The 288358-nt window shown below is 36.5% G+C and overlaps 10 protein-coding genes, 1 long non-coding RNA gene and 1 pseudogene across 21 annotated transcripts; 7 read left to right on the top strand and 5 right to left on the bottom strand.

Moving 5' to 3' along the window:
• Positions 1–3384: 3384 nt before the first annotated feature.
• Positions 3385–69326, bottom strand: LOC121420433 (zinc finger protein 721-like). Of its 8 annotated transcripts, none has more exons than XM_041615058.1 (11): positions 68920–69326; positions 64290–64337; positions 57263–57603; positions 52806–52919; positions 43603–43761; positions 34420–34578; positions 25345–25491; positions 19240–19971; positions 16606–17337; positions 14328–15056; positions 3385–5037 (listed from the first exon to the last, which is right to left on the bottom strand). In XM_041615058.1, exons 1-11 carry the CDS (start codon positions 69183–69185, stop codon positions 3905–3907), a joined length of 4560 nt encoding a protein of 1519 aa, XP_041470992.1. In that variant the 5' UTR covers positions 69186–69326; the 3' UTR covers positions 3385–3904. The 8 variants fall into 8 exon arrangements, with proteins under 8 accessions (XP_041470992.1, XP_041470998.1, XP_041470996.1 ...); XM_041615064.1 differs by having other exon boundaries at positions 19795–19971; positions 68920–69320; XM_041615062.1 differs by having other exon boundaries at positions 17161–17337; positions 68920–69320.
• LOC121420434 (zinc finger protein 525-like) lies at positions 27584–29420 on the bottom strand. The gene has a single exon (XM_041615067.1). It carries the CDS (start codon positions 29315–29317, stop codon positions 28181–28183), a length of 1137 nt encoding a protein of 378 aa, XP_041471001.1. The 5' UTR covers positions 29318–29420; the 3' UTR covers positions 27584–28180.
• Positions 69327–71794: 2468 nt separating the features above from the next.
• On the bottom strand, positions 71795–93579 carry LOC121420435 (zinc finger protein 235-like). Of its 3 annotated transcripts, none has more exons than XM_041615070.1 (6): positions 93438–93574; positions 85300–85513; positions 84851–84919; positions 83757–83864; positions 82491–83110; positions 71795–75146 (listed from the first exon to the last, which is right to left on the bottom strand). In XM_041615070.1, the coding sequence occupies exons 2-6, from the start codon at positions 85488–85490 to the stop codon at positions 73930–73932; spliced, it is 2205 nt and encodes a 734-aa protein (XP_041471004.1). In that variant the 5' UTR covers positions 85491–85513; positions 93438–93574; the 3' UTR covers positions 71795–73929. The 3 variants fall into 3 exon arrangements, with proteins under 3 accessions (XP_041471004.1, XP_041471002.1, XP_041471003.1); XM_041615068.1 differs by lacking the exon at positions 71795–75146 and adding an exon at positions 80141–81671 and having other exon boundaries at positions 93438–93579; XM_041615069.1 differs by lacking the exons at positions 71795–75146; positions 93438–93574 and adding exons at positions 80141–81671; positions 93206–93430.
• An 8524-nt stretch (positions 93580–102103) lies between these two features.
• Positions 102104–104897, top strand: LOC121420842 (slit homolog 1 protein-like). Its single transcript, XM_041615465.1, has one exon. It carries the CDS (start codon positions 102200–102202, stop codon positions 104855–104857), a length of 2658 nt encoding a protein of 885 aa, XP_041471399.1. The 5' UTR covers positions 102104–102199; the 3' UTR covers positions 104858–104897.
• A 6445-nt stretch (positions 104898–111342) lies between these two features.
• LOC121420436 (coatomer subunit alpha-like) lies at positions 111343–149361 on the top strand. Its single transcript, XM_041615071.1, has 26 exons — positions 111343–111500; positions 119981–120094; positions 120968–121122; positions 122654–122730; positions 128234–128343; positions 129284–129399; positions 129966–130065; positions 130862–130997; positions 131964–132046; positions 132578–132795; positions 133243–133318; positions 133982–134064; positions 134793–135018; positions 135723–135861; positions 136454–136763; positions 137520–137709; positions 138250–138345; positions 138990–139295; positions 141219–141325; positions 141596–141736; positions 142310–142446; positions 143339–143525; positions 143965–144075; positions 144745–144906; positions 146719–146831; positions 147922–149361. Exons 1-26 carry the CDS (start codon positions 111461–111463, stop codon positions 148061–148063), a joined length of 3675 nt encoding a protein of 1224 aa, XP_041471005.1. The 5' UTR covers positions 111343–111460; the 3' UTR covers positions 148064–149361.
• A 3782-nt stretch (positions 149362–153143) lies between these two features.
• Positions 153144–157952, bottom strand: LOC121420438. 2 transcript variants are annotated; one of them, XM_041615073.1, is made up of 5 exons: positions 157675–157952; positions 155941–156145; positions 154942–155085; positions 154120–154309; positions 153144–153374 (listed from the first exon to the last, which is right to left on the bottom strand). In XM_041615073.1, the coding sequence occupies exons 2-4, from the start codon at positions 156108–156110 to the stop codon at positions 154159–154161; spliced, it is 465 nt and encodes a 154-aa protein (XP_041471007.1). In that variant the 5' UTR covers positions 156111–156145; positions 157675–157952; the 3' UTR covers positions 153144–153374; positions 154120–154158. The 2 variants fall into 2 exon arrangements, with proteins under 2 accessions (XP_041471007.1, XP_041471006.1); XM_041615072.1 differs by having other exon boundaries at positions 153145–153378; positions 154124–154309.
• A 2569-nt stretch (positions 157953–160521) lies between these two features.
• On the top strand, positions 160522–173522 carry LOC121420439 (cytochrome P450 3A4-like). The gene is made up of 13 exons (XM_041615074.1): positions 160522–160714; positions 162775–162868; positions 163757–163809; positions 164332–164428; positions 165257–165376; positions 167875–167963; positions 168493–168641; positions 169125–169267; positions 169900–170088; positions 171067–171287; positions 171439–171576; positions 172093–172255; positions 173344–173522. The coding sequence occupies exons 1-13, from the start codon at positions 160629–160631 to the stop codon at positions 173431–173433; spliced, it is 1632 nt and encodes a 543-aa protein (XP_041471008.1). The 5' UTR covers positions 160522–160628; the 3' UTR covers positions 173434–173522.
• Positions 173523–178373: 4851 nt separating this feature from the next.
• LOC121420440 (cytochrome P450 3A8-like) lies at positions 178374–192979 on the top strand. Its single transcript, XM_041615075.1, has 13 exons — positions 178374–178534; positions 181050–181143; positions 182311–182363; positions 182761–182857; positions 183844–183960; positions 184547–184635; positions 186121–186269; positions 187220–187362; positions 188204–188392; positions 189454–189674; positions 190128–190265; positions 190750–190912; positions 191884–192979. The coding sequence occupies exons 1-13, from the start codon at positions 178449–178451 to the stop codon at positions 191971–191973; spliced, it is 1629 nt and encodes a 542-aa protein (XP_041471009.1). The 5' UTR covers positions 178374–178448; the 3' UTR covers positions 191974–192979.
• A 3082-nt stretch (positions 192980–196061) lies between these two features.
• Positions 196062–208677, top strand: LOC121420843 (annotated as a pseudogene).
• Positions 208678–219460: 10783 nt separating this feature from the next.
• Positions 219461–230992, top strand: LOC121419681 (cytochrome P450 3A24-like). The gene is made up of 13 exons (XM_041614141.1): positions 219461–219546; positions 221528–221621; positions 222390–222448; positions 223933–224029; positions 224441–224557; positions 225105–225193; positions 225810–225958; positions 226853–226995; positions 227818–228006; positions 228683–228903; positions 229439–229576; positions 230192–230354; positions 230846–230992. The coding sequence occupies exons 1-13, from the start codon at positions 219461–219463 to the stop codon at positions 230933–230935; spliced, it is 1635 nt and encodes a 544-aa protein (XP_041470075.1). The 3' UTR covers positions 230936–230992.
• A 4910-nt stretch (positions 230993–235902) lies between these two features.
• On the top strand, positions 235903–248974 carry LOC121419682 (cytochrome P450 3A56-like). Its single transcript, XM_041614142.1, has 13 exons — positions 235903–235988; positions 237461–237554; positions 238070–238122; positions 238635–238731; positions 239197–239313; positions 240116–240204; positions 240670–240815; positions 243422–243564; positions 244264–244431; positions 244951–245171; positions 246164–246301; positions 247469–247631; positions 248885–248974. The coding sequence occupies exons 1-13, from the start codon at positions 235903–235905 to the stop codon at positions 248972–248974; spliced, it is 1605 nt and encodes a 534-aa protein (XP_041470076.1).
• A 3620-nt stretch (positions 248975–252594) lies between these two features.
• Positions 252595–257861, bottom strand: LOC121420441. The gene is made up of 4 exons (XR_005970759.1): positions 257751–257861; positions 255713–255842; positions 254956–255068; positions 252595–253131 (listed from the first exon to the last, which is right to left on the bottom strand). It is a non-coding gene; the product is annotated as an uncharacterized LOC121420441 (long non-coding RNA).
• Between the last annotated feature and the right edge of the window lie 30497 nt (positions 257862–288358).

Raw genomic sequence — 288358 nt, forward strand, 5'->3', positions numbered from 1 at the left:
CTTCAATGACACATGCTGAAGTCCTCATAGGAAGCCTAAATTTGGAGGACAAGTCCACCCCAACATAAATTTTATTTGATTGAAAAGAGAAAAATCCAACAATCATAACTGAAAATTTCATCAATATCGGATGTAAAACTAACGTCTTAAGTTCGCTTTATTTCACAAAACATCTGCATATCCTGGTCCGTTTCAAAGGAGACTGATGACGTCATCCACTCACTATTCTGTTTTTATTACATGAAATATTTTCATTTTCTCCTCGTCAATTGAAACTAATGATTAATAACTCCCTGAACATGCAGAATTAGCATTGTTTGATACTATATGGTTAAGGTTTACTCAAATCGCTAAAAAATGATATATTGTATGATCCAAACAATATAAAAACAGAATCACTGTTTTGTGAAAAATAAGTGAGACTTTAAAATGTCATTACTTACATACTTTACATCCGATTTTGATGAAATTTTCAGAGTTATGCTAGTTCATTTTTTCTCTATTCAAATCAATATTTTTCTGGGGTGGACTTGACCTTTACTCTCTAGTGCCATTTCGGGTTTACTGGGATCTTTTTCCCACGTTAAGGTAGTGAAGACAACTAATGAGTGTATTTATCATTACAGGACAATTTCCAATGAATTGAATGTCGGATTTTTAAGACATTCACCATCTACTTTCAATGATTCACATCGCATTTGGCTACCAACACGTTAACCCAAGAACCATGATTTCAATTAAACCGGATTTCAAAATACTGTCGAGTTTGGATTCAAAGGAACTTGGAAATTTATCACTTTTGGAGATAGTAGCAAGGAAAACTTGGCGATTATACATGTATACATAAGGTGGATATCCAGCATCAGATCCTACAAAGTATTTCATAGGCCCAATAGTCTGGTGACAATAGTGACTCTATTATGCTTGTGCATGGGCCCATACATTTCTTTGTCATGGTTCATGCTGCTGGATAAGCTAGTATACATGTACTACGTGTACCATATTTCATCTTATAGATTTTTATGACATTTACACAAAATGCCAATGTTTTGTTAACAGCAAGTAGAGATAAAACTCCCACTATGGTACGAGTTTTCGCCTGTGTTCACGCAAGGGTGTACTTGAGTTTCAACTGTTCTCTTATCTCCTGCCGTGAAACTTTCTAGGAATATCATTGATACAGTACGTCATACTAATCCTACATACACTTTGTAACTAGATGACTGTACATATATTCTGCCTGAAATGTCAAGTCTTCATTCCTGGTCGTATTCTACAACTTCACTTGCCATCTACAGCCAACCTTCTCTCATCTACTAAAGCATTTCTCACCTCTCCATTCCAACCAGCCTTCTACTCAAGCCTCTCACGCTGCCTACGACTCAAGCTTTTTACTTCTGGTGTACAGTCCTTAACCTCACAGGGACAGGGGGGGTCAACACTTCGGGCGATATTTCCAAACGAAAAGAGATAGTGCCGCAAAACTTAATGTACTATTTTCAGAAATTTCTTTTAACTGGCTTATAGTTTATTTGGTAAAGAATGTGCATTTCGGCACTAAATACAGTCGAGGTCATCAGGAGGCCCCGCCCCAATACATATCAAGTAGTGCAAATAGTCCTTTTAAGGTTAAAAGTTGCACTCAATTCTGAAAGTTATTCTACTTCCTAATTTCCTCGTTTATGCCTCTCTATTTCTTAAGAATTCACTGAATCAAAAATTATATGTAAAGACACCTTTTTAGCGTTAATACACCTTTTTAATTGTTTATACACATTTTTTTCATGACAATTTTCTGTCATTTTCCTCAAATACTTTGTCTCTTATTTAATTCACTAAAATGATGTTGAATCCATGGCCTGGAAGCATACACTTTTTGGCATTAATTACGCATCCATAATTCACTAAATACACTACCAAATAGTTCAAAACTGAATTGTTACAGGGCGCTACATGTAAGTTCACACAATACAGCACTTCAGTGTTACCTTCAAAGGTATTTTGCAAAAATAGTAGAAAAAAATATTCAAAAATATCAAGGAAGGTTTGAGGAAAATCCATACAAGATGAAGTTACTAGAATTTTTATTTTTTTGTTTTTATGTCATAAATGAGGAGCTAACCAATATTTTATTTACCGGTAAAATAAAATGAATAATTTTTAAATCTTTAATGGCTTGTGATGACATATTTTTGCTTTCTTTTTAGATACGTGTGTGAAATGATTTGTTTATTGATATACTGAAGGTACAGTAAAAATCAATTGTCAAAAATGACATTTAATTTTTTTTTACTATACGTAGGAAAGCTGCTCGCATATGACATCACAAATCAAATAGTTAAACTTCAAATAACTTACTAAATAGGTTCATTATTGCAGATTGAAATAATCGCTAGAGGGTATTCATTTGTCTCGCAATCTACTATGGTCAACAAGGAAATTCGTGATCACTCTCGCAAAAAGTGTTCACTGGCTTTCTAGGAAATTCGTGATCACTCTCGCAAAAAGTGTTCACTAGCTTACAAGTTCACAAGCTTTCGAGTGCCGCTGCAACTCTTTATCAAGTGACACGGATTGTCCGATATCGTACGCCAATTTTGGTCTCATTTGCATATTGCCGACCCACGGCGTATTTGCATATACCCCCGGCTTATTTGCATACCTCCTGACCAATCACACAACGGATCAGTGCCCACCTATTGTTCTCGCGTTTGTGCGTACGGTCTTGGAGGTTAGTATAAATAGAGTACGATATCGGACAATCCTTGTCACTTGATAAAGAGTTGCAGCGGCATTCGAAAGCTCGTGAACTTGTAAGCTAGTGAACACTTTTTGCGAGAGTGATCACGAATTTCCTTGTTGACCATAGTAGATTGCGAGACAAATGAATACCCTCTAGCGATTATTTCAAATAACTTTTCTATTCTTTGATGGATTTTTCTCAAAACTTTGTAGTACTTTTCAATTTTATTGTGTGATATTTTTACAATGAACTTGAGTTTGTCAGGTTGAACTTCCCCTTTTTGAACTACATGCAGGTAACACTTCGACTTGTGGAGCCTTAACCTAGTAAAGACAAATCAGTTTCTAACAGTTAAACACTGTTTGATCCTAATACCTCAGTCATATTTGCTCTATGGGGGCCATACATATACGGCGAGTAAAAAACAGCCTTTTAACATTTTTTTGTAATAGCTACGGTACATATAGGTGGTTTGATTGAAAATGAATGTAACGGCTGTTTTTTACTTGGCATACGGCCGCCGTAGAGCAAAAGTGACTGAGGTATAACATCCTCAACATTTTACATGTTGGGTACCGGTATATTGATATGGAGTGCCAGGAAAAGTTCATTTACATCATGACATTGGAAACTGAAATTTTGATCAAAATGCTTTGTTCATTTATTAAATCATAGTTGCTACTTGGGGTAATTTCTGATGACTCTGGAGAAAAATATTTTCTCTTTTACACTTGACATATTTTTTGTTTGTGATTTTCTCTGAATCATGATTTATGATGCTATTGGAAATGCAGCACAAATCTGTCATCTTTGAACATCTGCGAAATGATAATAAGCATTCAGTATGATTTTCCTTGCTATCATACATGTTATCATCTTATATATTACAGAACAAACTGTTCATGTCAAGTCAAGTTTATCAATAAATTCAATTTATGCTTATTCAGGAGGTGGCAGTAAAGTGTAACTACTGAAAGTGTCCATGGTGAAGAAGAATAGTGTAGTAGGCTTCATGGTACACCATGGATCTTTCTTGGGAAATTGTTGGTCCTGAAAAGGACCATCAAAACTCTTTCTTGAGCAATAGTTGGTCCTGAAAAGGAACACCCGAACTTTCATCGCTTTTCGGCAAATCAATCACAAGTTCATAAGTCAAGAAATTTACAAATTTGGGTGTGTATTCAAATGCTTAATAAGAGTACTCTTTTCCGCAAAGCCCTTTTTACATTCAGGACACTGAAAGGGCTTCTTTCCTGTATGGGTCCTCTGGTGTCTATTCAAACAACTTTTCCTCCAAAACCTTTTCTCACAGATGGAGCACGAATACGGCTTGACTCCCGTGTGCTTTGCTTTGTGATCCGCAAGTTGGGTATGGAAGGAAAATCTGTCGCCACAGACTGTACATTCATAGGGCTTCTCACCCGTGTGGATTCTTTTGTGTGTTGTGAGGAAACACAAATGCGAAAATGCTTTGTTACAAAATGAGCACACGTGCGGTTTGTCTCGGGCTGTATGGGTTCTCCAAATATGCACCTGGAGCGAACCACGACGGCAAAATCTCATATCACACTCCATGCAATGAAACGGTTTCTCACTTGGATGAGCTGATGCACTGTGGGTATCTCGCAGAGCTCTCGTTGAAAATCCCTCATCGCAGAATGAACATTGATACTTCTTCTTCTTACGAAGATGAACAGCCATATGTACCTTGAGATTAGAGGTATCGCGAAACTGTTTGTCACAGACTGAACACGAATACGGTTTCTGTCCGGTATGGATTCGGAGGTGTCTCTTCAACTCGCTGCTTTGCCAAAATCGTTTTTTGCAGTAGGTGCACTCGTGAGGCCTCTCCCCCGAGTGGAGTCTCATGTGCCTGTACAAATTGTGCTTACGATTATATCCTTTCTGGCAAACTGAACAGGTAAAAAGCTGTTGATTGATGCAAAGGTTTGTTTGGTTGGTGCTTGTTGACGAGACATTGGAAGACTTCTCATCCAATTCCCTTGCATTGTCTGTTTTCAGATCCAATCTTCCTTCTTTATGGTCATCCGACATGGTAGGACTCTGCCATTGAGAATAATCTCCTTGGTTTGGTAAGAGATGAGCACCATACTCACTTGAGAAACTGCCTCTGGTAGATAGCCCAGCAAGGTTTCCTAGAACAGTTTGGATTGGGAAATCCTCTGGAAGATGTTCCCCACGTGGTCCATCATGTGATGTGTCACCTGATGGATCACCTGACATTTTCAGTGCACTTTCCTTATGATGTGAGCTCTGCCCTCTTGAATCACCACCTGAGTAAAAAGAAGACCAATGTAATTTGCACTAAAGCTAGTCAATTTATTACACATGCAACAGAATTTAGCAGGGGAAGGGGTACACAAGTAAATTCAAACGAAAAATACAGAAATAGGAAGTCAATGTACTCTTCCAAGCAATTAGCTTTACCCAGGATTCTAGATACAAGTCACCTTTCCATACATAGTGGTCTTTAGCACAATATAAGGTGATGAAAACAAAGAAGAGGAAGACAAGACAAAAAGGGGAATGAAGTTAGCCAGCAAAAAAGAAAATAGTTGTTAATATTCAATTCAATATCACAATCTGTGATATCAGGAAATGTTTTGAAAACGAAAAAACAGACTCATGCTATTTATTTTATGAAAGACCTAAACATAGTGATTGAAAGTTACTTAAAAAGAAATTATTTGTTTTGTATGTGACTTTTGTGAACATAATGTCCCTCTTGTGAGGATTGAAGAGAAAAAAATACTCAATTTTGATACAAATTTTATAACAGCTCTTGTCCTAATCAAATCCTTTGGTACATGTATCACTGCAGGGAGTGGGGGGGGGGGGGAGCACAGCCGGCCCGTGCCCCCTTTTATTGATTGATTGATTGGCCGATATGGCCTTTTATTTGCATCCAAGATAAAATCATACATTTAACATGATAAAACAATATTTACAAATATAAGAGGCAAAGGGATAAAAAAGCAAAATACAATTTTAGAGATAACAATTACAACAAATGAAAGCACAACATACAAGTACCGGATGCAGGGGACCAGCAAAGGCCAAAGGCCTATCAAGGCTAGTCCCCGAACATAACATAAAGTATACACCAAATAAAAAAACAAAAAAACAGGCAACTGATAGTCTACTTAATGAATGATTGATTGATAAGATATGATTTGTATTGTCTTTTAAAAAGAGACATTGACTGCGTCCGTCTACGCAAGATTTCTGTTCTGATTTCAAATTATTCCAAATAATAGGTCCTCTGTTATTAATAATGGAACGAGAAAAATCATATTGGTACTTTGGCAAGTATAGATCATTATAGTGTCTTGTTGCATATTTATTGACTGCCCTTTGAAAAATAAATCATTAAAACATTCAGGCAAAACATTTTTAAAATACTGATACATAAATATGGCAACGCAGTAAACATTCAGGTAAAATATTGTTAATATATTGAGATTTTAAAAAATTATGTTTGTATGGGCAAGGTATGATGATTTTGTTATTATTCTAATAAATCCTCACTGAACGCAGGAACAAGAAAATAGGTAACCTCACAAAGAAGCGACAACGGTCAAACAGATTTAGACGACATACCAACAACAATGATGCATCCCCCCATTTGGTTGTTAATCTCTCATCCTCCCCTCTCTCCCAAGCAGAAACCTCTCTTCTCTCTAAAGGGCTCAAGTTTTGCCCAACGCCACCAGAAGTTGAACAGATAGCTCTCAACCAAGACCTCTCTACATTCTTCTGATCCCGAGCCCTTCTACCGGAAGAGCACATGGACTCCGCCCAAGAATAGAGTTCCTTCCCTTGAAACTTACATTCAAGCTGTCTCATCCCAAGTTTGCTCCACAGATACCCTCGACACCAGAGCACATGACAACCTTCCTCGAGAAGAACGCCACGCTCTCTCATCACTCAAAAACAGGTCCGACATCATCATCAAGCCTGCAGACAAAGGATCAGCCGTCGTCGTCATGGACCGCCAGCAGTACATCGATGAAGCCATGAAACATCTCAACAATCGATCTCACTATGCACTCCTTGATTCTGACCCCACTTGTAATTTCTCCCTACAGATCCAATCGACACTGAATGACATGAAAGAACAAAAGCATCTATCTGAGAAGGCCCACAGATTTCTCTCCCCTACTAATGCTAAACCTGCCCGCTTCTATCTCCTCCCCAAGATCCATAAACCTGGCAACCCTGGTCGACCCATCCTCTCAGGAAATGGTTCCCCAACAGAGCACATCTCCCTTTTTGTTGATTATCACATTAAACCCCTTGTCTCACGTGCACCCTCTTACATCCACGACACCCCAGACTTTCTCAGGAAACTCAATGACATCAAGGACCAGATACCCGAGACTGCGATCATCGGCACTTTGGACGTTTCTTCACTGTACACCAATATCCCCCACGATGAAGGTATCCAAGCATCATGTGAAGCCTTGGCCGCCAGTGGCCATTCCAGTCCCCCATATCCGATATCAAATCTCTGATGTCTCATGTACTAACAAAAAACAACTTCACTTTCATGGACCAGCACTATCTACAGATATTCGGCACAGCAATGGGCACCCGGATGGCTCCTTCATTCGCCTGTCTCTTCATGACCAAGCTGGAACAGCAGATGTTAGATTCCGCCCCCTGTCGCCCATGGATTTGGTGGCGTTACATAGACGACATTTTCTTCATCTGGACCAGGGAGGAAGATAGCCTCCACACATTCATTGACCACATCAATTCCTTCCACAGGACCATCAAATTCACTTCTGATTTCTCCCAACAGGAAACCCACTTCCTTGATGTCACAGTCCAGAAAAAGCCTAACGGTATCACCACTACCCTGTACACTAAACCCACAGATACCCACCAGTACCTCCACTCATCCAGCTGCCACCCCCGTCACTGCAAAACCGGCATCGCTTACAGTCAAGCCCTCAGACTTCGCCGTATCTGCTCCGAGGACCCTGATTTTTCCTTCCATACCAGGAATTTGCAGAAACATCTCTGTGCCAGGGGCCAGGGCAGTCCAACTGGCAATCAACAAAGTTCGTTCTCTCCCTAGATCTGAAGTTCTCAAACCTAAAAGTGACAAGAAGACTACCGACAGAATACCGCTTGTGACCACCTTCCATCCCAATCTACCCCCTCTCCGCAAAATCCTGTTTGATAACCACCACATTTTACACACTTCTGATCGTCTCCAACAGGCCGTTACTGATACTCCCATTCTAGCATACCGACGCCCACCAAATCTCAGGGACCTCATTGTTCGTGCTGAATTGCCCTCCCTCACTAACCATTCTTCTCCCATACAGCATGGCACCTTCAAATGCACCAGCAACAGGTGTATTATATGTGAAATACACATTCACGAGGGCGACACTCTCACCAGCAACTCTACCAGCCTTTCTCACCGAACCAAGGGCAACATCACTTGCACTACCACTAATGTTGTATATCTCATCACTTGCAGAGTTTGTAGGGTACAATACGTAGGGGAAACCAAGACCACACTCAAGAAACGATTCTACGGGCACAGATCCACCGTCAACACAGCAAAGCTGGACACTCCAGTTGGCCGCCATTTTAACCTTCCCAACCACTCCATCACTGACATGATGCTACAGGGCATCGAATCTTTAGGTACCCGTCCTGACTCAGTCCGTACTAGCAGAGAGAAGTTCTGGATGAGACGACTTCGCACCATCAAACCTCATGGCCTGAACATCCAAGAGGGGAATGACTCATTAATCCTTCTTATCCACTTCCCATTTGTATATACACATATGTTTTTTTCCCTCAGCTCTTTTAGATTAGTTACATTTAAGTTTCTGCCTCTACTTTCCTCCCATATCTCATACAAGCTCAGCTCCTATTTTTCCTCCCTTATTCAGGCATTTATTTTATATAATTTTTTTTCTCTCCCTTCACCTCTTAGATTTACCACTTATTTATTTTGCTTTTTTTCATGTTTACTATGTTTAGTTTTTTTTCTCAACACGCCCCCTCTCTCATACAGCATCAGCTTCTTTATTGCTTTTACCCTTTTAGGCAATTTGCTTCCCTTCCATATTTTCTACTATATATATAGTCTTCTGTTTTTTCCCCTAACACCCAGCGGATTACAATATCAGTTACACCATTTGTATATATATTATTTTTTTCTTTTTGGATATATTTATATACTTTTATACTTACAGATTTATTTTTACACTTACTTTCTTCTCCTAGTTTGTTTAATGCTCTATCATACATACTTATGTCTTTTGCACATTATCAGTTGTTCCCTTCTCTTTCCCTTTTTTCCCCAGTCTTATGCACAAGTTTATTATGCCTTTCTTTGTTACCTGTTTGACCCACCTCTCACTAATTCTCTTGTTATTCATATCTTCCTCATACCCTCTATCACTGTTTTGTTCCAGATCCTGTTTGATGTTGCCTGCCTCATTATCTTAATCCCTCTTGGCTTGAGGTCTTTCTTTGGCCTTACACTAACTTCCCTTTGTGTCTGCCTACTCCTTTTCTTTCATCCCCTTCATTAACCTGATTGGTCATCTCTTCTCACTAATGCCCCTTTTGTCTCCTTGTTCCAGTGTTGCTGTTGAATGTCTGTGGTCTATATTATGGTTGTTCTACATTATATGTTTGTCATTTTGTCTCCGAAGAAGATTCTGCTAGGATCGAAAGCTTAGGCCCCTTTTGACTCTCTTATTATTCTAATAGCACGTTTCTTCAACAAGTATAACCTCTGTAATAAGTATTTTGGACAATTTCCCCATATGATGTTACAATAACGCAACTGTGGCAAGATCATAGCATTATATAATTTCAGGAGAACTGACATTGGTAAAACATATCTAATTCTACTCAATATTCCTATGACACAGGATATCTTACGAGAAATTTCATCTACATGATCTTTCCAAATTAATTTATTGTCCAATTTCACACCAAGAAATTTTACAGATTCTGTCATTTGTATTTCATTATCATCACTATATATTTTAATTTGACTTAAATCAAGGCATTTATTTTTTGTTTTGAAAATTATTAAATACATTTTATTGAAATTTAGTAACAATTTGTTTGCAAAAACCAAGAATGAATTTTTCGTAACTCAATTGATGCAATTTCATGCTCTTACTAGATTATCATCAGAAACAAAAAGGCTTGTATCATCTGCGAATAAAATAAAAGATAATATATCTCTAGAATTCGGTAAATCATTAACATATCAGAAAGAGAAGAGGGCCGAGATTTGAACCTTGGGGAATGCCTGTAGAAATGGCATTGTCAGAAGTAAAATTCCCAATACTAATAAACTGTTTCCTGTTAGATAAATAATTACTGATTAAGTCATTTGCAATACCCGGAAGCCATAAGAATATAATTTCTTCATTAAAATACGGTGATCCACACAGTCAAAGGCTTTCGAAAGGTCTAAAAAAAGTCAAATCAAATTTTTTTTATTTTCAAAAGCGTTGGCAATCTTTTCTGTAAGATCTAACAGAGCATGATGAGTACTGTGTCTCTTTCTAAACCCATACTGTCTCTCATATACAGTGTGTATCAAAAAAAGTTTACAATTAGAAAAAATCCTGTAAAATTATACATTTGTAATATCCTGAAGATTTTTCCACATTTTAACATTGGTACAGATCCGTTTCAGCAAATTACGATGTAACTGTCGAAAAATATTTCCGCTTGAGTGAGCACCACTTACTTTTGAAAAGTTAGTGAAAAATGATTTGCGCAAAACTTTAAAATAGTTATGCGAATAAAAGTAGACCTTAATCAAGAAGAACACGTGGAATTTAGTTAGTAAAATTGATTTCAAGATATCTTTTACCTTTTTTAATTTGTTTCCTTGCCCAAAACACTTCGAAGGGAGTATTGCGCCCCACCCAACTCCCCCACTTACTGAAGCCATTGTGACGATATTTGCTTTACACTGAGCCGTGATTACATGAAATTGCTTGGGCTTGATTTTCATTTTGTTAATCATTATCTGGCTTGAGAAAAGTGTTGAGAAACAAGTATTAAATGAAAAATGAAATATAAACCAACTTAAATGATAAAATGCTGGAAATGTCTGATACAAACTTTTGTTCGGATTTAGTTATGTCCTCAGATCCAGCTGGCACAAAAAAGGGTAAAGTTGTGCTGACTAAGTGTTGAAATTTCAATTTGGGTGGTAATCAAATCATACAATATTGCCAGTGGCAATATTGTTACAAAATGCTTGCATGTATCCGTTTTATTTCAATTGACTAAAAGTGCAAGGAAAATGTATGAGAAATGTTTCGCAGGGTATATTTTGCCCTTTCCTCTTGACACAGCATGAAAAGGAGCATTTCTGCGCTAACAGATTTATGCGAGCTTTACAAAAATGGACAGTACTCACTCAAGTGTAACATTCTGTCAAAACTTTTACTTTCATTATATAGATGAAACCCAAATCCAAGAATATTTGTGAAAAAATTTCCCATATTTTGTATATTTTTTTAATTCACAGAGCTTTTTCAAAGTGTAAACTTTTTTTGATACATACTGTAGTATATTATTCTTTTCAAGATATGTCATCATTTGATCACAAATTATTTTTTTCAAAAATCTTGCTAAAAACGGTTATAACAGAAATGGGTCTGCACTTTATTCAAATGAGTTTTATCTCCCTTTTTAAAGACAGGTAAAACTTTGGCAAGTTTCAAAGAATCTGGGAAAGCACCATGTTCAATTGAGAGATTAATGATATGCAAAGGCAGAATGCTTTACTACTTTTGGATGGATACCATCATAACCTTGACTTTTATTAGCATCTAGTCCTTTAATAATTTTAATAACATCACAAGTTTTAACTGGACAAAAGAACATAGACGAAGGGTAATTTCCTTTTAACCAGTGACTTATGTCTAGTTTAGCATCTGAACGTCCATCTTCTATGCTGTCTTGACTTTTTTTCCAATACTAACAAAATAATCATTAAAAATATTAACAATATATTGTTTTTCTGAAAAAAAATTGACCATTATGTTCAATTCTCATATCATCAGTTGTAGGCCTTTTTTGTTCATTACTTCGTAATCATATTCCACAAAGATCTTGTTTAGCGCATTCAAATTTTTTTTGATAATATTCTCGTTTTGCTGTTCGAATCATACTACTGTACTGTATTTATATTAGCACATCAATGATGTGGAGCTCATCCGGCATCTCGCAACACAATTTTCATTTCAGCCTAGTTGACACTGAAGTGAATTATATTGGTGACATAAATTGAGAATATAGAATTGAAATTGATGACGAAATGACATAGAAGCATTTTTTGTGATCTATGAATAAATTTCATATGAATTAAGTATTAATTATTATCTAGTCAAAGTTTCTTAACTCTGTGTAGAAACTTGGTGAATGGTAGCTCTCAGATGGAACAAAAATAACCAAAATCAATCAACAAATAAATGTAAGTACGCATTTTTTGTGAGTTTTGAAAATATATGAATAAATAGCAGATTCAATGAGTTTCAAAATTCTACATACATGTAGTTACTAAAGTTACCAATGTTTAAACATACATGTATGTTTAAACATTGGTAACTTTAGTAACAATTTCAATAAAATATGCTTTCTACACTGTCACGAAAAATATCTAAATCAAACCTTCTTTTATATCTTAATCTTTTGGATATGTAAAGACCAACACCTCCTCCTCTCTTGTTTTGTCTGCAATTTCCTATAAATTCAAAATGTGAGATTCCAATAAATTGCAAGTCATTTTCTTTGAGCCATGTTTCTGAGACTCCAAATACAGTAGTACATGTAGGATCTTCTATAACATTAAAATCATTCAAAAATGATTCAAAATTACATCTCAAGCTCCTACAATTATAGTGGTATAGTTTTGAATTTGAAATCGCACCTTTATCTAACACATTTTCTTTGTATTCATGAACAGAAAAATATTCATCATTTGTTTCTAAAAAGGAAGAAATCTCATCAATATCATCATCATTATAATTATCTGGACATAATACACATTCATTACATGGTGAATTGTTTTGATTTATATTACGCTGCCTAATACAAAGACGACGCTTAAATAGAGACATACATGTAATACAAATTTGCACATAAAAATTACACATAATTTTTTAAACAAGTGTTATTTTGAATTAAAAATATCTACTAAAATATAGATGTACAGTGGTACACCTTCAACATGTGTTGAGAAAGTCAAGGAAATTCATATCATCATTGATTACCATTCGTTCCGTATGGAGGAAAATAACTGTTTACGTATTATTATTGTGTTTGTTTTCTCTCTCTCTCTTTACAAGTCAGGAATACGATATTCAGTTTCTTCAAGTCATCTTCGCTTCATATAAGCTTTGTACATCGCTTTCCACCAGTTGCTGGAAGTTCTACAATAGTACGTCCAACTGAACACCATGCATAAATGACATGTTCACGACGAGAGGCCATACGAAGAAGGTCAACATTTCGCTTCTTTATGGAGGAAAATAACTGTTTAATATTTTTTTTTTTTATACATGTCAGGAATACTATATTCAGTTCAGGAACTTGAGTTCAGTTTCTTCAAGTCATCTTCGCTTCGTATAAGCTTTGTACATTGCTTTCCACCAGTTGCTGGAAGTTCTACAATAATACGTCCATCTGAAGACCATGCATTAATGACATGTTCATGACGAGAGGCCATGCGAAGAAGGTCAACATTTCGCTTGATGAGGTCTTCATGGATTGACACTCCGCTCCCTTTCATTTTTCTTCTTGCTTGCAGTACCTCATGTCGCTTCCTATAGGATGTAAACTTCACTATAATGGGTCTATGGGAATCTGGATTTGGGATCTTCCTTCCAATTCGATGGCTGCGATCTATGTCGATGGTGGGTGTGATGGTGATGCCCATCTTCTCCTTAGCAATATTGCAGACGATGGCATCTGTAGATCTGAGAGGAGTTTTGGGAGAGGGCTTGTCAATTTTTTCTTGGACCAATTTTCCTTAATTTGTGGTTAAAAAACTTGTTTTAGAATTTATTTTTGGCTTGTCAAATTTTTTCTTCGGGAGAAAAATAAATCTACAATCACACCAACAGAGCTGACTCCACACAGCTTGATGGGATATCAATAATGTCACTGCTGGACCGGTCTGGAATCAGTTTCACAAGGGTAGTTGTGCCCCAAAATTCATACATGCCATATCATAATACTCATATCAGCAATTTATTACTATCAAACATCTATGGAGCACGAATACGGCTTGACTCCTGTGTGCTTTGCTATGTGATCCGCAAGTTGGGTATTGAAGGTAAATCTGTCGCCACAGACGGGACATTCATAGGGCTTCTCGCCCGTGTGGATTCTTTTGTGTGTTGTGAGGAAACACATGTGCGAAAACGCTTTGTTACAAAAAGAGCTCACATGCGGTTTGTCTCGGGTTGTATGGGTTCTCCAAATATGCACCTGGAGCGAACCACTACGGCAAAATCTCATATCACACTCATGCAATGAAACGGTTTCTCACTTGGATGAGCTGATGCACTGTGGGCGTCTCGCAGAGCTCTCGTTGAAAATCCCTCGTCGCAGAATGCACATTGATACTTCCTCCTCTTACGAAGATGAACTGCCATATGTTTCTTGAGATTAGACGAAAAGCGGAACTGTTTGTCGCAGACTGAACACGAATACGGTTTCTGTCCGGTATGGATTCGAAGGTGTCTCTTCAACTCGCTGCTTTGCCAAAATCGTTTCTTGCAGTAGGTGCACTCGTGAGGCCTCTCCCCTGAGTGGAGTCTCATGTGCCTGTACAAATTGTGCTTACGATTATATCCTTTCTGGCATACTGAACAGGTGAACAGCTGTTCTCCAGCAGAATTGATGCAAGGGTTTGATTGTTTGGTTCTTGTTGATGAAATCTGGGAAGATTTCTGCTTTGAAGAGGCAGTTTCACACTTCTCACCCAGTCCTATTGCATCTGTTTTCAGATTCAATCTTTCTTCTTCATGGTCATCGGACATGGTAGCACTGTCGGTTGCATAATTTCCTTGGTTTGGTAAGAGATGAGAATCATACTCACCCGAGTAACTGCCTCTGGCAGATAGCCCAGCAAGGTTTCCTAGAACAGTTTGGATTGGGAAATCCTCTGGAAGATGTTCCCCACGTGGTCTGTCATGTGATGTGTCACCTGATGGATCACCGGACATTGTCAGTGCGCTTTCCTTATGATGTGAGCGCTGCCCTCTTGAATCACCACCTGAGTAAAAAGAAGACCAATGTAATTTGCACTAAAGCTAGTCAATTTATTACACATGCAACAGAATTTAGCAGGGGAAGGGGTACACAAGTAAATTCAAACGAAAAATACAGAAATAGGAAGTCAATGTACTCTTCCAAGCAATTAGCTTTACCCAGGATTCTAGATACAAGTCACCTTTCCATACATAGTGGTCTTTAGCACAATATAAGGTGATGAAAACAAAGAAGAGGAAGACAAGACAAAAAGGGGAATGAAGTTAGCCAGCAAAAAAGAAAATAGTTGTTAATATTCAATTCAATATCACAATCTGTGATATCAGGAAATGTTTTGAAAACGAAAAAACAGACTCATGCTATTTATTTTATGAAAGACCTAAACATAGTGATTCAAAGTTACTTAAAAAGAAATTATTTGTTTTGTATGTGACTTTTTTGAACAAATCGTTGCACGCACCACGAACCGTCCTCTCTGCGCACTTCGATGCGGAAGTTAAGCGCACTGTATCTATTCCACAAACCGTCCTCTCTGTTACGTTGCCCACTGTGGTGTAAATAATTAACTTCAAGAAAATATAAAGATACGGGATGAAACTTTGGACCTGAACTGTTAAACGAAGACACTGGTAAATAATTTGCTCTCCTTGTAGGTGCACTTATTGCTAGTTAAAAAAAAATTTTCTTTAAATGCGTTTTCTGCAAAAGTAACTTTCGCATTGAAGTGCGCAGAGGACGGACGAAATGATGTCCCTCATGTGAGGATTGAAGAGAAAAAAAAAAATACTCAATTTTGAGACAAATTTTATGACAGCTCATGTCCAAATCAAATCCTTTGGTACATCTATCACTGCAGGGAGGGGGGGAGGCACAATTAAATTTTGTAATACAAAAATGTTGTTAAAACAGCAGTGCCCCCCTCTCCTTTTGAAAGTGAAGACCTTTTTTTTGCTTGTCAAATTTTTCTTGGACGAATTGTCCTTAATTTTTCGTTAAAAACCTTGTTCTAAAATTTATTTTTTGGCTTGTCAAATTTTTCTTCGGGAGAGTGATCCCCCCTTTGAAAAATCCTGGATCTGCCCGTTTTGTATGATGTGCAAAATGAATCTACAATCACACCAACAGAGCTGACTCCACATAGCTTGATTAGATATCAATAATGTCACTGCTGGACCGGTCTGGAATCAGTTTCACAAGGGTAGTTCTGCCCCAAAATTCATACATGCCGTCTCATAATACTCATATCAGCAATTTATTACTATCAAACATCTATGGAGCACGAATACGGCTTGACTCCCGTGTGCTTTGCTTTGTGATCCGCAAGTTGGGTATTGAAGGAAAATCTGTCGCCACAGACGGGACATTCATAGGGCTTCTCGCCCGTGTGGATTCTTTTGTGTGTTGTGAGGAAACACAAGTGCCAAAACGCTTTGTTACAAAAAGAGCTCACATGCGGTTTGTCTCGGGTTGTATGGGTTCTCCAAATATGCACCTGGAGCGAACCACGACGACAAAATCTCATATCACACTCATGCAAATAAACGGTTTCTCACTTGGATGAGCTGATGCAATGTGGGCGTCTCGCAGAGCTCTCGTTGAAAATCCCTCATCGCAGAATGCACATTGATATTTCCTCCTCTTACGAAGATGAACTGCCATATGTTTATTGAGATTAGACGAAAAGCGGAACTGTTTGTCGCAGACTGAACACGAATACGGTTTCTGTCCGGTATGGATTCGAAGGTGTCCCTTCAACTCGCTGCTTTGCCAAAATCGTTTCTTGCAGTAGGTGCACTCGTGAGGCCTGTCCCCTGAGTGGAGTCTCATGTGCCTGTACAAATTGTGCTTACGATTATATCCTTTCTGGCATACTGAACAGGTGAACAGCTGTTCTCCAGCAGAATTGATGCAAGGGTTTGATTGATTGGTTCTTGTTGATGAAATCTGGGAAGATTTCTGCTTTGAATAGGCAGTTTCACACTTCTCACCCAGTCCCATTGCATTATCTGTTTTCAGATTCAATCTTTCTTCCTCATGGTCATCGGACATGGTAGCACTGTCGGTTGCATAATTTCCTTGGTTTGGTAAGAGATGAGAATCATACTCACCTGAGTAACTGCCTCTGGCAGATAGCCCAGCAAGGTTTCCTAGAATAGTTTGGATTGGGAAATCCTCTGGAAGATGTTCCCCACGTGGTCCGTCATGTGATGTGTCAACTGACGGATCACCTGAAATTATCAGTGCGCTTTCCTTATGATGTGAGCGCTGCCCTCTTGAATCACCACCTGAGTAAAAAGACCAATGTAATTTGCACTAAAGCTGGTCAATTTATTACACATGCAACATAATTTAGCAGGGGAAGGGGTACTTTTCCTACACAAGTAAATTCAAACAAAAAATATAAATGATATGAGAATTGAACACAATGGTCAAATTTTTACAGAAAAACAAGATATTGTAAATATTTTTAATGATTATTTTGTTAGTATTTGGAAAAAAATTCAAGACAGGATAGAAGCTGGACGTTCAGATCCTAAACTAGACATAAGTGACTGGTTAAAAGGAAATTACCCTTTGTCTATGTTCTTTTGTCCAGTTAAAGCTTGTGATGTTATTAAAATTATTAAAGGAGTAGATGCTAATAAAAGTCAAGGTATTTATTACACATGCAACATAATTTAGCAGGGGAAGGGGTACTTTTCCTACACAAGTAAATTCAAACAAAAAATATAGATATAGAAAGTCCATGTACTCTTCCAAGCAATTAGCTTTACCCAGGATTCTAGATACAAGTCACCTTTCCATACATAGTGGTCTTTAGCAAAATATAAGGTGATGAAAACAAAGAAGAGGAAGACAAGACAAAAAGGGGAATGAATTAGCCAGCAAAAAAGAAAATAGTTGTTAAATTTCAATTCAATATCACAATCTGTGATATCAGGAAATGTTTTGAAAACGAAAAAACAGACTCATGCTATTTATTTTATGAAAGACCTAAACATAGTGATTCAAAGTTACTTAAAAAGAAATTATTTTTGTATGTGACTTCTTTGAACAAATCGTTGCACGCACCACGAACCGTCCTCTCTGCACACTTCGATGCGGAAGTTAAGCGCACTGTATCTATTCCACAAACCGTCCTCTCTGTTACGTTGCCCACTGTGGTGTAAATAATTAACTTCAAGAAAATATAAAGATACGGGATGAAACTTTGGACCTGAACTGTTAAACGAAGACACTGGTAAATAATTTGCTCTCCTTGTAGGTGCACTTATTGCTAGTTTAAAAAAAAACTTTTCTTTAAATGAGTTTTCTGCAAAAGAAACTTTCGCATCGAAGTGCGCAGAGAGGACGGTTTGTGGTGGGTGCGACGAAATGATGGCCCTCACGTGAGGATTGAAGAGAAAAAAAATAATACTCAATTTTGATACAAATTTTATGACAGCTCATGTCCAAATCAAATCCTTTGGTACATCTATCACTGCAGGGAGGGGGGGGGGGCACAATTAAAATTTGTAATACAAAAATGTTGTTAAAACAGCAGTGCCCCCCTCTCCTTTTGAAAGTGAAGACCTTTTTTTTGCTTGTCAAATTTTTCTTGGACGAATTGTCCTTAATTTTTCGTTAAAAACCTTGTTCTAAAATTTATTTTTTGGCTTGTCAAATTTTTCTTCGGGAGAGTGATCCCCTCCCCTTTGGAAAATCCTGGATCCGCCCGTTTTGTATGATGTGCAAAATGAATCTACAATCACACCAACAGAGCTGACTCCACATAGCTTGATTAGATATCAATAATGTCACTGCTGGACCGGTCTGGAATCAGTTTCACAAGGGTAGTTCTGCCCCAAAATTCATACATGCCGTCTCATAATACTCATATCAGCAATTTATTACTATCAAACATCTATGGAGCACGAATACGGCTTGACTCCCGTGTGCTTTGCTTTGTGATCCGCAAGTTGGGTATTGAAGGAAAATCTGTCGCCACAGACGGGACATTCATAGGGCTTCTCGCCCGTGTGGATTCTTTTGTGTGTTGTGAGGAAACACAAGTGCCAAAACGCTTTGTTACAAAAAGAGCTCACATGCGGTGTCTCGGGGTTGTATGGGTTCTCCAAATATGCACCTTGAGCGAACCACGACGACAAAATCTCATATCACACTCATGCAAATAAACGGTTTCTCACTTGGATGAGCTGATGCAATGTGGGCGTCTCGCAGAGCTCTCGTTGAAAATCCCTCATCGCAGAATGCACATTGATATTTCCTCCTCTTACGAAGATGAACTGCCATATGTTTATTGAGATTAGACGAAAAGCGGAACTGTCTGTCGCAGACTGAACACGAATACGGTTTCTGTCCGGTATGGATTCGAAGGTGTCCCTTCAACTCGCTGCTTTGCCAAAATCGTTTCTTGCAGTAGGTGCACTCGTGAGGCCTGTCCCCTGAGTGGAGTCTCATGTGCCTGTACAAATTGTGCTTACGATTATATCCTTTCTGGCATACTGAACAGGTGAACAGCTGTTCTCCAGCAGAATTGATGCAAGGGTTTGATTGATTGGTTCTTGTTGATGAAATCTGGGAAGATTTCTGCTTTGAATAGGCAGTTTCACACTTCTCACCCAGTCCCATTGCATTATCTGTTTTCAGATTCAATCTTTCTTCCTCATGGTCATCGGACATGGTAGCACTGTCGGTTGCATAATTTCCTTGGTTTGGTAAGAGATGAGAATCATACTCACCTGAGTAACTGCCTCTGGCAGATAGCCCAGCAAGGTTTCCTAGAATAGTTTGGATTGGGAAATCCTCTGGAAGATGTTCCCCACGTGGTCCGTCATGTGATGTGTCAACTGACGGATCACCTGAAATTATCAGTGCGCTTTCCTTATGATGTGAGCGCTGCCCTCTTGAATCACCACCTGAGTAAAAAGACCAATGTAATTTGCACTAAAGCTGGTCAATTTATTACACATGCAACATAATTTAGCAGGGGAAGGGGTACTTTTCCTACACAAGTAAATTCAAACAAAAAATATAGATATAGAAAGTCCATGTACTCTTCCAAGCAATTAGCTTTACCCAGGACTCTAGATATAAGTCACCTTCCCATACATAGTGGTCTTTAGCACAATATAAGGTGATGAAAACAAAGAAGAGGAAGACAAGACAAAAAGGGGAATGAAGTTAGCCAGCAAAAAAGAAAATAGTTGTTAATATTCAATTCAATATCACAATCTGTAATATCAGGAAAAGTTTTGGAAACGAAAAAACAGACTCATGCTATTTATTTTATGAAAGACCTAAACGTAGTGATTCAAAGTTACTTAAAAAGAAATTATTTGTTTTGTATGTGACTTGTGAACAAATCGTCGCACGTACCACGAACCGTCCTCTCTGCGCACTTCGATGCGGAAGTTAAGCGCACTGGTAAATAATTTGCTCTCCTTGTAGGTGCACTTATTGCTAGTTAAAAAAAAACCACTTTTCTTTAAATGCGTGTTCTGCAAAAGTAACTTTCGCATCGAAGTGCGCAGAGAGGACGGTTTGTGGTGCGTGCAACGAAATGATGTCCCTCATGTGAGGATTGAAGAGAAAAAAAAAATACTCAATTTTGATACAAATTTTATGACAGCTCATGTCCAAATCAAATCCTTTGGTACATCTATCACTGCAGGGAGGGGGGGGAGGCACAATTAAAATTTGTAATACAAAAATGTTGTTAAAACAGCAGTGCCCCCCTCCCCTTTTGAAAGTGAAGACCTTTTTTTGCTTGTCAAATTTTTCTTGGATGAATTGTCCTTAATTTTTTGTTAAAAACCTTGTTTTAAAATTTTTCTTTTTTTGGCTTGTCAAATTTTTCTTTGGGAGAGTGATCCCCCCCTTTGAAAAATCCTGGATCCGCCCGTTTTGTATGATGTGCAAAATGAATCTACAATCACACCAACAGAGCTGACTCCACATAGCTTGATTAGATATCAATAATGTCACTGCTGGACCGGTCTGGAATCAGTTTCACAAGGGTAGTTCTGCCCCAAAATTCATACATGCCATCTCATAATACTCATATCAGCAATTTATGACTATCAAACATCTATGGCCCGTATTCTGAAGTTGGGTTTGACTTCGACCACGGTCTCCGTGCTAAAATTATTGGAAGCCAAAAGTGTCAATCTTTATTTATTAAGTTGTGTTTTTTTTACTGTGCTCCTTCTTGATTCATCAATGGTGAAGACAATCATTTAGTCATACTTCCTACACAATTATGAAGATTTGAGAGCCAAATAAGGTGAAACATTACATGTATATCTCTAATGTTAGTGATTTATGTAACAATTGGCTATCCATACTTCAACCACAACTTTAAACCTGAACTTGAGTTAAACCAGACTTCAGAATACGGGCCAATAGGTTTCCCTCGTACATGTACACGTAGGAGAGTAAAGGGTTCACATGCATTTTACTCAAAGAGCTTTCCTTAATTACAAGCATCCTTGGGGGAGGGCTTCTAGGCCCTGTCTTATAAAGATTTCAAATTGACCCAATCAGTCTCAACTGGAAATCCATCCATCCCATTATTTTTTTCTGAAAGAAAAATTTGCACAATCTCCTTTTATAGTATTGAGGATCACACTGAATCTTCAAGAGAACGGTGAATGTATGAATTGATAAACACCATATCTAGAAAATGTTTTGAACAAATTTGCATATTTGTGGTTGATTGGATCAATCGCAACTCTTTGTAAGATAGGGCCTGCTCTGGGGTACATTCTCGATATCAATGAATCAAGGTTTTAACAAATTGTTTTGTCATGCTGACATAATTGTCATCACCAAGGGCACTGCCCAGTCAACAATGTAACTTAATAACTCTGGAGCAAAAGATGAAAGTCAGAAGCAGAAAGATTTCCTGAGCATAATCTTTTTTATTCAAGACGGATAATTCTGTTGCAACTTTCACTCGAAAAATACTCTTTTATCCCTCCATTTTACGGTTCAAGTAATATTTTACGGTTCAAGTAATATTAACCAGCAGCTTTGGATAAAGCATTGACTGGTTTATGATATTCTATTAACATGAAGTCCAGGGGCCTGAAACACAAAGCTTTCATCGTACAAACACTATTCTACGATTGATTCCATTGACTAGAATACACAATCGATCAGGAAAATCAAGCGTTTGATTAGTCAAAAACCTTAGTGTTACGAGACCCAGGTCAGTTGTTTTTAGTTTATTTCATGTAAACTGGCTATGGGTATGTATTGCCAGATAGCTGGGTTTAGGAAGGCTAATTCATATACATGCATTAGGGAGTTTTCAAACTGCATCGTAGAACAAATTTAAAGGTCAAAATCAAACAAGCACAATGCTGAAAATTTCATGAAAATCGGATGTAAAATAAGTTATGACATTTCAAAGTTTTGCTTATTTTCAACAAAATAGTTATATGAACGAGCCAGTTACATCCAAATGAGAGAGTCGATGACGTCACTCACTCACGATTTCTTTTTTTTATTGTTTGAATTATACAATATTTCAATTTTTACGAATGTGATGATTAGGACCTCATTGCCTGAAGCACAAAATGTTAAAATAATGGAATTCCACGTGTTCAGGGAGGAATGAAACTACGTTTCACATGACAATGACGAGAAAATAAAAATATTTCATATAATAAAATACAAAAGAAAGTGAGTGATGTCATCAACTCTCTCATTTGGATGTAACTGGCTCGTTCATATAACTATTTTTTGAAAATAAGCGAAACTTTAAAATGCCATAACTTTCTTATTTTACATCCGATTTTGATGAAATTTTCAGTGTTATGCTTGTTGAATTTTCCTCTTTTTATTCAAATCAAGTTTTTGTTGGGGTGGACTTGTCCTTTAACAACATAGTGATTGCATTGAAAATGCATGTCTAGAGACAATGAACAGCTGGGAGGTCTTTGTCAAAAATTGGTGAACCAGAACAGCAGTTCGGAGCTGACAAAATATGCAAATATTTGAATTTCGTTTGTCAAGATTCCCAGAAATACTGCTTTTGATTAACCAACTTTCAACAAAGAATTCTCTTTGGTTGCGCGTTGTCTGAAGTGCATTAAACAATGCATTTTATATGTTTTTAAAGTGTTCTGCATCACGGTGCAAAAAAACTCCTTTCTCTCATGTGAGGCTAAACCTTTTTGATGGTCCAGTTCTAAAACGAGATAAATGTGACATACTGTACATGTACCTCTTGTGATACGGAGGACCAGGTGGAAATTCATGATACTGATATGGCTAGTTGGCTTATTTGGTATTCACATGGTTGGGTTCATTTAGGCTTCATTATTAGCCATTGACATGGTCGGTTGGTTAGGCTTCATTGCTTGATTAAGGTTTGTTGGGGTCGAGAAAGCACTTAGGTTGTTTGACTTTATTTGATTACTGACTTTGTTGAGGTCGATTCTAAAGTCTGAGTATTCATGGAGTTGGTTGAACTTCCTTATTCGCATGGTGTTATGTCTTGATTATCGACAAAATTGGGCTTGATGACAGGATTGGTCAGTTTAGCTTGATAATTGGTTGACACGGTTGGCTGGGCTTAATCATTTGTTATTAACATGGTTGGGTTTGATTAGGAACTATTGCCAGGGTTAGATGGAATTCATCACAATACTGATATATTTGGTTCAATAGGCTTGATTATCAGGTATTTTTCCATGGTTGGTTGGGCTTGATAATTCATTGATGGTTAGAATAGTTCTGTTCTGTTTATGGTAACTCCCGTAGGAACTCAGCAGGACAACATTTTGCTGGTAAATGCCAAACTGGTAAATAACCAATTACCTAGTGGCAGCTGGTTGAGCTACATTATTATTGACCTGGTTTATTGGGCTTGATTGACAAAGTAAATGAGAATATATATGATAGGTTGGTTGGGCTTGTTTTTAGAAGGGGCATGGTTGCTCGGATACAAATTATGAAACTGAAAAATGACATGTACCCACAACTTAATTTAAAAGGAAGTGATTGGGTGATATAAAGTTGAAAAAGATCTATTATTCATATAGAGTATCTGTTAAAGGCACTAAAAATATAGTAACTGAGATTAAAAAGTTTAAAATTCATTATCAATGACCAATTATCTCAAACACAAAGTTCATACTAGCTCATAATTTAATCTTCTTTGTACGAATAAAGTATTTCAATGTCAGGAAAAAGAATTCAAACACCAACAAATTATTTTCTGTGGGTCCTCATGTGGTCTTTCAAATGAACCTTAAGCTGACAGCATCTCCCACACAGACAGAGCTTTTCTCAAGTATGAATCTTCATGTGTCTATTTAAACAACCTTTTCTCCAAAATCTTTTGTCACAGATAGAGCACAGGTGCGGCTTCACTCCCGTGTGTTTTTTCCTGTGAACCACAAGTTGTGCATTGAAGGAAAATCTATCACCACACACAGAACATTCATAAGGCTTCTCGCCTGTGTGGATTCTTATATGAGCACTCAGTGTGCTAGATTGGGCAAATGCTTTGTTACAAAGGGAGCACTTAAACGGCCTTTCTCCCGTATGGGTTCTTTTATGTTCCTCGAGCACAGAATTGCTACAAAATCTCAAATCGCATTCTGTACACTTATGAGGCTTTACACCGGCATGGGTTTTGATGTGTGCATCAAGTTTAGACCTGTTCACAAATGTTCCACTGCAAAATGGACAAGGGTGATGATTTTTCTTGCTGTGAACTCTCATATGTGCTATGAGATCATTCCTCTCGCAATACCGATTCTCACAACGAGAACATGAATATGTCTTTCCCTGTGGATGGATTCGAAAATGTTTCCTCAGATCCGATCTTTGCAAAAATCTTTTCTTACAGACAGTACATTTGTGAGGCATTTTTTCTGAATGGCTTCTCATATGCCTATCCAAAGCTTGCTTCCCTTTAAATCCTCTACTGCATACTGCACAGATGAAAATGTTTCCTTCAGCATCATTTCCGGTGTTTCCCGATGGACTTGCTCTAGCATCAAAGGTTCTTGCAGCTTCGGATTTCTCATCACGTTCCTTGGTACTGTGTGAGTTCATACCCATCATTTCTTTTTCCGGATCATCTGATATCTTAGAACTGTCAGCAACAATTTGTCCTTTAGCATGTGATCGGTCACATGATGCATCACCTGATGTTTTTTCACCTTTCACACCACAGCCCATTGTAATGTCTCTATCCAATCTTTCACCATCATGACATGACGTGGCAGCACTGTCGGCAGAACTCTGTCCTCGATGAAAAGAGTCATACTCACTCGAGTAATTGCCTCTGGTAGATAGATCAGAATGGTTTCCTAGAACAGCTGGGATTGGGAAATCCTGTGGAGGACGTTCATGTGATCTGTCATGTGATATTTCCTGAGCCTCTCTTTGATATGAGCTCTGCTTTCTTGAATCCCAACCTGAGTACAAAAAAGCAGGGTGACATTCACTAAATCTAAGTGAAGGACAATCATTTTCTTTTTTTTTTTACAAATTAGCAACATTGGTAGGGGCACATTTCTTCAACAAATAAATCAAACTATATTGTAAAAGCCAATTCAAGAATTTTACTAAACTCTTTAATACAGTCAAGTAGCGACTTTATCCAACAGTCAAGATCAAAATCACAATTCCATATACCAGAGATCTAGTCAAGACTGGTACTTCCTCGTCATGAGGCCATTGAAGAAAAGCATATTCCATAGATTTTGGACTTGCAACTTGAACCAAGGCCAGATCAAACTGTGGCATTGAGGCCGGCCTAGACTTCATCCCTGCCAGCTAACGTTGTCCTATTAAACTGCAAATGTGTAGATCGCACAGGAATCACAAGAGGCTTTAAAAACTACAGACAAGGTAGTGATTTATAGGTGAAATCACCTGGGAAAGAATATTTAGGTCTCAAAAGTGTACCACCATAATAAATAATAATAAATTGGTACTTATATAGCGCATAATCAATTGAAATTGCTCTATGCGCTTTGTAAAAATTGCTGTCCAATATTCCAGTTACACTAAAAAAAAAGTTTTCAAATGTCCAAACGATCGAAGGTGAATTGGTGAACTATTCCATAATTTGGGACGGCAAAAATCGAAACTAGCTTCCCCCCTTTTGAAACAACCATAGGAACAACCGTAGGAAATGAATGGTCTCTGGATGGTTATGATATATATCTACCTCCATATATATATCAAGTAGTTCCTTTAACTCGAAGTGCGAAAATTCAGGTCTTAAAAGCGTAACATCATGATAGCAAGAACTCTGGTAGTATAACTCTCTGATGCTGTCCACTCTAGGCCAAACTATAGGGTAAGCAACGCCTTCTACTAAGGAAATCCAGGGAAATGGGATATGCTACACCTTCATTTTGCCAAAGCAAATCTTTCCACTTTTAACAATGTGTCACCCCTTTTGAACTAATACTAAAAGTTGACATAACAAGTATGCTTACACATACATGCACACTATCGATCGTGCACATGAAATAAAGAATGTGATAACTGGGGAATAATAATATCCAGTTTTTAGATAGTGCTTTTCCAATATACAGCTCAAAGCACTTTCCAGCATATCATTACCCCAGTCATCTCTTGGAAGCATTCCTTGCATTCATCACAGCCTCAAAAGATGCTGGCAAATTCAAACATACAATAACTTTTGCATTCTACCTGGTACCCAATTAAAACCTGGGTGGAGAGTGGCAAATGCAGATCCACATCTTGTCGAAGGATGCTAGTGCAGGATGGGATTTGATCACACGACCCTCTGATTAAAAGGCGAGAGTCTGAACTGCTACACCACCACATATACAGTAAACATTTCAACGTACTGCTGATATTTAAAGAAACTACTTTAATATCTATCCCCCTAACTATCCAGAAATCTTGAAGAGACACTAGGGATTTCCCTGGTAGACACCATTGGTTACCCAAGAGTTTGGCCAAGAGGCATCAGAGAGTTATTCTACTACAATTCTTGCTATTTCCGTGTGACGCTTTTGAGACCTGAATTTTTGCACTTCAACATATTGCTGATAGTTAATAAACTCATAATATTAAACTATTTTTTTATATTGAGATTTGGTCTATATGTTTTAACAATGTACATGCATATATTACTGAAACAGACAACAGGATACAGAGTTGGATAAACAATCATTCATCTAATATTGGAATTGCGCTACCAATTTCATTGATCAAGAAAAGCGACTTGCAAAATATTACTTTAAACTTAAAAAAAAAAACATTTTCTTTGAGTTTTCACGTACGGCCAACCACAAATTGTTTGTCACTCTGCAGTCAGCTTCACAAACAGTGAACATTCATATTGCCATTTAAATTGTATGTGCAATGGATTGGTGAGTAGCGTTAGGACCCCCTTCTAGTACTCAATTTGCACTGTTGTTTGAAATTTTATCTTCTTGTTATAATCAGCTTCAACTCAATTTTCTTTTTATCTCTCTTTTGTTCCTCTTCTCCTGATTCACCTTCTTCTTGTCCCTCTCTTCTCCTACTTCTTTTTCCTCTAACCCTTCTTCTACTACTTCTAATTCTCCTTTCTCTCCTTGTTTGTTTTATTCATGCGTGTGTTCTATATTACCCTTTTATCGTGAATATGGTTTAATACATGTAAGTTATTTCTTGCATTTAAACTACAGTATGTAAAAAATACCACTATTACGAAACTGCACACCTTTTAATTTATTGTATATTAACCCTATCTTAACTGGGCTATTTCAGACCAGTATAATAAGGGTTAATGTGCAATTCAGTCTTTGTTGTAACTGCAATGCATGATTTAATAAATACCATACCATACTTGTACTACATGTATATACACATGTACAAGTATACTATACTTGTGTTCAAACAGCTATTTTTACAACATGCCCCAGGAACTTGAGCTTAGAAATAGCATGAACTTAACCCTGACCACAAACAAAATCCAGCTCATCATGATTTCATTTTCATTAAAAAAAAAAAAAATCAGGACTACTGTTAGTCCATTAAATACTGGATTCTGTAATTTTACAATGGACTTTGTACACCGGTTCCAGTGGGCAACAGGTTAAAGTACCAAGAGATTGCAGTATTCAAAGGTCAACAAGATCAATTGGCATGGGTTTTCATTCTCGGTACAAGACCACTCTCTTTTTTCCTCTCGTGAGTCACAATGTGTCTATTCAAACAGTTTTTTCTCCAAAATCCTTTCTCACAAAGGGGGCAGGAATATGGCTTGACCCCTCTGTGTTTGTTCTTGTGGTCCATGAGTTGGTTGTTGAAGGAAAACCTGTCACCACACTGAGAGCATTCATAGGGTTTCTCGCCTGTGTGGATTCTGGTGTGTACTTTGAGCTGAGAAGATGAAGCACATGTTCTTGGACAATAGGGGCATTTTAATGGCTTGATATTTTGTTCTTTATGGGTGCTTCTGTGAGTCTGAAACCAAGAAAATCGCTTAAATCTCAAACTGCAGTCTGGACACTGGTACGGTTTATCATCAATGCGGGTTTTAGGGTGATGAATTTTTCCTGCATGAGTCTTTGCATGTCTATTTAAACAGTTTTTTCTCCAAAACCCCTTTCCACAGATTGAGCACAGGTGCGGCTTTACTCCTGTGTGCTTTGCCTTGTGAACCACAAGTTGTGTATTGAAGGAAAATCTGTCGCCACACACAGAGCACTCATAGGGCTTCTCACCTGTGTGGACTCTCAAATGTGTCCTCATCAGAGAAGGTGCGGTGAATGTTTTGTTGCAAAAGGAGCAGGTAAAAGGCCTTTCACCTGAATGGATTCTCTTATGAGCCTGGAGTGCAGCATTGCTACAAAATCTCAAATTGCAATCCGTACACTGATACGGTTTCTCATAAGCATGGGTTTTAACATGTGCATCAAGTTCAGACCGGCTAACGTATATCTCATTGCAAAATGAGCAAGGGTGATGATTTTTCCTGCTATGGACTGACATATGAGCTCTGAGATCAGCGTTGTCGAAATATCGTTTCTCGCAAAGACAGCATGAATATGGCTTTCCTTCTGGATGGAGTTGGAAATGTTTCCTCAGATCGGATCTCTGCCAAAATCTTTTCTTGCAGATTGTACATTCATGAGGCATCTCTTCTGAATGGCTTCTCATATGCCTATCCAAAGCTTGCCTCCCTTTTAAATCCTCTACTGCATACTGCACAGATGAAAAGTTTTCCTTCAGCATCATTTCCAGTGCTTCCCGATGGACTTGCTCTGGCATCAAGGGTTTTTGAAAAGGCAGCTTCGTGTTTCCCACTGCGTTCCTCTGAATCCGTTATTTCTTCTGTATGATCATTGAAAGTGGTAGCACTGTCAGTCGCACTCTCTCCTAGAGGATAATCCACTTGAATTTGTAAGAGATAAGACTTGTGTTCACTTGAGCAATTGCCTCTGGAAGATAGATCCGAATGGTTTCCTAGAACAGCTGGGATTGCAAAATCCTTATTTGATCTGTCATGTGATGTATCATCTGATATTTTCAGTGTGTTTTCCTTTCTTCGATGTGAGCTCTGCTTTCTCGAATCCAAACCTGAGTGAAAAGAGAGCAGGGTAGTTTGCGCTATAAAAGCCGACAGGACAATCAATGTTACAGGTGTAACCTTGAGAGCAACTAAACTGCAAGAAGATATGTATAGGCATTGCTGGGATTGAAATGAGAATTGCCCTACGTTTCAAAGTTTGCACCGTGATATGTCTGAATTTGTGAAAAATCAATCAGAAGTACAGTGTAGGCCCCTGGACGAAACAGAAAGCGGCGTTTTCTAATTTGAGCCACCTGAGCCCTGTTTGCATCAAAAGTTACAATTATGATAAATTTGCCATCCACTGGTAACTTGTCCAGCATGCTTGATTCCGATTCGCTGGTGGTCAGTGTTACCACTGCAGTTACAATTGAATAGCAAATTGGGCATATTAAATACCTTTATGCAACAGGGCCCTGGTATCTGTGGGAAGGATCTATAGATGATACAAGTCAGGTTCATCATTTTTTCCATACAGTTTTGCTAAAAAAGGTCAGTTAACTCCACCACAAACTGCACTCTTTCATGCCGAGTGTTGAAGGTAGAAAACAACACTATGTTCGGAGAGCCTAGAGAAACAAACTTTACTGAACGTATTATTCCATCACCTGACACAACACCCTCTTTATGTTCATTTTCTGGTTGGGGTTCACTAACTTTTGATCACCACTGAATATACTCAATACAGAATGATTGTGGATATTAACAAGTGAGAGTGTTCAAGTGTCTAGAACTTTAATAGAGGTTTACTGAAAACCCAAACCCAAACTAAATGACGATCTGGTCTTCATTCCACACACGTCATGGAATCCAGCTCCTCAGTTTTAAAAATATCCACTTACTTTGTAGTTTACATACATCTTGGTTAACTCTTACTTCAATATCCAATTCGTACTTCCCAATTATTTCATTCAATGGCCCACTTGCCCTGCATCATTGCATGAGACAGAGTGTGGTATGTGAAAGCAAATAAACCTTTGGCAAATTTTGTATGACTCAATTTTCCCCATGGTTTGTATGTTTCTTTGTAGTTTGTATGGCCATTAACATAATTAAAGGTATTGTTTAACTTTGTGAGCAGCAGATTTAAAAAATTCTCAAACCAAGATGAAACATGTGTACAAGTGCATGTATTAGAACTAATAAACCCTGAAAACAACCATTATTGAGAATGAAAAGCTAAAACTACAAGGCAAACCCTGATTTTGTAACGCCTAAATAGTATACGTAAGTGTATGGGATGATATTAAGATGGTGTTTCCGGTCACTTTACACTTCAATTTTTGAAGCACTAAATAATTATTTTCGAATGCAATTTTTTTCTGGGCTTCATTTTTGTAACATATCACAGACACAGGTGACAAGTGTGACCTTCTAGCTCAGATTTTTTAAAAGTCAAACCAATGTTAAACAATCACTTTAACCCTCGTTATGTGTTAGGTTGTCTGATCCAACAAGCTTTTTATGACTTTTCCTGCATCTTTAACGATGTATTAACGATATTATATTCATACTCCTTTATATCGTTATATTTTAATGTGTCTTTTAAAGTGTAAAAATATATACTACACATTACATGCACATGAAACAATCAATGAATCAATGAAAAACAAGGCTTGATATTTGTCACTTCTTTTCAGAATAGATATTTAATGACTTCAATTTCATCTAAAAATTTTCAGGTATTGTTGATTTTACACTAGGAAATGATATGCCATACATGTACCTCTCATTCTGTAGCAAAATTTTTCTACTTTCCACAAAGCTATTCATCCATTTATACAATACCTACACTACTGATTGTGTACAGGAAATTAAAAATCTGATATAAAAAACACTTGAGTATGCCCTTGATGACTTTTTCTCATTGATTTTTTAACAATACTTGAAATACAACATTTGGTTAAGCTGCCATTGTGGTAATTTTTGCGAGACATGCATCATCTTCGAGGTGGACTCGGTCCAGTCTGGCAATACAAAAATAGTAAGCTGATGTTTACGTGTACATGTTGAGGCGTCTCCAAGGCCTGCCTAATTCCACTTTCAATGTGTAGTGTACATCTTGGGAATAAAAAAGTACAAGGTATTGTGCACCTTACAGGTACATACCGGCCGCTCAGACATTTTCAGTGGAATGCCTCTGGCGGTCTCACCTGCATCACACAATTGAATATAGCAGCAGTGCAGACTTTGAAAACTACTATAGCTCGCACAATATGTTCAGTGATACTTGGTTAATCTTATGTCCACGTTTTATGAGCTAGACCAATACACTTACAGAGAGATATGGTAATTCAACAAATACCCCCAACGAGGCCAAAGTTCATTGACCTTACATGACCTTTGACCTTGATCATGTGACCTGAAACTCACACAAGATGTTCAGTGATGCTTGATTACTCTTATGTCCAAGTGTCATGAATCAGATCCATAAACTTTTCAAGTTATGATGGTAATTCAACAGATACCCCCATTATGGCTAAAGTTCATTGACCTTTGACCTTGGTCATGTGACCTAACATGCACACAGGGGCCCGTTTTCTGAAGTCAGGTTTAACTTAGACCACGGTCTAACTCTGTGCTAAAATTATGGGGAGCCAAAAGTTCAAAAATTCTGTTTACATGTATATTGCATATTTCTTGTGTTTACTATTTAGTTTCCTTTTGCTTTCATAATGAAGAAAAACACTTCAAAATACTTCGGTTATCATTCCCAGACAATTTGGGTGACACATGAGTTAATAAATTGGATGTGCACTCTTAGGGATGTGTGCCCCAATTGGCACTCCATAGTTAAACCACAACTTTAAACCAGGGTTTAATTTAAACCCGAGTTCAGAATACGGGCCAGGATGTTCAGTGATACTTGGTTACTCTTATGTCCACGTTTTATGAGCTAGACCAATACACTTACAGAGAGATATGGTAATTCAACAAATACCCCCAATTTGGCCAAAGTTCATTGACCCTAAATGACCTTTGACCTTGATCATGTGACCTGAAACTTGCACAGGATATTCAGTGATACTTAATTACTATTACATGTATGTCCAAGTTTCATGAATCAGATCAACAAACTTTTAAAGTTATGGTAATTCAACAGATACCCCCATTCGGCCAAAGTTCTTTGACCCTAAATGACCTTTGACCTAGGTCATGTGACCTAGGTCATGCAGGATGTTCAGTGATACTTCATTAACCTTAAGTCCAAGTTTCATGAACTAGGTCCACATATTTTTCTAAGTTATGATGACATTTCAAAAACTTAACCTTAGGTTAAGATTTTGATGTTGATTCCCGACCTTTGACCTTGGTCATGTGACATGAAACTCAGGCAGGATGATTAGTAATCCTTGATTAACCTTATCGTCAAGTTTCATAGGTTAAGATTCGATGTTGACGCCGCCATCAGAAAAGCGGCGCCTACAATCTCACTCTGCTATGCAAGCGAGACAAAAAGCATTTGGATTTCGCTGTATATCATTAGTAAGACATATATCTTTAAGAATATTGTTGAGAAGTTTCATGACATTTGACTTTGGATACAATATTTTATAAAAAAAAACTACATCAAAATCTTAGATTATGTTTCGGATCACAAAAAAAGGAGATTTTCCAAAATAAAATTGAAGTTAAGATTCCTCTGAAAATACATGTATTTTATCCATGGAATTATATTTCAATTTAATTAATAAGTAAAAATCTGAAAAACTAATAATTCAAGGAATCTCTCTGACATTTTGTCCCTCATCAAACCCAGCAGATTTTTACTGTTTTAGACCAGAACAAATTTCCTTTTTTTTTTCTTATTTAAAAGTAATGTATTTTGGGAGAAACAAGGGGATAACTTCATGTACAAAATAATCAATGATTTGCACTGCTTATAAGTGAGGGAAAATTGTTGACAAAAGATTCTGAGATGCTCCTCGGATAATAATTTTCAACATCTGCCCTACTTTTGTCGTAGGAAATCACAAATCCTCAGAAGAGATTTCATGGATTTTCATATGGCTTTTAAGACTACTCTTCCGCCGAAAGCACTTTGAACAAACAGAACACGGGAATGGTTTTTCTCCTGTATGAATCTTCATATGTTGATTTAAAGTGTCTTTTGTCCAAACCCTTTTCTCACAAACCGAGCACTGGTATGGCTTTATGCCTGTGTGTCTGATCTGATGATTCTTGAGCTGACTTTTGGAAGAATAGCCCGTGTCGCAGAGTGTACACTTGAATGGCTTCTCACCACTGTGCATTCTCAGGTGAAGCGTTAGGCTAACTTTATGAGAAAAGGCTTTGTCGCAAAGGCTGCATTCATATGGTTTTTCTCCTGTGTGAATAGACAGATGAGCTTTTAAACAAGACGTATCTCCAAAGCTTTTGTTGCAAATAAAGCATGAATACGGTCTTTCCCCAGTATGGGATCGCTCATGTCTAATGAGATTGGCTTTTGATACAAAAGTTTTGGTGCAGAAAGAACACTTATGAGGCTTTTTCCCTTTGTGGAAGATCATATGCCGCTTCAAATCATCCTTGCGTTTACATCCTTCATTGCAAACGGAACAGAAAAAAGTACTTTCTTCTTTGGGTTCGATGCCAGGATTGCCTTGAACGATTCTCGTTGCAGTGACAGGGGATAACTTCTTGGTGTTTTGTAAAGAATTTGTGTGATATTTCTCATTCCCCACAACAATGTCTAGAACCAATCTTTCACCATCATGATCTGACATGGTAGCACTGTCAGCAGAGCACTGTCCTTGAGGATAATCTACTTGGTTTGGTAAGAGATAGGAGCCATACTCACTTGAGCGATTGCCTCTGGGAGATGAATGGGAAGGGGCTCCTTGTAAAGGGTAGTCACCTGGGAGATGTTTCCCATGTGATCTGTCATGTGATGAATCACCTGATATTATCTGAGTATTCGCCTTTTGTTGACAGGAGCTATGTTTGCCTACATTCCCACCTGAGTATTTAAAAAGAGCAGAATAAAATATCTATTACGTTTTGCACTGTTACACAAAGCAATTTTCATGGATAAAGATGTTCACAGGAGTACCAGAAGTCTTGGCGGAAATACTGTTGATAAAGCAAACAGATAACATCCAAGACCTTTTCTCCCAAGTTGATTCTCCTGTAAAGGTTAATACATGTAGATGATGAACTTGGACATGTTTTTTGTGGCAAATCTGTTTCTCTCCAACATCTAACCGCATCATAAGCAATGATGTTGCAAACCTCATCTATGAACTGTCAAGTGGTATTTGAAACTAGAGTTCCAAATAAATTGTTTATCGCATACAGAGCATTTATATGGTTTTTCTCCAGTGTGTATCCGCGTATGTCTTCGGAGATCTTCGGCACGCACAAATCTCTTCGGGCATAAATGACACACGTGAGGCCTTTCCTTTTGATGGCTTTTCTTATGCCTATGATAGGAATCATAGCGGGTAAATCCTTTCCTGCAAACAGGGCAGGTGTAAGGTTTTTCAATGCCAGTGTCCTGGTGAGGATCATGTTGATTGCTTCTAGGTGAAAATGACTTTCCTGACAATGCTTCTTCATGTGTCTCACCACACACATCCTGGGTCATTACATCCTCGGGCAATTCTCCTTGATCTGACATGGAAGCACTGTTAGCGGAACTCAGTCCATGAGCACGTGATCGGTCACATGATGTATCACCTGACATATCCTCATTTTTCCTGATCTCTTCACAGATGCTCTGCACACTTGAATTCCCACCTGAGTAAAAGAGCAGAATCAATTATCTCTATTATGTGCAGCACTTTGAAACGAAGGAATTTTCATTGATAATGAGGTTCAAAAGATCACAAGAAGTCTTGATGGAAATGCTTTTGATAACGCAAACAGAAATTCAAAGAAATGTTGTCTTGTGTAGATTCTGTCCTGTACAGTAAGATGACGAGTCTATAAATTTTTTTCACGGCAAAACTGATTTTTTTCCTGTGTGGTATCTTCTGTGCATCTGTGTTGTGTTGACACAACAAACTTTCATCTTGATATACAAGCACTTTTTCCATTTTATCACACGTTGACCAGTGACGCAGCTAACCTCATAACATGCCATATGTTGTTTGAGACTTGAGTTCCTACCAAAGCGTCGATTGAAATCGGAGCATACATGTACGTTAAGTTTTTCTCAAGAGTGGGTCCGCATGTAATTGCAAATCTATTCGCCACGTTGGGCATAATTTGGTTTTTTTTGCCTATGAGAGCAATCGCTGTGGGTAAAACCTTTACTGCAAACAGGGCAGAGGTAATGCTTATCAATGCCAGGGTCCTGGGGAGGATTATGTTGATTGCTTCTAGGTGAAAATAACTTCCTTGAAAATGCTTCTTCGAGCATCTCACCATACACACTTTGAGTCGTGACGTCTTCAGCCAATTGATCTGACATGTTCGCACTTGTAGCAGAACTCAGTCCATGAGCACGTCATCGGTCACATGATGTATCACCTGACATTTCCTAATATTTCCCGATACCTTCTCAGGTGCTCTGCACATTTGAATTCCCATCTGAGCATATCATAATTATCATTGATGAGTTTAAAAATGGAAGAGAATGCTTCTAATATCTATCCTATAACCATCCAGAGAAATTAAGCAGAGACCATACTAATGCTTTATTGCTTCCCAGGCAGTCATGTAAAATGGTTGAAAAAGAATTCAGTCTGACTGAAACTTATACCCTATTCATAAAAGCTACATGTATATGTAATGCCCAATTGAATAATAAACTGTATGGAAATGTCTTTGTGGGTTCTCTACTGTGACGCCAGAGAGGTAGTCTTTTGCCAAATTCTTCAGGATAAGACCCGAGATACACATGCATCGGGTTTGATGCTACCTCTTACACCAGCTTTTGAGCCAGCCTCAACCCTGCAGTTTGGGTGGTGTTACACACACGCTAGAAGTAGACTGACACTGCTTTGAGATTCTTTATCGATGTCGCCTATTTAACCCTAAATAGACTGGGCTATTTCGATGCCTAAGAAGACTAGAAGATCTCGGCTGTCAATAGCGTGATCGCAACGAAAATTGGCAAGTGCCTTTAACCCATAGCATTTTCTACAAAACTCCACGGTCCAATTCTGCAAAAAAACTCATTGCTAATTGATTATGCTAATTTAATGCCTCTCACACTAATTTTTAGTTCAAAGACTCTATAGGAATCTGATCAAATGTACTTAGAAAAAATCAACATCACATCTATTTTTTTATTTCATTGTTTTCTAGAATTGTGATGTTCCTTGTTTTTCGACTTTTTGTTTTTATTGCTTTTTTTTCAATGGAAATTGTTGGGCATTTTATTTTGACCATAAACAAGATATCATTTGATTTTAATCAGTAAAAGGAATAAATTGATGATACATGTACATTGATGAATTATGGCTAAAAACACTATTTCCATTAGAGTTTACACAAATTCACATTTTTGAGAAATTTTGTGTCTGCATGCACTTACATACATGTACAAAATGTTTTGTAATCTCAGAACCGCCTACCAAGGGGGGTCGCAATTTTTATCTCCAAAGCTGCAAAAGACTTTAAGAAAGTAAAAAGTCAATGAGCGATGCAGTAAAAAAAATTTAAGTGGTTGATTTATCACAAAAATGTTGGGGGAGGGAGGCCTGATTCAGCCCCCCCCCCATCATTTTTTGCAATAAATCTAGTCTTTTTAATGGATATGTATGTTGGGCATTAAATTCCAAGATATACATGTAGTGCAACTTACATATTAGCCATTCAGAGATTTTCAAGCTATAAAAAATGTTTTAAAAGCATTCAGATTTTGCTGGTTATCATTAGTAAGACAGATATCTTTAACAATAATATTGTTGTAGAGTTTCATGAGACTTAAATATTTTATCAACAAAAACATATCAACTTAAATAAATTATGTTTGGGACCACAAAAAGAGGGGATTTTCGAAAATAAAATTCAAGTTAAATCCCTCTGACAGTATGATGGAGTTATGTTTAGTTTAATGAAGTAAACATTTAAAAATCTAACACCAAAAATCTCTTAAACATTTTATTCCTCATCAAACTCAGCAGATTTTACCTGTTTCAGATTTCAGACCAGAGCAAATTCGTTGATTGTCTTTTTCTTAAATAAAAAAATGAAAGAAAGTAAGATAAATATTTTCAGTGAAAAATGTAAATCCAGTATAGAGTGTGATCGGTTAAGGGATAGCATTGAGGTGAAAATTTTTTTTAAAGGTATTTCTATCAAAATTGCTTTTAAAATAATCTTTGATATCTCAAGTTTCAAAGAACTTAGTTTCATGAAGATTGATGATTCTGAAAGTACTGGGATAGTCCATTTTATTCATGGGGTTGCTGTTACCTCTCATCACGAATGGACATTTTTACTCAAATTGAATTCACTCTAGTTTTATTGCTTTTAAAGTTACTCTAATTTGGTTTGGATGTTCTTGCACTCTGAACATTAATCTATTATCAAACATAAATTAGTAGAAAAAAATATTGGGAACTTATTTGTTTGGTAGGTGTTAACATTTCCATTTTGAAATTTCCGTCCGTGATGAAAAAAAAAGATGAAAAGTTCTTTCATTTTTTATCAGAACAGAAATAAAAAATAAAAAGGTGTAGGGGTATCTCACCTAACACTGTACATCATTTTATTTGAACATAGCTGAAATCCATTTTATCCATATCATAAACTCAATCCAAAATGATCACGGACGGACGAAGTAAATTCACTCAAATTCAATTCACTCTAGTTTTGTTTTCAAAGTTACTCCCATTTGGTTTGGATGTTCTTGCACTCTTAACATTAATCTATCGTCAAATGTAAATCACTAGAAAAAAATATAGGAAGTTAATTTTTCTGGTAGATGTGTCTGTGATGAAATTAAAGTCTGTCCGTGATCAGTTTTTATTGAGGATATGGATAATATGCATGGATTCAGCTTTCTATTCTTTATCAAAATAGAAACAAAAATAAAAGTGCGTAAAAGTATCTCACTAGACACTGTACATCATTTTATTTGAACATAGCTAAAATCCACACATTTTACGCATATCATAAATCAATAAGAAACGATCACGGACAGACATTAATTTCATCATGGACGGACAAGTGAGCAATATACGCAAATACTACTAATAAGCATGATCGGTTCATCACGGACGGACATTTGATAGATTTTGAAAGTTTTGAAGGCTTGTAACAAATTAGGAATAAGATGAACAAGGTTCCTTTGTGTTTTATAGTAAAGGGTAGGACATAGTATGCTGAATGATTAAAAAAGTTTGTTGCCATGGTTACCTACAAACACAGGTATCCACTAAATGTGCCATATCACGGACGGACAAGATAGAAATGTGGTTTTTAGAATTTTTGTACATTTTTATTGTTTCTATCTAAACAGCTTTACATGGACCAATTATTGTTAATGCACCTAACACTCGGGTATGATAGCTTCTATGTTCAGCATATTGAATTCTTAACCAATATCAAACTTCCGAGAGAATTGCAAATATTTTCCATCACGGACGGACATCATGGACGGACATCACGGACGGACACAATTATAATACAATGGAAGTACTCTGTAAAAAGTTCTTAGTACTTTTTTGGTAAACAAATGCAATTGTTTTGATGATTTGTACATATTTGAATAATATTAAACAGTATTAGTTGCACAATCAAGTTGCTACAACTTCAATCAAGTTGCTGCAACTTGATTTAAGATGTAGCAACTTGATTTCTATGCTAGACGCACAGTATAATCTAGACATACGATTGCTCTTAACACATTTCTTGTCAAAATCGAACGTAAAGAATAGGTGATGTACAACTGTATAATAAAAAAAATTAAAAACGTAAAAAGCCATTGATATGCAGGCAGAAAGGAGCAAATTCACATGACAGTCCTTTTACTTTCAGAAGATGTTAGTATTCATAGAGAATTAGCAAGTGAAAAGACTTTAAATGAAAAATTGACATCCTGGTTCTTCCCGCATACATTTTTTACATAGTTTTTGTGGCTCAACTTACCCCAGACGATGGCACAACTTACCCCACAGATGGGGCAAGTTGAGCAATTTGACATCCTTTTTTTCAAAGGTCACAATGACATTCAGGGTGGGGGTAGAAAGTTATATATAGGTGAAAAATATTTCCCAAGAATCAAATTTAAAGGTAAGGTACTTATTTCTACAATATTACTAGTCATATCAATTCTAACGTGCAAAATGCAAAAAGTGTTACAACTTATCCCGCCTTCCCCTATTGTCTTTTTAAAGTGTAGAATACAAGTAGGTTCAAAATCAACAGCTAGTTGATTATTGATCATGTTGATACAAGTATTTTTATGATCATGATGATTTTAGGCATTAATTTTCCAAGAGCAAAGATGTTTTTTTAAGGTCCAAAAACTAAATCTAAAAGATTAACAGGTCACTGATCCTTATGCTTGTTTGTTGGATCAACACTTGTCAGGGGCTCTATTTAAATCCATCTTTTGCATATATCAAAGCGGAGACACCCCATAACATCAACAGCCCTCATGTATTTAGGCCCTGACCGAATCCAAAATTGAAATTGATATTCCAATCCAAAGCTTAACTTCTAAACACTACATTGCAAGCTTTATGCATTTTCACAGTTTACCAGATAAGCGATTTGCTTAAAATTAGCTCCAAAATGGACTTCGAAAAAAGGTATTCATGTAATTTTCACAAACCTATGTTCTGTTAGAAGCATTGTGAATCCATAAGTTTGTACATGGAAAAATTGATTTTTCTGCTTATCAGATTATGCATTGCATTCTACTTCTTCTCCATCACTTTCTGCAAGCTTGAATTGATGAAATCTACAGCTTTGGACTTGTTCTTGCCATACTTTGTTTCCCGCTTTTTTGGCATATACATGTACATGCAGCTTTTCAACTCTATCTGCATTCCAATAATGCTTAACAATTTTCCTGACAACAATATAGCCCCAATAACGGCCAAACAAAGATATCACAAAAAATTGTGAAGAGTTGTAGGCTTATTCCATTTGAGTTCTGAATAATTCTCAGAGCCATTTTTCACTGCAATTAGAAGCTAAAATTAAACTCATAATCTGCTCAGCAAAGTTTCTCATTTGCATATATGAATCTTTCCACAAGTATTTCACTCGTCCGTCCGTGATGAAATTAATGTCCGTCTGTGATCATTTTTCATTGATTTATTAAATGCATAAAATGTATGGATTTTAGCTATGTTCAAATAAAATGATGAACAGTGTCCAGTGAAATACTTCTACACACTTTTATTTCTGTTTCTATTCTGATAAAGAATAAAAAGCTGAGTCCATAGACATTATCCTAATAAAAATGATCACGGACGGACATTAATTTCATCACGGACGGACGGAAATGTTAACATCTACAAGGAAAGTTTACTTCCCATATTTTTTTCCTACTAATTTATGTTTGATGATAGATTAATGTTCAGAGTGCAAGACCATTAAAAAAATTGGAGTAACTTTGAAAACAATAAAACTAGAGTGAAATGAATTTGAGTGAATTAACTTTGTCCGTCCGTGATCAAATTAATGTCCGTCCGTGATCATTTTTGACTGACTTTATTATATGGATAAAATCTATGAATTTTAGCCATGTTCAAATAAAATAATGTACAGTGTTTAGAGAGATACCTCTAAACCTTTTTATTTTTTATTTCTACTCTGATAAAGAATAAAAAAACTTTTCATCTTTTTTTCCATCACGGACGGAAATTTCAAAATGGAAATGTTAACACCTACCAAAAAAAATTAGTTCCCAATATTTTTTTTCTACTATATTATGTCTGATAATAGAGAAATGTTCAGAGTGCAAGAACATCCAAACCAAATTAGAGTAACTTTAAAAACAATAAAACTAGAGTGAATTTAATTTGAGTAAAAATGTCCGTCCGTGATGAGAGGTAGCAGCACCCCCATGAATAAAATGGACTATTCCGGTACTTTCGGAATCATCAATCTTCATGAAACTTAGTTTTTTGAAACCTGAGATATCAAAGATTATTTTAAAAGCAAATTTGATAAAAGTACCTTAAAAAATTTTTTTCACCTCAATGCGAACCCTTAACCGATCATGCTCTAATACTGTGGAATGATCCATGCAAATGGGAAACTTTGCTGAGCAGATTGTGAATTTACTTTGTTTCAATTTGCAGTGAAAAATGTCACTGAGAAATATTCACAACTCAAATGGATGAAAACCTACAACTCTTCACAATTTTTTTCCATTCTTTACATTTGAGTTTGACAAGAGCTGTGTTGAAAACAATAGCATGTCTACATATTACTGTGCATCAAGCATAAAAATCAAGTTTAAGTTGTAGCAACTTGATTGTGCAACTAATACTGTTTAATCATATCAAAAAATGTACAAATCATCAATACAATAGCATTTGTTCCCACAAAAAATTAATAAGAACTTCTTACAAGGTACTTCCAATGTATTTTGTGTCCGTCTGTGATGGAAAATATTTGCAATTCTCTCAGAAGTTTGAAATTGGTTAAGAATTCAATATGCTGAACATAGAAGCTATTGGTCAATGTTAAGCTGTAAGATAGAAACAATAAAAACGTACAAAAATTCTGAAAACCACATTTATATCATGTCCGTCCGTGATATGGGACATATACTGGATATTTAGTTTGTAGGTAACCATGGCAACAAACTTTTTTTATCATTCAGCATACTTTGTCCTACCCATCTCTATAAAACACAAAGGAACCTTGTTCATCTTATTCCTAATTTGTTACAAGCCTTCGAAATTTCCAAAATTTATCAAATGTCCCTCCGTGATGAACCGATCCTGCTCTAATTTATAGATAATTATTCAAAAATGAATAAAATTTGATACTTCATTATAAATAATTGATATTGTCATTATTTATGATCAAGTTTCAAATTTTATTCACCAGACTAATTCATAATCTTATCAACTTAGAAACCTGTAGATTATTGCACCATTTACATGTACTACTGTTTTAAGTAAAATATTTGATTGTTTGAGATGGAATAAGTCTCAGAAAACTGTTGACAAAAGATTACATGAAAAGCTCCCCGATTTAATAGATACGTGCAACGTCTGCCGAACATTGGTGATTTTACAGTGTTTCATCGGAAATCAGAAGTCCACTCAAGAGATTCCATGGATTTTCACATGTTTTGTAAGAGTAGTCTTCCGCCTAAAGCACTTTGAACATACAGAACATTGAAATGGTTTTTCTCCTGTATGAATCTTCATATGTTGAATCAAAGAGCTTCTTAACCCAACCCTTTTCTCACAAACCGAGCACTGGTACGGTTTTTCGCCCGTGTGCTTGATCTGATGAGTCTTGAGCTGACTTTTGGAAGAAAAGCCCATGTCGCAGAGTGAACACTTGAATGGCTTCTCACCACTGTGCATTCTCAGGTGAACTGTTAGGTTCGCTGATTGAGAAAAGGCTTTGTCACAAAAGCTGCATTCATATGGCTTTTCTCCAGTGTGAATAAGCAGATGAGCTTTTAGGTGGGATGTATATCTAAAGCGTTTGTCACAAAAACGACACGAATACGGTCTTTCCCCAGTATGGGCTCGTTCATGTCTAATGAGATCGCCTTTTTGTACAAAAGTTTTTTTGCAGAAAGAGCACTCGTGAGGTCTTTTTCCTTCGTGGAAATTCATATGCCGACTCAAACTCTGCTTGCGGTTGAATTCCTTACCGCAAACGGAACAGAGAAAAGTGTTTTCTCCTTCGGGATTGATGCAAGAATTACTTTGAATGCTTCTTTGTGGCCTTTTTGTGTTTTGTAAAGAATCTGTGTCATAATTCTCATTCTTCACCACAATGTCTCCATCCAACCTCTTCTGATCTGACATGGTGGCACTGTCAGCAGAGCTATGTCCTTGAGGAAAATCTGCTTGGTTTGGTAAGAGATTGGAGCCATACTCACTTGAGCAATTGCCTCTGGGAGATGAATGGGAAAGGGTTCCTTGTAAAGGGTGGTCACCTGGGAGATGCCTCCCATGTGATCTGTCATGTGATGTATCACCTGATATTATCTGAGTGTTCCCTATCTCTTGACAGGAGCTCTGCTTGCTTGAATTCCCACCTGAGTAGAAGAGCAGAATAAAATATCTATCATGTGCTTCACTTTTTATACACAAATGAATTTTCATAGCTAAGAAGATGTTCACAAGGGTACCAGAACAGAAGTCTTGGCGGAAATGCTTTTGATGACGCAAACAGTTATTCCAAGAATGTACTGATTCTCATGTACAGCTAGATGATGAACTTGGAAATGTTTTTGTCGCATAATTGTGTTTTCTTGCATATCTTGTGAGCATTGACATGACAGACTTTCATCTTGTAATACATTCTCTTTTCCACTAAGTACATCTAATCAAACATTCAGACCTTCATTTTTGAGGAGCGCGATCGCGCCGGCGCTCCTACCGCGCTCCTAATAAAAATAAGGAGAGCAAAAAATCGCGCTCCTAAAAAAAAAAATTTTAAAAATAAAAATATTTTCTTTCTAAAATTTCACATCTTTAAATCCATGAAATGGCCTTCTTTTTTCCATATTTCTTGAAATTACTTTGGTTTAGTTGAAAACAATCAGAAAAATGAAGAATATTCATCTCTTTCCTGACTCTGATTTTAATTTAAACTCGGTAAATATTGCAGTCCCGTGTAGTCCCATATGTAGATTTTCATGGCAACACCAAGGAAGTCTACATGTGGGACTACAATATTTACCGAGGTAAGTTCAAATTAGTCGGGAAAGAAGTGAATTTTCTTCATTTTTCTGATAGTTTTCAACTAATTCAAAGTAATTTCAAGGAATTATGGAAAAAAGAAGGCCATTTCATGGATTTAAAGATGTAAAATGTGAAATTTTAGCAATTTTTTCCCCATTTTTTTTTTAGGTGCGTACGACATCTTGACATGACCCAGGCCTAGTTTCACCACAGATTAATTAATAGCTAACACAGCTATTGCATATATACAATGTTAAGAAAAATCCTCAAAAAATAAGAGTGATTTATTGAGCTCCACGAAATTATAAACGTGAAGGACTGCTCATTTATGAACTGCCAAATGGTTTTTTAAACTGAGTTCCAACTATTAGCGTTTATCGCATACTGAGCACATATATAGTTTTTCTCATTTATGAACTGTCAAATGGTTTTTAAACTTGAGTTCCAACTATTAGCGTTTATCTTATACTGAGCACATATATAGTTTTTCTCATTTATGAACTGTCAAATCTTTTTTTTGAACTTGAGTTCCAACTATTAGCGTTTATTGTATACTGAGCACATATATAGTTTTTCTCATTTATGAACTGTCAAATGGGTTTTAAACTTGAGTTCCAACTATTAGCGTTTATCTTATACTGAGCACATATATATTTTTTTCATTTATGAACTGTCAAATCTTTTTTTGAACTTGAGTTCCAACGATTAGCGTTTATTGTATACTGAGCACACATATAGTTTTTCTCATTTATGAACTGCCAAATGGTTTTTGAAACTTGAGTTCCAACTATCAGCGTTTATCGCATACTGATCATATGTATATGGTTTTTCTCCTTGTGTTTCCACATGTGCCTTCGGAGATCTTTGGAACGTTGATATCTCTTCAGTCATAAATGACACACATGAGGCCTTGATGCGTTTTCTTATGCCTCCGAAAGTAATCGCTGCGGGTAAATGCTTTACTGCAAACAGGGCAGGTGTAAGGTTTTTCAATGCCAGGGTCCTGGTGAGGATCATGTTGATTGCTTCTAGGTGAAAATATGCTGTAAAAACATCCTTGAAAATGCTTCTTCATGTGTCTCACGGTACACAGATTGGGTCGTGATCGTGAGGAAATCCATCTGACACAGCAATGGTACAAACACTCTGTCCATGAACATGTGGTCTGTCACATGATGTATCACCTGACATTTCCTAATTTTTCCCTGATGTCTTCACAGATGCTCTGCATACTCAAATTTCCAGAAAGAGCAGAATATCTATTATGTGCAGCACTTTGACACAAAGGAATTTTCATGGATAACAAGGTTCACACGATTGCTGAAAGTCATGATGGAAATGCTTTTGATAATGCAAGCAGATATTCCTAGACATTCTTACCTGTGTGGATTCTGTTCTGTATAGTAATATGACAAGCTTGGACATTTTTTCATGGCAAAAGTGATTTCTCCAGTATGGTATCTTGGGTGCATCTACATAACAAACTTTCATCTTGTTATACAAGCACTTTATCCATTATACATTTTATCACACGTTGACCAGTGTCGCAGCTAACCTCATAACGTGCCATATGTTGTTTGAGACTTGAGTTCCTACCAAAGCGTCTATTGCACACGGAGCATGCAAATGGTTTTTCTCCTGAGTGGGTTCGTAGGTGTCTTCGGAGATCTTCGGCACGCTGAAATCTCTTTGGGCATAAATGGCACTCATGACGTCTTTCATTGCGATGGGTTTTCTTATGCCTTCGAAAGCAATCGCTGCGGGTAAAGCCTTTACTGCAAATGGGGCAGACGTAAGGTTTATCAATGCCAGGGTCCTGCGGGTGATCATGTTGATTGCTTCTAGGTGAAAATATGCTGTAAAACTTCCCTGAAGACGCTTCTTCACATGTCTCATCGTACACATATTGGGTTGTGGTATCTTCAGCCAATTCTCCATGATCTGACAAGTAAGCACTGTTAGCAGAACTCAGTCCATGAGCATGTGATCTGTCACATGATGTATCACCTGACATTTCCTCATTGTTCCTCTGCTCACTCGAATTCCCACCTGAGTAGGAGAGCAGAACGAAATATACAAAAAAGAAGATTCGTTTCAAGCGTAACAGAACTTAGAAGCGCACCAGACAACTGCAGGCTTGAATATCCACTGGCTATACAGATTGGGAAAAGCAATATTTACATACAGCAAGAAAGCAAAGCAACCACCCTTGTTATGGAGGTGCTTTTCTTTATACATTTTCTAAAGTGAAATTAAAGGAGTTTGTGCACCCTTAAACAAACTTTGAGAAAATTTTCAATAATAAATGTAAGTTTAAAAAACAAATTGAGGGGGAGGCAGAAAACTACCACCTCCCTGGCCCTAATCTCGCAAAATGACATATTTGCAGATACACCCTCAAAAAACTTTCTAACAAAATCAGCTTTGTACTTTGAGCAATAAATTTACTTGTAGAAAATTTAATATCAGGTGGTCAACTCTATTCTATCATTTACTGGTAGTGTATCCTTAAAAGATTATTCTCAGTCCTTTTTAGGTGGTCTGTCTATGACAGATCACCTATTGATTTCGTCAGAATTTTCTTTATTTCTTTCTTCCTATCTTTATTCATTGTACCTATTTTTTGTCGCCAACTTTTCTCGAAATTGGCTGAATCAATTTTGCTGATTTTTTTGTCATATATAGAATCTATCATAGAGACGGCAAAATAAGCTTTTCAAGGTCATATGGTCATGATGACGTCATCTACGCGCCATTTTGTAAAATTCTTCATTTGATCATATCTTCATTATCAATTATCAAAAATTAACAATATTTACATGACATTAACTTCATGTCAGGGGTCAAATGCCAATGTCATCAAAGGTCATGTAGAGGTCATGACGCGCGCGTACGCGCGCGTCAAAGGTAAAAAAATCGTCCAAATGACCTATAAATTTTTTTGGGTACGTTTCAGGTCATTTTAAGCATTTCAAAAATTTGCGCGCGCGTTTCCGCGCGTTACACCTTAACGCAACGCAGAAAAACCGTTTCTTTTAATATCATTGCATTGCTAATAAAATTCTGAGCAATTTGATACCTTGATCAACCTTCTACAACCATTAATAACGAAATTAACACCCGTTAAACTTTGCAGCACGTGTGCGCGCGAGCTCTCACTATAGGCCATATATGGGCAAAAACATGCCTATTGCAAATTCACTGTAGCTCTTTAAATAGTCCGTTGACCCCCAATTTTTTTTCATATATCGATAGATTATGAGTTGTAAATTTGATTTCATGTCACCATTGTCCCTAAATTATCTCGTGACGTCATCAAATAGGCGCCGAAACTAAAAATTTCATTTATTCAAAAATGACGTCATCAAATTTATGCAAATTTGGCTGTAACTTCTCGAATATAAATCATTTTTCGCCCAGATTTCGATATGTTGTAGTTTAGAAGGTACTCTTTCTCCTCAGTTACATGAATATTCGTTTTGAGGAACGCATCATTGCGTAAAACAGCGATGAAAAGAGGCATGTCATTTTTCTCATTTTGCGTGTAATCTCTATGGGACATGACTTTTTCCCAAAACTAGATTCGACATTCCTCTATTTCGTGAGCCATATCTCCATTTTTTCTTGTCAGCTTTCCTTGAGCTATTAACATGTTGTAGCTGAGATTCTGGGCTATCGGAAGTGTGCCCTTCATTTTTGGATCAGATGCCAGGATCATGCCCGTATTTCACTTGCAAAATTGGAATTGTAATTCTCAAATTTGCTTACGTGTAAAGTCTATGGGAAATATGCTAGCTCAATCGGTTAGGCGTCAGACTTGCATCTCATTCAATCATGCGGGCGCGGGTTCGAGTCCTGGGGTGAACAAGATGATTTTTTTTTCAGTTTTTTTTTTCTTTTTGCCACTTCTTACATGATCATTTATGATAATTGAAAGGTATAAAAGTTAAAATTTAGCAAGATAAAACAGATTATAATTGTTTTTTTCATATCACATGTGTTTTGCGTGTAATCTCTATGGGATATGACTTTTTCTCAAAACTAGATTCGACATTCCGCTATTTCGTGAGCCATATCTCCATTTTTTCTTGTCAGTTTTCTTTAAGCTTTTAGTATGTTGTAGCTTAGATTCTAAGCTTTCGGGAATGTGCCCTTCATTTTTTGATCAGATGCCAGGATCATGCCCGTATTTCACTTGCAAAATTGGAATTGTAATTCTCAAATTTGCTTACGTGTAAAGTCTATGGGAAATATGCTAGCTCAATCGGTTAGGCGTCAGACTTGCATCTCATTCAATCATGCGGGCAGGGGTTCGAGTCCGCGGGTGAACATGAATTTTTTTTGTACTCTCTTGTGCATGATCAGTTATAACAATTCTAATAATTAATACCTAAAATATTGCAAAATAAAACAGATTATAATTACTTTTTTCTTATATTATATCTATCTAATCATATCCATCCATCCGCTATCTGTTATAAATCTATCTATTTATCCATATATATGTCTATCTATTTACTTACTTTGTATATGTATCTGTCTATCTATCCCTCTCTCTCTGTCTAATATAACATATCTATCTGTTTTGATATGTATATCTATCTATCGTTCTATATATCCATCAATCTATCTGCCTGTCTCTATCTATCTTTATATATGTATGTCTGTCTGGCTATCTATCTATATCAATCTATTTGTCTCTATCTATTTATCTATCTATATGTCTGTCTGTCTGTCTATCTATGTTTTATTAATGTAACCACCTATCATTTATCTCTCAATCGATCACTTGATCCATCCATCGCTCCATCCATCACTCCATCCATCTATATATATATATATAAAATCATCTATCTTGTATGTATCTGTTTGAAGATGTATGTCTGACGATTGTCATCACCACATCAATAATCACATTTAGCAATGGTCAAAACTAATTCTTAGGATGTCCACGATCAAGATTATCAATATATCTAAATGATTTATTTCATACATTAGCCGACACTGAATGACAAATCATGACAGACCACCTAATTCGTCCGCATGACGAATTAAATTCTAGTTTTATTTCATTTCCAATCTGTTTACTTTTTTTCCAAGATCTTATTTCAAGCAGACACAACCTTAAAGGTAAATGCTAGTTTTGGTAACGATATCAAAATGAGTTCGTACAGAATCCAATGAAATGACCACCAAAGTGTCTGTTTGTATAAATAAAACGCATGTGCCAAAGGATTCTGGAAGAAATTGTGTAACTGCTGAGAAATTAGCAAATAAGCACAGGATTTGGGTAGAGCGTCGGGCACGACGCTCTAAGCAATAATTATACATTGTCCCACGTGCACTTATCTGTGTTGGGATCTTCGGTGAGAACATTTTTCAGCATAGATTTCAAGATTCACAAAGTTCAGTTAATGTAACTGTACCAGATCTAGATCCTCGATGATATACTGACAATTAAGCCTTGTTTTACAGACTTTCTCATGAAATCAGTGTTTACTGCAACTACTGGAATTTCTCTTTAATACCAGATTAATCTCAGAAGCAAAGACAAAGAGATTCATATCAAATCATACATGTAGATGGGGTGGGAGGGATTAAGCGTCATATGGACTATGCAGTCTCATCTAAAAAATCTCCTCTTTCTTGACCTCCTCAAGTTTGATAAAAATTCCACATCTTCAGAGACTCCAACTCTCCCGCTTTTGGCGGGAGATCTCCCGCTGAGAGCCCATTTTTGCAAAATCTCCCGTTCTCCCACTTGAGACCTAATATCTCCCGCCCAGGCCCTGTGTATCCCACTTAAGATGTATTATCTCCTGCTTAAAATTATCTTTCTCCGGCCCAAACACCTTTTTAAACTAACTAAAATGTTCATATCTTTATGGTTCCATCCTAAGATGTACACTCCCCCCAACAAAAAAAATATACAACCACCAAGAACAAGAGAGAAAAGGGTGAAATATGATATAATTTTTCAATATGATGATAGTCAAGTCAAAGTCTATCAAAAATTTGGATTTTTTAAATGAAAATGTCATGATTTTTGCTTGCTTGCTCACAACTTTTTATTAATTTTACGCGAAAAGCCATATATCTAGCCCCCTCGAATTTTTTGGCTCATGAGATAGCATGAGAGACAGAGCATCTAGCTTCCTGGGTCCTTTCAGCGAGACCTGGACCACGGCCGTAGGGTACTACTCGCTCTATCCTGATGTGCCTTCGCGCACTCAAGTTGGAGTCTCAAATTTGCTAGGGGATCCAGGCGGGAGAATCTCCAGATCAGAAGGTTCTTGGGGTTGGAGTCTCTGCATCTTGTCTTGTCTATACTGCACCAACCGCCAAAACCTGGCTATCGACATGCAACTGCTTATAAAAACTTGTTGCTTAAACTCATCGAGTCACTGTTCACTCTACATGTACGTGTACTTGTAGTGGCATGGAATTATTTCCCTCATCCCAGATAAAATTCATGAAAATGTAAACAATGTTTTCTCATCAATGTTATCAATGTTATCCAAAATCTAGGAGGTAATTACGTCCACTGATTCTTGCATGTTTGATCGCATCCTGTTGAAGTATCCTTCATGTGCGGTCTAAAGGGATGTCAAGCACTCTGGCCATTCAATTATGTGGACAAGTGTGATACAAGGTGTGGAATGCCACCCTTTTTCATAGAATATAAAACCACGTTACTACGAAGTTTGGGGATTACCAGTACCCCAAAGGTTGATTCTGAAAAAGATCACAAACATCTTTAGACTACCTGGATCCTGGAAACTGTAGGGCCTACAGAATACTCAGGAGTATAGAGATTAACAAATGGAAGTTAGCTAATAAACCACTTCACAAGCAAGGCTACTAATGTCAAGATATAATCTTTGTGTAGGTTTCTGATAAACTTCACAAGCAAGGACTGGGCTGCTGATAGTGTCAAGATATAATCGTCATGTAGGTTTCTGATGAAGTGTAATTACTACTGGCATATGCCAGAGCGGTGTATCTATTGTTCAGGGGGGGGTGGATGATCTATTGTATCCCCCCCACATGAATTGTCTGACGTCACAGATTTACACCAATGGGGACCACTACTTTATTCAAATGGACGATGCCATTGTCAAGAAAGAATAATTATTTTCAAAAATGATATATGAGGAGCCAATTATGTAGTTGCCTATTCAATGACGCATTATATATTACCCTGGCTAAGCTCCAGCTGCTAAAGTCACTTGGCACATTACAGGAATTACATGTAATCCTGGCAGGTCGAGTGCTGAAAAATGTGGATCAATTCTTGCTTTAAAGGATTCTACACCATGGCTTGGATTTGAACCCATGACCCTCTGATTCAAAGTCTAGAGACTTATCCATTGGCCCTCAGTGTTTCATGTATATTTCTTTATCAAATTGGCTCAAAGAAATGATGGATATTTGAATCTAGTTGGTATTTTGAACTCAATATCTTTCCAGCTGACAAAGAACATATGTGTACTTCAAAACTTGCAGCCCCCTCTATCCAAGTACTAGCTAGCCTTCCTGTTAAACAGCAAGATACATACATCATTGCTGAAGGGTAGCCTCTCATTCCATGTGCAACATTTGGCTCAATATAATAATAATAATGATTACTTCTTATTGATAAATACAAAACAAAAATCACACACATGCAGGAGTTGGCAACGACTTTTATTTTCATACAGAAGATATTCAATATGTTCATCAATGTGTAATCCTCAAATTAGCAAGAATCCTCCTGGATATGGTGACCAAATATATAAGGCATAAAGCTTTTGGAGCACATACATTTTCTGTCAACTGTTGTGGTCTAGTGCTAAGTGTTCAGTTGAATAGTGCTGATGCAATGGCATGGAATCAAATCTAGCCCATGTTGACTAATATTTTTTTTCATAGATCCAAGAAAGACAATGGTACATGACCAGCTGCGATTGTCTCCACCTGTAAGTTAGCAGCACACTCTTCTTCGGTTCTATCGTATTGCCTCGTTCTAGCATTCTACTTCTTATCAGCTATGAATTGGTAACAGCATTTATTTTGTCCCATTTAAAATGGAGATGAAAAATAAAAGAATTTTGACAATAGAAATGAACTATTTACTTGGTTTGGCAGATTTAATGTCAGATGAGCATTATAATAGTAATAGTGAATTTTGCCTGTTTTGCTATTCAATTCAGTAAGATACATGTAGGTACACTTTAGCTAAAATCACTTTTGTTGGAATGTCAGACGGGCATAATGAATTGGGCTTGTTATAATATTCAATTTAGTAAGAAATTTAGCTAAAATCGCATTTGTAGAAATGCCTAGCCAGTTTGAAAGAGAAATTATTTTCTGTACTGTGCACATTTAACACAACATATAGATGATGACAACAAACCTTGCTGGCTGCAGGATGGTTGGTTGTGTTCACCATCATCCGGTTCTTCTTTGATAAGACATTTGAACTCCACTTCTTCAATCTCCTTCCTATCATCTCCTGCCAAGCTGTCTCCTGAAGAAATATAAAAAATTATGTATGGCATATACAGCATTACAGTATATTTTCCAGTTAGTGCAAAAACGCTCTTAGCACCACAGTTTTGCACTTTGCATGCACGCAAAAACGCCTTTAGTAGCAAGCATAATTGCACTGCAATGGTGTTTATGCACTGTTGCGGTGCACAAAAATGTTTTGCTTAGGGCGTTCTTTTACCAACACCATAATACATATAAATTGATCGGTTTATACTTCACAGCAAAATAAGATATTATATGGGCTAACCTTGTGTCCCTCTGGCCAAATGTAGGCTCACTCGTGAATGGCATGACTGATCATTTTTTTTTTTAATAATAAACTCTCATTTACCCAAGATAGCTATTTCAACTATCTGCTGGTTTTCAAACAGGCCCTGCATAGCATGTTATTATCATCAACCTTATTCTCACAAGGCATAAGATCCTATTTATTCAAATCTTGGGTATGACTCTACAAGGAATCAAACCCCAAACTTCCTGTCCATGAGGCGGGCACTCTACCACTGAACCACCATGCCACCACAGTAAAAGATCATGCATGACATAACACCCATGTAGTGTTATGAATATGTAGTCATTTACCTTCACTTGTTTACAAACTTCCCAAATGTCATCTTAGAATTCTCAAACCCCAAAACCATTTAACTCCTAAACCCTGACCATATACGACTAACCCTCAGTGGCGTCAGCTAACTTCAAGGAACAAAAGTTCTAAGTACTTGTCACTTGGGTGAGCATCACCACACCCCTTATAACAGAGAAAGTTTGATAGACAGTTACATGTAGACCAATCAGAGCAAATTTAGATCACTCTCACCTTAAATTGTTACAACCCCAAAACTAATTACATTTGACTTCTTGATTACTACATGTAGATAAACACATACTAGACCCACACTCATCCAAATAGACTACTTACTTCAAGACTTAGACATCCATCCAATATTATTCTACATCGGAATCTTATACTTCTGCTTTATCCAAATCTTCATACACTTCGAATTATAACTGTAGCGGATTACTGCAGGGGCCGTGGTAGTGCTGCAGCCGAACCGCCGAACCGAACGGAAGTTCGCCGAACTTGGCACTTCCGAACCGGACCGAACTCAAAGGCCTGGTTCGGAAGTTCGGTAAAAATAAAGTATGTTTGTATGCAATGCGTGAATCGATGACTACATAGATTTAGTTATAAAATTAACAAAATATATATTGGTTAGTGATTGTGCACAAAGAGAATTCCACTCAATATATTTTTAAAATCCACTATGATAGCTCCCATCTCGTCTTTGATTGAACTGTTATCAACTTAAGAATATTTTATTAACATAAATATATTTTTTCTTGATAAAATAAGGGGGCATTTTGAAGCTAAACTCAGTATAAAAGTGTGGTGTATTTACGTATTGCCGTAATCGATCGTGATCGTAATCGGACCAAATCTTTTTGTATTTAATAAAGAAAAAGAACCAGACATAAATTCATTCCTCGTAAATGACAAAGTATGACAGTTTCGGTCTCGTGTTTGATTAAATTTTTATCATTTTCAATTTTTTTTTTATAAACATGAATAGGCCTGGGAGTAAACATCGATTGATCGAATGGTTCGATTGGCATGCCGCCAATCACCAATCGATTAGCAAAATATACACTAATCGAATGTTCGGCAGATCCCGATTATGACGTTGACATAACTCTAATACCCAAGTAATAATAAAATGACAAGAAAACAATGATGACAGCTGTTTTTTACAGGTTTAAAAATTATGTTACCGAGGTAATGTTTCAAAAATTATCAATGATTGTATCACATTCACAGTTACATACCAACATGATAGCGCTCCGAAAATGTTAATCCCACCCGACCTTGCCCTCATACACAAAATAAGTCACTGTGTGCGTGCACAATAATAAGTAAACACATAACCAGCTCACTTGAGCTGATTGGACCTTCGGATAGCCAATGAAACTTTGGGAAACAAAGAAGCGGAAGGCATGTGGTTCCCTTTATTATCAGGAAAGGTCATGACTTCAGAAATAAATTGACCCCTCCCCCATCTGTGTGTGTGTGTGCGTGTGAGGGAAAGAGAGAGGGAAGGATAGGGGGTGGGAGCCGGAGAATTTCTTTCATGTTTCAGAACAATGCAACCTTTTTATATCCCCCTCAACCAATGAAAACTACATTCCAACACGCGCCCGCCTTCACCAGTACTTTCTCGACTAGTCTCCAAAAATAGACCCAGTTATACATGTGGGTTCAAATGATAAAAAATCGTAAATTTGAAAGGTATTTCAAATGAAATATTTTTTTTAATACATGTGTAGCATCGTGGGCAGTGCCACAAGTGGAGGCGGGGACATGGTGTGGGCAAGGGATGAAATTTTTCAAGTGAAATGCTCCACCTGGGCTCAGTCTCAAAGAATATACTTCATGAATGAGTTGTTTACGTCTTTGGACTCGGCGGGGCTGATTCATTTATATGCAGGGGTGTGGCACTTGGAGGGATGCATGCATAATACCAGGGTACCAGTATTGATTTAGGACAGATTTTCATTCGAACAATAAACTGAAAGATTTAATCTCATTTCATGAAGTTTCTTTTGATATAAAAAATCATGGAGAAGGGGGAAAAGGGCCTCATTTATGCTAAACATGTGACTTTGATGGAGATTTCTTCATGGGGAGGGGGGGGTCACCATAAAGTAGGTCAACTATTGTGACTTAAAAGACGTGATTCCCGACGAACAATCGAATCATTCAATTATTTTTCCAGGAAATAATCGAATGGTAATAATAACAATCGTCCCAGGCCTAAACATGAATATATTTTTTCCTTATAAAATGTGGGGACATTTTAAGCTTAACTCAGTTAAAAAGTGTAGTTGAATTACGTATTGCTGTAATCGGATGTACATTTAATTGAAAAGACATAAATTAATTCCTTGTGACTGACAAAGTAATGGTAAAGTATATATATTCCACCTTCTGAAATTTCCATATTAATATAAAAGATAAATAAATAAGAGATGAAGGAATGAGGGTGAAAAAAACAAAAAAGATAAAAATTCAAACCAAATCAACGCATGTTCCCTGATCGATGTTCCGGAAATGGTTGGTAAGGAAAGTTGAAACAGGAAGTCCAAACAACCTGCTCTCGGTTGCTATTATATATACAGGTAAAATTCGTATTCCAAACTTGAAACGTTTTTCCATTGTCAATATTTTCTTAAAAGTGGTTTAATCTGGCCAATTACTGAAAATGAAATGATAAATTATCAGTTCCGTCTTAGTTCTGACGATCAACGCCGAGTGATTTCACAACACTAAAATATGCAGTACAGTCCCATGTACTCATTTTCGTGTTAGAAATATGTTTGAAGTCACGTAGCGTCGATCTTTCTGGACCAAGAATGGACTGATATTTTATCTTTTTAAAGTAATTCATTGACCAGATTTTACCACTTTTCAGAAAATAGGGACTTTCTAAAACTCTCATATTCTTTGGAATGTGAATTTTACCGGTATAATAACAGTTGAGTGGAGGTTGTTTGTCTACTATTTCGACATTCCCGATCAACACTTTCCAATTTGAGAAGCTGCGTTGGCAATGACATCGTAATCGATCATGATCATAGCTACATGAAATAATCGTGAAAAAATATTCTGATCTTTGTAATTCTATTTCTGGCCTGATTCTCTCGTTATCAATATTTTTTTCTTTTGATTTTTTTTATTTTCATTTTAAAAATGAAAGTAGAAATGACTTATTTTTTGTTAATTAAAACAAAAGAAATTTCAACAATTATCTTAACTATTCTTTTTAGAAACAAAATTTATTATTAATACATGACAGTTCATCCAAGAGATTACTTGTTTGTAGGTCGGCGATCTTTATTTTTTATATGTTAAATTTAATTTGGCATTTATTGCCGAACCCCGAACCAAAGTTCGGAAAAAAATTGCCGAACCCCGCCGAACCGAACCCGAACATGCCGCCTGACTTGCAGCACTAGGCCTTGGAACGGTTTTTGAAGTGGGGGGGGGGGCTGACCATGCTAAAAATCACAATCATACGGTCATTTTTACCTTTTTGTACACGGTTTTTGAAAAAAGTGGGGGGACAGAAGCCCCCCCCCCGTACTGATTAATAAATACCCTGTAATTTGAACTGCATATACATGTAACTTTCTCAAGAATTTCTTTATTACGCTTCCCACTGATCCCACATGCACAACAATAAAGCTAAAATTATATGAAGCACATATTTGCATAGGGAAAGCTAAGATTTGGCGTTATCATTAGTAATTCAGATGAAAACAAACCTTGTTGGCTGACGGATGGTAGTGCTTCTTGTTCATTGGATTCTTCACCACTCTCGTGAGGTTCCGTCTTAATAAGGCAGGTGAACTTCCCTTCTAACACCATCTCACCACCATCATTAGTCTTGTCCCCATCACCACCTCTCCAGTCATCTTCCACCTGTTCCTTCATGGAATCTGGAGGGGGCTCTGTCAGAAGCAGGCCAATGCTGCCATCTTGCGTAGCTTGCATTGGCAGTGTTGTACTTGTAGATCCGATGGCGTCTGTCTCAGTGCCTTGCTCATCATCTGGGAACATGGAAGTCTCTACTATTTGTCTTGATTCTTCAGAATTTGGGGGAATACTGTATAAGATAGACCAAGGAGAAATACATGTATTAAAAGGCAGGATAAGAAAGACATAATTTATTTCCATCCGCACCACCTGCACGAAATCTGTGATTGTTATGAAAATGCTGTTGGACAAGTTTTCTTTCAAGTATTACCTATCTTATGATATCATTACTTTTTATGAATTTTTGTTAAAAGATTCTGAAATATTTCCCCCCTCGTGTTACTTTTTAAAAACTTGCATGGCATCCATTTTGATCCCTGGGTTGATTATCCCTTTATTTTAATTAAAAAAAAAAACTTCTGTATTTTCTATTTTCCATGTTTGAGGTACATGTACAATCTTTATCATTTAGAATTTTACAATATCATGTACACATAGTAATATGAACAAAAAGGGGGAAAATCTGAAAAGAATGAAAACTTGAAGAAATATAAAGAAGGGAAAGAAGGAAAAGTTTTAAGAAGACAATGAAAGAAACATGAGATGGGAACAAGTGGAATGCCTCTGGCCGTCTCACCTGCATCACGCGGTTCAATATAGCAGCAGTGCTGACTTTGAATACTACTCTAACTCGCACAAGATGTTCAGCGATACATGGTTACTCTTATGTCCACTTTTTATGAACTAGACCAATAAACTTAGAGATATGATGGTTATTCAACAAAAAACCCCAACATGGCCAAAGTTCATTGACCTTACATGACCTGTGACCTTGATCATGTGACCTGAAACTCGCACAGGATGTTCAGTGATACTTGATTACTCTTATGTACAAGTTTCATGAATCAGATCCATAAACTTTCAAAGTTATGATGGTAATTCAACAGATACCCCCAATTCGGCCAAAGTTCATTGACCCTAAATGACCTTTGACCTTAATCATGAGACCTGAAACTTGCACAAAATGTTCAGTGATACATGGTTACTCTTATGTCCACTTTTTATGAACTAGACCAATAAACTTAGAGATATGATGGTTATTCAACAAAAAACCCCAACATGGCCAAAGTTCATTGACCTTACATGACCTGTGACCTTGATCATGTGACCTGAAACTCGCACAGGATGTTCAGTGATACTTGATTACTCTTATGTACAAGTTTCATGAATCAGATCCATAAACTTTCAAAGTTATGATGGTAATTCAACAGATACACCCAGTTCGGCCAAAGTTCATTGACCTTTGACCTTGGTCATGTGACCTGAAACGCGCACAGGATGTTCAGAGATACTTGATTACTATAATGTCCAAGTTTAATGAACTAGACCAATAAACTTTCAAAGTTATAATGGTAATTCAACAGATACCCCCAATTCGGCCAAAGTTCATTGACCCTAAATGACCTTTGACCTTAATCATGAGACCTGAAACTTGCACAAAATGTTCAGTGGTGCTTGATTACTATTATGTCCAAGTTTCATGAATCAGATCCATAAACTTTCAAAGTTATGATGGGAATTCAACAGATATCTGCAATTCGGCCAAAGTTCATTGACCCTAAATGACCTTTGACCTTGGTCATGTGACGTGAAACTCGTGCAGGATGTTCAGCGATACTTGATTAACCTTATGTCCAAGTTTCATGAACTAGGTCCATATATTTTCTAATTTATGATGACATTTCAAAAACTTAACCTCAGGTTAAGATTTCGATGTTGATCCCTCCAACATGGTCTAAGTTCATTGACCCTAAATGACCTTTGACCTTGGTCATGTGACATGAAACTCTAATAGGATGTTCAGTAATACTTGATTAACCTTATGGCCAAGTTTTATTAACTAGGTCCATATACTTTCTAAGTTATGAGGTCATTTCAAAAACTTAACCTCAGGTTAAGATTTGATGTTGACGCCACCGCCGCCGCCGCCGTCGGAAAAGCGGCGCCTATAGTCTCACTCTGCTTCGCAGGTGAGACAAAAATGAGAAGAAAAAGATGAAAGATGAAGGTAGGAGAGAAGGAGAAAAGGAAAGAATGATAAAGGGATAAAGAGGTTGAAAAGGAGGAAGGCAAATTGAAAAGCAAGAAAAGAGACATAAAAGGAAAGGGAGTTCCAAACATGTAGCTCTGTTAATCAAAATGATCTTTTTTTAGCTTGTGATTCATAAAGTATCATACATTAAAAAATTCATATTCTTTCACTCAACCAGTACAATCAAGACTTTGCACTGTAAATAGATCTTCCAGTACTATGGAATAACCAGTCAGATTTAGTATCCAGTCCAGGATCCGTTTCATCAAACTTGAAATAAAAAAATAACATTTTAAAGCTACTGAAATCCTGCAATCTGAATGGCTGATCATAAATTTACTTATAGAAATGGTTAATTTGTTATCATAACAATGTCTTTATGAAGTGGGGCCAAGAACAGTTAAAGGGATGGTCCGGGCTGAAAGTATGTATAGCTTGATAAATAGAGTAGAATTCACTGAGCAAAATGCCAAAAATCTCATCAAAATCGGATAACAAATAACAAAGTTATTGAATTTTAAAGTTAAGCAATATTTTGTGAAAACTGTGGTCATGAATATTCATTAGGCGAGCTGATGATGTCACATCTCCACTTGTTCTTTTGTATTATATTATATGAAATTAGGTTTATTCCATTTTTTTCCTCCAAGAACTTGAAAAATTGGCTTGACAACTGATTTTAGTGCATTAGATACTTATTGCTGCAACTTGCCAGAGATGCCAAGTTCATAGACCAGCTACAAATGTATGCGTGAGATTTTCTGTAAATCTGAGTGAGATCACAGACATTGTGTACAATGTATATAGACTGTGGGATGGACAAGGAAAATGTCTCTAGTTTTTCATTTCCGTGGGGCGGCAAATGCAACCACGGTTCTTGGACATGATAATATGTAAAATATTATGAGTGAATACATGCACAATGTTGCCATCGGTAAATTCTGCTCCTGACCTCAAAATTAAAATAATAATATGCAAAATCGTACCATTGATTCGACTGGAAATTCCGCCATTCACCCCGTGTGTTAAAGACTTCCGTGAACGCGCGCAAGCGTGCACAATGCATGTAACCTCGTTCGCGGTTTTTTTTCAGAGATGCTAACTGATAGCTCAAAAAAATCCTGAAAACCCAGGCCGGGGGTCCAGGGGCCCGCCCAGGGCCCCCGGCGGGGTCAAGGGCGAAGCCCCCTGAAGCTGGAACGTTTTCTTATTCTTTAGAGGGCTGAAATCATTAATCTACAGTAGTACATAACAAATAATTAATGACATAATAAACTTCATATCATAGGCAAGAAAGGTGCTCAAAAAAAAAAAATCATGTAACCCGTACTCATTACGGTACGGGTTAACCTGCTGCGGGTTAATATGCTGCGGCCAATGGGTGCGACTCGGGACGGGTGTATGTAGCAGCTGGGGTGCCCTTTTTCACTCACTGTACTCATCAACAAGACAATCCTATACTATTGAAAATCCATAAATCACAATTTCTATCAAAATGATGGATAGTTCACACATATGAATTGATGAATACGCACCAGTCCACGCCGATTAGCTGAAATCCCGCGGCAGACAACCAATCACTCACGCAGCAGCAGGCAATTGCAGCCACACCAGGCCGTGCTTCGAGCGGTTCTACCGGGCGATCGCTCGACTGGGATAGCGCTGACACCCGTATCCCTGCAGGGTATAGGGCGGCGTTTGCAACTGCTACAATGTATTGCTCGCGCGTACCGTGCAAGTACAGTACCAGCTAAACTTCATGCTGCGCACAACGCTAATAATTTTCCGTCTGCGCAAATTGGCCATCCAAAATTGAAATTGCGCTCTCCGTAGCGAACTCCGTGACAAGATTTGGAGGGGAAATTTTTACGGATTTCACTTTGACAATCGATTTTTTTTTTTCCGAATATTTTTCAGCAAAGGAAAAAATCCGGAATTCCGGAAAAATCCGGAAAATTAGCAACTCTGATTTTTTTTATTAGCTGTACATGATATACGTTATAATACAGAATGTACGATGGCGGATAAGATGTCGTCGTCTTCGTCGTGTTTTGACAGCGAAAATGACGATTTATCACTAGCAAATATATGCTACATGCACGTCTTACCCAAGGAAAGAGGGCCAGTAAATTCCTTTCAAGTAAAGAGCTAGAACAAATTTATGCCTTTGCTGCATTTGTTGATGTAGACTACCTGGGACTTCAGAATAAAAATAGCTATTCGTGCAGCAGAGAAGTTTGCGATTGACTTGCATGCAACCCGGCCCATCCCAGGGAGCAGTGGCTTAACAGTGCAGGGGGGGGGCAAGCTATCCCCCCTGGCGGAGTTCACCGGGAACTTAAAGGGGAAAAAAGAAAAGGAGGAGAATGAAAGGGGAAAAAAGAAAAGGAGGAGAATGAAAGGGGAAAAAAGAAAAGGGGGAGAATGAAAGGGAAAGGGGAAAAAGAGGAACTGGAAAAGGAAAGAAAGAAGAACAGATAGATTGTCATAAAAAGGTGATTTTATTTTTTTTAAAATAAGCATGCAAAATCATAAACAAAATCTTGTTTACCGTGGCGTACAAACCAAGAAAAAAAAGGAAAAGGAAAGAGAGAAGGGTGAAAAATATGTTATCTTCTTTAACATTATGTCAAAATCTAAAATTGGATTTTTGTAATAAAAATGTATAATTTTTTGCTCACTCGCATTGTTTTTTTTTTACCCGATACACCATATCGCCCCTCAAAATGTTGCCTCATGACGCCATTGCCTGCCCCCCCCCCCTTTGAGAAGCAAAATACTAAAATTTGTAATGTAAATATGCCATTAAAACAAAGGTGTGCCCCCTCTTTTGAAATTGAAGACCCTTTTTTTCGTGTACGAAATATACTTCATTTGTGGGTGAAAACCTTTATTTTTATTTTTTTTTTTTTGCTTGTCAATTGGTTGAAAAACTTTTTTTTTTTTGGGGGGGGGGGCTGGTCGAAACTTTCCTCTGAAAAATTAGCCCCCTTTTGGAAAATTATGGATCTGCCCCTGATAAGACCGGAGATTTTTTTGCTCTTGCCCCTCCTGCATGGCCACCGACCCGTTACGCTCCTGCCCAGCCCGACCAGCATTGCAGCAAGATCCGAATGGATCAAACTAACGTTATAGATGTAACGCGTCACATCTTGCTCAGAGCTAGGTCAAACATCGTTCGTATCACCAGCATTCCAGCAATCAAGCTATCGAAGGTGAAAAAGATACAGCGGATGATTTTGAGATGGTGATCCTTGTTATAGCGATCTTTGTCCATGCCAAAATTGTTTCACTTTGTGCTTTTGCATTTCATTCTCTGCAAAAGTGAAGCAGTACAAGCTTTGATGATTTTTGTATAGGTCTAGATTTCTTAATTGAATCGATACATAATGTGACTCATGTCATGACTTACTTCACCGCCACATTTACAAGCCTATGAATAGAAGACGAAGTAAGTCATGAGTCACATTATTCATCGACTCAATTAAGAAATCTAGATTAGATGTAGACCTATACAAAAATCATCAAAGTTTGCACCGCTTCACTTTTGCAGAGAGTGAAATGCAAGAGCACAAAGTGAAAACAAATTATCTTCGATCGCTTGATTGCTCAATGCTGGTGATATACGAACGATGTTTGACCTGGCTCTGGGCAAGATGTAAATGCGGTAGGCCTACATCGAACATCTATATTTATTTTGATCCATTCGGATCTTGCTGAAATGCTGGTCGGACGTCGGGCTGGTCTGCCGGGGCCGGGCTGCATGCAAGTCAATCGCAAACTTCTCTGCTGCACGAATAGCTATTTTTATTCTGAAGTCCCATGTAGTCTAAATCAACGAATGCAGCAAAGGCTTAACTTTGTTCTAGCTCTTTACTTGAAAGGAATTTACTGGCCCTCTTTCCTTGGGTAAGACGTGCATGTAGCATATATTTGCTAGTGATAAATCGTCATTTTCGCTGTCAAAACACGACGAAGACGACGACATCTTATCCGCCATCGTACATTCTGTATTATAACGTATATCATGTACAGCTAATAAAAAAAAAAAAACGCGAACGAGGTTACATGCATTGTGCACGCTTGCGCGCGTTCACGGAAGTCCTTAACACACGGGGTGAATGGCGGAATTTCCAGTCGAATCAATGGTACGATTTTGCATATTATTATTTTAATTTTGAGGTCAGGAGCAAAATTTACTGATGGCAACATTGTGCATGTATTCACTCATAATATTTTACATATTATCATGTCCAAGAACCGTGGTTGTATTTGCCGCCCCACGGAAAGTCATAATTTTAGCGACCATCCCACAGTCTAATATGAGGATAGGCTGTGATAGTTGCGTGAGACAGAGTTTTGAGGGGATGAACAAGAGTCCAAAATGCTTGAGTCTCACGCATAATGCGTGAGACTTGGTAGCTCTGACTTGCATGTATTTCATTATAAGGGAGACGTATTATTCACATAAGTCAGAAATAATGAAAAAAATATGATTTTATGTCATAACATAAGAAAACGGAAAGTGGAGAAGTGACATGATCAGCCCACCTAATGAATATTCATGACGACTCTTTTCACAAAATATTGATTAACTTTAAACATCAGTAAATTTATTACTTGTGATCCGATTTTGATGAAATTTTCGGCATTTTGCTCAGTGAATTCTACTCTATGTATTAAAATATATATTTTCAGCCCGGACCATCCCTTTAAATACTTACTCTTGTCTCTGTTCTTGAGAAGCAGCTTCCACTGCCCGCTCATAGTACCTACATTAAAATAGAAAATAATACAGAGATGCCAAGTTCAAAGAACAGCTATGCGTGAGATTTTCTGTGAATATGAGTGAGATCACAGACATTGTGTACAATGCATATGGGGATAGGCTGTGATAGTTGCGTGAGACAGAGATTTGAGGGGATGAACAAGAGTCCAAAATGCTTGAGTCTCACGCATAATGTGTGAGACATGGTAGCTCTGATAATACCAAATACATGTATGTACAAAGTGTTTATGATTTTAAAATGTAGCTCACATTAGGGGCATATTCTAAGCCGCCAGAAAGATATGGAAAACAAAATACAAGCTTACACCCTTGAAAAATGAGATAATGATAAGAAATTTTTAAAAATGTATGCACTAGTTTCCACTAAACTAGTTTCCAGTAAACTAGTTTTAGGAGCATAGTGAGAACAGCCTCTATGACTCATAATTCCAGCCCCAGTCACTTGCAGTGAGCGTCACCACATCCCTTTATATACCAGAGAAAATTTGATAGACATTAATGCCTGTAGACCAATCGAGCAAGACCACTTCGACCTTGTTACACACCCAAAATTAATGAGATATTACATCTTGATTATTAGATAGACACTGTACTAGACCCACGCTCATTGAGATAGATTGACTACAAGTTTTAGACATGAACTATTGCTTCAAAAGTAGTGTAACGACGGCTCGGTTTGTCCTACGAGTCTCGCTATAAGAGTCTAAAATAAATGTCGAGGATGGCCAGAGCTTAAATAATACAGTTGACGCGAATAACATTCATTACACAGGAAATTAAAGTTCAGTAGTTTATTACTTCTCAAAACTTAATGAAGGTGCAACAGAGTATGTGATGATGACAATTAAACAAACTCCAGCGATACATTGAATATGATAACTGAGATAACGTCGAGCGATGCTGGAACAATCATAGGAATTTTACTTGTGATAATTCTGAAGTATACATATGACTGGAATCACGAAGGAAACTCTGGACTAAAAACTAAAACTAGTAAGAACTAAAACTCTGAACTCCAATAAACTCAAACTAAGAACTCAGAACTAAACTTGACTCAGATGCTGCTCGCTTATATACACTTTCTGGACATAGCATGAAGGTCATCCCCAGCACACAGCGAAAACCCAGATTCAGAGAGGGGAGAGAGAGAGAGGGAGAGAGAGGATAAATCATTCCAAACAAGGATAGGATAAAGTCAAGTAATAGAATAAGCACATAACACCAATACACTGACCACAAGGTTAAACTAGGAGTTTGGACATTAGTAGATCTAGAGGGAGAGAAGTCTGAAGGGCAGGGCAAAGTCGAAGTGAGGAGAGAGAGAGCGGAGGGAGTTACTGAACATAAATGTGTAGCCAAGGTAATAAACAAGAACGAGTTTCTGAAAGTAGTCGCAAGGTTAAAGGGAATTACACAAAGGTTTGAAAGTCACTGGAAAGGGAAAGAGAGGAGGGATGAAAGTTACTGGAAGGAGAAGTGAGGAGGGTTGAAAGTCACTGGAAAGAGAAAGTGAGTAACGAGGGTTGAAAGTCACTAGAAAGAGAAAGTGAGGAGAGTAAAACTATCTGAAAGTAGATGCAAGGTCGTAAAGAAGGGAGATGCACTGTTCGCATTTCTGAAAGACGAAGGAAAGCCAAATAGAATACAGAGTGGACAGACCAGAAGAGTTTGACCCTGAGCAAGTTACAGTACAAGAGAGGGCTTGGCTGTGTGCAGGTTACTGGGCAAGTTGAAAGTGACATTCACAATTGATCTTAGCAAGACATTCATTACATAAATGAGTATAATACAATTTAATATAATAATCAGTACTAATTAAAGCATAAGAATATGGAATATATACATAAACATAAGAGAATATCGAACATCAACCAAAATGCGTGACAGTATTATCTTGGCGGAAAGTGTGATAAGCAGATTCCATTCCACATGAAAAACTATCCTTTTTCATCGTCTACTTCAAAAATTCACCATCTACTTTTGTTTTGATAAGGATTTTTGTTGTCATCCATTCAATAGTGTGATCTAGATCAGTTAAATTACAAACTCGGAATAGGTTTCGGCGCTAGGGGAAGCAATCCCATCCAAACACAAAACAAACAGGCTTCTGACCTCAGTGAGAAAAAATTTGGATGGAAAATACACTTTTGTTGAAGTTCTTTCTTTTGTACCCTTTTCATAAACCTATCCTCCAATTAGCCGCCTAAGAGTAATGCGGATAATTCAATAAAAATCGCGTTCATAAACTCCGAAAATAAGCCGCATTATTTTTACGAGCACCCGTCCTGAAAAAGGCGGATAATCGCCATGACAACTGGACACGCCCCCTCTGATGCGGTTGTGTTGGAAAAGGGTGACCTTGTGACCGCACCATGGCAATTATCCGCATTATTTGGAAATGCGTTCATAAACTCAAAATCTTATCCCGATGCTGCTATTATGCGGATAATAGCAGCATCACAGTAATGCGGATAACTCTTGTCCTCCTCCAATTTTACGACCAAATTATGCTGCTATTAGCCGCCTAATTCATTTTAATTGGGTTTATGAAAGGGGTATTGTTCTACCAAGCAAAGCAAGTCTCTATAAATACACGTACATGTATGGGAGATAATTTGGAGCCTCCCATACTGTATACCCAGTGTTGTGTGTCCGGACGATCAATATTAGAAAGTCATTTGGAAAAAAATTAGAAGCGAATTTTCATCAATTGTTAGTACTAAATGTTAGGAAATATTATAAAGAACAAAATAGAAGATGACAAGTATTGAATTCACATTTTTATATTGTAATCCAAAGACAAAAAAGATGGCTTTAAAAAGATAAAGTGTGCGGACACCCGACCCCTCATCCTATTGGAAGTGCGCCTCTAGTGATAGAGTAACGCGCCTTAATTTTGCCATGTACAGTCTATGGACAATTGTTCTTTGTGTCGGGCAAGCAAATCTTTAAATATCTGAAATATATTTACCCCGAAATCTATTTCACTTGCCGAAAAAAATCATTGAAAAACAAAGTTTTTACCTCTCCAAAAAAAGAGTTGCACGGTATTTTTTAAAACCATTTTTAGACATTAACTTATCTACTACTTTATTGTTGCATTTCTTTTTCCGAAGAAGACAAGTCATATTACATGTATCTTACCTGCCATGACCAAATATAGTATAGGTTCAAACTCTACATGTATATCATATCAACCCTAGGGCCTAACTTTCGTCATTTTATTGTGAGAATTTTCTTACGCAATTCGGGCTAGTTGTGGTCTTTACTTCAAAACACTTGTCTTGCCCACTTGTTCACTGCTACCATCTGGCCTGTGGAGAATCTACAGGTAGGACTATGGTATGCCAATGCTGTATAGAGCACACACTCTAAAAAATCATTAAAATATCACTTTTGTGACCAAAATTACTAATTTTCATAGTTTTAATTTATTTATCATTAGTACCGGTAATGTGGGAATATTTTTTTTATTCACCAGAGCGCTCAAAAACTTGAATTTTGGGCATATTTTTGTGTACGCCCTCTATTGGTGGAAAGTAATATGGCAAGAAAATTTTCATTTTTTGATCTCTATTTTTAATTAAGAAAAAATGTTATAAAGAATCAAATTTAAATAAGAGCCAAGCAGTATGAATTAACAGGTCTAATGGAAACTGTCAGTGTAAAAAAATCAAGCATTTGCCCCAAAGAAAAAGAGAAAATAAGCCAAACATTGCCACCCTTATTTTGTCACACATGGAGATATAAGTATGGTCAGTTCCCCCATGTCTGCGCGGTCTCCCAAGTCTGCGCACCCGCGCGATTCTAGTAAAAGAATATACGCAACGAGCATGAACTTTGCACATTCAATGCATAGACAGGTATTCATAAAAAAATCCGACTCAAAATGGTGCCAATAATGATTTCAGGGCATTTCATATGACGGTCTCAAAATGCAGCCTTTTGTCATCAAAATCCCGAATCGTGTGAAAAGTGAATGAGTGCGCAGACATGGGGTACTGGTACCATTTTTTTTTCAATCTGAAAATGACTGCCCGAAGTTTTTCTCCAAGAAAATCATATATTTCTTTCAAATTTTTATGAGATATTTGGCACACTAACTCATTATGATGTAAGGAACATTATCAACTGAAAGATTTTGTGAAATAAGAAGAAATTCATGTTAAATCTTAACTCAAATTGTTAGGTGGGCAGACTTGGGGCCCACCATCATACCGAGAACAAGGTTATATTATAACCTTGTTCATTGAATGAGAGGTCTTGCCAAACTCTATTTTTACTTGCCCAGGGCATGTGCTATGACATGTAGTCCCCTGAATTATCTTCTATTTTTTTCTCTATATTAACAAGTTAATATAATTATAAAACACTTTGTAATAAAAATTTAATTATGAATGAAACTTCGCTCATTAATTTTTGCTGTTTTGGCTTTCTAAAACTAAAGAACCGCTGGGTACGGTACCGGTACTTTTATTAATTTTACAAACCACCCTACCACAGCCTGGATCAAGATTTAGGAAAATATCTGAGATTTAATTTAAAATCTATTCTACTTCACTGACGTGTTTAACAGAAATGAAGCCATCTGTTCGTCTCCATCCAGCCCAAGCTCTTGAGCAAGTGATCGCCATCGCCAGAACGTAGCAGTTGTAACGCGAATGTGTTTGTAGCGGGTTGCGGTCGGTGGCACGACGGTAGACAAAGCCTCATCTCGCTTCTGGCGCTTTTTATCTCTAAACATCTTCTTGGACATGTTGGAATCCTTTCTAAATGCTTCTTTTCTCGTTGGAGAAAATGAAGGACGCCCGAGTTTTCTTCTTTCGGCCATGACAGACTCCAATAATTTTGAAAATCGGGCGTTTACATGTTTATCGCAGGTGCAGCCTAGGGGAAAAGTGATTGGCGTCCATGATGGGTTCCTTAAACCGGCCACACGCACGCTCTGCAGATCTGATCATGCGAGACCGGCGCGCGCTCCGCGACGTCGCGACCGGTACGGTCGCGTTTCCTATCTTGCTTGTGGAAAGTAGGATGGGGGGTCGGGTGTCCGGACACTTAATATTTTCGAAGCCATCTTTCTTGTCTTTTGATTACATTAAAAATACGAATTCAATCATTGTAATCATCCTCTATTTTGTTCTCTATAATATTTCCTAACATTTGTACCAAACATTTATTAAACTTCGCTTGTAAATTTTTCCAAATGACTTTCTAAAACTGACGGACACACAACAACTGGGTATATGCCTGCCTATGACTTATATAACTTATTCTTTTCTCTCATGGCGTCCAGATGAAGGGGGGGGGGGCATATGGAACAACATCAACAATTCTCACGACTAAGAAAAAAGAAGACAAAGAAAGATGATCAATGAATTAATTAAAGAAAAGAGTAGTCAAATATGTATAAATCTACTGTATCAACTATATTTTTGCATCAAATGTGCAAAAATTATGCTTGTTCGTGATCCCATACCTTTCAATTATCAGTTCATATTGCAATACTTTTTTTCATTTTCTTTTCAATATCTCAAGCTGTATTTCTCCATAGTCTTTTTTCACTCTTAATTTTTCACTTTTTCCCCCTTTTTGTTTTTTCTTTACTTTATTTCCTTTACATAATTTTTTTCCTGCCTTTTCTATATTTCTTTTCTTTTCCTCCCATCTTTTGTGTTGTATTTTAAAAATTCTGATGACTTTTAACTTGTGTAAAGACCCATGACCGTCTTTTTTTTCAACCATGTGGTCTTACCCTTTGGAAAGAGGAAATGCAAATTAAGATGAGAATAAAGAGCAGGGTGGGTGGGGCTGGAGCTGAACATTTAAGATGATAGAAATTCAATTGCCATTTAGGTTTATGCTATGGTCACATTTGATCTATGGCGGCCGTACCGCGAGTCAAAAACAGCCGTTATAACATTTTTTTATACTAGCTACATATAGATGTAGGTGGTTTGAATTAAAATGAATAAAAGGCTGTTTTTTACTCGCCGTACAGCCGCCGTAGAGCAAATGTGACCGAGGTATTAGCCTGTTGGCTTCATGTTTTACTGAGAAAGTGGGATATATATAGATATATATTTATATATACAATATATATATATATATATATATATATATATATATATATATATATATATATATATATGAATGACTTCTTTCTTTTGTACATGTATTTCATATGAGATATGTAATGCATTGTTTATACAACTACAATTAAAGCAAGAATAATCAGTCCCTTGTATCAAATGGTACATGATGCATCTTTTATTTCATGAAAAGCCTAGTTCAGTTTTTATTCTGGGAGTGCTATAAAAATACATTTGAAATTTTCTTATTAGATTCATAATAGAATACATGAACCCCTCCCCTAAAAAAAAAATCTGTGGCTCATGACATCAACCTACTCGTTTGGGTGATATCTTGTTCACTATTAAAACAAAGGATCAGTTTGAATTAAAGCGTGTGTGGGGGGTGACACTGCAAATCAATATACAATGTCATTAAAAATATTTTTTGTTCGGTTTATTAAGAAAACATCGTCCTTAATTACATGTACATACACTGGACAATAATTTTTGCTCAATTACAAAATTTGGTGCCCAAACTGACTTTAACATAATCATGAACACACGTGACATCCATCTGGTGCAAGTGAATTAGCAATTTTTAGAATTTGAGAATGGTTGCTAGATCTGGAATCCAATTAAAATCCTTGTGAGTAGCCTCCCCCCCTGGTGCTGCCACTGGTACAAAAGCAATTAAAGGAGAGGGGGGGGGGAGGCTTGGGGCCTATATTCATGCCTTGGAACTTGAAAGTAGGCATAAAGATTTAAACTACCCAAATATATGCTCATATTTCAAGTTTCAATTTCTACATTTTCATTTTCAAATAATTAACATAATTTTACAAATACATAAAGAATATTAAACATTATACAAGTACACAATACTTCTCACTAATACTTTGTTACCTGTTTGACCCACCTCTCACTAATTCTCTTGTTTTTCATATCTTCCTCATACATAATTTTACAAATACATAAAGAATATTAAACATTATACAAGTAAACAATACTTCTCACTAATACTTTGTTACCTGTTTGACCCACCTCTCACTAATTCTCTTGTTTTCATATCTTCCTCATACCCTCTATCACTGTTTTGTTCCAGATCCTGTTTGATGTTGCCTGCCTCATTATCTTAATCCCTCTTGGCTTGAGGTCTTTCTTTGGCCTTACACTAACTTCCCTTTGTGTCTGCCTACTCCTTTTCTTTCATCCCCTTCATTAACCTGATTGGTCATCTCTTCTCACGAATGCCCCTTTTGTCTCCTTGTTCCAGTGTTGCTGTTGTATGTCTGTGGTCTATATTATGGTTGTTCCACCTTATATGTTTGTCATTTTGCCTCCGAAGATTCTGCTAGGATCGAAAGATTAGGCCCCTTTTGACTCTTATTTACCCCATTGGCTCTTTTTTTTAGATAAGCAGTTTACAGCAGCTTCTTTTTGCCAAACAATACTTCAGTTATGTTATGTGGAAAAATAACTAATTAATGAATAAATCATTCTTTCAATATAAATTCAGAGAATCAAACATATTACAGATTATAAGTAAGGTGATAATGAAAATGGGGGATTCAAAAAAGCAGAGCTTGTACTGGTAAGCCCCCCTAGACATAAATTCTAATAACCTTAATCATGGGAAATCATAAGTAGAGTAATGGTGATCATATTTTAGAGCAAATTAAGTAGTTGATAACAAAGGAATAAGAACAGTGACAACACCAAATAAAAGAAAATAAAATAAAGAAAAAGGAATAACGATCAGTGTCCTGCAGAAAGGAAAATAAAGTATATGTAGGATCGAGAGTCAATATATAATGGAAAAAGAGATAAAGTATAAAAATTACGCCCAATCGATTGATAATACACATAAACAATTAAAAAAAAAACTTTAAAAAGTAAAATGTTGATCAATGAAGCATGTACAAACGTCACATAGTGTGAAGGTGTAAATCAAACATAACATATCTAAGGCATTAAGGGCTTGTCACATGTATAATCCTGGAATACAGGGACAGAAAGAAAGAAAAGAGAGAAAGAGAAAACCAAGATTACGGGAAACAGAAAATTTTAAAAAGGCAAATGAAAAAAGGAAGAGAGAGAGGATGAGATGGGATGAATGAGGAAAAGAGTGGCAACAGAGCAAGAGAGTGGGAGGAAAGAGACAGAAAGAAAAGATACAGGAGGGGAAGACGATGAAGGGAAAATCTGGAAAAAAAACAGAAGGGGAGGATTAGAAAAATAGAAGGAAAGAAACGGGCGCAAAACTGGTTTAAACCTTGTAAAAGATGGCAGTAACAAAAATTACCAAGAATCTAAGTCATACTATGCATAATACAATGAAGAGAATAAGACAGTGAGATGTACGGGCAATGAGATAATGGCAAGAGAGATATAGGCATTGGCACGAAAATTTCAATATTACTAAACTCAATATTTGAATAATTATCAAACTTTACATTCACTTGATCTAAAATTGAAAATTGTGCAGATCACTTGATCACGAGAATGGGGAAGGGGGATAATTAAACAGGTTCAGAAAACATTACAATTTTAAACATAATTAGGTATATGGCAGTAACAAACTATATATATTGCACAAAGTTAAAATCACAGCGAGCTGATATATATATGTTCACTTGAGGAAAAGTAAAAGAGGAAAGAGAAGAAACAAGGAAATGAGGGACAAAGAGTAAAAGAGAAAGATCAGAAAAGGGATGACAATGGGAAAGTGCTGAATAGAGGAATCGAGCAACAACAAAACCATTTTGAATTCAACACAGATACAATGTGTGGTATCTTCTTGTTTATATCTTCTGAGTTCTGCATAATGGTATGTCCAAGCATACAGAATTCTGCACCAGGACATTCGAGTGGGACTTGGATCTTCTGGTAGGGGGAGCGTATTTGGACGACGCTCTGATTTTAGTAATCCAAGTCCAAAGGTCATCTCTCATTCTTTAAGAGTTATAAGTCCGTACAACTTATTCTCAGAGCTGCCAACCTGCACAAGAAAATTTCAGTATTCCTAAAGCAGAAAATCAGTATTTTGGTGAGGAAATTAGTATTTTCAATGAAACACCATTGGACAAGATATAAAACTGAAACATTAGAAATCAGTATTTTTATGAAACAATCAGTATTCTTATTTTTCAATACTAAATACTGAAAATCTGTACTACTTGGCAGCTCTGTATTCTGTTCGACTTAAGGTAGAGCATTCTAGAATGCAATGCAGTGAAGAGCTCGCTTTTGAATACGTTCTAGTTCTTCCAACTGGGCTGTAATAAGACTCAAACTCCAAACTGGTGATCCAAATTCCAAAAGTGGGCGAATGTAGATTTTGAAGATATTCACCAGATCGTCTACATTGGCACCATGCTTATTAACATTAATATGCATCAATATTGGACATTTTCCAATGGACGTGGTAAAGTGAGCATAATCTAGATACAAAAAATTTGGATTCAACCAATGGTTTTCAAAACCACCTTCGTGAATTCGGACCTACGTGGCCAGAGTTGGGTGTTGGCTTTTCATATGCTTTACCATTGTACTCTTTTGCCGAAACTTCTTAGAACATACGGAACACGAGTAGGGTAGATCCCCTGAATGTATTAACATGTGTTGTTGTAAAATGTAGTCTCTACCAAACACCCTCCCACAGATGGGGCACAGATGATCCTTTACTCCTGTGTGAATCTTCTCGTGGGTGACAAGCACTCTCTTGTAGGAAAAAGTTTTGCCACACTGAGAACATTGAAAAGGTTTCTCTCCAGTGTGGACTATTCGATGACCGATGAGGTCGGCAGATCTCGCAAATTTCCTGTGACAAATAGAGCACTCAAACGTTTTTTCTTTAATCAACGAGTGATGCGATCTTGTATGCTCCGACAGCATGATCCGATGAGTAAACCTCATGTCACAATGCTTGCATTGATAAGTTCTCTCATGTGTCTTTATGTGGGCATACAGGCTGCCCCTCCGGGCATACGTCCTCTCGCAAAACTTGCACTGATATCGCTTCTGTGCCGCATGAACTGCCATGTGTTCTCTGAGATGATATCCTTCCGAGAAGCGTCTGCCACAAATGGAGCACTTGTGTGGTCTAGCTCCAGGATGGACTCGCATGTGTCTGTTAAGATCTTTGACAGTGGCACACCTTTTGTTGCAGAAGGTGCATTCGTGAGGCCAGAGTTCGCTGTGTAATCTTAAATGATCAGTCCAGTCATCGCTGCTGGTTAATTTTTCATTGCAAACTGGACAAAAAGAAGACTGTTTGATGTCTGATAAGGTTGTTCGACATTCGTCACTAGGTCCCGTTCCATTGCCTTCTTCATGATCTGATGCAGTAGCACTGTCAGTAGCACTCAGTCCTTGAGCATGTGATCTGTCACATGATGCATCACCTGACATTATTTCACCTTTCACATCACATCCCATCAAAATGTCTTCATCTAACCCTCCATCATGATCTATCATGGTATCAGCGTCAGTAGCACTATGTCCTTGTGGATAGTCAGCTTGCGTTGGTAAAAGTTCAGAGTCATACTCACTTGAGCAACTGGCCCTGGCAGATAAATCAGAATAGTTTTCTTGTGCACCATGTAAGATCCATTCTTCTGGGACATGTACCCCATGTGATATGTCATGTGACGTGCCACCTGATACATCCTGATAGGTTTTCTTGGTACCACAAGTGGTCTGGATAGTTGAATTCACACCTGAAAAAAATAGGAAGGTACTACATTATTAAGTTTTAAAAAATCAGCAATCTCATCTGGTTCTACAGTCCTTTTTTAAAGGTCAAGTCCACCTAAAAAAATGTTGATTCAAATCAATGGAGAAAATTCAGACAAGAATAATAATGAAAATTTCATCAAAATAGCATGGAAAATAAGAAATTATGACATTTCAAAATTTTGCTTATTTTTCACAAAATAGTTATGCACCATTTTTAGTCACAAGCAAAAGAGAGAATCTATGATGTCCCTCATGCGCCCATTTTTTTTTGAATTGCACAATATTTCAATTCTTACAGATTTGACAATAAGGACCAACTTGACTGAACCATAAAATGTTAAACAATGGTAATTCTACACGTTCAGGGAGAAATAAAACTTTGTTTCACAGGACCGTTAGGAGAAAATTAGAATACATTTCAATAAAATAAAATACAACAGAAATAGTAATGTCATCAGTCCTCTCATTTGCATACCGACCAGGATGTGCATATAACTGTTTTGTGAAATTAAGTGAAACTTACATATGTCATTCGTATTCGATTTCGATATTTTTAGTGTTATGCTTGTTGGATTTTTCTCTTTTTATTCAATAAACTTTTTGGTAGGGTGGACTTTAAATTCCCAAAGGTACTCTTTCTCACCTTATACTTTCACAGTCCTTTTCAGGACTAGGACTACCCCACATGTAATATTATTGGTAAACTGCAAACCTCTTTCACATATTATCACACATCTTCTTTGCAATGCCACACGGAGGATCTCTTTTTGTTAGATAATCAATATTGGAGACTGTGACTGGGATCTTAAAAAATGTTAAAACATTTATTTCAGGTTTATACACGCACGTCACATTTTATGTATTCAGATTTATCGTATATATTCTCATTTTATCCTTTATAATGTTAGCAATTACATCTGTATACTAGAATAGATACGTTTGTGCTGTGATGTTAACATATTGTTATTGTTTAAAGTAAATAAATAAATAAACAAACTTAACTCAAACATGAAGGATCGCCATAGCACGATTGTACTCAACAACATTCAAATGCTCATAACTTTCTTATTGTGGTCAATTTTTACTCAAAACTTAGCATGATTTATTCTTCAATTTGTTCTGCTCTCACAAAGTAGGTTGTTCCAGGAATTTAATTCATTAAACACTATGGCCCGTATGCTGAATTCGGGTTTATCTTAAACCATGGTCTAACTCTGTGTTAAAATTATGGGAAAACAAAAATTCAAAAAATTCTGTTTTTATTGTATAATTCTTATGTTCACAATTTTGTTTCCTTTTGCTTGAATCATAAGAAAAATACTTCAATTATCATTCCCAGACAATCATGAACAATTAGGGTGTCAAATGAGCTAATAAATTGGATATGTACTGTTAGGGACTTGTGCTCCAATTGGCTCCCAATAGTTAAACTACAACATTAAACCAGGGTTTCATTTAAACCTAAGTTAAGAATACAGGCCTATACATGTATGTAAGATACTATACTGACTATGTAACATATGGCTTTTATAAAGAGGGCTGAGAATTTTTCACTATTGATTGCATTTGAGAGCATGTGTAAAATTGTATGACTTATAAACAAGTGGAATGCCTCTGGCGGTCTCACCTGCATCACACGATTCAATATAGCAGTAGTGCTGACTTTGAAAACTACTATAACTTGCACAAGATGTTCAGTGATACTTGTTACTCTTATGTCCATGTTGAACTAGACCAATACACTTACAGATATAAGATGGTAATTCAACAAATACCCTCTACATGGACAAAGTTCATTGACCTTACATGATCTTTGACCTTGATCATGTGACCTGAAACCGGCACAGGATGTTCAGTGATACTTGATTACTCTTATGTCCAAGTTTCAAGAGTCAGATCCATCAACTTTCAAAGTTATGATGGTAATTCAACAGATACATGTACCCCATTATGGCCAAAGTTCATTGACGTTTGACCTTGGTCATGTGACCTAAAACGTGCACAGGATGTTCAGTGATACTTGATTACTCCTATGTCCAATTTTTATGAACGAGACCAACATACTTTTAAAGTTATGACGGTAATTCAACAAATACCCCCAATTTGGCCAAAGTTCATTGACCCTAAATGACCTTCGAACTTGATCATGTGACCTAAAACTTGCACAGGATGTTCAGTGATACTTGATTACTATCATGACCAATTTTCATGTATCAGATCCACAAACTTTCAAAGTAATGATGGTAATTCAATAGATACCCCCAATTCGGCCAAAGTTCATTGACCCTAAATGACCTTTGACCTCGGTCATATGCCGTGAATCTCATGCAGGATGTTTATGTCCAAGTTTCATGAATCAGATCCAAAAACTTTTAAAGTTTTGATTGTAATTCAAAAGATACTCCCAAATCGGCCAAAGTTCATTCACCCTAAATTACCTTTGACCTTGGTCATGTGACGTGAAACTCATGCAGGATGTTTGGTGATACTTGATTAAACTTATGTCCAAGTTTAATGAACTAGGTTCATATATTTTCTAAGTTATGATGGCATTTCAAAAACTTAACCTCAGGTTAAGATTTTAATGTTGATGGTCTACATGTAAGTTCATTGACCCTAAATGATCTTTGACTTTGGTCATGTGACATGAAACTCTACTGGATGTAACCTTATGGCCAAGTTTCATGAACTAGGTCCATATACTTTCTAACTTATCATGTCATTTGTCCACGGCGGACGGCATTTGAATAGTAATGTGTCAGAAAGAGGATCGAGGGTATTTGAGTTCCAGTTCATCGTGGCTTAACCGAGAACCAGAATAGCCTGGTGGTTGAGTCGCTGCCCGGAAAGCAGTAGATGGCAGGTTCGAATCCCACTGGTTCCAATTTTTTCTGACTTATGATTTATGATTTTCATACAGATCGAGCATACTGATCTTATGATTTTCATTACAGATCGAGCATACTGATCTTAAACAAATAGGAGTAATGCCAAAAATTTGTTAAACAAATTATAATTTCCTCCTATAAAAGCCTCTTAAATTACTATCTATTGTCCACGGCGGACGGCATTTGAATAGTAATGAGTCAGAAAGAAGAGGATCGAGGGTATTTGAATTCCAGTTCATCATGGCTTAGCCGTGAACCAGAATAGCCTGGTGGTTGAGTCGCTGCCTGGAAAGCAGTAGATGGCAGGTTCGAAACCCACTAGTTCCAATTTTTCTGACTTATGACTTATGATTTTCATACAGATCGAGCATACTGATCTTATGATTTTCATTACAAATTGAGCATACTGATCTTAAACAAATAGGAGTAATGCCGAAAACTTGTCAAACAAACTTAACCTCAGGATAAGATTTAATGTTGATTCCCCCAACATGGTGTAAGTTCATTGACCCTAAATGACCTTTGACCTTGGTCATGTGACATGAAACTCTACTGGATGTTCAGTAATACTTGATTAACCTTATGGCCAAGTTTCATGAACTATGTCCATATACTTTCTAAGTTATCATGTCATTTCAAAAACTTCACCTTAAGTTAAGATTTGATGTTGATGCCGCCACCGTCGGAAAAGCGGCGCCTATAGTCTCACTCTGCTATGCAGGTGAGACAAAAACGTTGTCTGTTGCTCTATATTTTCTCTAAAAAAATAATGCACATTGAATACAAAAAATAACCATGAATACTTGCTCTTTGTAATACTGTCTGATATACATGTACATGTGCTACTTTCAATTTAATTTTTTTCTTTTTTATTGATGGCAAGTTCCTGAGTCGGTCTACTCAGATAATGTATTTATTTCTACATACATGTACATGTAAAGGTAGGTTATAGCCCATTCGGTTGACAGTCGAGTTGGCCCAATTGCCATTTGCCCCACATTTTTTTCATATTTTTCTATTTTCATAGATCTACATCTCATGTTCAGTTGGCCTGATTAATACTTCCTCTAGTTATTACTTTTTACTTTGCCAAATTAAAAAAATTTCATTAATTAACAGTTGATACCATAAATTCATGACAAAAGTGGCATTAGATTATAAAGTGGATATTAGATGAAACAGGTATCCTATTACACTGGAAACTATCAAAAGTGGTAAATGGGTTTAATCAAACGAAATGTAGGATTACAGAAAGCCTTGTAATTTTTCTGGAAAATTATTGATCAATGAATTATGCTAAAACCCTTTTCTTCCTTTTGGCCAATAATAGCGCATATTTGCATTATAGGCTACTTCAGTACATTCGAGTGTACATATTGGTGATTTGATGGTGTATTTTTATGAAGTCATTACTCATAAATCCAAAACTTTTGATATTTCCAAAACTCCCTTAATGATCTTTAGATGGTTTTTCATGAATTTCATCAAGCCTTCACCACAATGCACTCAGTGGCATACCTAGGATTAGGATTCTTCAAAAAGGGGGGGGGGGGGCAAATTCGTCCGCCAAAAAATTTGACAAGCAAACATAGTGTCTTCAAGTTCAGAGAAACGCCACATGTGACTCGTCAGGGGGGGATATGTCCCTTGCATGGGTTGTGACTCGTCAGGTACATTAATGTATGCACTACTAAATCTACTAGCAAATGAGGGAACTGATGACATCAATCACTCACTATTTCTTTTGTATTTTATTATATGAAATATGAAATATTTTGATTTTCTTGTCATTGCCATATGAAATGAAGTTTCAGGAAACATGTGGAATTCCATTATTTTTAACATTTTGTGCTTAGGGCAAGGAGGTCCTAATCATCAAATTTGTAAAAATTGAAATATTGTATAATTCAAACAATAAAAAACAAAAGAAATGGTGAGTGAGTGACATCATCGACTCTCTCATTTGGATGTAACTGGCTCGTTCATATAACTATTTTGTTAAACATATGCGAGTTTGATGAAATTTTCAGCATTGTTCTTGTCTTGAGTTTTCTCTATTGATTAAAATCAACATTTTTCGGAGGTGGACTTGACTGGACATTAAGTGCGACTCTAAGTCATACTTAACACTTTGTGAAAGAACCACCAGATCTCAACCTGAATGTATTTTCATGTGCCTACTGCGAGAGCGTTTTGCCGAAAAGCTCTTGGAGCATACTGGACAATGATAGGGTTTTTCTCCTGTATGGACTCTCATGTGTCTAATAAAATCATGTTTTCTCTTGAACCTTTTGTCGCAAACAGAACAAAAGTTAGGCTCTTTTCCTGCGTGGGTTTTTTGATGATCGACGACCTGGGATTTGGTAGCAAAACTTTGGCCACAATCGGCACACTGAAAGGGCTTTTCTGCAGAGTGCTTTTCCATGTGCGTCTTGAGATCGCCAGCTTGGGAAAATGTTTTGTCACAATACCGGCACGTTTCTCGCGTGTGAGATCGAGTGTGCCTCTTGAACGCATCAGCACGGGCAAACCTCATATCACAGTATGAGCACTGAAATGGTTTTTCTCCTGTGTGGATTCTTACGTGCTCATCAAGACTTTGCCTTTTGAAAAACGTCTTTTTGCAAAAAGAACACACATACAGCTCTTCCCCTGTGTGCACCTTGATGTGCATCCTCAGATAATTGCTACAAAGGAATTTTTTCTTGCAGAACGGGCACTGATCACGACGCCTCTTCGCTTGATGAATTTTCATGTGGGTTGTCAGGTTATCCTTACGGCTAAATCCTTTATTACAGACTGTACAGACGAAAGGTCTATCTTCCCTAGACTTGCTACGAGGATTGGATTGGATGCTTCTTGGAGAACACAATACTGAAGATTTATGCTTGTTTTGAAAAGGGTTTGTTACATGTACATGTTTCTCATCATGCCCCACTGCAATAGGTCTATCCACTTTTCCATCATCGTGATTTGACACAGAAGAACCCTCAGCAGTACTCTGTCCTTTAGAAGATCTGTCTTGCGATGCATCACCTAATATTTCATCTTTTTCATCATGTCCCACCGTGATGTTTCCATCCAACCTTCCATCTTCATGATCTGAGACAGTAGCACTGTCAAGAGAACAATATCCCTGAAAATGTGATCTGGCACGCAAGACATCACCCGCTCTTTCACATTTCAGGCTACACTCCACTGCGATGTCTCCATTCAATCTATTATTATGATCATCCAAAATCATAGCACTGTCAGTCGCAGTCTGTCCTTGAGCATATGATCGGTCACATGATGCATCACCTGATGTTTTGCCACATTTCACACCACAGCCCACTGCAAGGTCTCCATCCAATCTTTCATCATTGTGATCTGGCAGGGTAGCTCTGTCAGCCACACTCTGTCCTTGAGGATTTTCTGCTTGGTTCAGTAAAGGGAGAATAGTGAAACGCACTTGCGTACCTTGCCCCATCAGAAACTCAGAATCGTTTCCTTGCACACCTTGTAATAGGAAGCCTTTGGGAAGAGCTTTTCCATGTGACCTGTCACATGATGTATCACCTGACATTTCCTCAGTGTGTCCAGTCCCTTGAGAGGTGCTCTGCATACTTGAATTCCCACCTGAGTAGAAGAGCAGGTCCAATGCTGATTTAGAATAGATGATTCTTTCAAGATACATGTGTCTCTAATTCTCAAGGTGTGTTTATGCCCATGGATGGATGTAGACAATATGCATTTTCTTTTTGTATCACCTGCATTTTTTTAAGTATTACATTGGTACCTGATATCAAACCATATTATTTTCAAAATTTTTCTGATCACAAAATGAACATGATAACTTACTCAAGCTTCAAAATACCTGGTAATTATTTGCCTATTTTTATGCCTCTCTGCCATAATCAGATAAATTTCTTGTAGAATCTGGGCAGTTACAGGGCTCACATTCCTATAGTAAAGAAACATGAAATCTATATGCCTCACAACATTTTTCAATCTTTATAATTTCCGGTCACACTGCAAATATCTCCCAACCTTTGTGAGATCCCTAGATTCAAATTTACAATTGTACCTGAATTTTGAAAGGTATTTGTTGGGATTACACATTATTTGCTTTCAACCTTAAAGTTAGCTAATATTTTCCAATCATGACAGAAATCTGAGTCAGAGTGTAGGGCCCTCGGCAGTAAGAGTTGGGATCAAATTCCAAAATTCCAAATTCCAAAAAAGAGTTGGGATCAAACTCCAAAATTCAAACAAAACTTGACTTTCCAACAAAGAAACAAACATATTACAAAGTTGCGCTTGATTGTTACCCTTTCTCCAGTTGGATACCTACAGTGTAGAAGAGATTTTAATCAGAAATCTACCGTGATCAGAAAATACTAAGTTTTTGTGATCAGGCGGGTGTGAACATGCCTTGTTTTGACAATGAGAACAAACCTTGTTGGCTGCAGGATGATGTTTCATGCAGATTGGCTTTTCCACCACCAGAACTACCATCATCCTCAGGTTCTTTCTTCATCAAGAACGTGGAGGACCTCGAGTCCCCTTCATTTGACGGATGCACTAGGTTCTTGTGGTTATCATCGCCATCATCACTAATATCATAATCTGCATAGGACAAGTCGTCTTCTGACTCTTCTTCCTTCATGGAAGTATCAGGACCTTCTTGCTGATTTTGCGTTGATAGTACCGTAGACCTACTTTCTCCTGTCAGTCTACTTTCACGATCCAAGGAAGTCTCGGATGTTCCTCTTGGATTTTCAGACATCTGAAGACTTCTTTCCCTCTCAGTCCTACCATCTCCAGACTTGTCTTCTAGCAAGGGTGTCTGTCTATCTTCCAGATTACCATGCTCCAAGAAAAACCCTTCAAGTTCTCTTGGTTGTCCAGACTTCTGAAGAGTTCCTTCACTCTCTGTCCTACAGTCTTCTGACTTGCCTTCCTGCAAGGGATCCTGTTCTGTCAAAGTGTCTTCCAAATATTCTTCCTTCACAATGCTGGTGGTCTCACAAAGCTGTCGCTCTCTCTTGGAAGTGGCCTTCTTGTTACCAATGATTCTATTGGAGGGAATATACAATCAAAATAGATGTGAGAGTTCCACACAGGAGGACATACTCAAGATTCTGCATGCATGACTGCAATATGTTTATGGATGCTAATTCAGCTGAAGGATAATTCATAAATCTTAAAGAAAGGGTCATCAGTCATTCATGAAGTCATACTTTCAAACAGCTATATAAAGCAGCCCCAAGTTGTGCCTCCTCTTAGGACCTGCAGAGATTAATCTTATCAACTTGCGACAAACCATACTAAAACAAAGCTATGACACGCAAGAATCAAGAATTTGTAATAATTAAAAAATCAATATTCCAAAAAATGGCTTCTATGATATCATCATAGCATTGTGGAATAGCCTTCCAGAAGACATAAAAAATGTACCTCTGTCAAAACTTTCAAAAATCTTCTAAAAACTTTGCTATTTATACAAACTCTTGGATCTTTATGTGCCTTGATCACTCTACAGATTGGATTTGGTGCTTTACAAGTCTCATTATTATTATTATAATTTAAATCTACCAGATAATTGTTTGTTTAGCAGGAAAAAATAGCCTTGGAAAATAAAGAATTGGCCCGAAAAATTAAGTAATTACCCCACAAGTTGAAACAAAAGTATCAGGCTTGAAAATCAGAATTATTTCCTACCCTACTGGAGCTGGTTTACTGGATTTCTCTCTATGGACCGTGAATGATGTTGCTGATTGCATTGTACTACTTGAAGATTGTTCACAGGAGTCTGTTCGTTGCACTGGGCTGCATTATACAAGAACAAATCAACAGTTGAAAGTTAGATTACAACTAGGTCAGTTTTGACAGATGAGGTATTGCAAACTGAACTCTAAAATTGTCAATACCCTGAAAGATGTTATCAGATAGTCACTGAAATTTGCATTCGTGTATAAAGTTTTTCATTCCAGTTATTCAATTGCTTCTAACTATGTAAGTTATTCTGAAAATGAAATGAGCCATGCAATGTATGCCCTTGTGACTCGGGTAAAAATTTAGAGCCCTTGGAAACTAATAGAGAGCTCTCGATATTCAATACAAAATGTTATAATGTTGCTATTAAAGGTCAAGTCCACCCCAGAAAAATGTTGATTTATTAATGAATAAAGGAAAATCAAACTATTCCAGAACACTGAAAATTTCATCAAAATTGGATGTAAAATAACAAAGTTAAGACATTTTACAGTTTTGCTCATTTTTCATAAAAGAGTTACATGCACAAGTTGGTGACATGCAAATGACCGAGTTGATGAAGTCCCTTACTCACTATTTCTTTTTTTATCATACAACATTTCAATTTTTTTACAGATTTGGCAATTAAAACAAACTTGACTGAACCATAAGATGTTAAAAGAATGGTGATTCCACATGCTCAAGGAGGAGTAAAACTTTATTTCACAGAACATTATGGAGAAAATTAGAATATTTCATATTTCAATATAATAAACTATAGAAGAAATAGTGAGTGGATGACATCTCCTCATTTGCATACCAACTAGGATGTCCATCTAACTGTCTTGTGAAATTAGGCAAAATTTCAAAATGTCATAACTCTCTTATTTTACATCCAATTTTGATGAAATGTCCACTGCTATGTTTGTAGGAATTTTCTCCTTTTATTCAGATCAACTTTTTGTTGGGGTGGACTTGTCCTTTAAACTGGGCTGGTCAGCTCAAAATGTACACCATGAAAAATAAGAATAAAAATTCCCTGATACAGACTGTATACATACCTGTTCCAGCACCAATCATTCAGCCTCTCACTTTGAGCTTTGTGCCTTCTGCCTGATATCTCTTTATAACTGTATGGGAAGGAGGAAAATCAGGGAAAATTTCTCTTTAAAAATTAAAAAATAACATTTTGAAATAACACTTGAAGATATCCCTCCAAATTATGTCACAAGCATACCATATTGAAAGACAGAATTCAATATTTTGTCTGAGATAAATGTAATGATCTGCTATAATCTGATATTTGCAATGCTTGTTTTTATCCTGAATAATTTTTTTGCATGACTCCCAAAATATCAATGTATCAAAATCACTCTCCCAATCTTTTGAATATTGACAAAACTGATACTTTTCTCTATGCCTATAACACACTTTGCCGTCAGTTTTTCTTTAGAGTGTGTGAATTGATTAGATTGAAAATTAATCAAGTAATTCAGAATATGGCACTAACCTTGCAAGCAGTACACTCAGGACCTCATCATATGAACTCAACAAGAGTTGACTCTGAACCTCAAGAAGACCTTTCATCGTTGCTTCGCTGACCCATATCCGGTACCTGCCTCCGTCTCGTATCATGATACATGGGGCTATACGCAGCGTCCCTTTCTTTGTTCCAACTGGTCCTCTCTTTTTCTTCCCCATCTTTTCAAATCCTGTACATGTGTCTGAGGGAGAAGCAGAATTAACACTTCAGTGTGACGAGAAATGACTGTTCAAGAAAGGAGCATTGTCAACGCAGAAGAGTAGGTCTGTTTTCACTTGATCCAACAGGCATACTGCCATCTACACTGGGTGATTTCAAGTTCAGTGTTGACCTTTGGGTGTTGGTGTTAGGTCAATTTTTACACAAGTATAACACCATACATAAAATGAACATGGTCCTGAAAAGTCACTAACTAGTTGTTGAGGTGTCAATAGAGCAGGGGTGTGAGAGTGCAGATTTTTATCTGATTTCAGATTTTTTTTCAGTTTAATTTCAGCTTATTTTTTGCTTTCCTCTGTGCAAAAAGTATGGGAGCTCTTTCTTTTTCAACACTCTTCAGCTTTTTTCAGATTTTTTGTTTGTGATCACTCACACCCTTGATAATGTGATCTGGTTCAGTTTTACAAACTCAGAATAGGTTTCGGAGCTAGGGGAAGCAATCCAAATTCCAACACCAACACCAGATTTGAAATCACCCACTGTACATCGTAATTTTGTTAGGCAAGAGTTCCATATGCACCCCCACTAAAATTGAAAATAAAAATATGGAAAAGGTTCAAAATATTATATCTAGCACAAAAATATATGATGGGAAAGTGGAAATACATGTATACCAAAATATGGTTTATTCAGTCAAATTTTCGAGCAGGATTGAGTGCGTGGAATTGTCCATATACATGTACATCGGTTTATTTAGACAGTAAAGGGTCTGTAAATTTAGAACAGTCAAAACTATTGGCCCATACTCGCTAAAAAACCTCTGCCGGTATCAGCGCTTCACCCTAGCACAGCAGGAAGGGGTCTGGACCACTTGTTCACTGCAACCGTCCTGCCTTTGGGAAATCTACAGGTAGGACTATGGGATACCACTGAGCACTGTACATAACACACTTAAAAAAATCATTCAAATATCACTTTTGTGACCAAAATTACTAATTTCCTTGAACAGTTGCAATTTATTTTTCATTAGTAACTTGGGAATAATTTTTGTATTCACCAGAGTGCTCAAAAACTTGAATTTTGGGCATATTTTGGTGCATGCCCTCTATTGATGGAAAGTAATATGGCAAGAAAATTTTCATTTTTCAATCTCTATTTTTAAGAAAAAACAATTTAAAGAATTAAATTTACATAAGAGCCAAGTTATATGATGAATAGCTGTATTGGAAACTGACAGTGTAAGAAAATCAAGCATTTGTCCCATAGAAAAAGAGAAAATAAGCCAAAATTGCCACCCTTATTTTGCCACACATGGAGATGTAATTGAGAACAAGGTTAAATCATAACCTTGTTCATTGAATGAGTGGTCTTGACTGCAGTTATCAGGTTATTATGAGGTGAGTTTGAGTCCCAAACAAGGTACCTGTAAGCAACACTAAAAATTCAATAGAAAAATCTGAAGTGAGCTCTCATTATTTTGGTGGGGGCGCATAGGGATCCTTTCCCTTTGTTGGATTGAGTTGGAAAAAAAGTCTAGAATGAAATAATAGTATGTGAAAAGTTCCACACATACATAAACAACCTAGTCTTGAGGACGCAATGATGATGATTTTTTTAGACATGTCTACATTTCTAGAAATGTAAGACATATCTAAAAAAATCATCATCATTGCGTCCTCAAGACTATAAACAACCAGTGAATGCCAGTACATGACTACACAATGCTGACACATGGTATTAAACACCACACAAAATCTATTACAAGTTGGAACCAGTACAGTAGGTCCTAAATTATTTATTACTCACGGCCGATTTCAAAACATCGCATGCAATCGGCGCAACCAATCGTTATCACATGCCATGTTGTTTTGAAATTGGCCATTAATTTCGAGGATAACTGGACTCTGGAGGATGGACACGGAGTGAAATACGAGTGAAGAGTAAGATATTAAGTATAGGGGCCTAATTAAGCTTTTTTTTCTATTTCGTTACATTTCTTTTCTTTAATTTTTACAACAAACCATTTTTTGATCCCACCTTTGGCTTTGTTCAAGACTCAAGTTTGTGTTTGTCACTCGGATTCGGAATATTATTATTAATAATAATATCAATCATCGAGTTCACCATCCGGCCGAAGCGAAGTTCGGGTAGGTCTTGCCCCGGGGACCCCGACACGTCTTCAGACAGTGTCGGGGTCCTGAGTTTTTCCATGCATTCTCACCGGAGTACAAAACTTCGCGATGTTTGGCATTAGAAAACCGGTGATAATAATGAATTAAAAATCTAACGATTGATATCAATCTTACCTAAACAAACTGTTCCTAAATCAGCTTAACTTTCAATTAAAACTGATGTATACAATTCCAAAAAATCCTTCGAAAGAACGTCAATTTTCGGACTTTTGTTCCAATCGCGAGATCGCCATGTTTGAAGAACGTGAAAATAGTTTCTGCGCATGCGTATATAAATATTCATAAGATGACGTCTCTGCCTTTACAAAACAGTTTAATGAATATGCATGTAGGTCAAAACTTTCGGCAAGTCGCCTCGATTCAGTTAAATCGTGATTTAGGCATGTAATTCAATACCATTTTTTCATTTTAATTTGAAAAAGAAAAATCTGTATTAATGAAAAAATAATTTATTTCATATATATTGCTATTTTGTTACATTCTGTGTTTTTATAATATATATATTTTTTATTTGTCATTTGTTATAAACTTATATTTTCTCCTTTTCATTCTTTTTATGCTTTGTTTATGGGAAGGGGGGGGGGGGAGCATGACTGTTCTCTTGGTGTGTGTGTTTTATATACTGAACAAATAAAATTTACGAATAGCATGATTGTGTTTTATAATTATATTAAGAGATATCTAGATCATGTAGAAACTTTTAGTCTGTATTATGATTATTCCCTTTGTGATTATGAGATATTAAAGAAATAGTTACAGATTCTAATTTTACATTTAGAATAACTTAACGATTTTCTTAAATATGAATCCTGATTTTATTGATGTTATTCATCTTTTTCACTTGTAATAGCAATTAGGAAGGAATGAATATGATTTTAAATGAAAGGACATACTTAAAAACAACTTTGCCTCCTTGTGAAATAAATATCAAGATATTGTAAAGAATAAATAATTATGATTAAAAAAAAATTCTGCCGCTTTGATAATCTCTAATCACCATGGCAGTAGCATAGGTTTTTTAATCGCCCCCCTTCTAAAGAAAATTGATACGAAACGACCTCCAATTTTATATTGAAGACCTTTTTTGCTTGTCAAATTCACATTAAAAACATCGAACTCACTGCCGGATCCGGAGGGGGGGGGGAGCAAAGCCGGCTCGTCCTCCCCCCCTTGAGAAGCATAATGAAAATTTGTGATGTTAAAAATGGTGTTAAAACCGAACTGTGCCCCCTCCCCTTTTTTTTCTTGTCAAATTTTTTTCAGGCCAAATAATTTTATTTTTTGTTAAAAAGATTTCTTTCATTTTGTTTTTTGGCTTAGCAATTTTTTTTCCTGGTCGAAATTTCCTTAATTTTGGTTGGAAAACCTTTCTTCTTTTTTTTTTTTTGCTCGTCAAATTTTTCATTGGAAAAATTTGCCCCCCTTTTGAAAATCATGGTTCCGCCCCTAATTGAGCTCATTTATATGAAGTGCTTACACTGTCAAAAAATAATTTAAACAACACTATTCATTGTGTGAATTGCGCAGTAGTTGTTTAAACATTTTAAATAAGTGTTTAAAATCTTAAACAATCAAGCTTTAATTATTGATAATTTGATATTTGAATTTAATTATTGATAATCAAATTTTGAATTTAAACTGTGTTGTTTAAGATTTTAAATACTTGTTTAAACAATTGTGTGATTCGTGTCGTAAACAGCGTTTTTTTCAATCATTTTTAACAGTGTATTTGAATGATTAGGGACAAAAAGTGACATGCAAAATATCAAATTAATGGCGCAAAATAGGCGACAGGAGATTGATGACATATGAACTTCCATCATCTAGTAATATTGTATTTTTTCACAATTTTTATAACTGCCCCTTTACATGCTCATGATAAGGCCGTCTGCGGCCCCAAATAAATTCACTAGTAAAGAGCTGAAAAGCGGAGAAGTAGTCTTTGTGGGTAATTGACATCGTTATAGTTTACCGCCCTTACCTAGGGATCGGAAAAGTTGGTATTGATCAATTTGAAGAAATATATTACTTTGACCTGTAATCTTAATACAAGTTCCGTTCCCAAATATTATTTTTAAAAACTTGATGCCGCAACGAAACAAAATAGCATTAAGCCGAGCTGGGAAAACGGGGAAAGGTAAACAAAGGAGAAAACTATATTTTCATGATTTCCTCGCAAACTTGCGCGGAAGCAAATATTTATAGAGAAAGAAAATCCCGCAAAGCTATCTTTTTCGCCATTGCTTTCCCCTTCGCTCTCAACATTTCTCATGTTCTTTTTTGGGGGGGGCGTTAGGATGGGGAAGGCCACCCCACCGCCTCCTTGCGACGCACTTGTTATAGAAAAATGGAAAAGGTTCATGACAAAGGCCTGACTTTTATTGGGATGTTATGACAAAATCTATACAAAATTTGATTTCTGCATCAATACTTCAGTGGTACTGCGGTAAAAATATAGATAAGCTGATTTAGTGTCATCATTATTATTCATTAATTCTTATAAGCAAAACAAAAGAACGGGACGTATTCGAAAAAAGCGCCTCTTGGATGCCAGGAAAACAATCAGATAAGCAAGATTCCCGGCGAATTTATGCATCCTAAGATGTAATGAGCAATTCAATTCTTTGTAATTACAGGCCTATACTTATCCCGCAGAGATTTATATACTCAATGATTGAGGCTTAAAGAATGCCAACAAGATGAAAGATTACATAGTAATCTAGAAACAAACATATGAATTTTAATCATATTTCATGATCATCTTATAATCTCCGTTCAAACAAATTACAAATTGATATTGATATAAGCATCAATAGTATATGAAAATTGTTGGATGATAATGAGATTTGCATATATTTTCATTTCATTTATTTATTTTAAATTCTCATTAAAACATACAACATACAATTCAAACTGACAGAATGATTCATGCATGCACAGTATACAAAATAAATAAAATGGAAAACATAACAAGAGAGAAAGAACAACATTAAAATATGTGGGAGCCAGCATTGGACTCCGTGATAATGTCTTTAAAATCATTTCACATCACGGAGTCCTCTAGATTCTAGGCTAAGTCAGCGCAGACCTTTCAGTTGCTGGGTTCCAGAAAATGGGCATCAATATCTTAAAGAGATGATTTGCTGATCACTCAATAATTTTGATCAACGAATATATTCACAAGCGTACCTAAGAGGGGGGGGATAGACTGCCCCCCCCCTCTGACGAGTCATAACCCATGACGATGAATCACAACTGATCCCGACGAGCCACAAGTGCCCCCTCTTTTGAACTTGTAGACCTTTTTTTTCTTATTTGCTTTTCAATTTTTTTTCTGGTACGAAATCATTTATTTCTGGTTGAAGACAATTTCTTTTTTTTTGCTTGTCAAATTTTTGGGCAGACGAATTTGCCCCCCCCCCCCACGGAAAATTCTGGGTACGCCCCTGAAAATATTCCTTTAATATATGAGTATTAATTTATTTCTTCGCTTGTTTATTTACCTATATCTGTAGATTTCTATAATAATAATAATAAAAAAATTTGTAGTACGACACCATGAGTATTATCTCTCGAAAACAAAGAAGACAAGAAGAAAATTAGAGACAAAAAAGAGAAGAAAAAAATGAAAAATAAAAAAGAAAAACAAAGGCAAAAACTAAAAAAAGGGAAGAAAAAAACCGACCCAAAAATGAAGAGAAGGTAGGGGAACAAAATAACGAGAATAAAAAAAAGGGCAAAGGAAAATAAAATAGAACAGAAGAAAAGAAAAGAATGAAGGAGAAAGAAAGAAAAAACAAATAATTCAAAAGAAAATATGTTATTTCCTTCAAAGAAAAAAAAACAAAACCGTATGTTGACTGGTTATCAGGCAAAGGGAAAAGCAAGAATTTACGGAACTTGTCTCATGAATATTCATGTAAATCTTTCTCCGACGCATCGAATGATAGCCTTTTGTCGGGGCCTTAAGTTATATTTTCTATATGGACTTTAGTGCTATTGGCAAATCTGATGAACATACGAACTTACTAAAATTCACACATATTACGCATATTCAATTATTATTTTATTTTCTAAGTATATTTTTCTTTTATTGTTTGTTTTTGTTTTTCGCCTGTTTGCTGACAAAAATCAAATTTATCCCGTTGCCTCGTCAAAAGGCTATATCGATCCTCCATTGGTTCCTGTACAAACGACTTTTAATGCACATCGGAAAAACATCCCTCCATTTTTGCCTAGTTTTGGGACATTACTTCTTCGTTTTGAGGATTGTGAATATTGCGGCTTAAGTTGTAAGTATGTATTGATTCCTTCATTCGAATTTCGTGTAATATTATTAATAATCATTAAATTCCCGAATCTCTTTTGGCCGATCCGGTCCGGATCCGGTGAGCTTGGGTGAAGCTGTTCGCAGCCCGAACACAGTACGTGTTCGGGCTGCCGCAGTAAGGGTAGGTGAAGCATTAGTGTACCGGTAGTCATGGTAGTGAAGTGGAGCCAGCACGGACTGTGCGGTGAGCGCTGGCGAGAGACTGACCCACTCACACATTGCACGAGGTTAGTATGTACTAACCTCGTACAATAGACCGTGTTTGACCCTGGATTTCAAAGTAGTCGGCAAACATCGCTTCATTGCTGAAGTAATATTTGCCGAAACTCCTTCTTGCTACGCACCGGGGCTCTTGCCGGTAAGTAGCAATAGATTAAAATATGAAAATAATAATAAAATAATAATCATTAAAAAAAAACAAATTTCGCTTACCTCGGCCTCGAAAGTGACTTCGCTTGTCTCTTCCACGGAAATACAAGGAAGCCCGTTGGTGGCGCTAATAATTTCACAAACTTGATTCAGCTCCTCGGTAATTTTATAACTGTATCTAAATTCTTTGAATGCGCAATCCTTATGCTTAATTTACTAATTATGGGCACCAATGAATGAAATACCTTCAAAAACATAATTAAAGATTATTATTGGTAATGATAACACTTATTTGCAATGAATTTAAAAAGATGACTAATAAAAAAAAATGAAAATATACATGCCTGGAAAGAAACCAGTAGAGGATTTAACGAACGTCAATAATACGTATACGGTATCCCAAAGTCTATACAATGAAAAGATTGGACACTTCACGGACTTCGCGTAATGCCTTGCGTCGATTTGCGTGTAGAAGTAGTGTAGGTGCCTAGTCTTTCCCTTGTCGTGTCTTTGATATGAATATAAATCGCGCGCCCTCTTTAGGCGAAAATTGATATCCGCGCTGAGCAGTTTTCATCTCCGTAAAATCTTCACTAAAGATCAAGAAAATATACATGTTTTTTAAAAGAAACTTCAAGGAGAAGTCACGGAAGGATCTAAATGATTCGGTAAGTGTCATAGCAGAATGTGATATATAAAATTTTTAGTAATATTTTATGTGGGCAAAAGCCCAGAAAAGTTTAACTGTGTCGTGTGTGTCGCGTTGCATTCGACTGATATTCCTTCGCACGCGAGATGCTTTGAACCCATGGGTGAGACTGACCTAACAAAAATCTAGCGGCTCGAGTTGACTAGGTAGCTAGGCCCAGGGCTCGCGACACCCCGAATTCCCGCAGGGGCTCGGCCTAGGGCGCGGAGCGGGGCCTAGGCTTGCTCTCCTCATCCAGCTGGCGGCTTTTCGTCTGGCAGCTTTGTTGTTGTGGCTGGCTTCCACGCTGAGTGACACCTTTTTAGAAAAGTTATATGGTATACATACGTATTTTCCAAACCCTTACCCTATTGATAAAGAAGCGAATATTTCAGCAACAAAAACAGAGGACTTCAGAAATCTGGAAACTCGGCTTATTTTGCCTGCAAATCTTGCGAACTCTCTGACTGAATTATGGAAAGCTCTTTGTTCCGCGTTTGGCGCGCCATACCAGGGGGTCAATGAATTTTTTCTTATTATTTGCTCTTTTCAACTCTATGCTCCTTCTATAACACCCGGTGGGGTCACTCAGCCGCAGAAGGGGACACGTATGACCGTTAGAGCGACCGTTACCACAAATGCAAGTGACCCCCTATTGCAGTCAATTTCAAGGACATTTTGTGAAATTTACCCCCCTATTTTCACGCAAAACAAGGACAAAATTGCGGTAAAATGGTACCTTGAAACACCCCTAATTATAAGATTGTAAGGACACTTTTGCCCATTTCGCAAATTTACCCCTATTTACCGTATTTCAAGGACAGGGCATTTACACCCTTTCCTCATTAGAGGAAATTGCAACAGAGTGCTCAGTCCTTAAAGATGACCAAGAGCCATGTCATACTGATACAATAATCCAAAAGAACTTTATTTTTCTTGAAAAATAAGAAAAGTAGATTTCTTTGTAAAAATAAATGTAGAGTTGTCCATATAAAGATACAGAGCATGATGTGACTCGGCGACGGATTTTACTTCGCGTAATCGTTCTCCCCTTTTTCCTGACCCCTATTTCCATCAGATCGAGGACGGTGAGCACCCCTATTTTCACTACTTCGAGGAGTGTTCTGTCCGCGGACGTTCCGTAAAATTGACCCCTTTTCCGGTCCCCAAGTCATATTGAGTGACCCCACCGGGCTATAACAACAGTAAAATTTCCCTGAACAATCTGAAATTCATATCACTCTTACATTTTGGGGGAGGATAAACTGCAGAAATAAATTTGTTAATTTCGTACAGCTAGAGGTCTATGCAAAAAAGGGAGATTTATGATATTGCATCTGCTTTAAACTGTACATTTTAGTGGCGTACATCCGCTCTGAGCAGTGGAGGATGATATAGCAGTTAATTAATATAGGTCTATTGCCTTAATTGATAAGTAAATAAATAAATGGGGTGCCCCATATAAATGAACATACTTGGTGATGACAGTCAAGGCCTCCCACGATTTCTATTTTTTATTTATTTATCTTTTTTGTGACATAGATTACTGTCTGAATATCAATTAATAATCTTCTCATATTGATTATATGATATGCTTCGGTTTGTCATATTTTCAAGCATTTTTTGCTTACAACGGCAATGCATCATCTGCTATCGATATGCCTTTTGATTATTTAATGTACAATATAATTGTTATATTTATGTTATATTATACTGTTATGTAGAAGAAAAATAAATAGATTTAGAATTGACCATGCTTCAATTTACAAGCGCAGCGAGCCAGAAAATACTCATGGTTTGAAGACTAAATTAGCTGTCAAACAATTATTCTTTCAATGTGCGACCAAGTTATATGAGAGACTAAAATCCTTTAAAGGGGAAGTTCACCCTGAAGAAAACTTTGTTGTAAAAATAGCTTAAAAAATAGTAAAAAATATTGGTGAAGGTTTGAGGAAAATCCGATAAAGAGTAAGAAAGTTGTTAGAGTTCAAAATTATGGATTTGTGACGTCATAAACGAGCAGCTGCCCCATGCGTTATGTAATATAAAATGTATGAATTTCAAATTTTGTACTTAATTTTGTTTTCTTTTCATGATCGGATGTGAAACGATTTGTCTATTGATATACAAAAGTTACAGTCAAAACCATTTTCAATTTTCTGAGAAAATGACATTTCGTTAATTTTTTTACCATTCGCTATGTAGGAATGCTGCTCGCATATGACGTCACAAAGCAAATAATTGAAATTCTAATAACTTTTTAATTATTTGATGAATTTTTCTCAAACCTTCGGCAATATTTTTAATTATTTTTTTTGCTATTTTTACAATAAACTTTTTGTCAGGGTGAACTTCCCCTTTAAATGTAATGCTTCTATTGCGAGCGAGTCGAGAATGAAAGTCTTGGAACAACATAGCTTGTGTGAAAACAGAAAAATCAAAGAAACAGATCAACGAAAGTTTGAGAAAAATCAGACAAATAATGAGAACGTTATGAGCATTTGAATATTGAGATCACTAATGCTATAGAGATAGCAAATTGGCAATGCGACAAAGATGTGTGATGTCACTTGTGAAGAACTCTCCCCATTACTTTAATAGACATTTCACTTAAATTGCCTCTTTTATCACATCTATCCATAGATCATGTGTAATATAAGAGGGCATGTAATACAGATTTTTAAAGAATACATAATATGGATAAAGAGTTTGTATCACCATAAGAAAAAGCAAGAAGAGACATTTTGACTGTATTTTACAGTCCATCAAAGGGAAAGTGACATCACACATCCTTGTCGCATTGCCAATATAAGGATCTCCATAGCATTAGTGATTGCAATATTCACATGCTCATAACTTTCTCGCTCTTTGTCTGTTTTTTTCAATTTTCTTTGTTCCTATTCTTTGCTTTTTATGTTTTGATACAAGCCTACTTGTTCCAAAGGTTTCATTGATATTGGGCATATTCTTAGAGGAAAAAATAAGGACCAATTATATCCAGCCTTCGCCAAAATTACCATGCAGTTGGGGAAAAAATTCCCTTTCCCCCAAATAGAAAGTGCCCTATTGCAAAATTATATGTGCCCTTTTTCAAAATAAAATAACCTTTTTGAAGTAAAATCTAAAACATAATAGTTTGAAAAATCACAAATTTTGGGGTCCGCGCTTCGCGCTCGCATCAATTATAGTATTGTATTCTTGATTACAAAAGTGCTTAGAATGTCAAAATTTCTGGTTGGAATATCACATATTTTGAGCTCGCAGTCCTTTTAATTTTCATTTTCTGGTCATTAAAAATTCACCTCGGGCGTTGCACTCGTGTCAATCTTTAAGATAGGCCTACACATCTTTTTCATGATAACAAAAACAATATTTCATCAATTAGAAATCACTTCAAAAAGGCCTTTTTACTCAAATCAATTATTACAAAACACACAACAGTTTCACAAGTAGGATAATCTCATCATGGTGAAAATATCCGTTTGCATCAGAATGACCATTTGAAATAATTATAAATGCCCTTTTGGGGGCTTTGCCGGCCCAAACGAAAATACGTTCCACCACCCCTGACTGAACAATTATTTAGGCGAGTGCGAATCGTGAGCGGGACAAATTCGAGACGTTTTGAAAATCATGAAAAGGATGAGTAATTTTGGATCTTGCTTGGTTAATAATTCAAGCGCAATACGGGAGCAGATTTTTTTTAGATATTGTTATCTGAAAATGGATGATGATTTAAATAGAGCCATGCAACCCAGTCATCAAAGTAGGGCTCATCTGGGCCCCATATGGGCAGCTCATATGGGACCTATGGGCTTTGCGTCATCCAAACCATCAGGGGCCCATATCTGCCATGTAGGTTTCATATCGGGAAAATCTGGTCAAGCCCACATGAAACCCATGTAAACCCTACATGGCTCATCTGGCATGTCTGGGCCCCATATGAAAACGATACTGTGTTTTATATGGGTCCCATATGGGCCCCATGCAGGTTCACGATGTTTTAATCAATTAAAAAAATATATTAATTTGTGTCATTCAGGGGACTTTACAACCCAATGTTCTAATCCCTATCGTTTTATCATATCATGTAATCCTACATTACAAAACACACAACAGTTTCACAAGTAAGATAATCTTATCATGGTGAAAATATCCGTTTGCATCAGAATGACAATTCTAACCCTAATTCGTAATCCTATCTTAATCCTATCCTACACCTAATTACTGGATCTTGTTATTGATTTCTATATATATAGAGCGAGTTTGCTATGACAGGCTATGGTTGATAACAATTTTCAATATTTAACCTTGGAAATTTTCTCCTGAAATTGAATGTTTCGATTTTTAATTCTATAGTAATAAATTACATGCTTTTCTGAAACTTTTCATGGTGGAATCCTTGCATAAACATAAACATATTGTTGTAGCTGCAGGGGCGGATCCAGCCTTCGCGAATAGGGGGGGGGGGCCGGAATTTTTTTTCAGCCACATTTTCCCCGATCGGCCACTCAAAATTAATTTTTGTTTGTTTCTTTGAAGGGATAGTTCTAATAGTCACTTAGTCACTAAGTTAGATATATATATATTCATATAATATCAAAAGCCTTATTTCAAAAAAAGTGCGAGCGCGAAGCGCGAGCAGAAATTTTTTAATATATGTTTTGATCTGATAAAAAAGGATCTGTTAACGGCAGCTTGTTAGCCATGAAGACGTTATATATTTCAACTATCAAATAATGCGAGCGCAAAGAGCGAGCTGAAATTTTGACATTTTTACCTGAAGAATGAAAAAGGATAATTATATATCTAATTAATAGATGCGAGCACGAAGTGCGAGCAGAAAAATTCGAGATTTAAACCTAAAATTGAGATCCTCTTTTCATATTTTTTTAATCATGAAAGGGATGAGTAATTGGAAATCCTCCTATATTAATAATGTGAGCGCAAAGAGCGAGCAGAAATTTGGACATTTTTACCTGAAGAATGAAAACGGATAAGTATATCTAATTAATTGATGCGAGCACGAAGTGCGAGCAGAAAAAATCGAGATTTAAACCTAAAAATGAGACTCTCTATTCATATTTTTTTAATTATGAAAAGGATGAGTAATTGAAAATCATCCTACATTAATAATGCGAGCGCAAAGAGCGAGCAGAATTTTTTTAAACTTATTTTTGATGTACGTTTTGATCTGATAAAAAAAGGATCTGTTAACGGCTGCTTTTAGGCCATGAAGACAAATGTTAACTGATGCGAGCGCGAAGCGCGAACTGAAAACTTCGAGATTTAAACCCAAAAGTGGAACACTCTATTCATATTTTTTAAATCATGAAAAGGATGAGTAATTGGAAATAAACGTACATTAAAAATGAGAGCGCGAAGCGCGAGCTGAAAATTATTGACATTTCTAACTAAAGAATGGAAATTCTAAGCTTTTTTTGTAATCATGAAGAGGATAAGTATATAACTAAACAATTGATGCGAGCGTGAAGCGCGAGTGGAAAAAATAGTGCGAGAGCAAATCGCCAGCAGACAATTATTGATATTGTGATCTGAAACTGGATAATGATTTAAATAGAGAACCAGCTGCGTATCTGAAGAATGTGCACTCGCATGTTTTAGATTTCGACCGTGACCTAGAATTTGGTATTCTAAATTTTATCTCTCTTATCATGAAAATCAGTAAAGCGAGCGCAAAGCGCGAGCTAAGAAATATATGATATTCTGATCTGAAAAGGGGTCAATTTAAGCTTTGTATTTCAAGCACTTTGTGGGTAAATTGTGAGGTGGATATGGATCACAGTTAAAAAAAAAGAGCTGATATGTTTCATTATTATTACTTTGAGTTTTGACATAGGACCGGGACATTCTATAAAGACATTATGTCATAATATGAAAATGATGACTATCTTCCTCTTTTGCTTCCAAAGCATGAGAGCGCGAAACTATACCTGAAAACTGGACAATTAAAGCAATTTGTAATTATGAATATGATGCATGAGTTAATATCTTTCAAAAATCAATGCGAGCAGAAATTTTTGACAAACTGTCATCAAATGGGGATTTTAAGTAGTTTGTTTTAGAATTGTTATTGAGACATACATAACTCACCAACAAAACATGAAAATGCGAACGTGCAGCGCTAGCTGATACGTTTTGACAATCAGACCTGAAAAGGGATATTTTGATAACTTTATGGAATACACGAAAGTAATAGGTACCTGACAAACAAATATTGCGAGCGTGCAGCGCAAGCAGAAATTGTTAATATTCAGACCACAGTAAAACATTTTTTTACAGAGCACTTTTTTAAATTTCAATTTGTAAATCAAACAAAATAATGAAAGTTTCCGAGCTGAAATATGTTTGTGTATAATGACTTCAAAATTTGATATTCTAAGCTCAATATTGAGCTAAAAGGCAATGCGAGCGCGAAGTGCGAGCGAAAATTTTACATCCCAACATGAAAGATTTGTTAAAATTATTTTCCAAGTCTTCCCCCATCTTGTTTTATTCACTCGTCTTCCTCCTCTTACGTTTCCCACTCTTTTTTCCTCTCTTTTCCCTTCGTTTTCTTTTTTTTTCTTTCTTTCCCCTTTTTTCTTTCTTTTTGCTCCGCCAATAGGGGGGGGGGGGGCCCGGGCCCCTCGGCCCCCCTGGATCCGCCTATGAGCTGTATTAGCTAAAATTTTGGTCATTTACTGTTGTATTGAATATTCATGAGTGCAGTCCAGATCGATCGATACTAATGATGCCACATGGCCCATATGGGGCCCAGATGTTTTTAGTCATATGGGTTTCAAGTGGACCAGCCCATATGGGGATTACATATGGGACATAATGGCCCCATATGACCCACATTAAACTCATATGCGGCCCATATTGGCCCAGATATACTTTGCTGCCTGGGAGGATGCGTATATGTGAACAAACATAAGCGCGTGTTTCAGATTTGGACCTCGAACTTGGGTAATACGGTACATTTTTTATCATGAAAATGAATAAAGTGAGCGGGAATTCAAGCGCGAGTTTAAAAATTTGTTATTCCGATCTGAAAAAAGGTCAATTTATATTTAGAACACTTTGCACGAAAATTGTGGGAGGGATATGGATCGATCGCACTTAACAAAGAACATATTTTGAGTCTTGACGTAATTATATAGGACCGGGCCATTTTAAGTCGGACATTTGTCATCATATGAAAATGATGACTATCTTTGTATTCCCCTACCTATAAGCGCAAGATGAAACTTGTCGAAATTCTATTCTGAAAAGCGATATATTTAATTATTAGATAAATATCTTATATAAGTCTAATGAGCGTGCGAAATCGGTTAGCATTACTGCCTGAAAACTGGACATTTCAAACTTTTTGGTAATTATGATGCATGAGAAAATATATTGATACAAACGCAAATCGCGAGCCAAAGTTTATGATAAACAGAACTGTCACGAAAGGGGGATTTTAACTTGATCGCCAAATCAAATTTTGGGCTCAGAAAATGTTGAATTTCCGACCATTAAGCTGACGTTTTTACAGAGCACTTAGAAAAAAGATCAATTTGTAAAATCACACAAAATAATGTTTTGTATATTGACTTCAAAACTTATTATTTTAAGCTCCATTTTAACAAGATATTTAAAACCCCTAACAGGCCCCTAACTTCCCCTTATCTTTTGTTTAACTGTCTCTCTCTCTCCTTTTATTTTTCCTCTTCATTTTCTCCTCGGTTTCCCTTCTTTTTCTTTGTTTTTCTTTCTTTCCCCTTTTTCCCTAGTGGTTCCGCCAATAGGGGAGGGGCGGGGCCCCCGGGGCCCCCTGGATCCCCCTATGACGAAATGAAGTTTCAGAACAAAAGACGCTTACAAAAAGGGAGTTACAACAAAACGAAACAAGAACTGAGCCGTCAATATTGTCCATTGAAAACTCATGCACTCATGGCTCGGGTTGAAATGAAAAGCGAAGAAGCTAAGAACTTACCATGACAGACACCAGTATAGTTACCAAAACGCAGACATAGCCTTAAATTGATGAAGTTGCAAAGGAAACGATTACAAATTTGAAGTATGTAGCTTGCATAAATCCTAGGGGATGGGGAATATACATCTTCCACTTTCCATAGGGGGTGACCTGTGCCACCACCCCCATCCCACATACACTTACACATTTCAAGACAAAAACGAGATATTCTAATTATAAAAGGTAGACTTATACGGGGTGGATTCATCTTTAAATGCTGGGATTGTTCTTAAATTGGTCCAGTTTCGCATTCTAATTAACAATTAACGCTAGATTTTTTTTTTTGGGGGGGGGCAGTAAAAGGGGCAGAGAAGCCTCACTCCAAATCTCGATCCAAATACACCCACTCAATTTCTCTTCCTTATTAATAGTGGGTCTTCCCCTCAATCTAGTTTCTATGCTTTGCTGATAGGAAATTATTGTTTATTGGAGCATGGCTTATGAAGTATTTCGATACTATACTTTTCCCCTGAACTCTACACAATTACAGATTATTTGTTAGCCTGACAAGCATTAAGTTGAATAGCTTATTGTTTATTTTAATTTGTTTCTAATTAAGATGTTCCAACTAAATCCATCACATTTATAAGGAATTTCATACACCAACACTAGGGTTGGGGGGGGGTTGCTAGTGGTGCTTGCTGTGGTTTCCATGGTTTCGTCCAAATTTAGATCCATCGAACCTTAAAAAGTGCATCTCTATGTCAAATTATTTTTCATCTTGTATTTCTTTAAATATTTTGTTAGAAATTTAAAGGGGGGAACGACCGTGCCCCATGTTTCATGGATTCCAAGGGTGTAGCGGGGGGGGGGTGCATGTACGTGTACCCTCCCGCTGAGGCAGAGGAGTTCCGACACTGGCAAGAAAAACTAAATTCGCATCCTTTCTTCTGCTTTTAATAGCTGAATTTTTTTCCAAACCTTATTTCCACCCCCCCAAGGCATGCACGTCCCATGGTCAAGCCACCGCCCCTGATATGACATCATCAAAACTGGTTTTTGAAGGACCTTTTAGAAAGCTGTTATTGCCATTCTTTTAAACTTAAATCATTTCCATTTCCACATAGTCTCGTATACAGGGGTCAATTATGAACTGCAGATAAGCCATGGCTTGTCAGATCCGACTTTGCTGGTTTTTGGTGTTCGTTCTTCGAGTCACCAGTCGTCGATACGAGATGATGACGACGAAGGAACCTGAAAATGATCCGACGTCTACTCGGATCGCATGGGTTTTCACTTCGGAAAAGTGCGACTTCGATGTTATTGCCAAGAGGGCCGACTGCAGGCAAAGGGGTCTTGCAAAAATTCCTGATGATTTGCCAACCGATGCGCTCCATCTTGATCTGTCCCTGAACAACATCCGTAGTCTTAATAATGTGTCTTTCACCAGATACACACTCCTCCTCTTCCTTGATCTCTCAAAAAATGACATCACTACAATTCAACCTGAGGCATTCAAACCACTCGAGAACCTGGCCACCCTTGATCTAAGTGACAACCCAAGTTTATCATCGATCCCTTCTTTACAATGGCTTCACAAACTGGAACTTCTTTTACTTAATGGTTGCAATTTCACATCGCTTCCAGACGAAGTTTTGGGGATATCATCCAAGTTTCTAAACCTCGATATGAGCTACAACAATCTCGCATCGGTCAACGTAACAATTTGCAGCGACCTCGTACTGCCTGATCTTAACATCGGTTACAATGGAATTGAAAGTATAACCCCTGAGACATTTGCCATCCTGTGTCCTATAGACACTATTGATATGCAGAACCCGATCACGTCCATTGATCCTGCAGCCATCGCGCCATTGAATGCCCAGAACCTGGTCGTAGGTGCCTTCCCTACGACCAATGCGGTGTTGACTCAGTTGTTCCAAGGTGCGGCGATCTCCAGCATCAAGGAAATTTCGATCATTGGAAGTGGCTTGGACGCCATCATTCCAGATTTATTCAGTCCCCTCTCTAATGCCTCTCTCTTCGGTCTTGACCTATCTTTTAACGACTTCATTTCATTGAACCATTCCATATTCTCAAACCTAACCACTCTTCACCGGCTAAGTCTGAGTGGCAATTACATCAGTGAGATAGAGCCAGAACACTTTGCAGGAATGAAAGAACTGAGGATTCTCGACCTTGGATATAATGAAGTTCAAACCATCAACCCGAAAAACTCGACCTGGGAGATAAATTTACATGAGTTATATTTACTTGATAATAGTCTCATTCACATAGCTTCCTTTAGTTTCAGTGGTTTGAATACCTTGGTGCTCTTAGACTTGTCCAACAACGAAGATCTATCTTCTCTTGAAATTGGAGCTTTTGACGCGCTTGAAAAATTGAAGATACTTGATGTGCCGGGCTGTAAACTACTTGACATGTCACTATGGGCACCTCTCCTGACATCTTTTAATATTCGACAACGGGTGCCTTATTTTGGGGATGACTCTTTCATACCGGGTGAAACTTTCAAAACTGCACCATTGCTCGAGTTTATTGACATGACGGGATCTATAATGTTAGTCAACAGTTTATGGGATTCATCAAAGAATTTATCCCTCTTTAGTGGCTTGACATATCTTCGCACTCTGTTCCTCGACAACAACCCTCTAGGTGGTTTTCCGGTAGGTGTATTTTCAAACCTGACTTCCTTACAAAAACTCTCTGTGGTAAAATGCGAAATTCCATTCCTTGAAATGGGATTGTTTTCTGATCTGAGATCCCTGAAGGAACTACATTTGCAGCAGAATTACCTGACACATCTTTCGTCTGATCTTCTCCAAGGTTTAACAAACCTTCTTGCTCTGCATGTCGATGATAACCACCTTAGCTATTTCTCCGAGGATGCCTTCACAAAAATCCCTCTGCTGACTACGCTCACCCTGACCAACAACGATCTAACAGCCTTCAATTCCAGCTCGTTCGATCCAGTCATGTCCACCCTGACAGCAATATCCCTTGTTAATAATCCTATAGTCTGTTCTTGTAAGATCAGGTGGATGGTCGAATGGCTTAGAGGAGATATCTATCTCATAAACGCTGATCAAACCTACTGCTCATCGGCGTCTCTTGATCCTCTGAAACAAAAGCCCCTGTTGACTTTCCAAACTGATGAGTTCTGCAGCCCAAACACAACTCTCATCAGTCTGCTCATTCTGACTGGGATTGGAGTAATCATAGTCGCCTTGATGATGTACAGTAACCGATGGGCCTTGAAATACAAAATTTTCCTCCTAAAGCTCGCCATCCTGGGGTACGACGAGATGGAGGATGCTCGTGGTCACGACGAATTCACGTACGACATCAACATCATGTGCGACGATGAGGATGACCAGTGGATGAAGGATCACTTCAAACCACTCATAGAAGAGAAGCTACCTGACCTTAACAGGAACATTTATGGCGATGAGGATCTCATCATCGGCATGCACTATCTCGATTCGGTCCACTACATCGTCGAGCGGAGTTATAAAACTGTTTTGCTGTTAAGCAGAAATGCTTTCCAGAACAACTGGTTTCTGGTTAAATTCCGGATAGCTTTAGATCACGTTAATGAGTCCCAAATTGAGAACATGGTGGTGGTTTTCCTAGAGGATATCCCTGATGCGGAGCTGCCGTTCTTGGTGAGGCTCTTCCTCGGTGATCATGGGACCTACCTCACTTGGTCGGAAAATGAAGAAGAGCAGGAATACTTCTGGACCAAATTTGTCAAACTTATGAAAGTTAATAGAAGATCAAACCATATTATACCTCCAGAGTAGTGTGTTTTTTAGCCTGGCGAAAGTTTGGCTAATTAGTGCGTATGTAATCAATGCATATAACGAGGGCAGCTAGTGGAACCGAAGGTTACTTTCCCCCATTCATGATGACGATGATACTGATGATGCTAAATGATTACTCCTGAAGACGCCAACGTAATAGGTCTACTTAGTTGCCAAAAGTGCAATTAGTCATTCACATATGCACGGAAAAGGAATATATGGTGTAACGTGAAGATCGTCTACTACCTGACTACTACTAAAAAGGGGCCTACTGCCCTAGTCGCCAACTACTACTACTACTACCACTACTACTACTACTACTACTACTACTACTACTACTACTACTACTACTACTACTACTACTACTACTACTACTACTACTACTACTACTACTACTACTACTACTACTACTATGCTTCTGCTAATATACCACTACTACTACTACTACCTACTATTATGCTTCTGCTACTATACCACCACCACCACTACTACTACTACTACTACTACTACTACTAGTAGTAGTAGTACTACTACCACTACTACTACTACTACTACTACTACTACTACTACTACTACTACTACTACTACTACTACTACTACTGCTACTGCTACTACTACTACTACTACTACTACTACTACTACTACTACAACTACTACTACTATGCTTCTGCTAATATACCACTACTACTTCCTACTATTATGCTTCTGCTACTATACCACCACCACTACTACTACTACTACTACTACTACTACTACTACTACTACTACTACTACTACTACTACTACTACTACTACTACTACTACTACTTCTACTACTACTACTACTACTACTACTACTACTACTACTACTACTACTACTATTATGCTTCTGCTAAATATACCACTATATCAGACTATTACATGATTACTAGGCCTTCTCACCACCAGTATTTTTTCTAATTTACTACTCCTAATTCTTTATACTGATATAGATATTTCTCAATGACCACAATCACCTTTGATATTTAGGAAAAGGTGAACACTAATGCCATGGGAGCATAAAATGAATTAAGTGAAATGATTAAACTACAAATTAAACATGACACCATAGTAAAATAATTGCTTGTTTGGTTCAATTCAACAGTGCTTTTATCAAAATCTCTCTATACAGCATGATAATCCACAAAGAAGTATTTGACCAAAAAGTACCTTAACTATAAAGTAAGTTGCATAAAGATGTCCAATATACATTGGAAATATTTTTTTACAGGTATATAATGAAAGAAAGAAAGAAAAAAGTTTTTACCTGAGAAAACTCTGGTAAAAACTGTAAACTAAAGTTAGTCTGATTTCTGCCATTGACTTTAACACAGGGCAAAAATTCCAGTTAAAACAACCTGATTTTTCTCAGGTAAAAAGTGTTATGTAACGGGCCTCAGAACATACTATTTACAAGATTTTAAAGACATTATCTGGTATTGTTATGCAATATACATTCTAAATAATTATGGTTTTAAAATATTCGATGTGCTATATATACTGGTAGTAAAGTTTTAATCCAGTGCGATGGATATTGACTTATGTAAACGACCAGGGGCCCGTTGCATAAAACATTTTACCTGAGAAATCTCAGGTTGATTTTACCGGAGTATTTGCCCTGTGTTAAAGTCAATTGCAGAAATCAGACTAATCTTAGTTTTCAGTTTTTACCAGAGTTTTCTCAGGTAAAAAGTTTTATGCAACAGGCCCCTGATGACTCAGTGTCGTTATTATGAAACTTTCTGTAGAGAGAAAGAAACAAATTCCCTAAAGCACAATAGCAGTATTTGGTTTCCAACTTTTGTACACATAAAAAATCCAAACCTTAATATGTTTATTAGAAGACAAAACAGCAAAACCGATTCTTTAATTTAGTCGAATTACAAACTTGACACTGGAGGAAGTACTTTTGTGGCTTGACTTTTAATTTGTAGGTCCATGCTCATATTGACACACATAATAAAATTGGAGGATAAGATATTCATGTATAATAATAATTTGGCAGGGAAGGATGTCTGTAAATAGCTAAAACTATTTTTTTGAATTTCGTTATGTTTGGTTTTATTTTTTATTTATTATTTAATTTGATTTAATTTTATTATTTTTTTTTTTGGGGGGGGGGTCTTCAAAAAGTGAAATTGAGAAAATTAGCTTATTTCAAAGAGTAATTCTTCTTCGTTTTCTTTCAATCTTTATTGATCACAGTATAAATCAAACAAATCAACAAGCTATATACATGATTATAGACAAAGCAGCACTTAAGTATGTACAAATTCTTCTTCATATTAGCACAATGATATTTCAAATTGAGAAATGTAAAAAAAAACGAGAAAGTGGAGTTTATGTAACATCATTTTATTTTCAATTTTCACTGAAATTGCACGTGTGCACATTATCAGGCGTAAACACAGAACTAAAAACTGTTTTTGAATATCGTTTATAAACATTCTCACCGAATTTCTTCGATATTCAATAGAGAACCTGTGTGGGTTATCATTATTATTAAGTTAATGCAAAAGCTTAGGATTTGCTTTTTCAAGCTCAATAAAGATCTCAAAATCGATTTTGGGCGAAAAAGAAAGATGATATAAAATGATCACATCCCGTGCTCTATAAAAATAAAGATTTTCAACATTTCATACTTATTTGATTTCCCGCATTTTTTGTTCATATCCTCTTTCAGTTGGAGTGGCTTTGCCCATTAAGACAATACTCATCATAACTATTGAAAATACACAAGCAGGATTTGTTTGAATATCTCTTTATTGTGTGTTTATGATATCAAACAATGAGTCGTTGATATGTACGATTGGGTCTATCAATTCTAAAATGTCCAAGTTTCGATATCTGCATTGATTGCATACAACTACATGTACATCATGGTCATATGACTTGTGTGTATCAATTAGTGTGAAAAAATATTGTCAAGAGAGAGGCAGGCCTAGGTGGTAGCCCTGAGGGGGGGGGGGCCAAGTGGAAGAATAGGGAGATTCATGGAGAGAAGGGGGACTGAGTGTCGAGAGAAAGAAACGGAGATAGATAGATTGAGAGAGAGAGAGAAAGAGAGGGGGGAGTGGGGTGTGGCCACTGGGAAGGGAAGGGGAGGCAATTACAAAGGGCCCCTTTTATTATTTTTTGTGCTATTTTTAAGTGGGACCCATTTTTTTTCAGTGGCGTGTGGTGAGTTCTGGATCTGCGCCCTGACTCCCGGGGGTGTTACACAAAGATTTAATTGTGGCAGAGGCGTAGTTAGTAAACATTTTTGAGGGGGCTCGATATGGCTTATCGCATAGAATTGATAACAAGTTGGGAGCGAGCAAAACTTCAACATTTTTATTACAAAAATCCAAGTATGTGATAGAGTTTGACATTATATTCAGAAATAATATAATATTTCACCCTTATTCCTTCCCCCCCTCCCACTTTTTTTGGGTGGGGGGGGGATCTGTACGCCAGTGAAGTGTGACTTACGGGGTCGTACTTAAATTCTCATTTGCGTGCTTTATGAAAGGCATCACTTTGGTCTGTCATATGCTATGAATGACAGTCAATGGCGTTTATTCCTAGTGTGAGTATTAGAGAGAAAAAAATCTTACAATATAATGAACAAATCATCATCAGTATTTCGTCAAATAATTCACGATTGCATGCATAACTTATATAAAAGTACAACAAAAAGAAAAACACAAACAAAATCAGTAACATTAAAATAATGTCATAATTCCAGTTGAAATAATGGATAAGTGCTTTGGTGCTTAAAAAAGTATATTTGGTCAAATTTACTTAAATAATCCCATCATAATTATACACTATTAATATATATATATATATATATATATATATATATATATATATATATATATATATATATATTAATGCACACCCTTAATGAAAATATGACTACCTCAAACTTTGGGCCTCGTCAGTCCTGCTTCATGATTATATAGCCATGTCCACCAACCCCCCCCCCCCGAAGTGGTAAAATTGAAGAAAAAAAATGATAAAAAATAAGGCCGCCAGTAAAACATTATAAGATAAAAGGCAAATATTTGGTTCGATTTTTCAGCTCGCGCATCGCGCTTGCATTATTCGGTGAGATATGTTTCTTATTCACGATTCACTAAAAGCAGTCCTTAACACTTAACAGGTCACTCTTCAAGTAAGTTACACATATTCAGTTCGCGTTAATTCCTAGTTGAATATGCCTGTGCATCTTTTTAACGATAAGAGAACTGCTCAGACTGCCTTAAGGGCAAGACCACCCAATCAAAAAGTTGATTTTAATAAAAAGAGAAAACTTTAACTATTAAAGCACTGAATAATCGAAAATGGATGTAGGTATAGGATATTTATGCCATCTTAAAAAAAATGCCAAAAATTCCCCCAAAACCCAATATTATATTCACGTCCTATAGCTTGTCGGTATGCAGATGAAGGGTCTTTGTCAAATCATGTTGTAAAAAATGAAATATGTACAATATTGATTGAGTAAAAAACAAAAGAAACAATGATAGAGGGACATATCTGATTCTCTGCATATTTGCATACTCCTTTTGTGAATAGAACTGTTAAGAGAAAAATAAGCAAACATTTTGATTCATCGTATTTTAGATTTTTTGTTTATTTTACATGAGACTTTTTAATGATATTTTCAGCATTATGCTTGAATAATTTATTTCTGTTTATTCCAATCATCATGCTGAAGGGATGAACTTGACCTTAATCTTAATATAGGCCTAGGCCTACATAAACAAACTGAACTTGCGCCTTAAAGGCTTGGTCCAGGCTGGATCGAGATATTGATAGCTCCATAAGAGTAGGGCCTACAATTCACAAAGCAAAATGCTGAAAATTTGATCCTTTAAAAAAAAAATGCATTATTCCGGTGCCAAAACAATTCCAGGAATGTCTTTACAAATATTCATTAGGTGGGCTGACCATATATCCCTACTTGTTCTTTAATTGAAATAAAGTTTATCAAAAAAAAATCTACCAAGAACAAAAACGATTAGATTGATAACTGATTAAGTGCAGTAGTTATTTATTGCTGCAACTTATTTCATCATAATGGAAACACGTCATTGACACATGAAAAAAATGAATATTTATGATTTCATGAAGAAAAGGGAAAGTGGGGATGTGATATCATCAGCCCACCTAATGAATATTAATGACGATGTGCATATAGGTGTTTTCAATTTCATAAAATATTGCTTAACTTTAAAATTCAATAACTTGTTGTTATCCGATTTTGATGAGATTTTCAGCATTTTGCTTTGTGAATTTTGCTCTATTCTTTTAGACATATTTTCAGCCCGGACCATTCCTTAATTCAATTAAGCTTTCGCGGCCGATCCTGAAAATGTGGATGAAAATATTTTCCACATGACTAGCAAAGTATAGATTGAGCCGACCCTGGATAATCTATGTTCTATATCAAAGTGAAAAAAAATGTGGTAACGGTTATTCTATTCAACAAAACAGGAGAACTGATGCCCTTTAGAAATCAGCGCCAAAAATTATCACAAAGTAAGCTTTCACATGGCTTCCATTTTCATTTTCCCCCAAAGCCTATAGTAATCACTTCTAAAAAGGTTTTTCTGAACTAATTTCATGAAACAAACAACATCTTCAGGCAGAAACGTAATCTGATAATGAAAATATCTGTTTGCCCCAAAATTCCATTTTTAAACATAAGCGTTGTGGCCCAGTGGATTAGTCTCCGGACTTTGAAACAGAGGGTCGTGGGTTCGAATGCCAGCCATGGCGTAATTTCTTTCAGCAAGAAACTGATCCACAACGTGCTGCACTCAACCCAGGTGAGGTCAATGGGTACCGGTAGGAAGTAATTCCTTAAAAAGCTGTGTGCGCTATGAACGCCTAGTTAAGCCGGGTAACATAGGAGCGCCTTGAGGAGCACCTAACAAGGTGGATTATGTGCGCAATATAAATACCCCGTATAAGTGCCATTTTTTTTGGCCCATGCACTCTAAATTTCAAGGAATTCAAATAAATCCCGATCGGCTGTGAATAGTGACCAGCCAAATTTTTAATTCATTATTTTACATGAAAAGATGGAAGAAGAAAGAAAATAAAATATTAAGAAAAAAAAAAAAAAAGGAAGAAATAGAAAAAAACGGAAGAAAAGAAAGAACAGTTAAGGATATACGAAAAATTAGTAAACAAACTGCAATATAACGATACAGAAAAATGAATAGATAAATTAATGAGTGATTCTTAACAAGAAAGAAGTAATATAAAAAAAACCAACAACGGGGGGGGGGGGTAAATTTCAGTTTTCACCAGAGCCATTTCGAGATAAAAATGCAGTCTAAAAAAATCTAACGAGAGAGGGTGCTGCGCACTTATATATATATATATTAGTCGCCAACAACGGGAAATTTTTGGAATTTCGACCAATCCCTCACTATTGTTGTTGCTAGTCAGAAAAGAATATCAAGAGAAAACGGCTGTACATAAGACTATTAAACATAAGCTGAAAGTGACGTGGCTGCGATTTACGTGGAATTGTCAGGAGGAAAGGAAAAATTTACATTTCTTTTTTGATGATTTGACAGCAGCATCATGCTTACAAAATTTGAGACGAAATCTGCAAGGGTGAAAGGTATGCAATGAAATTAATACTCACGTATTTGACTGTGCAATTCGTGGTGGAATTGAGTGTTATGACAGCACCCCCAATGTGCAAAGCGCAGCTGGTTCTTTGCAATGTCGGGCTCGGGACTGCCGATGTGCCGTGCCATGGTCCATTGCCACGCCCGCGCTCCCCGCGCCGCCGTCGCGCATCGTACCGGCGGAGCTGAGCTTAGCTGCTAGCTGAGATCCAGACATATTATTTAGACTAATAATCAATGTGTGCCGTAATTTTACCTTCATTATTTTGCAAAGTAGGGAACATATTACAAAAATTGTAGTTGCTTAAATATGAGATATATATGAATAGTCATACTCATCAGCGTTCTCGCCAGGATTTTTCTTACGCGTGTCGTAAACCCGCCGATTCGATGGTGGCCGATTTTACACGTGATGTTTTGATTTTCACATGCGCTTTGATGATTTGATCCCGGTAAAGTCAAGTTTTATTGCCAATCCGCGAAGTTCGCTGTAATAATATTGTTCTAATCGGCGGCGCACACGCCAATACCTAACTTAAGCTTACAGTTGATATCGGCAAAATATTGAAATGTTAAGTTGCTGTTTATCTAAAAATCTATGGGGCTTTTTGTCTGGAAACGTTTTAAAGTGTTTTTGAGGTGTATTGACTTAAAATATATTTCGTTATGGACTCCCGTTCTCCGAGAAGAAATATAGATCACGCATCTATCAGGTCATGTTTTAACATTGTTTTGAGGTGCTTGAGTTGAAATATATTTGATATGCCTTTCGTGACGGACTCCCGTTCTCCAAGAGTAAATATAAATCACGCATTTTTCTGACAACCGCGGGGAAGAAAATAGAAGTCACAAACATCTCAGATTAATGAAAGATCGATTAGGAATGTTTTTAAATTGTTTTGAGGTCCTAACGAGTTAAAATATATTTTATATACCTTTCGCTCTCAGAAATAATATTCACTCATTTATTCTGACAACAGCGGAAATAAAGATAAAAGAACAGAAGTCACAAACATCTAAGATTAATGAACGATCTATCAGGACATGTTTTAACATTGTTTTGAGGTGTTGATGAATTAAAATATATTTGATATACCTTTCGGTACGGACTCCCGTTCCCGAAAGGAAATATAAATCACGCATCTGTCAGGACATGTTTTAACATTGTTTTGAGGTGTTTGAGTTAAAATATATTTGATATGCATTTCGTTATATACGGACCCCCGTTCTCAAAAAATAAATATAAAAGACTTATAAATCATGCATTTTTCTGACATGTCTGACAACCGCGGGAAAGAAAATAAAAGAAAATAGAAGTCACAAAAATCTCAGATTGATGAACGATCAATTGGGAATGTTTTAAAATTGTTTTGAGGTCCTAACGAGTTAAAATAGATATTTTATATACCTTTCGCTTTGAACTCTCTAAGAAAAAAATCACACATTAATTTTATTCTGACAACAGCGGAATGAAAATAAAAGAACAGAAGTCACAAACATCTAAGATTAATGAACGATCTCTCATGACATGTTTTAACATTGTTTTGAGGTGTTGATGAATTAAAATATATTTGATATACCTTTCGGTACGGACTCCCGTTCCCCGAAAGGAAATATAAATCACGCACCTGTCAGGACGTTTTAACATTGTTTTTAAGGTGTTAATTATTTAAGATATATTTGATATACCTTTCGTTACGGACTCCCGTTCTCCGAGAAGAAATATAAAGCACGCAATTTTGTGACAACCGCGGGAAAGAAAATAGAAGAAAATCATGAAGTCACAAACATCTCAGATTAATGAACGATCGATTAGGTATGTTTTAAAATTGTTTTGAGGTCCTAAAGAGTTAGGATATATTTTATTTACCTTTCGCTTTGAACTCTCTCAGAAATGATATTCACACATTTATTCTGACAACAGTGGAAATAAAAATAAAACAGAAGTCACAAACATCTAAGATTAATGAACGATCTATCAGGACATTTTTTAACATTGTTTTGAGGTGTTGATGAATTAAAATACCTTTCGGTACGGACTCCCGTTCCCGAAAGGAAATGTAAATCACGCATCGATCAGGACATGTTTTAACATTGTTTTAAGGTGGTCGCATTTCATAAGTTGGGTATGCAAAAAGGGTGGCGTATGAACAATTTTCGGCACGGTGCCATGGATAAATTGTTGCTACATCACAGCATCTTGACCAAATTTATTGAGTAATATCTCATTTTGAAGCTAGAACTATAGGCTAAATATATTACTATGAATTAAATCGATACAATATCAGGAACAAAAACTATAGCACATTAAGTTAGAAGTAACAGGGGTGGCGGAGCCGGTGGATGTGGTAAATGATAAAATATTAATTAAACCTAATTAACAACTTACTATAATATGTAATATGACTGTTATCCTCATATTTTTGGGTGTTTTAAAGCAGGGAACAACTAAATGTCATAAAAATTTGACAATTTTGAAAATATGCAGCAATGGAATACATGTGTATGTCAGCTCTGATCTGCAACCTAATCAATTAGTAAACCGGAGAGATTTGGTTAATTATCTAATTTGTAATCTTAATTTTTAGTACAAATGTTGTGTATCATTGCAACAAACATTTCTACCCATGATATTGTCATTTTGCCAAGCATATAAATACAGTGACAGGTATTTTGGGGGCAAAAATGTGAAATTAAATACTGTTAATTAATTAGTATAATTAATATGCATACAATAATAGATAATTATTTGATTTTTGGTACAGATTTAATTATTGATGTTTAAAGACTATAACTGCAAAATACTAGGGTGATCCAATGTTGCATTAACTATTGACACCATTTTATATGCAGCAGGTCCAATTTGAGAAAAACACATTTCAAAATTCACATTTACATTGACGTCTATGTAATAATTAGCTGTTAATTAGTCATTTTAAGGAAAAATAAAGGTATTCGAGACTTAAAACTTTTTCATTATTTAGAGAATGGTAATAGCTATAACATATCAAAAAATAAAATTTTTGACCATTTTCACCCTGTTCGCGAAATTGGACCACCTTATGACATGCGACCAAGTGTTAATGATTTAAGATATATTTGATATACCTTTCGTTACGGACTCCCGTTCTCCGAGAAGAAATATAAATCACGCAATTTTGTGACAACCGCGGGAAAGAAAGTAAGACAAAATAGAAGTCACAAACATCTCAGATTAATGAACGATCGATTAGGTATGTTTAAAATTGTTTTGAGGTCCTAACGAGTTAGGATATATTTTATTTACCTTTTGCTTTGAACTCTCAGAAATGATATTCACACATTTATTCTGACAACAGCGGAAATAAAAATAAAACAGAAGTCACAAACATCTAAGATTAACGAACGATCTATCAAGACATTTTTTAACATTGTTTTGAGGTGTTTGAGTTAAAATATATTTGATATGCATTTCGTTATATACGGACTCCCGTTCTCAAAAAATAGATATAAATCACGCATTTTTCTGACAACCGCGGGAAAGAAAATAAAAAACAATAGAAGTCACAAACATCTCAGAATAATGGAAGGTCGATTAGGAATGTTTTTAAATTGTTTTGAGGTCCTAACGAGTTGAAATATATTTTATATACCTTTCGCTCTCAGAAATAATATTCACTCATTTATTCTGACAACAGCGGAAATAAAGATAAAAGAACAGAAGTCACAAACATCTAAGATTAATGAACGATCTATCAGGACATGTTTTAACACTGTTTTAAGGTGTTGATGAATTAAAATATATTTGATATACCTTGGTACGGACTCCCGTTCCCCGAAAGGAAATTAAATCACGCATCTGTCAGGACGTTTTAACATTGTTTTGATGTGTTTGAGTTGAAATATATTTGATATGCATTTCGTTATATACGGACCCCCGTTCTCAAAAAAATAAATATAAATCACGCATTTTTCTGACATGTCTGACAACTGCGGGAAAGAAAATGAAAGAAAATAGAAGTCACAAAAATCTCAGATTAATGAACGATCAATTGGGAATGTTTTAAAATTGTTTTGAGGTCCTAACGAGTTAAATTATATATTTTATATACATTTCGCCTTGAACTCTCTAAGAAATAAAAATCACACATTTATTCTGACAACAGCGGAATGAAAATAAAAGAACAGAAGTAACAAACATCTAAGATTAATGAACGATCTATCAGGACATATTTTAACTTTGTTTTAAGGTGTTAATGATTTAAAATATACATGATATACCTTTCGTTACGGACTCCCGTTCTCCAAAAATAAATATAAATCACGCATTTTTCTGACAACCGCGGGAAAGAAATAAAAGAAAATCATGAAGTCACAAACATCTCGGATTAATGAACGATCGATTAGGAATGTTTTAAAATTGTTTTGAGGTCCTAACGAGTTAAAATATATTTTATTTACCTTTCGCTATGAACTCTCTAAGAAATAAAAAAATGAAGCTACAGCCAAAGCAAGTGATACCTCCTTCGTCATAAGGTACATTGCGTAATACCTTGGGCATGTTGGGTGAAGCAGCCAGATCTGTCATCAGGACACTCGACAACAAATAATCTGTCAAGATAATCTGTCAAGATTTGCTGAACTATAAAATCAGGTAAACATGAGATAAAAATCGTTTCTCTTGGGGCTCATTTGGGCAGCCACTGAGGTCATTTTAAAACATGAGCCATGTGAGCGATTGCTTTGGGTGGTGAAGGACATTTCATTGATTTTTTTTCAATCAGCGATTGTACAAATAAAAAAAATTATACAAATTCTAATAACTTTGAAAGTCTTTGATGGATTTTCGTCAAACTTTCATCAATGCTTTAATATCATTGTGTTTTTCTGCAATGTTTACAATTAACTTCTTGTCAGGGTGAACTCCCGCTTTAATGTTTGGTCACTTGAAAATGACACCTACGTATCACGAACGTGTGTTTTCAGTAAGTTATTTTTCAGTTGGGAAATATTGGAAATATATGAAAACACTCATCATTCATTTTACCATGCTTTATTTTTTTAGGTTGAGACTTCGAAAATGTGTTGACCATTTTCATCATTTTGCAATTCAAATTCCCTTTCGAAATATGTTGCAAAGTGTTAGGCATATTTCTGATCTGTACGATGCAGGATCTAGGGGCGGGGGAGTTGGCGTGACATATTAGAAATACCTAAACATCGATCTCATGCCACCCCCCTGCCCCTAGAAAATCAATCAATAGAACTGTACACACATGTAAAAAACAATACAAGAAATTATAGTCTGTTTTAGATGAAAGAATGAAAAATAAATGGTGAATCCAGCAATTAGCTGTCATACAAATAACATTAACATCTCGCTCCCGGGATCATTCTGATTTTTAATCAGAAATTAATTCTTGATATCAAGAAATGAATTCTTGATATCAAGATCTTCATTTTCATTTCTGATTTCGTGCATCAATATATTGCAAGAAATCATTCTGATTTTTATTCAGAAATTAAATCTTGATATCAAGAATTCATTCTGATTTTTATTCAGAAATTAATTCTTGATATCAAGAAATGAATTATCAAGAATTCATTTTCATTTCTGATTTCAAGCGTCAATGTATTGTAAGAAATCATTCTGATTTTTTATAAATGATTTCTTGATATCCAGAAATTATTTTTTTATATGAAGAAATGAATTCTTGATATCACAAGAAATCAATTTACATCACGAATTCATTTCTGAATTCGATCGTCAATTTATTGCAAGAAATCATTCTGATTATTAATATTAATCAGTAATTCTTGATATAAAAAATAAATGTTTTTTGGTATCAAGAATTAATTTCTTGATATCAAGAAATCGTTTTATGATATCAAGAAATGAGTTCTTGATATCAAGAAATTAATTCTTGATATCAATAAATCTAATAATTTTTGATATCAGAAAATGTTAAAATAGCTTGCCATACGCACGTCGCCCAAGCCTATATACATTCATACATCCAAGAATTTCAACAATTATTTCGTTGTGACATGACAGCAGAAATTGAGAATGAACTTTAAGAATATACTTAGCAAGTAATTACCAGGAAAATTATATGAAGCAATTCATTTTAAAATCAAAATTTCATGTAAATAAGAAAGGTTACGTCGCATCGCGGACAATTCAGTCCCAAACATAGCGTGCAGGTTCGGCTTTGGCTCAGCTAGCTAGCCGCGCCAGCGCGCTGGCAAAGCTAGCGTGGCTGGCTGGCTAGCTGGCTGGAAGTCGAAATGCGCCAGTGTCTATGCATGGATAATCCGGTCATCAAATGATAAGATCGCAGTTTGTCTGTTGCCGAAATGATTCTGAAACATCCTATATTTTTTAGGATTGATGACGAATGATGCAACAATTATTTTCGATGATTTTCCCTCACTTTTTATAATTTTTTTTTTGCCCGTGTCGCTCACTTTTTGCGTGTGTCGCACCAAGAGCTTGTGGAATTCATGTGTGTCGCATGCGACACGTGTGTTCTACACTGGCGAGAACGTTGATACTCATACTCATGACATAGTTCAGAGACAGGACACAACTGTGTGGTGTGGTGCATGTTTGTCGATCAATTTCATTCGATCAATTTACTTTTGTCTCGCTCTCATTTTTAAAAGGAAAACGAGACAAATGAAATTGATTGACAAACATAGACCGCACAAATGATCTGTAGTCGTAGAATAGAAAGAACTCTTTCCTGTTTTCAATGAATTATGTAACTTAATCTTCTAGTTCTACTGCGATGAGATGGATGGATTACAATCATACTGCATAAATTTATGTGCTGAATTCTCTGATGAAACTGAAGCGGAGGAAGAACAAGAAGAAGATAAATAATGCCGAGATATGACTATGAGAATTTCTCAATCATGCTTCATCTCTCACTCAGACTTGGTCAAACGCAAACTCAAATTTTTTATTTTAATTTTTAGAAAAAAATACAGTTTGCATTCAATGTTAGTCGTAAGACAACTCTTCAAATAAATGATGTTATTTAGCGATTCACCTTTTTTCCATTTTCTGACTTTGTTCGTGTAAAAGTCAAATTTTATTAGAATTGCACAATCCTTCCCTAGAGCAGAGCTAGTAAAAAATTGTGACAATTTTCTTCCATTTTGGCCTCATGTTTTGTGTGGAAAATGGTTACAGGCCCTGACAAAAATTCCCTTGATAAGGCTTTTATGTGACAAATTAGCATGATTGCCATTCACTTACAGACTACAGTATTCTTTTTCAAAAGATATCAACTTGATAGGAATTCAAAACCAGGATCAACTGTTTTAGAAAGAAAGCCCCCCCCAATAAAAAAAATCAGTGATTTTAGGTTTCCATGAAAAACAAAACATGAATAAGCATTTCCTGTTTTCCCAGTATTATTTTTTTGCTCAATACAATTTTGTGCAGGTTTGCAAAAAAGAAGACCAGAAAAAAGTCAAATGCAATTATGCGTTGGACTTTTGATTTTGCCAATTTGCCCCCAAATTACTATCACTGTCGCTACCGTATCACTATCTCTGATTGTCACACATGATGAACAGATGTTCAGTCAATCTGTCTTGATGAAATTTGCTTCCTAAAGTTATTTATTGCCATGATTTCTGGCAGATTTTAAGGAATAAATAAAATGGATGGAAGCTTGGATTAAGATAATCGTTTCAGTGATTTTTGTATAAATTTAAAATCAAGATTTAATGCCTTAAGAGAGAGAGAGTTCTTGTTAGGAGAATGTTGGAGGGCACTCGCATTAGTGCGATGTTAGTATTAGTACATAATAACTTCGCACAGAGATCCGCTTTTGGCAGTGGATTTCTAACTAGTGGGTCGTGTGTGCTGCGACGCCACTTCTGGCGTCCACAACACATGTGCCTTCTATGGCTTGATGTTTCTGTGCGTGGCAGCATGTTCTGAATCCTTGAGTGGTTGGAGAGTGCATTTTGCTGAGCTCTGTATACATGTGTGTGTGACTGAACTGTCATGTTGACTGCAGTGCTGATTATAGTCACTGGCTGGTGTAATCAAAGCTACATCTAGAAGAAGCTAAACATTGATGCAGAGGTTTGATGTCAAGCCTGGGTCATATGGTTTAGGCTGTGATGTATACAGTAGGTCTGTCCCAGATATGAATAATACACGTCTTTCCTCTGGGGCCCGTTTCATAAAGGACTTGCAATTGTTGTAACTTTGCCATTATGGCAACTGCCATGGAAACCTTGATTCTGATTGGCTGCTGAGCCCTGTTACCACGGTAGTTGTCATAATGGCAAAGTTACAACAGTTGTAAGTCCCTAATGAAACAGGTCCCAGTTGTAAATCTATAATTTTAACCTTGGCTTAGATTTGTCTTCAGTTTGTCATTGTGTTTAATCTCTGTCATTTTCAGCATTCGGGTAGTCCTTGCGATGGTTCTCCCATTAATTCTTAGCTTTCTTTTTTTTTCTCCAGGCCTGTGCTTTCACCCCAACCGACCATGGATCCTTGCCAGCTTGCACAATGGCAACATTCAGCTGTGGGACTACCGTATGTGCACTCTCCTGGAGAAGTTTGATGAACACGATGGTAAGTCTTGTCTTGTCTTAGGTTAAGTCGGCATATGCAGACTTGCTGTACTCCGCCAACTTCATTGAAGTGTGTGAGATCACCAAGTAAGCAGGTCACTTACTAGGTTTTTGATTAATTTCGGATTTGAATGAGTCCAATAAGTTTATCAATGTTGTGTCCATGTTTAACTGGTTCCAATCTTTAATAGTTCGAGGGAAGAAGCTGTGTTATTTGCAGGGGTGAAGGTCAAGTCCAACCAAGAAAAGAATTGTGCTACCCCGTTGATTACTGAATTCTGAGTGGACCAGGATTTCCATAGTCTTTATACATGAATCATCTTGTTCCAATAGGCAAGGGGTTAACAAAAGAGTAAACTCTCAGGGTCTAAGAAATCCTCATTTTCTTGGGAAAGTAGTTTTCAGACAGGGATGTACATGTACATGTAGTTCAGGCTGTTTTTTACAGTCAACCGGCTGCTGGAGAAAACTTCCCATAGATGTTGTACATGTGACTTGGACCAAGGCCAAGTCCAGTAATATTTTGCCTTGACTCAATCCCTGTTGCTATTTACTGGACCTGCATGTATATGGATAAAATATGAATATTTCTTGGATCTGGTATCGGATGTCTAGAATAAACAAAGTCACAGAGAAAGATGTGAGCCATTGTGAGCAACCCAATTTTTTAAAAGAAGTCTGTGGGGTGTGTTTATGCTTCCGTTGCTGGAACAGTATCAACGTTTTCAAATGTTGTTTTAGATCGACGATCGCAAATGTTCTGGGAGTGCTGTTTAATTTTTCAGATGCGAAATCGCAATAAGCAGCCCTAAATCAACCAACATTCCAGAAAACAAGCTTTCAGAATTAAAAAAAAAAAATCCTTTTCTTTCAGGTCCCGTTAGAGGGATAAGTTTCCACCAACAGCAGCCGCTGTTTGTATCTGGAGGTGATGACTACAAGATCAAGGTCTGGAACTATAAACTCAAAAGATGTCTGTTCACTCTCCTTGGACATCTGGACTACATCAGAACGACCTTCTTCCATCATGTAAGGAATAAATACTACGGCCCGTATTCTGAAGTCAGGTTTAACGTAAACTCAGGTTTAAAGTTGTGGTTTAAGTATGCGAAGCCAAAAGTATCAAATTTTTATTAAGTTATATATGTTTGTTATGTTTACTGTGCTCTTTCCTGATTCATCAATGGTGAAGACAATTATACTTCCTAGACAATTATGAATGATTTGAGAGCCAAATAAGCTGAAGTTTGATATCTCTACTATTAGTGATTTATGTAACAATTGGCTATCCATACTTTAAACCACAACTTAAAACCTGAGATTAAGTTAAACCTGCTATCAGAATACGGGCCATTACTTCCAATAATGCATCCTATGATCTTGTATTTCATATTACATGCATGACCAATGTTCCTTTATTACATGTATGAGAGGCCTTGTGGGTCGATCACCCTTCCTTTTCCTATTAAGGCCTATGACAAGCACCTTGAGTGAGAGTTGAACTATATCTAAGAAATATTTAAATGAAACTAAGATGAATCCCATGCACAGGGAGGATTGATATTGTGTCTTTAAACATCTGTGCATTATTTCGCATACCATGATCAAACCATGTTGAATCAAATTCGTCCCCTTTCCTTTCAGTAGAACTTGTTCTGAAATATTGTATTTAATTATAAGGTCAAGTTTACCCCTCATGCTCTCTATTAACCCTATCTAGGCCGGGGTATTTTGGGAGTTCCTATGGCCGGGGGGGGGGGGCCTCCCAGGCCCCCCCCTAAGATCTCGGCCGTCGACCACGCGATCGCGCCGAAAATTGGTACGCGGGTTGCCTGGGGCATAATCTACAAGATTGTATAGTAATTTATTTCATGCGAATCGCTATTAAGTGATTATGCTAATTTATGCGTAATTAGTATGCGAAATCGTACTTTTCCACTCTAACTCCCTAAATAAAGCTCTAAATGTACTAATTTTTGGTATAGAAACTCTTTGTGGTGTCCTTAGCAAGTGTACATGAAAACAATTGTGATATCAAATCATTTTCTTATGTATTATATTGTTTTTTGCAATTTCTTATGTATTTCATTGTTTTTTTCCTTTTGTTTTTCATTGTTTTTTCAATGAAATTTGTTGGGGACTCTTCTCTGATCATAAAAAGCATCAAATGAATACATTTAGACTACAAAAACTAAAAATAATCATACATTTATGAATTTTGGTTGAAAACACAATTTGCATTGACTTTGTACACGAAATCACGTTTTTGAGCAATTTCCGGTCTGACATGCACTTACATAATGTTGCGTAATTTCGGAACCACGTACCCGGGTGACGCAAAATTGGTCTCAAAAGTTGCGCAAGACTTGAAAGTAAAATGTCAGCGAGCGGCGCGGTCAAAAAATTTCGCACGGCGAAAATATCACGCGATTCGTTGAGGGGGGGGCCTCCGAGGCCCCCCCGGCCTAGATAGGGTTAAACTTAAAAAGTTTTTTACATGTTTAATATAATTTTACAAAAAAATTTCATGGTTTCTGTTTTGTTGCCCTTTTTTTTAAAGGAATATCCTTGGATCTTGAGCGCATCTGATGACCAGACCATTAGGATTTGGAATTGGCAGTCAAGGAACTGTGTCTGGTGAGTTAACCGATCGACAACTGAATTCTGTCATTCCCATAGGCTTTGTACAGAGACCACCTTTTTCTTGTGTGCAATGGGTTAATCTGTTGACTACAGTGTACTTGAGTTCTGTAATAGGCTTTGCACAAGGAATACCTGGTTCCAGTAAAAATATGGAACTTTACAATAGGAGTGGGCTATAAATGGGTGATTTTTAGTTTTACTGTGGGAACAGTTTTTTTGTGTTCCTTTTACCTTATCTCAACATGAAATGACAATATTTTTTGTCTCGGGTCCGAGAAAAAAGTGTGCCGGGCCAAAATCCAAAATGGCCGCCAATACCCCCAAAAATCACAGTTTTGGCCACAACTTCTTTATTTGGTGGTCTTTTTCTCTGGTTTTGGTGTGTATTTATATGTTTTTGGGGGCAGGCAATTTGTTTTTCCTATAATTAGCACTTTTAAACCATTATTTGTAGAGTTAAAAGGTAATTATACCTAAATTTTCCAATTTTTATAGCCTTTTTTCAGCCAAAAAGTAGGTTTTATTGTCCTGGGGTTCTTGGATATTAGATGGTACGAGGTCAACAATAGCAAGCAGCTTCGTAGAGCTATATTGCTTTTATTCCTCTACTATGAGTTTTACGGATATTCGTGAAATATATCTTATTAAATAAAAAAATGTTAATTATCCATAGAGGCTATACAGTATACAATGTACTACTGTACATACTAGTACTACACTGCATATATCCATGCATTGACCACCATGACATATATGACAAGGCCTGTATATACATGTAGACTATAGTGTCATAGAAATAAGCTGCTAAGGTTTAAAATTAGATTGTGAATTGTGAATATGATTGCTTGTCAGCTGATGTACATGATGAAACCAGCAACGTAAATTGCACATAAAAATATCACACATACATGTATGTCGTTCAATAATACTAAATAGGTTCATTATTGCGGATTGAAATAATCGCTAGAGGGTATTCATTTGTCTCGCAATCTACTATGGTCAACAAGGAAATTCGTGATCACTCTCGCAAAAAGTGTTCACTGGCTTTCTAGGAAATTCGTGATCACTCTCGCAAAAAGTGTTCACTAGCTTACATGTTCACGAGCTTTCGAGTGCCGCTGCAACTCTTTATCAAGTGACACGGATTGTCCGATATCGTACTCTATTTATACTAACCTCCAAGACCGTACGCACAAACGCGAGAACAATAGGTGGGCACTGATCCGTTGTGTGATTGGTCAGGAGGTATGCAAATAAGCCGGGGGTATATGCAAATACGCCGTTGGTCGGCAATATGCAAATAAGACCTAAATTGGCGGGCTCGCTAGTTTCCCGTGGGCGGGGGTTGACTGGCTGAGCGGTCCCTCGATGGTGGCCGGGAACGATCGGGTCGGCGTGCAGTGCCAGGTAAGGGGGTATTGTGCTGTCGGATGGTTCGCATCCAGAAATCGGGGATGTCGATCCCGCTGTCTCTGTTGAAATTGTTAGGACAAAGACGTATACTAATAGCCTCCTTAATCCTGCGTGTATACCAATGTCTTTCTTTGGCAATGCAATGTACACCCTCCCAATCTGGGTGGTGTTGCTTCTCCCAAGCATGTTCTGCCACCGCGGATGTGTCGGTTCGCTGTAACCGAACATCGCGCTTGTGTTCAGAAATGCGTTCAACTATCGGTCGGGCTGTCTCTCCGATGTAAGACCCGTCACATCCCTGGCAAGGAATGTTGTATACTACGCCATCACGTCTGTGATCAGGGATAGGGTCTTTGGGGCGTACAAGCTGTTTGCGTAAGGTGGTGTCCGAGCGGAAAACCGTTCGGATACCGTGACCTTCTAATCGGCGTTTAAGTTGTTGTGAAAGGCCATCTATGTAGGGCAAGACTGTACAAGTCTTGAAAACTTTCTGATCCCTTGGTGGTTGTTTTTTCTTGAAAGTATTCTTGATAAAACGGCGTGGGTAGCCGTTACTGTATAAGGCGCCACGTATGTGTGCTCTTTCTTTCGGGAGTTCAGGCGGGTGAGTTATAATACGTGCTGCTCTGTCGAACAGACATTTAATAAGACCCTTCTTGACCGATTTGTCGTGATGAGAATCATATGGTATGTATTGGTCTGTATGAGTAGGCTTGCGGTAGACAGAGGTGGAAAGTTTCCCGCCCTCGTGTCTTTGGACTAGCGTATCAAGGAATGCTAATTTCCCTCCTTGTTCAGTCTCCAGAGTGAACTGGATGGACGGTTGCTGGCTATTCATGTATGCGAGTAGGCCGTCTGCTTCGGAATTATTTACAATTATGAAAGTGTCATCGACGTATCTCTTCCACACCCGCGGGCGGCATGTGGAAGGACACTTGGGCAAAGCGTTCTGTTCAAATCCTTCCATATATAGGTTAGCCACAACCGCTGAGACTGGGCTACCCATTGCTGCTCCTTCTGTTTGCTCATAGAAAGAGCCTCTGTACAGAAAATATGTGGATCTGAGGACGAACTCGAGGAGTTCGACTATTTGTTCAGGCATAAGTGTGGTACGTTCTGATAATGTTGGGTCGGATTGCATGCGTTGCAGGGCCGTACTGCATGCGCCCTCTATCGGTACGTTAGTGAAGAGGGAGACTACATCAAAAGAGATCATGGATTCTTGTTCGTTAATTGTCTGCTCCGATGTGAATTCAGCGAAACTTTCCACCTCTGTCTACCGCAAGCCTACTCATACAGACCAATACATACCATATGATTCTCATCACGACAAATCGGTCAAGAAGGGTCTTATTAAATGTCTGTTCGACAGAGCAGCACGTATTATAACTCACCCGCCTGAACTCCCGAAAGAAAGAGCACACATACGTGGCGCCTTATACAGTAACGGCTACCCACGCCGTTTTATCAAGAATACTTTCAAGAAAAAACAACCACCAAGGGATCAGAAAGTTTTCAAGACTTGTACAGTCTTGCCCTACATAGATGGCCTTTCACAACAACTTAAACGCCGATTAGAAGGTCACGGTATCCGAACGGTTTTCCGCTCGGACACCACCTTACGCAAACAGCTTGTACGCCCCAAAGACCCTATCCCTGATCACAGACGTGATGGCGTAGTATACAACATTCCTTGCCAGGGATGTGACGGGTCTTACATCGGAGAGACAGCCCGACCGATAGTTGAACGCATTTCTGAACACAAGCGCGATGTTCGGTTACAGCGAACCGACACATCCGCGGTGGCAGAACATGCTTGGGAGAAGCAACACCACCCAGATTGGGAGGGTGTACATTGCATTGCCAAAGAAAGACATTGGTATACACGCAGGATTAAGGAGGCTATTAGTATACGTCTTTGTCCTAACAATTTCAACAGAGACAGCGGGATCGACATCCCCGATTTCTGGATGCGAACCATCCGACAGCACAATACCCCCTTACCTGGCACTGCACGCCGACCCGATCGTTCCCGGCCACCATCGAGGGACCGCTCAGCCAGTCAACCCCCGCCCACGGGAAACTAGCGAGCCCGCCAATTTAGGTCTTATTTGCATATTGCCGACCAACGGCGTATTTGCATATACCTCCGGCTTATTTGCATACCTCCTGACCAATCACACAACGGATCAGTGCCCACCTATTGTTCTCGCGTTTGTGCGTACGGTCTTGGAGGTTAGTATAAATAGAGTACGATATCGGACAATCCGTGTCACTTGATAAAGAGTTGCAGCGGCACTCGAAAGCTCGTGAACTTGTAAGCTAGTGAACACTTTTTGCGAGAGTGATCACGAATTTCCTAGAAAGCCAGTGAACACTTTTTGCGAGAGTGATCACGAATTTCCTTGTTGACCATAGTAGATTGCGAGACAAATGAATACCCTCTAGCGATTACATGTATGTCATATACGTAATGTACATACATATCGAGCCATACCTTCTTCATTTGGAGGCTTTTTTTACCTGGTTGTTGTGTCTAAGTAACTAGCCTATGTTTATGGGGTCAGGTAACTGTCATGGTAACGTTGATAAACAGCCAATCAGAACCAAGGATTCCATGCAAGTTACCATTAAGTTAACATAATGGTAAATTTTATGCAACGTGGCCCAGAATAAGCTACAGTGTAAAAAGTGCCATGTGGGGTTAATTACCTTTCTCCGCCCCCTGAATTAGCATATTTGACAAAACATGTCCTCAGTTTCTGAGACAAAACATATCTTCAATTTCTGAGGCATCTAATTCTAAACCTAAGAGCTCATTTCTACATGTATTATGGTATACCACTATAGTTTATACAGGCCTTGTCATGGTGGCCAATGCATTTATGCAGTGCAGTATGTACAGTAACAGTACATGTACATTGTATACTGTATATAGCCTCTATGGATAATTCACATTTTTTATTAAATAAGATATATTTCACAAATATCCGTAAAACCCATAGTAGAGAAATAAAAGCAATATAGCTCTATGAAGCTACCTGCTATTGTTGACCTAGTACCATCTAATATCCAAGAACCCCAGGACAATAAAACCTACTTTTTGGCTGAAAAAGGGCTATAAAAATTGGAAAATTTAGGTATAATTACCATTTAACTCTACAAATAATGGTTTAAAAGTACTAATTATAGGAAAAACAAATTGCCTGCCCCCAAACACATATGAATAGACACCAAAACCAGAGAAAAAGACCACCAAATAAAGAAGTTGTGGCCAAAACTGTGATTTTGGGGGGTTTTGGCGGCCATTTTGGATTTTGGCCCGGCACACTTTTTTCTCGGACCCAAGAAAAAAAATATTGTCATTTCATGTTGAGATACATTACAAGGAATAAAAAAAAACTGTTCCCATATTGAAATTACAAAAAAAGTATTTTTGACCCATGTATAGCCCACTCCTATTTACATACATAATAAAGAAAAATGCTACTACTACATGATTTATGTGTAGTAAATTGTGACAAAATGGCAACATTTGCATGCCTGCTGTTGAAGATCAGCCATGGGGCTTAATTTTTCTTCAACTTGCTTTTTTTTCTCAGAAGACCCTTAGAAACATGCATTAAGATGACCATGCATTTGTATAGCATTTTCCTGGATTTAAAACTTAAATGTATGAAAATTTATGCTATTTGTAATTTGTGGTGTAGTGGTTTATACTCTTTCTTGGTAATATCAACATAGTTTGACTACAAAACTTTTTATGAACCAAATTTCATTTGACAAAGAGGAAAGTGTTAGATTTAGTAGAGATTATTCCATCTTGGCATTTTCTACTGGATAGCAAATGAATTGAGTATTTAAACTACATGTAAGTGATATTGTTCCAAATGGTAATTCAAATTTGTAAAGTAGGCCAAATAGGTCTGGCCAACTGAGAACTAGACCCGTTTATATACAAAGTGAATACACATGGCAATACTCTGTACATGTAGGTCGGCAAGCTAAAACTGCGTATTGTGGAATTCCACTTGACGGCATTGCTGGTTATAAATTGACTGTATTCTCCTTATTTTCATTTCAGTGTTCTTACTGGACACAACCATTACGTCATGTGTGCAAACTTTCATCCTTCTGAAGACCTTGTTGTCTCTGCTTCTCTTGATCAGACTGTCCGAGTCTGGGACATCCAAGGTAGGTTCTTTAAACTTTCCGAGAGAAAAACTTGAGACCTCAGCGTCTTAGTCATGGAATTAATTGTTTGCCTTGAAAGTATTACAAATTGTAAACTACTGGGTATACTTTTGATGACATGTGAAATACAGACCTATCTTTTACAGCAATGGGCAAAATATGTGACATTTATGTATCTCGGGTAATGGCGCCCTTGAATGTTTTTCACAGCTAAATGGCCAATACGAATGCTTCTAATCATCATCAGAGACTTATCCTCAGCATTTTCTAGGTACTTATTGTCTCTGCTTGTAAAATGTCCAAAAGTAGATGTTGAATTGATTATGAGTGGGACTTAATAGTTTATGAAGAATACAGAGCTAAAAATGCAACATGTTTATAGTACAGCCTTTCTAAGTGCTGTGTACTATTACTCAGCGCGTGACACTGGCACTGGTCTGACGGTCCCAGACCAGTAAATATTGCTGTCGGGCCAGTAGTTTTCAGAAATAGCCAGATTTATTGGTCTGACAGTGCCAGTAGAAAATATATCAAACTGAATGATATTTTCTCATCTGATTTGTAAATTCTAAAAATTGCTCTCCAAAATTAGAAATGGCTCTCATGAATTATGTTGTGGAAGGGGGGGGGGGGCATTAACAGCAATTAATATAAGCAAAAGTCTCTTTTTATACTTTTATTTATTTTTGAGGGCAATTGTAGGTCCACACCAGTAAAAAATTGAAAATTTGGGCATCTACTTGTCCGACATTAACATGTTGGACCAGTAGAAAAAAAGGGTTGGTGTAGAGCCCTGTATTTCTGCAGCTACCCTGATCGGATGCTCAAGCATTCAACGAATTCCTACCAACCGTTTACCCATATACTACCCCGAGGGGGAGAGTGGCAAATGTAGATAAATGCCTTGCCAACAATAATCCACTGTATTCGTCATTTGCAGGGCTGAGGAAGAAGAACATCTCTCCTGGTCCAAGCGGCCTCGAGGAACACCTCAAGAATCCGATGACCCCTGACCTTTTTGGAACAGCCGATGCTGTGGTCAAGCATGTACTAGAGGTAGGTTTCATGTGAAAAAAAAAACTGTCCAAACTGTAGATTCTTCTTGTAGACCCACATGATATAAATTATGCATACAAGGCCTGATTTGAGTCAATCAGTCAGTTAAAAGAAAAACTTGTTTACCAGAGGGAAATGTATACCATGATAGCAGGATAGTGATTAAAATTGCCATTTGTCAAACTTTTAATCGCTGAACCAAACTACACTAGCTTGTATGAGGTTTGTCACCAAACCAATCTGGCTTGTGTGAGGTGATCACAATTGTAATCTATTTAGAGTGAGTGTATACTTACAATCTTTTATAGGGACCAACTTATAATAATAATAATAGGCATTTATATAGCACCATTTATCTATTCCGAGGCGTGTTTTTATTATTATTACCCTGGCTTTAGCTTGAGCTGCTTTTCAGTGCTCATGCATTCATGCATCCTGCTGTGTACCCATTCACCTCACCTGGGTTGAGTGCAGCACAATGTGGATAAATTTCTTGCTAAAGGAAATTACGCCATGGCTGGGATTCAAACCTATGACCAAATTACCAATTTTTTTTTAAATTTCAGGGACATGATCGTGGAGTGAATTGGGCTGCCTTCCATCCTACGATGCCACTGATTCTGTCTGCTGCTGATGATCGCTACGTCAAGCTGTGGAGAATGAATGGTAAGATCTAGTTTGTTGGTATTGGTTCTTCTGAAAATGTATTAATCACAATACAAAATTCCAACACAAAACAAGGGGTTGTTCCCACTTCCTGTACCAGTAGATTGTCTAATTTTAAGATTGTGTAACACCATCATGGCTAAACCCACTTACTGGTAGTAGGTCATTTAGTCTACTTGTAATACAGGGCCCCCTGGAAAACAGTACAAGACTACTGATGGGGTTACCCTGTATAAATAAAACGAAATAAATAAATAAATAAATACTTTTGATGGTGATGATGTTGATAATGTAATGAGGATGATGATGATGGTGATGATGGTGATTGTGATGATAGTGATGGTGGTGATGGTGATGATGATGATTATTACATTGATGGTGTTGATGAGAATGATGATGATTTCAATGTTTATGATTTTGATAGCAAAGATATGTTGATAACGTATTGGTGATGATGGTGATGATGATGTTGATAATGATGATGATGATGTTGATGATGATGATGATGATGGTGGTGATGGTGATGATGGTGATGATGATGATTACATTGATGGTATTCATGGTGTTGATTGTTGTAAGGATGATGATTTTAATATTTAGGATTTGATAAGTTGATTACATTGATGATGATGATGTTAGTGATGATGGGAGTCGATCTCATTTTCACTCTTGCTGCTGTTACTAATAATGTTGATGATAATGATAATAGACACCTGTGAAAATGATGTTAATGATAATGGTGCAATTAATGATGATTTTATTTTTGTTTGTTCTCAACTTCCCATTCTCCATATAGATGCTAAAGCGTGGGAGGTTGATACATGTCGTGGCCATTACAACAATGTATCATGCGCCATCTTCCATCCTCGTCAGGAACTCATCCTGAGTAACTCAGAAGATAAGAGCATCAGAGTCTGGGACATGTCAAAGAGGTATGTTAATGTTGAATTGAAATTGAATTGCTGACCAGTGCGAGAGAGAGATTGCATGATCTGTGCCATCAATGATGTAATAGTGCACTGTTCCATCATTGACATCACAGACAAGCAACTTTTTTCAAGTGAGGATATGTTTGGTCATGCGATGCTATTTCAACCAATTACTATACAGGATTCTATTCATGTAGGATATAAAAAAAGATACCTCTCCAGCGGCATGAAATAGTATACAGATATTGCCTACCTAGAGTTTGAATATAACATTTCCTCTCCCCGACGGAGTTATATTTTTCCCAAGGGAAAATATTATCCCGAGGGAAAAATATAGCTTCGGAGGGGAGTTGAAATGTTATTTATTAAAACGATAGACCAGGCAATATCTCTTATATTATATAGTACATGTGGATTCGCCATCAGAAATTGCATTCATCATCTGGTTCAAGAGCGAAATTCTTGCTACAGCTCTGATCCGTCTACGTCATAATAGATTTTTTTTTTGAAAATACATCAAGTGCGTTCTTCATGCAATCGATGCGCTAACACTAGCGCGTACATCAAATAAACTACCTTGTTGCGCAACTTGTATGCAGCGAGTGACGTTACTTAGTGGATATAACGCCGCAATTGAAAATACTATGCAGTATATTCCCTGAGGTGACGTCAAAACCTAGAATATAACAAATGCGATCCTCGCAGCTAAGGTCACGTGATGGCGTGTTGACCTATCACTGATTCGAATCTACATAGCCTATGTAATATTTGAAAATATGAACCCCTTAATTCTTTAGTGAAAATTGTCTTCAATATCAGTGGCAGGATCAAAGAGGAGAGAAAACTTCTATCCATTTGTGATGAATGCTAGAAACAAAATCTATTGAGATGATCAAAGATATATTTTTACTTTTATGATAGGAAATAGCCATCTTTATTTAAATTCATTTCCCTATTTTTCATGTACAGGACATGTATCCAGACTTTCCGACGTGATCATGATCGTTTCTGGGTTCTTACAGCTCATCCAAGCCTCAACCTCTTCGCTGCTGGTAAGTGCATTTAATTTTGGACTTTGTATTTTTTATATTCACTCTTTCAGATGTGTTTTTTTCATTCATTCCTTCATTTGTTCGTTCGTTCATTCATTCATTCATCCATTCATTCATTCATTCATTCATTCATTCTTTCATTCATTCATTCATTCATTCATTCATTCATTCATTATGACGATGATGATGAATAGCATTTTATATAGTGCCATTTGTCTGTAATAACATTCAAAGGCACATGCTCATTATTTACAAAGTTGCTGGAAGAGATGATTTTAGGTCAAATTAGAATGGCCCAAGATACTTTCCATTATCCTTCTGTTTCAAGATATTAAATGAAAGCATATTGAGAGTGATATTTATCTTCTGAACTTCGACGTATTTTTGTGACCATATCCACATTTCTGGTATAGTGGAGTATGGTCGATTCAAAATCTCAAGTCTCTTGGGCAACTATAGCTGCCGTCGACATTGTAAGAGCTTTTAAACTTGAAATACATGCACTACCCATTATCTTGTGTTGTTTACCAGGTCATGACAGTGGCATGATCGTCTTCAAGCTCGAGAGGGAGCGACCAGCCTACGCTACCCATAATAACATCCTATTCTACGTCAAGGAGCGCTACCTTCGCAAGCTGGACTTCACAACCTCCAAGGATGTACCTGTCATGCAGCTGAGGGGAGGAACCAAGAGTCCCGCCTTCGCGATGTCCTTCAACCCCGCTGAGAAGGCTGTCCTTATCTCAACTGTGAGTGTGAATTTGTGAAATAGTCTCCAGTTTCTTAAATTTTTTTAATGTCAATGTTGTATTCAGTATTCAAAACATTGCCATGCAGATTAATCTTGGCAAGTACATGCTGACACAGCAAACAGGTTTGATAGGCATATTTTTGGCTTATGCACACTGGATTTTGCTTTGGTTTTCATGATTTTTACTTTTTTGTATTTCATATTTTTTCCTACAATGGTATGTTTATATGGAATTCTGTGAAATTCTGTGTTCATCCTGATTTCATGATTTGTTTGAAATTTGTTATATTGCAGTACTTTAGGGATTGTTTTGTAATAAAGTAATTTATTGATAATAAATTTTGATTTTACTGCAAATTAAGGAGAAGTCTCAAAGCATTCAGATTGATAATTGATGGATTGCCTACTGTTGCCATCATCATTCTACTATTTTTTTCTTTTACAGAGGACAAGCAATGTAGACAACAGCACCTATGATCTCTATCAGGTTCCAAAGGAAAGTGATTCTCAGAATCCAGATGGTATGTATCATCTATGATCTATTGATTGAGAACCAATGTGCCATAGATAAACAATCCAAATTTGAGAGTCAATGTAATCAATGATGTATCTTCAGCCCTTCTGTTATTGGACACCTGATTGCCAAATTGAGAGCATTTCATATGTAAATGAAGAGGCTTTAATAGGAGGAAATTATAATTTGTTAACAAATTTTTAGCATTACTCCTATTTGTTTAAGATCGGTATGCGCGATCTGTAATGAAAATCATAAGTCAGAAAACTTTGGAGCAAGTGGGATTCATTTGCTTTTTAATTTTAATTGTTTTTAAAGTGAAATCCCCCCAAAATTTACCAAGATTAATATGTTATAGAGGAAAAGGAGGGGGAATGAGGAGGGGAATGGATGAGGAGGAGGAGGGGAAGAGAAGGAGAAGGATAACAGAGGAATGGGGCAGTATGGGTGAAGATGAGGTGGATGGAAAGAGGGGCAGGGCGTAATAAAGGGAAAGAGAATGTCAGAAGGAAAAAAACAACATTCTATAGTAGCCAATGTGACATTGACAGATAAAAAAAAATTACCTATGTATGAAATAGGAAAAAAATACCCGTTAAATTAAGGCATCTTATATTACATAATCAAATCAAAGTTTTCATTCATGTGTTTGTTTTTCTTTTCTCTCTAGCCCCTGAAGGCAAGAGATCATCAGGACTGACAGCAGTGTGGGTTGCTCGCAACAGATTTGCTGTCCTGGATCGGAGCCACTCGGTAAGATATAATTTGTCAGATACGTTGGGAAAGAGGAAGGAAGAAAAAATGGGGAAGGAGGAATGATGGTTTTGTTTTGAGATAGGCGGCTATTGAGTGAGAGGTTGGTTATTTGAGATGTATGGAACCTAGGGGATGTCCAAAGAAAACTTATACCTAGTTCACATTTGCTCTACGGCGGCTGTATGGCGAGTCGGAAACAGCCGTTTTATTCAAACAACCTATATTTAGCTGGCACAAAAAATGTTAATACAGCTGTTTTCTACTTGCCGTAGAGCAAATGTGACCGAGGTATCAGACCTGAAAGAAGCAAGTGAAGGAAGATAGTTACAGGGTTGGGCTGAGATTCGAGGATGCATTGAATCATATCATGCAAAGTGGAGGGCGGTTTGAGGGTGATAGCAGCAATTGTAGCATTTGTAGAAGCAGTGCACATTTAGCCACAGGGCCTATGTGTATTGTGCCTGCATGGTCAACCAGTGGTACAAGGTGGATGGTATGTGTTTGATGGTACCGATGTTGCATGTCCGGCTATCCATATACATGTATTTGCCTAATCTAATCCAAAGGTCATTTGATATAGCGACTTTTCCTTTCAGTAAGAAAGCGCTGTGCACACACCACTCCAAAACAGGCTAAGTAGGCATTCTACATCAAGTTGCAATTTACCTTTCAAGACAACTGATGATTCCCTTACTTCACGATGTTATCTCATTTGACTACTACAGCTTGTTATTAAGAACCTGAAGAACGAGGTCACCAAGAAAGTCCAGGTCCCTACCTGTGATGAGATCTTCTACGCCGGGACCGGTATGCTCCTGCTCCGCGATCCCGAGAACGTTACCCTCTTTGATGTCCAGCAGAAGCGCTCTCTCGGCTCCTGCCGCATCTCCAAGGTCCGCTACGTGATCTGGTCCAGTGATATGATGCATGTCGCACTCCTCAGCAAGCATAGTAAGACATAGATTCAAGGTTTATCATTCTTTGAGGATGTCGCTATTCATTAGAAAGCTAAGAATGGACCACAATTTACTTAGTGCTACTCGGTTATTCAACTCAGAACTGTGAATGAGACTGGCTTTCACATACATTGCAATCCATTAGAAAATTTATGTGAAGATTTTTTTATCAATTACTGTGATAGATCTTTACCCATTCAGAACCACTAGTCTGCTCTCAGCAATTTAATAGTGAAAATATTACATATTGTTAGTTATTTTTTTAAATACTTTTTTACTTTTAGCCATAAAATATAAAAAAATATATATACATACTGTACAGTGGTGTAGTGAGCCAGATATTTTGAGAGGGCTGGAAATGACATACGGGGAGCCAATCAAGCAAGTTTCAAATAAATATATAAATTGTGATAGATTTTTTTTGCATAAAGTCACATTTATCCCCTTATTCCTTTCCTTTTCTTTTTTTCTCTCCTTTTCTGTCTTTTTTCACTTGCTCTCTGATAAGTTTTTTGCACCTAATGCTTTTACAACTACAAGCTAGAGATCCTCTTTACAATCCATGTGAAAAATCCACTAGTTCTCTCGCAGAAATGAAATAGTGAAAAATAATACCCCATTACATTTCTGTGTGTTTTAACTTGCTCTCTTGCAGTCATGCCATGTAGAAAATATACCACATTTTTTTCTTCATTACAGCTATTGCTGTTTGCAATCGCAAGTTGGAGACTCTCTGTACAATCCATGAGAATATTCGAGTAAAGAGCGGAGCTTGGGACGAGAGCGGAGTCTTCATCTATACTACCAGTAACCACATCAAATACGCCATCACCAATGGGTAAGGGAGCTATAGTGCTGTGCGTTGGTACAATTTCCCCATATGTGTAAATGGCAGCATAATCACAAGTACATGTACATACAGTACATGTTTTATGAACTACATGTACAGCATCACGCAATATTGAATTAGAATGTGGACCAGTTCGAAAAAGTGTGCAAAGGTTTGATGGCCCCTTTATGAGAGCAAAGATATTATTTGAAAGTGATCATGAATGGAAGATATATTTCAGGTCCGGTAGCACAATGCTTACTGACTGATCAGGTGACTATTTTCATGATGTTCAATGCAGTCAGTCTTGAGACTCGATTCATAATCAATTCCAATGCTTTGTGTATCAGACTCATGGTGAGAGCACGTCATTGATTCTGAATGTATATGTTCAAATTAAAATTAATACAATAATATGCAACATATATGTAGTGCTTATACAATGTTTCTAAGTGCTGCATACTATTACTCCAGCTTTAGCATGGCTACTCTGATCGGGTTCTCTAGCATTCAAGGAATCCCTTCCCACCAGGAACCCATTCACTACACCTGGGTGGAGTATGGCAGATGTAGATACATGTCTCTTTTTTACCATTCGCAGTGATCACGGCATCATCCGAACCCTGGACGTGCCCATCTACATCACCCGGGTCAAAGGATCGACCGTCTACTGCCTGGATCGCGAGTGCCGAGCCAGGGTTATGACCATCGACCCAACCGAGTTCCGCTTCAAGCTGGCCCTGATCCATCGCAAGTACGACGAGGTGCTTCACATGGTGAGGACGGCCAAGCTGGTCGGTCAGTCTATCATCGCCTACCTGCAGAAGAAGGGATACCCGGAGGTGGCACTCCACTTCGTCAAGGATGAGAAGACCAGGTTTGCCCTGGCTCTGGAGTGTGGAAATATTGAGGTGAGTTGATATAAGCTACAGAAATCCTCACATCTTATTGGCTAAAGGCCAAAAACACTGACAAGACTTTGTGTGAATTTCTCTCCTGGAATTTAGGAATACTTGGGTGAGTGGGAGACATCTTTGACAAGCTATTGAAACCCTCAAGTCTCATTGGCTGCAAGCACATTTAACTAACAATACTTTTTCATGTAAAACTTTCTCTTTAAGTATGGGGATAATGACAATGTTCACCCTGGCTAGTGAGTTGAAATATATCTTGTATATCCATGCTTTTTATTTGCTAAAATCAAGTCTGTGTTCTTCACTCACAAAACCTTCTGTGAAACCCTCTCCTTATTTTAAAAACTTTAAAGGGAATGTTCCTTTGAGTGGGTTCTGTTGAACCATTGAAGTGCATAAGGACATCTATATAAGTTACTAAAATTCTCCCTCCTAAGATCCTCACATCTCACTGGATAAAGCAAATTTGTTTGTAATGGGCTTTGACACTTCACAATGGTAGTATCTTCAAGCTCAGTTTTGAATCCGGCAACGGTGAAGGCATAAACTTCAACTGTTCGCAGTTAAGAATCCATGCATACAGTCACTTGCTGCTTTTATGGTAACTTTTCTTTGATTCTGTTCCTAACTCAATTTGAGATTGTTACCAAAGCCGGAATTTACATTTTACTGTCATTCTTGTTTGGTCACGCTCCCCTTTGCCAAAAACTGTAATTTCCATCTATCTTTCTTGTTTGGTAACATCTCTTGTAGGTTGCCCTGGAGGCTGCTCGAGCCTTGGATGACAAGTCATGCTGGGAGAAGCTAGGTGAGGCAGCCCTCTTGCAAGGCAACCATCAGGTCGTTGAGATGGCCTACCAGAGGACCAAGAACTTTGACAAGCTTTCCTTCCTCTATCTCATCACTGGAAACCTTGACAAGCTCAGGAAGATGATGAAAATTGGTGAGTTTCAAATTAATATGAATTAAATTGGATTTGAGCCTAGGTTTACAGTTTCCTTGTGATGGCTAAACTCAGACATTGCAGTTTCTTCCATTACTCAGTCTCATGAGCTGATGGCCATGCCATGAAAATTGTCAGCTCTGACAAATTCAGTGAAGTTATTGGTGTTGATTGACTGAGAGATGAAAGTGTTGGACTGCAACTAAAGTACCTGTCTAATAATGACTATTGTCGCTCCTGGGTCCCTTTTTACAAAGAGTAACAATTGATCTGATCAACCTCAATACTATGGAAATCCATCATTGTCATATTTTGGCCAAGAAATTTGAACAATGTCCTCTGTAAACAAAGAGAAGCACACTGAATTTTCAAGAAAGCAATGTATAAATATACATCATAGTTGTTAGAAGATGTTTTGAACAAACACCATACATGTGCCTTGATGGTCATTTTATTGGAGTTTGTTTGAAGCCATTAGTAGGTTGTTACCAGAACTTGCATTCATGTTTAATAATGATCTGTATCCTTTATGATTCTTAGCTGAGATCCGTAAAGACACCAGCGGTCAATACCAGTGCGCCCTCTATCTGGGAGACGTGGAAGAGAGAGTGAAGATTCTCAAGAATTGTGGACAGAGTAAGTTATCAAACTGAATTAACAATTAGATAAGCCTCATGAAACATGCTATAATTTTTCCTTGGTAAACAAGAAAGGAGTATGCTCATTTGTCCTATCAATAATACAAAAAGCCATCAGTTTTGTGCTAGAACTATAGTGTATTTTGTTTGCAGGGCAGGTTTTTTTTTTGGTAGGGGGAGGGTGGGTTCAAAGAGTTATTTTGACTTGAATTGCTCATAAATTCTGAGTTGCCTGTGCTTTTACGTGCTTGATCGAATTTGTCAGATAATGCTCAGGAAAGGCATGCAATCCTCAATTAGATTACATGTGAAATGCCATTTGCACATTAACGTTGAAGCATGACTTCAATTCACACTTCGCTCTTTGTGAAAGAGTTCCTTGGCATTAATCAAATTTGGAAATGGAGGGGGGGGGGTCAAAAATTAATTAAGTACTTTAGTGGTTACACTAGGTCAAATGTAAAACAGAATATTTATATACATTTTGAATTTCTTCCATCTTTATGTAACATATCGTGACTGTTATGTATTTTGATTGTATTGATGATTGCTTGTATTTTTTACTCAATCTGTGGAAATAAATTTTTGACATACAGAGATGCACATATAGGCTAATGATCTGTTAACCTTCTTTTCCTCCAGAGTCCCTAGCCTACCTGACGGCCAAGACCCATGGCCTGGAGGAAGAAGCGGAGGGCATCTCCGAGATGTTCAACGAGGACGACAAGCTCCCCGAGGTCTCTCCCAACGCCCAGCTCCTTCAGCCACCCGCGCCCATCATCCGCTCGGAGGAGAACTGGCCCCTCCTGACCGTCACCAAGGGCTTCTTTGAGGGTGCCATGAACAGGAACAAGGCTGGTGCTGGTAGCGCCATGGCAGCAGCTGTTGCTATGGATGAGGGTGATGCTGGAGGAGACTGGGGAGATGATGCAGAGCTGGTTCTTGATGGTGAGAGGAATATTACGATAATAACAATATTGATATTAATCTGAATATTTCGGTTATTGGTATATATGCACATAAAAATTGACCAGCAGCACACGCTGAAAGGGTCAATTTACAAAAATTCATGAAGTACAACATACTTTTATAATAAAGCAAATGAATGAAAACATAATTACAGTATTCTATGTCAAAACTTTTCTCCAATTAAAAGATGTATCCCATAAATAGAAGTTTGAGAAAGAGAGAAATAAGCAAAGGGGAAGAGGAAGAGAGAAGAAGAGAGAGAGGGAAATGTGAGTAATGGAAAGAAAGAGAGGGGGGTATGTCCTCCAAATAGAAAGAGAAAATGGAGTGAGGTAGAGAGAAAAACAAAATGGTGAAGAAGAGAGTGACATGGAGAACATAGAAGTCAAAATACTGTAAATTACAATTCACACTACATAAAGATATGAATATCCTATATGAGATACAAATAGATTCAACATAAGAACAAATAGTCTAATACATTTTAGCAAGACAATAACTGTAATCATTTCAAATTTTCCATGTACGTAGGCCTAGCCTTTTATGGTGATAATAATAATAATGATAAATGATAAATTTGCATATCGTAGACATTATATAAATATACTCTACTTCGCTTTGGTTACTCCTACTGCTTATACTGACTAAAAATGATGATCTTATTATTACTGCCATCCTTCCATCCATATTCAAGTGAAAAATAATGAGAATAGTTCTTGGAGACTTGTGAAACAATATGAATATTCTCCGTGCTTATGGCATATTCTAAAATTTTGTATAGGGATGACACAAGTGCTTCTTAATAGGTATGTTAAAGGACAAGTCCACCCCAACAAAAACTTGATTTTAATAAAAAGAGAAAAATTCAACAAGCATAACACTGAAAATTTCATCAAAATCAGATGTAAAATTAGAAAGTTAAGGCATTTTAAAGTTTCGCTTATTTTCAACAAAATAGTTATATGAACGAGCCAGTTACATCCAAATGAGAGAGTTGATGACATCACTCACTCACTATTTCTTTTGTATTTTATTATACAAAATATGAAATATTTTTATTTTCTCATCATTGTCATGTGAAATGAAGTTTCATTCCTCCCTGAACACGTGGAATTCCATTATTTTAACATTTTGTGCTTCAGGCAATGAGGTCCTAATCATCAAATTCGTAAAAATTGAAATATTGTATAAATCAAACAATAAAAAACAAAAGAAATAGTGAGTGAGTGACGTCATCGACTCTCTCATTTGGATGTAACTGGCTCGTTCATATAACTATTTTGTTGAAAATAAGCGAAACTTTGAAATGTCATAACTTTCTTATTTTACATCCGATTTTGATGAAATTTTCAGCATTGTGCTTGTCTGATTTTTCTCTATTTATTTAAATCAACATTTTTCTGAGGTGGACCTGACCTTTAACAAAAATTTGAATCTGTTTATTTGTTGAAGTCTGTCATTGATGTTGATATCATTATATTGACAGAGAACCAGCCCTGGGGCCCGTTACACAAATGTTAGTGATTGATCATATGCTTGATTTTTACGATTAATGGTACATTGAAGTCAATGGAATCAATCGTATAAAATTGTTTTACGATCATTGCTATGCTTTGTGATGCGGGCCCCTGGTGATTCTTTATTTGTTTAGTCAGGTCAGGTCACTCTGTTTTTACTGAGTTTGATATTACCTTGAAAGTGGGAACCATGATTAATTTTGTACCACAGCGTTCTATTCAGTCACACACGCATTCATGTGGCATGTACACATGCCAATCAAAGTGTTGTTCCCACAGCCATTAGTTTTCCAGCTAGTGATAATTGCATTCCCAAATATGCAACATCAGCCTGAGAATGTACCATTTCTAATTTATTAATTTTGCTGTTCTTCATTTTCTGTAGGTGGTGATGAGTTTGGCGATGCCATAGAAGGATTTGGAGATGATGACGGTGACGGTGAAGGAGGGGCATGGGATGTTGATGAAGAGTTAGAGCTACCTCCTGATCTGGTAAGTGGCAAAACCCTTTTATTATGTAAATGTTTTCAAATTTTGGCAAAGAATTTAGTTGGTTGATCAGTTGGTTTATTTATTACTTTATGGTGGAGGAGATGATAGTGGTGGTGTTTATTATAATGATGATGATGATGAGGAGGAGGAGGATGATGATGATAATAACATGATGATGAGAGAATTAGAAATTTCTAGAATCCCAGTCTTCAAAAAAAAAGGAATTTTATTGTTTAAATCAATCTTTACTTTCCCTCATTTTTTCCCAAGGATGTTCCAGTTGGAGGTGGTGCAGACGATGACTATTTCGTTGCCCCTGCTAAAGGAATGAGCCAGAGTCAAGTCTGGGTGAAGAATTCTCAACTTCCAGTAGACCATATACTTGCAGGTTCATTCAGTACTGCCACACAGGTAAGTGAATGGGTTTATTGTTGAGGGGTACTCTAAGTAGTCAGATTTTATCCATAGTAGCAGTGCTTCTAAGCCAGTCAAATTTCTGGGAAGTTGTTAGATCTGACAACTTATCGGACAAGAAATGTTGATGAAATACTCCCCAGGCTGAAAAATAATATTAAATTAAATAGGTTGAAATTAAACAAGGGAAATGCTGAAAGTGTAATAAAAATCTGATAGAAATAACAAAGTGTGAATTTGAAGCTTTGCATTTTATGAATAAAAAAAGCCTATGATTTCCACTAACAATTTTGTTCTGAGCAAGTCAGTTGCAAGTGTTTCTTCCTGTATGTTTAAAGCTTATCAAAATAGTCAATAGTCACTATTTGGTTCATGAAGAGCTGTTTCCCTTTATGCCAACCCTCCATAGGTGGTGAGATGACCCACTACTCGGGGCTCCTGTAAAAAATTCTAAAACATGCCCCCTCCCGATTACCACCAATGCAACCAGCAACTCTCAATATGAAAGTTGGAAGCTCTGTACTATGGTTTCTCCATTTCTTCATCCATGTTTCTTTCTCTTTTCTATAGCTGCTTCATGACCAAGTAGGTATGGTAGATTTCACACCTTACAAGCAGATCTTCATGCAGACCTATGCCAGAGCAAGGACGTCCTTTGTTGGCTTACCGTCTCTCCCTCCACTGTCTGGTTACCCACATAGAAACTGGTATGTCCTATGCCCTAGTTCAGACATGGTGCAAAATAGTTCATTAGCAAAGCTTAGCAACATTTACACCACGTCAACAGGAACTAATTACAGAAAAATATGTCTCATGGTAGTACAATAGATATATGTAATAAAAATTGACATAGAAACTGGCAAGTCCTATGCCCTAGTACAGACATGACGCTAAAAGCTCAGCATCAATGCTTAGAAACATATACACCAAGGAAAAAGGAAATAATTACCAAAAAAATATATATATATATGTCTCATGGTAGTACTGTAGAGTTGTAATAAAAGTTGTCATGAAAGAAACCTTTGTCGAAACTAGCGCAGGTATTGGAAATGCTCAAGACATCATCCAACATATTGACATCATAATTAAATCAATGTGATGCCATGAATTTGTCTGTGTCACTTTATACATCCTCTAAATACCAATGGTATCATAATGAACATAATGACATGATATGCCATTGCTTGTTCCATTGTAAATGAAATGATTGTGATGTCATGAGTTTTCCCATGCAACTAAGAGACTCTTTGGGGCTTGAAGCATGCATTGATAAAATAGCAAATACCCTATACCTCCAAGCATTGATTAGCCTAACCAAGGTGATCCATTTTACCTTATCTGGGGCCCGTTGCAGAAAGAGTGGCAATCAATCGCAACTCTAAAAAATTAGGTGCAACTTGATTTTCAACCAATCAACAGTGCGCATTTTGGACTTGCGATTGATTTTTTGGCTTGTGTTTAAACGCAACTCTTTCTGCAGCGGGCCCCAGAACACTGGAAAATGTTGCTTAATCTTGCTGGATAACTTCTTAAGTATAGGAGGAACTGATTCTTGATGCCATTTATTTAAGTCCATCCATTTGCCTGTCCCTCTCCTAGGCGTGATGCAGGAGCTCGAGGTGGTCAGCCTGCAGTAGGTCTCAAACTAGCCCATCTTGTCCAACGGTTACAGTCTGCTTACCAGCTCACCACTCAAGGGAAATTCCCTGATGCCATCCTCAGATTCAGGAGCATCCTTCTCAGTATACCGTTGCTCGTAGTCGACACCAAGCAGGAAATCACAGAGGTTTGTACAAGCTCTCTTTTTTTTCTGAGAATCATTTCATATTTATTAATGAACTCATGTCAGGTTCATGGCCTGATATTTCAAATATTGTTCTATTTTTGTTTTGTCTTGATGGTACATTTCTAGATGAATATTATATGACAGTGATGATGACAGTAATGATGGTGATTATCTCGATGATAATGATAGTCTGGATGATGATGATGGTGGTGATGATGATGGTGATGGTGATGATGGTGATGATGATGATGGTGGTGGTGGTGATGCTACTGCTGATGATGTTAAATGTAATGATGATTATGATGATTGATAATGATAAGTTTGATGATGATGACGATCATAATGATGGTAATGATTATGATTAATTATGGCAGTGTACATCACTGCAGGTACCCATTACCTTCATTTATTAACCCTTTATAATCTCTATCACCCACAGGCTCAGCAGCTGATTACGATATGCAGAGAGTACATTGTTGGTCTGTCAATGGAGCAGTACAGGAAAGAACAACCGAAGAGCAACCTTGAAGAACAGAAGAGAATATGTGAGGTATGTCAAACCAGAGTCCTGCGATGATATTTATTTTTCAGGGCTTATTAAAAAGAAGAATATTTGTATATTAGATTTTACATAAATAATGTTTTTCCTGCAGCTCAGGACTGAAATGTATGTGCATACAATATTTATATGTTTTGATATGTAAATGAAATTTGCAAATTAAAAAAAGAGAGAAAAATTAGCATTTACAAAATGTGTCAGTTTAAGCATGTCATATGTGTATGGTTGACTGAACCATTTCTGTGAGCAGGTTACAGGGGGCATCGTGGTCTATTGGTTACGACTTTCGTCTTTCAATCTAAGGGACAACGGTTCAATTTCAAGCCATGGCATGTTTTCCTTCAAGAAAATTTACCCACACTGAGCTGCACTTGACCCGGGTGAGGTAAATGGTACCCGGCAGAAAGAAATTCCTTGAATTCTTGAGCGCCCGGTGAAGATAGCCATGATAAAGCTGGGGTAATAATAAGAACATGTTAAGCAGGGCCTGCTGGGAGAAAGGTTTTTGGAACTGAACTAGCTACCCTGGGTCAAATATGCTGTTAATAGATGGTTTGTCATGAACATGACAGATAACCTTTTAATTTGTATTATTATTGTTGTTGTTTTAGTTAGTATTATTACCAACCTATTTGTTTTATTCTTTCATTCTTTATACAGCTTGCAGCCTACTTCTCACATTGTAACCTCCAGCCCATCCATCAGATCCTTACGCTCAGGACGGCCATCAATCTGTGGTTCAAACTAAAGAACTTCAAGACAGCTGCTGCTTTCGCAAGACGTCTCCTTGAACTCGGCCCTAAACCAGATGTAGCACAACAGGTGAGCTCATTAAAGGGGTGGTCCGGGCTGAAAGTATTTATAGCTTAATAAATAGAGTAGAATTCACTAAGAAAACCGCCGAAAAATCGTCAAAATCGGACAACAAATTGCAGTTATTGAATTTCAAAGTTTAGTAATATTTTGTAAAAACAGTCGTCATGAATATTCATTAGATGGGTGGATGATGTCACATCTCCACTTGTTCTTTTGTATTTTATTATATGAAATTGGGTTTATTCAATTTTTTTCCTTCGAGAACGAGAAAAATTGGACTGACAACTGATTTAGAGCATTAGTTATTTATTGCTGCAACTTATTTCATTATAAGGGAGACATTATTCACACAGGTATGAAATAATGAAAAAAATTGATTTTATGTAATAACATAAGAAAACCGAAAGTGGAGATGTGACATCATCAGCTCGCCTAATGAATATTCATGACGACTGTTTTCACAAAATATTGCTAAACTTTAAACTTCAATAACTTTATTATTTGTTATCCGATTTTGATGAAATTTTTGGCGTTTTGCTCAATGAGTTCTACTCTGTGTATTAAGATATAAAAATTTTAAGCCTGGACCACCCCTTTAAAGAATGAAACAGATTATCATGTGTGAAAAAAAAGAAGAATACAATTTGAATAGAAAAATTGAACAAACAATAAGAAACTTGTGAGCTGTTGGAAGTCAAGAACACAAGTGCTTAGGAGATCATCTGTTTGGAGATCCTCCGTTCGTGGATCGTTGTGGCCCAGTGGATTAGTCTCAGGACTTTGAAACAGAGGGTCTTGGGTTTGAATCCCAGCCATGGCGTAATTTCCTTCAGCAAGAAATTCATCCACATTGTGCTGCACTCAACCCAGGTGAGGTGAATGGGTACCCGGCAGGATTAATTATTGGAAATTTGAGCGCTGAAAGGCAGCTCGAACTAAAGCTGGGGTAATAATAATAATAACACGCCTTGAAATAGAATATTTCTAGATAGATGCCACTATATAAATGGCTATAATTATTATTATTGAGATCAAGACTTGTGATGAAAATCTTTCACCTCTGATATACAATTAGAAAGTATAAACCTTATGCATTGACATCATCTTGCAGTCATCTTTTTTAGAGGTTGAAGTCATTGCCCTACATGCGTTTGGGGATTTGCAGCTGTTGCACCTCCAGGGTTCCCAGCCCATCACAGAAAATTATTTTACTTATTTCCAGTCAGGGAAAAATAAGAGATTTGATAAAAATTATCTCAAATGAGGGAAAATGCCTCAAATGAGGTAAAAAAAATCAGGGAATTTTGATCAGCCCAAAAGTGGAAAGCACGGTAGTCAGTCAGACTCTGTTATATTTTGTTCAATATAAAAACAACATCCATTGAATGACTGGTTATTGTGCTAATTGGTTTTACATCATTGTTTTTATACTGAAAATTCACTGCAACAACTTAGAAAACATGAGAAACTGTAATGGGTTTAAATAATTATCAGGGAATTTTTAAACTTCATCAGGAAAAAATTAAGGAATTTTGTTTTCTCGAAACGCTGGGAACCCTGACCTCCCACAACTCCATTTATGCATACACCTGTATCTTCTGAGGGAGGGTGCTACGAGATAAGATATGACGTCATGAGCTTTCACGATATTTTATGCTTACTATTCCTAAAAATCCTAAATCCTATTCCTAAACCTTGAGTCTTTAATATTTTTACTGAAAATAGGTATTCTTTCTTTTATTATACTTTGAAAAGTCTGTGGAGTGTATTGTGTGCATTATACATCATATTAATTTCAATTATTTCATTTTCTTACAGACCCGTAAGATCCTACAAGCTTGTGAGAAGAGTCCAAACGATGCTCATAAACTGAACTATGATGAACACAATCCCTTCGACATCTGTGCTGCTACATACAAGCCTATCTACAGGTAAGTCATTAAGGCAATTTTCGCTCCGTTGCAAACAGTCTAATGCTCAGATTTTGTGAAACCATCATTGCCAAACCCACATTTCAAAGTTTCCCTTAATGTCACAAAACAGTTGTATGCAGATCCTGGTCGGTATGCAAATGAGGAGTCTTATGACGTCATCCACTCACTATTTCTTGTGTATTTTTCTTATATGACGTATCAAATATTTTAATTTTCTCCTCATTGTCAAGGGAAACAAAGATTAATTCCTCCTTAACATGTAGAATAACCATTGTTTAATATGAAATGGTCCAGTCAAGTTGGTCCTTACTGTCAAATATATAGAAATGAAATATTATATAATTCAAAGAATTAAAAGACTAAAGAAATAGTGAGTGATGGACATCATCGACTGACCCATTTGCATGTCACTGAGTTGTGCATATCACTGTTTTATGAAAAATAAGCGAAACTTCAAAATGCTATTAATTTTGTATTTTTACATCAGATTTTGATGAAATTTTCTGCAATGTGTTTGTTTGGTTTTTCTCTATTCATTCAAATCAACATTTTTCTGGGATGGACTTGACCTTTGATGATTGGTGCAAATATCACTCCATTCAATACTTCATGTAATTGTCATTTAGTCTAATGCCTAGATGGTTTAATTCCTGCTTTTTTACTATTTTTACTCTTTGACAAATGAATATTTGGTTCATTAATAGTTAGTAGATGAATTGGTCTTAGCCCAAATGGATATAAGATGAAATGGGTAAAGCCTAACCGGAAATGAGACAAAATGTTCAATGGGCTAATTGGCATTTAGATTGAATGGTTAGTAGTGTGATTCAACCATGTAGGAATGAAACTTATGCATTGACGTCATCACATCGCCATCTTAGAGGCTGAGGTCATTTGTCTTACATGTGTGGGTGATCTGCAACTGGCACAACTCTGTTTATGCGTATTCCTGTGTCCTCTGAGGGAGAGCGCTATGAGATGACGTCATATTCATAAGGTTTATAGACCAAATGGAAAGTATATGAAGTTCGCGTAGATCTCTCATTAGACTTATTCTGAATCCTGCACAATCCTTTCATTCTTTCAGGGGAAAGCCTGTTGAGAAGTGCCCTCTGAGCGGCGCCTGCTACCTTCCACAGTTCAAGGGTGAGACGTGTCGCGTCACCCAGGTCACCGAGATCGGCAAGGACACCATCGGCCTCCGAATCAGCCCCCTACAGTTCCGATAGAACCCAACATTCCCAGAAAGCTAACCACTGCTGAATTTCATAAAATTAATCAATCAGTCGCCCAGGGGGTGCTCCACAATGAGTTAAGTGATGCATCAGTGCTATCATGCACAAGATATTTGATGCGTAATACCCGTAGTAAACTAGCAGGACTATTTATTACATTGCTTCCATGACATTTGCCCCTGCGACAATTGCTTCTGCGGAAAATGCACTGGCAAAATTCTTCAGGAAACGGTTCATTGTTACTACATAACGCTATATCAGCAATAACCTTTAGACATCAACTAGGTTCTACATTTGCACATTTTCTTATTCTTGAAGTTACCTTGTAAATGAAATATTTGCAAGTCCTCTTTAACAGCGCTTTGTATGCTCTGGAAAAGAGTACAGAAATCTAAAGATTATTATATTTAGTACTGGGTGTGGCTACCGTGAATGTTTTGCGTTGTCACCTGCGGAAAGCTATCTAGAATTGCAGAATTTTTGATGGAAAAGTTGAATTTTTTTTCTTCATCAAGAAACACAAGCATATCACATCTAGAATCACTTGTAATATGCCCCTGTGTGTATCAGACCATTTGCAAAATATCGAGATAAGGTAGGATATTTTTTTGCTACTCTTTGACAACAAGACAATTTTAAATTTCTCTCACATTTCAACTACTACTGTCATCGTTGAAACATTCCATTTAATGTTGCAAGATGTGTTCATTACTAACAATGCAACATCCAGTCTGATGGATGGTATGGCATTGGAGTCATTATAATAGTTTTGGTTGGTCTTGAGTCTGCTTTGCTAATATTATGGTGGAATTACATTGGAAGCTCACCAGATATGTCTAACTCATTTCCTACTCGAACCAAGTGATCCCATACAAAGCCTACATGTATATGAATTGTAGAGTTCAGTTGTCATAGGGTTAAAGCGAAGCAGAATACGGTTGTCGCTACATATTACTATTATCAATATGTATACACAAATTTAGCAGTGTTTGAGAGAATTGCCCTGTATGGTTACAGCACAACACTGAATAATGATCATTTGATTTATTTATTAGAAAATTTAGTTACAATACGAAAGTGTTTTTTTTTTTCATTGTCTGGGGTTAGTATTGCTTTGCTAACAATACAGTGTTTCCTATAAATTGAAATCATGTAATGTACAAATGAAATTTCTTATATTGGTGATTACTTAAATGTAGGACATACTGATGTGTATGTTTAGCCTATTCTGTGACAAGACTTTATTATTGATTTTTGAATGCTTGTTATGAACAACATTATTAAATATGAAAGTTTATGCGAAATATTGAATATTTCCTTTATAGCAGTTTATTTTGTATCTGTGTAGCAAAGTAGGCATTTGATTACTAAAAATCATGACCTCGACTGTAGATAGATAAGAATAGGCATCCTTTGATTAGGTGCGTGGGGTGTTGTGGTCAAGCAGACCTGCCGACCTCTGGGAATGAAAAACTGTATTCTGTGTAAAAAAAAAAAAATGGATTTTACCCGCCAAAACTGTATATCATAATAAAATGCTTGGCGCACTCGCTCATTGTGGCGCTCAAGCTGCATGCAAGCTAAAATGTGCACTGCTCTTGCAGATTGCAAAAAAAAAAATTGAAACATGTGTATATCTCACTCCGGTTTTTTACAAATTGATTGAAAAAAAAACAAGTTACCTAAAATTACATTGATCTAATAGCCATATTTGTGTACGTTTTTTGAAATAGAGACATATAGAGATGATTTTTCTCAATAAATTATGAATTTGTTAAAAAAAAAAAATTAAAAAAAAACATTTTGTAAAGAACAAACGTACTGCCGTATTTTGGTTGCATAAACGTACTAAATACGCCAAAAACGTACTGGTTGGCAGGTCTGGTCTAGTGGTTATGACTTTCCTTTATCAATCTGAGGGATGTGGGTTTGATTCCTAGCCATAGAGTGTTTTCCTTCGACATTTACCTGATGATGCTGCTCTCAACCCAGGTATGGTGAATGTGAACTCTATAGGAAGGGTAATAATAATATTATTGAAGTGTCAAGTATATATACATGTAGTAATTGCACAATATACACTTAAAATTATTATATAGGGTCAGTCATAGATTAGAGTCCTGTGCATGTGAAGTCTCGTGTACTATTGTTAAAAGAGGTGGTCCAGGCTGAAAATATATCTTAATACACAGAGTGGAATCCACTGAGCAAAACGCTGAAAATTTCATCAAAATCGGATAACAAATAATAAAGTTATTGAAGTTTAAGGTTCAGCAATATTTTGTGAAAACATTCGTCATGAATATTCATTAGGCGAGCTGATGATGTCACATCTCCACTTTCCGTTTTCTTATGTTATTACATAAAATCATGTTTTCATTATTTCGTGTGTGAATATGTCTCCCTTATAATGAAATAAGTTGCAGCAATAAATATCTCATGCACTTAATTAGTTGTCAATCCAATTTTTCTAGTTCTTGGAGGGAAAAAATTGAATAAACCTAATTTCATATAATAAAATACAAAAGAACAAGTGGAGACGTGACATCATCAGCCCACCTAATGAATATTCATGACGACTGTTTTTACAAAATATTACTAAACTTTACAATTCAATAACTTTGCTATTTGTTGTCCGATTTTGATGGAATTTCAGCATTTTTTTCAGTGAATTCTACTCTATTTATTAAACTATAAATACTTTCAGCCTGGACGACCCCTTTAAGAGGTCTCTGTAGACTCTTATGATAATAGTCAGTTCTTGTATAGCGCATTACACATACGAATAACATCTCTATGCGCTGCCAAAGGACTTGGATATTGTTACCCTGGCTGTAGCTCAAGCAGCTTTTACATGCTCAGCATTTCAAGGAATAAATTCCTGCCAGGTACCAATTCACCTCACCTGGGTGAGTGCAGCACAATGTGTACTAATTTTCTTGATGAAGGAAACTACGTCATGGCTGGGTTTTAACCCGTGACCCTCTGTTTTATGGTCCGGAGACTAATCCACTAGGCCACAACACTCTACTTCCTCTTCACACGATGTGACTGAATGTGGCATCACATACCAGGAAAGATCTAGGCTCCATAACACAGAGGTTTGCAATGAACTGGAAATATGAAAGAACCGCACTGATTGGTTCCTGGTCAGTATTTTAAATAGAGTGCAGGTGCAACGATGGTCTGGATTGGTCACTTGTATTTTGTGATTGATTGCGAACATTTGTGTTACAGAGCCCTGATCATTGAAAATTTGTCTCGATTCTCAGCACAACTAAATCCATTCAGAATCTCCAAAGCACATAACAGGAAAAAACAAATCTGATTACAAAGATTATCAATATCCATTGTTTTGTAATACAGAGGAGACATGAGACAAATCAACGTCAGCCGAGCTTGCAGAACAGACAATTCGATATCACAATTTCATTTCATTTGATTTATTTCACATTAAAAATATAACAATATAACTCATAATCAAATCACCAAATCTACAAGCAAATGGTCTACAACTCAGAGTTCAATAGGTCTATTACATGGGTTAAACCTTTTTGGTCTTCTAAGGACTAGGTCAGCTATCAAGTTGGTCTAATTGCCATTTGGTCTACGGTTAACTTGATCTAATTGTTCCATGACAAATGCTCTGGCGACAATTGCTTTGCTGTGAATTCCATGCTCTACTGGAATTGCCAACTTCAACTCTAGATTTAACACTATACCCTATCTAAAACCCCACATAAAACCCTATCGCAAACCTAACCCTGTATATCAGACGAAATGAAGCCTGGAGCAATTATCCCAGGAACAGATGTAGTGTCACTGATCTGATACCCCATTATTGTTTCTCATTTATTATAATAAATATGACTCGGATGGTCTCATTTTCTCATTCTCTACTAATTACTTTTCATTTTGTCAAATGAAAATTTGGTTCATAAGCAGAATCATCAAGCAGACTTAGAGTCGCACTTATATACTGAGTTGCATACGGTATGAAAGGCTTGACCGCATTGGTCAGATTGTGCCATCAGGACGTGCACTATACTGCGTATCTACATCAATAAGATCGCGCATTGCATATCATGTACGTGTCGTTTAATTCAGTTCAATTAATTCATTTCAACTTTCAATTTGTTATGTATATATATACATATATTTAAATACAATGAAGATTCAGATAACATAACATAATCACATTACATTCAAGTAAACAGGGGGGTGTTTCACAAACATTTAACTATGACTTAGTCGCACTTAAATACTGAGTTGCGTACGGTATGAAAGGCTTGACCGCATTGGCCAGATTGTGCCATCAGGACGCGCACTATACTGCGTATCTACATGTATCAATAAGATCGCGCGTTGCATATCGTGTGTACGCGGCGGCAAGTGCGAATTAAGTCATACTTAAATCTTTGTAAAACACACCCCTGTATTGATTCAATTAGTATATATGTACATGTCCAAGTCAGGGCCTTCAAGGCTATGAATTAGAACCCTATATTCAAGCTAATGGTTAGAATGGTGAACTAGTGGGGGGATTGGTTTGTAGTATTGGAGGAGTGGTCTCCTTTTAGAAAGATATTATCCTGCACACAGATTTAATGTACTGGAAGACAATCATAACCTGTCGTAGTCATTGTTTTGACTTGTGAAAGATATCCCTGAAGAAATTAATACATATACTACCTGTATGTACAGTATACATTTTTCAAGTGACATTTACATAAACGATGAAATACTAATCACATACGGTGGAGATTGAATCAAAATTTGACGTCCACATCTGAGTTAATGTTTACAAATGATATACAACATATTACATTAATGACAAAATATATACAGCTAATTAATTTTTCACAATATTGACATCACCGAAATATGACTAACTATTGTTGTTGTCATCACCGATATTTCCAAAAAGCAGAGGTGAAAACATCAGATCACCGAATTCTTTCCACAAACAATATCCTTGCTAGTTTCCTGCGATTCTCTTCTTTCCTCTTGGGCTTTCTTTCCCCCTCTCATACTCCCTTCACTCTGATGTTCCCCACCCCCTGCCCCCCCCTCTCTCTCCCCCTTTAGAAGAATGGTATTTTTTGCCCAAATATAAAACTTGCATAATAAAGAAACAATGCCTATTTTAATCCAGTATGTGCATGGTCATTTACAATTCCATAATATTATGTTGCACTCATGTGTTCTAATTTTGAGGAAATTTTCAATGTTGAGCTTTTGTGATTTCATACAACATCCATTTTTTTTAAATTGAAAAGAACCTTTGTTGGTGCAAACTTTCCCTTTAACCCTAAATAGACTGGGCTATTTCGACGCCTAAGAAGATGGGGGGGGGGCTGATTCAGCCCCCCCTTATGATCTCGGCCGTCGATTGCTCGTTCGCGACGAAAATTGGCACACGCATTACCCATGGCATTACCTACAAAACTATAACATCAACTTCTGCAAAAAATCTCATGACTCATTAATTATGCTAATTTATGCGTAAAATCATAAGTTTGCTCTAATTAATAAAATAATGTCCCTGAAATGCTAATTTTTGTTTCACATCCTCTAGATAGGCATCTGATCAAATTAATAAAAAAAAATTTTAACATCACACTTATTTTCTTATGTATTCTATTGTTTTCTAAATTTCTTATGTATTTCGTTGTTTTTCAACTTTTTGTTTTTTATTGTTTTTTCAATGGAACTTGTCGGGAACTTTATTTTGACCATAAAAAAGAAAAAAATTAATTGATTTCAAGCAGTAAAAGGAAAAATAATGATACATTTATGAATTTTGGCTAGAAAGACTATTTGCTTTGGATTTGTACACAAATTAATGTTTTTGAGTAATTTTGGGTCTGCATGCACTTACAAAAAGTTGCGGAACCGCGTACCCGGGGTCACAATTTTGGTCTCAAAAGTTACGCGAGACTTAAAAGTAAAAAGTCAGCGAGCGACGCGGTCAAAAAATTTTGCGCGGTGGATTTATCGCGAAAAAATGTCGAGGGGGGGCTAAATCAGCCCCCCCAGTCTCTTTAAGGTTAAGTTTCCATACTTCTCAATACTGCTATAATAACGATTTATTGTGCTGTTATAAAACCACGGACTGCACGCCATATAATCGGAACCACACCGGATGCTAGCATTCCGAATCCCACAGCCGCTAAGATTGCTAGAACCAAGAATATGAGGAAGAACACTGCACTCCAGGAATATCCATCGGCTAGACAACTGAAGAAGAAGAAGGGGGGGCGAAGGAGGTAAAAAAGATGAGGATTAAAGGCATGAAAGCCCCCAATGGGATCTTGTGCATTGATTACCAACATTTCACAAAATGTATTGCTATGCACTATTATTAGTTTATTATCCATGTATGTTTCTCTCATTTCAGTCACCCATCCATTCAAGAGCTAATTAATTAATCCCGTTTATAAAATAATTAGTTATTGGATTAATCAATTACATGACTCGGTTATTTTATTCATTTATTCAATAATTGATTCCTTAATAATTTTATTCATAATTCATTCAAGTATTTGGATCATTGGAGGTATTTCATTCTGATTTCATACTATTATCGAAAAAGAAATTAATTTTGCTCACTTTTTTTTGTCAAGTCATAGAGCTATAGCTCTATGGACAAATAAACAATTCATAGGCCTAATGACAAAGGATTATCACAAAAAATGAAAAATATTCACATATTCATTTTTCGTTTTTATATCTAATGCCTTTATTTTCATCTGTGTTATGGTTTGATTATTTGTCATTATTGGGGAGGGGGAGGAGGAGCTTATGCTGTTTTTCCTATTATAGATTTATTCTAGATCTGCCCCAAAAACATGAATACAAATCAATCTTACTCTCGTGTAACTTCAGAGAAGAACTGCAGCACTTGTCGATGACCAGCTCTCATTGCTGCTCGACACTCTTCGGCCATGCTTAGAATTTGAGGTCCGTATTGCTGGCTGAAATTAGTCCTCATCTGACGTAGATCCCGGCGAGTTCTGCAAAAGTCGGAGTCAAGCCAGATCAGGAAAAAAACTGCAAACTACGAATTGCTAGGGGCCGCACAATGATACTTGGGTGTGTGGGAGGGAGGGGGAGGCAAGACTACATGTAGCTTGTCTTGTTCCCATTAAAGCCACATGTCCCTATAAAACAAATTCACAGGTAGCTCCCCAAGGGAACAATTGAAGTATTGATGTTGAACTTAACTGTCCAAATGATATCCAACTAGACCTATTAGGGCCATGCATACGACCCAATAGCCAGTAAGAATATGACACCAAGCAAATCATAAATTACCAACTGAAACCTATTTCAACCCATTGGTTCAAATTAAAAATCAATTGAACACATTTTTAGAATTACTATTTTTGGGGATGGCATTTGCCCCTGCCCTTTTGCCCCAATATTGCACACTCAATCCAGTACCCTCCCATGTCTAATGTTGTGTATTAAAACTCGGGGCCTATGCTCATGACAAGGGCAAGATTAGCAGGCTAGAATACTAACAAAATCATGCACTTTAACTGATGTACATTTTTCTCATTCATCCAGTCGTGTTCAATATATGATAAATTGAATCAAAGAATTTTAAATCAGCTCACTGAAGCGACGTTTCGCCAGTTATCAATTGACTTCTTTGGGCGACATGCACTAGCCACATTAAGTCACATTACTCCATCCCCACCCCTCACCAAGAACCATCCATGTTTCTTATTCACTAGAATACTACATACTTTTTGTGCATAAAACATTAAACTCAATTTGCAATCGAGTTTATTTGCAGCTATATATTTGGTAATTAACAATAGTTTCTTTCTATGTAAAAAACATGCTCTGAATATCAAGCTTACCTTTCAGATAGTACAGGGGGTCTGGAAACAACCCTGGCAGTCCCAGGACCATTTTGTAGAAGATCCCCAGCTACTTCATGGAAGACCGTTTCAAAGTCCTCTTCGTTCTGGACGGGTCGTCGAAGCTTGACATCTTCGTTACTGGGTCTGGCAGAACGTGAGAAAGACATGTTGGAGTATGAATCTGCTTTGATGAGTGCTGTTTCTGGAATAATAAGAACAAACAATGGTATGAGACTGGTGATGATTGGATTTAAACAATTAGTATAATGTTGAGAACTATACAGTTGTACTTGAATCGACATATATTTTCCTCAATATTATCATTTCGGGAACTAAGAGGGAAGTGGGAAACAAACTTCATCATTATCATCATCATCATCATCATCATCATCATCACCACCATCACCCCACTATCATCAACTATCATCTCATCATCACCACCACCACCATCACCACCATCACTGTTATCATCATCATCATCACCATCACCACCACCATCATCACCATCACTATCATCATCATCATCATCATCATCATCACCACCACCATCACCATCACCACCATCACCATCATCACCATCACTATCACCACCACCATCACCATCATCTTTCATCATCATCACCACCATCACCATCATCACCATCACTGTTATCATCATCATCACCATCACCACCATCATCACCATCACTATCATCATCATCATCATCATCATCATCACCATCACTATCACCACCACCATCACCATCATCACCATCACTATCATCATCATCATCATCATCATCACCATCACCACCATCATCATCACCATCACTATCATCACCATCATCACCATCACTATCACCACCACCATCACCATCACTATCATCATCATCATCATCATCATCACTATCATCATCATCATCACCATCACCACCATCATCATCACCATCACTATCATCACCATTATCACCATCACTATCACCACCACCATCACCATCATCACCACCACCATCACCATCATCACCATCACTATCACCACCACCATCATTACCATCACTATCACCACCATCACCATCATCATCATCACCATCACCACCATTACCATTATGATTGATAATGCTATTTCATTCCCTTAGTATGTTATTATTCTGATTATCATTTATTTTATTATTATGATATCATATAATTATTATCATTATTTCTATTACATTCATTATTTTATTATCATTTGGATAATATCTGTCATTATCATGATTATTATTGTATTTTCATTATCATGATATCCTCACTTTTATAATGTTATAGGCCTACTATCTGTATCATCGGCCCTTTTCCCTTGTTATCTATGTGAGCATATCATAGTGACACCAATATTGAACACATTGGTCTCGAAAAGCATCCTAAACAAGTATTTTCCATATTTGAAAATGCATTCCCAAGAACAAGTATTGGGGTGTGAAACCCTACCCTTAACAAGTATTTGAAACAATTAAAGTCAATTGTGTATTTTAATTTTAATTATCCATAGGCTATTAATTTAACAATCATAACAAAAGCACAATCAGAAGACTACGCAGATTAGACACATCATTAGTCAGCAGGTCTAGTCCTGGATTTGCTCTTGACATAAATACAAACAAACGATAATACTATGACTCGGCTTTGCCTTTAGGACTCGACATTTATCCGCTCTTCAGACCACAAGTCACAACAGCGGAAATATATTAGACAAATATACTAACGTATACTTACGGAATCAGTGTTAATTTCTTGCAGTCCTAATCGTTCACGTCCTGCTACGTTGCCTGGTGTATATTAAGGTCAAGATATATAGTGTCAACTGAATTCTGAATCACATTCCCAACTCAGTCTGACAACACAGGACTGCCGCGGCTAGTATTCATGAGATCATGGATGAAGACCGTTATGGGATATCCAGATCTGTTTTGGTTAAATGGCAACCACAACTGATATGATATGATACTACTCTGCGTAATGGATGCATAAGATAGAAGCTGGGGATCTTATTCCAGAGCTGGGGAATTCCTTGTGGGTATTCCCTAAGCCTTCTCTGTGTATAGTCTTAATTTATAAACCTGTTTTAAGTATCAAGGTGATGGCTGTTCCAGGGATACAGAACCACCGCTACAGGCTCGAAGATGTGTCATGGATCTATCATCTTAAAGTCTGTTGTAAAGACTAGGAGTACATCTTTCTGTATCTGTTAATAATATTGAAAAAAAAAACACCCAGAATGTTACTTGCTTGACGAGTCTTTGCTCGTAGACTACTATTTGTGTTCACAAATGCGATAAGGTCCGAGGTCTCTGCATGACGTCATCTCTGTTTATTACGATGGGGGGCTTCCCCTTACAGTGACGTAATAGGAAAAAACCCAACTTACCTGGATCATTACACTCCAAGCCATGTGGGATTTTTTTTTCGGACCTCGGTGCCCTTGGTGTTTTCCTTTTTTTAAACTGTCACATAGATATGATACAGCAGGCCAGCACGTAAGGAAAATAAAATAGTCGTAGATGCATGTTTATTTTAAAGGCCGAAAAGAATGATATGATTTGAACAGATGAATTAGATATAAACAAACTGAAAATTTCATCAAAATCGGACAAGGAGTAGTAAGACAATGTCATATTGACAAGACGAATTCTTTATTCTTTCAAACTTGTTTCTTCATTCTTGTACATTTTCTCCTTTTTCCAAGTACGAATAATGATGATGATAATAATAATGATAAAAATAATGATGATAATGATAACAATAAAAATAATAACAATAATGATAATAATAACAATGATAATAATAATAATCATGATGATAATAAAATAATATCAACAGTAATAATAATGGTAATAAAAAATAATAATATGACAGCAACAAATATGAATAATCGAAATGGATAATTACTCTATGCACCATATGCACGCAGTGGCGTACCTACGGGGGGGGGGGGCATGGGGATACGTGCTCCCCAAGATGCCCCCTGAAAAAGAAATTGGCGGAGAAAAAAAGTGGGGAGGGTGAAGAAAGAAAAAAAGGAGGGGAAAGAAAGAAGAAAAAAAGAAGAGGAAAATAAGAGGAGTGAATAAAACAAACGGTGAGGGGAATCGGGCTTCGCGCTCGCATTGCCTGTTCAATGAGATTCAAATTTTGCTCAATATAGGCTGATATGGAGCTTAAAATATCAAGTTTATAGTCGATAAACAAAATATATTTTGAGCTTTCATTATTTTTTTTTAATTACAAATTTATTTTTCCTAGTGCTCTGTAAATTTTAGGGTCTAAATATTAACATTTTCAGTTCACACTGGACGGTCACATTATTTGATTTGCCAAGTTCCTATTGTCTTCGTGTATTCCATGAAGTTTTCAAAATATCCCTCTTTAGATAATTATGATTGTCAAAACGTAGGCCTATCAGCTCACCCATGCATCCTATTCACAATTACCAAATGCTTAAGATGTCAAATTTTCAAGCCTTAATAATCATGATAATCAACAAATTACACACTCTCATTAAGCATATTAGATTATTAAATAAGAAAATTTCATTTTCATGAATTCCTAATAACTAAATTGGCCCTTTTTCAGGATGGAATATCGACAAGATTCATCTCGCGCTTAGGAATGATAGGGAGATAGTCATCATTTTTCATTATGATGACAAAACGTCCTTAGAATGTCCCGGTACTAGGTAAAAATATATTTTTTTTTAGCTAGCGCTTCGCACTGGCATCATTAATAAAGTGTGATCCACATCCACTCAACAAGTCCTACACAGTAGATGAAATAGTGCTTAAATTGACCCTTTTGGAGATCGGAATATATTTTTTTCCAGCTCGCGCTTCGAGTTGGCACTGTTGATCGTCTTGAGCAAAAAATGTATACAGAATGTCCAGATTCTAGGTCTAAATCTAAACAGGCGCACGCATGTTTATTGATATAGGCAGCTTGTTCTTTATTTAAAAGCGCTTAAATTATCCAGTTTCAGATCAGAATATCAATAAGTTTTTTTGCTCGCGCTTCACGCTCGCATTTATTAATGTAGAAAGATACCCAATTACCCTTTCTTTTCATGATTTACAAAACATGAATAGAGTGTCTCGTTTATGGGTCTAAAATCTAGGATAGCAGTCAAGAAAGGGGAGTAAAGACAAGAGAAGATATGAGAAGAGAAGAGAAGAAAAGAGAAAATAAAAGAAGAGACATGGTAAGAGATATAGAAGAGAATGAGAGAAGAAGAAGAAGATATGAGTAAAGAAAAAATGACGGAGAGAGAGAAAAAGAAGCAGGCAGAGTGATTATGCAGATAATGCAGTATAGGCCTATATGCTTTCAAAGTCCACATGATATGGTAATTAACATCATTATAAGGAGCTGTGGATCTATAAAGCGGAGTCACGTCATAGAGATATGAATAACAATTATTCCTAATAAGGCATTTTGTAGAGAACCAATTATAGAATGCCCCAAGCATTGACTTACATGCCCCAACAAACGGACCAGGCCATCAGAAAATAGGTCTTGATCCAAAGACTATTTTTTTTCAGGTTGAACTCCATTGTTCAGTTCGACAAACATAATAAAAAATATTTTCAGTCGCCTATTGTCATACTCAGTTGATATATACTCGTGTATATTCTCGCTGTACACTGTATGTAATACTGCGTTCGAAATCGACGTCGAAAATGGAGTTGAATGTACTTGGAACCACGATGTCGTTGACTTCGTTCCTAGTCCTGATCACAATCGTTGCCTTCATTTTATTCTTGCTGTAAGTATAGCGTTCTAATTAACTTTGTTTGAGATTTATTATTAAACTGACCATAAAGTGAAACGAGTTTGATATTCTCTACTTAGTCATGCTGATCATTTCTTCACATTTCATTGAATTGCCGTATAAATTAGGACAATACATAATTCAAATCGAGATCATTGGCGTGATGGATAATGTTGAGGCGGGGGGGGGGGGGGGCAATCTTCAGGAAGCTCTTTTCCTCAGAATAAATACACGTACGCACAACAAAAACTGTGGTGTTAACCGGTTTAATCTCTAGGGAAAAATTTACACACCTCAGGGTGTGGTCCTCTATTAACACCAATTGGTGTCAGTTTTAACACAGCAGTTTTTACAGTGCACGTTCAAGATCTATCATTTTAATGCTCTTGCCTTTTTATCTTTCGCTTCCTCTTTTCCTTCCCCATTTCCTCATTTCTTTTCAGTCATTAAAACAAATAAAATAAGAAGGCGATATGGAGTTGTCGTTTTCAATATAGGTATTGTAAGACCAATTGCCATATTATGTTACAAAAAGTAGCGTAAGGAGCCCAACATTTTGAGGGGGCGTATCGGGCAAACTTAATATGAAGTTTCGAGTGAGCGAAGCGAGCGAGTAAAAATCTAGACTTTTTCTTACGAAGATCCAATTTTGTGATAGAATTCGACATAATGTTAAGAAAATGACATAATTCATATTTTACCCTTTTATATTTCATTTGAAAAAAATGAAAAAAACTGGGGTGGGGTTGGGCGTGGGGAGTGCTTGCCCCAAGACCCCCCATCTTTACGCCACTGATTACGAATGATTTTCATGTTGATTATTGTGCAGTGAACAAATGTTCATTGCTATAAATAAAACTTATCAGTACGATGACAACTTCATATTTCGTACAGGGATAAACTAGCTCTTATATCATATCAAGTTTCATGATTGAGTCATTATTTGATCTATCTGCTGTCTCATACCAATGGTGAATATGATTTAAGAAATCAATTGTAATGCATGAGCGCAAGCTGTTCTGACTTATTCCATCGCCTTATTTGGACACACACGTCTGTGTTGTTTCTTGTTTACCGAGCAGAGCAAAGGGCAAATAGAAATAAGAACGAATGAATAGGCGAACAAAATCCTGCCGGTGACTGAAAAAAGAGCTATGTGTCATGACTTGTTGCGAATCAACTTGAATACCCCCCTCCACCTCGGTTTACCCTAGACGGGAGCCACACCTTTCCCACTCCCCACCCCTCCCTCGAATGCAAACATACGGTAATGGACCCATTTCATTGCACGAATATTCGGCCTAATTTCTTGTATGAGAGTTCGAGTGTTGTGTCACAGTGATAAAACAAACAATGAACAAGCACATCACTACGAGTAAAAATGGTGATGATTATATCAGTGATGATTATGATAATATCAAAATTATATATAACTAATTCCATCTTGCATTTTTAGTCAATACAATCTATAATAACGATGATAAAAGGTAATGATGATGCCGATAATGATAATATAGGCCTATGATGATTTAATGGTAGTTATGCTACTACTATATTACCAATGCTGCTGCTATATACTTCTACTACTACTACTACTACTACTACTACTACTACTACTACTACTACTACTACTACTACTACTACTACTACTACTACTACTGCTACTGCTACTACTACTACTACTACTACTACTACTACTACTACTACTACTACTACTACTACTACTACTATTCAACTACATATGTATTAGTATTACTACTACTACTACTATACTACTACTACTACTACTACTACTACTACTACTACTACTACTACTACTACTACTACTACTACTACTACTACTACTACTACTACTACTACTACTACTACTACTACTACTACTACTACTACTACTTATGATGATGATGAAAATGATAATAACATCAGAATTTTTAGCCCATGCAACATCCAGAGTACGCAATGACTAGAGTAGATGAAAAGGGGGGGGGGGGGGTGTTATCCCCTAGGAAAGGAATAATAGGAAAATAATGTATTTCAGTATTTTTTATATGCAGCTACGACTACTGGGCACACACCTACTGGAAGCGTAGAGGAATCCCATACGAGCCACCTTCTCCCATCATGGCAAATGCAAAAGTATTTACTGACGTGAGTATATAGGCCATGTTATTATATCATGTTCATAGTGATATTAGGCCTATGTGTAAGAGTTGATGGTATGCTCACACAAATTACTATGTGGACGAATCAATTCAAAGTGTTTAATTTGAGCAATTTTACATTGCAAAGATTCATATTGCTTTTCACTTTGTTCCACACTATGAACACACTGTAAACATAGTGCAAACGTATAAGGTATACACTGAGAACACACATTGAACACACTGGACCGCACGGTGAACACACTGGGACCGCACTGGGAACACACAGTAAACACACAATGAACACACTGCGAAAACACTACCAACACACTGTGAAAAACTGTAAAACACACTATAAACACACTGCCGACACACTGCGAACATAATGCAAACAGACATTGAATACACTGGGAACATGCACACATTGAATGCACTGAGAGCAGACAATGAACACGCTGCGAAAACACTACCAACACACTGTGAAAAACTGTAAAACACACTATAAACACACTGCCGACACACTGCGAACATAATGCAAACAGACATTGAATACACTGGGAACATGCACACATTGAATGCACTGAGAGCAGACAATGAACACACTGCGAAAACACTACCAACACACTGTGAAAAACGTAAAACACACTATGAACACACTGTAAACACACTTGGAACACACTGATCCAATTAGCAACTAACAGTGAAACTTGACTACATTCTATTTCCGTTTGGCCATCTGGAGCATTATCATGTCAGAAGCATCAACTGCACTCGGCTATCAATGAAAAGTATATAACGTAGTAAACATATAGGCCTATGAGCATGATGGTTATGACGTCATGAATGTGTATATTTTAATTAACACCCATAACATATGTATTTTCCCCTTAAACAGGGCGTTGTTCAGGCGTTCACAGACATGGAGAAAAGGCATGGACGAGTGTATGGGTAAGAACATTGATATTTTTTTACCAAGTGTGGTCCAGTGGTTACAGCATTGGACTCATGATCGCAAGGTTGTGAGGTCGAATCCCCACTCTGCCATTGTCTCCACTTTGATAATAAGGCCCACGAGTAGTATCTGTCGTCTATGAGGTCAGCCACAATGACTGATTAACCTAGACATAAAATGTTTCCTAGGTTATTGGTTATCTACCACTTTTGCGTTTACCGGCAAAAGCCTGTCCTGCCGAATTCAAATGGGAGTTACCATGAGTTAGTTAAATAGTTAGATGTTGTATGTAAAAAAAAATGTTTGGCCTATAGGGCCTGTATGCAATGTGATCTCTGAAATCCCCCCTCACAAAAAAGAGAGTTAAAGTTATATCAAAGAGGTTGAACTAACCCCCCGAAGTTACATGACAGATGTAGTCCTTTATATTCAACGCAACGTATTTTTATACTCAACATCACTATATTGTTATCTTTATTATTACTTTTCATTTTCTTAAATTTCTTGTTATCCCACAGTTTATTCTCTTTTCGCACCCCGGTCATCGTCATTGGAGATCCTGAGATGCTGCGATTTATCACTGTGAAGAACTTTAATAACTTTCACAGTAGACCAGTAAGTTCCCAAACTATTTAATAAAACATACACACTTAAAATCACCGGAGAGCTTTAAAATGCATTCTTATTTTTGTTTATTATTCCCTCTTCTCGTTTCCTTCTTTCTCTTTTACCTTTTTTGTAATAATTACATGTTATTTTTTGTGTATAATAGGTCACGATAATTTATCCCGTTTTGAATCGTTTCACATTCTCTTAACTTTAGTTTCTACAAATAGGAGCCTATTTTTTTTCAAGCTTTGCTTTGATATAGTATTGCCATACAAGTTTGTTATATCTAATCTTTTAATGTTTTGTATTAATGATATTGATGCAAAAATGGAACAAATAGATTGAATTGAATTATATTCCTTTAATTGAATTGGAATTATTTGAACGTCGTTGGCATCTACGAATATTCTGTTCAAAGCAATTACAAACAATACAAAACATCAAAAAAGAATTTATTATCAGAGTCCGTCTTGAGAATCGACAACATCTTCCTACAAAGAAAATGAGAAAGTGATATAGATGAAACGCAAGGGTGGGAAGAAACAAGGGGTAATCAGTAGAACCTACAGTGAAATCCCAGGCAAAGGAGAGGCTTGTCATCCCTTAAATTATGTGAGAAAAGAAGTAAAAAGTGACCATTCAGAATTCATTAAAATTAAGGAATACATTTCACACGGGGGGGGGGGGGCGTGGATAGTTACCTCATGTCGTCATAATACTGTAGAAAAAGGGAGATTTATTGATACATAAGAAAAAGGGGATTCATTGATTCATAATAAATTATGGAATTTAAGCGAGGATTTCCATTAAATGTGTTCAATCATTATCCATCAGGAAATTCCACAAGCTAATAACGAGGATGTAAGTAGTATGGTGTCCATATTGGAAGGCCAGAGATGGAGGGACGTGAGGAACATTCTGACACCAACATTCAGCGCAGCTAAGATGAAACAGGTGAGATATCAAGACTTGGTAAATTGTTCATTATCTGAACACCCTTCTTCTACTCTCTGATTGGTCTCAGAACACATGATCTAATCCTACTTTTAACCAATTCGTTTACTAAATGACTGGCCAACCAGTTGGTCTTATTTCCAGTCGGCCTAGTATGGCTTACTCATTATAAATAATCTTATCAACTTGATGTAGCAAAACTTAATTTATATGATGAGATGAACTGTTAACGAATCATTTACCGAGCTGGTGTTAACTTAATACCGGTATTGTGCAGTGCATGTTTTCTTTGTTTGTTTATATTACTTTACACCGTGTACTATCTCAGTGTCTGTTGCACTGTGTACTACATTACCAAGCATAGGCGGATCCAGGGGGGGCGAGGGGCCCGGGCCCCCCTATTGGCGGAGCAAAAAAAAGAAAAAAGGGAAAAAAAAGGAAAAAAGAAAAGGAAGGAAAATGAGAAAAGAAGAAAGGCAAACATAAGAGGAGTAACATGATTGAATAAAATGACATGAGGGAAAGATTTTGAAAATAATTTTTTGAAAAATCTATTTGTTAGGATATAAAATTTTCGCTCGCGCTTCGCGCTCTTATTGTCTTTTAGGGGATTTGCATATCTTGCTCAATATGGAGCTTGAAATATCAAACTTTGAAGTCAATATACAAAACATATTTCAGCTGGGAAATTGAACTTTCATTATTTTGTTTGATTTACAAATTGATTTTAAAAAAGTGCTCTGTAAAAATGTCTGAATATTATCATTTTTTTCTTGCGCGTCGCGCTCGCAAAATTTGATTTGTCAGATACCTATAATTTTCCTGTATTCCATAAAGTTCTCAAAAAGTTCCCTATTCAGGTCAGATTGTCAAAACGTATCAGCTAGCGCTGCACGCTAGCATTTTGATTAGTGAGTTATGTATATCCCAATATTAATTCTAAATCAAACTACTTTGATGACAGTTTATCAAAAATTTCGGCTCGCGATTTCCGCTCGCATTGATAGATATCGTGCATTTTATGCATAATTACAAAAGTGCTTTAAATGTCCAGTTTTCAGGCCATAATATTAACAGATTTCGCGCTCTCATGCTTAGGAAGAGAAATAGGAAGATAGTCATCATTTTCTTAAAATTCCCTTATAGAATGTCCCGGTCCTATGTAAAAACTCAAAGTAATAATAATAAAATACATCAGCTCTTTTTTAACTGTCATCCATCACGATTCACAATTTTCCCACAAATTGTTTGCAATACAGAGCTTAAATTGACCCTTTGTTAGATCGGAATATCATATGTTTTTAGCTCGCGCTTTGCGCTCGCTTTATTGATTTTCATGATAAGAAAGGTACTTAGAATACCCAAATTCTAGGTCGAAATCTAAAGCACACGTTAATTCAGATACGCAGATTGTTCTCTATTTAAATCATTATCCAGTTTCAGATCACAATATCAAAAAGTGTCTGCTCGCGGATAAATAACTTATCCTTTTCATGATTTACAAAACATGAATAGAGTGTCCAGAATTTTTCCGCTCGCGCTTCGTGCTCGCATCAATAAAGTTTAGTTTATATACTTAGAGTCCTTCCAAGATTACAAAAAGTGCTTAGCATTTCCATTATTCAGGTAAAAAGGTCAAAATTTTTCAGCTCGCGCTTCGCGCTCGCAATATTTGAATGTTGAAATATGTAACGTCTTCATGGCTAAATGCAAGCAGTCCATAACAGGTACAATTTCGAGCAGTTCAAAACGTATACAAAAACTTTCTGCTCGCGCTCTGCGCTCGCATATTAATGTAATGAAGTTCCCCACTTACTCATCCTTTTCAGGATTTACAAAACTAATTGAATAGAGTGTCTTGTTCGGTAAGTTTAAATCTCGAATTTTTTTGCTCACGCTTCGTGCTTGCATGTTTAATTATATACCTATTCTGTTAAACAAAAAGTGCTAAGAATTTTCATTCCTTAGGTAAAAATGTCAAAAACTTTCGGCTCACGCTTCGCGCTCGCATTATTTGATTTTTAAAAATGTGGAACGTCTTCATGGCTAATTGCAAGCAAGTATTTAACAGAACCTTTTCCATCACTTCATTTCTGCTCACTCTTTACGTTCGTAGTAATTATTAACTTGCATACACATCTTTTTTTTCAGGAAGACAAACATTTCCCAGAATGTTCAAAATTTTAGGAAAAAGTACATAAGATTTCCAAAAATCATATTCGAGCGGCCGATCAGGGAAATATGGCTGAAAAAATTCCGGGCCCCCCATTGGCGAAGGCTGGATCCGCCCCTGCCAAGCGCGTGCCACTGACTTACTTGACTGATTTTATGTGCATAGGACGGTGTGTCCCTTCGCTCTCCTACGTTTTATCCTTTTCCATTTAGTTCTACCCTGGGCTAGGTCCTCAGCATCCAGTAGAGGAGACCCACACATGAACATAAATGTGTAATTTGACATTCAAACCTTTATTCTCGTATTTTTTTTTCTTGATTCCTAGATGTCAAGTCTCATAAACGCCAATGCTGATTTCTTGGTAAAACACATCGGCAACCAACAGGAAGAAAAGGGATGCATCGAATGTCAACAGTGAGTTTTCATAATCCAACTATACACAGTAAACAAAAATATACCACGCTGTTTACTATATGAACCTTGCAGTAATTGTTTAAACAGTTTCAATATCTAATTTTCAATAAATTAAACATGATTGGTTAAACAAATACTGTAAGGTTCATATAGTACACAGCGTTGTATAAAATCTTAAACAGCGTTTTTACTGTGTAAAATCGTCGAAAATATTGCAGAAATGGCATTCTTAGTAAATTTCGGTTTGATTGAATTCTGAAATACATTAGGATATATATAACGTACATGTACATGTTAATGTCATGTACTAATTCATTTTCAGGAACGCCTAACATGCATGTACATTATTTCTCTTCCAAGACTAAAATGTTCTTCAAATCTGAATTATGAAGATGACCCATGTCCAATACTGTGAATTGACAATAACAAATTTGAGCGTGAAACAAATGGGAACAGGGAGGTTGGCATGGTTGTGGAGGGGGTAATTATTATGTGTCTTCATGAGATGAATTTATTTTATTTCTTGCAGACTTTTTGGATCTTTCGTCATGGACACTGTTGGAAGCTGCGCATTTGGTCTTGACATCGACTCACAGTCAGACCCTGATAACCCATTTGTGAAACACGCGAAAAGAGCCTTCACATTTGACTTCAAGAACCCACTCTTTATTATAGGAGGTATAATGTTCCCACTTATGTGAAAGTACTTTAACTTGTTAACTTATCTAAAGAAGTAAATCTCTTGTAAAATTTCAGAGTTCGAAAATCCGAAGACAACATATACCGTAGGTTAGCACTTTGACCAGTAGTGGCGCGGACACTGTATCCGATCGTGCAATATTTATAAAACAACAAGAACAACAATAACAAAACAAAAACAGCTGATCATATGAATAGCAATGGTGATAAATCACTCTCCCGCCTGGCACTAAATTGTTTTTAATTGGGAAAATCAATTACCATACGTTCTGCTATCCCCTGCATCTTGTTTATGCGCCACTCGATCAGATATTGCTATTTTCTGGTCCCCTTTTACCAAAGACATAATTTGCTTCTTAGGTCATTCATTGTCTCATGTGTAATCTTTGTTGATAAACTGATAAGGTTCCAACTACAACGTCACCTTCAGAACGGTTATTTTTTCCTTTTTTACGTTGTAAGGTCTTATTCCTCCTCTGGGAAGACTGATGGCCCGTTTCAGGATCGCAACTTTGATCCCTGTCGATGTGCTCGACTTTTTCAAGGACATTAACAAGAAGGTTGTCAGCATTAGGAGACAGGCAACGTCTGATGCAAAGTCTAAGGTATACCCTTGCCTTTTAAAAAAAACCTGTTTGATGATGATGGTGATGGGAGAACAGGCTATCATGGCCGAACACTGAGTTGAGTTAGTCTATGATATGATTGTGACGGTTACGATGACGACAAGGAGAATGATGAAGGAGTTGTCGATGATGAAGGTACTGATGAATATGATGTTGATTATGGTGATCGTGATGACGTGACGAATCCTCTATTGTATCGATTATGCTGATGGCAAATGATGTTGACATCTATAATTACAATATTGGCAATGAAATTTTGGGTGATGCAAGAAATATACATACAATTTCGAATACTAGCGATACCCTTTCATCAAACTCAAATTTGTTGTTGATTTTCGATCAACTAACTTTTTTGCAACGCAAAAAGTACTCATGATATAGGGAAATACTTTTTTAGAATACAATTATATTGTTTTCTACTGTGATGATTAGTTCATTTTGTTATTTATCTATTTGTTATACCTGTGATGAGCCGGTACATCTTTATGTACATTTAAATTGAAATGTTAAATTGCATTTTGTGTTGTTTTTATCAGCCTATTTTGATTGGCCTGTAAAATAATGAAGAAATGAAATGAATGAATCTTTTCTTTTCACGATTCAAAACACAGAGGGTAGATTTCCTGCAGCTGTTACTTGATGCCCAGAAGGAAAACAAAGACGACAAAGCTAGCACCCTTGTAGAGGAAGACGAGGATGACATTCACGCTGATTTAGATAAGCATCACGATGTCCAGTATCACACCAACAACAGTCTAGGCAAGAGGGCGCCACTCACTGATCAGGAAGTGTTTGCACAGGTAATGGTGGTAATCGAAGGGGGGGGGGGCTTAAATCTTTCACTGGCAAAATTAAAACCATTTTGTTTTGCTCTTTGTATTTACGTTTTTCCAGACCCCTCAACTCTCAAATCCTCCCCTTCTCAGTTTCTTCCTTTGCCTGTCTCTTTCTTCCCAATAAAGGCATATTTTCGCATTGGTTATTCTTCTATGCTCTTCCTCTTTTTTAACAACTGAAAAAAGGTAACAATGTATGAGCTCTGATATATTGACTCTATCTGGGCGTAAGGTACCGTCATAACTCCTTACTACTGGACGAAGCAGGCATTGTATCGGGAGACAGGAAGTGCAAGCAAGAATCGGAACAGCACCTTGCCAGAGAGGTTCCATGACATTTGCTCCGCTCTAAATTCCCCACACTAATCGAAGGACCAAATTCAGCTCTTGGTTTAACACTATACACTATACGTGGAGCGTTGTGGCCCAGTGGATTAGTCTCCGGACTTTGAAACAGGGGGTTGGGGGTTCGAATCCCAGCCATGGCGTAATTTCCTTCAGCAAGAAATTTGTCCACATTGTGCTGCACTCAACCCAGGTGAGGTGAATGGGTACCTGGCAGGAATTTATTCCTTGAAATGCGTGTGCGCTGTAATCATAGTAATTACGGCAGCCAAGCTACAGCTGGGGTAATAATATCTAAGTCCTTTGGAAGCTCATAGAGATATTATTCATAATTGTGATATGCGCTATACAAGAACCATGAGAACTGTTTATTATTATTATACACTACTCTAAACCTAACTCTAAACCTAACACACAATTATATTGCGACCTTAACACTTACCCTAACCCTAACCCTACATCTTACACGAAATTAAGACTGGAGCAATTGTCGCACGAGCAAATGTGTTACCGCCAGGGATGCCACAAAACGACCCTGTACATTTAAATTCGATGTCATGCAATTTATATGACATACACGTTTTGTCACATTTACAGATGCTAATTTTCTTCACCGCTGGTGCCGAGACAACCACCACTCTCCTGGGGTACATCTTCTACGCCTTGTCAACGAATCCCGACATCCAGGAGAAACTTATCCGAGAGGTTGATGAAGTGACGCCCTCACGCGACAGTGTCGGGTATAAGTCAATTGCAACCATGCCTTACCTGGATCAAGTAGTCTGTGAAACGCTCCGGCTTTTTCCACCCGCTGCTATGTGAGTTTGGTCTATTTTATGCAACCCTTTGTAGAATCTATAAGTTTAGATGATATGCTGATTGTGCTTCCTGTAATTCCTTTAAAATGATAAAGGATGCCTTTTTTTTACCTTGTCAACCAAACGTTTTTGTTTTCCGCCATTACCACAGTTCGAACCGGATGTGCCACGAGACATTTGAGCATAACGGTTTCAAGATTGAGAAGGGTACCCAGGTCTTCATACCAATTTACAATATGCATCGCGATCCCGAGTACTGGCCAGATCCAGAGAAGTTTGATCCCGAAAGGTAATATCATTATTTGGAAAGGTCGTGTTCTAGTGGTTATGTTTCTCACTTTGTAATCAGGGGATCGTGGGTTCCAAGCCAACTGATGAGTAATACGATGAGCATGTGATACCTGATGTCCAATCAGATCACTATGAACCAAATGGACATTTATTATTGACCATGTTGTCCACTTGACTTGAGAATTTCCAAAAGACCAATAGTTTTGAAAATATGAAAGCTTGCTCCTCAAATAAATATTTTCACAGGTTGATGTGAGTACAATGAGACGATTAAAGATGTTTTTTTTTAATATTTGAATGTTTAATCATTTACACATAAGGATCGAGTAGGACCCACCAATATGGCATGCCTAGATCAGAATTCTGTAGCTTATATAAACATATTTAGAAATGATTTATCTCCATTATGTTTGCTTTCTTGAGAGCTATGTACAAACTTTTTCGCAAATTAAGTAAAAAATGCAAAGTTTAAAGTTACATTTTCTTATTATTGTATTCCCTCGCATTACCACAGATTCACCAAAGAGGCCCGAGCCAAGCAGCATCCATTCGCTTGGCAACCATTCGGTGCTGGTCCTCGTAATTGTATCGGTATGCGTTTTGCTCTCATGGAAAGCAAGATGGCGGTTGTGCGGGTGCTTCAGAACTTCCGGTTCGAGACCTGCGCACAGACGGAAGTAAGTAATTACGAATACACAACCACTTTCCCAATAACTATGATATAGAGGCCCGTATTATGAACTCGAGTTTGAACTGGTTTAAAGTTGTGGTTTAACTATGGAGAGCCAATTGAAGCACAAATTCCTAACAGTACACATTCAATTTATAAACTGATATGACACCGAAATTGTTTGTAATTGTCTGGGAATGATAACAGAAGTATTATTATTCATTATGAAAGCAAAAGGAAACAAAATAGTAAACATAAGAAATATACAATACAAACAGAATTTTTGATTTTTTGGATCCCCATAATTTTAGCACAGAGTTAGACCATGTCTAAGTTAAACCTATCTTCAGAATACGGGCCAAAGTGTCACCGTGAAAGATATAATTGGGGGAAACGGCGCACCATACACAACATCTCTGTGTCCTTTTTTATTATTAGAAATTCTGTCCATTGTTTTTTTTTTTCAAAATCATCATACCACTTACACATAATTTTTCCTCTGCAGTTTTTTCCGACATTTTGAAATATGACCTAAAACTGAAATTTCTGGGAATAGGATGAATATTTTCTTAATTTTGACGAAGCCGAGTCAAAGATTAGAGGAGAGATGACTTAGTTTTTCATTTTCGAACTAAATATCGGGTCATAATTATTTACAAACTTCTCGGTAATAATAATGTTAATTAATAAGTGTTATCACACTATTGGAACCTGTAATTTCCAGTCAGCGTATCGGAACGTCCTGGGGCTACGTAGTTGCAGAAAGAGATGCCTTTGATCAAAACTTAAAACAAAAATCAGACGCAAGTCCCAAATACATGCATTTAATTAGTTGAAAATCAACTTTTGTTTGATTTGTTGAGTTATTTCATTTGATCGCAACTCTTTCTGCAACGGATCCCTGATCAGACAAAAAATGTTATTTTGTTGTTGTTGTTCTTTTTTTTTGGTGGGGTGTCCTCTCTGACATTCAATTTATGACTTCAATTCAAAAAATCGTTTCGGAATCGCTTTCATTCAATTACCATCCTTTTTTTTAAACAAAAAAATGCTCTTAAGTTTTCATTTATTTTCATCATAATTATTTTTATCTAGATTCCTCCGAAGTACGGCATGTCTGGCTTCCTTACCCCACCAAACGGAGTCACTCTCAAAGCTGTACCCAGGGCAGACAAAACTGTCTAAACGAGATTTCGATCAACCTCTACAATCTAATTATTCTACGATGTTTCACAAAGATTGTAAGTGTGACTTAAACTCGCAAATAAAAGAGATGAAAAGAAAAAAAAATCATGTGCTCGTCTGGACTTAAATTTGACTTAAGTATATCAGGTCACACTCAAATCTTTGTAAAACATACATAATTCTATACGGCATCTAAAGACAATTAAACGGTAGAGCAATTCTAAAACAGTCGGACTTGCTACAACTCACAAAGTAGTTTGATCTCAATTTATTCTTCAGATTATAAACTCTACTGCAAAATTTAGGCGTGTATGTATACTTTTCAATTACAATCAGTTTAATTTAGATATATCCAAATATTCTACATAGCTTTAGAAATTATGGTTTAAAATATGCAGTATTTACATTTATGAGTATTTCAACAAATAGTTATTCCGTGGTATCATTCTGTCTTTGTTTCCGATAAAACGCCCGTTTAAAAGAAACGTATTATGAGATAATTCAAAAGTGCTATCAATCACGACCTTTTGTTTATCACGTTTTGCAGTTCAATATTTTTCAAATTACTTGTTGATGTTTTTAAGAGACGAGTTGGACAAGGTTTAACTGAAGCTCTAATGAAAATTTCATCCAACATTATTTTCGGCATATCAGAAGTGAAACGTATTGAGGTATTTGTTTATTGAATTTTTGGTTCAAACTCGAGATTAAGCATAGGAACACTTATTTTTTTAACCACTAGCGTACCTACGGGGGGGTGGGGCAGAGGGGGCAGTCTGCCCCCTGACGAGTCACAACCCATACAAAAGACATCTCCCTGCCCCCCCCGACGAGCTTGAAAACCAATTTTGCCCCCCCCCCTGACGAGCTTGAAGACCTTTTTTTCAATTTTTTTTCTGGTACGATTGAAGAGCTTTTTGATTGAAGCCTTTTTTTTGCTTGTCAAATTTTTCGGTACGCTTTTAAATCTACTAAAGATACAGTCACACCTACGAAACCGAAACCAAACCGACTGTTTTTGGAAATAACCGTAATAGTTAGGTCGGTCTGGAGTCGGTTTCACCGGTTTGAATGCGACATAAGTGATTCAAATAGCTTAGACATCATTTTGAATGTTCCCTTCAGCCTTCATATTAATTGTATGTTTTCAATATTCAAATAAATTTTGCATTATGTTTTTGTCACAGTTGACTTGAAACTTAAAAAATATAATGTTCTGTAAGGCGCAAAGATGTACAATTGTTTTAAAACATTTTATCAATTTCTAGTAGAAGTGAGCTGAAAAAAAATTATTCATCGTTATTAAATCCTGCTTAGAAAGGGTTATATGTGAAGAGAATTAATGGAATGTATGAAAGCTTATTAGAATGTAGTGACAATAGTTAGGCCTATAAGAAATCTAGCATAACCACTTCATTGGTTTTTTTTTTACTTTGTACTGTAAGAGAGCTTTTAAAGAAAGATTTGATCAACGATAGCTTTTATGTTACATAATATGACATTGACATAAGTAAAACTTGAATCATTTTAATGATAATTTTCTTATAATTCTTTTGTCTGAATTTGAAATACCATGATATAATGAAAAATTAAGTTTTGTTTACTTCCTAATGAATTTTTCTAATTCGATGTATTATTGAGATGGATTTAATGGCATCTTTTATGTGTTGAAGAATGGTATTTGATTAAAATAAAAATGAACTAAGCAGCCTCCTGTAGCAGTTTATGAAAAGCCTTGGTTTACCACCCCCCAAAAAAATCCAGTCTAAAGGACGAAACAAATATTTGTTGCTGTAATAAGTGCATTCGATGCATTTGACGGATAATGTTAATACAAATTCACACAAGGCATGCAAAGTATTGTTTAAACAAAGTAGGAACTGTTTGAATTTGATTTTGTGAAGGACAAATCTATTCTGAGGACGATACTGGCCATTTAGTAAACATTTATTTGAGATGAATGAAAATAAATTTTAATTTGGTTAAAAGTTGAAAATAGGCAGGAAATATTTGAAATATACTCTTTCAAGGGTGTATGGGGGGGGGGGGGGTTACACATCGTAATTCCGAAGATTCTTTATTCCGAAGGTTCGTAATTCCGAAACACGTAAATTGCCTATACCTCCATGTTCGTTAATCCGAACATTTGTCGCGTTATTCCGAAAGTTCGTTGTTCCGAAGGTTCGTTAGTCCGAAAACGAAATAAGGTTTGTTGTTCCGAAGGTTCGTTAGTCCGAAAACGAAATAAGGTTTGTTAATCATTTCGTTTTCGGACTAACGAACTTTCGGAATTACGAACCTCATTTCGTTTTCGGATTAACGAACCTTCAGAATTTCGAACCTCACTTCGTTTTCGGACTAACGAACCTTCGGAAATACGAAGCTTCGAAATAACGAACCTTCGAAATAATGCAAACAAAAATATTGGATTAACTTTTTTTCGGGCCAACGAACATCTTGCTAGAGCCTGCATCCAATTTGCGTGTTTCGAAAGGGTGAACCATTAAAATATAATGAGCATTCGGAATAACAAACCAAAACCATCGAAATAACGGGCGCATCTGACTGTTACAGGGACAGCGTAACCTTTTTTTTGACGTTTTTGTACACGGTTTTGGAAAAAAGTGTGGGTGTGTGTGTAAGGGTGTGTGTGTGCGTGCGTGTGTGTGTGTGTGTGTGTGTGTGTGTGTGGGGGGGGGGTATGAAGTCCCCCAGTCCCCCCGCTTCCGCGGTCCCTGTGTTCTATGATTTTTTTTTTCATTTGCTGTCAAATATCTCAGGACGGAGACGTACATGCGTGTGAAAGGGCATTAGGGTGTGAGATAAAAAAATCATATGAAAAAAAAGTTTTCAATAACAAAGAAATATGATTCTGTTTATATCATGTTTTACTTTCAAAAGATTAGGCCTAGAAGTAGGCTGGTTATGGTTACAGGAGTTATAGTCAGCGCGTTGATATCAGATGGATGGAAGAGGAAGCTGGAGGGCACTTGGACCCCGAAAGATTCCCTGACCAAGAAAAAAAAAGAGACAAAATAAAAAGAAAGAAAACAAAAATGACAATACAATTTTAATTTCTGATTTTTTTCTCCTCAAAAACCACCAAAACAGATTCAAGCCCATTATTTCTTTTGCTTGCTCGTGACTTTTGAAAATTTGTATTTCCTAATTGTGCTACCCATTGTCTGACCCATCAAATTTGTTTTCTCATTAAGCCACCTCAATTTGGTACATCTAAATTGATATCTTACTACATTTTGTTCGCAAATGAATTTGTTTGCGCCCCCGAACAAGAGTTTTTTTCTAAAGCGCAATATTTTGTTTAACTCAGACGATTATTGGCCGTATTTAGCAGTCTAACACACAAGATGCTTCAGCAAGCAAGACGCCCATTCCAGCCAAGTACTTCATCTGAGAACGGTGTGATTAAAAAACAGAAACAGCCCTCACTATGTGGTACGCATCCCCTCCCTCCCACCCACCTACCCACTCACCCCACACACACGCACATGCACACCTTTTATGGAAATGGTATTGGGATATTGACAGATAGCAAACGAAATTTTCATCTAGTATTTCATCAACATTCGAATTGTTCGATTTCCTTTTTAGGGAATCTTTTGTAATTGTGCAAATAATTTCGTCAGCTTCTCATTGTACTTTGGCCATGAAACGGATAAGACCTTTTAGTCTACGAACAAAGTCCCGATTAGGGCTAAAACCTATGTATTTATAATAGCATATGAAATTTGACATTGCATGAGAATATTGATAGAAATGTTTTTTATGAACAAAAATAGTTAATTATCAACCAAAATATTTAATTAAAATTTGCAATAGATTGACGTCTTTGTCTAACGGCATAACCTGTGCACTATTCCATAAAGACTTGAACAAAACAAAAAAATGTATGATTTCCGTAGCTTTTGAACTGCTATTGAAAAAAATGTTATTATATTATAAAAGGAGACCAGGGGAGCATTTCATAAATATTTTCATCCGACAAGTTGTCAGATCTGACATCTTTCCATAATTTTGATTGGCTGAGAGGCACTGTTCCTATGGTAACTGTCGGATAAAATGGGACATGTCGGATAAAACATCTGACAAGTCCTTTCATGAAACGCCCCTCTGGTGAATGACTTCATAAAACCAGGATTTGTTGGATGAGGAGGGGAGCGGCGAGGGATTGAAAAGAAAATAGAAAAGAAAGAGGAACGAATGAGGATAGAGAACATTTTCGTCTAATGACGTATATCAATCAAAATAATAAAGGTTTCATGAGAGCGTTTAAAACGAAAACAAAAATCATGTCACGCACACTAAAAAAACACACACACACAAAACATATTCCCCTTCGCAAAAGTACACAGTTACCTCTCAAAACAATAAGAAGGAAAGAAAGAAAATAAACTCAGAGAGGATCTGGAGGGGGGGGGGTCAGCACGTGCCTGGCCTCTGGATTTGCAGCTGATGGTGAGGGTGGGGGTATTCCTGGGACCAGGGATAAGTCTTCATATTGATAACAATCGATTCTACTTGAAGTGGTACTTGAAAACATATTGTGCTTGATCATCTTGGAGCCGTTGGGGCTCAAGAATGATTTACAAAATGGGGGAGGGGAGTGGAAATGATGAATCTAAAAGATGCAAATTACGGTAATTGAGAATTAAGCAGAAAAGTTTGTAGATTGACCCCCCCCCCAAAAAAAAGATGTTCCGACAAATATTGTAATAGTGGGCGAGAAAATGTATGATATATCTCTTGTTATCAGGAGGTTGGCGTCCCTTTTTGTCCCAGTATATTCGATGGGGGTATCTACTCCTTTCAAAAGTTCAGCAAACAATTGGCCCGTGTTGCTAGCTTTGCGTGCAATATATTCTAATCATGACATCAGAATTACAGCCCACGTCACACATCGTGTGTGTATAAATATAGTTCATTAGTCTGTCGGCCAACTTGTCAAATTCTTGATCGTCACCCTCCAGGCAATAGCTTTTTGATTCGAAGTCGGAATGGAGATCGAGTTTATGGGATTATCGATGTCGTTGACATGGCTTCTGGCCATGTTCACCCTCGGGCTCCTTGTCCTCTACGTTGGGTAAGTCTTGATAGCAGAAGTTTGGATAAATGAAAATGAACTAGTTATGATTTTTGTGTTCATCATAAAAGAGAAATACAGATTCCGATTTGCTATCCTACTTCAGACCGACAAAAAGTTATTACCAACGGCAGACTGTCGGACTATATACATATTACATGTAGTCATGGTAGTTGAGAGCTGAAATTCATTGTAGATTCCTCAATTGTTTAATTTTCATAATTTTGTCGATTACTATGTCTTTGAAGATGTACATTCACGGAATTGGTACTGATGATTTTTCACCCAGTAAACTTTTGTAAATGTTTTTAAAATAGATATTTCCAGTACCTGAATTTCATTGATTTTGATAGATATATTATTTTTTCCCTCAAGAGTGGATTTTAGCAACACTGATGAATGTTAGAACAATATAGGTTTGATTCTAAACTCATGTTATTCCAATACTTCGCTGGTGTTTCCGATAAAGATACCGGATGGTATTAAATTAACACCGATGTTTTTGAGTGTATATGAAATATGTGAGCAAAAGGTTACAAGTAGTGTTTCAACATGTTCAAAGGCACTTTGCGCTGCAATATGTTATTTGATTTATAGGTCTTGAGGACCCGTTGTGTTGCGCCATTGTGCCCTGTTTACATTGCTATAATAAATATGTTTATGATAATCATTTTGACCTTTGACATAATAGTCTTTGTGCCTGGGTAGTCGTGCATATGTTGCTGTGGGAAAAGGAGGACGTACAGTAGGCCTCCAATATCATCAGACTTTAGCTGCTCTCTTTGTACATGTTGTGCAACTTGAAGTTAACTTAAAATGCGAAAATATGAACAAAATATCAGTGAGATGTGATAACTTAATAAACTATATTGATTGTTTTCTTTTTCTTAGGGCCTGCAGTATGATTCAATAACTTTGCTATTTTGTTATATGATGTAACTGCACGCTAAAAAATGAAGTGCTAATTTAGCTCTTAAATTTGAACTCGACAAATCACCATTCCGAAGTGCAGTCACTATACACGCTCTTTCAGCATGTTAAGAGCTAAATTAGCACTTCATTTTTTAGAGTGTGAGATCTTCTTCAATTTGACCATGAATTGTACATGTATTATATATCATCGGATATTTAGCAAGGAGGCTTAACGATATCAATATTTTGATTCCTCTTGTAAATCCCCTTTGTTGAATGAACTAAATACTTAGGAATTTCCTGGAAATGCCAAGGAAATCTCGTGCATTAATAAATGCCGTTCAGTTCAGGATCCAAGTCCAACACAGACATGACCTGAATCCGTAGATGTGTCAAACAATAAATGATGCTTTACATTTATTCTTATACATCACACTTTACTATATGAACTTTTACCGTAATGAATCACAGTAACGTTAAAACATGTTTTTAAAATCTTAATATCTATTCTTCAATACGCTAAACATGAACATTTAATCTGGTAAACAACTAACTGTAAAGTTTAACATGTTTAAAAACAATGTATAAATCTAACAAGTGTTTTACTTTGTGTCATAATCTGGGGAGTTGTTGGAGGCTGGTATGGGTGGGGTCACTTTCCAAACAGTTAATTGCTACGCACCTGTGTGCTTCGTCCAGACATGAAACCGTCGACCAGCAGGTTTGGGGATGGTGGTGGGGGGGGGGGGGGCTTAAATACAGATGAGTTGAGAACTAGACCAAAGTACGACAGTATTCAGGGCTTTGCCAGGTGATCTATGGTTCGCTTTGACTTGTCAAGAAATGAATGATAACAAAAGAATGTGACGTTACCGAATCTTCCAAGTGAATTCCAGCATTTTTATGACCATGTTACCGCAGAGTATGATGATTAAAACAAATTTCCAAATACGCAATTCGACATGAATTTGTACACCAGCATTGTATTTGTACACCAGCAGGTACTATAGGTTTGAAGACAGACATTTTCCTCTATTGTAATTTACTTTGCCTTGTACTTAATCTTTACTTTTTGCTTTTGCTGTTTTCAAGCGCCTTGAACATTAATTTTAATCAAAATGGAAAAGATTCTATATAGTTATATGTATTGTAATTATTATTATTGTTATTACTGTTATTATAATTATCAATATGAATTTATGCATATGGCTCCATGTATATCGCAACATAAATACCATTAACATTAAGATGCATGGCTTATTAAAGCCACTAGTCATATTCATATATTTAAATTGATCTGATCCATTAAACTAGTACCTGGCCAATTCATTACCATCGTCATCATTTATCATCATCATCATCATTATCATCTGCATCATCATCATCATCATCATCATCATCATCATCATCATCATCATCATCATCATCATCATCTTCATCATCATCATCATCATCATCATCATCATCATCATCATCATCATCATCATCATCATCATCATCATCATCTTCATCATCATCATCATCATCATCATCATCATCACCAGGACCATCAGTGTCAGTTTTTTTTATTATCGTTATATCATTAATTTTGATTTGTGACCAGGTACACCACCTTCTGGACCCACGGCTATTGGAAGAGACGCGGAATTCCTTACGTACCCGCTCTTCCTCTGTTTGGAAATCCACTCTTTACATCGGTAGGTCTGGGTCCCAACTTGCAAAGAGTTAAGATTGATTCGATCAATCACAGCTATGGAAAGCCACCTGTGTCAACATCTGAAATGCATGTTTGTTTAAAGAAACAAGATAAATAAATGATGGACACTCATCGCTGTCCACTGTTTATTGGATCAATCACAACTCTTTGTAAGACTGGATACACACACACACCCTCACACACACACACACACACACACACACGCACACATATATATAAAATTTATATATAAATATATATAATGTATATATATTATATATATATATGTATATATATATGTATATATATATGTATATATATATATATATATGTTTATTATATATATATATATATATATATATATATACCTGACAAGTGAGCAGTAACCTGTGAGAAATTATACATGTACAATAGTTTTTATCTAAATATGTTGTAAAAGAAATGGATGAAGAGAACAATGGTAGGTATAGCTTAAATCAAGGTTCCCAAGAGCTATCTGCCCTCTGGAATAATTGGTGATGCAGAAAGAATGTCTCTACCGGGAATCGAACCCGAACCCCAGCTAGGAACGCTAGTGCCTTAACCACTAGACCACGGAGACGGGTTCGTGGCAAGGGCGATCCCGATCCGATTGACCGTCAGATAGAAAGACTTTCGACACGATACCAATCATATTTTCTTTGTCGGGTGTAGGTGCGTTTTGAACAATGACAAGCGTCATGCCTCAGATGGATCAAAGCTGCATGTTGCTTAGATAGAGTATACGTATGGGGAAAAATATACAAATTTGAGAAATTAATCACAACAGGTTTGCCAAAGCTGTTGAAAAAGTAAATAGACTGCGCATGCCTGTAACAAAAGCGAAAATAAAACCCCGAACCCCTGAAAAAATGTCGCAGTACAGGGGTAAGCCAACGGTAAATGAGTGACATTTTATACACTGGAGGAGTTGTCTGCATTTAGCAGTGATATTTCACCGACACAGGTCCACGCTTGGCCTTAGATTTTCAGATACGTTAAAGTCCACGGTAGACGGTATTTTAGCCAACAAGTATACATGGTACATGTACCATGTAAATAAGTGTGTGTTTCGGTAGAGGCGGTTAGCTTATATGGGATGGGTGATACCTGCTAATGTTAATGTCTCATATCCATCTTTTTTATATAGCCAATTCCTCAGAATTTCGAGGAGTGGGGACAAAAGTATGGAAAGGTATACGGGTAAGTCAACAGTAATGATTCCATGATAAAGCTAACACCGTGAACATGATAAACTGGATTTTAAAATCCAGAAAAAAGACAACTATAAATTTCTTATTAAGATACAAAGTTATAATAAACAATCTATCACTATGATGATTTTTCGCCAAATCTTCATTTCAAAACTTTCAGAATTTACTTTATACTAATTTCTATTTTTTTCCCAATTAATTAAACAATTAAAATGGAAGTAGCGAGCATGAAAAAGCTCACCAAAATAAGTTTATATTCTCTTCTTTTTGGAATTGGTAAATAAGCCAACTTGACACCATGAGAGCTTTCCGTCAATATCTGTTTTCTTAAAAAAATATTAAAATACCTAATCAAAATGATGTTGTGTTTCCAATTTGTTGTACAGGACATACGCATTCAGCACCCCCGCCATTATTATCGCTGATCCAGAGATTCTCCGACACCTTCTGGTGAAAAGCTTCAATAACTTCCACAATAGAGTTGTAAGTAGGGAGTTTTCGCATTTACCATGGAGACACAGCACATCCGATTCCTCTGAAAATGTGATTAATATCACTATTGAGAGCCGACAGGCCTTTGTCGAAAATCCGTACACCAGGACAAAAGATCTTCCGAAGATTTGCACCGGACGAACAATTGCAAATATGTCGGTGTCCAGAATCAAGACAACAGATTCCGCTGCTGTCCACCAACTTTTTGGGCAGAATCCTCTCAGCTCTCCATTGTGATTTGACTTGCATTTTTAAAGGGATTTGTGCGCTGTGGAGAGTGTCTCTGTAGCAAATGAGAAAAGTTCGGGTATCGGGAATGGGTTTGCATTCCAGTCCAGGGGCCCATTTCATAAAGGACTTGCAACTGTTGTCACTTTGCCACAATGGCAACAACCATGGTAACAAGTGTCATCAGCCAATCATAATCAATGTTTCCATGGTAGTTGCCATAATGGCAAAGTTACAAGTCCTTTATGAAACGGACCCCCTGTGCCCATTTCATAATGCGTTGCATCTATCGTAACTGTGCTATTTTCGCAACTACCATAAAAACCTTGAATTTTATTGGTTTTCATAGTTTCTATAGGAGTTGCCATAATGGCAAAGTTACAATAGTTGTAAGTCTTTACGTGTCGTAGGCTTGTTGTGGTCGGGGAGGGAGGAGGTAGGGTGAGCCACTAGTCTGCAGTGGCGAGTTGGAATAATAATAAATGATAACAATAATGATGATGTCGATGATAATGATAATAATAACAATGATGAAGATAATAATGACGATAATGATGAAAATACTGATGATGATTATAATAATGATGATGATGATGACAATATATAATCATAATAATGATAATAACAACGGTTAAAATAGTAATATAAATAATGAAGACAATTAAAATAGACTAATCGCGCAAAATCAACTTACGAATATTTTGTTAATATTACTCTTTCTTGCCATCTTCTTATCCTTCCTCATTAAGAGCTTTCCGTCAATCCCAGAGGAACTCCAAGGAATGGTTTCCATCGTTGAGGGCGAGCGCTGGAAGGAAATAAGAAATATCCTAACCCCGACATTCAGCGGTGCTAAAATGAAACAGGTAACTAGGTCACGCGTTAAATTTTCACAATTTTGGTCTACATCACATTGTCTGCCTTTCGTTCAATCTAATCTTATTTTGTCTAAAATCAGTTGGTCTTATTGGCGTTTAGTCAATTTACTATCTTGTGTAATTTGCAGAAGGCTTGTTATTTAAGGCTAAAACGATTTCTTCTATTCATACATTTACGTGGTTCTAAAAGGTTAGTTTTATCTGGTAAAGTGAATGATTAGAGGCCTTGGGGACGAAACAACCTCAACCTATTCAAAAAAAAACCAACTTTAAATGAAAATGTACCCCTTCCTGCTGAGTGTTGAATGTAGACAACAACAGTACTCTACATTATCCGGTTAGCCCAAAGAAACAAACTTTATTGAATAGCATTATCACCTGATTTCACAATTAAATATCTAAAAATGATGGCAAAACCCGAACACTTTTATTTTTTTTTTGGTGGGGGTCATTAAATTTTTAGCACCCGTGTATTCTATTAATGCTTCGTATGTAGGAAAAACAAGGTAAACATATACAATTCATCGAAATAAAGGTATAAGGCTAATATTTTGTGTAATCTCGTTCAATACAGATGTCCAATCTTGTCAATAGCGCCGCGGACAATCTGGTGAAATACATTGGAATGAAACAAAAAGAGAAAGGATATATCGAATGTCAAAAGTAAGTCTATTTATCCTCAACTTCAGTGAACAGTCCTGCAATTGGGTTTGCCAAAATGTGGTGTTGTGTAAATCGACAAAACGCTGGAACTACTTAATTCCTTTGATAAAGCAATTAAGTATTTGAATCGAAGAACGACCTAAGTTCATCTCTTTGTTAAAGGTCAAGTTCACCCCAGAAAAATGTTGATTTGAATCAATAGAGAAAAATCAGACAAGCACAATGCTGAAAATTTCATCAAAATCAGATGTAAAATAAGAAAGTTATGACATTTCAAAGTTTCGCTTATTTTCAACAAAATAGTTATATGAACGAGCCAGTTACATCCAAATGAGAGAGTCGATGATGTCGCTCACTCACTATTTCTTTTGATTTTTTATTGTTTGAATTATCCAATATTTCAATTTTTACGAATTTGACGATTAGGACCTCCTTGCCTGAAGCACAAAATGTTAAAATAATGGAATTCCATGTGTTCAGGGAGGCATGAAACTTCATTTCACATGACAATGACGAGAAAATAAAAATATTTCATATTTCATATAATAAATTACAAAAGAAATAGTGAGTGAGTGATGTCATAAACTCTCTCATTTGGATGTAACTGGCTCGTTCATATAAATATTTTGTTGAAAATAAGCGAAACTTTAAAATGCCATAACTTTCTTATTTTACATCCGATTTTGATGAAATTTTCAGTGTTATGCTTGTTGAATTTCTCTCTTTTTATTCAAATCAAGTTTTTGTTGGGGTGGACTTGTCCTTTAAATTAAACACGGGTGATCATTGTTTATACATAAGCCTACCTTGTGCACAATATGTGGGTAATCATATCCTGAAATTCAACCCTGATCTTGATGACCTTCTCCAAGACACACAAAAACTTCATTCATCTTTTCTTGATTTACTTGAAACAAATTGTCAAAGTCTTTCTTATTGTCTTATGCTCAACGAGAATATACCGTGTGAAATAAGTACTGTCGCCCCTTAATTACTGAGAATACAAAAATGCAGTTTTAATCACCATTCAACTGAATTTTATTTACTTGAACAACATTTTGACTTGATTAAGCAACATTAAGCCGTATATTGCCTGAAACATCAATTAAACGTTTATTGTCTCCACGATGCTGTCAATGACGCTTGACATGCCGATAACCTAGATGCGATTTTTAAGTCACAAAACCCCTTTACCCTATTATAAACTAATTGACATTGGGCATACATGCATAGGCGGCGGAAGTGGGGGGGGGGGGGACGTGTCTCCCCCTAAAGTTTAGGTGAGGGGGGGGGACGATTCCCCCATATTTTTTGTTAATAACCCCTTTTTTTTTTGCTTGCTTGCTTGGTTGATAACCTTTTTTTTTCTTGTCAACATTTTTTGGTGGCCCCCTAAAATTTATGGCTTCCGCCGCCAATGCATACATGTATATAATCATTGCAACGCTCGTTAATCTGTGGGTTACTATTTTCCATTTCCTGTAGCCTCTTTGGAGCTTACGTGATGGACACCATTGGTAGTTGTGCGTTTGGTCTCAACATCGATTCCCAGTCGGACCCCAACAGTCCTTTCGTTACCAATGCTAAAAAGGCCTTCCAATTCGACCTCACCAATCCTTTCTTCATCGTCGGAAGTAATCAATTACCTTTTTATTATTGATATTGTTTGAGAGTCGAGAACGACAGAGAACATCCGTTCTAGAAAGAAAACAGTGTGTAGCATGTTGCGTACCAGTGTGGTGTGCCACATACTGTGGTCAGAGTGTGTAAAAGTGAGGCTGCATGGTGTGAGTCAAATCTTCACATCGTCCACTTATTAAACACTGAGTGTGTATAGTTGTTTTCAGTTTAGAGCTATCTTGACACTCTTAGCTTCGAGAATTTTAACAATTTGAATTACATCTTTGCATAATCCATTGTTTGAACACACTGTATCTTATGCACTAATTACCGTTATATCGAACAAATGTGAACAAACGAGAATAACCGAAAACGCCAGAGAGTTAAATGGGAAGAACAGCAATCCAGCTAGCAACAACAAACTATTATGATAATCATAGCGTTTAGCCTCCACAAATGGAAAGTACTCACCGTGTGCATGACTTGTTTCACAACTTAGATATTTTCTCTCGTTATGTTTGCTTACAGTGCTTCGTAATGATCTGTCGACCTTCGCCAATATATCAAAATAATCGTTGATTGCTGAAGCAACTGTACAACCTTACCATATGTCTCTATCTATAGAATTCTAAGATGATATTTTACAATATTCATTTCGATTAAAAATTACTAACAAGAACAAAATAGTACTTGACTAGGGTTCTTAATAGATATATACATTTTATATCAAGCAACATCGATTTTACTTCTATTATAAGGCGCTTAAACTTTAATGTCAAATAAGCAATTGAATTTTGTTGAGGAGTGCACTTATTACCTTTTTTCCAAACGTTGTATCCATGCTTGCAAGTTTCTGATCCAACCGTATTAAGTGGTAAATGAAAAGGGTTGTCCATCTTCCAACCTTTTAATTGCTCATTTCAGAATTTAGCGTGTACTAATACTTCCAATTTCTCTTTTAAAGCTTTAATCCCACCGCTTGGGAGGCTTTTCACTCGCTTCCGGCTTGGAATGTTCATTCCTGGAGATGTGCTCGATTTCTTTAAGGAGGTCAACAATAAATCCATTGCGTTGCGAAAAAGCATCAGCTCCGGGTCCGATACAAAGGTTTGGTTTTTTTAAACGAATAAATATATCAACATGATTTCTGTCTGAAATACTTACACGCGATTCTCTTTAGCCATGCGATATATTTACTTTGATTAACCAAGAGGTTGTAAAACCAACTCCAAACGTGTAAAAAAATCTCAATATGAAAGGGAAACGTCAAGAAAAAGACCAATTGAAACTCTTTTGATTTGATAAATGTAGAAGCCATTGAACAAGCATTTGAGGAATGTCCAGTTTTTATGTTGGAAAGTCAAATATTTTCAGTCCGAGCTCCGCGCTCGCATTATTTGATCGTTGAAATATGTATTGTCTTCATGGCTTACCACAAACAGTCCTTAAAAATGTTTGGTAATTTAAAAGTAAAAGTGGATTACAATATTATGGCCTAGAAAGTGATTATGGTAATCTCTAAAATGTGATTTTCACATGCCAATTTCTTGAAAAGTCCCTACTATGTGTATGTGTGTATGGGGGGGGGGGGCATATTCCCTTCTCACGCCCTCCCCTTGCTCGCTAGCTTCATTCCCTCGCCGACCACCCCCCACCATCATCACAAGAAATCGAAACCTATGAAGTGATCATAGTTCCCGATGCGACTTGCATTATGCTTCTTCTAATTTATATACTTGTTCAAACTTCTTTCTTGATTTGATAAACCGACATTTAAGGAAATACATAAATGAATGTACAAACATGTTTTAAAAATGTGATTTGCCAATGCAGTCCATTAAAGGTTCTTAGAGTGCTAATATCTATAAAAGAATAACCGAGGAGATTAAAATGCCACAAACAGGCATTCATATATATAATATTCAGACTGAATAAACTTTTCTTTCAGAGGGTTGACTTTCTGCAGTTACTTCTCGATGCGCAGAAGCAGGAAAACATCAACAAAGTTTACAAACCCGAAGAGGAGGAGGATGAGGACGATATCCATGCTGATTTGGACAAACATCACGATACCCAGTATCACTCAAGGGGTATGGGCAAGAAAAAGCCTCTGACAGACAATGATGTTTTGGCTCAGGTAAGTTGCTTCCTCCTTGTTCAGTCTTACAGAAAGAACAAACAACAACATTTACAATCGCTTTTGTTCATTTTCTGACAAAGCAACAGAATACTCCCCGTAATTGTTATGCTCATAATACCTCACTCACATTTTCTCTACGGCGGTCGTAAGGCGAGTCGAAAACAATCGGTTTATACATTTTTTATTCAAACCGCCTATATGTAGCCATTACAACAAAATATTAAAACAGTTGTTTTCGACTCGCCGTACGGCAGCCGTAGACGGAATGTGACCGAGATATTAAGATTCGTCTGAATGATTCGTTTGAGAAACTAATAAATTAGCCTCAAATTGCAATCCTATCCCTGAAATGCCTCATCCATATATTTCCTGCGTCATGACACCATCAGAGCGGAGTAAATGAAGCACTTCAGATGCAATGAGATTCGAGTTAAAAACCCAACCAGTCAAGTTTTCTTTTCTCAAGGAGAAGCATCATGCTTCCTACTGTCACAGGTCCTTGCCAGTGGCAATGACAGTTTTGCTGCTGCTTACAAGAAAATTCCTACATTTTTTAAAAAGGCAAAGAGTGTGTATGTTGAACTGAACTTTCAAATGTGTGTATCAACCACACAGTCACTTCTTAAGCCACCTTTAATATCAACATCCAATAGATATGACATGACTCGAACCCAAAATCTATGGTGGAATTTGTAACTTCCTCCATGTAGCATGGACTACATATATATACGACAAGGTTTAGACAATTATGTACAACAGGTCGCCGTAATGCAAGGAGATACGATTCATCCGATCTACTTCAAATGTATGGAAATCTCTTAACGTCATGATGAAATGCATGAAATGTGTACAAGGTCTTTTGTAAACAAAGGGAAGCACACTGAATTTTCAGGAAAACAATGAATGGATGAATGTACATGTACATCATATCTAGAAAATATTTTTCGAAGACGGGGCTCAGTTCATGAACTTTCTTTGCTATCATCTTCAATGAATGTATCACACCCATTATGATGTTAAGATTATGCGTTTCCCGCCTCACAAAACCCATCTTATAGGCCCTGATCTTCTTTACCGCTGGCTCCGAGACTACTACCACTCTCCTGGGTTTCATCGCGTATTCTTTGGCCACCAACCCTGAGGTCCAGGAGAAGCTCATCCAGGAGATTGACAAGATGGCGCCCTCTCGTGACGACGTCGGGTACAAGTCAGTTGCCACCATGCCTTACCTGGATCAAGTGGTCTGCGAAACATTGAGGTTGTTCCCACCTGCTGCGGTGTAAGTACATTTATACCCTTTTTACACAGGATTTTCCTAGCCCCGGACTATCGCTAACCCCGTACTATTTTTTTTCCTTTTCACACATGCCAAATTGTTATAGCTAACCCCGGATAAGGAATGCTTGCTTTTCACACACGGAACACTCAAACCCCGGACTAATGGTAGCTCATGCTTTAAATACAATTTGTCGATCATTCGAAGTATTTCACTCGTACACTTTTTACACACGCCAAAATTTCCTTAACCCCGTACTATAGGTGGGGGCTAAATTGCCAAGAAAGATGGGATATCTCCATGGAAAAAATGGGATGTCTCCATGGAAAATAAAATACATTAGATAAAATGATACAAATTCTCTTCCCCTTTCATTCAAAGCGTTTGAGCATTTTATCAAATCTTAATAGCGTTTCACAGTTCTATGAAAACTCAATTCTTCTTATCCTTCTACAGTTCAAACCGGATGTGCAACGAGACATTTGAGCACAATGGCTTGACAATCGAGAAAGGTACTCAAGTCTTCATACCCATGTACACTATTCATCACAACCCGGAATACTGGCCCGAACCAGAAAAGTTCATCCCTGAAAGGTAACCTTTCCACTATTTTAATAATGCTCTGAAATTAATATGATAGCAATGACAATGCCTATAATGCAGAAAACGCCAAATGTTCATCATTTTTAAATCAAAGTAGGGAACAGGAGCGCTCAAAGGTTAAAGAAAGATAATCAAACTTTGCAGGGTCATTTTCATGTATCGCTTTGGTTCTAATTTCTTCTTTGGTGAATAAGCAGTTTATTAATGTAAATCGAATCCAAAACGGCCAACTTACTCAGAATCTGTATTTGTTTTCTCATTATTTTATTATTTTGGGCTATTTTGGTTTCCTCATGAATCAATTTTTCAAGCCGAAAAAGTGGCTCCATGTAATGTTTTATGTGACCTATTAACAGATGGAAAACGAGGACTGAACTTAGAAGTATGGAAGTTTTTGCATGGTGGTTATATGGAGGGGATGATCTGTATTTCAGACGGTAGCCATTCTATTTACATACATGTTTGTTGTTGACAGGTTTACTAAGGAAGCACAGGCCAAGCAGCATCCATTTGCTTGGCAACCATTTGGTGCTGGTCCTCGCAATTGTATCGGGATGCGTTTCGCTCTCATGGAAACCAAGATGGCTGTTGTCCGCGTGCTTCAGAACTTCCGACTTGAGACATGCGCACAGACAGAGGTAAACAGAACCACAACTCCCGAACAAACAAACAAACAAACAAACAAACACGACCATCCCTCCTGGAAATGTCACAAAGTGTGTTCACAACGTGTCCACAGTGTGTCAACAGAATGTTCAAAGTGTGTTCACAATGTGTCCTCAATGTGTTCACAGGGTATTCACAGTGTGCTCACAGTGTCGTCACAATATGTTCACAATGTATCCACAGTGTGTTCTCAATTGGACCATGTGAAGATTTGATAAAATGTTAAGATTGAAGAGAGTGAAGATTCTTTCACACTGTGGAAACGTCCTATTGTTCACAGTGTGCTCACTTCAAGGGCTCTGAATGTGAGAATCACAATGTAAAATTTGAACGTTTGTACAGTTTGGAGATCATTTCACAGTGTATTCAAACACTCGTAACAAAATGCGGACATCCTGTGGGATATACTCGACACTTATTCTTAAAAAGAGATAGCAATTCATTCGAATCCCGAACAGTATGTTCTGCGTATAAATCTCATTAAATCTTATTACACTTATCTAAATATTGTAGTAAAGGATCAGAAGACAAAATCATTAGCCAACACCCATAGCTAATATTATTGTAGTTTAGATCATGTAGATAGTCAAGTAATCTTAATTTCATTAAATTTCAAGGTGATTATTTTGACTAATATCCCAGTTCTTTGGGAAAAAGGTACAGATAATTCAAAGTAAGCCACACAATTTCTTACTTTCTATCGCTAGCATGTTATCTTCACATCTTATTGTACTATAGGAACATAAATGCAAATTTTACTCCCTATTCTTTAAAAGCGTATCTGGACGAAGCAGATTGTTGGTAAAGGACAATTTTTAAAAGATAGAACATTAAACCAGAAACGCTTTCAAGGTTTACTTTTCATCCATGGCAACTAATTGTAAACGGTAGTCTTTGTTAATACAATTACTAATATTTCTTTTCTTATTTCTTTTGAAATTAGATTCCACCGAAGTTCAACCGAACCGGATTTCTGTCACCTCCAAATGGTATTACACTAAAAACAGTGGCAAGGGCGGACAAGGCTGCGTGAAGAATTAACTTACAAATTAAAAAAAAGACAAATATTGAATGGATCTGAAATGACTTACACTCGTGGAAACATGCATGCTTGTTGGGAAAATTGATACCAAATACTTCTGTAAATTTTTCGCAATGTTGCGTTGAAATTCACCCTTAAAACATGCATTTGCATAATATGGAGGAAAGAATTACCCATCAAACGTGCATGTCCCCTTTGTACCCGATACTGTGTAAATTTTTACTCAATCTGTTTTTGAGTGTAGCTTTTCGAATGAATATAAGACATCAACAGAGAATGAAAATAGATTACGAAGACAGATAAAATATATATCTTACCAATAGAAAGAGTTTATCTTTACTAGCTAAGGTAGATTATGAATATATTAGGCTTCTCAAAGTCGAATTATGGAAAATATTATGGTGCATAATACATTTTGTATATTATTAGGGATAGTGTTTGAATCAACGAAAGTAATATACTATAACTACTATAACTATTTGTATTTAATTGCGAAAAGATGGTTGCTTTAAGAACTAGAAATTGCAGAGGGATGTGGGCAAATCGCGATAAACTGCATTTAGTTCTTATTCAACAAATTACCATGTTTATAATGAAAACAATGCAATTTAGTATAACGTTTTATTAATCTGCATAAACATATATGCTTTAGCAGTTCATGAATAAGTGGGATCACAGAAATGGAGAAAATGTTAAACATAATTAATTGAACATATTTCCACAATGAACTATCTTAGTGGTTCAGGTTCGTGTAAATATTCAGCATATTTCTTCCTCCTGAATTTGTCAATAAGCACAGGATTTGTCCATATATTATTCCTCGACAGATTTAAAATAGCATGTAACGATTCAATCTTGAAGTCTAGAAAGTTCTGGCGTGATTTGTTTTGCTTGATGGAACTGGATGGAATTCTAACAATAAACATACCTTTTTCATACTGACATATTCATTGCAAAATATTAGTGTTTTATACGTAATAAACAATTAGATAATTCACTTGAACTGTTTAATAGCTATCGAATCATAATTGTGTCTTCTAAACCTAACCCCAAGATTATCATGATTCTGTATTCTATTAGCGATGGGCACAACGACAGAAATGAATTTTTTTTTTTTTTTTTTTTTTTTTTTTGAGGGGGACAAATTGAGAGGGAGAGAGAGAGAGTTAGAGGGTGGGGGAGTGGGGTAGGGAAGGGGTAAGGGGGTGATAGGTAGAGACTGACAGACATATCAAAGGATGGATGTATATCTTGTGAGTACCTAACTGAAGGGGGAAAATACGACGTAAGAACACAATATGACCGGAAACAGTATTTTATCCCAAATAATATGATTCCATATTCAAAGTGTATGTGTTAACGCTTGGGTGATCAGAACGTATTCTTTGCAGTTATGTAAAATTTGACTCGGGCCAAAGTGAGGCATGACCCCAATAAATGAATCCAGATGCCATAATCTTACAAAGATTGCTTTTAATCTATTGCAAAACACCTTTTCAATGATTAACATTGAAATAGTTTAATAAACTGTTTTAGCATCAATTCATCAAGTTGATTTGATTGAAAAGGGAGGTTTGCAAATATGTTTACTAACTCAAGTACCATTATGACATCATTGTCACTTGTATTCATCCAGTGCAGTCATGTCACTTTGGCGCAAGTCGAACTTTACATCACGGTAAAAATTACCTCCTGATTGTCCAAGCGTTTGGGAGAGTACATTTTCAGGTACATATATATTCATATAACAATTATGTTCCAATTAATATTTTTCATTAACTTGGGGATTAGTGAGGTGTCATTTTTTTATATACTTGTATCAATCAGCCTCTTTGTGAATCAGTTTTGGTCAAACAATGCTTTGCACACAAATGCATTGTGAATCACTCCCGCTTGAAAATTTGGAGCTCTACGATTTTTATTATTTCCAAAAATCCCTTTTTGCGATTCCTCCAAAAAAACAATTTTTACGATTCTCTTACCGGTTTCATCTTCTGTGAAGCTTTCAATTAGCAAATTACCAATGAAGAAGTTCTTGTTTTAGGAGTTTCATTATATTCCCAACATCTTTCTTCCCTAACCATTTTCACTAACGGCATGCAAACAACATCGCAAGTATCCTTACTCATCATGGAAAACCCTTTTCCCATCCTATCCAAAATCACTCGCCACCATTTCCCTCAAGACACACACACACGCGCGCGCGCGTGCACCCACCCTCTCTCTCACACACACCCATCCACAGATGCACGCCACTCAAACACATATACACACCCATCCACAGATGCACCCCACTCAAACACATATACACACCCATCCACAGATGCACCCCACTCAAACACATATACACACCCATCCACAGATGCACCCCACTCAAACACATATACACACCCATCCACAGATGCACCCCACTCAAACACATATACACACCCATCCACAGATGCACCCCACTCAAACACATATACACGCCCATCCACAGATGCACCCCACTCAAAACACATATACACACCCATCCACAGATGCACCCCACTCAAACACATATACACACCCATCAACAGATGCACCCCACTCAAAACATATACACGCCCATCCACAGATGCACCCCACTCAAACACATATACTTTTTTTCCATACTGTTTTATTCTGATTCCATGAACAAAAATATATAACATTTCAATTTAACATTTCAAAACACATAATATAATATTTTACATCTCATATTTTTGACTTTTTTCACTAACTTAATACAAACATAAATCATATATAACTTAAAGGAGAAACAATGAAATCAGTAATAAAAATGGTTGCAACCCACTCAAACACATATACACACCCATACACAGATGCACCCCACTCAAACACATATACACACCCATCCACAGATGCACCCCACTCAAACACATATACTTTTTTTCCATACTGTTTTATTCTGATTCCATGAACAAAAATATATAACATTTCAAAACACATAATATAATATTTTACATTTCATATTTTGACTTTTTCACTAACTTAATACAAACATAAATCATATATAACTTAAAGGAGAAACAATGAAATCAGTTATAAAAATGGTTGCAACCCACTCAAACACATATACACACCCATCCACAGATGCACCCCACTCAAACACATATACACACCCATCCACAGATGCACCCCACTCAAACACACCCTCAAAGGTGAAAATGTAAGTTGACGAAGTACTTCAGCTGCATGAAGAATTTTCTATACGCTTTTCCTCTTATATAGGCCAACCATGAATAGTGTTTGTTTTCTGTAAATACGTAATTGTCGGAAAAATGTCATCACTCTGAAACAAAGAATAGACCTTACGAAATTTGAGACATGATTGTAATAGAACGAAGACGCCAAGAGGGGCATAATCCGGATTCCCCTCAAAAAATAAAAGCAGTGGGTTGAGTTTCCTTTGCATTTTTTTTTCAGATTTGCAAATAACGCGTTAATTAATGCATAATCATGCTGTATAGTCTGTTTTGGTGTAGCTTGCTCCCCGAACATCAGTTCATGACCTTGGGTTCTTGACATTGATTGACACCTAAAGCATATCAATTGTAGACATACTTGAAATCATGATATGCTTTATCATCTCTGTGCCGCATGGAATCTTCCATACCTTGGTAATTTTCGTCCCTTAAAATGGTGCAAGGAAATAGCCGCAACAATGACAAAAAATAAGTGAAATTGAAACATTTCACTAAGAATATATTATGCAACAATTCAGCATATCTATAATTTGTGTCATACTATTTTTCTATTGTTCTGGTGGTGGTGGTGGGGGGGGGGGGGTTGCTCCAGTGCTATCCCTATGGTCCCATCCTTGGTAAATATCAAAGTTCTTGAAAGATATCAAACAAGTAGTTTGAGAGTCCAAAATGCTGCAGTCACGTCTGGCTGCAGTCATACCGGCGTGATCGATCCTGACTGACTCTATTTCTCACGTTATTTCTAATGACGTGTCACCGGTCGGTTGAGAATCAGTTTTGTCTCTGTGACTGCAGCATTATCATACCTTTACTCAAGAATATTGTATGAATTGAATACCTTATGATAGAAGTCTCTCTGGAGCTTGCACCATTCGACTGAATGACCTGGGACAAAGACTGAACATCACTTTGCGATCACGGGTGAAATCGAAATGGGGATTGAGGTTATGGGAATGTCGATGTCATTGACATCGTTGTTGGCATGGTTCACACTCGGATTCCTCATCCTGTACATATTGTAAGTATTGCTGGTAGGATTGCTAAAACTTTGAATACATTATACTTTCACAATAGTAACTGTTCGTCGTTTAGAATGAGCTCCCCGTGTCGTTGACACTCTTTTAGTTAAGAATTAACCACAACTTCTCGAGAAAAAACGTGATATCCTCAGAAATCTGGGGAAGAGCACTCAAATACAACGCTGTTAATGAATATCATACTTATCTCGTACATTTTTAACGTAGCGTATTTTCATTTTTGATTAAATGCTCAAGGCGCTAAGAAGAGAGCAAAACATAAAAACAAAGAGAATCAAGAGAAGTGCAAAAAGCTAAACCAAAAATGAGGAAAAATGACTGTCCTCAATCGACTAATCGTTGTTTTTCTGTCTTCTTTATAAACAAGAATTTTCTCGCATTGCGCGTCTAGAACAGACAAAGCACATTGTGCGTCTTATCCGGTAGAGGGTGCCCCTGTTTCCATTTTCCGTTTTCATATTCGCGTAATGGTACAGTGAAACTGTTTTCCTGCCCGAGGTAAATTTCATGAACTATATTATCTTATTATTATATTATTTGTCCATGGAGATTTGTAACGATTTAATATCACTTAGATTCCAGTGATCAAGCTGAACAAGCAAGGTTATTATACGAGGTATAAAAGCAAACTCTTACCATGGTCATATCGAAAATGAAATGTGCGTTGAAACTAAAACATCCTGCTAAGAACTCTTTAAATGGTTATCAATTAGACTTTTAAAATATAGATATCTAGATACCATATCATCATAACTTAGCGTTTTGCAACAAGCCTACAACATTGCGCTATATGTACACTGTAAAGATAAACACGTTTATGATAATCATTGACATAGCGTGTTTGCACAATACCAGTCTTTCATCGTGAGGGTTGAAATGTCATCAAATCTGTGCTAAATGCCGTCGTGAATCAATGAAAGAATTTTTGCACTACTTTGGAAAAGAGAAAAGACGACATATCGTTCTAACGGAATTTTTATCATTGTACTTAGTTCTCGCTTCCTCTGAGAAAATATTGAACATTTATTATGCCTGCAACACAATTCAAATATTTATTTTCAAATATTTATTTTCTTCAACTTAATGTTCTTTTCACTTTTTACAACGAGGCATATAAATCAATTTTAGTAAACAAACAAAGCGCATGAATACAGTATTTACAATTCTTGTGCACGAAAGAGGTGACGGTTCTCCTACGCAAGAAAAGATATAAGTTTTCTTCAAAAGTAATGTTTTTTCTTGTTTTAATGCTTAGGCTCTTAGAGCATAACTTTCAAGGATGCCTTCAAACATGACAAGGGCCCTGATTTTTAAACTTTGAAGTTATGATTTTGTTTGGTTGTTTAGGATGTTGATAAATTGATTTGTTGAGACATCAGGAACATGCAGGACCGATCTTGCGAGTTTTTGTGCACTTTTCAAGAAAGGAAACTAGAGATAGTTTTTGTGCCATGGAAGAACTTTCTTGTATATCATGTACATGGGGGAAGTAATGATACGATTACACTTCGTAATTCCGAATGTTCGTAATTCGGAAACACGTAAATTGCCTACACCTCGATGTTCGGTAATCCGAAAACAAAAAAGGGTTCGTTAATCGGAACAAAGTGGCGTAATTCCAAAGGTTCGTTAGTCCGAAAACGAAACGAGGTTCGTAATTCCGAAGGTTCGTTAATCCGAAACGAAATGTGGTTCGTAATTCCGAAGGTTCTTTAGTCCGAAAACGAAATGAACAACGAACCTCATTTCGTTTTCGGATTAACGAACCTTCGGAAAAACTAACCTCATTTCGTTTTCGGATTGTCGAACCTTCGGAACATTCGTCGATTATGCTTCTCAAAATGTTCATCTAATGAATGTGATATGATCTCCTCGATAATAATTTGTAAGTACATTGTCCATATGCACTCCTTTGGATGAAAACATGTCCAATCTAGATTTTTGCCAGCTCAGGCATCAATGAAAGTATATACATATCATCATTAGCATCTGCTCTTTCATCAAGTTTTCAAAAACTTTTTAAAATGGTATCTGCACCTGTTGTCTTTAACATCAATTAATTTGGTCATGTGTGACACAAATGGGACAAGTAAGATATCAATGAAAAGGCGATGAATCTCTCTTCTACATCCACGCAAAATAATTTCACAAAATTAAATATGCTTCGACTATCAGCTCTCTAGATACATGTATGTATACCTTATTCTCTGAAACGCACTTTCATATTATGTTCCTTTAGATATACCACCTTCTGGACCCACAGCTATTGGAAGAGGCGTGGAATACCTTACGTACCTGCTGTTCCTCTGTTTGGAAATCCAGTCTTTACATCGGTAAGTCTGGGTCCAATCTTGCAAAGAGTTAAGATTCATTCGACCAACCTTAACTATGGTAAGCCAGCTACATCAACATCTTAAATGCGTGTTTGATCAAATTAACTTCTAGATATGATGGATACTCATGCATTCAACGCTGTCTTGGCAATCCAATGTGCTCTTCTTTGCTCTCTGCTTACAATAGGGCATCGTGGAAAATTCCATGAGGAATACTAATTGCAATCGGGGATGTCCGTATAGTTTAGGTTTATTGGATAAATTACAATCCTTTGTAAGACGGTATCGTTTTCAGATCTCCAAGGTGATAAATTCTAACATGTCTAATAACAGAGGAAAGCGGTGGGAGGAAGGGGGTGGGACTAATACGCTTCTTGCTATGATACACTCTTAGTCCTAATTCTAAGACAAATTGGGGTAGTACCCCCATCACATTACGTTTTGAATGAACATAGCACAACTAGGGTCCTTTAGCCTCCGAATTATGTACTACACATATCACCAGACCAGAAGTAATGCTCATCACAATAGCATATTTCCCTTTTTATATTACCTATAGCTGCAGAGTCATGCGGGAATAATTTGTCTACACAATTGCAGGAGATGTTGAGCAAAGTGCATGCCTGACATGCTTTGTGCTGACGGCTTTTAACCTTGTTCAAAGAGATTTTGTTTGCTGTTAATCCATATCATTTGGAACCTCCTTGCTCTAACTTAAGACACCACATTCGAATCGTGAACTAACCAAGAAAAGACAGGTAGTGAAAACGAATGCAAATGCACTGCGCACGTGTGTAACAAAAGCGAAAATAAAACCCCAAAATCCCCCCGAAAAAAGTTGCAGGGGAAGACCAACAGTAAGTGAGTGACGTTTCGCACACTGGGTGAAATTTCAATTACACAGGTCCACGCTGGATGTTATAATTTTACAAGAATGTTCAATTCCACGGTAGACGGTATTTAGAAGTATGTTTAAGTGTGCGTTTCTGTGTTAATGCTTCATATCTATCTTTTTTGTATATAGCCGATTCCTCATAATTATGAGAGGTGGGGGAAAAAGCATGGAAAGGTTTACGGGTAAGTAGAAGAGTAATGATTTTTATGATAAACCTAACACCGTGAACATGATGAACATAATTTTAAAGGCAGAAAAGAGACAGCAATAAATCATAAATTCCTTATTAAATGAAAAAAAGTTATATTTCTTTTTTAATTCATAATTTCTTTGATGAATTTCGACCAAATCTTCATTTCAAAACTCATGATATTTTTTTAGTTAACATAACAATCAAGATAAAGGTAGCGGGCTTGATAAAGACGCTAAAATAATATATACTTATAACTAAAATTGCATGTTTATGTTCAGTATAGCAATCATTTCCCTCTTTTTGGGGTTAATAAAACCAGCTTGACACCATACGAGCGTCATATCACGAAAGCTCCTGCCTCCTGGGTGTAGATGCCCTTGGTAAAAGTCGGAAAAATACCCGGTTGTAATAATATTGGGTGGTATTCTATTAACTAAATTTAGGTTTAACTCTAGTTTAAACTAGAAATTCAAATCAAAGTGCTACAGAATGCTGGCTTCAGGATATTTGTCCCACGTACGTGGTAATTGTAATACACCAATGAATCGATTAAAACTAATTATGTTTTTAATATTCGTATTCTCCCATTCTTCTTCTTCTTCTTTTTTTTAGAAAGAAATTGGTTTTTGATAACCTTTTGCAGCAGGAAACGAATAAGTGTTAATTGTTGGATAAGCTGAAAACTGGTCTAAGGAAACCCAGGTTTAAATAAAACATGGCTGTCAGTAAATACCGTTATCTTATGTTACAGGACATTTGCATTCAGTACCCCCGTAATTGTCATCGCTGATCCTGAGATTCTTCGTCATCTTCTGGTCAAGAGCTTCAATAACTTCCATGACAGGGTCGTAAGTATTGGGAATGGGTTATCATTGTCTTCGAGGTGCCCATTGAAAAGATGAAGGAATTGCATGTCATATAACTGTGTCATTTCAGGACTACATTGATTTTGATTGGTTTCTGAGCCAAGTTTCCATGTTACTCGCCATAATGGAAAAGTTACAAATGTTGTCATCCTTCATGAAACACGTCCAATGCGTCTTGAAGTCGGGGAGGGGAGGGGGTGGGGGGGGGGGGGGAGGGGGGCGGTGACACAAATGTCACAAAGGTCTGAGCTCCTTGAATCCGGCTGACATATTTAAAATTATCCGGTAGGTTCGGTAAGGTAGGTCCTTATCCGGTTCCCGTCGTTGTGCGAAAAGTGCCTACTGACTGATCAGGATGAAGTCAGTGTCTATTTTCATATTTGCAAGAAACGAGTTCGAACTGTACTCAATAATAATAATATAAAGAAATTTAACCCTTTTAATTTCGAGCAGATTATTTGAACTAACTGATATTTACAATAATCCTAGATGCCGTCTTTCTACCCCATTTAGAGCTTTCCCTCAATTCCTGAGGAACTCCAAGGTATGGTTTCCATCGTTGAGGGCGAGCGCTGGAAGGAAATAAGAAATATCCTAACCCCGACATTCAGCGGTGCTAAAATGAAACAGGTCAGTAGGTCACGTGGCAAATTGTCACATTTTAACGGATAGGTTAGGGGGTTAACCCTTGGGCTATCAAGTGAAAAAAAAGATAATGAGCGTGATTACCCAAAGTGCATATAGAGTGTCACGTTTTCAGGTCGGAAAATAAAAAATTTTAGCTTGTGTTTCGCGCTTGCATGGATGGTTGAGTTATATGCCTATCCTGTTCATGATTGCTAAACATGATTAGAATGTCCCGTGTCAGTTAAAAAAAATAAAAACTTTTCAGTTCGCTATTCGCACTCGCGTTAATTATTTAGATATGTAACTACCCTGTTCATGGTTAAATTGCTTTGAATGCCCTGTTTAAAGATTAAGTAAGTAAAAAATCAGCTTGCACTTGTGATTGCCTTGATTAGTACAACGTGACCTCCCTTTAAAAAGTTATATTGTACATATGTACATATAAATTTTTTGGCGGGAAAAATCCGTGTTAAATGAATTTGGAGAATATTGATTAATGACAATGCGCACTTAGCCAGTAAGCCTTGCGCGTCTCATTTACCAAGCGTATGAAATGCATTGAATCTTAATTTTTATAGTGACGTCACCTTTTCTTGTCGCGTGCAAGGTTTGTCTGGCACATGTCCAACGGTACGAATGTTTGACACTCAACTAGCATTTGCTCGCTTACAACACGCTAAGCAGGACTTTATGAAATATAAAATTATTCCTCGTGCACGTCTATTAGGATAATTTTATATTTTCGGTATAAACTCACCACTTATTCTGAATTTCATTTAGTCAATTTAAAATTTTGTGTAATTTCCTGTTGGCATATTAGGCTAGAACGAGCTCTTCAATTTATAAATTCGTTGTGTTGATACATCCAGAGGTGGGAGAGCAATGTAAACAAATACAATTTATCGAAATCATTTTGCGTAATCTCTTTCAATATAGATGTCCGATCTTGTCAATACCGCCGCTGACAGTATGGAAATACAATTTATACAAAAAAAAAGTATGTAGTGTCAAAAGTAAATTAATTTAACCTTCAGTGAACATATGCTTCGAGTTTGCCAAGGAATGGAGGGGGGGACAATATGAGAGAATACATCTTAGGATTGATGATTAAATTAAGTATATGACATGTGTAATTTATATCCTGGAAGATGTAAATCCTAGAAGACCTGGATCTTTGTCAAAGAAAATCATGTAGGGAAAATTGAAGGCAAAAGGGGAAGGGGACGTAAAAGAAAAAGCTAGCTTGGAAATATTAAAGAGATGCCAGGCAAAAAAAAAATGAATGCTGCAAGATTGCACTGGATAGAGACAGATGGAAAACCATGACATCCAATCTCTTCAAAGAGAAGGAACATTGGTAAGGCAAGGTATATCCTGGAATCTCACCCTTGTATTGAAAAAAATATCTAAGCCTCATCGGACGCACTCAGAAGTCACTCAACTTTCTTTGAACACGATCTCGACATCGGTGATTCCTCATTGCGAACATGTTTGTAAAGATTAAAACGTTTCGTTAACCTATTATTATTCTTGTCTATTTCAAATTTACTGCAGCATCTTTGGAGCTTACGTGATGGACACCATTGGGAGCTGTGCGTTTGGTCTCAATATCGATTCCCAGTCGGACCCCAACAGTCCTTTCGTTACCAAAGCTAAAAAGGTCTTCAATTTCGACATAACCAGTCCATTCTTCATTATTGGAAGTAATCACTTTGCTATCATCCATACAAATTAGTAGCCGAGAACGAGGCCGAAAGTCCCGTCTGGAAAGAATACAGCGTTACACAGGGCATCACAGTGCGGTGCCTCGTGTGGTGACGGGGTTTCGTTTAGTGTCGGCATGTGTATCGCATAGTTTGGACACAGTGTTGCACATTGAACCACAGTGTGTCGTGTGACATGGCGTGGTCACATTGTGTAGACTAATTTGGTCGAATTGTGTCGCAAATAGTGGTGATGTTAATAATAATAAGAAGAACAACAACAACAACAATAATAATAATAACGGTATATTTACCCAGGATAGCCACCTCAGTTCCGAAAAATGTTCCCGCAGCGGGCTCTGCTAGTATTATTATCCGGCTAAGCTAGGGTACCTATTCAGGTGCACACAGCTTTTAAGGAGTTACTTCCTGCTAGTACCCATTTACCTCACCTGGGTTGAGTGCAGCACACTGTTGATGAATTCCTTGCTGAAGGAAATTATGCCATGGCTGGGATTTGAACCCACGGCCCTCTGTCCGGAGACTAATCCACTTTGCCACGACGCTCCCACTGTGTCAAAGTGTATCGCGCAGTGTGGTCACATTGTGTCGCATACTAGTAGTGTACAGCAGTGTGTCGCATAGAATGGTCCAGTGTGTCCCGTAGTGTGTCGAATAGTGTGTTCACATTGTTTTGTATAGTTCGATCACACTGTGTCACATAGTGTGGTTGTGGCATGTCGCATAGTGTAGTCACAGTGTGAACGACAATGTGAGATTATCTTAACCCTGTTAAATCAATGGTTTTTTTTTAATACGGATCAAATATTCGCATGGTGTACAATGGTGCATAGTGTAAGACTTTCTTTGCACCGTTAAATTTGAGCATTTTGACAGTGTGAATAATTTCTTCACATAGCCCATTACAATGAACACACTGTGTCATATGAACACACTGTGTTCTTAGACCTAGAATTACAATTATTTTCTAAACGTTATATCAATCCTTGCAAGTTTCGGATCCAACAAGTGTTTAATGCAACATTTGGACTCTCTTCCAAACTTAAACTGCTCATTTAAATTTTCAGATTTTAGCGTGTATTATCACATCGATTTCTCTGTTAAAGATTTGATTCCATCGCTGGGGAGGCTTTTCACACGTTTCAGGCTTGGAATGTTCATTTCTGGCGACGTGATCGATTTCTTCAAGGAGGTCACCGATAAAACCGTAGCCTTGAGAAAGAGCATCAGCACCGGATCCGATTCAAAGGTTTGTTTGCGTTTTAAATAAAGACACAAAAAAATGTTTTGTTTCTGGAAAATCATTACTTAATTATTTTGACATGCGGTCCATTTGATTAAAAAAGAAGAGTGAGAAACAAAGTCCAAAAGTTTGAAACTTCACAAAAGGAGAGGAAAACTTCAAATAAAGTCTTAAAACGCTTTAATTGATGAAGATAGAATACATAATGTCACGGAAGTTTCATTGAAATGCAATATAAATATGAAAGTAAAATGTATTTCCTTGTGTAAATCTAATTCACATTCACAATCCAGTGATATATACCATACGGAAGGTACATGTATGTATGTATGGATGTATATAAATCCAGATTCAATACACTTTTCTTTCAGAGAATTGACTTCCTGCAGTTACTGCTCGATGCGCAGAAGCAGGAAAACATCAACAAAGTTTACAAACCCGAAGAGGAGGAGGATGAGGACGACATTCATGCTGATTTGGACAAACATCACGATACCCAGTATCACTCAAGGGGTATGGGGAAGAAAAAGCCTCTGTCAGACAATGATGTCTTGGCTCAGGTAGGACATATTCTCCTCGTTGAGACAAATTTAAAAAAATCTAAATAACTATCAATCTTGTTTACTTTTATTTTGGAGAAACTACTAAACTAGCTCCAAAGATCAAATTATAACCTTATCCCTAAAATGCGTTTTCCCATGTTTCCCTCGTCATGACTCTATCAGAGCAGTGTAAGTGAAATCGTCCAGACGCAAGGAGATTCGGGCTAAAACCCAAGCAGTCCAATTCTCCTTTTCTCAGAATAGCAGAACTATCAAACTTCGTACTGTCATCATGTCAAGGGAATTGCAATGACAGCCTCGCTGCTGCTTTTGAGTAAAGACCTACCTATATGATAGAGTCATATAGAGTGTTTATGTTTAATTGTTCTTTTAAGGACACGTGTCAGTCATATATTATTTTCATCATCCGAATGGTATCACCAAGCTTGAACTACAACCTTATGAATAAACTCCTAACGTGTTTCATGTGGCCAAGACTGCATGTATGAACGGCAAGGTTTAGACAGTTGTATGCAACAGACCGCACATTTAATGAACAGTCCTTGCTATCATCTTTAATAAATGGGTCACACCCATCATAATTAAGATTGTAATTAAGTTTCCCGCCTTACCAATCCCATCTATAGGTACTTATCTTCTTCACCGCTGGTTCCGAGACTACCACCACTCTCCTCGGTTTCATCGCGTATTCTTTGGCCACCAACCCTGAGGTCCAGGAGAAGCTCATCCAGGAGATTGACAAGATGGCGCCCTCTCGTGATGACGTCGGGTATAAGTCGGTTGCCACTATGCCCTACCTGGATCAAGTGGTCTGTGAGACCTTGAGGGTGTTTCCACCTCTAGCAAAGTAAGAATAATTAATTTTCCTGCTCAAGCAATTATTCATTTCTTCTAATCATATTCACCATGTTCGCAGGTGTGAAGAGATGCCTCCACATACAGTTCAACCTTCCCTTTCTGCTTTAACAATCAAAACCGGAAGTCCTTTGCTTAATTGTCAAGACCAAAAGATCTTAAAATATCCCCAAAGTGTGAAAAAGACAGTCATGAGGTCTTGGTGGAAAAAGACATTTGCCTTAGCTATTATTAGCCCATTCCTCATCCCCAGTGGCGGATCGAGGTAGGGGCATGCACATCCGGTCCGTGCCTCTCCCGTTTAGAGAGGCAAGAAAACATATTAGGGGGATATATCAAGCGTAAGAGAGAGAGAGAGAGGTTGCTTGTAATTATTTTAAGTCCTGGATTCGTCTATGCCTCTTCCTCTTCTTTCAAAGCGTCTGAGTGTTTCATCGAATCTAAATTCCATTTAACAGTTCTATTAGAATTCACTGTAACAAAGGATTTCTCTTTATATTGCTACAGTTCAAATCGGATGTGTAACGAGACCTTTACATACAACGGCTTGACAATCGAGAAGGGTACTCAGGTCTTCATACCCATGTATACCATCCATCGCGACCCAGACTATTGGCCTGAACCAGAGAAGTTTATCCCCGAACGGTATATATCGCAGTAGGACAATTCCATAAAATGATTGAAATGTACATCCGACCCTCATTTTGCTCAAGACTTACTTCACATCATAAACTGACCAAGTCATGGTCCTTTGAGAACATTACAGATTGTCAAAAGGATACGAAATCAGAGAGAGAAAATTTCAAGAAGGTCCCACAAATAGGGGGTCGGACGTACATATTCTATGGAATTGCCCAGTAGCTTCATAGTGATTGACAATATTAATAACTAAGCTAATGTATACATAATGAATAGAGAAAGTGCCAAATGCTTTTCTAACCACATTAGATGATATAAGCACTGAAAGTTTTTATTAAGAGTTATCGTGATAGCCTTTGTTAAGTAGGCCACATTCACGTAGCCCTCTGGATTTTCATGTAGTTCTTTTAAGTATAAATTGGTATATATATTTTTCTGGTTCCCAGGCCCTAGGAACGATTTTTTAAATTTGAAAAGCAAAAAAAAAAGCCTAAGGTTTGCATTACAAGAAGAAGGTACTTTCTGCTACATTTTTCGATTGTTACCCATCTTCCAGAATCCCTGGGGGTGCTGTCTGTGGAGAATAAGGCACGAAGAACCCCAAAGGAAATTTTGGTGGGTGCTTCGATCACCACTCCGATCACCCCCACCTTCCAAGGGCCATGTTGGTTCCTGATTCAATTTATCATTATAGATCCGAATCAGAAAATCCAACCTAAAATTATTTGCATTTGTTCCACAATGCTTTTTGAGAATATTTTTTCGTGAACCAGCTTAAAGAAAACAGACATAGTAGTGCCCCCTTTAATGCATTTTGCAACCCGTTTCTTAGGAACTGATAATCAATCTGTATGGACATAGTAGAAAAAAACTTTTTCAACGTGTTATCGAAAGGAAAATTGAAACCGAGTAGAATGAAAACTTTTGACTTTGTGGGTTGTAGGGAGGGAGTGATGGGGCGGGGGTGATCAGCCCTTTAGACCTTAAGAGTTTCATTTACAAACTCGTTATTTTCAACAGATTTACCAAAGAAGCCCAGGCCAAACAGCATCCATTTGCTTGGCAACCTTTCGGTGCTGGTCCTCGCAACTGCATCGGGATGCGCTTCGCTCTCATGGAAACCAAGATGGCTGTCGTCCGCGTGCTTCAGAACTTCCGGTTTGAAACATGCGCTCAGACAGAGGTAAGTCATACCGCGGGGTAACTTATGGCGAGTGGCGATGAAAACAGAACCCCCGCACCTCTAAAAACGAACGAACACTAACAAATATCCATGTTGGATATAACACAGTGTCGCACGTACAGAGAGGTCAATAGTGTGAGCAAAGACTGTTAACACAGTGGATTATACGTGAAGACGGGACCCACTCTACTACAAGTAGTGTGAAAGTTCTTCCAAATTGAGGGAACGTAACATCTTTTTTTTTTTGAATAATATTTACATGCAGTGTTGAGTGTTCAAAGTGTGCCCTCTTTGTGGACTCTTTGTGAATAACGTGATGCCAAGAGCGCTGTCGAGAATATCGTTACAATTATAGGAGATTCACAATTTCAAATCTGAGCAAGTGTGGAGAGGACATGACTTACTAGTAAGAGACTATGGGAAGAAAACTGCCAATTTTCATTTATTTTTGCATAATAGTTTGTCTGTACGAAGCGACGACACACGTTCTAAGATCATGAAGATAGAGGCTTGATTTGATATGTAACCCGAACACGATTCTGTGGTGTCTAAATGATTATAAGATGTTGTACAAAATAACTTTACAATAACGTTTTTATTTTGTTCTTTTATTTCTTTTGAAATTAGATTCCACCGAAGTTCAACCGAAACGGTTTCCTGTCACCTCCAAATGGTATTACACTCAGAACAGTGGCAAGGGCGGACAAGGCTGCATGAAAAAATGCTCACAGTATTGGAATATACAAATATTGAATGGATCTGAAATGACTTAGTTTTTAGATTGAAAAGAAGACAATAAAAAATAAATATGCATGCGTTGTATGATCTTCATGATGTAAGCTAGATTAAACAATTTTTTGTAAATTAAAAATAAACATTAGTGATGCGTTGTATAATCTTCATGAGCTATAAGCTATATTAAAAGACTTAATAGGCTGCTCAAAGGCTAATAATGCAAAATATTGTGGTGTGTAACATATTCCGTATATATTAGGGCATATTGATAGTGTTTGCATCAACGAAACTACCATATCATCTTTTAACCTCTAAAAATAGAGAAACAGTTATGATTGTTTGTCTTTAGTGTGATGGTAGCTTTGAAATCTAGCAGTTGCAGTGTTTTTTTTCCGACAGATTACTATGTTTATAAGGAAAATAATGGAATGTAGTAAACACAATTTTCAAAGCCATTTCCTATTATGCACTTTTAGTTCATGTATGAACGAAAAAACTAGATTGGAGAAAAGTCGAAATAATAAATTGAATATATTTCCCAAATTAGTTAGTTATCTTGTTCTCAGAATCTCATGCATTTTTCAATGGTCACAATCTTTGCTCATTGTATTCATCAAAAGGTTCGTAACAGCCTGTAAGTATTCAATATGAAATCTAGAAAATTCTGAAAGGAAATGTTTTTCCTGGTCTGATGTTACAAATAGAAATATCTTTGTTCGTTTATACCAATATACTCATTGTAAAATATGAGACGCTTAAACTTTATAAACTATTATATAATTTCCTTGAACTGAAAAACACCAATCGCAAAATAATTGTGCATTGTAAATTAGCCCCTTTATATATGTAATTATGGATTAATCGATCAACCACTCATCGCGCAGTATCGATTATTTGAAAAACAACAACAAAAAAAACCCTCATCGCGCACTGGTTACCTTGTTTCCAGTTCCCACTATGTGCTTGCTTCGTGTAACGCGCTCTGCGCTAAAATTTTATGCATTGATCGATGTTGAAAAGCTTTATCAGTTGCCTGAAGATCGCACCTCACATAGGTTACGTGAAACTCTCAGTCATGTCAGTAGCAATAAATTTGATGAACCTCCAGTCAACCGTGTGGACTCGTATTATATATAAGAACACACATACACACTCACACAGATATATATATATATATATATATACACACGCACACACACACACACACACACACCCAGACACATTGTTAGCGATCGGAAGGCTCCAAAGACAGACAAGGAATGGAGTTTTAAGGGAAGGTAGAGTCGGGGAAAGAGAGAAAGAGTAGAGAGAGGGTGGAAGAGATAAGGAGAAGAAGAATGAATTGATAAAGAAAGGAAGCGGGGAGGGGGGGGGGGTGTTGCACCCACAAATGTAATAACGCCCACAAATGTAATAACGCCCACAAATGTAATAACACTTTACCCACAAATGTAATAACGCCCACAAATGTAATAACACTTTACCCACAAATGTAATAATTTCACCCACAAATGTAATAATGCACTTTACCCACAAATGTAATAATTTTTGATCGCCCACAAATGTAATAATGACTTTACCCACAAATGTAATAAATTTGAAGGGATTTTTGGCCAATCCGTTCTGAACTAAAATCGTATAGTAATGCGTTCATATAGCACAAAAGTGCAAAGTCTCTTTTCCTGACACGGTCAATTAACAAATTATAATATAAATCCAAAGTCTTTATTCCAGACCCGGTTGTTTCAAAAATAATAATATGAGCCCAAAGTCTTTATTCCAGACCCGGTTGTTTCAAAAATTATGATATAAGTACAAAGTCTTTATTCCAGACCCGGTTGTTTAAGAAATAATCATATGAGCCTAAAGTCTTTATTCCAGACCCGATTGTTTAAAAAATGATAATATAAGTCCAAAGTCGTTTCTGCAGACCCGGATGTTTAAAAAATTATAATATAAATCCAAAGTCTTTTTCCAGACCCTGTTGTTTCAAAAATTATAATATAAGTCCAAAGTCGTTTCTGCAGACCCGGATGTTTAAAAAATTATAATATAAATCCAAAGTCTTTTTCCAGACCCTGTTGTTTCAAAAATTATAATATAAATCCAAAAGTCTTTATTCCAGACCCTGTTGTTTCAAAAATAATAATATGAGCCCAGTCTTTATTCCAGACCCGGTTGTTTCAAAAATTATAATATAAGTACAAAGTTTTTATTCCAGACCCGGTTGTTTAAGAAATAATCATATGAGCCTAAAGTCTTTATTCCAGACCCGATTGTTTCAAAAATGATAATATAAGTCCAAAGTCGTTTCTCCAGACCCGGTTGTTTAAAAAATTATAATATAAATCCAAAGTCTTTTTCCAGACCCTGTTATTTCAAAAATTATAATATAAATCCAAAGTCTTTATTCCAGACCCGGATGTTTAAAAAACAATAATATAAGTCCAAAGTCTTTATTCCAGACCCGATTGTTTAAAAAATGATAATATAAGTCCAAAGTCTTTTCTCCAAACCCGGTTGTTTAAAAAGTTATAATATAAATCCAAAGTCTTCTTCCAGACCCTGTTGTTTAAAAAATTATGATATAAATCCAAAGTCTTTATTCCAGACCCGGTTGTTTCAAAAATAATAATATAAGTCCAAAGTCTTTATTCCAGACCCGATTATTTCAAAAATGATAATATAAGTCCAAAGTCTTTTCTCCAGACCCGGTTGTTTCAAAAATTATAATATAAATCCAAAGTTTTTTTCCAGACCCGGATGTTTAAAAAAATTGATATAAATCCAAGGTCTTTTTGCAGACCCTGTTGTTTCAAAAATTATAATATAAATCCAAAGTCTTTATTCCAGACCCGGTTGTTTAAAAAATAATAATATAAGTCCAAAGTCTTTATTCCAGACCCGATTGTTTCAAAAATGATAATATAAGTCCAAAGTCTTTTCTCCAGACCCGGTTGTTTAAAAAGTTATAATATAAGTCCAAACTAAGATACGATAACAATGTTCCGGTGGAATAAAAATGAGAATCGAGCTTAGTCTTCTCTCCAGACCCAGTTAATTAAAACAAAAAATATAAATAACTCCAAATCTAATACCAAGCAATCCTTGCACCTAAGAACATGTTTTTAAAAAGAATGTTGTTGTCTCACCTGCGAAGCAAAGTGAGACTATAGGCGCCGCTTTTTCGACGGCGGCGGCGTCAACATCAAATCTTAACCTGAGGTTAAGTTTTTGAAATGACGTCATAACTTAAAAAATATATGGACCTAGTTAATAAAACTTGGCCATAAGGTTAATCAAGTATTACTGAACATCCTGCATGAGTTTCATGTCACATGACCAAGGTCAAAGGTCATCTAGGGTCAATGAACTTAGACCATGTTGGAGGATTCAACATCGAAATCTTAACCTGAGGTTAAGTTTTTGAAATGTCATCATAACTAACCCCTATAGGCGCCGCTTTTTCGACGGCGGCGGCGTCAACATCAAATCTTAACCTGAGGTTAAGTTTTTGAAATGACGTCATAACTTAAAAAATTTATAGACCTAGTTCATGAAACTTGAACATAAGGTTAATCAAGTATCACTGAATATCCTGCATGAGTTTCACGTCACATGACAAAGGTCAAAGGTCATTTAGGGTCAATGAACTTTGGCCGAATTGGGGATATCTGTTGAATTCCCATCATAACTTTGAAAGTTTATGGATCTAACTCATGAAACTTGGACATAATAGTAATCAAGCATCACTGAAAATTTTGTGCGAGTTTCAGGTCTCATGATTAAGGTCAAAGTTCATTTAGGGTCAATGAACTTTGGCCGAATCGGGGGTATCTGTTGAATTACCATCATAACTTTGAAAGTTTATTGGTCTAGTTCATTAAACTTGGACATTAGAGTAATCAAGTATCACTGAACATCCTGTTTGAGTTTCAGGTCACATGACCAAGGTCAAAGGTCAATGAACTTTGGCCCAATTGGGTGTATCTGTTGAATTACCATCATAACTTTGAACGTTTATGGATCTGATTCATGAAACTTGTACATAAGAGTAATCAAGTATCACTGAACATCCTGTTCGAGTTTCAGGTCACATGATCAAGGTCAAAGGTCATGTAAGGTCAATGAACTTTGGCCATGTTGGGTTTTTGTTGAATAACCATCATATCTCTGTAAGTTTATTGGTCTAGTTCATAAAAAGTGGACATAAGAGTAACCATGTATCACTGAACATCTTGTGCAAGTTAGAGTGGTATTCAAAGTCAGCACTGCTGCTATATTGAACCGCGTGATGCAGGTGAGACGGCCAGAGGCATTCCACTTGTCTTTATTCCAGACCTAATTATTACAAAAATTACGAAAATCTAACATAAGAACTTATCATATTCTCTTGGAATAACATGAGTTGTAAAACGTACTCTTTCCTCCAGACCAGGTGATCTAAGAAATGAATTAAAAAAGAAAATCAAATCTAAAACCAGTTTTCAAAAATTACACCCAGTAAAAAACATGTCCGTACCCCACACCCAGATTCTTTTGTATAATAATACTAAGACCCCTACAAAACATTGTAATTATGCATTTGCAAAGAAAACGTCCATTTTCCAGACTTGGTTATTATTTAAAAATAAAATTGTCTAAAACAAATACCCAATAATCTAACTACTGTGGAATAACGTGTGTGTGTGTGTATTTGAGTTTTGTCAGACGTGTATCAATCAGATATGATTATTTACGTCTGGGACCGACCTTTAACGTCACCATCCGAAAGACGTGACCAGGGCTCGAACCTCGAACCTCTGCATCAATTTGTAACTTCCCCACAGCTTTGATTACAGGCGCACGCCACAACGCCCAGTTATGGAGATCGATTGTAGACTTTCTTCCAGACACAATTATTTCAAGAATAAAAAACAATAAAACCCAACCCCCAACAGCGAATCTAAGAACAAACAATCCTCCAAATTAAGACCAAGTACAAAAGCACATGTTTAGAGCGTTGTCTCTATTCCAGACCCAGTCATTTAGAAATTAATTCAAACAATCTTAAAAACATAAGACTTTGTCATATTCTTATTCCTGTTGAATAACATTATTATTATGCTTAGACCTTCGTCTAGACCCAGCTATTTATAAGATAAACAAATATTTAAAAAAATCAAAGCTAAGACCAATCTTTAAAATTAAACCAAGTTAAACACTTGGGTTTAGAGAGTTGTCTTTACCCCACATCCAGTTCTCTTAAAATACAAATTAAGCAAAAGATTAATCTAAAAACTTAGACACCAGCATCTTCCAAACTATAAAACCCTGTGATAAGGCATACCGTAAGTTGGTATACAACTTGTTTTTGTTTGATGGAAGTGAAATAAATAAAATTGAATTGAAATGAATACCACAAAAACATCAAATTAATAAAAGGAGTAAATATTCAGATCTGAATGGTACGCGCCTTAAAAACCCAAAATAACAACAACAACGTTATTCTACATCAATGATATTGTGGCGTCTTGGTTAATATTGTTTGTCTGTTTTTATCGTTTCTAATAATTTCCTATTTTGAAATAACTGCATGGGTCTAGAGCAAAGACTACACCATATTTAAAGACTGGGCGTTGTGGCGTGCGCCTGTAATCCAAGCTGTGGGGAAGTTACAAATTGATGCAGAGGGTCGAGGTTCGAGCCCTGGTCACGTCTTTCGGATGGTGACGTTAAAGGTCGGTCCCAGACGTAAATAATCATATCTGATTGATACACGTCTGACAAAACTCAAATACACACACACACACACACACACTGGTCGTTGTGGCGTGCGCCTGTAATCCACACACACATACGTTTGCCCCCTGGAAAGATTAAACCTCAAGCCTAACTCCGTAACTCTGGTACGGGTGTGGGAGGGGGCCCTTCTTTCTTTGCCTGTCTCTCTTTCAGTCATTTCAAATCAGTTTTTTTTCCTACATGTATCTTATCACTTCTTGATCACATAAATGCTCTCTCTCTCTCTCTTTACTTACTTAACGGGTCAATATAGCCCCAGAAAATATATCTTAGGCCACTGAGATTATTGGAATTGTAACTAATAAAAAGAAATGCTTAATATATTACAAATGGTGCTTGGTACACTGAAAATTTAAGATACCGAAGAACTTCTTAAAACTTTATCCCCTCTTGCTAGAATGATTTTCTTTTATATAATATCTCATGGATCGTCGATCAACAACCTTATCGTTTACGGGAAGTAATCCCCATATTGTGTGCTGATATCTTATTCCTAAGTTTTTTTTGTTTTATATGTATTTAAAGGTTTTGTGTTTTTTTTCATAAAAAAAAGAATGAATATACAAGAAATAATAATAATAAACAAGTGGAATGCCTCTGACCGTCTCACCTGCATCACGCGATTCAAAATAGCAGCCGTGCTGACTTTGAAAACTACTATAACTCGCACAAGATGTTGAGTGATACTTGGTTACTCTTATTTCCACGTTTTATGAACTAGACCAATACACTTACTGAGATAGGATGGTAATTCAACAAATACCCCCAATGTGGCCAAAATTCATTAACCTCACATGACCTTTGACCTTGAACATGTGAGCTGAAACTTGCACAGGATATTCAGTGATACTTTATTACTCTTATGTCCAAGTTTCAAAAGTCAGATCAATAAACTTGCAAAGTTATGATGGTAATTCAACAGATACACCCATTATGGCCAAAGTTCATTGACCTTTGACCTTGGTCATGTGACCTAAAATGCACACAGGATGTTCAGTGATACTTGATTACTCTTATGTCCAAGTTTTATGAACTAGACCAACATACTTTCAAAGTTATGATGGTAATTCACAAAAAAAAAAAAATTCGGCCAAAGTTCATTGACCCTAAATGACCTTTGACCTTGACCATGTGACCTGAGACTTGCCCAGGATGTTCAGTGATACTTGATTACTATTATGTCCAAGTTTCATGAATCAGATCCAAAACCTTTTTAAGTTTTGATTGTAATTCATCAGATACCTCCAAATCGGCAAAAGTTAATTGACCCTAAATGACCTTTGACCTTAGTCATGTGACGTAAAACTCATGCAGGATGTTAAGTGATACTTGATTAACCTTATGTCCAAGTTTAATGAACTAGGTCTATATATTTCCTAAGTTATGATGATATTTCAAAATCTTAACCTCAGGTTAAGATTTTGATGTTGATTCCCCAACATGGTCTAAGTTCATTGACCCTAAACGACCTTTGACTTTTGTCATGTGACATGAAACTCTGTTAGGATGTTAAGTAATACTTGATTAACCTTATGGCCAAGTTTCATGAACTAGGTCCATATACTTTCTAAGTTATGATGTCATTTCAAAAACTTAACCTTAGGTTAAGATTTGATGTTGACGCCGCCGCCGTCGGAAGCAGCGCCTATAGTCTCACTCTGCTATGCAGGTGAGACAAAAAGAAGTAATAAAAATAATACTAAATAAAGTTGTTAAACATGGAATGGAATGGTTATTCCCTCTTGTTAGAATGTTTTTCTTTTATATAATATATCATAGATCGTCAATCAACAACTTTATCGTTTTCGGGAAGTAATCCCCCTATTGTTTACTGATATATTATTTCTCAGTTTTTTTTTCATATGTATTTTAATGATTTGTTATTAAGGTTTTTCATAGAAAAGAGGAAGGAATATACAAGAAATTATTTTTTTTAAAGGACAAGTCCACCCCAACAAAAACTTGATTTGAATAAAAAGAGAAAAATTTCACAAAACAGTTATATGCACATCTCGGTCGGTATGCAAATGAGGAACTGATGACATCACTCACTCACTATTTCTTTTGTATTTATGAAATATTTTTATTTTCTCGTCATTGTCATGTGAAATGAAGTTTCATTCCTCCCTGCAACACGTGGAAATTTATTATTTTAACATTTTGTGATTTAGGCAACGAGGTCCTAATTGAAATTGAAATAATGTATAATTCAAACAATGAAAACCAAAATAAATAGTGAGTGAGTGACATCATCGACTCTCTCATTTGGATGAAGCTGGCTCGTTCATATAACTATTTTGTTAAAAATAAACAAAACTTTGAAATGTCATAACTTTCTTATTTTACATCCGATTTTGATGAAATTTTCAGCATTGTGCTTGTCTGATTTCTCTCTATTGATTCAAATCAACATTTTTCTGAAGAGGACTTGACCTTTAATGGTTGCAGGGTCTTTGTTTTGTTGTTGTTGTTGTGTTTTTAATGACTTTTATAACTGGGTCTGACAGAAAGACTACGCTACAGTTTCATGTTATTCAGCATAAAAAGGATCGTGGGTCTTTGTTTTTTTATGATTATTATAATTTTTGAAATAAATGGGTCTGGAAAAAAGACTTTGGACTTATATCATAATTTTTTGATTAACCGGGTCTGGAAAAAAAGATTTCGCATTTTTGTGCTATATAAACACATTACTATAAAGTTTCAGCTTTTAGTTACCGGATCTGGAGCAAAGCCTATGCTTGATTTTCAATTTACCATTATCGTCTGGAGAAAAGACTAAGCTCGATTCTCATTTTTATTCCACTGGAATATCATTAATGTATCTCATTTGGGACTAAAATTATAATTTTTGAAATAACCGGGTCTGGAAAAAAGACTTTGGATTTATATCATGATTTTTTAAACACCCGGGTCTGGAAAAAAGATTTTGGATTCATATCATGATTTTTGAAACAACAGGGTCTGGAAAAAGACTTTGGACTTGCATTATTATTGTTTAAACAACCGGGTCTGGAATAAAGACTTTTGATTTATATTATAATTTTTGAAACAACAGGGTCTGCAAAAAGACTTTGGATTTATATTATAATTTTTGAAACAACCAGGTCTGGAATAAAGAATTTGGGCTCATATTATTATTTTTGAAACAACCGGGTCTGGAATAAAGACTTTGGGCTCATATTATTATTTTCGAAAGAACCGGGTCTGGAAACAACCGGGTCTGGAATAAAGACTTTGGACTGATATTATTATTTTTTAAACAACCGGGTCTGGAATAAAGACTTTTGATTGATATTATAATTTTTGAAACAACAGGGTCTGGAAAAAGACTTTGGATTTATATTATAGTTTTTGAAACAACCGGGTCTGGAGAAAAGACTTTGGACTTATATTATCATTTTTGAAACAATCGGGTCTGGAATAAAGACTTTTGGATCATTTGATTATTTTTTAAACAACCGGGTCTGGAATAAAGACTTTGGACTTATATTATTATTTTCTAAACAACCGGGTCTGGAATAAAGACTTTTCATTTATATTATAATTTTTGAAACAACAGGGTCTGCAAAAAGACTTTGGATTTATATTATAATTTTTGAAACAACCGGGTCTGGAATAAGGACTTTGGGCTCATATTATTATTTTTGAAACAACCGGGTCTGGAATAAAGACTTTGGGCTCATATTATTATTTTCTAAACAACCGGGTCTGGAATAAAGACTTTGGGCTCATATTATTATTTTTGAAACAACCGGGTCTGGAATAAAGACTTTGGGCTCATATTATTATTTTCTAAACAACCGGGTCTGGAATAAAGACTTTGGGCTCATATTATTATTTTTGAAACAACCGGGTCTGGAATAAAGACTTTGGATTCATATTATAATTTGTTAATTGACCGTGTCAGGAAAAGAGACTTTGCACTTTTGTGCTAAATGAACGCATTACTATACGATTTTAGTTCAGAACGGATTTGCCAAAAATCCCTTCAAATTTATTACATTTGTGGGTAAAGTCATTATTACATTTGTGGGCGATCAAAAATTATTACATTTGTGGGTAAAGTGCATTATTACATTTGTGGGTGGAATTATTACATTTGTGGGTAAAGTGTTATTACATTTGTGGGCGTTATTACATTTGTGGGTAAAGTGTTATTACATTTGTGGGCGTTATTACATTTGTGGGCGATTATTACATTTGTGGGTGTAACAGGGGGATGATGGGGTAAGGGGATAGAAAAGGGGTACAGAGAAGAGGGGTAGAGATAGACGCAGGGGTGGATATCTCTCCCGAAAGGTAGGACGTACAGGGGGCTCGAAAATTTGACAAGCAAAAAAAAAAATGGTATCATCCCAAAAGTAAGGTCATCTCATTTTTGAATGATGTAGTTCTTCCATCATAAAAGACCAAAAAATAGTAGGGGACTTTTTATATTGTGTCCCCCTATCTATTTTGAGTAGGGGGGGGGGGCACCTCCCCCTGTCCCCCTAGACAGAGACTGACAGACATATTGGATGGATTATATAGACATACATACTGGCAGAGAGAGAGTTAAATAGACTGAAAGGAAGAGAACGAGAATAAGTTTCTTTGGGAATCAGTTTCGTTGCGAACAAGTTGGCTGAAGATGCTCCTGGTGTTCATGGTAAACCCACATTCTAATGTTGTACAAACTTTCTTTATGCCTTTTACTACTGCATAGTCCTATATATGTAAACTGTTTGTTTCCCGTTAAAATGTAATTGGGAAAATGTCATTCTGAAACTAAGAATAAACATTACGAAATTTAAGAGATGATTGCAATACAAATTTGTAGAGGGAAGAGGCCAAGTAGGGCATATCCCGGTCTCACCTAAAAAGAAAAAAAAATATGGGTGATTGATTTTCTTTGCATTTAGTCACGTTTGGAAATAATATTCCTGCGTTTAATGCAAAACTATGCAGTGTTTTTTCTGTTTGAGTCAACTTGATTTCCCGAGCATCGGTCTACACCATTGGGTTCTTGACATTGATGTAAAAACCAAGTCATTTATAGACCTATTTAAAATCATGATATGCTCCATTAGCTCTATGCCGCTGCATGGAATCTTTCTTATCTTGGTCCTTTTCGTCCTTTAAAAAATGGTGCAAGGAAACAGATAAAAGAATAGAAATTGAAGTGAAACATTATTATGCAACGATTCAGCATATCCAAATTTCTTCTTAAAAATATTTTTTTTCGGTGGGGGGGGGGGGGCTGCTCCAAATGCCTCTTTTTTGGACCCATCCAATGTAAATATCAAAGTTCTTTCAGATATCAAATAAGTAGTTCGAGAGCACTAATGCTCTTTAGTCATACCGACGTGATCGGCCCTTTATCACGTCATTCCTAATGACGTATCATCCCGCGGTTGGGAGTCAGTTTCATGTTTGTGAATGAACTTTATCATAACTTCACTTAAATTAGCGTATAAATTGTGTACTTACATCATTACTATCGCTGAAAATTGGACCATTCGACTGAACGACCTGGGGCAAAGACTGAACATCTTTTTGCGATCAAGGTTGTACCTGTGATTGAAAGTCGAGATGGAGATTGAGTTTATGGGGACGTCGATGTCATTGACCTGGCTGTTAGGCTGGTTCACTCTCGGATTCGTCACCCTGTATACATTGTGAGTAGGCCTATTGCCAGGAAGATCTGTCTAAATCTTGAAAAACACTAGTATAACATTATATATATATGTATATATATATATGTTTTTACAAAATTAAAAGTATTCGTTGTTTTAGAATGAATGTCAACGTGTCGTTGACATTCCTATTTTCAAGAATCAACCATAATTTCTCGAAAAACCTGATGTCCTAAAAAAAAAATAGCTGGAGAGAGGCACTCAAATAGAGCAATGTTTTTAATATCATATTCATTTCGTGCATTAAAAAATTGTATAACGAATAACCCAGACCAAGAAGTCTTAGATTGCATGAAGATTTAGACCAGTCGAGTTATGAACCACCTAGATATTTTACTGCATCTGGCAAGAAGTAATTCTAACAAAAAGATTGGTGAACATTTGATACTACTTAGATTCCAGAACTTGTAAAAAGCAAAATATACATACATTGCATAAATTTTATTTATGCTGAAACTAGTATATGATTTAATCAGTTAGATTTTTTTGTTGAATAGATATATGAATATCAGATATCATTAGTTGGTAATTTCGCAGCAAGTCTACCACATTGTGCAATGTTTACACTGTAAAAATAAATCAACGACGTGAAGTGTTTGTACAATACCAGTCTTTTATCGTAAGGATTAAAATGTCATCAAATTCTTTGGTAAAATAAACAGGTGACATTTCAAAAATAGACAAAAATCTGACGAGCATAGCACTGAAAATTTCATCAAAAATCGAATGTAAAGTAATAAAGTTTAGATATTTTAAATTTTCGCTTAATTTCACAATAAAGTTATATGCACATCCTGGACGGTATGCAAACGAGGAGACCGATGACTTTATCCACTCACTATTCTTTTTGTATTTTATTACATGAAATGTTCAAATTTTCCCTTCATTATCAAGTGAAACAAAGATAAATTCCTCCCTGAACATGTGGGATTACCATTGATTTAATACTATATGGTTCAGTCATGTTTGTCCTTACTGTGAAATCGGTAAAAATTGAATTATTTAATAATTCAAACAATAAAAAAAGAAGAGGAAATAACTAGCAAGTGAGAGCATCGTCGAATGTCTCACTTACATGTCACTGAGTTGGGCATAAAACTGATTTGTAAAAAATAAGCGAAGCTTTAAAATGTCTTAACTTTTTTTTTAATTTTACATGGGATTGTGTTAAAATTTTCAGCATTATGCTAGTTTGATTTTTCAGACTGTCAAATATAATGAAATAACTTTCGTAAATATGCATGCAATTTCGTAAATTTGATCTAATTATCTATATGGGCGAAAATTAAAATACTCTGGATGAAAAGCGGTTATTTATTCTTTCTTTTGGTCATGGAAAGGGGAAACCTGTCAAAAACGTCTTTGAAACAACTCCAAAACAATGCAGAGACGCTAAAAATCTGACAAACTCATTTTTTTTCTTTATAAAATATCATACTTTCGTTAGATTGGACGGTTAGAGTGACTTAAAAAAGTTATTCACAACCGGACTAGGACCAGGGTACTAATGACAAACCACATATTGATTACTCTGCATAGAGGGTAGGCCTGCATACGCTCTCAGACTACTATGTAGGTTGCATTTATAGGAAATAGCGAGAAATGAGGGGTTCTGGCACAGTGGATATGTCTTCGGAGTTTGAAATACAAGGTCCGGGGTTCAAATCCCACCGCAGCACTCGCGTCGTTTAGCAAGACGTTTATCTAAATTTGCCGCTCTCCACCCAGGTGTAGAATGGATACCCGATAGGAAGGAATTCCTTGAATGCTGGAGCGTCCGATCAGGATAGCCGTGCATAAGTTGGGGTAATAGTGTGTATGGCTTAGAGACATTTGTATTAAGAACTTTATAAATGTCGCATATCATTATTATATTAATTTCTTTTCGTGAACTTTTCGACAGGACTAAGACCAGTCTCACTAATTGTGATTATCAACCCATCTCTCATATTATCTTCCTTAGATATACCGCCCTCTGGACCCACAGTTATTGGAAGCGGAAGGGAGTGCCGTACGAACCAGCTCTACCTCTAATTGGAAACCCAATATTCACATCGGTAGGCCTTAATGATTAAACCAGGGGCCAGTTACACAAAAATTAGCAATGATCTTTAAACATTTTTCGAAGACTGATTGCACTGACTACAATTTACAATCAATCATGAAAATCAAGCGTACGATCAAACGCTAACCTTTGTGTTACAGATCCCTTGACGTTCTGTGTAAGGGGGGGGGGGGGGTGGGGAGGTCTAACGCGAAGTAAAATGAGCATGCCTAGAGTCATAATTTGATGGTCAGTCTTACGTTTTGATTGTTTAAAGCCTACTGAAAAAAAATATGCGTGTGTGTTGGGGGGGGGGGGGAAGTCCGGCCCCGTTGCAGCGCCCCCTCGAATATACTTTATTCGATGAATTAGCAACGCATCTTGCCAATGCGAAAATCCATCGGGTACTGACTTTCCTAATTCTTCTTTCTCGTTTTAGCTATCATTAGCTACAATGCTTGAAATATTAAAGGGACAAAAGTACTTCAATGCCATTTTTCCTCAGTCGTATTTTTTTAATCACATAAATCTGATCGAGATAGATGAGGCAATTTATTACACATCCAACATCGTGTGTGATAAATCTGGACATAGGCAAATACTCAAAGAACCGACAATGGTTTCTATTTGTAACTATTTGAAGAACAAAATCATGACCACCATAATCTGGTTTCAACTAACAGAAGATTTTTTTTTATTTCAATGTCAGCATTCAATATGGGCTAATAATGAAGCGAGTAGTGTGAACATTCTCATTCATTTGTTTGATTTCTTTTTGCAGGGAACAAAAATCCCTGAAATTTTCGAAGAGTGGTCGAGAAAATATGGAAAGTTCTACGGGTAAGTACTCAGAAAAGATTTTGCACTTCAAAAGTAGTGTTATTTTAACCTGGCCAGGGGCGGAGGAAGGTTTTTTTTTTTTGGGGGGGGGGGGGGGGCAAGCCAAAAAAGCTATTTATAACGTCAAAAATGGGCATATTGGTGCGAAAACGGATACTTTCACCAGGAGATGATCATCTGCATGAAGTAGACGTGTGTTTTGTAGTAATCAAATTGAGTAAAACCTCTTTCGATTGGTTTCTGATTGATAAGATATATATCCAGGCAAGCGAGCGGTTTGAAAAAAAAATCTATCTGAAGTTGTGATTCGAGCGCGAATCGCAAGTCAAAGATTTTTTTGATCTTCTAACCTAGCATGTATTATGTTTTATTTTGAATAAGGGTACACTTCAAAAGGCATATTTTCCTATGGATTTTTTTTTTTTGGGGGGGGGGTAGGCAAGAGCCCTTGGTTCCTTCTTTCACTGAACCTGACGAAAAGTGATGTATTCCATTCCACCACAAAGACAATTAAAGTTAATTTAAATAAAAAGAGAAAGGTCAAACAAGCAAATCATCAAATTCATCAGTATCAGATGCAAACGAAGCTAAGACATTTTAAAGCTTTCTCTGATTTTTCATGATAAAAGAAATATATGCATAACGTAACGACATGCATATGGGAAAGTCGATAATATCACTCACTATTTTCTCTAATGATTTTTTTTGAAAACCTGAAATGAAAAAAAAAAAATCATTTTTTTGCAGAATTGATAACTAGACTATTCATCAAATCACAAAGCCAATTTCGTGTGTTCATGAATCTGTCAAAATTTTGTTCTTACATTATACTGAAGAGAAAATGAAAATACTTTTCTCAATCTTTTTCCGGCTAGATTTTATGAAACGGAAATATTGTTTGAGTACATGTATATTAACAGATAAAAAAACATAGTAATCAAAGCGTGGTAACATGAAGTTTGTATTATAAAAACCTTTCAAAATTGTTACATCAGGCAAAATATGTTTTATGTATCTATGCATTGCCTCTCTACTTATATTACAATCTAAAAAATGAAGCAAATATATATTCAGATCATTTCTTAAATTCTTAAATAACATTGATTCATTTAACAAGAGCCCACTGTTAAGATATCAGTAATAATCAAGTCTTTGAACAGACAACGTTGGCCATACAATGGCTCAGAAATCGATGTCGAAAAAGAAAACCTTAAAGCGGCATGAATAACCAAGGGCCTTTTTACACGTGAATCTTGAATCATCATTGTAATGATGATTGCTATTGTGATCGTGACTGTAATAAGCGTTCGTGATTCCATCATGTTCTAGTTTGGATTCACACGTGCTAAAAATTTATTAGCCGTATTTTTCACTGGAAGCATCATTTAAAATTACGATTTTTTTACCATGTGAAAAGGGGTAAGAAAGCTATCAAACCGGCCATAAACGGATGAAAACTGTATCTTTCTGCATCCTGTCGATAGGACGTTTTCATTTAGTGTTCCCGTCATTGTCGTGAGTGATCCCGAGATATTACGACTTGTTCTGGTGAAGAGCTTCAACAATTTCCACAACAGAGTTGTAAGTATCAGAAACAATTTATATTTTTTTCTTTTTCATAATCAGTAGGGTCCATTTTGAAAACATTGTCTCTACAACTATTGTAACTTTGCCATAATGGCAATTGCCATGGTAACAGGGCTCAGCAGCATAATCAGAATCAAGGTTACCATGGTAGTTGCTATATTAGCAAAGTTACCATATTTGTAATTTCTAATGACATGGGCACCAGGTCTCGTATCATACTCCTCTTAGAGATTGGGAGCCAGAGCTGATGGAGTGGAATTTACAGATTTTGAGAGTGAATCTTTACTTTTTATGAGTAAAAGTCTGAATCTTTTCTACACTTTCACTAAAAAAGGGAAAAACTTACCGGTATTTTTAAACATCTCATAGTTATTCACTTTTTGTCTGTCTTGCTTTCTAATGAAGAGCTTTCCGCAGATTCCCGATGAACTTCAAAATATGGTGTCCCTGGCGGAAGGGGAGCGCTGGAAGGAAATAAGAAACATCTTAACCCCGACATTCAGCGGTGCAAAGATGAAACAGGTAAGTATGTCAGCTTTACTGAGCGAATGTCCTTATTGAAAAACGGAGTGTTTCAGTTTGTTACACAGTGAGTTAACGGTATGTTTACAGCGTGTTCTTAATCATGGTGTGGAGAACCATATGAAATTACCTTCACATTGTTCCCTTTTGAACATGTTCACTCAGTCGCCAACGTCGACACAGTGAACATAAATAGTTGTGTAGTTTTTAAATTAATAAAATTCGTACACATTTGTGTGTACTTTCGTCACATATCACAAGACACTGCTCATGTTGTTGAATTTGAAACACATTTCCAGATTATGCACCATTTGAACACACAACGAAGACACCGCATGATACTGTATTCCTATTATTTATAATCAGGTCGGAGTCCGTGAACAATATTGTGATACCGACGACACTTAAACTACTAACGTGTTACGATGAAGGTTTTGATTGGGAGGACGGTACAAAATAAGGAAAGGAAGTTAAGCTTACTAAATAGGGTTTCATGAAGGCCTGAAGTAATCCTAGAGTACTTTCTTCTTTACTTATACTTATACAGATGTCCAGTCTTGTAAACGCTAGCGCAGACAGTCTAGTCAAACACATTGCGATCAAACAGAAAGACAAAGGGTACATCGAATGTCAAGAGTAAGTCAATTGCCAATAACCTATTCTTAAAATAAGCAGCCTAAACTACTTCAAATAGCATTGATTGCAGATAACTTTTTTAGACTTATTCCCATTTGACATGTTTGATATCGCTTTTAAAACAGGAGGCTATGGAATCATATCCTAGGAATTGATCTACATTTTGCCGCATCCAACCCATATTAAATGGCATTAAATGGTTCCTAGCATGCAGAAGAGTTCCTTGAATGCACCAAGCGACCTAAAAAGCTGCTGAAACTGAAACCAGTATGAGGGTATTATATGCGCCGTGGAACATTTATGAATTGCCATGAGATGATGATTTATAATTGCTTTGTATCACTATTATCATCGTTAAAAATGGCATAATATCAGGCTCACACCCACACAATAATAAAAAAAAAATTCAAATACCTTTTACATCAGTTAATACCCCTGACTGTTTGAACCAGAGTAAAAATAATCTTGCTGTTGATGATAATGATGACAACGCTTCACTTTCATTATAGTTCCTATATGAATTCCAAAAAATCTGTAGCTACCACTTACTTATTTTGTCCCATCATGGTTAACTCCTTGAATTTTTATTCCATTTCTCACTTAACTTTCCCCACAGCATCTTTGGGGCCTTCGTCATGGATACTGTTGGAAGTTGTGCGTTTGGTCTTGACATCGATTCCCAGTCTGATCCAAAAAATCCTTTCGTGAGCAATGCTAAAAAGGCCTTCCAGTTTGACATCTGGAACCCATTCTTCATTATCGGAAGTAATCATTTTGTCTGTATATATGCAGAATTGAATTTTCGTACTGGGAAGCTTAAGGCTCGCAATAACATGTAAAATGTTTTGAAAATCACCGTCAAATGATAATGAACTTCTGGGAACTTTTTGGCGACAAAGGTGAACCCTACAGCAATTTCTTCCTATGATTTGGAGCTGAGAAAAGTTGCAAATGTGACGTTTATATTAGAGTGCAGGACGCAACTGCTGTTATAATTCACTAATATTTGACAGACCCCTTGGTTGACAATACATTTTCTATGTTCTTGACTCTGACTGTCGTACGTCAAGGGAATGGAAGAAGATAAGCATCCACATCTGAGAACAACTGTAATGCCAACTAACGCTAAGAATTGAAATGAAACAACAACACGACCGGGACAGTGTATACTTTGGGGGGAGGGGCGACATCACTTGGCAGCGGAATTCGTTTGAGGTATCAAATGTTGGTGAAATGTCAGTTTCACCTAATCGTACTTCCCTCAAAACCCTAACTCATTATACAGTTTGCTCCCTTTACGACATAACATGAGATGACCAACTAGTTAGCATGGTTAGGGAAAAAATCCTTATGCAATACTACGTATGGCAAACGAAATTTGCAAGCCAAATTAAGACAGACTGGTGGAAGCTATACAGGAGGTGGAAAGAGGGATGGATGGTAGACTAAATAATTACGAAATTGGGCTTTTCTCGTTTAGTCATTACACTGTCTCGAAAATAAAAATAAATTGAATCCTAAATCATTTTCTCGTTTGGTCGTTACGATCTGAAGTCAGACGTAAATCCAATCTTTATCACCAAACACTTCTGAATCTTAACCTGTAATGTGGTTTCACTTCATAGCTATTTAACTTTTCTTCATATTTTTTTGTCAAAGGCATGATTCCAGCTCTGGGGAGAGTCTTTACTTACTTCCGACTGGGATTGTTCATGGGCGCCGATGTAGTCGATTTCTTCAAAGATGTCAACAAGAAAGCCATTGCTTTGAGACAGAATATAACATCAGGATCCGACTCCAAGGTTTTAACATATATATATATAATTCTACTTTTGAAGGGTTGTTTTTTTAATGATGACGATACGAGGGATGAAATGTGGTAAGGTAACCGCACACCTTACGATTGGTCTGCGACCCGATTTCAGAAAAAAATGAGTAGAATTTGATGCTAGTATTGAGATTTGGAATATCTTACTGTGTAATGTTCTAAATAATCGTACAAATTTCTATTCAAATCCGTGACTATGCCCCATCCTTATTAGAATAAAAGCAAATTTAATATCTAGTCGTAATGACGTCATAGCAGTCGTACGATTTGAAACTAATTTGGCCTTTACTACAGAATAAAGGCTTGGTAATCTTTCAAAATGGTTATATAAGTATTATTTCAATTAGTTTTAACCTCAAATAAAATGATATGTTCCGTTCAAGTTTTCAGAAAATGAGCAAAATGCTATTTGTTCCAAAATCGGATCGCGAACAACCGTAAGGTGTGCGGTGGCCTTTAATCTCCTTCCAATGTAACATCAACTCTACTCTAAATACTAGTTGAAAACCAACATGCCCATCTTGAATACCAAAACTGATATACATATTCGAATTTCATACCATTTTGTTAAAAAGGATCGAACCATTATTCATGAAATTCACTCTGAGAAGGAATTCAACACACGTTTCCGACATTAAAAGAGAGAAAAGACACTCAAGGAGTGATTTGGCACAATTGTTAGTCAACCATGCGCTTAGATAAGTACAAGCTATTCTTACTGAAATAGTTCCACAATTTATTCACCTAATTGACGCTCATTTTATTTATTAGCCAAACGTACGATTTTACTCCTCAGAGGGTTGACTTCCTACAATTACTGCTCGATGCGCAGAATCAGGAAAACATCAACAAAGTTTACAAACCTGAAGAAGAGGAGGATGAGGACGATATCCATGCTGATTTGGACAAACATCACGATACCCAGTATCACTCAAGGGGTATTGGCAAGAAAAAACCTCTGACAGACAACGAGGTCCTAGCTCAGGTATGACCGATGGAGTAACAAATCCCAATTAGCATTTTTATGATTCTAGATAGAGTTTAGAATGTGAAAGGATCGCTCCTATACGCTATCCGATGCCTTGAATCTAATTAGATCTGGGTTTCTTGCATAATAGCTGAAGTGCAATCTAAATCAAACGCAAGACTTGATTCTAAACCAGAAAAGCACATTTGGAATTTGTTTTTTATTAGGGAGGGGGCAAAGGCACATTATTTAAATGGCGGAAGATGAGGACAATACCATACGTGATTTGTACAAGGCACCCTGGTAGACCTACTTGCCTACTTGCTTCTTGTCTGGTATCGTCACTGTCTGCGTTTCAGGATTTGACCAGGGAATTCCAACTCCCTGGTTTGACCGATTTTGACATAATGGAAGGTATCCAGCGGTTCACAAGTCGCCTATTCCGGCTGTGGTCGACCTAATATTGCGTTTGTCGTCTTTTAAAATGCAAAAGTTGAGTAACGCTGCTGTAGGCTAAACTGAGTCCGAATGAATACCGCAAGTGCTTAAATTAATTCGAAAGACTCGACACACATCTTTCTGAAAGGCAAGATTACTGTTACGTGTACTTTTTTCCCAACCAGTTTATATTATGATTGACACGTAATTGTGTCCACTCCTAGCATCAAATACTTCTATTATTTATTGTTAACAGGTGTTGATCTTCTTCACCGCTGGTTCCGAGACTACCACCACTCTCCTAGGTTTCATCGCGTATTCTTTGGCCACCAACCCTGAGGTCCAGGAGAAGCTCATCCAGGAGATTGACAAGATGACGCCCTCTCGTGACGACGTCGGGTATAAGTCTGTTGCTACCATGTCTTACCTGGATCAAGTGGTCTGCGAAACCCTGAGGTTGTATCCACCTGCTGCAGTGTAAGATTTTGTATTTTCCTTTTCCTTGATCATATGCTTCTCATTTATCCCAATCTATGTTTTGGCTCCTTGATTCTCCTGCTTCGAATTTACATTCATCTTATTGCTTTTAGCCACGAGTGTTTTGATACAGCATCGCACTCATAGTATATAGTTTTTAAGACAATGTTTGATGACCATCTTTTAAATTGGACTTAATGCTTTTATCCGACGCTTCTTGGTCATCGCAACGGCACCACTCCTTCGAACATCAAGAAATGCTTTGTCATAATGATGTGTCCGTATCCATTGTTTTACCATAGATACTGTGAGACTTTCTTGATACTCCATGATGAACAATTGTATCAATTATCAAAGCTTTTTTAAGATTTATCGTCATTTGGTCTTTCAAAATATCAGTGAACGTTTCAAGTCGAATCATGTATTTCTGCTCGTCTTCTGATTTTACCTTCCTTCAATTCTTATGCGTTGAAGTGATTAGAATAGATGTAATTTTCCTTTTTTATCGTATTGAGCATTTCTCAAATTTCCGCAGTGCGAATCGCATGTGCAATGAGACATTTGAGCACAATGGCGCTGTCATAGAGAAGGGAACCCAAGTCTTCATCCCGATCTACACCATTCATCACGACCCTGACTACTGGCCTCAGCCAAAGAAGTTCATCCCAGAAAGGTAATCGGAGACGACATTGGTGGAAAGGACCATATTCCGAATGATTTCTATTTTAATACACGTGCATTCGTAAAAAGGGCATCGAAATTGCAAAAATTAGGAGGGATAATCAAATATCAACAACCGATTGCGCTTAAGAATGCGCGTGGAAAGAATATTTATTTCCCTATCAAAAAAATACAATTTTTGATACATTATTTACTTTACTAGGTGTTTAGGTTTCCTTTTGAATGTCCACGAATAGGCATCGTGTCCACCTTGTAATAGCAGTGCCACCCCAGGTCAAGCAACGTTGACCATTGTAACACTATACTGACGATGAGGAAATTCCCCCATTCAGAAAAATCAAAATGATCGAGAGGGAGAGAGATAGAAAGAGAAACACCGAGTAGAGCAATTTTGAGTTCACGTTATCGACAATTTCAGACTACCGTCATGAACTGACTTGTAAACTGAAAAAAGACTAAATATTCAAATTGTGAAAAGTTGGCCATTGTCTCAAGGGATAGCGGAGTGAGTGAAGTACACCCGCTGGTCAACAACGGTCGATTATATTCTGCACAGATCCATGAATTATTGTAATCAACTAATCAACATGCTTTATACCTACCACAGATTCACCAAAGAGGCCCGAGCAAAACAGCATCCATTTGCTTGGCAACCATTCGGTGCTGGTCCACGTAACTGCATCGGGATGCGCTTCGCTCTCATGGAAACCAAGATGGCGGTTGTGCGCGTGCTTCAGAACTTCCGGTTTGAGACGTGCGCACAGACTGAGGTATTAAAACAAACAACCTGTCCACACTTACCAATAGACACACACACAAGCACTTCAATGCAATGCACCCCAAATCCACATCTAACCTACATGTATTTACAATGTTATACACAATATGCACAGGAGTCGTGTCCAGATAGTATCCGTGATGAATGGGGACAAGACCTATAAAAGTTGACGTCATTTTTATGTGTTAATTGAACAATAGTTGTTTAGAGGCAATCGTTACTTTTTACTTCTCGGGACTTTTTTCGCTTTTCAGTAGACCGAGGCCTCAGTATTTTTAAGGTGCGAGTAAGAGTATCTGAAGTACTTTCACTTTGGCAATCTATTCCCTAATCAGCACCTTTACAACTGAATATCTTGACTATAATAGCCTTGCCCAAATCAGCTTACGTGCACGAACTGTACTCGTCATTAACTAATCAATTGCGCCATTGATAATAACTATAAAGAAACAAATACATTTTCTCTGATTTGTCTTCAAACAGGTTCCTCCTAAGTTCAACATTACCGGATTCCTGACCCCACCCAATGGAATAACACTCAAAGCAGTGCCCAGAGCTGATAAGGTTGCCTGAGGAGAAATAATATTTCTATTCCCGTAAAGTTATTCGCGCCTCATAGTCTTGACCGAATCCCGAAATGAAAAAATCTAATGATAAGACATCTACAATTAATACGATTGATAGAACTTGAGTTCTTAAGGTTAACACATAAAATTAACCACTTTGAATGGCAACGGAGGGACATGATTTATTTTTCCACCATTTGAAGAATAAAATAATTTCACAGCTACATGTATAGGCTGTTAATGAAAAGAAATGTATCGAATTAGGTTGCTAAGACAATAAAATAATTTGTGCAATGGAATGCATTTTCAAACGTTGTTAACCATGCTGCTGTATCGCCTGGATGAAGTGATTTTCGCGTCTTGCTACGCCAAACATGATCATATGAAACAGAAAATATGACCTCTTCATGTTTATGTCAATTGCAATATGCAAATGTTTTAACAATAAGATAAACGTGTAAGAACGAATAAATACATTTATATATTGTAGCAATAAAAGTATCTTCTATTTGTTTCTGTTAACCCTTCAACAGTTCTAGTTCAAGTTGATTTACTTATAAAATGAAGAAGATAACTAGAATTTTAATTCGTCATGAGGACGAATTAGGTGATCTGTCTCTGATTCTCTTCATCATGAATATGATCACCATGTTAATTCAGATCAATATGATAATCATGATGGAAACCAAAATATGTTGATAGCTCTTGCAATTCGGGAAATGAGGTGAAGCGGGGGTTGGTTATAATTATGAAATAATAATAAGCCAATCTCCACTTACCGACAGACAATCATCCAATATATCAAAAGTGTTTCCATTATTGTATGATCCCAATATTTGACACAATATACGCAAAATCGCACAGATATTATTACAAACCTAATTTGGCTAGCACAAACGGTATCTTGGATTTTTCTCTAGGTGAAATGACAGAGAAAAGAAATAGTACGGACTTGAATATGAGATGATGTAGAAGACACAATGTATGAAGTTTGCTTCAGGTGAGATGATACCAGCCCACAGAAGTAGTAATTTGAAGACGTTCTCAAAACATGTGCCTCCTAGAGTAGAAAACTTTGATAAGTGTGTCAGAAAGTCTTGTGATGATGTAAAAAAAACAAAGAGATAGGGCAGAGAGGGAGAGAGAGAGGTAGAGAGAGAGCTAGTACCAAATCAGAGACTTTATATATATATATATATATATATAGTGAGTCACAGGTCAAAGGTGAGTGTGCTGTGTAAGATCAAATACTGACCACGTTGACATATATTGCCAAGGACTCTTTACACATAAGCAAATTAAGAGGATCTCTAATCCAATTTTGCAAGTGAAATACGGGCATGATCCCGGCATCTGATCGGAAAACGAAGACCACACTAGCGATAGCTTACAATCTCAGCTACAACATACTTCAAGCTCAGAGAAAACCAACCAATAGAAATGGAGATATGGCTCGCGAAATAGAGGAATGTAAAATCCAGTTTTGAGAAAAAGTCATTTCCCATAGAGATTGCACACAAAATGAGCGAAAATGACATGCCTCTATAACTTGCAGTTTTTCAGGATGATTAGTTCCTTTAAAAGTAAATAAAGGCATCAAATTAGAAAGAGTATGTCCTCAGCTACAACATATTGAAAACTGAGCGAAAATTTACCAATATTTACAGAGTTAAAGTCAAATTTGCATAATTATAATGACGTCATAAGTAGCAAAATGGGAATTTTGAGTTCCGACGCCATTTTGATGACGTCATGATATAATTTCGGGTCAAATGCGACATGAAATCACATCTCCCATCCATACTCTATTCGAATATGAAAAAAAAATGGGGGTCACCGTACTACTTTAAAAGCTATAATGAATTTTGTATAGGCATGTTTTTGCACATATATTGTCTATGGTAAGTGCGCGCGCGCGTGCTGTAAACTTTGATGGAGGCTAATTCCTTTATTACTTGTCGTAGAAGGTTGATCAAGGTATCAAATTGTTCAGAATTATATTATCGGTGCATTGATATAAAAAAAATGGCGATCCTATGTTTTATAGTGCCGTTACGCGCGGGAACGCGCGCGTAACCGTGCGCGCGCGCAAATTTTTGAAATGCTTAAAATCACCTGAAACATACTCTACTTTGGTCAAAAAGCGATTTTGAGCATTTTAAAATTTTGACGCGCGCATACGCGCACGTCGTGACCTTTACATGACCTTTGATGACATGGACAGTTGACCCTTGACCTGAAGTTAATGTGATGTAAATATGGTTCATTTTCGATCATTGATAATGAAGATATGATTGATAATGTGATTTTACAAAATGGCGTCTAGATGACGTCATGATGACCTTTTGACCTTGAACTTGTTTCGTTCACATGACATGGTAAGTCCCCATATCTGATGATATTTTGAAGATAATTGATAATGTAGATTTGGAGATTTTATGGTAACAAGAAAAGGGTGGAAAAATAAAAAATAAATAAATAAAAAATAATAAATAAAAAAAATTTTTACGAAATAAAAAAAAAATTTTTACGAAATAAATAGTTGATCTGTCGATTGACAGATCACCTAATTAATTGTCCTGAATGTGTACCAGTATTCATTCTTCGAATATTCAAAACTTTAGAGAATCTATATCGGATTTGAAGAGGATTTCTTGGCTTAAAAAAAATTCAGATCTCTCTTTATTCACTTTATTCACTCAAATATCATTGATTTGAGAACTGTCTTGAAAAGAAAACAATACTCTTGTCTATTCTCATAATCATTTATTTACATAGGTAGTGTATGTCCTGTTAAATGTATATTATCTTGAACATGAATATCACACTTCGGAGTAACAAAATCAGGACAGGTCGGCCGAAATTTATGTAACATTTATTTTTGGTAAAACAGCCCCAACGGACGGAGATCCAACTCTCTCACCTGATCAGCGTACACAGCTGCTAATGAGGCCCAACGCTAGATGGCGTTGCTTTACTTACACAAAAACAAACATTTACTGATTTGGATTTAGAACTTACCAATGACCAAACAATAATCAACAGCTTATTTTCTTTTTCTCGAGGTTGTAATTTAATCATTTGATGTCATGTGGGCATTATGAAGAGGGAGATTGTCATCAGCAGCAGCAGAAGAAAGAAAACAAAGGGATGGGCAAGAGTGGGAGGGAGGGAGAGAGAAGGAGAGAGAGGTAGAAGTGGGGGGGGGGGGGTTATTGGCGCAGAGGGTGAAGGGTGCCAAAGGGCCCCCCACTTACATACTTTTTACTTTTTTGTTTTGCTTGTAAAGAGAAATTCGCCAGATACGACAACTGGTTATTGACAAATAAAATTGATATAAGTGTTAGTAATGATATTAGTAGAGGGCGTTCATGCACGTTCTCACTAAAAACACAACACCCATACAGATTAGGGCCTACCTTAAATCAATTTCTTTGAATTGAATTAGTAGATATATTTCTTACGGCATATACATGTAGCAGCTAGGCATTATTTTATTTTGTAGAATAATATTCTGCATGGATCTCTTCAACATTATAGTTAGTAGGCTTTTCATGAAGATGTAGAGCAGACCTACAGGTTCCCACTAGATTGCCATGGACACGAGGTAGGAAAAAGGGAAAGTTTGATAGCAAACCAGAAAAAATAGCAAAAAAAAATTTATCAAAGATTGAGAAATTTATTAGAATTTTAAGATTTGTGTCGTCATATACAAGCAGGAGCATGCACGAATTTCATTTTTTTTAGGGTTATTGATTATGTTGATGACCAAAATATTTTTCTTCTTTCATGAGCGGATGTGAAATGGTTTGTCTATTGATAGATCGACGATACAAGAAAAACAACATAGGATTTTTATTTAGAAATTGAAATTTCATTGACCTTTTGAAATTCATTGTGAAGGAAAAGCTGCTCGCTTGTGACGTCACAAATAAAAGTAAAATGAAACTGCATTATATAGCTTGTTAATCCGTGATAGATTTTCAGCAAACCCTCGATCGGCAGTCTCTTTGTATTATTACAATGAACTTTTCTTCAGGGTGAACTTTCCCTTTAATGCACAGTCTGCCTTCCATATACTATGCGGCTGCCACATACAGCCGACGGCGCTATAATAAATAATTAGGTTTGGACTTTGAACTTGGATAGTCTCTTCATCAATACCGTTTTTGTGAGTTGGCCATAGTGTTAGGCATATCTGGGATACTGTCGATTTTTTAAAGAGAGAGAGAGGAGAGAGGGGGATCGGATGGGAGGGAGGGGGGGGGGGGGGTCAGGATATCAATGTTGATACACAGAAGACAACAGTGGAAAAATCCAGATGAAGGAGCAAGCCATCTCACGATCCCATTTTGTTTTCTTCGTCTTGCTTGTTTAATTGGGGGGGGGGGGCTATTTTATAAATACATTCATAGTTTTAAGATTTAATTGTTATTTAACTGTCGAAAAGACATCTAGATCCATGATTTACCTAGTTCTTAAGTACATATAAATAATTAAAGATATATATAAAAATGGAGTAGTAACGTGTGACAAATCAATTTTCTTATCACCCTTAGTACGACCAAGTCATCTGCGCACTTAAAATCAAATTAACAAAGAAAATGCAATAATACTACATGTAATAAATTAACTGACAAGCAATACATAAAAAAATGCATTATATATGCATTTCATATCGATTTTATTGATTTTTTTGAGAAATTGAATTGGGGTTTCTACTTTAGGCTTGACTGCGTGGAAGCCCTGGAAAACAATTACAAAATATCATCTTAGTGTAAATACTGTATATCATAATCACAGTACGATGAATAAGTCTGTACAAATGGTCTGCTACGCCTTTGAGGTTGATCAGATAAAATCACAAAAACATGAAGTTCACGTGCATGCTAACACAGAACTTTTATAATACTGCATTGAATCAATGAATGGGCTGAAGGACATACACAAATCTATGGTGAGATAGACATCATAATGGAGCTTGAAATACTCGGAATGTCGATGTCATTGACGATGGCCCTCGTCACCATCATCCTCGCCTTCATTGTCTTCTACTTGACGTAAGTCTGTGTTCACTTAGTATCGATCAGCTATTGTACTAATTCTTTATGAAAAATATAAACATGTATGTAACCGGTATATAAACAGAGTACTTCGACGAGAGAAGTTGCTCCTGCTGTAGGCGTCTATGCCGAACATGACAATAGATATGAATAGAAGAAGATATTATTTCTTTTAAAAAGAAACGTAAACGTTATATTTCATGTGTAATGCATGCAAATATATGACTGCTATATGACTGCTATATGTTCTAATTCGCTGTGAGCATTGAACTATTTAATGTAGCTCTTATTTCTCGCTCACTTAGGTGCTCTAATGACGAGTGCCACCACAATGCAAGCAATATAAAGGGGTACTTCAGGTGAAAATTATAAATGAAATGAGCAAAAACGCTGAGAATTTCGCAAATGTGATAGGACATAACAAAAAAGAAAGTTAATAAACTTGTAGAATGTAGTCAATATCATATAACAAAAAGGTAACAACAATATCAAGAAATAATATGCATGCCGCCTTAAATATGCACCTTTTTGGACGGCGTCATGGCGTTATGACCACACTTTCCCTTCTTATTCAATTTCAAAACGTAAGATCAAACTTACTTACTTTATTTTTTCTTGCATGGGAATTCGAAGAAAAATAATTTCATTCAGGATAGGGCTAGGATATCACTCATTGCATATTCATGAATACATGCATATAACTGCTTCAACGATAATGCAGTGCATTATAATGTCATAACTTTCTTATTCCTTTCCGATTTTGATGAACGATTCAGCATTTCATTTGTCTGATTTTACTCTATTGGTTCAATAATGTTGTGTTGAAACGGAAGTACCCCTGAAATTTCCCTGGTATATCAAATTTCCCTTGTATATCAAACTTACCTCAGAGAGCACAAAGTTCAATGTACTTCTCTCCAAATAAAATGTATACTTGTATATTGGGCAACGTACATGTATTGTGTTTTTTGTGCACAGCGATATAATTATCCAGCACACCTCAGTGGCCACACCACACATTTTATACCAGTTGATTAGATAATAGCAAGAGTGTGTATGATCATTTTATATATAATTATAATCAACACAGCAAAACGCTTTTACAACGGTTATACAGCAAAGTTGTTTAGGCCTTATGTATGAACATTGCAGTAGTTCTAATTTCTAGGTTTTAAGATCTTACACAACTTTTTAATACTTTATTCTTAAAAAGTTCAAGCATGGCTGTTAACTGCTGCAAAGTTCATATACTAAGTTGGGTTGTACAAAATTTTTAAACAAGGTTTTATTGTGAAGATCATCAACTTGGATTTATTAGGATAGAAAAGTTAAAGAGCAAATCTGTACTTGACTTCAATAAACTAAATCAATTTGTAGATTCAGAGTTGGAATTGAAAGTTTTAAGTTTCATATGTTTACATAATTTTTGATATATTTTTGTAATTCATGTTTTAAAAAAATTATTCCAGGAAGGATTATTGGTGTCACACCTACTGGAAACGTCGAGGCGTCGTATTTGAACCGGGATCACCAATTCTGGGTACTTTTATACCATTTAAAAAGGTAATTCTTTAATCAAGTTATTGTAATTTTCATTTATATTTGAACACTTCATGCGAGTGAAGCAGATCATGCAGGTCTAAACAAAAATCATATGTTCGATTAATGTGAACAGCGTGAAGTAGGGTGTTAGCTAAATACTAGCCCTTTATCTAATTTCCGTTTGAAATATTTTATAGCATTCGATTTGAAATCAATACAATTTGGGAGAGTTGTCAACACCCCTGGATTATATATGCCCAATTTCAAATCGCGATATCTTAACAGTGATAAAAAATCATAACCATCTTTCATATCATTTGTTGGATTTCATTCAAAATAAATAAATTCTCACTTCTCTGATTTAGCTTCTAGTTTTTCATTTATTTCATTCGAAATAAATAAATTCTAACTTCTCTGATTAAGCTTCTACTTTTCTTTCAAGAAGTTTCCAGTTGAAGTTTTCAGTTCACCTCTATACAGAGGTGATTGCAAACATGGATCATTGCATTAAAATGTAAATCTTTTTTTTATTGCAGGGTTTAGCAACAGGATATGATATTTTACAGAAGAAACATGGAAAGGTGTACGGGTAAGATTCATTAACATCTTCTAAAAGATCTGCTAGCTCTTGGATGGTTTACGATTATGGTATCTTGAAGAGAAAGAACCCTGATACTAACACTGAAACACTAAAGATGACATTTATTACAAGTAATGCTAATGAACAATAGTAATTTGATTTTAATATCTAGAGAAAAAATACACCTGAAGGTTTTTTATGATCCTTTTAAAGCATCAGTTGAACATCTGAAGACGTTACAAGAAGGGTCGGAAACTTGGCTATCAGGGTTTGTTATAAATAACTAAAGTTTTGCCGTTAGCTATCATGACTATCATGACTATCAGCCCCGAATAACACTTCCTGGCAGAGGACTACAAGGAATAAGGACTACCTTGTTATTTTTGTAAAGATATAAGCGTGATTGGTAAGAAAAGTGGTATCAATCAAGGAGTATGTCCCAGTTGCCTTTGCTCCGTCAATCAAGTGTTTTTATATCAGTTCTCACGATTATATGTTGTCATGATTGTGTATTCCCACAGAATGTACACTTTTCAAGAACCCATCCTTGTCGTGGGAGACCCGGATATGTTGAGGCATATCTTTGTCAAAAACTTTTCTCAATTCCACGATCGACCGGTAAGTGTCAACATCATTGGGATGACAAGTTTGCAGACATTGATGGCTTCGAACTAAATAATAATGTAGTGACTTATATTTGAATTATTTGTTTATCCCTTTTAATCAATAAAAAAGATCAGAATTACAGAAATATAAATCGATAATAAATAAAGCAATGAAATTATGAATGAGAAATAACCTGTATAATAATAATACAACCTGTATAATAAATTGCATGTAGGTAAGTTTTAATTGTTATTTCACCGAGGAAAACATACATCTTGATCCATGTTTTACCCAATTCTTGAACATGTTGAATGGTGTTACATGTGGAGGGTTTTGTTGGCGCATGCAGTAAAGTGTAGAAAACTTAATTTTTCACCTCTCAATATTTTGGTTTCCCCTCGTATTTCCCCTTTTCTCACTTGCCTTCCCCTTGACCCCTTCCTATCACCCTTTATGAAAACCACTTATTTTTATTAGAGATTTCTGAACATGAATGAGGATATGTTACATGGTCTTGGTGCTTTAGAAGGGAAACGCTGGCATGAAGTAAGAAATGTTGTCAGTCCAACATTTAGTGCTGCCAAAATGAAACAGGTAAGTAAACACTGATGGCATGTCCTCTCACGCCTCAGTGGAGAACACTTCATCAACATCGTTCGTTTCAGATGAATCTTGTAAAATTCTTGCTTGTAATTCTTAATATGTTAGGATTATTTCCTAAATGTTTTTAAAGTGTATTTCGATATTTTGTAATGATTAGGCAGTTCGTACATTGGTCTTCAGATCAGTCAGGTCAGTCAGGTTATGCCATTACGTGTTAGATATGCAGAATGTTCATACTAACTTGCTAATTCGTCTGACCTTGATCTAATATAGAGAATGGAATATTTGCACTCTTGCAAAATGTTAGGCAACATACTGTACACTCATCATTTGGTTAAATCTTTATCCAATTTTCTTTAGTATTAAACCAATAATCTGCTCTTTGGGTGAAAACTACCCATAGTTGGATTGTTTAAAAACCCATAGTTGTGTGGACAGTAGGTTGCCAAACGTTTTAAGAGTGCGTTTTCTTATACTCATAACCCTGATAATGGCTACGCTGAGGACGATGGTGGCGAGTCTAGTAACAATGATAACGTTGCTTTTGATGTTGATGTGTATTGCCAGGGCAATGGTTAAGGCATCCATGGTGGAGATAATAATAAACAGTAATAGCGGTTTTGCTTGCAACGAATCTAATTATTATTATAATAGTGATGATATTAATAATTATAACTGTGGTATTTGAGGTCATGAAAATGATGATACCAATTGAATTTCCATGATGATGTACGCTTTATGTTCATCTGCCTGATCTTTTCTATCTTCACCTCCCTTCACATTTTTGAAGTAGATGGCACCTCTAGTGAATAAAAGTGCAGATCATCTAGTGGAGCATTTTGGGAAGATGCAAAAGAAGAAAGGATTCGTCGAATGCAAAGAGTAAGCTATGTAACACACCTTAATCAATGAGCTAAATGCCTTTATACGGCTCTTTCTTTGGGGAATCATATATTTGCTCAAAGAAAGATAAGTAACATTCAGATTGATGACTCTTTATATCGATTATCTCTGAATAAATATTTAAATCAATCGATTTATTCATTTCATCGAAGAAAATGCACCATTTGTGGCGGAATAATTTTGTTTAGATCCAAGAAAAGATGGCTAATTACTCTTCCTTTCCTTTAGCGTCCTTAAAAGTTGTGGCGCCACCATCATGAATAGAATATTTTTACATGCTTGACAATTTAATAGTTTCATTGGCTCTTAGAACTCCTGCAAAGAGTATGGCTGGTCGTGCTTTCTTAAACTAAAGTGATGCCATGTACAATCCACCCCCTTTTATTGGAGTATTTAAAGAAGGCTACTAAAGATGTCATTTTATCTCTGTTACCTTCCTTGCAGACTCTTTGGATCATTTGCCATTGATACAATTGGAAGCTGTGCTTTTGGCCTAGACATCGACGCCCAATCAGACCCAAATAACCCGTTCGTGTCCAATGCAAAACGAGGATTTCTATTTGATTTCGGCATGCTCTTTCTTCTTAGTAGTGAGTATAATTATCCTCGTTTGTCTTCTTACTGACAAAATGTCAACGTGATCAATAGTCGATGAGCAGAAATGGTACAACAGACAGAACTTTAACAACACGCTATGTTATCCCTATGACCAATCTTGATCGGCATGACTTTGTCACGATTTCGCTACCCTAGATACCGCGGTATTTGAAAGTATTTCTGAATCACAGAGAATGAAATGTAAGTGGTAATTTACGAGAGCACCGTGATTATATTTTGTATTTTTTTAAGTTTTGATAGAAACAAAGTTCAAGAAAGTTTTATAAATGAAGTGTTTGTTCGCAAAAGGGGTGAGATCCATTTTAGACCACTTCAGACCACTCTGAGGAAATAAAGCTTTTGCTCATTCTCCCATATTGCATTATTCTTAAGCAAAACTATATTGTCATCTCACCATGTGAACTCTAAATTTAGTGTAAAAGAAATCTTTCTGTCTTTATATTTCTAAAATAAATTTTCTTTGCCATTTTCAATCATTTTAATGGGAATTTCAACTTTTCTTTGGTATCATCAAGGTACTAAAATAGACCCCATTTTTCTTTTGAAAACTGGATCTTACCACTTTTGCAAATTTGCTCTTCAGAAAAGTCTGTTTGCAAAAGGGGTGAGATCCACGTTAGACTATTCCGACTTTTTTCTTTATTCTCCCATATTTCAATATTCTCATGTGAATATAAATTTCCATGATAGTAGACTACCATGTTAACATGGAATTTGGAAACATAACAAGATGTCTTTGTGGATCTAGCCCTTTTTGCAAACAAACAAAGTGAAATGAATCTGACATCTTTTGGAATAAATGGTGATTTTTCTTCGCCATTTCTCCTGACCAGTGACGGCACCAAGGGGGGGCATGGGGGGGCATTTGCCCCCCCACTCAGAAGCTTTGCCCCCCCAGTTGCCCCCCAGAAATTTTGAGGACTTAAAAGAAAATTATACAGTAATTTGTAAATAAGTAGATGCTGTCGTACTACATATTCAAGCTCAGCTGTGAAGTGCTCTAAAATACCATTTTCTGCTCTTCAAAACTTGAAAATTTTCTCACTTAGTCGCTGTTGGCTTCCTCGCACACTATTAGTTTGTAATAAGTTTATATCGCTTGTTATATCTTGCATTAAGGCAGACATTTCAATGTGTGATACACAAGCTAATGTAAGTGTTAAACTACAGTACATGGCGTGTATTCTGTCGTCAGCAATGTTTATTCTTTGGGGGGGGGGGGCGTGGAGGACAAATACTCAAAGTCTGCCCCTTCCTTGAAAAAATATGCATCTACTCATGTAAAATTTGGATTAAACTCATCGATTTGCTTCATTAACAAATAAGAATGCTTGAACTCTTCGTTCATAATTTGTCACCGTCATGGTTTTTAGTGAAAAAGTAAATAGGCTATGTAAAGATGTGCAATCTGCGATGGGTGTTCTGTCCCCTCCCTCTTAAATTTTCGACCTTTCCACGAGGGAATGTCTGTATTTATTAGGCTATATTCTCATAACAAGACACCCAACTATAGTATATTTGAAAATAAACTTTACCCTGTGTATTAAAAACTTTCCTGTCTTCGGAAGAAAATTATTAGGCCTATGTATGAAAAAAATAAGATATGAAAAAGAGAACAGAAATTAAATATTGAAGTCTTTTACAATGCGATCAGCATTCTTCAATTGTACATACAGTTTGTGATGAAGGCTAGTCAAGAGTGAAATGTGGCTAAACTACTGAACTACACACGTGGCTGTACGTGTCAGTGTTTACGTATTGACTATCTACTGAAGATGGCAGCCAGAGAATGCGTTGAAATTTCATGGAATATTGTGCATTTTTTCTGATGTGATACAAAAATGTAAAAGTAGAATAGGTCTACGCCTTAAGATTACATATATGTAAATGTTCAGTTCATGATCTAGTTTTGATCAATAACTTTGCTCCATTAAGCATTACCTGATTTTACAAAAATTTCTGTTTATATCAAGTGTAACAAAAAAATGTTTATTGGGGCCACTAAAACTCGCGCTTCGCGCTCGATTTTTCCACACATGCAAAAAAATTTTTGACTGCCCTTGCCCCCCCAATATTTTCTTTTGCCCCCCATTTGCCCCCCCACTTTGAAAATCCTGGTGCCGCCACTGCTCCTGACTTCTTAATTGGAATTTCAACTTTTATTTGGTTTCATCTGACAGAGCTACTAAAATATCTACACATTGTGACCACAAAATCAAATTTGATGAAAAATGGATCCAACCCATTTTGCCAATGAGCTCTTTAAATATCTAGAATGTCCTTCCCACAAACATCATGTAAAACTTATTTTACATTTGTCTGTGACCATAGCAAATTGAATAAATGAAAGCAATTCAAGCTATAAGTAAAGCTACATTTAATATCTACATCTTCTTCTAGAAATCAATTTTATTTTATAACAAGGATGAAAACTTAAAATTGAAATAAAATAATAAAGATAAGAGATAAGGAGGAGCTGGGGATTGACTTGTTTGTTACGTTTGAAGAAAAGAAAAAAAAATCTGGACCAAACCGAACCAATTATCAATCTCATTACTATCTCCGATTTTTTTTTAAGATATATGTCATCCGATAGGTAGGATCTTGACCAAGACGGGCCTTTGTACATTCTTCCCTGTTGATGTGATAGAGTTCTTCAGGAATGTGACTCTAAAGGCTGTAGAACTAAGAAAGAATATATCTTCAGGAAACATGACAAAGGTGAGATTCCCAGGACTCACGCCCATATTTTAATCTCAGGTTTAAATCAAAGTTGTGCTTTAACTATGGATAGCCAATTGGGGCACAAATCTCTACTATCAGACGTTCACTTTATCAACTCAAATGACACTCAAATCATTCATAACTGCTTGGAATTCTAACTGAAATATTTACCTTACGAAAGCAAATGGAAACAACAAATTAAACGTAAGAAATATACAATACAAACATAATTGTTAAAATACACCATGGTTTAAGTTAAACCTGACTTCAGAATACAGGCCACAAGATTTTGTTGTTTGTTTTATTACAACTGTGTATGATATACATTTTATGTTTTCCTCGTCTTTTTGTGAAGGTACAAGAGATGAAGAAGGAAAAGAGGAAAGAGAAATGATAACAGAAATCAATTACACTTAAACGTCATTTATAATATTATTGAGCTCGATATTCTAAGACTGTCACCATAACGGCTATTGTTTAAGGTGTCAAATATGTTATTTGAACCATTAAGCAAATCGTTTAAAAAGTTTAAACTAATACAAAAATATTTTTTTTTCGAATAATTTCAGTATAGCTTTTGATAGAGGGGTGAGTTTAACAACGTACAAAAATATTAAAATGTGTTTCTACAGTGTAGAGCAGAATATAACTTTCGATAAATAATAATACAGATACTTTTCCTTAAATCATTTCCAGCGGGTAGACTTTCTCCAGCTATTACTTGATGCTCATAAAGATGCCGAGAGAGAGACTGAAGAAGACGAAGATGATCTCACTGCATTTGATCACCATGACAACCGGCACAGCCCCACGAATACACCACCGAAGAATGTACAATTGACTGATAGAGAACTCTGTGCTCAAGTGAGTTGTTAAATCCTCTTTTTTATTCAAATGAGGAATCAAAAGTTTCACATTATTCGCGGAAAGTTTTGTTTAAAAAAATGTCTGCTATCGTAGGCATGGCAGAGTTTCATATTTAGAAGCACTTTACCATGTTTAGTGTGTCTTTTCGACATGTTCGATAACCCCCTGAAACTATTGTAACTGTCATGGCCCTCTTATTCTTTATTCAGCAATGTCGATTATATTTAAGTCATGCACCTCATGCTTGAACACATGTAGCTCTCTTCTATTTCCTCATGTAAACTTTTTGTTAGGGTAGAAATGAACTTTAAACATCACCAACCAATAGATGTGAATATCATAGTACAGTTTTGAATTTGTTCTATTTCTCACAGGCTTTAGAATATTTTACAAAATAGCAATCAGTTTCTTGTAGGAGTGAGCAAATCTGAATGTTTTTAGATAATACAGCACCTTAAAAATGTTGCACATTGTCAGCATCACCAACCTGTCCAATTTCCTCTTTTTACCTCGCAGGCAGTAACGTTTTTCATAGCTGGTTACGAGACGACCACCACACTCCTAGGGTTCATCTTCTATGCATTAGCCAGGAACTCTCATGTCCAGGAGAAGCTCATCGAGGAGGTGGACAAAATGGCACCCTCCAGGGATACTGTGGGGTACAGTTCTGTTGCCCACATGCCGTACATGGACAAGGTTGTCTGCGAGACACTCAGGATGTTTCCTCCAGCTGCAATGTAGGTTTCTTTCCTCTAACTTTATTATAGTTTGAAAGTTATCTATAGTGTAGGTTTTCTTTCTGGTTTCACAAAGAGAGTACAACCCCATGTTGGTTTTTATTGAATATAAATCACTCAAAGTTTTGGGAATCTATCAGGTTTCGCTTTATCCAGTAATGCTATTAGAAAGTTCTTGCTGATGTAGGGTTTATGTGTATTTGAAGAAAATGTGGTACACTCCCAGTGGCTTTCTCATTATGGAATGGTTCGATTAGATTATCTGACATTTCCTCTTGGTGACCCCAAAGACCACACATGGACATAATTTATCTTCAAAATATCCTAAGTAAGATGTTTAAATCGTTAAAAACCCTTTAAGAAGATGATCTTGAACTTTTTTTTTAAACAAAGACTTGCAGTGTACGTGTAATTGAAATTGCTGAATTCAGAATTTCTACTGTATCCACATCCAAGCTTCTAAATATGTATAATGATTGATAATGGTAGGTTCAAAATTCTTACAGCCAGTGTCAATTACAATTATGCTATTTTTGATTACCAGATGTATTTTTTTAATTTTCTGATGGATATTTTTTCATACAATGCAAATATATTACTGATTCAATTATATCATCACACTCACTCACTTCACTCGACCCTTTACCCTCCCCCTTTTTTCTTAATATTTCAAATAATGATGTGACATGATTTTTATAGACCCGTGATGTTTTGCTTACAACGGTTTTAATGTAGGTAGCTCCCCTCCTATGGCTGCTATTCTCTCAAGTATTTTGCTTACGATTGCTGGCCACTGCATTTTTTCTTATTACTTGCATGTATTTCTGTGTAAATTATTCTTTTTTTATGCAATTGTCAAAATATATAATTCTATCATTTATTTTTTTCTAGTTGCTTTTATGCATTACTGTGATTCATGTATTGAATTATCAAGAAATGCAGAAACACCTACAAAAATATAATGTTATCTTAATGATCTTATCAACAAGCAGTGGCAACAGACTATGCACCGAATCCTTTGAATACAACGGCATAATGGTGGAGAAAGGAGTCCAAGTTATGTTCCCGTTAAAAGCAATCCATCACAATCCTGAGTATTGGCCTGAGCCAGAGAAGTTTGATCCTGAAAGGTTGGTTTAATTTTGTTTTCAGTTTGATCTATTCTGCATTCCAGTTAATAATGATAATAATAGTTACATTTATAAAACGATTATTACACTTTGTTTCTAAGCGCTTTACATTGCAATTATTATTACCCCGGTCATCGGATCATGAAATGCTTGCATACAATGTATGCACTTTCTTCACTACCTGGGGAGCATTCCACCAAGAGTTCCAATACTCCATTGCTATGCCTACTACATAGGCGTTCTTATCCTATCGGTACCCATTTAACATCTGGGTGGAGAGTGGCAAAGTGTGGATTAACGCCTTGCCAAAGGACGCTAGGCCGTGGCAGGATTCAAACACACAACCATGACGACCATCTGATTGCAAGGCAAGAGTCAGAACCGCTTCACCACGACGCTCCCACAAATCTGCATTAGTCATCTATCAGTCAAACCATCGCTCTACCTTCCTGGAAAGAATACAGTGTCTCACGGTGTGTGCCCCAATGGGTTCCCAGTGTGGAACACCATGTGCAGTTACTCCTAATAATTTCAAGAGAGATTATGCAGTGTATTTGCTACAATAGTTAGATACTTTAAGTCGAATCCTGCCTGAGTTAACTAGATCGAACTACGCATCCCTTTTGTATTGCATAGCATGAAACAAATAAAAAAGATATACAGTAAAAATAGAAATCCAATTAGATAACATTACTCTATCTTTGTATACAGATCTTCACGTTAAATTCTGAAATTTTATGTTGAAATGGAAAAGTTTGAAGGGACAACATTTTCGAGATATTGCCTACAGCACTTAATGGATGGATATAGATATTATTTGGGCGTAAATCTGTGACATCATACTATTCAAGTGTATGCGTGTGTGGGGGATGACACAGAAGATCACCGCCCTAAAGAAAAGATTCACCGCTCGGATTTAAGCAAGTGGTAGCTAATAAGCAAGGTTGGAGTAAAATTTGGAAAAGATCGCTCCTCCAACATTCAATTTGCTAAATTAAAATATCAACTTTCTTCATTATTTTATTCCTGGTATGGATAGGTATTTGGGGACATGATTCAATGTATGTTTTTTTGCTTAGAAATTACACTTAGTAGATTGTCCTGATGGTAAATCAACAACCGACATGCGACATGTTGCAATTTTGTTTCCATCTACCCTTAACACAGATTTAACAAGTCTGAACGAGAGAAAAGACACCCATATTCTTACCTGCCCTTTGGGAGCGGTCCTCGAAACTGCGTTGGGATGCGTTTCGCTCTCATGGAAACCAAAATGGCCGTGTGTCGTCTTCTTCAGAAGTTTAGGTTCGAGACGTGTGCACAGACAGAGGTATGGTATTCTAAACTACACAAATATCATGAGTATATAGATTTCGGGATTATGATGTTCCATTCTCCCGCCTTTTCACAAAACCACAGCCACTGAATTCCCACTTCTATAAAAAGCCCCCTGCTATTACATGGGAGAATTCAGAAGATAGCAGAATGGGTAACCTTCACGGAATGATATATTTCAACACGAAAACTTGTAGCCAGCTTGCTCTCAAATTGGCTTTGGCTGTCCGTGAACTGAAGAGAGAAAAAGAGGATCTGACGTATAAAGAAGTTATTTTATTGAATTGCCATGTTGGTTTTGTCCCTGTTTTGCTATGTTTTTTTCAAGAATTCTCTGCCGTCACCCTCGAACCATATCGTGTAAGATCAATAAAACAACAACAAAAAGGTTCAATTTATGAGATGAATGACTCTAGTTGTTGTAAAAGCAATTTAAAGCATGAAATCTGCACCCTGAAAAATCACGTCAAACCATGGACCTACTAGCTAGTAGGTCCATGGTTTGACATGATCTTTCAGGGTGCTATCTTCATGCTTCAAACCAATTCTTTGTGCTTTAACCACTGTGAAATGAACAAAATCGACACATGGCTTTCCAATCATAGGATGTTGTGTGACAGATAGTGACACTCTTATTATGAAATTGAAGCCATAGATGGTTTAATACAATTATAATCATCCTAAATCATGATGATATGAATGATATCCGATAATTTTTTTCTCATATTCCATATGCCATTAACATCCAAACCAAAGCATTTTACATATTCATTGAAGCTTGCACTGGAGAAACTAAATCCCTGAATGTAATGGCGGTATCAATAGTATTGTATTTGGTACCAGCAGATATGGTAGATATGCACATTTTTCTGACGGCATGTATATTATATATCAGGAGGGGTGGGGGTGGGGGCTCTACTCTTGATGAAATGCTCGACATGACTACACGATTGAGGAGTTGTATCAAGACAAACTAGGACTTTATATTCTGTTTTGCACTGATGTTATGAAAGCCACTGGTACCAATGCATGTGATTGTGTCTGGAAACGATTCAGATTAAGAAACACGGGTACCATACCGACTGAGGGAATAAAGGTCCTTCATGAAACCATACAAGCCAGAGTCTGATGACCTAAGAAATAGTTATACATCTAACACTGTTGTTCAGAAGCCATAACTACTGTAGACAATATAATTATCATAATCATAATGTGCCTCCCTAATAAAGTTTCCTTTCATTTTTTTAGATTCCAACAGTATTCGGAGGTGGTGGTACACTTACTCCACCCAACGGTGTTACCCTAAAAGCTATACCAAGAACAAATTCTGTTGCCTGAATGATCCCACAGTCTTTCAACAAGGTTCATGAATTGACAGAGTTGATAATGCAGCCAATGCAGTTGGTCGGACAAACTGATCAGTACACTGTAAAAACTGTGGTGTTAAAACTGACACCATTTGGTGTTAATAGAGGACCACACCCTGAGGTGTTAAAATAACACCCTAGACATTGATCATAACACCGAAGTGTGTAAATGTAACAACCATAGGTGTTGTAATAACGCCTATAGCTGTAAAACTAACACCACCAATTTAACACCGGTGTAAAATAATTGGTTTGGTCCTCTATGTACACCGGTTAACACCACAGTCTTTGCTGTGTAGACTGCACCGAATTCAGACTCCTGCTGGGCTTATTTCGAAAGGGTGGGTGCTGTCGCGTTAGGGTGCGTCAACGCGAACGCGAAGATTCGTCCAAAGCCCCCCCGGCTTGGCCGGAAGGGTGCGCTTGGAGCGTTACGTCACGTCGCGTTCACTGGAACGCATCCATTCGTCCAAAGCCCCCCCGGAAGTGCCGAAAGGGTGCGTTTTATTTTGTTTTTAATAATAATAATAATAATAATAGTAATAATAATACTAACAATAATAATAATTACAATAATAATGATAATAATAATAATGGTAATATTAATAATTATAATAATAATAATGGTAATATTAATAATTATAATAATAATTACAATAACAATAAGAAGAAAAAGAAGCGGAAGGAGGAGAAGGAGAATAAGATAATGATGATGAAAAACAACAACAATTACAAGAAAAATAATATCACCAACAACAATGATTAATAATGATAGTAAAAAATAATTACAATATGAAGGAGACGAAGAAGAAGAAAAAGAAGAGGTAGTAGTAGTAGAAGAAGAAAATGATGTAGAAGAAAAAGGAGTATACGATAATGATGAAGAACAACAATAACAAAAAAATATCACAGACAACAATTATGAAAATACAAATTTAGTAATAATTATAATGATAGTAATTATAATAATATGAAGGAGAGGAAGAGGGATGCAGAGGAAGAAAAAGAAGACAAGGCAAACGCCAAGCGTTGTCTCGCCTGCATATTGCAGTCATGAAGAGAATGTATGTCAAAACTATGCTGTATGACTTCCGAGGCTGTCAGCAGTTTAGGGGGTGAATTGTGGTTCTGACAGTTTACATATGCAATAATGCTATAGGCCTACTTTATCCCTAGGAAATGAGATAACACTAAGAATGCTGTTAATACTATGAAGCTACATGTATAATGACTTCCATGGAAGTAAGGAAATTAATTTTAGTGAAAAAGAATGTAATTCATAACAATGTGAGTGAAAACTTTGACAGCTTTTCTATTGTACCTTTGGCAAATTTGTGTGAATATTATAAATGGTGTCAAGAACTATAGCTCATTAAATAAATAACAACAACAGCTTTTAAAGAATAAACAAGTAAAATACAAAATCTGGTTCAATTATAGAGAGTACTGAGTTCTGAAGTAAAATGTTCATTGACCTTTGACCTTAATCAAATTCAACTCACATTCGAACTTGACCTGCACCTTCAAAAGATGGACCTCTTGTATGAATTTGGCAATCCCACCTCGAAGCTGTAGAAAGTTATTGGGTGTACAACATAGCACAGTGCCAGTCATGGAAAGTTCATTGACCTTATTCAAATTCAACTCATATTCGAACTTGACCTGTGCTTTCACGAGATGGACCTCTGGTATGAATTTGGTGATCCCACCTCGAAGCTGTAGAAAGTTATTGGGTGTACAACACAATTGTTGACGACGACGCCGCCGACACCGGAAATAGTGATACCTATGTCTCGCTCTGCTACGCAGGCGAGACAAAAAACCGAAGGAATTATTTTAATTACAATAATAATAATAAGAGTAAGAGGAAGAAGAAGCAGAAGAAGGAGAGGAATAAGTAGAAGCGGAAGAATAAGAATAATAATAAGAGGAAGAAGAGGAGAAGAAGAAGAAAAAGAAGAAGAAAAAGATGAAGAAGTTCGAGGAAGAACAAAAGGAGGAGAAAGAAGAAAATAAAAAACGAAGGAATTATTTTAATTACAATAATAATAATCTAAATAATAGCATGCTCCTTCTCCTATGGATCATAAAAATAAAAATAATGATAATTATAATAATTATAATAATGATAAAATATGCTTAATGATAATAATAATAATAAAAATAATAATGATAAGAAGAGGAGGAATAAGAAGAGGAAGAAGAAAAAGAAGAATAAAAGAAAACAAGTGGAATGCCTCTGGCAGTCTCACCGGCATCACGCGGTTCAATATAGCAGCAGTTCTGACTTTGAATACTACTCTAACTCGCACAAGGTGTTCAGTGATACATGGTTACTCTTATGTCCACTTTTTATGAACTAGACCAATAAACTTACAGAGATATGATGGTTATTCAACAAAAAAAACCCAACATGGCCAAATTTCATAGACCTTACATGACCTTTGACCTTGATCATGTGACCTGAAACTCGAACAGGATGTTCAGTGATACTTGATTACTCTTATGTACAAGTTTCATGAATCAGATCCATAAACTTTCAAAGTGATGATGGTAATTCAACAGATACACCCAATTCGGCCAAAGTTCATTGACCCTAAATGACCTTTGACCTTGGTCATGTGACGTGAAACTCATGCAGGATGTTCAGTGATACTTGATTAACCTTATGTCCAAGATTCATGAACTAGGTCCATATATTTTCTTAGTTATGATGACATTTCAAAAACTTAACCTCAGGTTAAGATTTCGATGTTGATTCCTCCAACATGGTCTAAGTTCATTGACCCTAAATGACCTTTGACCTTGGTCATGTGACATGAAACTGTAATAGGATGTTCAGTAATACTTGATTAACCTTATGTCTAAGTTTCATGAACTAGGTCCATATATTTTCTAAGTTATGACATCATTTCAAAAACTTAACCTCAGGTTAAGATTTGATGTTGACGCCGCCGTCGCCGTCGGAAAAGCGGCGCCTATAGTCTCACTTTGCTTCGCAGGTGAGACAAAAATGAAGGAATGATTTTAATTACAATAATTATAATAATTAATCCAAATACTAACATGTTACTAGTCCTATTGATCATAATAATAATAAAAAAATAATGATAATGATAATTATAATAATAATGAGAAAAATAATACTTAATGACGATAATAATAATAACAATAATGATAATAATAATAATATCAATAACAATAATAATAATAATAGTAATAATGATAGTGATAATAATAATAAAGATAAGAACGATGATAATAATGATAACATTTGAATAAATTCCCTTTTTTTCATTTCATTAAGAAAATTCAAAGAAAATGTATTTATCTTTAGTCAATGACAAATAAAAAGTAGACATTTCAAGAATCATATTTTCATCTATAAAACTATATTTTCATAAAAATTATTCAATACACAGGAAACATCTTCAAATGTACACAATTTTTTCACACATAATTTTCTTCAACCTGAATAAATCATTGTGCATTTTTTTAATCAATAATGTCCAATAAATTCTAAAAAAAAACTGTGGTGTCATTGACTTTTGTACAAGTTTTTCAACATTCATTAGTGTTGTTGGTGTTGCCGCTGCTGTTGTCATCATGGTTGCTGTAATTTATTTTCTTTTTGCTGCTGCTCTTGGTGTTGTTGGTGTGATTGTTTCATTGCTGGTGCATTGCTACTGATGTTGCTCAAGGTGTTGCCTGTGTGGTTGCTCTTGTCATCGCTGCTACTGCTGCTGTTTACAAGTATGGCTGTTGCATCCCCTGATGCATTTATTGATGTTGCCGCTTGTGTTGTTTCCTGTATGATTGCTTAATCCTTGACATTGGCTTTGTTTCTACTGTCGTTGTCGCTACTGCTGTTGATGTTTACCACTGTGGTTGTTGCATCTCTTCATGAAGTTATTCATGTTGCGCGCGATGTTCCCTGCATGGTTGTTGGAGCTCCTGCTACTGTTGATGTTGCCAATGTGATTGTTGCATTTCTGCTGTAATACATGTAGGTATTTTTGCTGTTGCTCTTGATGTTGTCGGTGCGGTTGCTGCATCTCTTCTTGCAGTTGAGGTTTCGGCTGCTGATGCTGTTGTTGCTCCTGCTGCTGTTCATGTTTATTGAAGTAACTGAAATGGAATTAATTTATAGAGCATGTGATATTTTATTAATAAAGATATTAATTTCCATGATTATTGATACCAAAGTCATTTATTCCTAATTTAATTATCGCTGTTAAAATTCTGCGAAAAATCTCACTGCTCATTGATTATGAAAATTTATGCGTAAAATCATAAGTTTGCTCTAATAGACCAGTTCGTAGTTACTTCGTGGACAATTTTGGTCAAATGACCTTTCATTTCTTTCATCATGATAGGCAGATTTCAAAGCAAGATATTACGTAAGCTTGCCTTACATAGCAGGATGAAGAAATTGAATAGACCAGGTGACTAGAATAGCACACAAATGAACACGTAATGAAGGCATTTGTTGCATTCCTACTTTGAATGCATATCTTAGCATGTTGCACAATGTACTTTGCAAACTGTGAAATACCAGACGTTCGTGGAAGCATTGTTGTTTTTTGTGGATGAAAATGAAAATGACAATTCAAAAGAATATATGAATAATCAAGACATCAAAGTTGGTGCTTATCTCATTAGATTTTAAAGCACCATGTCACTTTAGTACAAATGACCTTCTTCTGATCATGCATAGAATCTTTTGATCATGCGCAGAAAGGAACTACGAACTGGCTTATTAATAAAATAAAGCCCCTAAAATGCTCATTTTTGTTTCACATACTCTAGATAGGCATCTGATCAAATTTATTTTTCAGAAATGTACACATCACATTTATTTTCTTATGTATTCTATTGTTTTCTAAATTTCTTATGTATTTCTTTGTTTTATGACTTTTTGCTTTTCATTGTGTTTTCAATGGAAATTTTCGGGGACTTTATTTTTACCATAGACAAGATAAAATTAAATGATTTTAAGCAGTAAAAGGAAAAATAATGATACATTTTATGAATTTTGGCTAAAAACACTATTTGCATTGGATTTGTACACAAATTCATGTTTTTGAGCAATTTTGGGTCTGCATGCACTTACGAAATGTTGCGTAATTTCGGAAACGCGTACCTGGGGGTCACAATTTTGGTCTCAAAAGTTGCGCGAGAGTCTTGAAAGTAAAAAGTCAGCGAGCGACACATTAAAAAAACTTTGAGCAGCTGATTTATCGCGAAAAATGTCGAGCCCCCCCCCCCCGTCTTCTTAGGGTTAAACAACCCAAAAAAATGCATAAGAAAAAAATTAAAATGTTCATGTATACATAATTGATTTTAATGACTTTAATGACAAAATAAAGGGAGTCAAAATCCAAAATTATCACATTTGTTTTTTATTTCGTGATTCAGAACCAACCTGCTGATTTCTGAAGTGAGTGCACAATCTACAGGCAAGATCCTGAGCCACCCCCCCCCCCTACCAAGATCATTTGAATAAGTGAGGTTTAATGACTGCTTTTGTAGTCATTAAATTTATCTGATTTATACATGCCTACAAGAGATATAAAAAAAATTGTGTTCTTTTTTGGGTAATTTTGCAGTGTTCCTAGCTGACAAAGCAGAGGGTGATGGTGTGTGGGGGGTCTAATAGGAATGCAGAACAATGGAACATTCATTTACTACTTTGGCAATAGAAAGCAAGACACAGCATCTAGCATTGATTGATATTGGATGTTTTACAACTGTCCAAGAAATATCATCAATAATCATTTAAGCATCTAAGCACTTATTATCTTATAGACTTATAGATGTCACTGTTTTCAAATATTGACTGCTAGAAGACCAAATAAAGAAGAGAACAGTACTGGCAATTTAATTTTTTTTTAATGTGACTACTTTCTTCGCCAAAGTGAGGCAGTCATACTTAAGAGTGTTTTAACTTACAAGTGACATCACATTTCCTGCCTTCTTGTCTGGCTCTCCAAAACCTTCAACCATTTATACTTGGGTAACTTTGTATCTCGCATCCGTCTGAAAAGTTTGGGTGAAGCCTCCACCTGAAGGAAAAAAAGAGTATTGAACTAATTAAAATATTTGCCACAATCTTGTATTTCTTCTCACATGTATATGTACATGTCTAAAAACAGGAAATAAAACATCTTTTGATTACCAGAATTCATATAGAAGGGGGTAAACAAAGGGTTCAAGCTTTTATTATGTTAATCAAAAATAAAAATAGTAAATGACATATGCTCTGGCTGAGAAACTTAGAGAACTTATTCCTCGTAATGTAGCTTGTATGTACATACACATGAGCAAGTAGTGAAAAATGGATTGAGGGGTGTGAGTAGGGGCTACGCAAACAGAGGGGGGGGGGGGGGCTTGGGTCGCATGTTAACTGTAGAGTTTTTAAAGTGAGCGACCATGCAAAAAATCATGACCAAATGGTAATTTTTATGTTTTTTTCAGCTCCCGCACTGTTTTCCAAAACCATGTACAAAAATGACCATCTGGATGATTTTTTGCATGGTCATGGTCTTTCATGTCTATGTAATGTCTACATTACAAACTGACTTTAAAATCTGGTACAGTGCGATTTCATTATCATTGATGTGGGTTTTAATGATTTAACATTCTGCAACCTAAACAATATCCTTCATTTTTTGTCATCATTATAGCATTTTACTAGTCTACATGTTACCTGTGGTTGCATTTCAATCTCAGTGTTTCTTCACCCATTGCCAAATCTTCTGCCACATGTTCATCAGATTGGCCCCTGGCACATTCCTTGCTGTAGTAGACCAGTCAGAGCCAAGCTCTCTAGTTCCAGTCTGAAATTAGAACATTAATATTACATTGATATAACAAAGAAATATGTAGATTGACACAGTGATCATTGAAAAATATTGCACTTTCTATGAATATTGTTGACATTTTATAAAGGGGAATGATTCAAATATACCAATCATTTTTCTTTCTTGTTGTATTATCCTGAAATTTCTAGAATCGACCAACAATCGGTCAACAATTAATTCTTGTTAATTCATATAATTTCCACTTGATTATAAGCAAGACAGTCATTAACATATTAATCATACAAATAATAAAACATTTTTGTCATTAATATATTTTTGAATTAAAATAAAAGTTTTTTCTAACCCAATAGCACATGGATACCTTGCTGGTTTAATTTACTGGATTTTGTTCAATAGTACTTTATTATGAGATTCAAAGGCAAAAAAATACTTGGGCTTGATGAGATCCATTGCATATTCCCCTTTATTTTTGTTTTAATGAATGGACCTTTAAGTACCTTTACGTGCTATTTAAGGTTAGGTTTGACTAGATCTAGACTCTAACTTTATGTGGTACGATAAAAATGAAAAATAAAATTGAAAAATTGAAGAGCCCCGACTGGGGGATTTCGCATTGTAAGTCCCATAATGGTGGCTGCACGATAGCTAGACAGCTGGCAGCTGTCTGTTTCGAGGAGTTTTTAAACATTTTTTTTATTTCTCATACACAGACGGCTTGCTATTGTGCAGCCACCATTAGGGGACTTACAATGCAAAATCCCCCCGTCGGGGCTCTTCAATTTTGTCTTTAATGAATAACAATTTTGAAAATTAACGCGACCAAAATGCAAATTTATATTCCCTCTTGACAATAATTCCCCAAAACGGAGAAAATTGAAGTTAAAAGGAACAAAACAGTGACTTACCTCGGCTGTCGCGCAAATTCACTTCCCCTTTTTATCCGATCTTAAGTACGTAAACATATGGCCATTGAGTCCCCTGTACAGATCGCGCTAGAACTTCGGTCTCTGTATTTGGTGAGTGAAGCCAACAGAGTTCAGCTGAACAACCAGCAAAACAGGGACCGAAGCTTTTGGTCTACTGCCACGGGTGCACCATTTAAAACTTATAATATCTAGATTTTGATTGGGTGTGAACGCACCTCTGCCACATAACTCCCCCTGAATCCTCGCCTGCTGTCGAGTGCCTCCATTTCGTTTGACTTGTGTTCGCTAAGCCTATATGCTAAATAAGTTGAGAATATCCAATTTATCACTCACACTATCAATATGTGATTTAGCTCCTGTCCAATTCCAATGACTGTAACACAGAATTGGGATGGCCACATTGGATTTGTGTACATCTATTGCACACGCTGGTAATCGAGGATATCCCCGACCACACCGAGCAACAAAATTAATACAAAAACCAAAGGAAAAGAAAAATTATGATTTTTAATATAGAATGTCAGGCCAAATCGTGGTTTTGGGAACCACTCATAGATTTGTGTACGCGCACTTGTGTACAAAGTGAATGGAGGTGGAAATATGGTACGGGTAGTGCGTGCGCGTGTGACTGAATAAAGCGCTGCTGTATGAAGTGAACGGTGGTTCCCTATATCACGATAATGCCGAATGTCATAAAGGTAAAACAATATAAAGATTTCTCTTAGCAAAATTACAGCCCTGTGTGGATCATAAAAACGTGTATGGACAGGGTCGCGATGGGTCGTTGTGTGGACCTCAGTCAGATACTTAGTCCTGCAGACACAGAAACACGGGTATGGGACTAGACTGGATTATGTACTGTCAAGTTTGTCGATCGTATCGACAGGGTTCCTGCCAGAAGATTATCTTTTCTTGTAATTCAATTGATAATTACGCACCACAAATTATTCATCACCTTACATATAATATGAACGACATTTTGAATGGTTTTACTTACGGTAAAATCCTCATTCACCTCTCCGGTGACCTTCACTTCTGCTAATTTCTTCGTTTCATTTCGAATCGTCGCGGCGAAAACATCAAACAAACTTTACATTTTGATCAAAACTTTGGGAGTGGGCGTGGCCTAATTAGTCAGCGAACCTCGTTCAAGACGATTTGTAAAATAAAAATGTACTGAACGCGAAGGTTCGGGAAAAGCCCCCCGGTTGTGCCATTTGGGGGCGTTGTCGACACTGACGCGCCCTAACGCTCCCAACGCACCCTTTCGGCCAAACTGGGGGGGGCTTTGGACGAATCTTCGCGTTCGCGTTGACGCACCCTAACGCGACAGCACCCACCCTTTCGACATAAGCCCTCCTGCTGCCAGGGTTATCACTAAAAACACGGTCTCGAGAATCAGTTTTTCCTATGATTCGCAACCTACATTTTTTAAAACAAGTTCACACCTAGTTACCAATATAGCATTTCCTTTTATTTGAAAGCGGGTAAAAGAACATTGTAGACTTAATGCCTTGCACACCGGCATAGATTCTGCGTCTGGGGATCGAACCCTGGGGTGGTATTCTGTAACTCTGTCATAACTTTTGTCATAAATTTTGTCATTTCTCTCCGAGATGTGACACCGCTATGATTGTCACAAATCGGTATTCTGAACATTGTCTTTTCCCTGTCATATCTCTCAAAGTTCCCACCCATCTTTTCGGAAGCAAACCAATCAAAATCATCGTTAGTTCCCAGTTGGAGCCCTTCTAGCCAATAGGAAAGCCCCGTGGCAAGTAGGGCGTATCCCCAAAACAGTTGCTGGCATCGCGCAACTACGCGTATATTGATGCGCTCTTTTTTGCAGGAGTTTCTGCATTTATTGTAAAGTCAAAATAAATTTTACAATACATAAAACATAATCGTAATATGACATGAAAGTACATTGTAATGTGACAGATTTATAATAGTATAAACAAAATTTTAGACATGAATACAATAAGGATAAGACAAAGTAATGAAAAAAAAAAGCAAATGCAGTGGCACACTATATAAGCAAAAAAAATGCTTGAGCAATAGCAGCCAAAGGGGGAAGAGCGCTACATGGAAACCTAATATTTTATACTGGTCCGGGTCTGGAAGAAAATGTTACGTCACAAATCATTAGAAAAGGAGAAAGAAGAAAAAAGAAGAAATGAAGAGTGCGTGTGTGTGCAAGTGGGTGAACGTGCAGGTGTGATACTAAGAATACTTCGATAAAAGATATTTTTTCAATGAAGCTTTAAAAGAAAATATAGATGCAGTGAGTTTTATATCATTGGGTAAATCATTCCAGATGTCTGGGCCGTGATGTCTGATCGTTTTATGTGCGAATATTGTTATCGGGTTTGTGAGGTGGATGTTGGATGAGTGGCGTGTAGGATATGAATGAATGTTGCTGTTGTAAACAAAAATATCTTGAAAGGGTGTAGGTATAGATTTAGTTGAAAACTTGTACATAAAAATGGCAGTTTGGAAAGTATGAATGTCATGAGTTTTTAATGTTTTCAGGTTCCGAAAAATTGGATCAGTATGTGCTAAAAATTGCGAGTGAGAGCAAATGCGGAGTGCTTTCTTTTGGAGGCGTAGAATTGAGTCTATTTTGGTTTTGTTGCAATTGCCCCACAATATGTTGCAATATGATATATGTGACAAAATAAAAGAATTGTAAAGCATAAATAGCGATCTTTGGGAAAGACAATATTTCAGTTTGAATAGTATGCCAATACCTCTGGCAACAAGTGTGCTAATATAACGAATGTGGCTATTCCAAGTTAAATTAGAGTCAATGAATACACCTAAAAATTTCGTTTCTTGTTTTTCAGCAAGATGGATGTTATCAATGTTAATGGAGCCACGAAATATATGCTTAGAATAGATGTGTTTAAAGTACATGAAATTTGTTTTGTTAATGTTTAAGGAGAGTTTATTTGATTTAAACCACATGGACAATTTATTCAATTCATTATTGAGTACTGTTACAAGCGTTTCTAAGTTACTGTGTGAAAAAAATACATTGGTATCATCTGCGAAAAGAACGTAAGTAAGTAGGGGTGAAGCATTGATTATATCATTCATATAAATTAAAAATAACAAAGGGCCTAAGATAGAACCCTGTGGTACTCCACACTTAACATTGCAAACTTCAGAAGATTTAGAGTTAAAATAAACATATTGATATCGATTGTACAGATAATCTTGAAACCATGATAAAACAATCCCTCTGATTCCATATTTTTGTAATTTATTCAACAGTATATGATGATCGATAGTATCGAATGCTTTCGATAGATCCATGAAAACTCCGACAGTATGCTCTTTTTTTGAAATGGAATCTGTTATTTTGTCGTATAATTGTAAAATTGCATAGTCAGTTGAATGTTTTGACCTGAATCCGTATTGATTAGGAATTAATAAGTTATTTGTGTCCAAAAAAGAATATAGTCGTTTGTAAATTATTTTTTCAAGTATTTTGGAAATGCTTGGTAATAATGAAATAGGGCGGTAGTTGGCGATTTGGCAAGGGTCTTCTTTTTTGTATATGGGAATTATTTTTGCAATTTTAAGTTGATCGGGGAAAATTCCATTTGTGAGAGATAAATTGAATATATGTGATAGTGGAGAAGCCACAAAATGAATTATTTGTTTAAGTAAATGTACACTGATACCGTCATGACCACTAGATTTAGTAAGTTTAAATGATCGAACTATTTCTAAAATTTCATAAATATTAGTGGGATTGAAAAATAAGGAATTTTCAGTATGGTTGTCTAAATATTTTGTAAAGTCGTTTGCATTAGTAACTATTTTAGATGAAAGGTTAGGGCCAACATTGGTGAAAAAAGAATTGAATGCATTAGCAATTTCGGAAGGATCTTGCGTTTTATGCCCGTTTAGAAGGAAATCAACATTATTAAGATCATGCGTTTTTTTACCTAACATTTCATTTACTGTGTTCCACAGTGTTTTGTTATTATCTTTGTTGTTTTCTATTTTGTTAGAAAAATACGATTTACGAGCTAGACGGATTATTGATGTTAATCTATTTCGATATTTTTTGTATTTGTGTATATGTTCTAGAGTGGGAGATTTAAGCGATATCTTATATAATCGATTACGAGTGAATATTGATTTAATTATACCTTGGGTGATCCATGGTTGCTTATTCTTCTTTTTACTTGGGTTGATTCTCGTCAGAGGTATATTTTTGTCATAGTATTGAAGAAGTTTATTTAGAAATATATCATACGATCTGTTAACATTATCTTCTCCAAAAACGTCTTCCCATCCCTCTGCACTCAAATCAGTTTTAAGAGCATCTATGTTATGTCTAGTTTCTTTTCGCCGGGTGACTTTTCCTTTAATGTGTGGCTTATGTAAATGTTTATAATCTCGGCATATCGTAAAGATTGGTAGATGGTCAGAAATGTTGTAGTAAATTATTCCGTTGTTGTTATTATTATTATCTAATAAATTTGCATTGCAAAATATATTATCTATTATTGTGTGTGATGTACTTGTTATCCGCGTTGATTTATTTATCAGAGGTTTAAAAGAAAATGATGAAAACAAATTAATTAACTGTTGGCCAAGAGGAGAGTAAGGCATTGATATGTCTATGTTGAAATCTCCCATGAGATAAATATCCTTGTTTTCGTGTGATATTGTTTCAAGACAGGATTCCAATTTATCGAAAAAAATGTTAGCGATGTTATTTGGTGGTCTATAGACTACTCCGACTAATTTGTTTTTATTGTTATCATCAATAATTTCAATGAATAAAGATTCTATACCCATGATACCTTCAAGTTGAATGTCATGTCTTATCTTGAAATGTAAATCATTATGAATGTAAAAAGCGACCCCCTCCCATTCCACGTTTACGATCACTATGTTTAAATGTATAATTGTCAATATTAAAAATGTTTGGTGAAGTTGAGTGGGCGTTGTGGCGTGCGCCTGTAATCCAAGCTGTTGGGAAGTTACAAATTGATGCAGAGGTTCGAGATTCGAGCCCTGGTCACGTCTTTCGGATGGTGACGTTAAAGGTCGGTCCCAGACGTAAATAATCATATCTGATTGATACACGTCTGACAAAACTCAAATACACACGAGTGTAACCAGGTTTCTGATATGGCGATTAAGGAAAAGGGAAATGTATCCAATGTGGATAAAAACTCACTGAAAGTAAAAAAAATTTTTTGCAAGCTTCTAATATTTATGTGCATAAGACTAAAGTCGGTTGGTTTGTCGATTTTGGCTGTGTTGAAAGCTGAATTAAATTCGTTTGCAGTGTAGTATTTACACTGGGGTGTAAAGACTTCATTATTCATGAATACGTCGTTTATGTTCATAAAAGGTTGAATAAACTTCGGTTTGAAATAAGGAGTAGTGAATTTGAGGTGAAAGGTGCGTGCAGGTGAGAGTGAAAGTGAAGTATGTACATAATAATAATAAGGGTGTGTCGGATGTTTTGAGCGTACATGATTGTGTGACGAACAGACTCCGGGCTGCACAGTATAACAAACAAGAGAGGAAAAAAGAAGGGGGATCCTCCGGAATTTTGTTAACCTGTACAAATGCATGTCTTTGGTTGAAATAAATCTCGAGGTTTCATTAGTCTCAGAATAATAAAAAAGGTGAAATCTAGGTTGGCATAATACAATGAATACTAACAATGTTCTATTTAACTTCATGGATAGGATGTCAACGAAAAAAATAAATCAATTCAATTTACCTTTCATTCAAGCGTATTATGGAATGTAAGAGCGAGGAAATCAAATTGTTTACAAAAGTGAAGTATGTTGACAATGAGGATATCCATTTACATATAAGAATCGTATCCAGGTCATTAATCTACAGTTTTAGGTCTATATTGTCGATTATGTAAAGATGCATGCAGCCTCGCACATTGGAAAATCGGAGTGAAAGTGAGATACTATTAAAATGGAACAAGGTGATTGAAATAACATGAATAGACAAACGTTTGCATGGAACATAGAAAGTATGCAAATGATTAATACAAGCAGGGAGATAATACAGCAAAGGCATAGATACTATAGAAATTACTTTCGACAAGGGATCTCATTTACATAATGATTGTGAGAAAATTCCCGTAAGAGTAATATGCACATGTACCACACTATACTATTCAAAGTGGATTAGAGCTTCATTGAATCTTGCATAAAAATTATAAAGCTTCAAACATGTCAAAGGAAAATGGGTTGCAACACTTAGAAATACACGGTGTGTGTAGCGAGTTCAAGCGAAGCCAAAAGATTATCAGATATTTTTAGCATAGTAAAAATAAAAAATAGATCCCTAATGTGGAAAAAGAACAGTATAAAAAAATCAGACAATGCAACAGGTAACAAAGTGACCATTTTAGAAAATTGCAATAAAAGAATCATTTAGTGATGAATAAATTCAGGATACCAGGGGTTACATATCGTGACAACAGAAAATTCTTATATGGAGAATGAGAAAAATTTTGTTCCTGTACTGAGAATATGAAAAGTGTCATCAACTTTAGATTGTCAGTTATGTTTAAAGACATATTTTTTAATGAGTATAATACACAAGGAAGACTCGCTCCAATTCAATGAATTCCTAATTTTATTTCGGAAATCGTCATTACAAAAAAAAAACTAGAATTTTTTTCCATTATTTGGTTACGGATTTTGCAGAAAGATCAACAGTTGCAAAATGAATATTTTTTTTAAATGTTACTTTATACATTGCCCAAATGCAAAAATCTGAATATTAGAATAAGAGAATGCATCATTTATAATTCACGTTCATGTAATGCTGATCTGACTCTGTCAACCTATCGCAATATAACTTTTTTTTTGTCGTTAAGATCGCATCGACCAAAGAGAACATCCTTTTTAAATTATACAGAGATAGATCCTGTGAAAGGACTCGGAATATCTAAAAAGGTTATAATTTCAGTTACAAACAAGCGAGACAATTCTGAAAGTAGAATAATATACTATTAGTTTGGTTTAATTTTGGCTAGAATGTGGTGAAATTTTTAGATTAAACTAGCTGATATGAAAATGTAAACTCATATTATCACAAACAAATTTAGTTATGATGCATACGATTCAAGGGTGTATATACATATATGTATAGACAAAATACATGTTGATCTATTCTGTTAACATATAAAATATCTCGTTTATATTGAAAAAAAAATGCACTCCTAAAAAAGTCGAGAAAATAAAATATATCAAAAGGGGAAATGTCTAACCCTGACTATTATTTGAGTTGGAAACAGCTAGACTAGTTTGTGATGGCTTTTCAAATAACCAAATAATTCGATATGACTCATACTGTCTACATGACCATATATAAATCTATTCATAGTAATATGATAGAAAATTCCAAAAGTATATACACAGAGTGTATAACTTAATTAATATACACAGAGTGTAGAAGCTTAATTACAAAGAGAGACAGGGAGCTGTGAAGAATTTTAAAGAAGTAGAAAAGTAAGGAAAACAGAGAAAAAGAGGAGGAATAAATATGTAGGGCCTTACTAATTGTAGCATGACAAAATAATTTTGAAAATTGTCATGGAAGGTGAGTAAAACTAATATCACAAGCTAATCTAAATTATATATTATTTGCTTGACATTCAGTCGGCAGGGTATCGGGATATTTGGTACTAAAAAATATGACAAAATTTATGACTGCTACTAGGCGAGCGGCGAGAGGCCAAAATTTGGGACTTTAATCCCCCCGACTGGATCAAAGCAAAAACATGCATCATTTTGAAGGAAATTTTCTGAATTTTTCAGAACTGAGAGTTAAAAGTGTCGCAGAGTGTAGCTTCACCATGGAAACCAGCCTTGAATAGGCCACGCCCATTTTTGTGATATATGCAAAGCAGCAACTTATTATTTAGATTTGTTAATCAATTATACTAATTTATATATAACTATAGAATTTTCAAGGATAAAATCACTACAGATTGAATATGATAATGCCTAGCAACCAAATATATATTTCATACATATTTGATTTCAAAATCGTTGCCTAGCAACATTATTTTCCCTAGCAACCATATTCACTTTTCAATATTCTTTAATTTTTTTACCAGATTAATTCATTTTATAAATTTTAAAGTTTTTAATTTGTAAAAACTAATGAAAAAGGTAAATTTTGATGAAAAAGTGATAAAAAGGAAGACTAGGATGTATAATGCTTATATGATCATGAAAAGTTACCTTATTGCCGTGTTTGATTAACCCTGCATGTGACGGATATCACTAAATATATATGTTTGTGTGTATTTACGACTATATGAATCATTTAATGGATATTGTAATATTGTTATAAATCAAATAGATACCCTACTGTGTCATGTTATCTGTTCTAATCTAAATATTTGAGTATTCACAGATTTTTCTGTTACCTATGGAAACCATTTTATGTTGCCCAGCAACAGTATTTTCCCTAGCAACCATCACTTTTTGGCGATATTTCAAGCCTGTAACCTCCACAAAATTCCTGTTTTTGGTCCTCAAAATGCATCTTATACTATTCTAAGCATTTATTGTGGTGATGACAATTAATTTCAGCCATCTGGCCAGGCAGTCGGCATATCGAGAGAGGACATGGGTGTATACAGCCGACTAAAAGTCTCTAATAAAGCGACCGAGTTTGGCAATGGACGCTTATTCATAGTAAATGGAAGGATATAATGCACACTTTTGGTGAATTTTGTGAAAATTTTCAGTTTAAAAATGTATCTTGTCGCTGGAAATGGGTAATATTAACAATATCATTTAGTTTGTTATTTGGAACATTTTATTATACATTTTAGGAAAAGTAATATATATCCAAGACCAACCAATAAGTCTCAAAGTGTATCCAAGACCAGCCAATAAGTCTGCCTGCCATGGGAAAACGGAATTATTTATCTTATGGAAAATATAATTCTGGCAACTCTGTACATTGTGAACTCAAAAACTAATTACTTTATGAGGTTCCTACTAAAATATGTAAATCACAATGAACTATCAAAGTTTCTATCTGCAATTCTGGCAATTTTCCTGTGTTGTTGGAAGGTTTTTTTTTTTTTTTTGTTATTATACCAATGGATGGGCAATAGGGCAGTTAACACAGTAGTATACTTGCAGACCTTCAAACAGGATTGCTGGTTTATCTGCACAACTTGATGAAAAAACCTTTTCAATGATCACCTGCCATGATTTAAACACAGATCAAGAGACCCTCAGTATGTCGTATATACCAACTAGACAACAAAAATTACTCTAATCTGTGCCTGTTGCTCACTAGAACCGATTAGTCTCTGTACATTAGTGGGCATTACATTACTGATTCCAGCAGTTAATTAGCGGGTCAAATATCTGTTTAAGTAGAATTAATTAAAAGAAGGCCCTGTTATTGTCTCATCAAGATAAATGGCAAAGTCCTAACCATTGAACTTATGAGTATTCCCATTTACGTTCTTTCTATAAACCTCCGAACCAATCTCTCTCCCTTCCTCGAGAAGCCACCTCCGATCGAGAAAATGTAATTATTGGGGATTTCAACAGTCACAGCATTATCTGGGGGTATGGAGAAACCAACGAGATGGAGAACTTGTGGAGAACTGGTCAGATGCAAATCAGATTGCATCACCCAACAAAATGTGACAAGGTTGTGCTTGACCCTCTCCCGCACACTCAATATCAACCTATTGGGATGAAGGTGAATGAAGCCATCACTCTACGCACAGTTCCCTTTCACAGATGTTTCACCCTGAAGAAAGCAATCTGGGAGCAGTTAGATATGGACACAGTAACCATCCACAGGATCTTCCAGCACTTCCTACTCATTACGACACATTTGGAAAGCTGTTGAAGAAATCCTCACAGAAGAATATTCCATGAGGATGCTGTTCAAACTATTCTCCGGGCTTGACGAATGATGCAGCTGCTGTACAGTAAATATTTCAGCAGCTTTGAGAATGACCCCTTTGGTGCCGATACACTTGAATGTGGGGGAAATTGACAACTGCCATTATGGATAATAAAAAAGAAAGTGACAGTGATTTAATAAATCAATGGACATGACTCACAACAGCAGAAAAGCCGGGGAAAACGATTCGGATCCTTGAAAAACGATTCAAACTATACCACTAGTGACCACCGACCAAGTGGCCCACTATCTTCTTGTGTACAGTCAAGGTAACCCTATTTATTGCCCACGAAGGGCCAACCTCCCTAAATAAAAGTGCAGTGACAGTCTCCCAACTAAGAGTCATTTAAATACACAAGACAATTCAGCCTGAACGTCTTGTCTGCTTGTGCTAGGCTATCAAAGGGAATAATTAAGAGCAACAAGGCACCTGGATTAGATGATGTCCTCTGTGAGCAGATCACCCTTCTTGGACCAATGGCTGCTGACATGTTAAACTACTGTTTGCATGAAGAAAAAAAAATGGCAAGAGGAAATTTAGGGTAGTTGCCAAAGTCGAGCTAGGCAAAGACCCAATCAGAGTTACAGAAAAATCTCTCTACTCTGTCACACATACAAGCCCTTTGAAAAGCTCCTGCTTAACCGCATTGTTCCCTTTGTGACTGAGATTCAGTCCAGGAAAGTCCTTTACTTATCAAGTACTGAATCTGACTCGGTACATCAGATGGTTTGAGGAAGGTCTGAAAACTAGAGCAGCCTTTGATAACTTAACTGCAGCTTATGAAACAGTTAATCATGGGGTAGGCCTACTTACGAGGAAAGTCATTGTGATGACAAAGGAAGTCAAGTTGACAAGGCTAATTTAAAAAATGCTGAAAGCGGTTGTGAATCTCAGTGGTTCCAGCAGCAAATGGTGGAGGCAGAAAAATGTCTCCCACAAAGAAGTGTCCTTGCCCAACTCCTCTTTAACATCTACACAGACGACCAAGTAATCCGTCTGTCTGCTACCATAAAGAGTAGATGATCTTTACCTATTGTGTTGCACTGTCCCCCAGATATAGTGGTATCAGCACGGGTGGAAAAGAGCAAAAAAGATGTCCTTCTTCCACTCTTTAACTATGAACCTGACACAAAGAGACTAGAATCAAGACAATTTCCTTCACTTGACTGAATCCCTTGATAGCTATGCACACAGTCAAATGATCGCACTATGGACAAACCATCTCCAGTCTGTGACGCAAAAGCTTTCCATGTGACGATCAAATGACGATTGGCCATCCTGGCTATGTCTTACATGTAATCACCTATGGTCTGGAACAAAAAGGTGCAAAGTCCTTAATATGCAGTTCGGGGCTACAGCAGGGATGCAGACACTATCTACGACTGAGGAGAGGATCAGACAGTGCATCACCTTTTGGTCTGCCCCCCCCCCCCCCTCCTACCAGGGCCGTGCGCTGCCAAAGATCTGGATTCACTAAACCCAAAAGCCAGATCTTGCTTGAACCCTCTACTACAAAGGACTTGTGTAGTTACCCGAGAAGATGGGCACAGAGCAAATATTGCCCTTTAAAATCATTCAGTATACTATGACCAAATGGGAGCTTAGGTGTGCAGGAGTTTGTCTCTCCAAAAGATAGCCTTTTAAGGGGGTATGTAGATATTGGGTAAGATTGTTAGCATTGAATATATTTGCTCTTTCACTGACAAATTGTAAATTTCACCTTAAAACACTAACACTCAGAATATAGGCACCGTTTTCAGCAAAGTTTTAGCCTCACCATGGACCTAGGTCCATGGCCTAACCGACAACCCCATCAGGAACCAATTAAGTCCCTGTCCCTCCCCCATCCAACAACCCATGACCAAATAATCATTTTTTCCCAAATGTCAGATTACCATAAATAGGTGTCTTCTACCAGTCAGATAATTAATGACACACTTCTTCTTAGCTCATTAAAGATGTCATGTCCTGATAATGGTACAAGATCTACATGTAGCTTTCCTGTGAAAAGAATCGAGTGCAGTGGCAGTTCAAAGCTCTGGTAGGAGGGGTATGCCAAAAAAGTGTTGTATCCTATGATCATCCTTACAGTTGCAGGAAGTTTCTTCATTCCTATTGTAGCCCCATAGGCGGTTCAAACAAGATCAGGTAGGCCATTCTTCACTTGGACCTGGAGAGTGATGTACTAAGTCCATAGGTTAGATTGTGCATCACAGACTGGAGATTGTTAGACCAGTGGGTGACGCTTTTATGCGAGCAGAGTCATTAAGGGATTCTATTGAGCAGAGAAAACTGTGTCTAGATTTGAGTCTCGTTGCAGGGTCATGATTGACCAGTGGAATACTATGTTCTTGATTGTTTTTTTCTTTCATCTGTGCTGATGACTTCTCTTCTGACGTACGGTGGGGGCAATAATACATCGTAGGTAAAGATTACTCACTTCTTTTAGTCACAGGCAGTCAGTGATGGCTCTGCAAGCTCCATTCAAGATTTGGGGTCAATATTTAGCACCAAGGGCTGTGTACTCAGCAGTGCAGAAGCATAAAGTCAGAGCTGTGGTACAGAGAGATTTGGCATCTATCAATTCCCCATATGTATCCCTGCTTCTTCAGAATGATATTCCTTTGCTCCAAATTTTGCATTTGATTTGGCAGCATGTTCTTTGTATGAAAAAGAACGGTCTACAATGACGCCAAGGTAGGTTGGCTTGTTACCACCTGACCCTCAGTTTTTGATCTGCTCTCTGTTCTTAAGGTGGAATACACTAAGTTTGAGTCTTTCTGTATCGGAACAGAGATGATTTATAGCACAGTAAGGAGTTGAACTAGCCAGATCATCACTGAGTCCATTTTGGCACACTGAAGAGTGATTATTACTTTAGAGATTATTGTTCAATTCAATGTTTTCTACTCCATTCAAGTAGTGATACAAAATTATGGCTGTAATTTAAATGTTCCAGCCTTATTATTTGAACAAATCATCATTACAAATGCAGATGCATTTGTATTATTAGTATCAGCATGTTTTACCAATACTGTAGGGGTATCATCCCAATTACATCAGTTTCAGATATTTTCTCAGAAATATTTCTTATACCATGGATGTGTTTGAAGATTTACATTGATCTAAATCTCCATGGAACAAACAGTAGCGTTAGATTAAGCCCAACAATCATGACAATAGAGGCATGTGTACTTGTTTTCTGAAGCTTTACCCATGTCAAAGTCCTTTACATATGTATGCATGTTGATAGGAATCCTTGTCTTTTCTTTCAGACATCTTTTTTTAAACTGAGTATTTAAGGCATCAGTTTTTAACCATCGGAGTCACTGACACTACCGTTGTAGCAGAAAATTCAGCAGATGTGTGCAAACCTGATGACATATTACATAATAACACTTATAGAAACTGTATAGAAAACATCTCCCACTTTAGTAAGCCTTTCTATCCTTAATGATTTTCTTGTCCTTTTCTTGGCCTGATCAGGAATGATAGCTCAGTCGATAGAGCGGGGGTTTCGGATTCTGGTAACCTGGATTTGATTCCCACTTTGTGCATTAGTGCTCTTTTTTAAGGCGCATCCTCATTATATCCTCATTACCAGGTCTTGGAGAGGACATTGAGCCGTCTGTCCTCTGGTTGTTTGCGTACAAGCATTCATGCTTTCTTAGCAATCGGGTAAAAAAATACCATATTAAGGCTTAAGATCCCAAGTTTTCATACTTTCATCCTTTTGATTTCTTGACAGTTATCACATTGAAAGTGACATAATAAATTCCCTGTGATTAAACTTCTGACACCTATTAATAGTATTAAAGTTTCAACAGAAACTTGTCGAACTCACAGCTTTGGGATCTTTGGGCTACAACCTCAACATGCGTGGGTGATTAGGTATTATTTGACAAGAGAGATCCATTTGTTAACCATTCCATATTCACTCGAAAAAAGTGATCTACATGTAAATATGCAGCCAAAAGCCTTTGCCAATGACCTAATTGAGTACTAGTATAGGAGGGCCCTGAAATTGAAAAAAAATATCTGTACAAGCCTTAGGTGAAGGCCCACTTTATGATCAAAGTTTTAATCAGGGACTGTGCCTAAATAGTAGTGTTGTCCATTTTATCATATCATCAATGCTATACCTACTGTAGCAAACTAAAAAAGAAAAAAAATGCTATGTACCCAGCAGCTATTTCCGTTTCAGTTTCAGTTTATGAATCATCCAAACCATATTATTCTACTTTTATCTGCAAAAAACATTAAAATTTCTCTTTGAAGCTGCTCTTTTTTAAATGATAAAGTTTAAATACCATGCTCATGTTTAGAATAGGTAGACAAGCAATATACATACAAGGATAGATGATTTTTTTTTTTTTAAATAAGAGAAATGAAGCGGTGTCCTTCAATTTACCATTGTCAGTATGCATGTAGGTATATTATTGTACAAATGGTACTGTACAAACTTAAAAGTGGATTATTTTTCCCCAAATTGGTTAGGGGGAAACATATCGTTGCTAAGGTAAATAGTGTTGCTAGGCATTGAAATTGTGTCAGTACATAATGGTAAACTCCGGAGTATTGTTTGCCTATCGATAACAAGCTATGATATGTTAATCCTCTCAATATTTTTACTCTAAGGCACAACTTCGTCAACACATTTAGCCGAGATGAAGAGTGGTAACATAACCGTTGCTAGGGAATATTGTTTCTGGGCAACACATTTGACTCCATGGAAGCTATAAAATAGTCAGTTTGTTGAATGATTACTGAAAACGAGTTTGTAGACATCTATAATGATAATTGTGTCAGTATTATTGCTCATAATGGACTATTTTCCACAGATTTGTCCAGGGAAAAGAGTGTTAATATAGTCGTTGCTATGGAAAATAGTCGTTGCTAGGCAACAATTGGTATCCATGGATAATGTGAAATGGTCATTTTGTTGTTCTATTGAAGACAAGATAATTGATCAGGAATTATTCACTCAATCAACTTTTTCACCATACAAAATAGTATAAAGTATGTGACTTGTACGTACATGTATGTGTATCAAAGTAGTCAAAATGAACAACAAACTGGCGATTTGTACGATGTGAAGGGGTGTGTCCGGGAGAGCATAGCAAATTAATTTGAGGTTCTCAATAGCTTAAATGGGGGTTTTCAGTTCTTTTTATTATTTTTAAATAATAATTTATATAATTTCATTGGTGTAACTTATTTGGTTTAATTCAACCTAGTTAAAAAGTTAAAAGTTAGGTTTGAAATGGAAAAATAAGTGGTTAACTTAAGGAGCTAAATGGTTGCTAAGGAAAGTTATGTTGCTAGGCAACAATTTCTGAGAAAATGTTCATAAAATTCATGCTAAGTTGTTTTTCAGTAATTCTTCTTACAATATATAGTAGATCTATCCTTTGAAAATAAGAAAAAATATCTGATAATCTAAATTAATAAGTAAAAAATCAATATTCGTGATAAATATTCAATAAGTATCTAAAATGGGCGTGGCTTGTTCAAGGCTGGTTTCCATAGTGATGCTACACATTACGGCATTTTTAATGCCCAATTCCGAAAAATTCAGGAAATTTCCTTTAATTTGATGTATGATTTTGCTTTGATCCAGCCGGGGGGATTAAAGTCAAGAAATAAGGCACTTTTTGGCTTCTGGCCGCTCACCTATACCCCCCTGTCATAACTTTTGTCATATCTTTTGCTTGTATAAAAGGATTACGCGCATTTAAAGCCGCGTATTTTTGCTGCGCGCTAAAGAGAAGAGACAAAATCTATGACAATTTTTGTGACAAAAGTTATGACATCTACCAGAATACCGATTTTGTCATATCTCTGAGATAAGATAAAATATGGAGAAAAGACAATGTTCAGAATACCGCCCCTGGACTTTTCCATGTGTAGCCAGGCGCCTTAGACCACTCGGTCACGGCACCTCCATTACTTTGGTTACCAGCGGAAGATTGATTTTCAATTTTTGTCTAACTGTTTTAACATGTAAGCATAAATTGACCCCTTCATACTTACAAGAGCTTCGTCATGATCATCCCCTAAATGTAAATACAATTTCATAATGGACAAAGAGCATTTCAATATTCAGTCCCCCAGCCATGGAATAAACTTCCTGATGATATTAAAAAGAGGTTCTTCTCTTGATTTTTTAAAGTCTACGTTAAAGTTTTACCTTTTCATAAGATATTTTTTCCTAATGATGCATTATCTAATTCCAAATTGTAAAAAAATCAGTGTAAAATATGTGTAATAATGTTTATAGGTTATGTTTAACCCTTTGCACGCTGATGTTGCAATTTTGCACATTCGTACACTTAAATTCAACAGGAGTAATACTTGTAATAATCAGTTTCCTCCCTTAACTTCCTATTAGAGAAGCTAATAAATGGCAAAAGTTCTTGTACATCATCTATAGTAATCATCAGTTAGTATCAGCATCAATGGCAAAAAATGGAAATTTTGATTCAAAGAAAATAACATGGAAACAATTTTCATTATTCCCCAAAAGTTAATTCAGATTAACATGATTGTTTTCCTTTTTCCTTTCACTGTTTCGTACTCATAATACATTCTAGAGCGCTAATAGACTTAACTGTGATTTGCGTTATCTAAAAATTGAGCATTATTATTATTCATGCTTTTGACATTAGGCGTATATCAAATGTTATCAACAATATTGTTTGACTTGTATCAAATTTTTTTTTGTTTTGTTTTTGCTCTAGACGGTTTTGAACACATTCACTTTGCAGAAAAGTTTCTGCGCAGAAAAGTTTCTACACTTAATAAGTAACCTCTGTGTAAAAATGAAATTGTTTCTCAAGTCACACGTGTGGAAGCACACTTGATAGTAACTTTTCAAAGTCCAAAGGAGACATTTTACACTATGTTAAGAATGAATATTGGCATTTCCTTTTCACTTGATTTATTCTTAGTTAAGCTTGACATAAAGAAGTAATGTTTGCTTATTCAAAGACTTGATAATAATAACAATAATAATGACAATACTACTCAGTAAAAACTATGGTGTTAGCCGGTGTACATAGAGGACCACACCAGTTATTTTACACCGATGTTAAATTATGCACAATGTGAATAAATGTGGACAAAGTTGATTTACAACAATTTAACACCTTCATTATACATTTAGGGTGAAATCTTTTATTAATTTATATTTATTTGGAAGGGTGTAGCAATTTAAAATAGTGGAGGAGTAAACATCGGAATACTTTCACTAATCCGTGTTGGACCAATCTGCGACTGAGCCTAACGATGAATTGTTAACATGGCAAACCGTACTATTCACCAGAAAACTGATAGTTTAGTCGTTCTGTACTTTGCGCTCATGCACGATTTGCCTCATCAATTTTCTTTTTATACAGGAGTTCAACGTGTACTCTTCAGTAATTATTTTGTTATTTTGGTGGAAATGTACATACAAAATATATTTACGTATCTTGTTTTGGCTTCCATTTTGTTATAAATAACATCATATGCAATCATTCATCATTATTGTGTTCAACGCACTAAAACAGATTTAATGAACAATATGTCTCGGCTGTGAGCCTGATGGGTCTATTAGTCCAGCAACGTACATAAGAACTTACCCTTCATGGATATCGATTCCATAACTATTTCAAATGATTTGAAATATAGTTATGGAAGCGATATCCTGTACGTTTCTTGTAAGGTCCATTTTCTTCATGTAAAATAAATGAAATAGTTTAGAAAAACCTATTAAATGCAAAAAAAAAACACCCTAGGCGATGAGCATCATCGGTGTAAAGGAGAATGAAACCTTTGGAACAAGCTTATGTGAAGACAAAAAAAAAACAAAGAAACAGATAAACAAAAGTCTGAGAAAAAATAGACAAATAATGAGAAGGTTATGGTCATTTGAATTTTGCGATCACTAATGATATGGAGATCCTCAAATTGGCAATGCGACAAAGATATGTGATGTCACTTGTGAACAACTCTCCCCATTACTTTAGTATATATTTCACTTAAATTACCTCTTTTATCACATCTATCAGTAGATCATGTGTTCTTTCTATACGAGGGCATGTAATACATATTTTTAAATAATACATCATGGATAAAGAGTTTGCATCACCACGAGAAAAAGCAGAAAGAGACGTTTTGAGGGTATTTTATAGTCCACCAAAGGGAAAGTTGTTTACATGTGACATCACACATCCTTGTCACATTGCCAATGCGAGGATCTCCATTGCAATCACTAATGCTATAGCATTAGTGATTGCAATATTGGAATGCTCATAACTCTCTCATTATTTGTCCGATTTTTCTCGAACTTTCTTTGTCCTTAGTGATTTTTCTGTTTCGACACAAACCTACTTATTGCACAGGTTTCATTCCCCTTTAAGCTCCAAACTTGGCTCCAAATATGGAAGCGACAATTATCTTGCCCTTCATTATAGGGCAAGATCACTATAAAGAAAAGTTGTAAAAATATTAAACGAAAAAAATGAAATATATTGATGAATGCTTGAGGGAAATTAACAAATAATTCAAAAAGTTATTCGAATTTTAAGTTTGATGTTAATGACGGCTTAAACGAGAAACTACCTCCTTTGTTATGTGATATAAAATGCATAAATTCCTTTTTAATGGTTCGTGGTTACTATTTCTTTTTTCCTTTTAGGAACAGGTGTGGAATGATTTGTTCATTGATAAATTAAAGGTACATTAAAAACCGTTTTCATAGAACATTTATTTGTATCATGTGTCTGTATAAGAACTGCTTATTATTATTAGTTTGAGATAATGACACTTCTTTGATTCCTTACCATCCAATGTGTAGGAAAGCTGCTCGCATATGACATCAAAAAATCAAATAATTATAGTTTTTTTCATGGTTTTTTGTCAAACCTCCGACCGGCAATATTTTTTCATTATTTGTTCTGCTATTTTTTACAATAATCTTTTTAGCAGGGTGAATTTTCCCTTTAAAGGATGAAAGGTCACGGACGTTCAGAAAAATGTCTCACTCTTACCAATAGGAGACCTACCAAGTTCAACCTTGATTTATGTGTTTACGACTGTGGGTCCCATGGGGATATCGTGATTCGTGCGCCCTTTGACCCTCTCTTCAAGGTAACTTCCCTTGTTAGGATGTCTTGACTTAAAAACTTTTTTATACGAATAAATCCATCGCAATACGCTTTTCAAACTGTTTGAAATTCGTGTCTAAATTTCTTTTACACACCTTCTAGCGATGGTCTCTGAAGCATGACATAAAGTACGTCCATCAGATTTAATCAGAGGTTAGCCAATAAAATTACCTAAACACTCATGTAAAAATATTTGTAAAACTCCCATTGGTTCGGAAATTGTGGATGTCTGTTTAAGGGGGCTTACTTTGTTGTTGTATATGTATGTATATATATTTGATCGTGCACAGGATCGCATCAATCCCTATCTGCTGGGGAGGAGGGGAGGAGTTTTTCTTTCCCCTGATGTATACGCTCCTGTAATACTAACAATAACAGTTGGCTACTACCGTCAATAAATGTATTAATTACCAATAATCTAAATTCATATCTATCGCGAACAGTTTAGTGAATTGGATAAAATATGCTCCTCCTGCATGATGATCATTAACAATGATTAACAATCCTTGCACGCTCTCCAGGGGCGGATCCAGCCTTCGCCAATAGGGGGGGCCCGGAATTTTTTTCAGCCATATTTTCCCCGATCGGCCGCTCGAATATGATTTTTGCCGGGATTTTTTGTTTCTTTGAAGGGGTAGTCCTAATAGTCACTTTTTAGCTTTATTCTTATGAAACATAAATGTATAATACCATAGCCCTTATTTATATAATGCGAGCGCGAAGCGCGAGCTAAATTTTTTGGAAACTTATGTACTTTTTCCTAAAATTTTGAACATTCTGGGAAATGTTAGTTTTCCTGAAAAAAAAATGTGTATGCAAGTTAATAATTACTACGAACGTAAAGAGTGAGCAGAAATGAAGTGATGGAAAAGGTACTGTTAAATATACTTGCTTGCAATTAGCCATGAAGTTGTTACATATTTCAACATTCAAATATTGCGAGCGCGAAGCGCGAGCTGAAAATTTTTGACCTGTTTTACCTGAATAATGGAAATGCTAAGCACTTTTTGTAATCTTGGAAGGACTAAACTAAACTTTATTTATAAACTAAACTTTATTGATGCGAGTGCGAAGCGCGAGCGGAAAAATTCTGGACACCCTATTCATGTTTTATCATGAAAAGGATAAGTTATTTATCCGCGAGCAGACACTTTTTGATATTGTGATCTGAAACTGGATAATGATTTAAATAGAGAAAAATCTGCGTATCTGAATTAACGTGTGTTTCAGATTTCGACCTAGAATTTGGGTATTCTAAGTACCTTTCTTATCATGAAAATCAATAAAGCGAGCGCAAAGCGCGAGCTAAAAATATGATTTTCCGATCTAACAAAGGGTCAATTTAAGCTCTGTATTGCAAACACTTTGTGGGAAAATTGTTAACTGTGATGGATCACAGTTAAAAAAGAGCTGATGTATTTTATTATTATTACTTTGAGTTTTTACATAGGACCGGGACATACTATAAGGGCATTATGTCATCATATGAAAATGATGACATATATTATATATGTAATATTTTCCTTTACTTTGTAACTTTGTTACAATTTTGGAATGAATAAATTTGTTATCAATCAATATCAATATGATGGCTGTCTTCCTATTTCTCTTCCTAAGCATGAGAGCGCAAAATCTGTTAATATTATGGCCTGAAAACTGGACATTTAAAGCACTTTTGTAATTATGAATAAGATGCATGATATCTATCAATTCGAGCAGAAATCGCGAGCCGAAATTTTTGATAAACTGTCATCAAAGTAATTTGATTTAGAATTAATATTGGGATATACATAACTCACTTATCAAAATGCTTTTTTAAAATCAATTTGTAAATCAAACAAAATAAGGAAAGTTCAAAATTTTATATCCTAACAAATAGATTTTTCAAAAAATTATTTTCAAAGTCTTCCCCTCATGTTATTTTATTCAATCACGTTCCTCCTTTTACGTTTGCCTTTCTTCTTTTCTCCTCTCTTTTCCCTTCCTTTTCTTTTTTCCTTTCTTTTTCCTTTTTTTTCTTTTTTTTGCTCCGCCAATAGGGGGGGCCCGGGCCCCTCGGGCCCCCCCCTGGATCCGCCTATGCTCTCAGAGAGGCCAAACAAAGAGGGGTAGGAAGGAGAGGGGGTGGAGGGTATATCTGACAGGTGCAGCGTGGACGTTGTACCTTCGCCTTTCTTTACACAATATACATTATTTAAGACCAATGAATATTCAATAGATGGAGTAACCACAAATGTAGATACTATGATATTAATACAATTTGCTAAACATTCTATTTAGATGGGCAGATAAGAGATTTATGCGTTACAGCAGTTAATGAATCGTAGTAATTCGTAGTAGGTATTGTTCTTCAAGCAGCCCTTGCATATCATGATGGTATCATTAACCCTTCTCCAATTTAAAACCTCAGGCGGAAAGGCAGAAAGGGTAAGATATTAGACATTGTGTGACTCGATCATATTTTATAATGCTATTTACCTTCATTAACCCTGGTCTAAAAAAAAGAAAAAAATGTACTTTTTTGGCATTTTTTCTAAAGGTTGCAATAACACAAATTTATTGGGCAGTATTGCCCGTAAAATTGAATACCTACTAGGTACTAATGCTGTTAGTTATCCGACACACAATAATATAATACAGTTATCACAAATATTGTACAAATAGAAACTTTAACTTAAACTTTCCTTTACCGCAAAAAATGGTAACATGGATAAATTCTTAATTTAAAGATTGTCATCGTTATTCTTACATAATCTTACCCAAATTCGTGGAGCAATTTGCTTTGTTATGTGGGCATTTTTTCCCATTTACTCTATTTTTTTTCCACATGAAATATGACGTGGAAAAGGGCCGTGGAACTGAGGGGAGGGGGGGGGGGGGGTGAGTGTCAGAGGCTGCTAAGGGTTTCCCCCATAAAAATGTGCAATTACCATCCAAATTTTATGTATGCTGTTCATCCCCCTATGACCTTACAGCCCCTGGTTCGTCAAAATCAATTAAAAAGGCAATTATTCGATTTCCTGGCGGGAAAATTGGACAAAGTAAACACAAGGCAGCTGTATTTGTAAAGGCAGATGTTCAAACACCACCATCATAATAAATCCCGGATCACATTCATGCCTTGTTATCAAACTCGATTAGTTGATCAACAACAAGTGAAACGTGCCAAAAGTACCGACTTATTGCTCCACCATCTGCTCAGTTTTTAATTCATAAGTCTAATGTTCCGATGTAAGCGTTATTAACTCATTGGTTTCATCAACCAGGTCATGCCAGGGTTACGCACACTAGTATATAAATTTAAAGTTACTCACATTGGCTTTAATGCGTAAATATCTTGGATATTCATTAATGGTAGGTCTTTGAAAATGATTCCCCATTTGTACTCATCCTGAGTCAAAATCTTATAACATATAAAATCTATTGAATTACACCATTTTTATGCATGTTTCTAGAACATGAGTTACTTTTTATCCGAATATATATTTCCAAGAATATATTCACCTAAAATATTTTTTCTTTAATTCAATACTATTTATTTTGGGGGTAAATCACTCCCGTATGTCTGAATAAATTGTTTTGTGGTTGATGTAATTAATGTTTATTTCAGCAACAGCTACAGGTTGTGATGCAAATACAAATTTGGTCTATCTATCTATCTATTTATCTATATATCCATCCATCCATCCATCTATCTATATTTCTATCTATGTAATGAATGATTGTAATATTTTCATTTCAAAATCTTGTATTATCAAGAAAGCAACATCAATAATACAAAGATAGTGTGGCGATTTGAAAAAAATTATTTTAGACATTTCAAACATGATCCTGAAATCGAATTTTCGTTAACATACCATCAAAGCATATATTATGTTGAATACATTGCTGTTTTTCATGTTTAGTGCTATTTGGAAAATAACAATAACAGAAAACCCCATTTTTGATTCCCTTTGAAAATGGCAAAGTCAAAAAGTGAAAGTGGTATCTTATCGAAGACTAGCCAGTTGGTTATTGCCATGGTAACAGGGTCATGGTATTTATTATCATACGTAATGAGATTTCATTAAGAGCAGGATGTACATGAATGCGAACTTGGTCACGAACACTTCCTGATACATGTATATCCCTGTACTATGATTATGAAGCATCCTTGCTCTATAGAGGCCTTTGATTCATCCTGTAGTTTGAAAAGGGATGGATAGTTTTATAATAAGACCGGGCAGATATAGTTCATTGACTTGAGATGAATTTCCCTAGTATGGAAGCCATAAATATGAATATGAAGTTATATATAATCCGTTTTCACAGATCAAGCTCCTTTAAGTACTGTTTGTACACTTTATGTTAAAGGCGGATCTTTTCTGTAAAAATATGGTGAATTTCACTCTTTTGTCAAGAATAATTGGTTGATGAGTAAAACTTAATCCTTTATAGGGCTTCAATATTAGAATTAAGATCCTTTCCCATCTTCTCCCCCCCTCTTTCTTTTTTTTTTTTTGGGGGGGGGCTATAGGAACTTAAAGGAGAATGAAACCATTGGAACAAGATAGCTTGTGTGAAAACAGAAAAATCAAAGAAACAGATTAACAAAAGTTTGAGAAAAATCGGACAAATAATGAGAAAGTTATGAGTATTTGAATATTGCGATCACTAATACTATGGAGATAGCAAATTGGCAATGTGACAAAGATGTGTGATGTCACTTGTGAACAACTCTCCCATTACTTCAGTATATATTTCACTACAATTGCCTATTTTATCACATCTATCCATAAATCATGTGTTCTGTCTACATGAGGGCATATAATGCATATTTTTTAAGAACACATCATGGATAAAGAGTTTGTATCATCATAAGAAAAAGCAAAAAGAGACATTTTGAGGGTCATTATGAAAGATTTCTGCCTAAATGAGACAGAAAATCGTGTACAACTCTTGAACGCACACACAGGTCACGGAGTGACCCTGAGTGCAAACAGCTGACTGTGTTACAACTTAGGGGTGATACATTTTCACAATAGGGGTGATCAAACTCACTGGAGGGACTTTAATTCACTTATAACAAAGAAATGTGTACTACAGTACTCCTGTTGAATGCTCTGATGAAAATTATATGAGTTTCACATTCATTTGAGCGGGAGGACAAGATTATTGTATATATCGAGTGCATTATGCATAAATCATTCTACCAATGCGACCCCTGCCTGGCCGATGGTTCAGGCATGACGATCCTGAGTGACGTCACCGATAGAGACCTCAAATGCCAGGAGAGCCTATTCGACAACTAACTTCATCTAAAAAACACGTATTGAAGATAACATCCAATAGGGAAATGGCTTTCATTTTCATGAAATATACATTTCATTCTTCAATAAATCTTTCACCCCGTCGTTAACTGCCCATTCATTCTCGAGCGATGGGGGGAATGAATACAGAGTGTCTCAAAGTTTGTGTGAAAAAAGGTGCATTTTCCATAGAACTTCTGCCAAAAAGCAATGCGTAAGGGAAAGATTAGCCCCAAAACACGAAGAGATGAGTTAATCAAATGGGATGAATCATGAAAATCAGTGAAATATAGTTTCTCTTGTACTCAATACTGAATACCCCGACTTGATACGATTAATTCCCCCCCTTTCCATCAACTTTTAAGAAAAAGGGTGCATATTTTCATAAAAATATCATGTGTTACATCGACGGACGTCCGTGCGTACGAGCAGGAGGAAGTCAAATGTCTCGTATTTTTCACAATGTTTTATAGTCCACCAAAGGGAAAGTTGTTCACATGTGACATCACACATCCTTGTCGCATTGCCAATCTGAGGATCTCCATAGCATTAGTGATTGCAATATTCAAATGCTCATAACTTTCTCATTATTTGTTCGATTTTATCAAACTTTCTTTATTCTTATTCTTTGATTTTTCTGTTTCTCCTCAAGCCTATAAAAAAATTGTTCCAAAGGTTTCATTCCCCTTTAAAAAGGGTGTGATGTAGAATGACTAAAAGTGGGAAAAATCCACCAAAAAAACACACACAGGAATAACAGAAGAATAATAAATAACGGGAATGGGAGAAAGAGGGGGGGGGGAGCATGATGTTATCATCTATACAGATATCAAGTTAAAAAAAATAAATGTCTGTCTGTCCGTCTGTCTATCTATCTGTCTATCTATCTATCTATCTATCTTTCTATCTATGTAATTAATGATAGTAATATTTTCATTTCAAAATCTTGTATTATGAAGAGAGCAACTTCAATAATACAAAGATAGTGTGGCGATATGAAAATAAATTATTTTGGACATTGCAAACATGATCCTGCATTTGGATTCTTGTTAACGTGACCATCAAAGCATATATTATGATGAATACATTGCTGTTTTTCATGTTTAGTGCTATTTGGAAAATAACAATAACAGAAAACCCCATTTTTGATTCCCTTTGAAAATGGCAAAGTCAAAAAGTGAAAGTGATATCTTATCGAAGACTAGCCAGTAGGTTATTGCCATGGTAACAGGGTCGTGGTATTTATTATCATACGTAATGAGATTTCATTATGAGCAGGATATACATGAATGCGAACTTGGCCACGAACACTTCCTGATACATGTATATTCCCTGTACTATGATTATATAGCATCCTTGCTCTATAGAGGCCTTTGATTCATCCTGTAGTTTGAAAGGGGATGGATAGTTTTATAATAAGACCGGGCAGATATAGTTCATTGACTTGAGATGAATTCCCCTAGTAATGAAGCCATAAATATGAATATGAAGTTATATATAATCCGTTTTCACAGATCAAGCTCCTACAAATACTATTTGTTCATTTTATGCTAAAGGCGGATATTTTCTGTACAGAATTTATGAAATATTTCATGTTTGCCACTCTCACACTTTTGTCAAGATGGTTGAGTAAAATTTAATCCTCTATAAGGCTTCAATATTAGAATTAAGACAATTTCCCTTCCGAATTCTCTCTTTTTCTGTTGGCTCGTTAGGAACGTCCCACTGGCGTACAGACGGGGGTACTTTAAAGGGGAAGTTCACCCTGACAAAAAGTTTATTGTAAAAATAGCAGAAAAATAATAAAGAATATTGCCGAATGTTTGATAAAATTGATCAAATAATTAAAAAGTTATTAGAAATTCAATTATTTGATATGTGACGTCATATGCGAGCAGCATTCCTACATAGCGAATGGTAAAAAAATCAATGAAATGTCATTTTCTCAGAAAATTGAAAATGGTTTTCACTGCAACTTTTGTATATCAATAGACAAATCATTTCACACCCGATCATTAAAAGAAAACAAAATTAAGTCATCAGGAACCATACAAAATTAGAAATTCATACATTTTATATTACATAACACATGGGGTAGCTGCTCGTTTATGACGTCACAAATCCTAAATTTTGAACTCTAATAACTTTCTTACCCTTTAACGGATTTTCCTCAAACCTTCATCAATATTTTTTTACTATTTTTTCTGCTATTTTACAACAAAGTTTTCTTCAGGGCGAACTTCCCCTTTAAAGAAGGTGTGATACAAGGCTCAAATCCACCTCCAAAACGACAACATGAATAACAGATTAAATAATGGGAATGGGAGAAGAAGGGGGGGGGGCGGCATGACGTTATAATCTAGATATCATGTTCAACTCAGTCAAAAATTAAAATCCTAATATCAAATACGTCAATATTTGCCCTTGCATGCTAGCTTATGTAAATTTTTTTTTATAGATTTGTATACGACCTGCCATGCGTTCAGTGCCCAACACCGTATGATGTTTTGTTTGCATCCCTGCAGAGTACGGTGGGCTGGCCTGTTGTATAAATTATTATCATAATTTGTGTATGTTTCGGTTCATAAATAATGAGCATATGGTGGTGTATATCTGCAGATCTTTCATGTCTATGTAGGCTTGTAAACATGAATTATCTGCAACACACTGCATTTTACGAGGAATGAACGTTTGTCTGGAGAATTCGTAGATTTCATTTTGTTACGATACATATCTAGTACTATCTTAATGATTGAATAATTCGATATTATTACATTTGGCATTTATTGTTAAAACCGTTATGAGTGATGCTAGCTCGGTATTCGGTATCATAAGAAATGTCATCGATATTTCTAGAAACTGCAGCCCTTTCATGGTAGAAGTGTACGTATTTATTCATTGTCCATAGAATGTTCGTCTTGTTTAAATGCATGCCGTGCACAACATAGAAATGTCACCAAAACTATTATTTTAAAACCATTTTCAAAGTGGCGGCAATAAGTTCCATATCTTTTAAAAGACAGGTACACCCCAACAAACAGATGATAAAAAAGAGGGAAAAAATCCAACAAACACAACAGTGAAACATTCACCCTATCGGATGTAAAATAAGAAAGTTATGACATTTTAAAGTTTCATGTCATAAAACAGTTAAATGCACATCTTGGTCACAGTACGAATGAGGCGACTGATGATGTCATCCACTCACTACCGGGGGTATTTCTTTTATATTTTATTACATGAAATATTCTAATTTTTTCACATATTGTCAAGTGAAGCAACGATTGATTCCTCTCTAAACATGTGACATTAGCATTGTTTAATAGTCTGGTTCAGTAAAGTTGGTCCTTATTGTCAAATCTGCAATAATTGAAATATTGTGTAATTCAAACGATACAAAAAAATAAATAGTGAGTGCGGGACATCATGGACTGTCTCATTGGCATATCACTGAGTTGTGCTTTTTTTTAATGAATGGGTTAATGATATTGACTGGCATGGATTAAAGAACCATGGCAAGGAACACCATGCAAACGTGAGCCAAACGATTTTTTTTTTTTAAATTTTCAAAGTGCCGCCAATAAGTCCGATAAATTTTAAACAACCTGAAATGATTGGAAACGATGAAGATGAGACAATTTTTTTTTAATGAATGGGTTCATTGACAGGCCATGGGAAAGGAGATCTTGCATAAAAAAACTTGGTCTATCTATCTATCTATCCATCTAATGAATGATAGTAGTATTTTTATTTAAAAATCTTGTGTTATCAAGAAAGCATCATCAATAATACAAACATTGTGGGACGGTACAATTTTTTAGACATTTCAATCATGATCCTGGATTCGAATTTTTGTTAACATTACCATCAAAGCATATATTATGTTGAATACATTGCTGTTTTTCATGTCTAGTGCTATTTGGAAAATAACAATAACAGAAAACCCCATTTTTGATTCCCTTTGAAAATGGCAAAGTCAAAAAGTGGTATCTTATCGAAGACTAGCCATTGGGTTATTGCCATGGTAACAGGGTCGTGGTATTTATTATCATACGTAATGAGATGCGATTAAGAGCAGGATGTACATGAATGCGAACTTGGTCACGAACACTTCCTGATACATGTATATCCCTGTACTATGATTATAAAGCATCCTTGCTCTATTGCGTAGGCCTATATCCATCCTGTAGTTTGAAAAGGGATGGATAGTTCTCTGATAAGACCGGGCAGATATCGTTCATTAAACTTGTAATGAAATCCCCTAGTATGAATGCTAAAATTATGAATATGAAATAATAAAATAATCCGTTTTCACAGATCAAGCTCCTACAAATACTATTTGTACATTTTATGCTAAAGGCGGATCTTTTCTGTAAAAATATGGTGAATTTCACTCTTTTGTCAAGAATAATTGGTTGATGAGTAAAACTTAATCCTTTATAGGGCTTCGATATTAGAATTAAGATCCTTTCCCATCTTCTCCCCCCCCTCTTTCTTTTTTTTTTTGGGGGGGGGGCTATAGGAACTTAAAGGAGAATGAAACCATTGGAACAAGATAGCTTGTGTGAAAACAGAAAAATCAAAGAAAGAGATCAACGAAAGTTTGAGAAAAATCGGACAAATAATGAGAAAGTTATGAGCATTTGAATATTGCGATCACTACTATGGAGATAGCAAATTGGCAATGTGACAAAGATATGTGATGTCACTTGTGAACAACTCTCCCCATTACTTCAGTATATATTTCACTAGAATTGCCTGTTTTATCACATCTATCTATAAATCATGTGTTCTGTCTACATGAGGGCATGTAATACATATTTTTTAAGAATGCATCATGGATAAAGAGTTTGTATCATCATAAGAAAAAGCAAAAAGAGACATTTTGAGGGTATTTTATAGTCCACCAAAGGGAAAGTTGTTCACATGTGACATCACACATCCTTGTCGCATTGCCAATTTGAGGATCTCCATAGCATTAGTGATTGCAATATTCAAATGCTCATAACTTTCTCATTATTTGTCTGATTTTACTCAAACTTTCTTTATTCTTATTCTTTGATTTTTCTGTTTCTACACAAGCCTATTTGTTCCAAAGGTTTCATTCCCCTTTAAAAAGGGTGTGATGTAGAATGACTAAAAGTGGGAAAAATCCACCAAAAAAAACAACACAGGAATAACAGAAGAATAATAAATAACGGGAATGGGGAGAAAGAGGGGGGGGGGGGGGAGCATGACGTTATCATCTATACAGATATCATGTTAAAAAAAATTAAATGTCTGTCTGTCCGTCTGTCTATCTATCTGTCTATCTATCTATCTATCTATCTATCTATCTATCTATCTTTCTATCTATGTAATTAATGATAGTAATATTTTCATTTCAAAATCTTGTATTATGAAGAGAGCAACTTCAATAATACAAAGATAGTGTGGCGATATGAAATAAATTATTTTGGACATTGCAAACATGATCCTGCATTTGGATTCTTGTTAACGTGACCATCAAAGCATATATTATGATGAATACATTGCTGTTTTTCATGTTTAGTGCTATTTGGAAAATAACAATAACAGAAAACCCCATTTTTGATTCCCTTTGAAAATGGCAAAGTCAAAAAGTGAAAGTGGTATCTTATCGAAGACTAGCCAGTAGGTTATTGCCATGGTAACAGGGTCGTGGTATTTATTATCATACGTAATGAGATGCCATTAAGAGCAGGATGTACATGAATGCGAACTTGGCCACGAGCACATCCTGATACATGTATATCCCTGTACTATGATTATAAAGCATTCTTGCTCGATTGCGTAGGCCTATATTCATCCTGTAGTTTGAAAAGGGATGGATAGTTCTCTGATAAGACCGGGCAGATATCGTTCATTAAACTTGTAATGAAATCCCCTAGTATGAATGCTAAAATTATGAATATGAAATAATAAATAATCCGTTTTCACAGATCAAGCTCCTACAAATACTGTTTGTACATTTTATGCTAAAGGCGGATATTTTCTGTACAGAATTTATGAAATATTTAATGTTTGCTACTCTCACACTTTTGTCAAGATGGTTATAGGAAAACTCCATCGTTTATCATGTTTATAGAGCTTTATTTAAAATCACGATGATTTCCCATCATCTCTCTCTCTCTTCTTTTGGGTCGTTAGGAACTTCCACTGGCGTACAGACGAGGTACTTTAAGAGGGTGTGGTGTAGAATGACTAAAATGCAAAATCCACCAAAAACAACAGGAATAACAGATAAAGAAGAATAATGAATAACGGGAATGGGAGGATAAAGGGGGGGGGGGCATGGCGTTATTATCTAGATATCATGTTCAAATTCAGTCAAAAATTAAAATCTTAATATCATATACGTTAATATTTGGCCTTGCATGCTAGCTTATGCCTTTTTTTAAAAATAGATTTGTATATGACCTGCCATACCCCATGCGTTAACTGCCCAACACCGTAACTATCATGCAATTTCATGTTTTGTTTGCATCCTGCAGAGTACGGTGGGCTGTCCTGTTGTATAAATCAATATCATAATTTATCTATGTTTCGGTTCATAAATAATGAGCATAGTGGTGGTGTATATCTGCAGATCTTTCACGTCTATATAAGCTCGTAAACATGAATTATCTGCAACACACTGCATTTTACGAGGAATGAACGTTTGTCTGGAGAATTCGTAGATTTCATTTTGTTACGATACATATCTAGTACTATCTTAATGATTGAATAATTCGATATTATTACATTTTGGCATTTATTGTTAAAGGGGAATCCAGCCTTGGCCATAAAATGTTATGTTGGGAAGGAGAAAAATAAATTAAACAGAATGGTGAAAGTTTGAAAGAAATTGGACAAGCAATGAGAAAGTTATAGCTGCTTTAAAATTGAGATCACTAATATTATGTAGATTTCAAATTGCAATGTCAGTAAATTATGACAAGGGGCAAGGACAACTTTCCCATAGGCCATGTACTTTATTATCAGGGATTTGTGGTTTTCTCCTAAGTACCCATTCCCCTGGGGCAGTAATCTAAATATAGCCCAGGTAGTATATTGTAGTATGTCCTCATGAAAGAAAAATATAATTTGAAATAAAACTTTTGGGAAAATGACAGTTTAGCCATAATATGTATTGGAGTACATGGAAGAGTAGTCCTTGCCTTACATCACTATGACATCCCATATGTGGCCAATTTGA

This window comes from Lytechinus variegatus, chromosome 8 (genome assembly GCF_018143015.1).
Source record: "Lytechinus variegatus isolate NC3 chromosome 8, Lvar_3.0, whole genome shotgun sequence".
Classification (NCBI taxonomy): Eukaryota; Metazoa; Echinodermata; class Echinoidea; order Temnopleuroida; family Toxopneustidae; genus Lytechinus; species Lytechinus variegatus.

Excerpts from the sequence above, each read along its gene's own strand:
- LOC121420434 (XM_041615067.1), bottom strand. The coding sequence starts at position 29,317 with ATGCCAGAGCAAGTCCATCGGGAAGCACTGGAAATGATGCTGAAGGAA.
- LOC121420433 (XM_041615058.1), bottom strand. The coding sequence starts at position 69,185 with ATGGCCGAAAGAAGAAAACTCGGGCGTCCTTCATTTTCTCCAACGAGA. Across the intron at positions 19,972-25,344 it reads TACCAGAGGCAATTACTCGA|GTGGTGATTCAAGAGGGCAG; the intron begins GTGAGTATGACT and ends CTTTTTACTCAG. Across the intron at positions 17,338-19,239 it reads CATTGCATCAGCTCATCCAA|GTGGTGATTCAAGAGGGCAG; the intron begins GTGAGAAACCGT and ends CTTTTTACTCAG.
- LOC121420435 (XM_041615068.1), bottom strand. The coding sequence starts at position 85,490 with ATGGGGAAGAAAAAGAGAGGACCAGTTGGAACAAAGAAAGGGACGCTG. Across the intron at positions 84,920-85,299 it reads CTGAGTGTACTGCTTGCAAG|TTATAAAGAGATATCAGGCA; the intron begins GTTAGTGCCATA and ends CTTCCCATACAG. Across the intron at positions 81,672-82,490 it reads ATCATCCTGCAGCCAACAAG|GTGGGAATTCAAGTATGCAG; the intron begins GTTTGTTCTCAT and ends TCTTCTACTCAG.
- LOC121420842 (XM_041615465.1), top strand. The coding sequence starts at position 102,200 with ATGGCTTGTCAGATCCGACTTTGCTGGTTTTTGGTGTTCGTTCTTCGA.
- LOC121420436 (XM_041615071.1), top strand. The coding sequence starts at position 111,461 with ATGCTTACAAAATTTGAGACGAAATCTGCAAGGGTGAAAG. Across the intron at positions 130,998-131,963 it reads GTCTGGGACATGTCAAAGAG|GACATGTATCCAGACTTTCC; the intron begins GTATGTTAATGT and ends TTTCATGTACAG. Across the intron at positions 146,832-147,921 it reads ACATACAAGCCTATCTACAG|GGGAAAGCCTGTTGAGAAGT; the intron begins GTAAGTCATTAA and ends TCATTCTTTCAG.
- LOC121420438 (XM_041615073.1), bottom strand. The coding sequence starts at position 156,110 with ATGTCTTTCTCACGTTCTGCCAGACCCAGTAACGAAGATGTCAAGCTT. Across the intron at positions 155,086-155,940 it reads CCCCCTGTACTATCTGAAAG|AACTCGCCGGGATCTACGTC; the intron begins GTAAGCTTGATA and ends CGACTTTTGCAG. Across the intron at positions 154,310-154,941 it reads TTCTCTGAAGTTACACGAGA|TTGTCTAGCCGATGGATATT; the intron begins GTAAGATTGATT and ends CTTCTTCTTCAG.
- LOC121420439 (XM_041615074.1), top strand. The coding sequence starts at position 160,629 with ATGGAGTTGAATGTACTTGGAACCACGATGTCGTTGACTTCGTTCCTA. Across the intron at positions 164,429-165,256 it reads ATAACTTTCACAGTAGACCA|GAAATTCCACAAGCTAATAA; the intron begins GTAAGTTCCCAA and ends ATTATCCATCAG. Across the intron at positions 168,642-169,124 it reads CCCACTCTTTATTATAGGAG|GTCTTATTCCTCCTCTGGGA; the intron begins GTATAATGTTCC and ends TTACGTTGTAAG.
- LOC121420440 (XM_041615075.1), top strand. The coding sequence starts at position 178,449 with ATGGAGATCGAGTTTATGGGATTATCGATGTCGTTGACATGGCTTCTG. Across the intron at positions 182,364-182,760 it reads AAGTATGGAAAGGTATACGG|GACATACGCATTCAGCACCC; the intron begins GTAAGTCAACAG and ends TTTGTTGTACAG. Across the intron at positions 190,913-191,883 it reads AGACATGCGCACAGACAGAG|ATTCCACCGAAGTTCAACCG; the intron begins GTAAACAGAACC and ends TTTTGAAATTAG.
- LOC121419681 (XM_041614141.1), top strand. The coding sequence starts at position 219,461 with ATGGAGATTGAGTTTATGGGGACGTCGATGTCATTGACCTGGCTGTTA. Across the intron at positions 224,030-224,440 it reads ACAATTTCCACAACAGAGTT|AGCTTTCCGCAGATTCCCGA; the intron begins GTAAGTATCAGA and ends TTTCTAATGAAG. Across the intron at positions 224,558-225,104 it reads GCGGTGCAAAGATGAAACAG|ATGTCCAGTCTTGTAAACGC; the intron begins GTAAGTATGTCA and ends ATACTTATACAG.
- LOC121419682 (XM_041614142.1), top strand. The coding sequence starts at position 235,903 with ATGGAGCTTGAAATACTCGGAATGTCGATGTCATTGACGATGGCCCTC. Across the intron at positions 238,123-238,634 it reads AAACATGGAAAGGTGTACGG|AATGTACACTTTTCAAGAAC; the intron begins GTAAGATTCATT and ends GTATTCCCACAG. Across the intron at positions 245,172-246,163 it reads ATGTTTCCTCCAGCTGCAAT|TGGCAACAGACTATGCACCG; the intron begins GTAGGTTTCTTT and ends ATCAACAAGCAG.